Source organism: Schistocerca gregaria, chromosome 4 (assembly GCF_023897955.1).
Source record: "Schistocerca gregaria isolate iqSchGreg1 chromosome 4, iqSchGreg1.2, whole genome shotgun sequence".
NCBI classification, from domain to species: Eukaryota; Metazoa; Arthropoda; class Insecta; order Orthoptera; family Acrididae; genus Schistocerca; species Schistocerca gregaria.
In genome coordinates this window covers 183,657,622-183,945,979 of record NC_064923.1, presented here as the reverse complement: position 1 = coordinate 183,945,979, position 288,358 = coordinate 183,657,622, and positions in this window count along the sequence as shown.

Genomic DNA, 288,358 nt, shown 5'->3' with positions numbered 1-288,358 from the left:
CAAAATAATGCATTTTATGAATTGTGTGCAGGCTGTTCCAAATCTTTGAAACAGGTGATAGTGGGTCCACAAAAGATTATAGTGAGAGAGGGAGCCAATGATTCGAAGTGCATATTTATCATATTACGGACTTACACAGAACTTGCTGCACCGCATAGCAATAACATAGCTTGCAGTAATTGTTCAAAAGTACGACCACCAGCCTCAATTCATGTATTGAAGCAATTTGTGCATTTCTGCTGCACTCTCACAAAGATTTCAGGCAGCAGACGGTAAACAGCGCACACCTGAACTCAAGCAGACATACTGCACACCCCTTAGCTCATAGCATGTGTGTCACATGATGAGTGCATGCATTGCACCAGTGCTTTGACCTGTGCCTCTAGCACATCACTATCCCTGGTGGCATTTGCCCATTGCCATTAGACAGCTTGTCATCTGTCCATGCTGAGGTATGTTACTGTGTACAGGTAAGGTGTGTGGTTAAAGACAGAACATTAGTCTTAATGAGAGTTGGCTGAAATTTATTCAGTGTATGGTACAGCAATGTGTACTTCCAGTAAAGAGGCAAAAAGCTACAGAAAACGCTTTTCCAGCAGGCTCATCCAAACTGAAAGAAGTTTGTCTCCTTGGATACCAACTTACAAGAGACTGGATCGTTCACATCAAAGAGAGGTGGTCAAGGTCCCCACCAAAGACATGTCCAAACACCAGACTTCCAGGAGTGTTTGTTGGATTATGTGGCTGACGTCTCAGGAATAAACTTCTTCAACTTACCTGTGAACCCCATACTTCTAAGGATATATTGCCCAGAATACTGGTGGGACAGGTATTACATCCCTGTTATCAATAACGTGTGCAAGCACTGGAACCAGTTGATATTGAGCCGCATGTTCACTTCTGTCAATGGATTATCCACCACAGTGCTGTAGAGCCGAACTTAGAACGTTTTATATTGCTTACGAATGACATCTCCTTCAGCTGTGATGGTGCTTCTAACACCTGCCGCAACAGCCATGTCTCGAGTGACGACAATTCTCACGCCAGCCATATTGGTTGCCACCAGCAACCATTTTCTGTCATGTGGTGGGCATTGTTCAAGATCACCTAACAAGACCTTATTTTCTGCCTCCCCATTTCATTGGTCCAGGTTACCTGGTGCTCCTGCGGCATTGCTACCACAGTTCTTGGTGTCTGTACTTAAGGCGCTCAGTCCAGAACCGCGTGACTGCTACGGTCGCAGGTTCGAATCCTGCCTCGGGCATGGATGTGTGTGATGTCCTTAGATTAGTTAGGTTTAAGTACTTCTAAGTTCTAGGGGACTGATGACCACAGATGTTAAGTCCCATAGTGCACAGAGCCATTTTTTTGGTGTCTGTACCTGTTGTTGCCTGCAAAAGGATGTGGATTCAACTCGACAGTGCACTGGCCCACTTCGACGTTAGTGACCATGAGCACCTGAACAACATATACCTTAGTCATTGGACTGGAGGGTGAGGTCCCCTACCACAGCCAGTGTGATCGCCGCATCTCCCATCTCTGCATCTATTCTTCTTTGGTTAAGTGAAGACGTTGGTCTGTGAAATCCCATTATAAGCGACTGAAGACCTGGTTGCTAGGACCAAAGTGCCTGCCTCCTGGTGCAAAAGACTCTAGGGATCTTTGAGAGAGTACGCCATAGCTTCATGCATTATTGCCACGCATTGATACTGGAGGTCGTCACTTTGAGCAATTACTGTGAGATACGTTATTATGTGATGTACACAGGACTTTCTCATAACACAATAAATATGCGTTTTCGACCATTGCTTCTATTTCAATATAATGAGTTATGGACTCATCAACACCTGTTTCAACTCGATCCAAAATATTTGAGACGCATTGGACACAGAGAGTTTCAAAGTCTTTGTATCAAATAACAATGAACCATTTTTGGTTCAGACAAAATATTTGTTATCACTTCCCGGCGAGACATGGTATAATTTGACTTCTAATGCCACTGGGAGGTAGCAGGCTGTAGGCACACTGCGTCGTGGATATGTCTTGTACACTCAATACAATCAAGTCAACTGCTCTCTATGAAAATGGGTAGGTCCAGCAATAGCTGATTCACTTCGAAAATATTTTTCTCTGGTCAGAAACACTCATCCTTGAGAGTTTCTTACTGAACATCAGTCTGTCAATTTATAGTGGTAGAAAAGTGTAGCTTACCTGCTTGGTAGATAGTCCTAATTCAGTAAAATGTAACTGTTCTGGGACTGATGTATACTAAAAAACATATAGTTTCGCCAAGAAATACCATCAACCACTTTGATTCTAGAGAAGTTTATTTGCCGTGAAGTGATCTTTCAGTCCTCGATGTTTGGTGCAAGGACTGTTGTTGCACAGCAGAACAGTATATTTGGTGGAGCCAGAAAGATTTCAAACAACTTCCTGGGTAACGCCACATGCAGAGCAGAATGGGTCAATTGACACGCAAAATTACAGTGTATGAGGTCCACTGAAGGAGCAGCAACAAATACAAAAGCTGTTGCTTCACACTGAACGAGCTGTGAACGTGAACCACCAACGTAACACAATGACATGGCGACGGAGGGATATCGTCGCAATGATTACTGTCCGAAGAGTGACTACTGGACGGAAGAGTGACTGTTCAGAATGCTGACAGGGCAGTAAGAGCATGTGGAAGCTGAAGTTGTGTTTTCCTGAAACAACCAAGAGCGCTGACTAAGCAAGAAAAGTTGGGGGGAATTATTTTACAGCTACCTCATTGTAGCAGAGCCCTTAGGACTGTCCTGCATTAATACTACTTTCGTCCTGGTGGGGTTCTACTCAGTTGGCCGCCTTCCTATCAATAGGGAAGACCTATACCACCGACCATGTAATTGTACAGTCTTCTGGGGAGCTGCAAGTCTTGTGTGGAGGAATGAAGTCACAGCAATGCCAACTGCCGAGACAGGAGCGATGGGTAAATAATTATTTTGTTCCCTTGTAAAATTTTGCGGGTAATTTGGTACTTCAGATTGTGTTACATCACATGCAGACTGAAAGTACGAGTATTCTGTAATTCCTACTTTTTTTGGCTTTGCCTATTATTTGGGTGGATACTGTATTATTTCTGTTGAACTAAATTGTTTTGGGGATTGACATCTGACTGGGTCAACAGTTTTGCTTTCATGAAATGGTGTTTGAGTGACTAAAATTTTCTTATTGATGTACTGTGCTTTGAATTTCAAGTAATAATCTCTTCTTGTACAATATGGTTTCTTGAACGCTTTAGATGAGTTAGAAAATACACATCTTGCTGCTTTTGCTTACATGTTTGCTTTACTGTCGAATTATTTGACTCCTAGTAGCAGAAGTGTTCTACTGTTAAAAGGTAGTGTGGAGACTGTACACAGTTCCTTGGTAATTACTTTTTGTGGGATCTTGCCCACTCATCGCTAACAGGGTGTTTACGGGGTGCAGCGTTCTCGGAATGTTATACAACAATTCAGACAAATACCATCAGTAGTTTTATTTCTAGAAAACAATTTAAAATACTGAAGTTTACTACAGCAAAAGTCGATAGCGAAAGGCGACATGAAAACCGTACATTTCTTGATATACACAGAATACAAGGAAACATTTCATACGAACCTGACGACAGTCTGACAGCGTAGCACTAATCACGTTGCAGACTCGGGCTGATCTGAGCGGCAGAGGCTATCAGGAGTGTCGCTTTTATTCACGACTTGCAGGTGGCGCGCCTAGCGCGGCGCGCTCCTATTCCGCGCTAACATTGGACGCCGTTCCCTCACCGCCTTCTCTGGTCTTGCGTTCCGCATCTTCTTTCCGGCGTTTGTGGTTACGCCAGAACACTTTTGTACCTTTTCCAAATGATGTGATGCTCTACAGAAATAATATGTTATCTGTGCACTCATTCATTTGACTTTGAATTTCGTGTTCAACATACTGTGGTCAAAACAGAATTAGGGTACAGCTGAGGAAAGTCGTCAATGATGACGTCATTCTTAAACTTAAAAATGTGGTAGGCGAAATCTGGGAGACAGAAGAAATTCCAGTGGACTGAAGGACAGTCATCATATATCTTCTGTACAAGAAAGACCCTAATATTGATAGAGGCATATCACTTTTGTCAGTAATCCTCTGTGGAAGAAAGACCTAAACAGTTATAAAGGCGTATCGCTTTTCCAGTGACATACAAAATTTTATAAAGAACTGCTCGATTGTGCATAATACCAACTAAATAACAAAGCGTATTTTAAGGTGTATTTCGGAAAAACGTATTATTCAACGAACAGATACGTAATCCAAAAAGGACATTCTGCAAATTGGACAACTGGGAAACAAACATATACCAATTACATCTGTAGATTTCAAGAAAAATTATCCCTTCATTGGCATCATATCATCAATATTTCGAAATAAATCGGTATAGGTCCAAAAACTACAAAACATTATGCAAGACACGTTAACAAACATTTAATCCAAAGTCAAGTCCTGTCAACATTCTCCAAAAACTGAGGCACAAACGAATATCTGGTAAGGGGCTATCCATTACCAATGCTTTTTAAATGTATCCCTGAGAAGGTGATTAGAGAACACAGAGAATCCGACGCGAGAGGAAACAAATTGGGAAACCGAAAAATTGATAGCAGACCCACCAGAAAATTGTCAAAATCCAGATATAAAACCTAATTTTGCAAGCAGGAGAAAGCAGTTAACTGATTTATTTTCCAAGTGCAGGAAGTTAACACTTTTCACTGAAACTCCTTATCAATGAAAACAATATCAAGAAAGTCACGTACTTAATTCAGTGGCGAAACGTAAACAATGAGGACACTCTAGATGTAAAGCGAATATTGATAACATTGCATTCCAGAACACCAGAAATATACACAACGAGAAGGATGTACCATGGGACACAAAAACTGAACATTTTAATGCAGTATCTCTGGCGCCGAAACACCAAAACTAGTAGCGTTGTTGATGGCATCAAGAAAATTATGAACAGGCGAACAAGACTTTTTGAAAGCCCAAGGCCCATAAAAACGAAATTCAACAATCTACGATCTAACAAAGGAATCTAGAAACAAGTAGCGAACACAATACGCTCATTGAGTAAGATAAGAATGACCTTCGTCGAATATTTGGCTCGAATGGATTATCAGGGACTGACAAACAAATTGTTAGCAAAACTATTAAGCTGGAAGGACAACTAGCACATTTCACACAGACGCTGAGTGATACGTCTGATATCAACAAAAATGGCTCTGAGCACTATGGGACTTAACATCTGAGGTCATCAGTCTCCTAGAACTTAGAACTACTTAAACCTAACTAGCCTACGGACATCATACACATCCATGCCCGAGGCACGATTCGAACCTGCAACCTTAGCGGTCGCGCGGTTCCAGACTGAAGCGCCTTTAACCCCTTGGTCACACCTGCCACTGATATGAACAACTACCGTCCGATCTCTCTTCTGACTGCCTTATCCAAAATTCTTGAAAAAGTAATGTATTGTAGAGTAGCTTCATACCTCTGCAAAAATAAAGTTTTAACAAAATGTCAGTTTGGTTTCCAGAAGGGTTTTTCAACGGAAAATGCTATATATATTTTCACTAATGAAATATTAAATGCTCTGACTACCCAGAAGTCACCCATTGCGATTTTTTGTGACCTATCAAAAGCTTTTTATTGCGTAAATCATGGAATACTTCTAGATAAGCTCAAGTACTGTGGTATGAATGGTACAGTGCTCAAATGGTTTAAATCATACCTAACTGGAAGAGTGCAGAAAGTTGAAATAAGCAATTCACATAATTTGAGAAAAACTGTTGATTTCTTAAACTGGGAACAACAAGAATCGGGTGCCGCAAGGTTCGGCCTTGGGTGCTCTGCTGTTCTTAATATGTAATAATGACTTGCCATTCTATATTCACGAAGATGCAAAGCTGGTACGTTTTGCCGATGATACAAGCATAGCTATCACACCCAACAGACATGAATTAACTGGTGAAATTGTAAAAGATGTTTTTCAGAAAATCATTAAGTGGTTCTCTGCAAATGGGCTCTCATTAAACTTTGTCGAAACACAGTATATACATTTCACACTGTAAATGGAATGACAGCATTAATAAATATAAATTTCAATCAGAAATCGGTAGCTAAGGCAGAATATTCAAAATTTTAGGTGTATGAATTGATGAGGGGTTGAACTGGAAAAAACGGACTGAGGATCTGCTGAAATGTTTGAGTTCAGCTACTTATGCTATTAGGGTCATTGCAAATTTTAGCGATATACATCTCAAGAAATTAGCTTACCACGTCTATTTTCATTCTCTGCTTTCGTATTGCATCATATTCTGGGGTAACTCATCATTGAGTAAAAAGGTGTTCATTGCACAAAAGCGTGTAATCAGAATAATTGCTGGAGCTCATCCCAGATCATCCTGCAGACACTTATTTAAAGAGCTACAGATCTTCACTGTAGCCTCACACTACATATATATATTCACGTATGAAATTTGTTATTAACAATCTGAACGAATTTAAAAGTAATAGCAGTTACATGATTACAACACTAGGAGAAAGGGTGATCTTCACTACTCAAGGTTAAATCTAACTTTGGCTCAGAAGGGGGTAAATTTTGCTGCCACAAAAATCTTTGGTCACTTACCTAATAGCATCAAAAGTCTGACATATAGCTATATAGAATTTAAAAGGAAATTAAAAGAATTTCTGAATGGCAATTCCTTCTTCTCATTAGATGAATTTTGCATTTATAGTAAGCGGGTAATATCCCCAACGCACATAAAAAAATTTAAAATATTAAGTGTTATGTAATATTCTGTGTAATATAATATCTCGCAGAGACACCTTTTATTAGCCTGACACGTTCCACATCATTATGAAATGTCGTATTCATGATCTATGGAACAAGTACAAATCTAATCTAATCTAATGAGCAAATGTGAATGTAATGGACGCACACAACAATAATTTATTGAGGAGCAAAAATCAGAAATTGCTCTTCAGGGACGAATAAGAAAGAAAAAGAAACGACGCTCATAACTTCGAACAGCTTCAGAAGCAGAGATTAGGTCATACAAAATAAATGTGGCTGTGGAAGAAGAAGACATGCAGCAAGAACTAAAATACTTATTTCATGTGCTCTGTGAAAGGGCTCCTGGTATTCGAATAAATAAATAAATGACATTATGGAGAAGACTCTGTTTTTGGTATGCTGTTATGTTAACAGCAGATGTTACCATAATTTTCTGCATTTGGGCCATACTTGTAGTGAATTTGTTGCGATGTAAGATTTTTAGGTATGCAGTTCATGTTTTTCTTAATCGTATTCTTCTAATTTAATAGTTTTCTAATATTTTTGCTATGGAGTGAACACAGAGTGGTGTTGATTTTCGTGAGAAATCAGATTCACATTGGTATTTTTTTTTGCAGGTTGAGCAGCTTAATGCATGTATCAAGATGTTACAGTTACAATGTTATATGTACATGCAATTCGATAATTGGGACTCTGAGAGGCAGTTTATTACTTTTTGGAGACTCTGCGGATATTTCGGGTTACTTGTATCATTCTTGATTGAGCGGAAATTTCATTTTCCTCTAGACTGAGATCTTATTCTCTTGGCATGGAGCATATTTGACTGAATTTGTCGACGAGGTTCTTGTACATGAATTTCTGATCCATGTTAAAGTCAATCTGTAACATATCTTTTCTTCACTTGGATTAGTGGAAGCCGTCGTGAATTTAAGGTAAATCATTGTCTGGGACCTCTATCTGAGAATTTTACTTTTGTTTAAATGGAATTATATCTGTGATATTGATTATTCATGCGGTTTTCCAGTGTATCTGTTACCAACTGTTGTTTAAGGATTTTTGAGGAAATTCACTTTTGGAGTTACTACTCTGTTCTATGACAGAGGATTGTTAGAGCAAGTTGTTTATGTCAATAACACATTTACAAACGACCTTGGAGAGAAACTGGTAGTCTTTGTGTTCTACCAAAAGTGTTCAAACCCTAATCCTGTTGGTGTTTAATGAGATTCTTTTACAAGGAGAAGGTTTTTTTAACTTTTAAATCAATTGTTGTTTATTATTTTTATTGAGTTTGCTTCATTCATTAATCCTTGGGGGATTATGTTTGAGACTGAAAAATTTTGTGATCTGATGATGTATCAAGTGTTTCTACATCTTGACTGTGGGGCTGATCGGCGTCTTTCCTCTTATCAATAATGAATATTTACTGCTTGTGATTCATTTTTCTCTTCTTTTGTGTAAGTAGGTAATTTTTATTGCGAAGAATTCTCTTCATTTATGGATTTTAAGCATACTATTGACTGGTAAGGAATTTTATCCATACTGGATTTTAAGCACACTGATGGATGTTAAGGAACATTATTTGTACTTATCTGCTAGTTTATAATTCCACTTTTATGGAGCTACGGAAAGGTTCTGGGATTTAGGAAACAGATCTTTTTCACTATTACTTGAGTCATAACTATTTCATTTAGGCATGGTGCAGTTAGGTACTCAGACGGATTTGTTGATACTCCATCGTCTTCACTGATTCAAGACGGTGCAAACTTCGTGGTTCTTCAGTCAATTGGAAAAATGTAAGTCAGATGAGGAGTGCTGATTTCAGCAGTGAGGGAACAGGTTGTGTTAATCCAGAATGAGATTTTCACTCTGCAGTGGAGTGTCCACAGATATGAAACTTCCTGACAGATTAAAACTGTGTGCTGGACTGAGACTCGAACTCGGGAACTTCGCCTTTCGCAGGCAAGTGCTCTACCAACTCAGCTACCCAAGCATGACTCACGACCCGTCCTCATAGCTTCAGTTCTGCCAGTACCTCGTCTCCTACCTTACAAACTTCACAGAGCTCTTCTGCGAACCTTGCAGAACTAGCACTCCTGGAAGAAAGAATATTGCGGAGACGTGGCTTAACCACAGCCTAGGGGATGTTTCCAGAATGAGATTTTTCACTCTGCAGCGGAGTGTACGCCGGTTTGAAACTCCCTGACAGATTAAAACTGTGTGCCGGACCGAGATTCGAAGTAGTGACCTTTACCTTTCGCGGGCAAGTGCTCTACCAAACACTTGCCCGCGAAAGGCAAAGGTCCCGAATCCGAGTCTCGATTCGGCACACAGTTTTAATCTGTCAGGAAGTTTCAGGTTGTGTCATTGTTTGTGAAGAAGCAGTTCGCTCTTTAGTGGTGACTTCACCTGAATGCTCTAGTAGCTATGAAATTTTGTTATATAACTCTATACCTCTTTCTAACTGCGTTGGAGACGAAGAGCAGAACGTATTTTCAATCTCAAACGGTATTCTTGGTTATGACGGGTTCAGAATGTTACGACATCTATAGGGAAGAAGCTAGACTCTTATTGAAATGAAATACACAATAAATTACAGGCTAGCTCGAAAAACTAAAAGAACAGCGCAGAGAGACGCAACAGTGGAACAGGACTAATACAAAACAAGTCAAGGAAAAACTCCCAATATTTCGAATACAAAATTGCTTCTATGGGGAAGATATTTATAGTATATTTACTTAACTATGTCGTCACGTGAGAGAAGATTTGAAGGTAATGGGGAATATCTTAGAGAAATTAGAAACAGAATTTAAAGGATACAGGAGAAGACGGAATAAATGCAGAATTGTGTAGCTATGGATGCCCAATACTAAATCAGGGATTTCTAAATCAAAATAATAGATCTTGTAGTGGTTGTCATATTTCAAGATCGTCGTGACAATTGCAGTTTATGCCTATGTTGAAAAAGGTGTTAGAAACGTGACAAAATTATAGGGAAATGTTTTGAATGCAGGATGCAAAATATATGGAAGAATATTCAGTAAAAGAATAAACGACATCACAGACGTCTTATTACTAGAAGAATAAAAAGTTGTTAGAAAGGAACATTCCAGTACAGATCCCGCTATCATCGCTAAGCAGATTATAGAAACAGAAGGAGATATAACTTTGAAACGCATTTAGCTTTTATTGACGATGATAAAGCGTTTAACCGAATACTTCCGAAAATATTATGGAAAATCATGATTTATAGAGGATATCAGAATCAGCTAATTTAAGTGTTACGATGTGTATGTAAAGACACAGAAAATAAGAGCCTGCACTATTTTATTGTTTAATGGTTGTTGAATCAGGCGAGTGAACGCGTAAATGGCATTCTCAGTAGAGCAGCACATGTGAAACCCAAAGTCTAATTTGCTAAGGATGCTATTGTTGCTAAGATGAGAAACTTCAGTAGAATATCTCCTCTTCTCAAACATTTTGGAGAATGATTTCACCACTGAAACAGCTCGGTTATTATGACATCTCTCTTACACCTTTCTTGAAGAGGGGTTGAACAATGGCAGTCTCTCTGGAAAAGTGTCTTATGTTAGTGATGCATTACATATTTCAGATAAGACTGGGCTTATTGTATGGGAACAATATTTTACTACTGCATTAGAAACACCATAAAAGTCAGATGAGCTTTTATTTTTGAGAGAATGTATTATTTTCTTATTTTCAGAGGGAGAAGTTGGTGATACAATTCATATGATTAAGTTTTATGGAAGTTACATTTTCAACATACTGCTGTGATTTTGCTATTGAATTGTTTGAGCCTATGATTTCTATTATATTTAAGAAATGATTATTAAAAGCGTTTGTTATTTGTGACTCATAATATATAGCCCTTCCATTCACATCAATAGTGATGTCTTGGACAGTATGTGCATGTTCTCTGACTTTTTAATAACCTTTCTTAGTAATTCTGAGTAGTTTTTGTAGTGTGCAACTACTTCAGGATCCCTACTTGTTTTTGCCAAAAGATACACTTCCCTTTCCCTTTCGTGAGATACTTTAATTTCTCTATTGGTGCATAGTTTTTACATGGCTGTTTACTGTGGTCTCCGATCTGCTTCAACAGGAAGCTATTTTCAGATAATGGTAATAATTTATCTTGGACTAGACTGTATTTTATGTTAACGTTTGGTTCATTACATCTTATGACATATCCCGTAAACTATTCTCAAACACATTAGTCCTGGAGTCATTAATTATTGTAACCGATTTACACCAAGGACTATCCATACTGAAATGCGCTATTTTATTCATGCAAACTGTGCATCATGATCAGAAAGAGCATTTGTTACCCGGTGAACAGTTATTTTTCTTACTTTGGAGTTCATCGGAGAAAACATTATCGATTAGTGTCTTACTGTCTTTATCTACCTCTGATGGGAAAATAATTATTGAGACCAAATTGTAAGATCCAAATCAGGCTTCAAGATCATTTTTCCTATGAGAATCCCTTAGAAAATGTACACTAAAGTCACCACAGACTATTAACTTCTTGTTGCTGTATAACAGAACAGTAAGGAATCCAGATTCCTGATATATAGCTCAAAATTTCACATTGTAGATCTATATACAGCTGCAATACAAAGTGAGCTATTTTTCAATAACTTGTGTGTGCTGATCACTACAAAATCTACTTGTCTCGCTGTTTTGAACTTACTGTCTTGATGTATGTAACAACTCCATCTTTTTCTGTGTTATTTCTGCATAAATAAGCTGCAATAGTATAACCTTTTATATGTAACTCATCTAACCCTGTGGTTATGTGGTACACAGACAGGCAGACAAGAAGCTCTTCTACCTAATTGCTCAATTCTCCAACATACTGATGAAATAAACTAACCTTACATTTCCGTGCATTATTATGTATTTTGTGGGGAGCTTCTTTCGTTTTCACTTTTTTCAAAACAGGGCGTCTGAATCCCAACTGTAGTCTAAAAAATGTACCCCTCTGACTTCAGTAACCACAGGGATCTTGCTATGCGTGACGGTGGCCCCAGTATATTATCTGCAAGAACCTCAGCCAACCTATATTATCCTCTTCTGTTCACATAAGCTATGTTTAGTATATTCCCATCTCCCAATTGTAGCTACTAGCACTGCATTCATATGAGATTTAGTTTCACTCAGCAGCAGCCTGCTGAACTCAGTGTTCACGTGGCTCACAGCAGTGTTTACCCAGGGCTGGTCATGGCTCTGCAGGAATTGCACAAAACTCAAACTTGTGTGTGTAGTTGCTACTCCTATTTCATCCAGGTCACCCCTAATGCAGCAATTACTGTTCTTAACCAACTCCGCCAACTATAATAACCTGATACTCTTTGCCAAAACATGGCTAAGGATAGCACTCGGCTTCACAATACTTGTGACCTGGTACCCTGTCCTAATTTGTCATTTACCATCTCACCTGCACCTCTCCCACGACTACTACCTAGCAGCAAGTCTCTCTTCTTCCTATTCTCTTTGGTACTGAACTACATTGAGTGTCTTTGCTAGAAGTCTGCTGTACCCTATTGTGACCTACAACTGGATGGCGGACTTCCCCTCCTACTTCAAGTGACAAGTCAAAGTTATTCGATAATATTCAATAAAGTAAAATTTCAAGCAAAGACATATGGGAAGGATAGAAATTAACTCTTTGGATGAAAAATTGTAAACTATAGAAATTATTGGATAAAGCATGTTGATAGAATGCCAAAGGAGAATACCCCAAGGAGAGTCTTGTACTAAACGTCTAAGAGAACAAGATACCCAAGAAGACTAAGGAAACAATTTCCTCATCTGTTTTGAAAACGGATAGTGCAATATTGCCTTATCCATGGACAGCAGAAGAAGAAGTAGGAAAACAAGAAGAAGGAGGATAACTGCTGTTCAAAACAAACTTGTGTAAGAGAAGAGGATAAAATTAAGCAGGAAGTACAAAACAATGGCGCAGAGGTTGATGAACTTGCAAACTGCAGTAGCACAGCTGTTTGTTAATGTTGTCCAGGAACAGTGTCGTTCGGAACTCATAATTCAGATAGGATCATTTTTATGGCTTATAGACAACAGATTGAAATAAATAGCTAGATGTGGTTTCTAAGACTCAAGAAAGATGCCTGAACAAGTCTCACGGAATAGTTGTTACGCCAGAAGGCACGTAAGGTGCCTGGTGAATGGTTTCATTCAGGACGTGAAAATGAATGTACGTGTTAGAAGAAATGGTCATAGTGAAGTAGGAGGCAGTTTAAGTAGAGGGCTGTGAATTAAGATACTAGACCAGGATTTGATTACAACAATTTCCCATTGGTACACAGTATACAAGTTTTTCATAATACACTAAATAACTCGACTGGTTAAAACAATTCGATTATTCCCATCTTAACACATGGCCATCTTGTCACAAGATAAAGTTAGTTTGTGAATATTTAGAGGGTGATCTGCAGTGTGTATGCTTGCGATATTAGGAGCATATAGCTCACAAAAATTATGGTGGCACTGACTGTGATGGGGTGGCAAAGCCTGTCTGCCATGGGATGGCAAAGCACGCCCAGAGTTGTCATGTGTAGAAGTGAATGCCACAGCATGAAGCTAGCGCCAGCAGGAAGCGAGTGGTCGGTAGGAAAATTTCGGGTATGCAAGTAAGGTGATATGCTTCATGAGTGTGGAAACATGATGGCTCCTGTGATTCAGAATATGGATGTGTAGTGTAATTTTTATGGAAATTACATTCAATACCTACAGCCATGTTTTGTGGATAATATGAGCTCATTGAAAACTGAGCCTGTTGTGTAAACAGACTGTTTAAACTTATCGAGATTTATCATTGTTGTTCTACAATGTATTTTACTCTCATGATATATCACATAAAAGCTTATGATTCCTGCAATTATGATAGCAGGTAACTTTTGCTATAAAACAATTTCATAAATAATTAATTAGTTATGTGAATATAGTGCCATACCTACAAATTATTCCACATTACATTCTATTGTAAGATAAGCATGAGTAGCCTAGTTCATAATTTAAATAATTCCTATGTTTAGTTAATCATAATTCGATGTTGAAATGTAAAGGAAATTCATAACTCGACTGTTAATACGTTTCAGCGCCAGATGTTGCAAGATGTATGGTTAATTTAAGATAGTTTAAATATTGTTCTGTTCGTTTATCAACATTTAAGGTCGCCATTCGCAATTACTTGTGTGCCTATTTAAAATACGAACTTGGTTTAATTTTGTAGAAAACCTATTTTAGCTACCATCATATTCACTTTTTATTATTTCATCTTTACTAAAATTACGTACTTGCTACATATTTTATTCTCTTTTCGATAATCTGTCTATACTAGTAAAACATTTTCGGAATCTTGAGTGTGGTAAGATTTAGGCTGAAAAGCAACAGTGCACCACCACACTCTACAGACATCAGTGAGCCAAAATAAAGTTTTAGGGTGTGCATTGCCCACACTAGTTTTGTGTTTAATACGCTACATTGGAGTTTGCTCATGTGGGACAGTGATTGCAAGTAGTTTTTTATATCGACTTGAATTTTCGAGCAGTATGAAAAATTTTCCTTCTAATTCTGGTCTGTGTATTTGTCTGAAACATCTCAAATTAAAAAAATGTGGAATACCTCGGATGCAAAATTTTAATCAATTGAATTTTTGGGGATGTGCTCACGAAAAATCTATTTCTGTCTAATCCACATAGCACACTAAACTGATTAATGAAGTTAACTTCATGTTTATGACAAATTATTCTTTCCAGGTGTTGCGAAGATGATCGAAGGATTTCAAACTTTACTACAGGAGCTCTACTATAATAGAGGGGAGGCGTCCCATCATGGTAGAGATGCGAATCAGTTTCAGTATCCAGAGCCCAGACCTCAAGAGATCGTGGGAGCCTTGATTATCACAGAGACAGATATTGTAATAGCAGTCGTAGGAATTGTGAGAAATTCCCATACCAAGATCATTGTGACAGCCTTAGAACAGGAAGGGGTAACAGGGCTTTGGTCACAGTTATGGTAGTCGTAGGATGATGATGATGGCTGGTGACAACAAGAGACTCAGGTCCATGAATTGTTGAGGCATGAGCAGCTGATCGAAGGAATAATCCACATACGTACAGCGCACTCTCATGTGTACGACATGTGCCGCTGGTAGCTGACGCAGCAGCTGCAGAAAGGACAAACGAGAAAACTGAACAGTTAAATATGCTAATTTCTGAGATTATAATGGAAGTGTTGCCAAGTGAAAATCAAGAAAATATCAAATCAACAGCGAATCTAGTTAAGCGATTCATGTGATTGGAGTTCCTTTGCTGTGTTTTCTTCACATAGGGTATTACGTTCTTTACATTTACTGACTCTGAATTTGAGTGGTTGTATATAGATAGGTTGCTGGTCAATGGTACGTTTACAATGGATAACGGTGAACGGCAAAATCACTATAAAAAGTGGGTAGGTGGAGAGAAAATGTGAATGTTCAAGGGTACAGGTTTTCTGCTGTGCACTTGCCGCGTGCGTATATCTTGCCTTTCGGCTCCGGTCGGCTAGAGGCTTAGTTTGAAAGGTCCGTTGGTTCTACATGTCGCACGTAGGGTAAGCAGGCAATGTCCTCTTTTGTGGAGTAGAGCACTGGCGGCGCACGGACGCAGATGGTTGTTGGCGAGTGTGCTTCGCTGGGCCGGCCGCTGTGACCGAGCGGTTCTAGGCGTTTCAGTCCGGAACCGCGCTGCTGCTACGGTCGCAGGTTCGAATCCTGCCTCGGGCATGGATGTGTGTGATGTCCTTAGGTTAGTTAGGTTTAAGTAGTTCTAAGTCTAGGGGACTGGTGACCTCAGATGTTAGGTCCCATAGTGCTTAGAGCCATTTGAGCCCCCCCTTTTTTTTTCGTTTGGTTGTGCTGTGGGCCACCACGAGGTTGCTGTCCTGACTATTCCGTTCCTTGAAAGGAGTCCTTTGGCGGTTGTTTTGAGGGGCTGTGGCCTTTTATTCAAACTTAAATGCGGTTTTAAGTGTTGCAGGGATCAGCCGGTCAGTGATGGAATTCACTTCGGTTGTTACAGTTGTGGTTAAATTTTCATTTGTTTTTAACTGCTGCACAGATCAGCTGGGCAGCAGTTGTGCTCGTTAGCTTTGTAGCAGGTGATTGTAGGTGCTGTACAAATCAGTAACGCAGCTCTTGACTTCGTGTGAGTTGTTGACTAAATGTTCCTGTGGTTTTAAGTGCTGCAATAGATCAGATAGGCAGCCAGCTATTCTATTCGATAGCTTTGTGGCAGTTTGTTGTCTAAATTTACAAGTAGTGTGGTGTTACCGCCAGACACCACACTTGCTAGGTGGTAGCCTTTAAATCGGCCGCCGTCCGGTAGTATACGTCGGACCCGCATGTCCCACTATCAGTGATTGCAGACCGAGCGCCGCCACACGGCAGGTCTAGAGAGACTTCCTAGCTCTCGCCCCAGTTGTACAGCCGACTTTGCTAGCGGTCGTTCACTGACTAAATACGCTCTCATTTGCCGAGACGATAGTCAGCATAGCCTTCAGCTACGTCATTTGCTACGACCTACCAGGGCGCCATTATCCGTTATTATTGATATTGTGAATCATGTAATGTCAAGAGCGACGTTAATCATTAATGGATTAAAGTTAAGTATTCCACCAGCTACGTCCGTTTTTCTGAAGTCTAATTTCCTTGTCCTGTTCCAGACCTCACGCCAGCCTGCATGACCTAAAACGCTTGCATTTCGGCCTCCTTTAGTAACCCGGTGTTGGCTCTCCTGCCAACCACAACAAGTAGTTTTAGATCCTGTCAGATCAACTGGGCAGCTGCTGAATAGATTTGAATTGTTGCAGTTGTCGATTGAGTTTTCGTGGTTTTAGGGTACCGCATAGACCAGTTGGGTAGCCATGTAGCCATGTGTTAGCCGTGTAGCAGTTGGTTGTTTACATGTACCGGAATTTTTAGGTGATGTTCAGATCAGCTGGACAGCCGGTAAGTTCATTTGAGTTGTAGTTGTTGACTGAATCTTCGTGGGTTTTAAGTGTTGTACAGATTATCCAAGCAGTTATTGGCACAATTGATGTTGTTGCAGATTTGGCTTGTTATATAATAATGTTTAATTACGATCTGTTTCCAAGGCTTTGCTCTTGGATTTCTTTCACACTAAAGTCGTACGAGTTATGGCGAGCAGGCCCAAAGGCTCAACCCCCAATCTGGATGACCAGGTAATTTATAATCAGGTTTACTTCCTCTATACCGATCGTCATTCTGGACTTAAAGGCTCAGTTCATCCTGTGTTTTAGTAAGAATTCCGCAGGCTCCACTGTATCGACGTCCATCCTCTCCACTGTCACCGGAGTGGGAGACAGTATAAGAAAATGAAAGACATCCTCTAAACCTAATACCGGTAGGACCGTAAAAAACAAGAGTGGGCCAAGCGAAGTCGATAGAAGAGAAAACAGAAGAATCCTGATAGAAGTAAGTGGAAGTAATGTCAGACTTAGTTAAGGATCCAGGTGTTTGCCACTCACATGTTCCCAAGAAGGGAGCTCCCTTTGGGGATTACAGTAAGTCTGGGATCTCAACTGAGCATGGGTGACCCTACTAGGAGCAATGGTGCCCCCAGCATAGCTCAGTAGGTGACTGAACCACACAAACGTCCGGGCCAATGTTAAAGTGGTAGTCTATGGGGAGGTCCATGAGAGTGTACCACTTTCTAGGCATCGGGAATCAATAAAAAACCAGAACATTCATACATATTACGTGAAGCCGTTAGTAAGCTGTAGTCAGATTATACCTGTCGCGATAAAGTTGGGAAGTTACTATCACAGAAAATAAAAGTTAGAAAACGAGTGATACAAGAATGCTGTTTACTGCCTACCCACTTTAAAATATTTTTGAATGAAACAGTGAAAAATTCGATGGGGGAGGGATATTGTTATGGATGATGGATCTGTACTAAAGTATAGGCGTTCATATAAATACTTAGGGATAATCATTCCGGATAAAGATGGAAGCAGCAAGGAAATAAAACACAGAACAGGAAAGGGAAAGGTGGCAATTAAGCAGTTACACTCCATTACTTGGAATAAAACGACGTCAAAAAATTTGAAAAGGAGGATGTATACGAAAGTACAGTTGAGAGCATTGCTCTGTATGGTGCTGAACTGTGGGAAGTATTTAGGCCCAAGAGTAGTAACGGCAATAGAAATGGAGTTTTGGAGACGAAGTTGTGAAGTAACAAGAAGGGACAAAGTAAGAAATGAAGTGCTACGGGAACAGATGGGAGTTGGGAGAGATATTGGAGACAAAACCGAAAATAAAAGGCTGTGGACATGTTAGAAGACTGATAGAGGAAAAATGGGCTTCTAAAATGGGGCACTGAAATCTCCAAGGCATAGAAATAGAGGAGGACCGCGGCGCTTTGGAACGCTATAGCGAGGCCTGCGATGCAGGACAGAGGCAGACAAGAAGGGTGCTTACAGCATAGAAGGACACGGAAACTTGGCCGCGAGAGATGCCGCATGTTTTAGAAAACCCGCAGAAGGAAGAAGAAGATATATCAATGTGGATTTAATTGCCGCTCAACTCAGGCTAGCAGCTTTTGAGATGATCATCTAGGCCGCTGGTTGACGTTGGTAGTTGTGAACTGAAGGGAGCTGTTGCCGGTATGAACCATTTCTATTAGTGTCACAGTAGTAGGAGTTGGACTCCACGGAGATTGTACTCCAGCGGTCACGTAATTTTGCATGATGAATCAGAAGTCTTCAGCCGTATGATAAATTTCTATTTCTGACACAATTAATTTCGCGGCATTAGAGCCACATCTTCAGGGTTACAGCAATACACAAACAAGAGCAAAAAAATTAAAGATCTTATTTCAGTAAAATGTGGTTGAACTGTAGAAGAAGCCATGTAGGAAAAATTGTACACTCGCATTTATTTAATTTTTTTTTAAACGATAACCAGCAAATGACACAACATTCTTTGTCCAGTTGTGATAAAAATGTTTAACCGTCAAGTAGTCGGCAGTGCAATTTAAAATAGAGTCGAGTGTAGGGAATACCATCCTAATACAGGAAAATTAGAATAAGGATGAAGCGCTAAACCAGATGGATGTCAAAGATAAGACAAATGATATGTGTATGTGGTGAAAGCTACGTCACAGTGGCAAAGTAAAACAAATCTCATAATGCAGGACTTGTACGATTGTACGACAGATCAAGTTTATATAAAATTTTGATTTAAAAATAGACCATCTATGGCTAAAACAAAGACAGAGCATGGTAGGATGCATGGAACATCATCCTGATGCAAGAAATAAGAAACGGGGATAAAGTGGTAAGATGGACTGTAAAAGTAAAAAACGAATGTTGTGTAATTGATAAAATATACGTTCATCTGGTAAGCTAAAAAAAAATTCTTAAAGCAGAGCCTATATCACTGATCGACAGGTAACAAAGGTCTTTTCTATATCAAATGCCGCTTAAAAAATAGACCGTCATCTAAATGAAAGGACTGGAGAAATAAAAGTATAAAATCTTACATGGACACACCTAACTAAGGCTCAACGTCATCATGACGACAAGAGATCCGCAGTGACCGCCGAGACGAGCTGAGCTGAACTGTCGCCGAGCACGCATGCTGTGCTAGGCAACATACTCCTGACGATTAATCATTTTTATGGCAATTGGACATAGAATGTTACGTTATCTAATGCTTCTCGTTTGGGAAAAATTATTATGTCTACAACTTTGCATCCGCCGTTTTGCAACAGACGGCAGTAGCGGTAAGTGGGGTTCGTGTGGTTGGTCGTAGGTGTAAAACAATAAGCTTAGGCATCTTTAAACATGATTCCATAAAAATATTAGTCGACTTGTGATTGCATTGTAAGGTTATTCTCGATTAAGTACGTCAACTTACGTACCCATTTCTCGCCATTTGCGGGAAGTTTTATTTTTCTGCTTTAACATGAAGACATCTGCGGTTGTGGCTCTTAAAATGATGGGTAAGACCAATGGTGAGGGAACTTTTAGTGGAAGAACGTGCAGAGAATGTTTTCAACGCGTTAAGAACGGCGATTTTTATGTTGAACACCTGCACAGCCTTGGAGGACAGAACGTTTTCGCAGCTCCTGAAACAGACGAAGACAGTCACAGGATATCATTATCGAAAGCAACTGATGAGTTCGAGCTCAGCACTGAAACACAAACGGCCGCAATTCAGCGATAGATACGTGAAGGTAATTTTTGCAGTAGGTCAGTGCTCGACTGCATGTCACAAAACCAGTCAAAATATACATGGAAACGTTGAAATGGGAAGTCCTATCTCTCCCGCCGTATTCTCCATACGTTGCTCTATCTGACTAACACCTTCTTCGATCAGTGGCTGACCAGCTCTTCCTATCATGTGAGCAAGTGCAAAATTAAATCGATTCATTGATCCTCACAACAGAGGCCAATTTCTTCCCCCACCTGATTCGTATGCTATTCGAAAGATGGAAGAATGTAGTGGCCAGCGATGGGCAATATTATTAATCATAATTTTTTTGGTGAGTTTTTATAATAAAGCCCCGAACTTCCAGAAAAAGCGGAGGAAGCAAATTTGTAAACCTAGTAGAACATAAATGTGAGTACATAATTCTTCCTATCGAGCTTTATATATAATTAATATACATTTTACTGTTGTTTATAAACAGATGTATCACCAGTTTGATCGGAAATAAAGATTTATCATACAGCTGAAGCGGTCTCATTCATCATGATGCAATTCTGCAGTTTTGGATGCGGACAAACAATTTTTTTTTACTACGAAATTATCCATTTTTAGCGGACTGGAATCCGTTTGTGTCAGAAAGTGTGGATGATAATAGTTTTAGTTGACTGTGCAGCAGATATATCCTCCAGCCTTCCGTATCTGCACTAAGTGTGTGCTCTAGTGATCCAAGTGGATTGTCCGTTCTGGCCGCTGATTAGATTGTTGAAAAAAAAAGTGTTGTTTAAACAGTTTGACTGGGATAATTCCCCAGCCCTTCACTCAAGAACAGCTCCTGTGATCGAGCTCAGGCTACACTGCTAACATTGTTGTTATGCTGAGGTTGGTGATTGATGTAATTGGGTGGATCTCTGTCAACGCCACAAGAGTGGTGAAATTCATGTGGTATCCCAGAGCGTTACCGCTTCTAAACTTGGCTGACCACAACACATTCACCTTTCTGGCGACTTTCTCGACACAATTCGACCACCGGTAATGAGCGCCAGATACTTCACATCCACCGTCGTTACACGTAATCACATTTACCAACAGATTTATGGCAAGCTTCACCCAGTATAATGGTATCAGTATCACCCCAGATTGTGCCATAATCATCGAACTGTTTTCCTACACTGGTCACGTGCCGTTTGGAAGTTGATCTTGTATTCTTCTGTCGGGTGTGAGTATAACCTGCTGCTCGATGTCTAACTGACACAGTTCACGCCCAGATCCTGCCGTGCTACCATCCTGGACATCAGCCATCCCGACGAGCAGCCAAGTAGTCATCAGCGCCAACCACAACCTGCATCACCCTCCCGATTCCCCATTCCGCCACCCTGTGTCGTTTTCGCCTGCTATCGATCACAGCCTAGTGGGTCCAACTCTGTACACTCAATAAGCCGCTACACCGTTACCGTGCAGCTACCGGTTACCCGTCGACCACGGCCTCCCCGTATGACACCGTCTTACGTACTTCTATCTGCTCAGCCGTTACTAGCTGCAGGTACTGGCTACCACTGACCACTGGAGCGTGGGACTTGGCATTTATGGACTCTGTGAGAAGGTTCCTTTTTCAGTGATCTAACAAACACTCTTGGAGAACTTGCTATTGATGGATTCAGAGTTAACCTTATTTCTCGTTGTTAAATAGTAACTCTCATTTTCTTGTCATCAAGCTCCGATTCTTATTTTCTTGTTATTCATCTACCAAATTAAGTGATAAATTACAGCATTGTTCATCACAACTGGTGATATATCATTGTGGTCTACCGTTTGCGGTCACTGACATAAGACTTGGGTTGACGTGAAGTAAGTTTGATAAATAGTCTATCTACAATTAAGTCTTAATTTGGTGTTTGTGAAGGGAGGAAGAACTGTTCAAACCTTTATCTCAAGTTGCTTACAATATCTCAGTTGTCACTCGATCCAAACTTTGTTGAAAGTGAGATCAGGGCTCAAACAATCTTACTACTGGGTTATCATGGGGTGCAAGAAATGAAGAACTGGGTCTTTGAGGAGTTAGCTAATGTGTTGCAACGTCATTCACCATTATATGAAGGACATCCAGTTACTCTTTAAAGGTTTTTTCTTATCAGTTTAAAGTCAAGGAGCTTAGATTTAATGTGAGCTAGGCTGTTTCTGTTAGTTGCTTTAACAGCATTTTGCCTGATGAACCAAAAAAGAGAATAACGACCTTTCTTGACTATGTCTTTATGGCAGAGAATAGTTGTAAAAGTCATAACATGGAGCTTCATACGTTGCTGAATATTTTCGAAGATTTTGGGGTGACTGTTAATTAAGAGAAATCAGTATTTGGGAGACAAAAAGTTATTTTTTTTGTCACGTTCTGACTGTGTTAGGTAGTGAGACTGTTCCAGATCAATCGGAAGCTATTTGCGATTGTCCTGTCCTTTAAACTAAAAAGGAGCTTCGTCCATTCCTAGGCCTGTGGAACCTTTATAAACGGTTCACGAATCTAAACACGTTGGACACATCACATCTCTAGGCATATATGGGTAAAAATTTTCCACGGAATTGGGACACCCAAGCACAAAATGAACTGAAGCTGTGAGATAGCCTTCTCCTAATACTGCTATCGTGCCACAATTTTGTCTAAGTAAAGACTTATGTGCAGGCGTTGGCAGTTCTAAGACTATTCTTGGATCAAAAGTCTTTCAAGAATTCTAAGAAGATGGTGTTCACTTTTACAGCAGTATTGCTTTCAAGACATAGGTCGTCATGAAATTAAGCAACTGTTCTGTCAGTGAGTGGGAAGCTATGTTAACTAAATGCGGATTTACCACATTTGTACAGGTGGCTGAGATCTACAATGACCACAGACCTTTGTAATTTCTTATGAATGCTTAGCTAACTCATGGACGTTTACGCAGATTAACATAATATTTAAAAGAATTTCATTTCATTTATCACATTCCTGGGAAGAACAAACTGTTTCACACACTCTCTTGAGATCACTTTCCATGGTTGAACAATGGGACTGAAGAAAATTGTAATGAGAATAATTTTAGAATTTTGTCTTTGGTATAATTAAAACTTTTCAGCTATGTTTAGTACTTTACTTCTAGACCACTACACGTTTCATGGCATTAGAAGCCACATCCTCTGTTGAAGATATAACTACAACATTAGATTTAAAAAGTTCTTATCTTGTTACAAAAAACTCGTTGTCCAGCAGCTGAAAACTGCTAAAAGGTGGTTTATAGTTGAATAAAAGAGCCGGATTGATGGATTCTAGTCTATTAAGTTTGATGGGATCCACCGATTTGTTTTGGAGCCTATGTATCCGGCTGTTTTAATCTGTGACCTACCGCCTTTTAGTCATCACACTTCTGGCAGTTTTTTCACATATTTGTTTCCTCTCCAATTCTGCACTGAAAATCTCCTCATTCTTTACCACATTTGTCCATTTAATTTTCAACATTCGTCTACAGCACCATATCTCAAACGCTTCGATTCTCTTCTGTTCCGGTTTCAACTTGGTCTATGTTTCAATACCATACAATGCTATGCTCCAGGTGCAAATTCTCAGAAATCTATTCCTCAAATGAAGGCCTACGTTTGATACCAGTAGTCTTCTCGTTGCCAGGAATGCCCTTCTTTCCAGCGCTAGTCTGCTTTTGATGTCCTCCTTGCTCCGTCCGTCACTGGTTATTTTGCTGCCTACGTAGCAGAATTCCTTAACTTCATCTACTTCGTGACCATCAAACCTAATGTTAAGATTCTCGCTGTTGTTGCTGGTAGTTCTCATTACTTTCATCTTTCTTCGGTTTACTCTAAATGCATATTCCGTACTCATTTGACTGTCCATTTTATTTAGCAGATCATGTAATTCTTCTTCACTTTCACTCAAGATGGCAATGGCATCAGCGAATCGTATCATTGATATTATTTCACCATTTTCCGTATTTCTGTATCCATAGCCCTAGAGGTTTTCAAGCGTATCTCGTCATTCCTTAGTACTTCCGTATCCCTCTTCCTTGCATATTAAATCTCCCTGACAAAGTTCTTAAATTTCGGCCAACTCTTCATCACTACTACATTGTGATCAGAGTCTATATCCGATCCTGTGTACGCCTTAAAATCCAGCACCTGATTTCGGAAACTCTGTCTGATCATGATGTAATCTAACTGAAATCTTGCCATATCACCCGGCCTTTCCTGAGTGTACCTCCTCCTCTTGTGATTCGCGAATACAGTATTCGCTATTACTAGCTGAAATTTATTACAGAATTCAATTAGTCTTTTTCCTCCCTCATTCCCTGTCCCAAGCCCATATTCTCCTGTAACCTTTTCTTCTACTCCATCCCCTAAAACTGCTTTCCAGTCTCTCATGGCCATTGGAATTTCACATCCTCGTTACGTACCGTATCGCCCTTTCAGTATCCTCATCTACTTTCTATATCTCTTCATTTTCTTTTCTTGACGTCGACATGTATACCTGAACTGTAGTTGTCGGTGTTGGTTTGGATAAAAACAACCCTACCACTGAACTCTCTGCCCTACCTTCCTATTAATAACGAATCCCACCTCCGGTATACCATTTTCTGCTGCTGTTGCTGTTACCCTATACTCATCTGACCAGAAATCCTGGCCTTCTTTCCATTTCACTTCACCGAGCCTTACTATATCTAGACTGAGCGTTTGAATTTACGTTTACAAATTTTCTAGCTTCTCTACCACGTTCTAGCTTTAGACATTCCACACCCCAACTCGTAGAACGTTATGCATTCGTTCGTTATTCAACTTTTTCTCATGGTGACCTCTCCTTAGACAGTCCCCTCCCATACATCCGAATGGGGAACTATTCCGGAATATTTTTGCAATGGAGAGATCATCGTAACACTTTTTCAGTTATATTCCACATGTCTTGTGGATACACTTTATGTGTCTTCAATGCAGTGGTTTCCGTTACTTTCTGCATCGTTATGCCGTTGATCATTGTCGATTCTTCCGCCTTTAGGGAGAGTTTCCGAGCCCCAGGTCCTCTGTCCGCTCCTCCGTCCTGTTTGACATGGCCGTTGGCACAAGAAGGGAGACCTCTTACGCTGGAATTTAAGCAGTGGCAGGTTTCCAACCTGGGACTGAGGACGGTTCGATTACTAATGAAAGGTGCTACCCCTAAACCATGGCTATTAGTGCCATGAAACCGAAAGTGATATGAAAATAAATGACTAAATACAGCTGAAGCAGTGTATTAATGCCAAAGAGAGTATAGCTCATAGCCATAGTTGCCCTCCATACAAAGTTATTAGTGTTTTGAGTTAAAAGGTTTTTATGAAGAGACGTATTAGTCTACAACTAGGGGCAATCTGTTGTGAATACTCTCTCAAATGTCAGTGTGTGTAAATAAGAGATTGCTTATGACATTAATTTAATATCGTCTTAATGCTTCTTTGTTCTTTGCAAACTATAACGTTATTGCATGTCTTTTGTATGAAATAAAACCGATGAGTTGGGGAATGCCCGTTATATAGTTAATAAAGTAGGATGTGAATTAGGTTGGTGGAGTAATAATTCGGCAGCACCAAGCAACAATATTACTACAACACTGATTGTATAGTGAATATCGTGGAAAAATGGGACACACACATTGAAATGTTACTGGACAGTGTATTGTGAACTATTCTGCATTATATTATAGCATTTGTACTTCTTACGTTAGTGATAATCTTTATGTGCTTCCTCGTTTTTGGGAAATATTTTTTATTCTTATAGTATGCATGATGATGTTTTTACCTGTGTTAGCGATGTAATGAAGATGTCATACTGCAGACCATAACGATGATGTTATGAAATTTGGGTCAGTTTGGCTGTCTCCAGTATGTCTTTGCTAATTGCCGTGTCTTTTATTGACAGGTGATTTGAAGCCGTTGTTCGTGAAGAACATACAGGTTTCACATGATACTCAACAACTACCAATCCTTCTCTCTCCTACTGGTGTAGTGGTCTATTGTATATTTGTATATTTTCTTTGCTGCATCAGGATAACGTTGCAACATACTTTGCCTTATTAAAATGATTATGTTTACAGGTTACTGGTTTGAGCCAAATGCCTTGGAAAATGGTGAGTCTACTTGTGTAAAATGAGTTGATGTTCTTCTTACAAGATTAATGAATTATTTGTGTTTTCCAGCGACTATCAGGTGACTCAGCCTTATAATTAGATTAAAGGTATGGTCAACAGGAGGTGTTAGTGTAATGAGAGGTACTTGAGGAGTTCAGGCCGTAACAGTGATCCTGACAGATTGCAGTATGGTGTAGTGTAGTCAGTTTTGTGTAATTAGGGAATTTGTAACTATATTACGTAACTGGGGTGTTGTTTGGTGTTGCATACAGCTCACCAAGATAATTATGTAGATGCGTCACGAAAGTAAAGCAAAATCAGTTAACCCCTAGGGAGCCCAAGACTATTGTTATTATTACTTGTGTTATCTTCTATCATAATAGTTGAAAAGTTATGTCCATATACTATAGGATTTGCATTGTATGTTCAAACTGTTATATAATGCCTACTATGAAACTAATTTTCTATACATTATTTGTTCAAAATCTTTTGTTACTCTTACTACTGTGAATATGTACTGCACTTTTGCTATGGGGTGTTTATTCTCATGTATTGAATTTATTGATATTGGGATGAATGGATTTGTTCAGTTCTGTATTAATTGTATCTTTATGTATCTCATGTAATGTAGCTGAGAGAAATACGCTTATTGATCAAGATTTGAGGATGCACACATGAAGAAGAGCCACATCATTGAATAAAACCAACAAACTCCAGTGGATGACAGATGGGCACAGGTGGAAGCAGTTCTACCTGGACTGATGGAGATGTCAAGGATATCAATAGCTTAAGACCTTTTGGAAGGTATGGAAGACACCATGGAAGACCGGTACTACTTGAGTCATGAGAAAAGATTCTTACCAGGGCTGGCACTGGAACCACGATTTCAAACAGGATGAGGTATTAGATACTCAAATGTTGACTATGTTCGCCTTTGAGCTATGACATGAATAGGTGCACCAACCCCAGTTACACATGATTATATTATATTATAGGAGAAATTGGTATCACGAGACTGTATAAGAACAGAAACCATGTACAGTGCCATTAGTCTTCGTCATCCTCATTAAGCCTGACTCTGCTCCAGCAAAGGTCATTTATATGTGTGAAACTAGAGATGAAGTCGTCTCTCGCCACAAGTACCCATTTAAGTCCCATTCCTGTGTGAGTGTCACTGCCTGTGTTATTAAAACAGTCTGTCGTGTGATGAACAGGATAGTTTCTGCTCTGCACATACATGTAGGTGCGAACAAAATTCATTTCTTGTACATTAATTGTAAAAACTATGAATGTGTTGGGCCAATGATAAACCAGGCTGCTTTTCAGATACAATTTAATTCTAAAATTCTGAAATTCCTTTGTCAAAAGCGTCAGAGCGCTAATGTACCCTGTTTCTAGGAGCTTATTTCGTTCATGACACCATTAACTGAGGTTTTCGTTTGTCTTCATGAATGTGCCACATTTATTGGAAGGTATGTGAACAATTTTTGTCTAGTGAGCTTAGTTTCCTTGTGAAGTGAGAGAGTCTGAGCCACCAACAAATCACGTTAAGACAACAGCAAATAGAATGGACACTTGACATAGTTCATAGTACAAAAATACAGTCATTGCAATATGAGATCTGGTGGTGTAGTTTTGTGACATGGGAACCCATGAGCAAGTCCAATTACTCATTGATTCTAGCTGGCGATAATAAAGATTGTTTGGAGAATAAGTTCAAAGATGTACACAGTTTTTGTTCCTTTTCAATGATGTGATGCTTCAGCAGGTAGTGGGATAAATATTGTCTTCAAATGGTTCAGATGGCTCTGAGCACTATGGGACTCAACTGCTGTGGTCATCAGTCCCCTAGAACTTAGAACTACTTAAACCTAACTAACCTAAGGACATCACACACATCCATGTCCGAGGCAGGACTCGAACCTGCGACCGTAGCAGTCGAACGGTTCCGGACTGCGCGCCTAGAACCGCGAGACCACCGCATCCGGCAAATATTGTGTTCTGGGACTCTTTTGATGTCAAATTGACATGCCAATTAATTAAATTGTTTAATTAAACCAATTCTCCACTCTACTCACCTTAACCTTTTGTTATGCTAACTGATGTATGATCCCTGATGGTTGATTTATGACCCCTTGTGGATAATCAGCTCTTCTGAGGACCCCCATACTCCCCCTCCCACTACTCCTCCTCCACCCCTACAGGAAAAGGTATAGTTTCTTGTGAGCCCCACCAGTTGTGAGCCTCTTTTACTCCTCCCAGGAAATACTCCAGTCCTCCCCTCCCTTACCCTCCCCCAGTTCCCCTCCCCACCACCATCTTGAAATTTATGGGAAAAGGGCTCAACCTGTGTTGGTGTGGAAGTACATCATGACACAAAATTCAAATCAGTGTCAATAATGTATTGTTCAGCTCAACTGTCATATTCTTTATTTAATCAGTTTGTGGGAAACAGGGCTCCGCCACATGGGTAGAGCTCATGTTTGTGACCCCTGCCTAAATAACAGAAGAACTGTAAGCGCCAAGGAACCGAATGAAGTGCTGTATATTAGCCGATGTTTTGGGTCATCAGCACTTGTGTATGTTAGTTGGGCACCACCAGCACTGGACAGAGCACTAATAATGTGCATCTCCATACTGTGGTGATCAGGCTGTGTCTGCTGGGCAGGAGCCACTGGTCACTAGGTGGAGTGCCAAGCGCTGACATCTGTGTTCACTGGAAGACTGCGGCCCAATGGCATATCGTGCTAGCATGTGCCACTAGTGTCGCCACATGGCAGCCTGCAGCACTACCATCAGGCTGTGCAAGTAAGAGGCGCCCCCCCCCCTCCACACTGTATGGAGAAACCCGTATCGGAGCTTCAGAGATACTATTGTTGGAGGCCACACAGCGAGCAGTGGCATGTGCCAATATGGGTTCAAGCAGACACACATTTTGAGGGAAATTTTCGGAGGAAAATGGATGACATTAACGGAGAGTGGCTAAAACTGCATAACTAAGAGGTTCGCGCACTCTATTCAAGCCCTGACATAATCAGTATTATTAAATCACGTAGGCTGCGATGGGCGGGTCACGTAGCTCGAATGGATGAGGGCAGAGCAGCGTGCAGAGTACTGGTATGGCACTTAGAGGGAAAACGCCAGGTGGAGAGACCAAGGCGTAGATGGGAGGACAATGTGAAGGCTGATTAGAGGAGCCTAGGTATTGAAGGTGAATGGAAGGAAATAGCCCAAAACAGGGACAGATGGCGAAAATACGTTGCAGCGGTAACGGACTCTCGAGTCCGATATGACCAGTGAGTGTGTGTGTTTGAGTGTGCAGCCACATATGCTCACTGATCTGAGGGACCTGCCACTGTTATCACACCGTTAACAAAAAGTAAATTTTGTTTTTTTTTATTTAGACGTCAAGTACCGCAGGACCAAATTGAGAAGCAAATCTCCAAGGTCATGGAACTTATTAGTACATGAAATTACAGCGTAAAAGTAATAACAGATATGCTTCTCATCTCATATATCTAAACGTGGCTTTTTCCATATTATTTTACCCATGGTGATCTCGTTCTCCTCTTGAGCTCTTTGTATGTATGAGTTGTTATCCGTTGCATTCTGTACCACAATAAGTTCTCGTTTAACATTCAGAACAATTCGCTGTGTATCTTCAACGTATCCCATAAGCCGTTTTAGATGTATACATGCAGTAAATCTCTTGTATTCTTCTACTGTTCTATCTACTGGATCGTCTATGAACCATCAAGAAATCTCTTAATCGTTCAAAACTGAGGGAGAAGCACAGACACATGTTTTAAGAGTTGATGCTATGCCTACATTGCGTGTATGGTAAATCTGGAACCCGTTAAGTTCATATTGTATCACATGAAACAAGAACACTAAAGTATTACGTTCGATTCCATTGTAGCAGCACCTTTTCATAAATAATTCATCAATATACATGAAACTCTTGCATGGTATGGTTAAAGCTGCATGAACATCATAATTTCATCGTCCTTATTAAACGTAGTTGATGCAAAAGCTTTATGAGAGAGGTGTTCCTGACACATAACACGCTCGGCATGTTCCACTGGGCTAGTTATAGCGGTGGTTCTGTTTTAGATGTAGAAGTACAGTGATTTCCTCGGAACGGAAGTCGATGAGATGGTTAACCTGGTTGACAATTTGCATCTCCAGATAGATCAGTGTTTCCACTGTTGTTGTTGTTGTTGTTGTTGTCTTCAGTCCTGAGACTCGTTTGATGCAGCTCCATGCTACTCTGTCCTGTGCAAGCTTCTTCATCTCCCAGTACCTACTGCAACCTACATCCTTCTGAATCTGCTTAATGTATTCATCTCTTGGTCTCTCTCTACGATTTTTTCCCTCCACTCTGCCTTCCAGTACTAAACTGGTGATCCCTTGTTGCCTCAGAACATGTCCTACCAACCGATCCCTTCTTCTCGTCAAGTTGTGCCACAAACTCCCCTTCTCTCCAATTCTATTCAGTATCTCCTCATTAGTTATGTGATCTACCCATCTAATCTTCAGCATTCTTTTGTAGCACCACATTTAGAAAGCTTCTATTGTCTTCTTGTCCAAACTATTTATCGTCCATGTTCACTTCCATACAAATACTTTCAGAAACGACTTCTTGACACTTAAATCTATACTCGACGTTAACAAATTTCTCTTCTTCAGAAACGCTTTCCTTGCCATTGCCAGTCTACTTTTTATATCCTCTCTACTTGAACCATCATCAGTTATTTTGCTCCCCAAATAGCAAAACTCCTTTACTACTTTAAGTGTCTCATTTCCTAATCTAATTCCCTCAGCATCACCCGACTTAATTCAACTACATTCCATTATCCCCGTTTTCCTTTTGGTGATGTTCATCTTATATCCTCCTTGCAGTACATTGTCCATTCCGTTCAACTGCTCTTCCAAGTCCTTTGCTGTCTCTGGCAGAATTCAATGTCTCGGCGAACCTCAAAGTTATTATTTCTTCTCCTTGGATTTTAATACCTACTCCGAATTTTTCTTCTGTTTCCTTTCCTGCTTGCTCAATATTCAGACTGAATAACATTGGGGAGAGGCTACAACCCTGTCTCACTCCTTTCTCAACCACCGCAACTCTTTCATGTCCCTCGACTCTTATAACTGCCATCTCGTTTCTGTACAAATTGTAAATAGCTTTTCAGTCCCTGTATTTTACCCCTGCCACCTTTAGAATTCGAAAGAAAGTATTCCAGTCAACACTGTCAAAAATTTTCTCTACGTCTACAAATGCTAGAAACGTAGGTTTGCCTTTCCTTAATCTTATTCTAAGACACGTCGTAGGGTCACTGTTGCCTCAAGTTTTCCTATATTTGTAAGGAATCCTAACTGATCTTCCCCGAGGTCGGCTTCTACTAGTTTTTCCATTCGTCTGTAAAGAATTCGCGTTAGTATTTTGCAAACGTGGCTTATTAAACTGATAGTTCGGTAATTTTCACACCTGTCAACACCTGATTTCTTTGGGATTGGAATTATTATATTATTCTTGAAATCTGAGGGTATTTCGCCTGTCTCATAGATCTTGCTCACTACATGGTAGAGTTTTCTTAGACCTGGCTCTCCCAAGGCTGTCAGTAGTTTTAATGGAATGTTGTCTACTCCCGGGGCCTTGTTTCGACTCAGGTCTTACAGCGCTCTGTCAAACTCTTCACGCAGTATCATATCTCCCATTTCATCTTCATCTACATCCTCTTCCATTTCCATAATATTGTCCTCAAGTACATCGCACTTGTATAGACCCTCTATATACTCCTTCCACTTTTCTGCTTTCCCTTCTTTGCTTAGAACTGGGTTTCCATCTGAGCTCGTGATATGCATACAAGTGGTACTCTTTTCTCCAAAGGTCTCTTTAATTTTCCTGTAGGCAGTATCTATCTTACCCTTAGTGAGATATGCCTTTACATCGTGCCCTGTGTTTTGTAGCCACCCCTGCGTACCCATTTTGGACTTAGTGCCGATCTCAATTTTGAGACGTTTGTATTCCTTTTTGCCTGCTTCATTCACTGCATTTTTATATTTTCTCTTTTCATCATTTAAATTCGATATTTTTTCTGTCACCCAAGGATTTCTACTATCCATCGTCTTTTTACCTACTTTATCCTCTGCTGCCGTCACTACTTCATCCCTCAAAGCTGCCCATTCTTCCTCTACTGTATTTCTTTCCCCCATTCCTGTCAATTATTCCCTTATGCTCTCCCTGAAACTCTGTACAACCTCTGGTTTAGTCAATTTATCCGGGTCCCATCTCCTTAAATTTCCACATTTTTGCAGTTTCTTGAGTTTTAATCTACAGTTCATAACCAATTGATTGTGGTCACCATCCACATCTGCCCCTGGAAATGTCTTACAATTTAAAACCTGGTTCCTAAATCGCTGTCTTATCATTATATAATCTGATACTTTCTAGTATCGCCAGGCTTCTTCTATGTATACAACCTTCTTTCATGATTCTTGAGGCAAGTATTAGCTGTGATTAAGTTATGTTCTGTGCAAAGTTCTACATTTCTTACCCCCAATCCATATTCATCTACTCCGTTTCCTTCTCTCCTACTATCGAGTTCCAGTCACCCAACAGTATTAAATTTTCGTCTCCCTTCGCTATCTGAATAATTTATTTGATCTTATCATACATTCCATAAATCTATTCGTCATCTCCGGAGCTAGTTGGCATATAAACTTGTACTATTGCAGTAGACGTGGGCTTCGTATCTATCTTGGCCACAAGAATGCGTTCACTATGCTGTTTGTTGTAGCTTTTCAGCATTCCTATTTTCCTATTCATTATTAAACCTTCTTCTGCATTACCCCTATTTTATTTTGTGTTTATAATCCTGTGTTCACCTGACCAGAAGTCTTGTTCGTACAGCCACCGAACTTCACTAATTCCCACTATATCTAACAATAACCTATCCGTTTCCTTTTTTAAATTTTCTCAGCTACGTTCCCGATTAAGGGAGCTGACATTCCAGACTCCAGTTCGTAGAACACCAGTTTTCTTTCTCCTGATAACAAAGTCCTCTTGGGTAGTCCCCGCCTGGAGATCCGAATCGGGGACTATTTTACCTCCAGAATATTTTACCCAAGAGGACGCCATCATCATTTAACCATACTGTAAAGCTGCATGCCCTCGGGACAAATTACGGCTGTAGTTTCCCCTTGCTTTCAGTCGTTCGCAGTACCAGCACAGCAAGACAGTTTTGGTTAGTGTTACAAGGCCAGATCAGTCAGTCATCCAGACTGTTTATCCTGCAACTACTGAAAAGGCTGCTGCTTCTCTTCAGGAACCATACGTTTGTCTGGCCTCTCAATAGGTACCCCTCCGTTGTGTCTGCACCTACGGTTCGGCTATCTGTATCGCTGAGGCACGCAAGCCTCCCCACCAATGGCAAGGTCCATTGTTCTTGGGTGGTGGGGGGGGGGGGGGTGAAGGGGCGGGGGTGAGGGAATCTCGACTGTTACTGGAAGGTAAATTGCGTCAGAGATCTTATACCCTGTTCCAACTGATGCGAAGAATACGTAAATTGAATGAATGGATCCACTGTTGAGCTAGGAGTTTGTTGCAGTATTACACTCGACACAGATTGCGCAGCCAAGGAGTATATCCACTGACTGTTCGGATTACACATACATACGTACATGTATATATTAATACTTGTTACATAGATCATGGATACGACATTACGTAATGATATGGAACGTGTCACTTAAACATAAGTTTTCTTCACTCAGAATAATTAATTTTTTAATACAGTTACTACTTAATATATAAAAATTCATCTATTGATTAGTAGGAGCTGTCATTCAGAATTTTTTTTCAATTCGTTGTTGAATGTTGGTTGACTGTCTGTCGGATTTTTAATGCAATTTGGTAAATGACTGAAGATTTTTATGGCAGCAAAATTCACCCGTTTCTGTGCCAAAGTCGGATTTAACCCAGAACAATGAAGATCACCCTTTCTTTCAGTATTGTAGCTATGCACTTCGCTGTAATTTTTGAAATGGGATGGGTTATTAATAACCCATCTGTGTCCATCGCTAGTGCGCCGACTGTAACACCATGTTCAAACTCACTTAATTTATAACCTGCCATTGTAGCAGCAATAATCCAACAACTGCATCAGGTAGTTGTTTCTTATATAGGCGTTGCCGACCACAGTGCCTTATTCTACCTGTATTTGAACACACATGACTATACCAGTTTCTTTGGCACATCAGTGCATAACAAATCGTCAGCGTCAATCCATCTGTTTTGTGTTGCAGGAAAACCAACATATAACTAGTGCTCAATTTCTCTGACGGCTTATCACACGCTCTATGAGAAACAAATGTGGTTTTTAGCTCTTCTGCACTTCCTCAGTGTAAAAGCATTCTCAGAATTTCAGTGCCACTGCTGTCCTTTAAGATGTAAGTTCTGGGATTTGTTTTCTGCACTTTCTAAACCGTGAATATCTCAGTCGATCAGTTTTGGAAGTATGACCTCTCAAACGCTGTCTTTTGTTTTGAGATATTTGCCAAATCACCCACATTAAATTTTTGTTTAAGTGGATCAATCATTTTAATACGATATTGTACCATATCCATGAGTCCATTTTCACAAACATCAATTGTCTTATTTTTGTTGTGCTATGTTTGGTTCGATTACACTGTGTAGTTATTTCTGATAGGATATCCGTCCATTTGAATGAGCAATGAAGATTCAAATGCATCCACATTTGACCTTTTGTTGGTCAGATGTTCCACGATACTCGCCTTCAGTTGGGTTACCGTTGAGCAGTGCTGTATCCATATCGCCGCATCACGGCCTTCAAATACCTACTGGAAACCTCTCCACCGTGATTGGTTTGCAGGTAGTCTGGTCGTCGATTCGTCCAGTCCCTGCCTACAATGAACTGACTTTCCCCGATTTCACTGAACTTAAATTCTGTTTAACAAAAAACGGTGGTGGATATTACTAACAATAGGCCACTGCTGTGAAAGAAAACATAAGTACATAAAATAAATCGTTCCAATTAAAACGTATTTACCACATTTAAGCTGTCTAATATGTATATTTCTGTGACTTTTTTAGACAGAACACGACTCGGTGCGGTGTGCCAGGCAGTCTGTCCTAGATTTTCAGGTGGTTTTCCACATTCAGCTAGGTAAATACCAGGCTATCATCCAAGTTCCGCCTCAAAAAATGGCTCTTAGCATTATGCGACTTAACTGCTGAGGTCATGAGTCCCCTAGGACTTAGAACTAGTATAAACCTAACTAACCTAAGGACATCACACACATCCATGACTGAGGCAGGAGTCGAACCTGCGACTGTTGCGGTGGCGCGGTTCGAGACTGTAGCGCCTAGAACCGCTAGGCCAACCCGGCCAGCAGTTCTGCCTCAGATATACGATATACGAACACTTAGAAAACGATCTCACACACGAAAATGTACTTTACTCAGACAGATTGGGTACATGAGAGATTGGGCACATGAATTCTCTCTCTGAGTGGGGAGTGGGAGGGTGGTAGGGGTGGTGTCAGCAAGGGAATCCTGTCATCTATTGTCAGTAACATTGTTTCAACTCATATAACAATGCTGATCCTATTCGCCAGGAATGAAGTTTTACATGATCTTAATGTAACACATTTATAAGAAAAAACATTGTTGTGTGGTCCCACTAAATTTAGTGACATTCTGCTGATATTTAAACTGACATTGAATTAATGTGTATTGTACAGTTTTTTGCAGGTAAAACATGATCAACTTCACGAAATCTTGACGAGGAAGCAGCCCCACATTTCTGTTATTACCGTCATGCTGTCGCCAGTCAGTTGCCATGATCAACTCGTTTCTGTTTCCATCCTGCTGCTGTTGTCAGTCTGGTGCGGTTATAAAGATGTCCATCATGTACAGGACGTGAATCGAGAAGCACACGGCGCCCTTTCGTCGGTTCTACTAGTGGAAATTCTCTTTCCTATAATCTCAGGAGAAATGCAAGGGGAAATAAGTATACAAGTTCGTCCCATTACCACCAAGTATGAAGACATGTCAAATGACAAGCAGTTTCTGGAAACACATATATCCCTATTAACAGTAAATAGAAGTTTTCCTTCGTCAGTACCTTTATATAATTAACAGAAGCAATTACAAACTTCTCCAGTGCTGCTGTTCAATACTTTCCATGCAATTCTCTGTTGTATGTTTGTGTAATTACAGTGAAGTAATAATGGTTAAGAAATATCTGATATGATTTATCGAACATACGTCAAAAGAAATTCTGTTAGATATTGCTTTCTTAACGAAATCTTATGTGGTGCACCGGACTGTGACATTTTACCTCATTGACTACGCTTCACTTGTTTCAAAGTCTGTGTACCAAATATTTTAGAGGGGACATCTAGCACTGAAGGAAGATCAATTTGTTGCATACAATGTACCTGTAATTTGTAGGTGTTTACGATTTGTTGATTTCCTTTCCCAACTAATATTTCACAGCATTTTTGTTTTGTTTATTTTTGTCAAAGTGTGTAATGACTTCTGCTATTCCTTGAGGAAAAGGATTTTCTACTGACGAAAGAAAAAATATTCAAAATGAAGAAAATTATTAAAATAATTCTTTAATCTATGAGTATTAATGTGAATAGTCAAACATTTTGAAAAGCTATTTAAGGACAGAGATTTTAGTTAACATCTAGCTAGCCTAATGATTTTAAATATTTCGATAGACAACACTTCCGATTTTAGCGTAGAACTTTTATCAATTTAATTTTCTCTGCCCAAATAGTGAAAGATTTCTTAATTAAATTACGAAAACAAGAATTAGGCAACAATGATTGAAGATCGAATAATTCCTCTCTCCATTCGAGGCGATGTACCTTTCGGATGCGTTCGGCCTTCTCTACTGTTTAGAAAAACACTAAATAGTAATTCAGTGAGTAACGTCGTCATGAGATAACATAAAGTCAAACATAAGGACAATGGACTCGCATTCGGGAGGATGACGGTTCAATCCCGCGTCCGGCCATCCTGATTTAGGTTTTCCGTGATTTCCCTAAATTGCTCCAGACAAATGCCGGTTCCTTTGAAAGGCCACGGCCGACTTCCTTCCGTGACCTTCCATAATTCGATGAGACCGATGACCACGCTGTTTGGTCTCTTCTCCCAAACAACCCAACCCCAACCCTCACACATAAGGATGAAATGTACATACTCGTATCTGCCTACCTTCTTACGTCTTTTATCCTACTGTAGAGGAAATCGCTGTATACTCATTTTTGGGAAGTTAGTCGATTCCTCCATTAGAGAGAAATGCATACAGATTGTCTGTATCCGCCATTGTATTCAACAGAGAAACAAGCTCAGATAATTTGTACTAAATAAAACTGATTAAATTCTGTGATATTGAAATGTGACAGTCAAATTATTTTTTGTCAGATATGCCCCACATTTAACTGCTTTTCCAGGGGCACTCGGGTTGCATATTCTGTTTTACAGAAAACAGAGGTGGGTCATACACTGTGCGTACATGTGGTGTGAGTTCAGTGAGGAATTTTCCCGTGCTAACAAAGGAAAGTATAGTGCAACGTATACTATAATACTACACTGAAGCGCCAAAGAAACTGGTACAGGCATGTGTATCCAAATACAGAGATATATGTAAACGGGCATAATACGGCATCGCGGTCGACAACGCCTATATAAAACAACAAGTTTCTGGCGCAGTTGTCTGATCGAAGACTGCTGCTAAAATGGCAAGTTATCGGGATTTAAGTGAGTTAAAACGTAGTGTTACAGTCGGCGCACGAGTGATGGGACACAGCATCTCCGAGGTAGCGATGAAGTGGGGATTTTCCCGTACGACCATGTCGCAAGTGTATCGTGAATATCAGGAATCCGGTAAAACATCATCAAATCTTCGACAACGTTATGGCCGGAAAAATATCCTACAAGAACGGGACCAACGACTAGTGAAGAGAATCGTTAAATATGGCGGCAGTGCATCCCTTCCTCAAATTGCAGCAGATTTCAATTCTAGGCCATCAACAAGTTTCAGTGTGCGAAGCATTGAACGAAATGTCATCGATATGGGCTTTCGGACCCAAAGACCCATTCGCGTACCCTTGATGACTGCACGACACAGCCGGCCGGAGTGGCCGTGCGGTTGTAGGCGCTACAGTCTGCAACCGAGCGATCACTACGGTCGCAGGTTCGAATCCTGCCTCGGGCATGGATGTGTATGATGTCCTTAGATTAGTTATGTTTAATTAGTTCTAAGATCTAGGCGACTGATGACCTCAGAAGTTAAGTCGCATAGCGCTCAGAGCCATTTTGCACGACACAAAGTTTTATGCCTTGCCTGGGCTCGTCAACACCGACATTGTTGATGACTGGAAACACGTTGCCTGATCGAACGAGTCTCGTTTTAAATTGTACCGCGCGAATGGACGCGTATGGATATGGAGGCAACCTCATGAATCCATGGACGCAGGGTGTTAGCAGGGGACTGTTATAGCTGTTGGAGAGTCTGTAATGGTGTGGGGTGTGTCCAGTTGAACGGATATGGGACCCCTGATAAGTCGAGATACGACTGTGACAGATGACACTTACTCAACCATCCTGTCTGATCACCTGCATCCATTCATGTCCATTGTGCATTCCGACGGACTTGGACAATCCCAGAAGGATAATGCGACACCCCACACGTCCAGAATCGCTACAGAGTGGTTCCAGGAACACTCTTCTGAGCTTAAACACTTGCGCTGGCCACCAAACTCCCCAGAAGAGATCTCCATCTCCTCGTGCTCTTGGGGATGTATGGACAGCCCTGCAGGATTCATGATGTCAGATTCCTTCGCTCTACTTCAGATATTAGTTGAATGCATGCCACATCGTGTTGCGGCACTTCTGCATGTCCGCGGGGGCCCTGCGTGATATTAAGCAGGTGTACCATTTTCTGCGGCTCTGCAGTGCGTGTGGGGATGAGCAGACTGAATTTTTGTCGAGCTTTTGGGACTTGAGTGATGCTCTGGGTAATGTGAATTATTGAAAGCAGCTGTTAGTTGTTTGTGTCAGTTAGGTGTTTTCTCCGTTGTGGTGGTGCTGAGTATCCTTCTGTCTTTCGCAAACATCTAATAGTCAAAGAGATCTGCTAAAGCGTGAAGTATTATAGCCAATTAGAAATTAAAGCACGGTAAATGTGAATACAATTTTAGAATTCTTTGAATGCAAAGATACTAGTCTCAGTTGCCATAGTTTACATGTTATTTGTGATAGAAATAAGTCAACGGATATTTTTAAGCTCCATTCTATGGCACGGACTCACAAGTTTGGGGCATTACTGTTCTGCCACTCGGCCCTTGTGTCTGGAGTGAAAAAGCGTCAGTGTTCGTAGTGTACATTACGCCACAAAATTAATGGTTCAAATGGTTCTGAGCACTATGGGACTTAACATCTGAGGTCATCAGTCCCCTAGAACTTAGAACTACTTAAACCTAACTAACCTAAGGACGTCACACGCATCCATACCCGGGGCAGGTTTCGAACCTGCGACCGTAGCGGTCGCGCGGTTCCAGACTGCAGCGCCTAGAACCGCTCGGCCACACCGGGCGGCACAAAATTAATGAGCCACTCTGTTGAAACACATCATTTTCCAACACTGTGAGACTTAAGTTCAAAGTTTAGCTCGAAAAATCTTCCTCTACTATTCTGCAAAAGCAAGGTGCCCTGCAACGTCACTCTCATTCAGGAAACGCTTCAAATACGAAGGTAATTCCATTTCATGTATAAATTAACTTAATGATATCGCATTGGCACATAATTGAACCACACTTTTGCCAAATGTCACCGTGGACGTGCTATATCACGAAAATTTGAAGCGTTCTGTTAACACACATATCAGTCCTCCTCTTGGAGCCTCTGCGAGAGGGCTCAGAACCACAACGTCCAGCTCTGAAATCACGCGTTTTTCTTACAGGTGGCCAAGAAAAACATTTCGGACCAGTCGCTGCTCAGAATCGACTCGGAGGGGCCTTCTTGACAACCCTTGACACTGCTGAAATGCACCGGACGATTCAACCACTTTCTAAGGTTGGTATTTGATTGTCTTCTTTGGAGTGGATCATGACTGCCATTTTGTTGTTTGGTGTACAGGGTGGAGTCATTAGAGACCATTGGACGAAATTTAAATGTGACCTCAAGCAGAAAAGAGTTTTGATGCTTGTTCGTCCTCCCTTTTTCGTGCCCTCCGTAAGTAGACGGACGCGGGGTCGGGGTTAGCGACATTGCTACACATGTGAATGTAACGACAGATGTTGCCCGTAAGATCGCAACACACTCAATGCGTCTGCACGCTTTCGTTGCGCACTTTGAATATGTCTTTTCACAGACACACCCGCCTACCAGTGCGTCATGCAGCGCTCTCGACACTAGCGCCTGCCAGCCACACGAAAACTCTGTGGCTCGTCGAAAAGGTTCCTTTCATCCTGGTGGTAGTGATGTTGAAAGGGAGCGTCTTAAAGTACCCTTATGAAAGGCCCAACCAAAGTGCGCATTTGGCACCGAGAGAACTGCCGAACATACGGATTTCAGAGGGACCCTATGACGATTTATTTACGTGCGAGTCAATGTCGCATCTCCCTGCGCGCCCTCCACAGGATGGTGTGAAGAAGGAGGGATGAAAAAAGTGTGTACACACTTCGCCACTTCGGATCACATTCAGATTTCGTCAAACGGCTTTTTACGGTCTCTGGTGGTTCCACAATGTACACCAGAAAAAGAAAATTACGGCCGTGCTACACTGCAAAGGAGCGAGACACATGCATTTGGTTTCCAGCCCCATGATATCCTTAAAGAAGGATAAAAACCGTCCCGTGGCGGTCAGCAGTGTCAATGGTTGTCAAAAACATAGCCCTGTTCGCCATCACGCTGCGAACTGTTGTTTTAGACCATGAAATGTGTACAAATGATTGTCCCAACGTAAGGGCTAGTTTCGTTCACGCTTTTTCTGACACCTCACGACGCTTTTCCAGGTCGTTTGTAGTTAGTGGTTTATTCTAAATGTTTTCTTCCGCCACCCACAAGAACAATGAGTGGTTTCGATGCTGAGCGTCGCGCCTGAGCCCTATCGCAGAGGAGCCAAAGGAAGGGATGAAATGTCGGTACGAGCTCCCCATGGTGGGACACGTCCACGGAGGCAATGAGCAGAATTGTGGTGAAGTGTGGTGCCAAAATGGCTTCAGTACCCACGACCAAGGGTGGCGCGCCATGGCGGCTCGTATTTGCCCGATTACATAGGTAAGTTGTATGCAAGTCCAACCCGAAATTCGAATTTCTGTGGCGCAATGGGAGGAAGCGATGGAGTTTCCAAAGAGTGAGCATTTTGTTGCGCATTACAGAACTGTGCTGCGAATGATTTTGATTGCACAGTAATTTAAGGAATATTACGAAACTACTGAAACTGTTGCAGTTTCTCCTAATTTTGCGTTTCTCTTACAAATGTAGTTGGGTTAGTGAAATTTAGATAAATTTTCTTTATTTGCTTTATACGTCTGTATGTTCTTGTATTGTGGTATATTCCGATACTGACCGATTATTACAATGTTAAGAGCTAAACTGCATCTCAGCGATTTGTTTATCGTCAGCACCAAGAATTGTGACAGCCATGACAACCATACCCCCCCCCCCCCCAAAGTGGCATCATTCTTGACATTTGCATAAATTTCTTGAAAGGTTGTTTTTGGTCGATAAATAGAATAAAGGATGTTCTCTGCTATCAACAAATGGAACAAATTTTGTTTGGTGTAAAGTAATATAGAGCGGATCAGGGCGGGAAGACGAATGTCAGAAGAGCAACTATTTTCCTCGTACATGACTGCAAAACAACGGATATAGTCGACTTCGATTCGCTCAAATGGAGGTAGCACACAAAATAATATGGAACGTCAATAAAAAGCAGAAAATCGCCAGACCTGAAAGGGAAAGGAGCAGATGGACAGAGAACATGGAAGGAAATAGATATGAACAAGGGGAAGGAGAATGAGGATATGGACAGAGAGATGAGGGAGGAGGAAGTAGATAGAAACAGTGTAGGATAAGAGATGGGGAAGGTGAAGGACAGATATAGAGGGAAGGGAAGAGGAGACAAAGGGAGGGGAAGGAGGAGAGAGATAGAGGGATGGAGGAGGAGGAGATTAGGACTTATATACAATTCCCATACACGTTTAGCATTTGCGAAGTACTGCCGGTTTCGTTAGTATTATTTGCAAAAATTTAATCTCGCTGCAGTCATATCTTATTCTTATAGTTGAACGGCTTTAGAAAGCATCGGTCCTGCGCAACGCAACTCGCCATTTTTTCACATGATATCTTGCGAACCATGGATAAAGGGTATCAGACGGATGCCATATTCCTTGACTTCCGGAAAGCGTTTGACTCGCTGACCCACTGCAGACTCCTAAGGTACGAGCATATGGGATTGGTTCCCAAGCATGTGAGTGGCTCGAAGACTTCTTCAGTAATAGAACCCAGTACGTTGTCCTCGATGGTGAGTGTTCAAGGGAGGTGAGGGTATCATCTGGAGTGCCCCAGGGAAGTGTGGTAGGTCCGCTGTTGTCTTCTATCTACATAAATGATCTTTTGGATAGGGTGGATAGCAATGTGCGGCTGTTTGCTGATGATGCTGTGGTGTACGGGAAGGTGTCGTCGTTGAGTGACTGAAGGAGGATACAAGATCACTTGGACAGGATTTGTGGTTGGTGTAAAGAATGGCAGCTAACTCTAAATATAGATAAATGTGAATTAATACAGATGAATAGGAAAAAGAATCCCGTAATGTTTGAATACTCCATTAGTAGTGTAGCGCTTGACACAGTCATGTCGATTAAATATTTGGGCGTAACACTGCAGAGCGATATGAAGTGGGACAAGCATGGAATGGCAGTTAGGGGAAGGCGGATAGTCGTCTTTGGTTCGTTGGTAGAATTTTGGGAAGATGTTGTTTATCTGTAATAGAGACCGCTTACAAAACACAAATACGACCTATTTTTGAGTACTGCTCGAGCGTTTGGGATCCCTATCAGGTTGGATTGAAGGAGGACATAGAAGCAATTCAGAGTCGGGCTGCTAGATTTGTTACTGGTAGGTTTGATCATCACGCGAGTGTTACGGAAATGCTTGAGGAAATCGGGTGGGAGTCCCTAGAGGAAAGGGGGCGTTCTTTTCATGAATCGCTACTGAGGAAATTTAGAGAACCAGCATTTGAGGATGACTGCAGTACAATTTTACTGCCGCCAACTTACCTTTCACGGAAAGACCACAAAGATAAGATAAGAGAGATTGGGGCTCTTACAGAGGCAATAGGCTGTCATTTTTCCCTCGTTCTGTTTGGGAGTGGAACAGGGAGGGGAAGATGCTAGTTGTGGTACTCCGCCACGCACCATATTGTGGATTGCGGAGTATGTATGTAGATGTAGATGTGGAAATACTTCCAACACCTCACGAATAGTGTTCAAACACTGTACGTAATAAAAAAGTTTTACTGACCTCTTTCAGTCAACATTATCATCTATTCTGAGAAGGAACTTTTTTTCATTAACTTCAACAACACGGAGGAGAGAAGGTAAGTTCATTAAAATGTCACAGAGCAGCGTTTTATTGATGTTCGTAAGGTGTGGAACTTTCGGCGCCACAACGAGGTAATGAAGGTATAATTGTGCTCGTTAAGCTGCTGTTGAACGTAACTCCGACTCGTCAGTGCTGTTCCATTGTACAGCTTCTCGTTTGCCTTTGCTACTTCGCCAACGCCTTGCAAGTCAGGGCGTAGTGTGTATGGTAGAGCGTTTGCATTTGGAAGAACGATGAGTTGTCGGCTATTCTCCTTGCTACTTGCTCTTCTTCTCTTCACATTCTGTGTGCCGACAAGCGCCGGTTAATTATTCTTGCTATGAAAGGGGCCGAGCGGCGTCTCTTTTGCGGTGGTGTGCCGGCGTCGCGAGCGGGGCCCGCTTTGGCGCCGCGGCCCCCAGTGAACGAACCGCGTGCGGCCCGCGGTAAACACGTCGGATTGCGAACGCCGGAGCAGCCACCTCAGCCATTAAATTTTCGCACATCGCTGGTTGGCCACGTCACCGCTGACGTCACAGCCACTGTGCAATCAATGCCGCGCGGCGTCCCACGTGACCTTGCCTGGCCGGAAGCGGAGCCGCCACACCCCCTACCCGACACCCCCTCCCCAACCCCTCCTCATCCCCCTTACATAACCGTGATTAAACGATGTCCAGCGACCTGTTTTTCGAAATTAATCCTACATTCCTAGCAAAGAGAAAGCCTACTTCGTTGCTCGGGGCTCACGTACATCAAAGAGACATATTACTGTTCATCATCGTCGAAAATGAACTGCACATAGTTTTTTATTGCTGTACTTTTATCTGTTACTGACGTCTGTAATGACGTACCACTACGGCAAAAAATCAACGGGGGAATTTTTTCTTTTTGCCTTACACCTTACAGAACGCAAGTGAATTTTTCTGTGGTTTGCTATAACACTCTTCATTTATGGTCAGGTCTGACATGAAACTGTTTTCAGTGTTACAGAAAGCAGTCTTCTCAATTTTTGAGAAAAATATCCGGTTATTACCTCATTATTAACTGAAGCTAAAAGAATCGGCAAACAGTTATTTTCAGGTAAAAAAATTCACTGATAAACACAGTCTCAATCCTGTGTAATGGAAAATATTTGTCTTAATGAAGTACTAAAATTGCTGGCCGGCCGGAGTGGCCGAGCGGATCTAGGCGCTTCAGTCTGGAACCGCGCGACCGCTATGGTCGCAGGTTTGAATCCTGCCTCGGGCATGGATGTGTGTGATGTCCTTAGGTTAGTTAGGTTAAGTAGTTCTAAGTTCTAGGGGACTGATGACCTCAGCTGTTAAGTCCCATAGTGCTCAGAGAAATTTGAACCATTTGAACTAGAATTTTTAGGATGATAATGAACCTATTGTTCCTTTTCAGCTGTAGCAGTAGCATAAAGTAAACAAAGTACTGAATATCCAAATTTACTTTGTAGTTCATCTCATTCAGGATAAAACCAAATTGTTTGGAACAATTTTTTTGACGTTAAGAGTACAGAAAAGGAGTAGAACGACCTATTGCCGTGCTGCATCTTTACACGGTGACAGGAGCGAACTTTTTAGTTCACAGAATTCTACTGAAGCGAGATGGAATCGTCATGCCATTCAAAATAATTATACAGTCAGAAGATTACGCCTGCGTCGTAATACACTTTACAGCAAACAACTTACATAAATCGTTACGATTTGAGCTAATACATACTACACAAGTATGTATTGTACATCGTAAGTTGTGTGGATTAAATAACGGCAAAACTCTTTCGTTTTTTGGGTCATTAGTACTCTCACTAGTTTGATACTGCCCGCCACGAATTTCTGTCCTGTGCCATTTTATTCATCTAAAATGAGCATCTATACTCCGCTTCATCTATCATTTGTTGGATTCCTATCTCCGCTCTTACCAGAGATTCTGTCCCCTACAGCTCCCACTAGGACCGTGAAATTTATTTCCTGACATCTTAAGCCAGTCCTATGATCCTGCTCCTTCTGCTTCACAGCGTTTTCTACATACATTATGTGATCAAAAGTATCCGGACACCTGGATGAATGTGACTTACAAGTTCATGGCGTCCTCCATAGGTAATGCTGGAACTGAATATGATGTTGGCCCAACCTTAGACCTGATGGCAGCTTGCACTCTCGCAGCTAGACGTTCAGTCAGATGTTGGAAGGTTTCTTGGGGAATGGCCCCCCATTCTTCACGAAGTGCTGCACTGAGGAGAGGTATCTATGTCTGCCAGTGAGGCCTGGCACGAAGTCGGTATTCCAAAACATCCCAAAGGTATTCTATAGGATTCACGTCAGGACTCCGTGCAGTCTAGTCCATTATAGGAATGTTGTCGTGTAATCATTCCGCCACAAGCCATGCATTATGAACAGGTGCTCGATCGTGTTGAAAGATGCAATCGCCAACACCAAATTGCTCTTGAACAGTGGAAAGCAAGAATGTGCTTAAAACATCAATGTAGGTCTGTGCTGTGATAGTGCCACGCAAGACAACAAGGGATGCAAGCCTCTTCCATGAAAAACACGACCACATCATAACATCACCGCCTCCGAATTTTACTGTTGGCAATACACACGCTGGCAGATGACGTTCACCTGGCATTCACCAAACCAATACCCTGACATCGGATGGCCGCATTCTGTACCGTGATTCGCCACTCCACAAACATTTTTCCACTGTTAACTCCTTACACCAAGCGAGGCGTCGTATGGCATTTACCGGCGTGATGTGTGGCTTATGAGCAGCCGTTCTACCATGAAATCCAAGTTTTCTCATCTCCCGCCTAACTGTCATAGTACTTGCAGTGGATCCTGATGCAGTTTGGAATTTCTGGGTGATGGTCTGGATAGATCTCTGCCTATTTCACATTACCACCCTCTTCAACAGTCGGCGGTCTCTGTCATTCAACAGACGAGGTCGGCCTGTACGCTTTCGTACTGTACGTGTCCCTTGACGATTCCACTTTATTATCACATCGGAAACAGTGGACATAGGGTTGTTTAGGAGTGTGGAAATCTCGCGTACAGGCGTATGACACCCAATCACCTGACCACGTTCGAAGTCCACTAGTTCCGCGGAGCGCCCCATTCTGCTCTCTCACGATGTCTAATGACTACTTACGTTGCTAATATTGAGTACCTGGCAGTAGGTGGCAGCAGAATGCACCTAATATGAAAAACGTATGTTTTTGCGGGGGTCCAGATACCTTTGATTGCATAACGTATTTCTATCTTCGCCGGTTCTGATGATAACCTTCTTATTTCTTACTTTGAGTGTCCACTTAATTTTCGACATCCTTATGTAGCACCACGTTTCCGACGCTTCAGTTCTCTTTATTTAAGGTTTCTCCACCGTCCGTAAGCACAGCGAAACAATGCTGTGCTTTTGATATACCATCATGCTCAAAGTATCTGAACGTTAAGAATTGCGTTCGGTTTGAGTTCCATGCAGCCCACGTGAAGTAAGTTCTTGCAGGCCCTCTAAATGCCTTTCGGTTCAATAGTTTGACTGTAGTACAAACTGTGTACCGCAAGTGACAACTAAAGGACGCTGCTCTGTATGGCAATAAGTGCAGATATAGAAATGTACCAGGATAATAAAAGCATCAGGAAATACCTCATTACACATCAGATAAGCCTTAACGTCTGTATACTCAAATTTATTACAATGAGTGAAATTTCTATGATGTTACCTCTTCCTGTAATTAAAGCACATAAATTATTCGGTATTTGTTTCCTGAAACTAAATTATTATGGCATAAGAGATTTTCCAACAATATTTGGAGTCCAAAAGTTCCATGAAAATTGTAGCTGTTCTTGCTCTCTAGAAGGTTTCCCAGACACCTATCATCCATTGTTTGCATAGTCTGATTAATGAACTACCAGTTAGAAAATCACGATTATCAACATCTAGTGCGACATGTAAACCTCACCATCAACAACTTATCACTAATAATTTCATTGTATGCACGATTGCAAGTAGCTGCGCGTGCAGTTCGAATGTTACTTTTTGTCCTCGTTATGTAACACAAATGTACAGTAATCCTTTCAAGTACCATTTTTATCTTGCACTATAAAACATTAAAACATTATTTTTACACTAAATACTTATAATAACACCTAAATATAGATGATAAATGACGCAACCAGCCACAAATACATTTTAAATGTCTTATTTTAGAACCATAACCGGTTTCGTGGTCCCAGCATGACTCGCTAAATATCTCAGAGCTTTCCACTTCGAGTTTCAGCTAGCTTTCGGTCCCAAGAATAATGGACATTCCTGGAAGGTAGTAAATTCGGAAACTTTATTACGAATACTTCGACAGTTTACTGATAAAATTATGATGGTCGAAGTGTCTTTATTCTGAAAGGCGTTTGACTTCCCTTGCTGCTTATGGACTGGTGAATGTTAATGAGAGCGCCTCAAACTGCTGCCCAGTCTAAAAGACCCTCACATGCACTCCACAAGTAGTCTACTGCCTGAGTAACCTCTCTCTTTGTGTAGTGCACCCCTAAACTATCAAGGCGAGTCCTACAAATCCCCAAACGATAACGCAGGTCTAGAAATCTCCAGTAAAGACCGTCACAGAGTCGACGAAGCCGTTGCTTGAGACCCTCCAATTGGTTCCCAACCACGGAACCCTGATCAACTCTGGGAACGATGCTGCAAGTTGCGAACTCTGCTTGCACTCCGCGTGCGAGGCGAGCAGTTTTCATGACCCCCGCCAGCAGCATGTACGAACTGAGGATGGCTTCAGAAGCAATGCGACAGGCGTTGTTGGTGCCAGCGTGAGCCACAAGCTGTAGACAACTGCACCCTGCACGTTCGATAGCCACCGGTAAGGCCGTCTCCACATCTCGGATGAGGCCTCCCGACAGACATACCGAACGCACCATGGTTTCACTTCTAGCCCTGAACGCTATCTGCCTAAGGGGCTCCATAATGTACCTAAAGTTGGAGCTCCCAATAGCTTGTGGACCCTTCCCCCTTTTGTGCCTGCTCGGATCCTGCCACCTGCCCACTCACAGGTTGAATAGGCGAGGCCAGGCCACCAGTATCCACATTGGCCCTCCGCCTCGAACGAAGCGAACGCGTTACCACCCGTCACTCACTCTGCTGTGAAGGCAGATACACAGCATCGGTTGCACTAGGCTGTGCCTCGGTAGCAGAGCCAATGGGCAAAACAAGCGGCACCTGAGATGTCGCATGGGACATGTCAGTGAAATTAATGTTTCGAAAACTATTCTCATAATTTTATTTATTTACTTATGTCATAATTCATGTAACACTGATGTATACGTTTATTTATATTCTTATGTAAAGCCCATATTACTAGAAATGTTATCTGTATTGTTACGTTCTTTAATGATGTATTTTTACCTTTGTAATTGAATTCTCAAGTCGTAAGTTTGTAATTGTATAGACACCAGTTCTTCAGATTAAGTATCATTTCAGTACACACGCTTTTGTTGGTCATATTATATGCACAATATGTGAGAAAAAAGGACTGTTAGTGTTTGCACGTGTGTTAATAATTCAGCAAGGACATGTTAACAGCATTGCTGGTTCTAAGGACATTAAAAATAAAAAAAATTGTGGGTGCACAATTGGTGGTTCATGAACTTGCTATATTATCCACAAGACACTTCGATGGTGATTGCGTAGCTACACAGTCGTAACAGATGGCCGCTGGCCAACACTACAAGGACTACCGTCGGTCTGCACCTCTGGTGGCCCACCAATACCGTAATCTCTACCAGGACTACAGTGGGTCTACTCTGTGATGACCTACTTACCAATATTCTCCTAAACGTCAACTGACTCTACTGTGGGTTTGCTCTGTTGTGGCCCATTACCTGTCTGCAAGTTAAGAGTCAGCACTGTCTTTCCGTTGGAAGGACAACACTACTTCTTCAACATTGCATGGAAATCCACTACTTCCGTGTGCATTTTCTTTTACTGCTCAGACTTTGAGAGAAAAAAACTGCAATTACTACTGAATGATGAGGACTGTCTTTAGGGACTGTGAGAAAATCTTCGCTTTTGACCAACAGTGTACGAATAAGTGTGTGCATTTGATATCTTAGTTATTGTAATTATGAAAAATTTTTTCAAATCTGTATTGGCCACTGCCCAAAACAATTTGTAAAATTTATGTGGGGAGCATGGGGCTTATGTAAGTAGGCTGTTTGGGTTTTTATGTTGGTAACGCAACATAGCGCTCTGTATGAAAATCACTGACTGTGCTGTGTGCAGTTTATGGCTGGTTGGCATTGTTGCAATATTCGCTATGTAGTGTTGGGCAATTGGATGTGAACAGCGCGTAACGTTGCGCAGTTGGAGGTGAGCCGCCAGCAGTGGTGGATGTGGAAAGAGAGATGGTAGAGTTTTGAGAGCGGGCGATCTGGACGTGTGTCCGTCAGAAAAACGAAATTTGTGAGACTGGGTGTCATGAACTGATATAAAATGACTTTTGAACACTATTAAGGAAAATACATTGTTTGTTCTCTTTCAAAATCTTTCATTTGCTAACTATGCCTATCAGAAGTTAGTGCCTTCAGTAGTTAGAATCTTTTATTTAGCTGGCAGTATTGGCGCTCGCTGTATTGCAGTAGTTCGAGTAACTAAGGTTTTTGTGAGGTAAGGGATTCATGAAAGGTATAGGTTATTGTTAGTCAGGGCCATTCTTTTTTGGGATTATTGAAAGTTAGATTGCGTTGCGCTAAAAATATTTTGTGTCAGTTTAGTGTTGATCAGAATAAGTAAAGAGAGAAATTCTGAGCCGTCACATTTAGTCCTTCGAAAACAGAATCTAGAATTCTCGGTCCAAACTCTCCATTAGTTTCTTTTACAACTACGAAAAATTATGAGGGGTGGTCAGTGTGAAAAAATCGTTTTGGGCTTCAGACATGAGGACAAGGAAGCTCTTCAGCTGATGACCTCCAATGGCTCAACGGACCAGGTACACCCGTCGACACATGTCGTTATTGATGTTGGAGGAACTTTGTATCTTATGAAGCACCATTTAATGCACTGCAGTCATTAGCACATCATCAGTTGTCCTCACCAAGAGTAGTAATACATGCTTGGTACTAATCAGCCTATTTAGGGGTTGCCAACCACAATTTGAAATTCTACTGAATTTTGTTTTATATTTTGTTGTTTTAAATTTTAAGTGAGTACATTTAGTTCCTTTTACGCGCTTGGTGTAAGGAGAACGTCATTTTTAAGCAGTTCTTTGCAAGTAATTTGTATTGTAATAATTTTGTATGATAATAATGAGTAAATTTCGCAGCACCAAGAAGGAGTTGTGCGACGTTAACGAAAGTTGGTAGATTTGTTTCTTCATGTGAAAGATTATGTCTATTCAGAGTTCGCGTCAGTCACCTAGGGAAGGCACTAGAAGCGCCAATACGAGGATGCAAATCAGGTTTGATTTCAGTACACACAGCAACGGTCGTGTGCGTTAGTTACCTTTAAGATTAGACGTAGTCAGCTGATGTCAATCAAGAATGCCTTTAAGGCGATAAAGACACCATTGTCAACATCTCACTGAGTTTGAACGAGGTCGTGTAATAGGGCTACGAGATGCTGCGATACTGCAGAAAAACTTAGTACAAATGTATCCACTGTTTATGATCGCTGGCAGCGGTGGTAACGGGGAGGTGCAGTCGCGCCGAGACCCGTCTGTGGGCATGTGATACTGCCGAGAGGGAGTTCGGCATACGGCTCTGGCCCATCGTACTGCATCTGCAGCAGCAATATGAGCAACAGTTGACACCACATTGACACAACGAACTGTTCAAGTCGGTTACTTCAAGAACAGCTCCGAGGAAGACGTCCTATCCAAACCACCGCCGTTTGCGACTTCGGTGGTGTCAAGTGGGAGTTCATAAGGGATGGGGTGGAGGTCTGTAGCATTTTCTGATAAAATCTGATTCTGCCTCGGTGCCAGTGATGGCCTTGTGTTAACTAGAAGGAGTTCAGTTGACGGCCTGCAACCAAGGTGTCTGCATGAATGACACACTGGACCTACACCTAGGGGTTTGGTCTGGGGTGCGATTTCGAATGACAGCAGGAGCAGTCTCGTCGTTATCCCACGCACCCTGACTACGAATTTGTATGTCAATATGGATATTTTATCTGTTGTGCTGCCATTGATGAACAGCATCCTAGGGGGCATTTCCCGACAGTATAATGCTCGCCTATATACCGCTATTGTAAACCAACATTCACTACAGAGTCTCAACATGATGCCTCTGCCCGTTCGATAACCAGATCCGTCTCCAATCGAGCAAATATGGGACATCATAGGACGACGACTCCAGCGTAATCCACAACGAGCATCAATCGTCCCTGTTCTGACCGACCAAGTGCAACAGGTATGCCGGCCGATGTGGCCGAGCGGTTCTAGGCTCTTCAGTCCGGAACCGCGCTGTTGCTACGGTCGCAGGTTCGAATCCTGCCTCGGGCATGGGTGTGTGTGATGTCCTTAGGTTAGTTAGGTTTAAGTAGTTCTAAGTCTAGGGGACTGATGACCTGAGGTGTTAAGTCCCATAGTGCTCAGAGCCATGTGGACCGTTTTTTGCAACAGGCATGGAACACCATCCCACCAACTGACATCTGCCAACTGTGTAACGCAATGCTTCAAAGTTTACATGATTGCATTCAAAGTTCTGGTTGTTACACCGGTTATTCAAATGTTCAAATGTGTGTGAAATCTTATGGGACTTAACTGCTAAGGTCATCAGTCCCTAAGCTTACACACTACTTAACCTAAATTATCCTAAGGACAAACACACACCAATGCCCGAGAGAGGACTCGAACCTCCGCGGGGACCAGCCTCACAGTCTGCGTAGCCAAGTGGTTCTAGGCGCTACAGTCTGGAACCTCGCGACCGCTACGGTCGCAAGTTCGACTCCTGCCTCGGGCATGGATGTGTGTGATGTCCTTAGGTTAGCTAGGTTCAAGTAGTTCTAAGTTCTAGGGGACTGATGATCTCCGAACTTAAGTCCCATAGTGCTCAGAGCCATTTGAGTATTTCACATTTGCAATGGCTTATCCCGCGCTTACGTTAATCTGCCATATTACCATTTTTATCGCTTAAATATGTTATCGATGCAAATGTATTCCAGAAATTTCATCACTCTGAATTAATTACTTCTTCAATTGAGATTTTTTTCGAGTCAGTATACCATCATTAACAAAATACATGTTCCGCTACGAAAAACGGTAAACTAAAAAAAAGCAACGTAACTTACTCTTAAAATGTAAAACAACAATTTAAAATAAAAACAAAAATTAGTAAAACAAATAGAATAATAATGAACGTTTAGATTTTTTAAGTAGACATGTTACAAATAATCGACAGCACATTGTGTACTTCTTATTTTCCAGAAATTCGATACCAGAAGTCAGCATTATTGCACATGGATGGAGGTGGTCTGAAACCTCCTTCAATTTAAGTTGTAGCAATAGTCCTCATTTTTCAAAATTAATTAGTGGTGGTGAGGTACTTTGCAACATTTCAGATTATTACAGAACGTGATTACACAATTTTCAGGGTAGTTAATTACATTTAAAAGTTTATATGAGACACATTTTTTTATATTTCACGGTTTCAAAGGTATTCCGTCTAAACCTAATAAGACAAAGTAGTTTTCGGTGTTTGTTTTATTCCTCAAAAGTGAAACTGGGCAAAAACTAAAAAATGCTTATTGAATTTTTTGATCCCACTACCTACGCGCCAAGTTTCATCGCTATAGTTCATTTACACCTGGTAAAGTTTCCTTGTCGGATGTCCGAACCTGATTCCTTGCAGTCGAGGGACAATGGTTTGTTCTTTTTTTCTGCAGCTACCACACTCTGACCTTTGACAACGCTCGGCCGGCGGTTTTACTAGATCTTTGCTGCATCTCGTTAAGACTCGACCATCTGATTCAGACGCTAACTTCACAATGAAGTTCCGCATAAAGGAGAAATTCTTAAATCGTGTCTATGACAAGCCTCACAACAGGGAATCTAGCGCCGTCATTCAGAAGATAGAAGTCATTGGATAGCGGTATACACTGACACATGGCGGTAGTATCGCGTACAAAATGTATAAAAGTGCAGTTTATTGATGTATCTGTCATTTGACTCAGGTGTTTGATATGACTATAGCCGCATGACGGGAATTAACAGACTTAGAACGCCGAATGATTGTTGGAACTGGACGCATGGGAAATTCAATTTCGGAAATGGATAGGGATTTGAATATTCCGAGATGCGCAGTGTCAAGAGATTACCAAGAACATCAAATTTCAGGCATTACCTCTCACTAGAGATAACGCACTAGCCGAAGGCCTCCAGTTAACAACCGTGGCAGAGGTGTTTGCGTAGGTTTGTCAGTGTCAACAAACGAGTAACGAAGCGTGGAATAACCACAGAAATCAATGTGGGACATATGATGGACATATCTGTTAAGACAGTGCGGCAAACTTTGGCGTTAACGGGCTATGCCAGCAGACGATTGATAGGAGTACCTTTGCTAACAGCACACATCACCTGCAGCACATGCCCTATGCTCGTGATCACATGGGTCGGATCCTACATGCCTGGGAAACCGTGCCCGGTCAGATGAGACCAGTTTTCAGGTAGTAAAAGCTGATGGTAGGATTCGAATGTAGCGCACACTTCACGAAGTCACGGGCCCAGGTTGTCAACAAGGCATTATACACTCCTGGAAATGGAAAAAAGAACACATTGACACCGGTGTGTCAGACCCACCATACTTGCTCCTGACACTGCGTGAGGGCTGTACAAACAATGATCACACGCACGGCACAGCGGACACACCAGGAATCGCGGTGTTGGCCGTCGAATGGCGCTAGCTGCGCAGCATTTGTGCACCGCCGCCGTCAGTGTCAGCCAGTTTGCCGTGGCATACGAAGCTCCATCGCAGTCTTTAACACTGGTAGCATGCCGCGACAGCGTGGACGTGAACCGTATGTGCAGTTGACGGACTTTGAGCGAGGGCATATAGTGGGCATGCGGGAGGCCGGGTGGACGTACCGCCGAATTGCTCAACACGTGAGGCGTGAGGTCTCCACAGTACATCGATGTTGTTGCCAGTGGTCGGCGGAAGGTGCACGTGCCCGTCGACCTGCGACCGGACCGCAGCGACGCACGGATGCACGCCAAGACCGCAGGATCCTACGCAGTGCCGTAGGGGACCGCACCGCCACTTCCCAGCAAATTAGGGACACTGTTGCTCCTGGGGTATCACCTTGGACCATTCGCAACCGTCTCCATGAAGCTGGGCTACGGTCCCGCACACCGTTAGGCCGTCTTCCGCTCATGCCCCAACATCGTGCAGCCCGCCTCCAGTGGTGTCGCGACAGGCTTGAATGGAGGGACGAATGGAGACGTGTCGTCTTCAGCGATGAGAGTCGCTTCTGCCTTGGTGCCAATGATGGTCGTATGCGTGTTTGGCGCCTTGCAGGTGAGCGCCACAATCAGGACTGCATACGACCACGGCCCACATGGCCCACACCCGGCATCATGGTGTGGGGAGCGATCTCCTACACTGGCCGTACACCTCTGGTGATCGTCGAGGGGACACTGAATAGTGCACGGTACATCCAAACCGTCATCGAACCCATCGTTCTACCATTCCTAGACCGGCAAGGGAACTTGCTGTTCCAACAGGACAATGCACGTCCGCATTTATCCCGTGCCACCCAACGTGCTCTAGAAGGTGTAAGTGAACTACCCTGGCCAACAAGATCTCCGGATCTGTCCCCCATTGAGTATGTTTGGGACTGGATGAAGCGTCGTCTCACGCGGTCTGCACGTAGAGCAAGAACGCTGGTCCAACTGAGGCGCCAGGTGGAAATGGCATGGCAAGCCGTTCCACAGGACTACATCCAGCATCTCTACGATCGTCTCCATGGGAGAATAGCAGCCTGCATTGCTGCGAAAGGTGGATATACACTGTACTAGTGCCGACATTGTGCATGCTCTGTTGCCTGTGTCTATGTGCCAGTGGTTCTGTCAGTGTGATCATGTGATGTATCTGACCCCAGGAATGTGTCAATAAAGTTTCCCCTTCCTGGGACAATGAATTCACGGTGTTCTTATTTCAATTTCCAGGAGTGTATAAGCTGGTGGTGGACCCATAATGATGTGGACTGTGATTACGAGGCAGGGATCAGATCCTCTGGTTATGCTGGGGCAGAATGACTTCGCACGTTTTGGTGATGCAATTTTTTTAGGGTTCGTTTCGCTCTATTGAAAAGCACGAAAAAAATAAAATATGGGAAAGAAAAGTGTAAAAGTTTGTAACTTTTTGTATGGAATGTACGTGTTGTGTATTTGTGCAGATGATCTTGTACAGCATGTTCGAGAAGTAGCGGTAAAGACCATCTGTCAGCCCTGATACAACCGCAACGACGATTAAAGTCATCACCATGTAATTGCTGATGTAGCGACACATGAAACGGGTGAAAGCGGTGACGATGCAGTATGCGCATGACACTACTTTGACCCAATCCACCGGCTCTCGCGATGTCCCGTGTACTCATGTTTGGATTCATGGCAACAGCAGCTAACACACCAACTGCACCCGCTTCTCCAGTGACGGGCCTGTAACGGACCCGTTTGCGTGCTACGACCATACCTGTTGCATACAGTTGGCGGTAGATGTTTTGCAATGTGCGGCAAGTTGGATGCTCTCTGTCCGAGTACCGTTCTCATACACCCTGCAGGCTTCAGTTGCATTTCGTCGACACTCGCCATAGATGCGTATCATCTCCGGCTTTTCAGAGTACAACAGTTGGTCTGCGTGCGGAGACGAATGCAGAATAACAATAGCAGCAAGCGTTACATGCGGACACTGCGACAGCTCGACCAAACCACAACAGTGCACTACAGCCACGCTCGTAAAGACGGTCGTCATCGTAAACATGTCCCTGCAGATGCTGCCCGCCGACCGTGGCTCGTGTTTGTTACAACACGCAACTGAACGTCGGAGGTTCCAAGCGTCAACTTTAGGTTACAATATCTCCGTATGTAATTAACATTTTACAATGCAACAAACGGCACTGATTACGTATTTCTTTATATGTTCAGATGTGGTAACAAAACTAATGTGGTTCCATTTAAAAAAAACGTAGGTTTGTGTTAAAAAACATACTTCCGTGCATTTTTGTATGGTTTGTATTAAACAATTACACTAGCCCCTCTCCTCACGTTCGGTCTGTGGAATCGGTTCGTCTGTATTTGATGTGGTTTACGAAATATATCCAGCGGTAACGTTAGGTGACTCACCCCGTATATTGGCCATCGATAATTGTTAAGGACTAATGGTGACGCCGAACATTTGTCAACGAAATGATTCAGCTGTGATTTTATGCCAGAGAAAAGCCAGTTACTATAGAGGAGCAGGGGAGAGAGACTGAGTTTGTGTATAGAGGGACGGAAGCACTGGATATGTACTTGCTGATTGTTCACTAACCTGAGCTGATGCGGTTAGCTATCAATATTAATTCATCGTATGGTTGTATCGATTTACGGTGCAGGTGGGAAGTTTTAGATGTATGATTGGAAGTGCCTGTATTTCGTTGAAAGAATACAGCAACGGATGTAGGGCTGGATATTAATGATTGGACATGACTTAATTTTACTGCGCTCCTTGAATTATCGCAGTGACGCATTTCTCAATTAGCTGAGTGCGGGTTTAAGTTTTTACTTGTGACGCGGTTACGAGTTTTCAGAGGATTGTGAATCGTGAATCGAGGAAGTATTGTTTGATTTCAGCGATCGGACTGAAGCTATTTGAGTCGGGGTTCCGGTTGTCTGGTATTCATAGCACGTCTGTAAAGTGGTTGCTGCAATTAGTTGTAAAAGTTGTCAAAGGCGTTCTCTGAAGCGTAGAGTACTGGGCGAAAATGTACGGACTTGGTATTTGAGGTGATATGTGAGTAGGATTACCTCACTCAAAGTTGTGATAGTAACGTTTCGTGTTGATCCAGACCCTTGATGAACCATATAAAGTGGAACTGCACTGCAACCATTATTCCTGTAGTTAACAGTGACAATCGCGAAAACCTAAAAGGCTGAGAATTTTGCAATTTCTGTTTTGAGCTGAGATGAAAAGTGGTGTTAACACCTAGGACTTTTTTTTTTTTAAATTACTTCACTTCGATTAGAGTGGGGATTTAGTTTGTTTGTCATTAGATCACACGTTAACGTTTGTCACTTTACGAATTTAGTAAAGAGAAAGGAGCAAACTGTTATTTTGTTTGAAAGTCAAAACCTAGTCCCCGCGTCCTCATTTAGCCCCAAATAACTAGAGAAAAGCTAGTTGAGAGAAATCATTCCTTACGACATAAACATGCGAGATCATAAACTGTGGAATATTAACCGGTAGAGAAGAGCTGTCAGAGTTAGCGGTTCTAGAGTGACAAATGAATGCAAGATGGGTAATCCAAAGTATTAACGACTTAAAAATTTTTAATGGATGCTCAATAGGGAAGTGACTGCTTTTAAGGCCTGTGACTTATGTTAACGAGCTGTCTGACATGTTTACTGCTACTAGTAATTCTTGGCTCCTCTTGAAGGTGAGAAGTAAGAAATTTAAAGAATTTCTGTTATAGGAACAGTTATGGAGTCTATCCTTTACTTATGTGTTTGAGACAGAACAATTTCAGATTAAGTTTGATCAGTTTATTGTATTTAATCCGTGGTATTACGCGACAGTGTACGATACGCAGTCGCGTTTTTTCGTTAGATTGTTGACGTCAATATACGTGAAAATACTGTTAAAAATCATTGCTATTGACCTTAACATACTAATATCATATAACGGAAAGGTATTTAAAAACTGTATCAACAACAGTCTATGCAAATCGTTGCAGTTTGCTTGGTAGGACCACAGAAATAAAGTAAACGAAACTGGTTTTCGTGCCATTGGTGCGTGCTATTTTATCTCCGATCAATACACACTGAGGTGACAAAAGTCATGGGATATTTCCTAATATAGTGTCGGACCTCTTTTTGCCCGGCGTACCGCAGCAACTCGATCTGACATGGACTTACATGTCGTTGGAAGCCCCTGCAGAAATGCCGCCCATGTAACCGTCCATAATTGCGAAAGTGTAGCACAGGATTCTGTGCACAAACTGATCTCTTGATTATGACCCATAAATTTTCGTTGGAATTCATGTCGGCCAATCTGGGTGTCCAAATCATTCGCTCGTATTGCCCATGATGTTCTTCAAACCAGTCACGAAGTACTGTGACCCGTGACATGGCGCACAGTCATCCAGAAAAATTCCATCGTCGTTTGGCAACAAGAAATCCGTTAATGGCTTGAAATGGTTTGAGAGTAGCCGAACATAACCATTGTCAATGATCGGTTACGTTGGACCAGAGGGTCTAGTCCATTCCATGCGCATATAGCCCGCACTGTTATGGAGCCACCACCAAAGTGCTCTGTCCTCGTTGACAACCTGGCTCCACGGCTTCGCGGGGTCTGCGCCACATTCGACCGCTCCCTTCAGCTCTCACCAACTGAAAACGAGACTCATCTCACCAGTTCACGGTTTTACAGTCATCGAGAGCACAGTACAACCGATATGGTCACGAGCCAAGGAGAGGGGCTGGAGGCGATGTCACGCTGTTAGTAAAGGCACTAGCGTCGGTTGTCTGCTGCCATAGCCCATTAACAGCCCATTTCGCCGCACTGTCCTAACCAACACGTTGTCGTACGTTGCACGTCGATTTCTTTGTTTATTCCATGCAGTGCTGCTTGTCTGTTAGCACTGACAACCCTACGCAAACGCCTCTGCTCTCGGTCGTTAAACGAACGCCGTCGATCACTGCGTTAAACTTGGTGCGAGGAATACCTGAAATGTGGTATTTTCAGCACACTCTTGACACTGTGGATGTCGGAATATTGAATTTCCTAACGATTTCCGCCACAGAATGTGACATGCGCTAGCTTCAGCTACCATTCTGCGTTTTATGTCTGTTAATTCCCGTCGTGCGATCATAGTCTCCTGCGTACAAATAACAATTCCATCTATGCACTGCCCTCTTATCCTTTGTGTACACGGTACATCGCCATCTGTACGAGAGGCGACCAAAAATGAACGGTAAATTCGTCAGAACGTCTTCATTTCTTAATATTTTTACACCAAATTTTAATCACCTTCAAAGTATTCTCCACTAATCACACCGCACTTCTTCAAATCACCCTTCCATTGTTCAAAATAGCTTTTAAATTCACTTATCGGGATGTTCTTTATGCCTTCCAGCGATTTTTGTGTTACCTCCTCCACAGTGGCAAAGGGCCTTCAAATCACATGGGGTTAGATACGGTGAGGAGGTGGAGAGGGGGGAGATGGGTGGACAATCGGTATCATGCCGTTTTTAGTCAAAAACTAGTTTACGGAGAGATCGATGCAGGCTGGCGCGTTGTCTTGATCGAACAACCAGTCTAGTCGCCTGTGCGCCAAAGATCTGTCCTTTTCTTCCGGACACTCTTCCTCCCTCTTTCCAAAACCGCCAAGTAGAACTCTTGGTTGACAGTTTGACCCGGGGCAACGAACTCCGTATTCAGAGCCCCTCTGTAATGGAAGAAACAAATGAGCATTCTCTTCATGTTTGACTTCACATGGAAACCTTTTTTGGGACGAGGAGAACTACTTGTCTACCACTGGCTTGACTGCTGCTTTGTTTCGGGGTCGTATCCATAGGACGACGATTCATCACCTGTAATCACCTTGGAAAAAAAAATTCAGGGTCCTCTCTCCGCTGATTTTGAAGCTCAAAACATGCCTGAAGTCGACGCTCCCTTTGCTCGTCTCTGAGAAGGCGAGGGCCAAATTTGGCTGAAACCCTCCTCGTGTGCAAATTTTAGGATAAAATCCTCTGAAGTGAACTCCATGATATTCCAGACATCTCACAAGTTGATCAACTGTTCGGCGACTGTCTTCAAGAACGAGGGCATTGATTTTGTCGACGTTTTCGTCTCTTCTTCAAGTCGAGGGGCATTCTGAATGGGGTTGTTCTTCAGTTGACATTTCTCCATTTTTAAAACACGAAAGCCACTCGTACACTCTGCTTTTACTGACGGCAGCATTCCCATAAGCTATCTTAAACATTACAATAATTTACGCAGCCGATTTCCTCAACAGGGAAGAAAATTTCACAGCCACTTGTTGCTGTCGACAATCTGCCATCGCGTTTTGCCGAAATGGAAAAAGTTGTTTTACTAAAATGATTCTCATCGGTCAACCGACACAGTTACAGCGAGACAACTTCTCGCCGTAACGGACACCTGGCCGAACAATGGGTTCCCCCACTCTCCCTCTACACCGCAGCTCAATTCCCATTACTTCTGGGTGTCCCTTCGTAAATGTGCATATTGCTATCCGTGGCTATTATCACCTCAGTGTATAGCGGAAATAAATACGTTCGTGTTTATCGATGTATTGAATGTCTGTAGTATCTACGCCACCTCTTGCAGCTACAGAGAAAACGGGAACTGTACTGCAGAAACAGTTATTCAGTATTCCGGACACCAGTAATTTCTAATATTTCTATATTTTTGTAAAACACCAGTTATTCCATCATTTACTTCCATGGAAGTAAGAATATATTAAATTCACTGTCATTTACCCATGGTCGGATAGAATGAGACTGAATTAGAAGTATATTCATCGATAAAGAGCTAGCAGCTATTCGTCAGCTATTTGGATGGCTGTACGGACGTCAGATAGTCGACGTATTTATTATTCGTGGGAAGACAGATCGAGACCAAATTAGAGCCGGCCGCTATGGCCGAGCGGCTCTAGGTCCTTCAGTCGAACCGCGCTACCGCTACGGTCGCAGGTTCGAATCCTACCTCGGGCATGAATGTGTGTGATGTCCTGAAGTTAGTTAGGTTTAAGTAGTTCTAAGTTCTAGGTGACTGATGACCTCAGATGTTAAGTCCCATAGTGTTCAAAGCCATTTGAAACATTATGTTCAAAACCAAATTAGAAGTAGTACACACACTGACAAACAGATGACGTCAACCGGCTACTTCGCTAACTGGGCATACTTAATAATCTGTTTTTCATTTCAGTTAAAATATTTTTTACCACCTGTAGAATACGGGATAGTTAGAAATCAATGTCCGCAAACATTAATAATAAGAAGAACTCCCCATAAACTTTATATGTTAAGAAGGACATTAAGAGAGGTACTTCCGAGAAATAACTAGCCATAAGTTACTAAAAACACAATAATCCTTAGGTGCAACACTGGACTCGCATTCGGGAGGACGACGGTTCAATCTCGCGTCCAGCCATCCTGATTTCGATTCTCCGTGATTTCACTAAATCGCTCAAGGCAAATGCCGGGATGGTTCCTTTGAAAGGACATGGCCGACTTACTTCCCCGTCCTTCCCTAACCCGATGAGACCGATGACCACGCTGTTTGGTCTCTTCCCTCAAACAAGCCAACCACTTAGGTGCAGTGCAATCCAGTAAGAGCGCAGACGTCTGGAAATGCTTTCCTCAGCTGTGGGTCGTCGACCCCTGCTGAGCTGCGAGGCGGCGGCGGCGCCGGTGGGCCGCAACATCTTACACCAACTTTAATTACTCGACGCAACTTTGATACCGGCTACCTGGCGGCTACGGCGGCGCCTCCCGGCGTTCCTCCAGCTCCGCCGTCCGGAAGCCTTAAAGAGCTGCACAAGTCTCCCCGGTAGAGTGACGAGCTGCTCCGCTGCCACCCTTACTGGCGCCTGCAGCGAAAGTCTTATCCTTATCGACTTCAGGACTTTAGGTACACTTTTGCACTTCCATATTTGAAAATCCGTACCCAAAGACTAGAAAGTTGCACAGGTCACACCAATATATATATAAAGGTAGTAGGAGTAATCCACTAAATTACAGGCCCATATGATTAACGTCGATATGCAGCAGGATTTTGGAACATATATCGCGTACAAACATGATGAGTTACCTCGAAGAAAACGATCTATTGACACACAGTCAACACAGATTTAGAAAACGTCGTTCTTGTGAAACACAGCTAGCTGCCTACTCGCAGGAAGTGTTGAATGCTATCGACAAGGGATTTTATATTGATTCCGTATGTCTGGACTTCCTGAAGGCTTTTGACACTGTAACACACAAGCGGTTTGTAGCGAAATGGGATGCCTATGGAATATCGTCTCAATTATGTCACTGGATTCGTGGGTTCCTGTCAGAGAGGTCACATTTCGTAGTAATTGAGAGAAAGTCATCGACTAAAACAGAAATGGTTTCTGACGTTCCCCAAGGTAGTTTTATAGGCCCTTTGCGGTTGCTTATCTATATAAACGATTTGGGAGACAATCAGAGCAGCCGTCTTAGGTTGTTTGCAGATGACACTGATGTTTATCTAGTAAATTCATCAGAAGATTAAAACAAATTGCAAAACGATTTAGAAAAGATTTGTGTATGGTGCGAAAATTGGCAATAACGGAAAGTGGGAAGTCATCCTCATGCGTGTTAAAAGGAAGTCGTTAAATTTCGGTTACAGGATAAATCAGTCTAATTTAAAGGCCGTAAATTCAGCTAAATACTTAGGAATTACAATTATGATCAACTTAAATTGGAAGGAACACATAGAAAATGTTGTGGGGAAGGCTAACCAAAGACCGCGTTTTATTGGCAAGAACACTTAGGAAATGTAACAGATCTGCTAAGGAGACCGCCTACACTACGCTTGTCCGTCCTCTTTTACAATACTGCTGCGCGGTGTGGAACCCTTACAAGAGACGATTGACGGAGTACATCGAGAACGTTCAAAGAAAGGCAGCACGTTTTGTATTATCTGTAAATAGGGGAACAGTGTCGCTGAAATGACATTGGATTTGGGGTAGTCGTCATTAAAACAAAGGCATTTTTCGTTGTGAAGGAATCTTCTCACGAAATTCCAATCACCAACTTTCTCCTCCGAATGTGAAAATATTTTGCTGACGCCGACCTACGCAGGGAGAACCGATAACCAGAGCTCGGACGCAAATATATGTGTGTTCGTTCTTTCCGCGCGCTATACGAGACTGGAATAACAGAGAATTGTGAAGGTGGTTCGATGAACCCTCTGCCAGGCACTTACATTTGATTTGCAGAGTATCCATGTACATGTAGATGTTTTATTAGTTTACAGTGACGTGGTCCAATATCCTAAATTATTTTATCTGGAAAGAAACACGATTATCATGCACTGATGAAATGTATGTATTTAAGAATGTCGGCTATCCCAATATGAGCTGAGAGTTGGTTATGGAAACTCTCCACTTCCAAAAGTGGTTCATATGGCTCTGAGCACTCTGGGACTTAACATCTATGGTTATCAGTCCCCTAGAACTTAGAACTACTTAAACCTAACTAACCTAAGGACATCACACAACACCCAGCCATCACTAGGCAGAGAAAATCCCTGACCCCGCCGGGAATCGAACCCGGTAACCCGGGCGGGGGAAGCGAGAACGCTACCGCACGACCACGAGATGCGGGCTCTCCACTTCCACTCTCGTTTCATCAAGATAATCAAGTCATCATCATTTTTATCATCCTGAACGTCATTCTCATCCCACATACATTGATTGATAAAGGAATCCTATAAAGTTCCGCGTGTATTACTGTTTTCTACCTCAGACATCCATAATTGGCTGGCATGCTTTCTAATGTCATCTTCCTTTAGGCTAGCTTTTCGGTTACTTCGTATACTTTAGAACGTGAAGTCTGTTGGTTAAAAAGACAATGTGGAAAGGAAATATGGTAGGACCACTCTTATTGTCTGTATGCATAAACGATCTGGAGGGGAGGGTGAGCAGCAATTTACGACTTTTTTGCGGATGACTCTATGGTGTACGTGGAAGGTGTCCTCATTGAGTGACTGTAGGAATATACAAGATGACGTACACAAAATTTCTAGTTGGTGTGATGACTGGCAGCTTGCTCTAAATGTAGAAAAAATGTGAGTGAATGTGGATGAGGACGAGAAACAGTCCCGTAACGCTCCAATACAGCATTAGTAGGGTGTTGCTTGACGCAGTCACATCGATTAGGCCTAACGTTTCTAAGAGATATGAGATGGAATGAGCACATCATATTGGTAGTAAGGAAGGCGAATGCTCGACCTCGTTGTACTGGTAGAATTTTGGACAAGTAAAGCTCATGCATCTAGGATACGGCGTTAAGATCGATAGTGTGACCTATTCTTGAGTACTGTTCGCGTGTTTGGAACCCCCAACAGGCTCCATACAAAGCAAGTCAGAGGTTTACTGCTAGATTTGTTACGGGTAGACCCCATCATCAATCAAGCATTACGGAGAAGTTTAGTTAACTCAAACATGATTCCCTGTAGGGAAGACAACATTCTTTTGGCAAGGCAGTGTTGCGGAAATTTAAAAAACCCGGAATCTGAGGTCAAGTGCGGAAAGTTTCTACTACCGCCAACATGTATTTCGTGTAAGGAGAACGAAGATGAGATGCGAGAAATTTGGGCTCCTATGATTGTTCACCTCATGTGAGTGTACAATGAAGGACGATCGAAATCTCCTTGAGGTGACGCATTTCCAAATCATCTTTCCACAGGACTGAGGACTTATCATTACATGACCATAGAATAAAACTACAGTGATGATGATGTTTGATTTGTGGGGCGCTCAACCGTGGTCATCAGCGCCCGTACAAAGTCCCAATTTTTCCATAGTCCAATCTAGAGACTGTCACGAATGAGGAAGATGTTGATGAAATGATGAGGACAACACAAACAACCCGTCCCCAGAAAGAGATAATCTTCAACCCGCCGGAACCCGGGAACCCCTGTTCCAGAAGCAACAACGCTAGCCACTAGACCACGAGCTATGGAGAAAAAACTATCGGGGAACGACTGTGTCGGCAAAAGTAAGGAGAATAATCAATTAAATATTGGCTACGTAAGAGTGCAAATCCCAGCTCCATATACGAATGGAAAAACTGGTAGATGTGGATCTCGGGGAGGATCAGTTCGGATTCCGTAGAAATGTTGGAACACGTGAGGAAATACTGACCTTACGACTTATCTTAGAAGAAAGATTAAGAAAAGGTAAACCTACGTTTCTAGCATTTGTAGACTTAGAGAAACCTTTTGACAATGTTGACTGGAATACTCTCTTTCAAATTGTGAAGGTTCCAGGGGTAAAATACAGGGAGCGAATGGCCATTTACAATTTGTACAGAAACCAGATGGCAGTTATTAGAGTCGAGGAGCATGAAAGAGTTGCGGTGGTTGAGAAAGGAGTGAGACATGGTTGTAGCCTCTCCCCAATGTTATTCAGTCTGAATATTGAGCAAGCAGGAAAGGAAGCAGAAGAAAAATTCGGAGTAGGTATTAAAATCCAAGGAGAAGAAATAATAACTTTGAGGTTCGCCGATGACATTGTAATTCTGCCAGAGACAGCAAAGGACTTGGAAGAGAAGTTGAACGGAATGGACAATGTACTGAAAGGAGGATATAAGATGAACATCAGCAAAAGGAAAACGAGGATAATGGAATGTAGTAAATTTAAATCGAATGATGCTGAGTGAATTAGTTTAGGAAATGAGACACTTAAAGTAGTAAAGGAGTTTTGCTATTTAGGAAGTAAAATAACTGATGATGGTCGAAGTAGAGAGGATATAAAATGTAGACTGGCAATGGCAAGGAAAGCGTTTCTGAAGAAGAGAAATTTGTTAACATCGAGCATAGATTTAAGTGTCAGGAAGTCGTTTCTGAAACTATTTGTGTGGAGTGTAGCCATGTATGGAAGTGAAACATGGACGATAAATAGTTTGGACAAGAAGAGAATAGAAGCTTTCGAAATGTGGTGCTACAGGAGAATGCTTAAGATTAGATGGGTAGATCACATGACTAATGAGGAAGTATTGAATAGAATTGGGGAGAAGAGGAGTTTGTGGCCAAAATTGACTAGAAGAAGGGATCGGTTGGTAGGACATGTTTTGAGGCATCAAGGGATCACAAATTTAGCATTGGAGGGCAGCGTGGAGGGTAAAAATCGTAGAGGGAGACCAAGAGATGAATACACTAAGCAGATTCAGAAAGATGCAGGTTGCAGTAGGTACTGGGAGGTGAAGAAGCTTGCACAGGATAGAGTAGCGTGGAGAGCTGCATCAAACCAGTCTCAGGACTGAAGACAACAACAACATCATACATATTTCTATCGTGTATCTTCTGACCGTCTTTAGATTAAGCCAAGAGCCTAGTCTCTCCGAGGCTGGAAGATATGTCGCCGAAATCTTTACAACTTCACTTACAGGAAACAAATCATTTCCTCACGCGGTGAATGGCCGGATGATACGTGCCCGAAATATCGGTGGAAGACATGTATAATGATTTAAGGAGGGTCCACGTTTTTGCAAATACAAAAATTACTGTTTTTCTTTAACATCCAAGCAAGTTTTACCAGAGTTGTGGTATCCTCAGTGGGTTTTTTAATTTTATTTTCCTGAAACACATACATAGAGATTTTGTTTAGGTTAGGAAATATGTTACATCGGATTCTGTAGTTATTTAAATTTTATATTCGTTTTGCCTTGTAGTTGGCATTGTGTGTTCTGTTACTGCCAACCGAAATTACCCACAGTTATAGAGTAGTACACAATGCCATCTTCAATCATGCCAGGTTCTAGGATATCATCTGTACTGAATTTTTTTTAAAATCCAAACTTTAAAATATAAGTTCCGGTAAATACCACACCATTGCAGTATTTGAGTAGCCCTGAGCTGTGGCTGGTTTTTATTTGAGTGCCAAACGTGTTATTGCACCTTTTGGAAGAGATGGACTTCGCTTAACAGCATGCCAGAAAATACTGGAATATTTATTACGCTAAAGCGCGTTGGGGGTGCAACTGATCGCCACTAGTTACTGGGAGCCGTCTTGGTGTGTGTCAGGATGCGCTCGTCTCCCACTTACGGCGTCCTGGACTCATTTTATGGCTTCAAAAATGGGTGTGACATTGTCGAAATTTGCAGAAAAACAACTGATGAACATAAACCGTTCTTTATTCAACATGGCGCCGTTTGGCATAGGCTCGTAATATTTGCATTGTGGCGTGGCGGTCGAGGAATGCGAAGCAAGCACCTTGTGGTTAGTGTGGCAAAACCGACTGGTTTTAACATCCGACTGGCCATTCGATAGTTGTTTCCTCAAGCTGATTTTGTCAGTAGAATAAAACAACCCAATTGAGTTAATATCTGCGGCGATATCAGGTGGCTAAATGTTGTGACTCACCCTCTTGGTTTGAGTGGTTTCACTTGATATGCGACACACGACTGACACAAGCCTCTGTCAATTACGGCAGCTTTGACCATTTGACTGCTGTACATCATAAGCAAGATTTACAGTGGAGGTGGAGGTGAAGGAGGTCGGGAAGCTAGCTTTCCTAGATGTATTGATCGAATGGAAATCAAGTGGACGACGCAGCCATTCTGTGTACAGAAAACCGACGCATGCAGACCTTTATCGCAACGACCGTAGCTTTCATCATCCAGCTCGGAAGAGAGCTAAGCTGAACACGGAGCAAGGACCATTTTGGACAAGGATCACGTCGGTTCCAAAATTAGCCATCTGACGGAGGTTCTCAGAAGAAACGGGTGATCTATCCGTGATATTAGATCAAAGCTTTCGAGGAAACCAAGGAACGACGCCAGTCATACGAGCCAGGAGGAACAGCACCTGGTGCGCCTAGCATTCCGCGCTGCAACTAGTAACATACTCGTAGATAGAGTCCTCAACAGGCAAGGAATCAGACCAGCCTTATGTCCTCCTAGGAAAGTTAATGAAATTTTGCAATCCGCTAAAGAGAACCATGACCTGAGGCTGCCAAAAATTTATAATATTCCTTGCAAATGTGCCAAATGTTATGTGGGCCAGTCTATACGGATTATGACAGATCGCTGCGCCTAGGGTCAGAGTGAACTTAAACACGTGTGTTTGGGAAAGTCGCCGGTCGTCCAGCCCAGCTTATTAAATAAACGCAATATTTTGTTTGAACAAACGAGAATTCCTGCTTACGCTTCAAACTATTGGGGCTCTGCATTCAGGGAAGCAGCTGTAATTAGATTATGGGAAAACAGCTTCAACAGAGGCACTGGCTATGCACTTAGCAATGCATGGGAGCGTGCACTGAAAAAAGAAAGAACACAGAGGAGTTTAGTGTCTGACGCGTGGGAATGCGTTGCAAGTAATGCTGGACAGAGAAAACAAACAAAAACTGTAGGGGTACAGTGCGACACCACAGTAGGTGCCATTTCCGTGTTGTCATCAAGACGCAGTCTAGCCAATCAGATTCCATCCTCTGGGAATAAAATTAGGAGCCTCACCAGTTTCACGATTGTCAAACATAACTTCAGACGACGATTATGGAGGCAATCCTGGAACTATGCTTGAACTAGACGCCCCAAGTAAACCATGACAACTTTATGCCAGGTACATAAGATGTTTTCAGTTAGTCTCCAGGTTTCAGTGAGTTCATTTACATACTTTTAAAGACTTTACCTGTTATACGTCAACCGTGAGCAGGGTTGCTAATTTTCTTAGAGAGAACTAACGTTCTTATTTCAAGGAGACGTCATAAAAAGTATATTTTTAAAATTGAAGTATTTTGAAAATCTGTGCATCTATTTACTTAAATTCGGAGTTTTCGTTCTTCTGGCATTAAATATGGGTTTTTCGTTCGTTTAAAAAAATGAATGACTAGTGCTACATTATATATTTATGTTTAAATAAACCAACAATTACTTGTTTATTAAGATTTATTGAATCTCTGTCATTCTCTTCTCCCTGGTTCGCGCTCATCACCGATAACTCTGTTTTTGTAAATGCTGAGGTGAAGTGAATAGGAAGCGTACGACATACAATTTTTCTTGTTTGATTTGTGACTTAATCACTAGCTTTATAAGCGCGGGTTGTCGCTTTCGAAAGTTTTTTTGTGAGAAATATTATTCATCCTTAAATTATATAGTTTCATAATATTATTCATCCTTGCAGATATTCTACATCACACTGAATTTACCTTGAAGATCACTTTTTACCTCGTCATACGACTTTTCCGTTTCCACGCCACTGATCACTTCGAATTCTGATCCAGACACAAAGTTTACTAATAAAGAAGTGCCTGTTCGTAAACGTGGATGAAAGGCTGAACTAATAATTGCTTATTGGCATTCAGTAAAAATCAGTTACTGGAGTGGCAAAAACAGTAACGAAAGGTGGTGACAGATTGCAGTCAACAATAATGATCTAGCAATGGCGAATGGATCTAATGCTCTCCCTCAGATCGGAATGTGCTAAACAGAATCGACGGTCCTCATTCCGTTGCTCCAATATTGGTTTCAGACCAATAAATGAATGAATAATTGCAACCGATATGTAGAACTGCAACTCAATGAGCCGACTGTTTTCCAACAACCAACTGAATCGATAGTTTTCCTTCAATTGTTTAAATCACTACTTGTAGTATACACTAAAGCCATGGAACACGTCCTAATATCGTGCGGGACCTCCTTTTGCCCGGGGTGTGGTGCAGCAACTCGTCAATGGTCAAGTTGTTAGTCCCTTGCAGAAATATTGAGCCATGCTGCTTCTATGGCCCTCCATAATGGGGAAAGTATTCCTGGTGCAGGATTTAGTGCACAAACTGTCCTCTCGATTATGTCCCACAAACTTATCGATGGTACTCATGTCGTGCGATCTGGGTGGCTAAATCATTCCCTCCAATTGTCCAGAATGTTCTTTAATAGTGAACAATTGTGGCCCCATGACATGGCGCATTGTCACCCATAAAAATTTCATTGTTGTTTGGGAGCAAATGGTCTCCAAGTAGTCGAACGTAACCATTGTCAGTCAATGATCAGTTCAATTGGGTCGCAGGACCCAGTCCATTCCATGTTAACACAGCCCACACCACTACGAAGCCACCACAAGCATTCGCGGTGCCTTGTTGACAACTTCGTCGAGTCTGCGCCTCACTCGACCCTACCATCAGCTTTCAACATGTAAAATCGGAACACGTCTGACACGGCCACAGTTTTCCACTCATCTAAAGTATCAATCGGTATAGTCAGGAGAGGCGCTGCAGACGATGTCGTTATGTTAGCAAAGACACTCGGGCCATTTGTCTGCTGCCATAACCGATCAGCGCCAAATTTCACCGCATTGTCCTAACGGATCGTCTTACGTCCCATATAGATTTCTGTGGTTACTTCACGCAGTGTTGCTTGGCTGTTAGCACAGAAACCTCTACGTGAATGCCACTGCTCCGGGTCGTTATGCGAATGGCGTCGGTCACAGCTCTGTTCGTGATGAGGTGCAATGCCTGAATTTTTGTGTTCTCGGCCACTCTTGACACTGTATATCTGGGAATACTGAATTCGCTAACGATTTCCGAAATGGAATGTCCCATGCCTCTAGCACGAGCTACCACTACTGTGTAAAAATGACAGCTCCGCTTTTTTTCCACTTTATTGTATTTCAGTTCCCCATCAGGGCGGGCTGGCAGCAGCACATGCACTGCTCTTCAGCAGAAAGACATAGAACAACCAATAGAAGACATTTAAAATATACAAAGGAGAAAACATGGTGAACATAGATATAAAAAAGGGGAACATCATGGAAGACAATAGACAAAAAAAGGGTGACTGTAAAATGGAGATAAAAACCGTAAAAAAGTAGCGCACACAAAAAATCACACACTGGGACGAATAAAAAAACACAAGGCACAGTATGACCAGAGCATAAAAGTATCGATGGATGGCATAGCACTTAAGAAACACTGACAGTGACACTAAGTGCAATGCCAGCACACAATTAAAAAGACACCTCTCGACGTACAGGAGAAACACCACTAAGCACAACACTGACATGGCACACTGACGATGAACAAAACGGAGGCTCTGCCAGGCGCAAGAAGATGAGGGAGACCGGTAGAAGGGAGGGTGGGAGGGGAAGAGAGGCAGGGAAATGGGAGGGGTGCGCGCCAAAGAGGGCCAGGTAGGCAGAGATGTTGGAAGGAAAGAGGCAAGAATGGGGTGCAGGGTCTCAGGGGGGGCAGGAGGAAAATCCGCTCTGGGAGAAGGAGGAGAGAGGAAAAAGGGGCATCTGGGGAGGGAGGGGGGGAACAAGGCCAGGCTATAGTTGGAAGGAATGATAGATGTCACACCAAAGTTCATCATCCGGGAGGGTTGTAAGGCGTCAGGCAAATCCAACACCTTCCATGAAAACCCTGACATGATAAGCAAATCCAGTAGTATGTCACATAACTCCTTATAAATCGTGATATTAAATTAACCAAAGTAATATGAGTAACGAGTGAGCAAATGGAATACCACAGACTAACACAAGAACACCTTCCCACCGTGAGACCGACGCAATTCCGAGGGGAGAAACGAGAACAGAAGCCGAGAGCAGAACAATGTTAAGCTAGAAGGCCCTACGATAAGGGGCAGACTGGACACCCACGTCGCCAGCTAACCACTAGGGCTACACAACCCGCACTTATCGCGTGAGACTGTTTCGCGTCTCTGTTATGTCAAGGACCACCCCCCAGCCCATGTTAAAAGCTAGAGCCCTCCAGAAAAACAGTATAGATCTTAGATAACACAAAAAGGGCCACTACCTTCCACAAGTTTTAGCGTGAGACTTTTTCGCGTGACTGTTTCAATAGGACCACCACCCCAGCCCATGTTAAAAGATAGAGCCCTCCAGAAGAACAGTATAGATCTTACGATAAGGCTAAAAGGACCACACCAGCTGCAGGTTTCAGCATGAGACTTTTTCGCGTCTCTGTTATGTTGCAAACTTTAGAAACATTGCCCCACCACGAAAAGTATAACGTTTCTCATTGGATAGACAGAATTTTTGTAGGCGGAGCTTAAAGTTAACATTGAGATCCAGAACACCGACAAGGTAATGAACGCACGCGATGCCGCATAACAGCGCGTAAAGCTTCACTCAGAACTGCAGAAGTCTCATCTGTTACATCCCCTTTTTGCGTAATACTAGTGTCGATCGTCAATTAAAGCTCATGGTGTTCCCATTTTCCACTCGAAGAAAAAATCAGAAACGCGATGATTTTTCTGTTATATAGTTATTGAGAAGCCACATCAGCCACTGTAATTTACGACCATTTTGATAGTTTTCTCTTTAGTGAAACTTAATTTAAAGCTAGATTATAGATGTGATATGGCATAGGTCATCCTTCGCTCTATTCAGGGAATATTCGTTCACATTTTTGTTGAATGAATTTGGTTTTTTACCATCCTGTATTAAAACACTTCCTTTTATCAATAGTACAATTTATAAACAATGTTTTCTGAGTAGAATTTCCAATGGTAAACTTAACTGCTTTTTTGACGTTATTTTACCAGCTATCTAAAAATAGGAAAGCCTTGAACCCCTTCCACTAAATTTAGTTAGTATTAAGATTCTTCTACAGGCAGTGCGGTGGAGCTGATGCTGAGATCATTAAGTATTTGGTTGTATCATCGCTAGTCTCACTGAACTCTTCCAAATTCTACATGTCATGTGTGGTCTGACGTCTCCTTACCAGCAACAGGTCCCACGTTCAAACTAGTCAATTCCCTAAAAAACATGCTCAGAGCATCGTTGTGCGAAAGTGGTAGGGAGACACGATATAGAACAAACAGACTCCACCATGAATGTTAAGAAAATGGCGACCTTACCAGGATGGTAAAATACCATGATTGAAGGTCGACCACGTGCCTAACTAGGTCAAAAAATATCCTGCTGAAAAATTTTCGTAGTAAACATTTTTTTTCTTAAAATTATACATAGTCGAAAACAGTAGCTACAGCGATAGATAGTAAGAAAGTATTCAATAAATAGTGAGTCATTGTAGCAGAAACAATAGCATAATTAAATTAAGAATTTTTAATGTTGTTAGAATTAAATTTTCTCTCCAATGCAAGCGGACATGTGGCGGGTACATCTCTGACAAATTGGTTCTGACCCAACAAGGAAGTGAATGGTTTGTCAAGTTGTGTGAACAAAAAGTTTATGAAACCCGTGAGATCGTATGAACGCATGTTGACGCGAAGTAGGGCGCATGAATTGCTTTTAAAACGGAAAATAAGGGATTCGGAAAGATTGGCAATGGCAGATCGAGACCTTGACCGAACTTAGGTAGAGACCCAGCATGAAAATGGACAGAGAATGGAGGGCAGTACAACAGACGATGCAGTATCGCGAGAAACAGGACAGATAACGCACCATAACGAGGATAATGTATGCCAAGGCACAGAAAACCTAGGTCAGCATACGACAGAGGAGCAGGAAAGTAGTGAGACAGTCGATGAGGATTCTAACTTACGTTTTGAATACGTAGAACCCATAGTACAAGTAATCAGAGCTCCCTCACCACAGAGTACAAGGAATGCGAGCAGAAACGTGTCACAGCAGAGGTCAATTCAATCGGTTGCGAACCAACACTTGGGCGAAAACACAGAGCGTAGGACGTCGGAAGAAAACGTAATAGGACCCACCAATCTGGTACAATTATTACAACAAATTACGGAAACCATGACAAGGCAAAATAAAGACATAGCGAACCAAATTCAAATTCAGAATGCAGAAACCACGAAACAAATGCGTGAGATTAAAGAACAAAACAAAAAAATTCAGTTACACCTAAGTCATATTTAAGACGAGGCAAAAGAATCTCGAGAAGTGATAGGAAACTTAATAACAGGTCATAATCAATTGAGATCAGACATTGACAAGGTACAAGTGGACGTACAAACATTGCGTAATGACATTCAGGACGAGATCAAAACAATACGTAACAACACCCAGGGAGAAGTCAAGAAACTAAAGAAACAGATAAACGAAATTACTAGACAAGCAGCAGGTACAGCGCGTGAAATGGTTGAAAACACTGTGTTACACAAACGTATCACAAAAGCAGCGCTGAAAAGATATGATAACCGCACAGTCAAAATAGAAAAGCAAACGAAGCGAAAATTTCAGAAATTGCGAACAGAGTTGTTGCAAACCATTGATGAGCGTAGTGAACAGGATCGAACAAGCACAGACTCTGCAACCACATCCGTATATGTAACAGCACCGGAAAAACAAGACATTAACGAAGATATTACACATTTGAGATTCCAATCACAGGCGGAAAGTAACATACGTCAAATCAGACAGCCTGCACAGCAACAAACACGTTTCGAAATTCTTGATGAACAAACGTGATCACAAACACATGCGGAACCACAAATGTATGTTTCAAGACAGTTTGGATCGTGCAATGAAGCAGCAAGGTTAGCCAGACAAGATACCCAACCAATACGTGATAATGGAAAGCCAGGTCGCGAGGAGTACATGCAATGCATTCAGCTACACCTTCACAACCAATGGAAGAAAATTATTGCGTACCACTCCAACGATAATACGCAAGGATAGGCGAAAGTTACAGTGGACAATATCCAATGGACCTACCACAACCGGAAAGAACGACGGGAGAAATGATCAGAAACAAAAGTGGCGAAGGATCGCGAATTTCATATGGAAATATGACGAAGTACGAGAACGATCATTTCCTCACAGTCAGAAAATTTCAACACTTTCGCGAAGGAAACTCTTTAGATCCACGAACTTTTATTGATCAATTCCGAGTAGGATTACCAGAACAATGGACGCTAGCACACAAATTAGACTTTATATGTGCACACATGTCAGGAACAGTAGCAGAGACCATGCAGATTGTTGCAGCGACATGCCGATCGTACGAAAATTTCAGAGAGAAGTTTCTCACACGATATTGGTCCAGCGAAGCACAGAACAGAGTGAAGTACGAATTATTGCAGAACCCATATTTTAAAAATTCAGGAGAGAAGAGTCCCGTGAAATTTTTCGAAGTAATGGCAAATAAAAATCAATGCTTAGATGTAGCATACAGTGACGGAGAGTTGATTAAATTATGCGCGATGACGCTACCATTGAAATACCAGCATTCATTAGTAGGTCGCGGAGGCAATGACGTTGAAGCATTTAAAGGTATTCTAATGGAAATAGAGTTCATATTTTCGGAAGATGACGCAAGAAAAGGACGAAGCGCACGTGAAAACGAAAGCAAAAAGCAGTGGAATCCACAAGACACAGTACGAAGAAACAATAATTACGAACCACGTGATAACTTCGCACCAAGAAACGACAATAGGTTTCAACAAAGAACCGGTTAAAGATTTAGAAGAGAATATGGCAATAACTATAATTCACCCAGGAACGGCAACAACTATTACAGAGGGAATAACGCAACTGGAATGGGTGCTGGAGAACCAATAGACCGACAAATTATCAACAAAGAAACCACTATCAACAAGCTGAACAAGAAAAGCGAATACAGATAGAAGAGGTGGAGGTAAAACCACCAAACCCCGATAAACGTTCGAGTTGACAGCTAAGCGCCCATGCCAAAGAGAATGATGCACCGACCCAGGACAATTGCAGCACCTTGAACAGAGAAGTAAAAATCTTATCACGAGAAGAGAAGAAGGAAGAAACAAATCCGCAGGGACCAGATGAAAACGAATACAAGAAAATAAGAATATCGTGTTAGGACAAATTTAATTGGGAGAATACTGACGAGGAAGATGAATTACCAGAGGCATGCACAACGAATGTAGGAGGAAAGGACGAAGTAATGAGTATTGCAGAGCTATTTGAGATGGAAACCAGAGAAAGCGAATTCAATGAGGATAATGCACAGTCGACAGAAGTTGAAAATAAGTTACGAGTGGGTACACAACCCAGGGTATATAATGAAGGAAGTTATGAAGCGATAATTAGTGCATTTAGATGCGATTATGTGGAAGTAGCGACGAAGAAGAAGAAGATAGACGAGGATGAGGAAAAAGTAGAGGATGTAGAAGAAAGCACAAATGAAGGAAGAAATAGAGAAGAGGAAATAAAAGAGAGAAAAGTAGCAGAAAGTTCGAATTCACAAGGGAAATTCCTAAAAAGACTCTTGTATGATTCAGTGGTGGATTCGTTGATGCAAGAAGAAGAAGAACAGAACGAACCCTTTTAAATTCAACCAATTGTGAAGGCCATGGTAAAGCATATCCTAGTCAATATTGTAATTGATTGTAATTGATAGCGGAAGTGAACTGACTGCGATCTCAGAAAATTTATTCATGCAGTGTAACGCCAATGAGGGATTGCCAGTTCTGAAAACAAGTAAGATTAAAGTAAGAGGTCATATTAGAAACAATACTACGGAAGTTACGAGACAAACAAGGTTAACTCTTTCGTGCCAAGGTCAAAAGATCGAAGCCAACTTCGTGATTATACCTAAACTAACTGTAGATTTAATTATAGGTGCAGTTTTTTTTTTTTTTTTTTTTTTTTTTTTGGTTGAGAGATGAGCGATAACAGATATGGGGAAAGGTAGCGTAACATTCGGAAATGTCACACTTCTCTTTGAACAAAAGCTAAAATTAGAAGAAATACCAGTTATAAACAAACAATTAAGAATGACGCGAGATGAAGAGGATGAAGAACTAGAATGGTATGAACAAAAGAAGGAATCACCTCAACTCATGTTAGAAGTCCATAAAGAAATCGACGAAAAATTGCAAGAAGTTCAAGGTATTTCGGAACGCAGTAAAAGAGAATTAGAGGGTATTTTACGAGATAAAACAGTGGTATTTTTACCTAAAACTGGCAGTATTAAACACTTTCAGTACAAGTTTGAAGTTAAACAGCACAAACCATTTAGAGTGCTACCCTATACAATCTCATTAAGCTACAGGAATAAAGTATTTCAGGAGATAGCTAAAATGTTATATGACGATATTATTGAACCAGCTACCTCCACATATAACAGCCCGCTCCATATTGTACAAAAACGAGATCGGAGCATCAGGTTAGTGCTTGATTCCAGACCGATCAACACAATCAAAATCACTGAGACAGATCGCCCACAAAAATTAGAGGAATTGATACAAAACATCCACGGTGCTAAGATATTTTCATCAATTGATTTACGGAGTAGTTTCTGGCAAATAGAATTGGCACCAGAATGTAGAAAATTTACAGCATTTATTCGGTAGATGTTACCAGTTTAAACGATTGCCATTTGGTTTAAAAGTATCATCAGCAGTGTTTATTAGGGGATTTAATACTATACTCAGTCCTGAAATTTTACAAAAAATTACTTGTTAAATTGATGATTTGATTATAGCAGAACGCTCTTGGAAACATCACAACGACACATTAAATCAGTTTTTACAGATCATGAAAGAGCATTGGGTCACAGTAAATATAACAAAATCCAAATTTAGAAGGCGAGAGGTCAAATTTGTAGGACACATAATTTCCGAGAAAGGGGTAATGCCCGATCCAGAAAAACTAACGGCAATCAAAGAATTCTGTACTCCATATAACAAGAAAACTCTCAGGGGATTTCTAGGTCTCACCGGATTCTATAAAAAATTTATTTGGATCGACACTCTCGCAACACCGCGCCTATGTGCATTGACTGGAAAGAACACGCCATGGGTATGGGATCAACAAGCCAAAGAAGAATTTTTAAAAGTGAAAAACGCACTAACAACTGCACCGATTTTAGCACATCCTGTTCTAACACAAAATTTTTATAGGACCACTGATAGCGCGAAAACAGGTTTAGAGGTTGTTTTATTCCAAGAATACGAACAGGCAGGGCTAAGATCACATAGAACAATTGTATTTGCCAGTCGGGTACTCACAAAATGCGAGAAAAACTATTCAGTCACGGAGCTGGAAGCAATGGCCATTGTATGGGGCTTCCAACGTTTTCGATACTTCCTATTCGGAAGAAAAACAAAAGTATATACTGACCACAACGCATTAGAATTTCTGTTATCCGCCAAACTAACACATGGGAGGTTAGCCAGATGGTTGTTAATACTACAAGAATTTGACTTCACTATTACACACATACCAGGACCAGCGAATGTATTAGCAGATGCTTTATCACGATGTCCACAGGGTGCATCCAATAACAGAGGTTTGGAAGCAGCAGAAGACCAGTTTACAATGTACTATATGAAACAGGTACCTTTCGAAAACTACATTACGACAGCATTGAAAAACATAGGCAAAGAACAGGACAAGGATCCCGAAATATTAGGAATCAAACACAAGAGGAGAAGTAAGGATTTTCCAGACATTCGACAGCACTATCTCGTAAAAAACAATGTTTAATTTTTTGGACGAAATGTTGCAACGAATGAATGGTTAATTTATATCCCAGATGAACTAATTAATAAGTACATATGGTATACACATTTAAGTAATGGCCACTTTGGACCAAAGAAATGCTTTTTAAAAATAAAACAAACCAGCCATTTTCCTAATATGGAAACACGAATTAGAACAGTATTAGTCAAATGCAAAAAATGTATGAGGGCTACACACGTCACTCTCCAAACCGAACCACCTACTTTTCCAATAACCCCCAAAAAATTAAAACAAATAGCTGAAACAGATTTGATAGGGCCCCTCCCACGCACAAAAAAATGGATATATTTTCATATTTGTCGTTTTGGAACTTACTTCTAAGTATGTTACCTTGACACCATTAAAATGGGCAACAGGTCTTACTATAAGTAAAGTATTTAGACAAGATTTTCTCAGACAAGTAGGTCGAGTGGAACGAATAATTTCTGATAGTGGCCCACAATACAAATCAGTGCGATGGCAGAACACATTAAAACAACATAAAATAAAACCCATCTACATATCTAAGTACAAACCTAGCGTAAATCCAGCAGAACGATCTATGAAGGACATAGGCGCTTTATGCCGATTGTATGCAGGCAAAAGACACAACACTTGGAATATATACCTTAAAGATTTTCAAGAAGTAACTACTATCTCCAGTTACTGTACTTAAAAATATTGAACCCCCAAACATAACCAGAGAAAATGTTAGATTTCCTATTGTACCATGTAGACAGCACAAACAAGTCATAGCAACAGCACTCTCCAACATCAGAAAGGCAGCCATTAAAAGAAAAGAAAGAGGAGATAGAACAGCTATTAAAAGAACATTCTCAGTAGGCCAGAAAGTATTTGTAAAAACACACCATGTCTCCAGCAAACAGAAACACATAATACATAAGTTTTACGCTGCATACAAAGGACCTGACATAATTAGCCGAATTGCTCATGATAATGCTGTGGAACTAATGAACCCAAAAACAGGCAAAACATTATGACTTCACCATGTGAGCAATATTAAAAAGTTTTAAGATTAATTTTATTACTGGTAAATAATCAGCACAATATTTCAAGAGAGGAAAGTGGGAAGAAGAAAGTAGTTTCAATAATAACAACAATAGTACCATAGATTAAGGTGAAGGGACAAAGCGTAGATAGTGTAACAGCATCACATAGTAAAATGCTATACACCACAACACCACACAAAAAAAAACGAATTTGAGGATTCTTGAGTAGACGTTAAGACTCCCAATATCTTAGAATTGTAACATGGAAAGGGCGCCGAAATTTGTAAAGCTTTTTAAGAAGGCGCAAAACAATGTACGTACTAGACATACGTTAGATAATTATAAGTAAAACTTTTTGTAAGAACCATTGTAAAAACTCCAGCAAGGAAGAGATGCAACGACCCACAAGTTGCAACGTGAGAAGTATCAAGAAAGAAAAGGACGTAATTAGCAAGACACGAGGAGAGCGAGACCAACAGAAGGCCCTTGTAGCTGAAATGGGCTGCTGTATATCTGCCAAGCGGAACCATAGAGTGCCAGAGCCCTGCAGCGACGGGAAGCCGAACGATGGGACGCCAAACATCAGTAGGGACTGGTGCACGGACAGACAAGCAGACATCCGACTTTCGCCACTCGTAAACCCCGGGGCGCCCCCGACTCAGCGGAGCGAGCAAAAAACGGCCTGACGAGAAGACCGCTTGGGCAAGCCACCACTGGCTAAAAATATGCGTAAAAGTCACACTACTGCTATTAAACAGCATGCTGATGCATGAAACTGAAGAAGAACTTCCACAAAGTAAAAATGACGCGCCCAAACAATTTATCAAACTGTTACTAGGAGGAGAACTTCAAAGCGACTAGTTATCAATAAATATTTCCATATCCTGCCCAGAGAAAACCAAGAAGCAAGTAAGAAGCAGAGAAAAAGTAGGAAGAACGTAAGTTGAAGATTCACAAGATTGAGACCAAGAAAGAAGATGGGTGAAAAATAGATGACATACCCTCCCAAATCCCTGTCCTATTGTGAACTAGTCGTCTGCAAAGTATTACAACGAAAAACGACCGCTTTCAGCTGGTCATAACGATGACTTTCACGCATATAAAGCCAGTAAACCACGAGATTTTGCACTCACAGCTCCATTCCATTATGGGACCTCCACATCAGCAACACACACTTGCAAAGCCAATAAGGAATGACGAATGAAGCTGTACATCAAATACTTGTCCCACATCCACCTCGCTGAAGTCCATCACCTTTGTGCAAAAACATTCGCCAACCTCATGCTTACACATTCATAGGATTGTGTGAATGTGTGAAATCAAATTATGTGATGTAGGAATTGTGCAAAAGAAACGTGTGAAAAACTAAATACGTTAAGCACACCAGACAGCTAATAAACTACAAAATAACAGTCATTGACTATAGGCTTAAGTAAGAAATAGACTATCGATAAAAATAAGTCATTAGTTCTGAAATGGGCAGTATAAAAGAAACTATATACCACTTATTTTCTTCTCATAAAAATAAAAGAATAACTATATTTTACTTATTGTCTCCTCATAAAAACAAACAATAAAAAATTATCTTGTTGGATGTTTTCCCTCTCTTTAACATTTGTACTATTTATTAGGATAATACCTCAATACGTGTGTATGTATATTTCTTTGTCAAAGCAATTTTTTTTAACATTTGTACCATTTGTTAGGATTATATCTCAATACTTGTGTATGTATATTTTCTTTGTCAAAGCAATTCTTGGAAATAATTCTTATTTGTTAGTGTAAGAATGTTGAAATGAGTGTCTAGAAACAAAAACATTTTACTTGCACATGATATTTAGAAAATGTGTTAGGAATTAATTACTACACTTATAAAAACAATATTTCTAACAAAATCGATGTGAAAGACTCCTCACTTTCGAAAACAAACTTCTTAAAACAAACTTCACACTTAAATAAAGAAAGAAAATAATTATAAATTAATAATAGTATAAATATATTCTTCTCTTTTCATTTTTAATTATAATGTGGAAGAACATAAAAATATAAATTACTAATACAAACTAGCATAGAACAGAATAACATGGCTTAACAGTACGCAACAAAATTGAAATAAATTAGAAAATTTTTGACTGACTTAGACAATAATTCAATCATTGCCTAAATTCAGTGCAAAAATTAAGTTCGAAGGGCGGTGATATGTAAGGTGTCAGGCAAATCCAACACCTTCCATGAAAACCCTGACATGATAAGCAAATCCAATAGTATGTCACATAGCTCCGAATAAAGCGTGACATTAAATTAACCAAAGTAATACGAGTAACGAGTGAGCAAATGGAATACCAGAGACTAACACAAGAATGCCTAAATGCATGTCGTACCTTCCCACCATGAGACCGACGCAATTCCGAGGGGAGAAACGAGAAAAGAAGCCGAGAGCAGAACCGTGTTAAGCTAGAAGGCAATACGATAAGAGACAGACTGGACACCCACGTCGCCAGCTAACCACTAGGGCTACACAACCCGCACTTTTCGCGCGAGACTGTTTCTGTTACGTCAAGGACCACCCCCAGCCCATGTTAAAAGCTAGAGCCCTCCAGAAAAACAGTATAGATCTTAGATAACACAAAAAGGGCCACTACCACCCGCGAGTTTTATCGTGAGACTTTTTCGCGTGTCTGTTTCATTAGGACCACCCTCCCAGCCCATGTTAAACCATAGAGCCCTCCAGAAGAACAGTATAGATCTTACGATAAGGCTAAAAGGACCACACCAGCTGCAGGTTTTAGCATGAGACTTTTTAGCGTCTCTGTTATGTTGCAAACTTTAAAAACATTGCCCCACCACGAATAGTATAACGTTTCTCATTGGATAGACAGAATTTTTGTAGGCGGAGCTTAAGGGTAACATTGAGATTCAGATTGCTCAGATGAAAACACAGCCAGATAGTTTTTTTTAAACCAACTTCGGTAAATTTTAGTAAGGAGAAGTTAGGAGAAGGAGTTAGTTCAGAGACGGCGAGCTGGATGGCTGTTGCGCTGGCCGCCACTCGCCTGACGAACACCGACAAGGTAATGAACGCACGCGATGCCGCATAACAGCGCGTAAAGCTTCACTCAGAGCTGCAGAAGTCTCATCCGTTACATCCCCTTTTTGCGTAATACTAGTGTCGATCTTCAATTAAAGCTCATGGTGTTCACAATTGCCACTTGAAGTAAAAATCTGAAACGCGATGATTTTTCTGTTATATAGTTATTGAGAAGCCACATTAGCCACTGCAATTTACGACAAGTTAGATAAGTTATTAAAGATAATTGAGGGTCACTGTAGACCATTTTGATAGTTTTCTCTTTTGTAAAACTTAATTTAAACCTAGATTATAGATGTGATATGGCATAAGTCATCCTTCGATCCATTGTAGAATTTAGAAACCCATTCAGGGAATATTCGTTCACATTTTTGTTGAATGAATTTGGTTTTTACCATCCTGTATTAAAACACTTCCTTTTATCAATAGTACAATTTACAAACAATGTTTTCTGAGTAGAATAAAATTTCCAATGGTAAACTTAATTGCTTTTTCGACGTTATTTTACCAGTTAACTAGAAATAGGAAAGCCTTGAACCCCTTCCACTAAATTTAGGTAGTATTAAGATTCTTTTACAGGGAGTGCAGTGGAGCTGACGCTGAGATCATTAAGCATTTTGTTATATCATCGCTAGTCTCACTGAACTCTTCTGAATTCTACATGTCATGTGTGGTCTGACATCATCTTACCAGGAACAGGGCCCAGGTTCAAACTAGTCAATTCCCTAAAAAACATGCTCAGAACATCGTTGCGCGAAAGTGGTAGGAAGACGCGATATAGAACAAACAGACACCACCATGAATGTTTAGAGGGGAGGCGTTGGAAATTGCCCTGATGAAGGATATTGAGGGTGTGGAGGTGGAGGGGGATACAGCGATAGAAGCACAGCAATGCGTGGGGCTTGGAGAGGAAGGAGGAAACCAGAGGGTGCGGGGGATCAAGCCTGCAGACAATGTAAAGGATGCTGAGATGTTGGAGGAACAGGAGGAGGTGGGGGGAGGGTGAGCTCATACAGGAGCCTTGTGGGGGAAGGAAGGTAGATACGGAAGGCATGGCAGAGCGCATGATGTTTGAGGATTTGGAGGGTCTTATAAAAGAAGGTGGGTGCACAGATCCAGGCAACGCAACATAACAGAGGATAGGACGGATGAGGAATTTGTAGGTGTGGAGGTTGGTAGAAGGATGCAATCCCCATATCGAGCCAGACAGGAGTTTCAGAAGGCGGAGGCAGGAATGGGCTTTCTGCTGGATAGTCTGGAGGTGAGGGGTCCAGGTGCGGTGATGGCCGAGGCTGAGGTCAAGGTATCTCAGGGTGGGGGTGAGCTGGATGGGACAACCATAAAGGGTGAAGTAGAAATCATGGAGAGGAATCGAGTGGGTGGTGCGGCCTATGATGATTGCCTGGATTTTGGAGGGGTTGAGAAGGAGGAACCACTGGTTACACCAAGTGGTGAACTGGTTAAGATGGGTTTGGAAGATACATTGGGACCGTTGAAGGTTAGGATATAGAGCCAGGAAGGCGGTGTCATCAGCATACTGGAGAAGGTGGACAGGTGGGGGTAGCTTGGGCATATCAGCCGTATACAAGAGATGAAGGTGATGGGAGAGGACAGAGGCCTGGGGGACGCCAGGAGTGGGATAAAAGATGCGGGAGTTGGTGTTGTGGAGGGTGACATAGGAAGGACGGTGAGAGAGGAAGGAAGCGACCAGACGGACAAAATTGATAGGCAGGGAGTAGGTTTGGAGTTTAAAGAGGAGACCGGGATGCCATAAATGGTCATAGGCATTTTGGAGGTCAAGGGAAACAAAAATGGCAGAGAGACGGGAGTTGAGCTGGAGGGACAGAAGATGAAAAGGGTTAAGGAGTTGGTCTTCAGCAGAGGAGGAGGATCGGAAGCCACACTGGGTAAGGGGGACAGCTCTACCAACGCACGGCTCTTTTATACCTTGTGAACGCTATACTACCGCCATCTGTATGTGTGAATATCGCTACCTGATGACTTTTGTCACCTGGGTGATGGCGCACTGATCAGGAGGCTGCGCGCTGCCATGGCAACGCAGGCACACTGGTGGTGACGAGGAGAATGCGGCAAGTGACATAACCAGGTTTCAGAGAAGCTTCGCTCTGTGGAAGAGGAGTCAAAATACGCGAATACTTGTCTCGGTTTATCCGTAGACACTCGAGCCTTTCTTTTTTATATTGTTATTTTAATACCTTTACAAAAAAGGTAGGCCGGCAGCGGGAACTCCCTCTGACAAAACGACAGTCTATGTTTTCGACGAAATTTAGATGCCGATTAATGAGTAAACAATCCAACCGAGGTGACGACACAGTACTGAAAACCACACACAAGTATATATAATAAACGTATGACACTTATTGTGAAAGCCATTTGTAATACTGTGTTATTCTAAATGATGGATTCATTTTCAAAACTTCGTATTCATTCAGGTACAATTTAAAAAGGAACAAACTTTATACCAATGAAAAGTGGAAGTTTGAAATGTTTGATATCAATTTAATAAGTTGTAATTAATTAGTTTTCAATAATTAGAAATGTGATAAGTGTTATAAATGTTCAATGTGGCCACGGTTGGCTGCACGGAAAACTTAGACGAGGTAGCCAAACTCGTCCCACACTGTTATTGAGCGCACGGCAGCAGTGATCCGGTTCTGCAGATTGTTTAGACTGGTTGGTAGAGGCGGGACGTAATTAGCTTCCTTCACAAAACCCCATAGGGGGTAGATCTCGGTGGTCAGAAGTGCAGAGCCCGGTCCTTAAGTCCCCTGATACAGATGCAGCACTTACGAAGGGAGTCATTTAAAAAGCCTCATACATCACGATGGGGCGGAGCTCCATCCTGTTATTAAATGAAATGCTGGGAATCTTCCATAACTTGAGGGAACAGGCAATGTACCAACATGTCCACGTACATGATTCCCATAACAGGTCTTTCCACAGAGAAAAATGGTCCATAAAACTTTGTACGGGACACGGCACAGGACACGTTGATCTTCAGTGAGTCCCTTTAGTGTTGCAGTGGTGAATGTGGATTTTTCCATCACGGCCTCTTCTGTCAAAAACTTTGAAACTTCCTCTTTTCATTGGTATAAAGCTTGTTATTTCTGGATTTGTACGTGAATACATACGAATTTTTGAATATATGTCCATAGTATAGAATAACCATGTATTACAATTAACATAGCGCCCTTGTATCCCCTAGGGTGAGGACACATTCGAGAAGTAACCTTGTACTGACATGGGCTGACAAATGATTAAAATAAAATAAATAAAAACAATAACTGCATTTCGATCACGGGACGCAAAAGTAAGAAATCGCGACGCTGATCGCTACACCATCAGTTGAGCCAAGCTCATCATCCGCTAGAAAGCATCTAAATTACGTCGGAAACTTTGACAGTTGTCTTCTGAGAAACGGCCGAATATCTACGGATAAGCTAAGACAGTAGTGGCTCGTCCTCCACTGAGCGGAGTTTCTGGGAAATTAATTTACAGGACTTGGCCTGTTCTCCTCGTGATTCGGCGGTGGTGGCCATTGCACTGGACGCGCCTCTTCTACGGACATGAGGCAGCGGGCTGTAGGCTGGTAAGAGCGTCGCCCACAGTCTAATTATGTACCGATGGCTGGAGACCAACGGAGGGCAGCTGGCGAATTCCAGAGGAACTGAGTTGTGTGATAACCCATCATGCACCGGCCGTGATACGGCAGCTGGAGCCCAGTGGCGAAATCTAAAAGGGCAGCAGAGTGCAGAACTGACACGTGCCAGGACAGCTAAACAGCCATCGTACATGTAGAGCATGGCGGCGTCAGTGGCTATGAAATAATTACAAAGTGAGCAAGGCTGTGTCAGTAGAGCTTGTAACGATGGTCGACACACGGCACGCATCGTGCATATCCCTGCTGTGCCGCTGATCCAGTCGGCAGCGCCAGGTGTTTAAATGCAACTGTCGAGGGCTGATTTTGTGGAAGGGACTGCATTTTTGTGTCATTAGGAAATGTCTGGAACAAGGTCGGTAACATAGGTCTGCTGTTGTCACGTGGTAGTCGGTCAAATCACAGAAGCCTCCCGAAGGTTAGTCCACTCCCAACTTGTTGATACGCGGAAGCAATGAGTGGATGCAGCTCACTGTTATTGAGTTGTTAAAGTGGAGGGCATAGTCCAATGACAGTAAATGCCCAGATACCAGTAACTTTGTGTGCAGTTCTGGCTGTGTCTATTCCCACAAAGCCATGAAAAAAATAAGAAGAGCACATTGCAGTGCGCTAAAAGAGCGAAAAACGTTTTACACTGGGAAAAATAAGCGCTGTTATAGAGTCTAAGCGAATTTTGTAACGGCTATATACCTTGACAAGCCCAGAAGACAGAGAAATTCCTATTTTACAACACAATAGAGACAGAATGTTTCATCAGCCTCAAAGTGATTGACAGAGAAGACTGGACATTCGTTGGAACAGGCGGTAGTGTCGGAGCCGAACTGGCCACCACAATAGCGACATTGAGCTATAAGTGCTATTATCCTTTTCCTCTCCAGAACACTGTGTGTGTGAAAGCATAATGATGAAGCGTGCTGCCGTAGATAACGACATTTGGGGGGCTGTTGATGACCAAGTGTTGAGCGAGAGGTGAAGCTTGCTAGTGACTAGAAAGCTGCTTCTCACGAAACTGTGGACGAAAGTTAGCCTATAAAATATAACATACACACTGTGTGAGTTATGCTGGAGGTACGAAATAAGAAACATATTTTTGATATATTCTTCTAGAAAGAGTGCAGTTGACTTAAGGATTAGGATGAGAACATTCTGGACTAGATTTGACCTTTGGTCATCGGGTTGCCTACCTGTTAGGGAAGAGGGCAAACACATAATGTCATCACACCTGTCCCTTCTCATAAGCCACATCATACGCCGCACATCTTGTCAGTAGTAGGGAAAAGACAGCATGGCCACACTCTGCATTGTTGCCAAATTCATTGAAAATGGTAGGATCCAATGTGGCAGCCACAGATGTGGGTGCATCACAGTGATGTCAAGGCAGGGAGTTCAAATTTTGGCGAGAAAATAGTTAAATAGGGCTACCTCCACTAACCTAAGACCCATGCCCTCCATCCTCCCTTCCTCCTTCACCTCCCCCTCCCCTCATCTCCCTCCCCCTTTGGAAATTGGCAGGAAAAGGACTCAGTCTGTACTGAGCTGCCAGAGAGGATGGACATAAGTCTATATTCTGTTTGCATTGTTGACTGAAACAATTTGAGTTGTCATAGACAGTAGCTCCATCCAGCGTGTTCAGCATGAGGTCCGGAGTTCAGCTCATCTAGTTCACAACACCGCCGCCAGAGGATTCTGTTGGCCCTTCCTTCTCCCTTCCCGTGACGTAATCCAAGATAGTGGTCTAGGGAACAAAAGGTGGGAAAAGGACACAGTTTGTATCTGGCTGCTGGACTGGAAGGAGACATATAATAGTTTACTCTCTTCAATGGATGATATGTCTCTGCTGGTGAAAAAGGAATGTATTTGCTGTAACCATGCATGTGATGACTGTGTCGATAGCAACAATATTTGGTGTAGATGAGTACACTTCATGAAATAATGAAGATGCAGCAGGATGGGGCTAAGTTATGCTTGGCAACTCTTAATGATAAATGTGTGTGCTGTAACTGTAGATCATTCCGTAAAAGTGCAGTCAGTCAGTCTTCCAAAGTTCAAGAGGCAAGATGTTCACCACTCTGGTGTATGGCCTCTTCCGAGGAGCGTGGAGACTCAGCCAGGTGGCGTGCCAGCTCACAGCATGGCCATGTGGTAGCTGCGGAGTTGCACTAAGGACTTCCTGCCATGTTGAAAATACTCACCATCTTCCCCATATTTCCACCCCTGGCGCACAGATACCCTTTGTCATTGAACACGAACTGCTTCAGGAGTTATTCCATCTGGTGTTGTGGAATATTGTCACATACGTAACTTTGTGACGTTACAGGAACTAAATGTACCACTGCACAAATAGAGAGAGAGACAGCTTTGTAGATGATGCGGGAATATTTACACAATTAGACGTTTTTTCTGAGGAATACCACCACTGCTACACTTGAACACGGACTCTAAAAAGATCGCAACGCACTTCTGAAACTATCCCAGAGACACTTCGCGCACTTTATTGGGAAACACCATTGTTATTGAGCATGATCTTCTGTGCAGTTACTATATCTAACTGAATATGTCTCTGAAAACACTTTCAAAAAAGATCACTATACATCAGTTTGCTTCAATTTTGCGATTTATACCACTTCACTCCAACACTGACTCTAAAAACAGATCGCTGCACACTTGTGAAACCTCCTGAGACGCTTCACACGCAGATCCCGAAACCGTTATCAATTGCGATATCTGATTTTAGACGCCAAAACGATGATATTTGGAAATTGAAAGACGTATCTCTGTAACTGTAAAGAGGACGCTCAACACTTTTCGAGTTTTAGCTGCTTTTTTGTTTTCAAACAAGCACTGCCAGAGAGAGAGAGAATTTTTTGAGACCTACAGTTGCTGTGGTGTTCATCACTTTAGTGAAACGGTGAGTGGGTTGGTTTTATATATGCTGCTGCTGGAGTTGGGCCCGTTATTTTCCTCATTTCTCGAAGCAAACACTGGTGTTGAAGAACCAGACAAAGACGGGAAAATCAGAACAAACACACAAACAGAATTCGAAGCACTTTCCTACAGATGAGAAAAATGGCTGGAATTTTCGGTGAATTTTCAGTGTCTGGAGATGTTCTAAAGTCACAATGGCAGGTGAGGGACGGCATCCCGCCAGATATAGATGGTCTGGTTGGACGAGTATCTGAACACTCAACCAAGAAAGACATCATGTGACTCTCAGAACCTTCTGTGTATATCTTTTCCCCATCTTCTTGAATCAGTCTGTAGAGGCTTCTACGCCCCACACAATGGATGTCTTGTGAATGGAGCATTCTCATTGGTTTTCACTGAATTTATCAGCCAAACTGCTGCTACTGCCAGTGTGAGTGCACTGTTCGCCATTTTCTGCAGAGTGACAAATCACAAGCCTTTCAGCAGCAAATCTGTTTTGTACAAATCGAAAAAAATATGCATTCATATTGATTTGACAGTTAAATTCTACATAAGTGGTCGCAGATCATGAAATACGGGAACTATCGCAAAAGACATTTCGTCAGTTACACTGCTCTGCTACTGTTGAGGAAGCTTGAATGTTCGGTGTGAAACCCGCCAAATTGCTGCTGATACCGATTTGGGAACACTGTCCGCCATTGTTTTTCTGCAGACGGACAAATTACGAGACTTTCAGGGGGAAAACTGGTTTGTACAGATCGAAAATAAACATACAGCAGCCCATTGCACTGACAGTTAAAGCCTGCAAAAGCGGTCTACAGATCATTAAATATGGAAATTACTGACAAAGATATTTCCTCAATTACACTGCTCTGCTACTGTTGAGAGAAGATTGAATTTTTCAGCGTAAAACCGATCTCCAACCGGACAATATCACCACAAGCCATATCGATGTGGTAAACAAAATTCGTATCCTGCACCGTACAAAACCATCACTTGTGCATCCTGCAGACCACCAAACAATCGTACATATACTGGGAAGACAGACAGATAAGCACATTCTGTGTAAATATAGTCGCAGCAACATATAATTATAGAATGGATCGCTGTTTCACCCTGTGTAGGACTGATTAGGTGTTTCAAGCCCTGACGAACAGTATTTACAACGTGCTTCTCTGTAACCTCCTGCGGTGTCAGCTAGCAGAAGGTTGCTGTACGGCAACTTTCTACTGTATGTCTATTGAGGTAACAGTTATACATGCGAATTGGCTGCTGACTTTGGTGCTTTCCTGAAAAAAAAGTGAACCATCCGGCTCTAAATTGACTTGTATCTGCGTTAAAGGATAGAAAGTGGATGGAGTGATCAGTTGAGATGGGGTTGTAACGAGGTATGTTTTAATGGCAGACTGATGATGCATTCTACAGAGCGAGAGATTTTGATGGTAGTCATTTAACTACTTTTTCCCGTTGTTCTGTCGGGGTGAATCAGTTGTGTGGCGTAGCCTGCGTTTGACATGTATAGAACCGTGTGTTCTGTGTGTGGCTTAGAGTACTATCTACCTACGACCGTTAACATCAACATCTGTCATCAGAGGACTTCCTACTTTTGTGTGATGATGATGAAAATGTCCATCCTGTTTCAGCACCCTCCTCTAGATTTATGTGATGTACTCCATTCCCTAGTTGCATCCTGGGCGTAAAATCGATTCTTCAGTTTTATTGTGGTGTTTCTAAGTTTGCAATAGGTTTTTGTGAGTACTGCAATCCCCATGTATACATCTGCCTTACAGATGTACTGTTTATGGAGTTAATGGAAGCAGACTACTGCTATGCATTTGTCTGTTTCCTTGTCAGAGGCATTCTCTGTTACTAATGATTATTTTTTATAGGACTGATGGGAGCATAGTATAATTTCTGAATCGTGATCGGATGTGAACAATTGGCGCTGTACTCCTCTGGAAAGCTACACTGCGAGTGTATCACAAAGAATCGATGTTTTCTTTGGTTTGGAAGGTTTTTCGTTTTATAGTTTGTTACCATAGTTTATCGTAGAGAAAAGTGCAAGGAGAATTTATGTCATGAGCTGGAAATATGTTTCTTACACTGGAATATTAACAGCACTGCATTCCACATGACCACACTGCTCTAAAGTTATAGCATGTTTTAAGTGCAGAATAGGGTAGCCTTAGGAATGCATGTGTTATTTTCTGTCTTACTAATACCTTCTTGGTATTGACTGCAGACACTAGAACGACACTTTAGAATTGAAAGCCAATGTATTTACGTTAACTGCTTCAAATTCCATCCATCTGGTGATCCATCGTGCTTAAAAATGGCAGGTTTCTTCTTCTTAACCGTCTGTTATATCATGACAACACACATATCTACTGTACTCCGATAAGGGGTGCTAACCTCTTTGACATGCACGCGTCTGGAGAAATCTTGGCTCTTGGATAGGTGCTATGAGTAAGATTGGTGCTGCACTGCACTTACAGACTCAACTCTCTCTGCTCCTTCACATCACGTGGACTGTAGCAGTCTACGGCTGCTCAGCTGAAAATTTAATCAGAGACAATTCTGTAGGGAGCGATGGTCATAGACAATGCGAGGAGATCTTTCAATCTCTAACTTTATCCTTAGAATGCAAGAACGCTCTGTGACTCCCATCTGTATAGGGAAAGACGGGCAATTGTAATCTTAAATTAAGCACCTTGACCAAAGTGCTACAAATATGTAGACTGCTGACTGCTATACTTCGGTATGTATATGTTCGTGGGTTAACAATGAGTGGATGTACTGCACTGTCATCTATCAACATTCACAATGGTATTCAGAAAGTAGAGGAGGGTTGGTTTTATTGATGGTACAGAAATTGTGAAGCATGCTGCTGTGTCACTGGTAGGCATTGAAAAACTGGTAAAATTGCTAAAATTAATCGCACTGCCACTGTGATGCTTATTATTATAGTACATTGAAGGTGGTTTTTTTTCATCCTTTCCATCCACTGGTATGCTGTTGATTACCACATAATGATTGACAGACATCACTTGTTTGAGATGGAGGAAGAGTCTTGGTGAAGGGGCAAAATGTTCCAGGGTTTGCTAACACCAAAAAAGTGATCGCATATACGACTGCAATATGACGAGTCAGTTGAAATGGAACATCGAGCTATCTGCTATCCTGTCACTGTGAAAGATGAGTTTAAATTTAGAGGTCACCAGTCACCGTCAGGTAACTGTTTGGAAAAGCTCCACAATCCCACAAAACTGTTCCAGTCTCCAAATGATGTGACTGTCTTTTACTTAGAATCATCCTTTATGTGTGTGTGTGTGTGTGTGTGTGTGTGTGTGTGTGTGTGTGTGTGTGTATTTAATGGGAGCAGCAGCATAATTTACAATGTGTGATATCCTACTTTCAGTCATAGCCAGTGGATCGAAACATTTTAGTGTCAGTTTAGAACCTGACAGACCACAAAGTTGTCGTGGAGAAAACAAAATGTACTGCAGTCTACAAAACTTTGTCATACACTGCTTGGAAGTGTTAGAGCAATAAAAAGCAAACTATCCAAGAGCAACAGAGGGAACCTCCCTTGCGACTGTTGTCGGTGGGATATGGTCCTCCTACAGTACAAGTGAAGCCACTTCATACTGGTCTGTGCAGGCGAGTTCGATCACGGAGTGAATCAATATTTGTATATTTAATGGGGTCAGGACATATACTCGATGCGATCATGCAGACTGTATTTGTTATATATATATATGGATGCTGTAAAAATCTTCTCGAGTTTTCTACTACGTAAGATTAATGGACTTTTTATAGTTCATAGTTTTTTATTCTCTGTTGAATGGTACATGACGGCGAGGATATTTGGGTGACAGATGTGAATGCACCCTCATGGATGCAGATCTCCTTCGAATTGCCGTACCTGTATGTGGTTTGGAAACGCACTGCATTCCACTGCAGCAACAAAATCTTCATCCTTCTCCCTCTTCCCATTCTGCCTCTTTCTACTACTACCTCGTACTGCAGAAGAAAGCTTCGTTTGGTGCTGACCTTGCACATCGTACACAGTTGGCAGAGCTACGACAAGATGTTCCCATTTCCACCAAGTTGTCAAAAAAAAGACTGTCCTGTCACATTAACTCAGCTCATTCTGTTTCCACACAGGTTGTAGAAGGTAGTAGATACAGTACTCTCCGACTACGGCTCAGTCCCGACGATCACATGTACAAAGCAGCAGGGATGGCGGACCAAAGTCTGAGGAACAGTTGCAACATGCATGGGAACTGTCTAAAACCACTTTGGAGTTTTACTGTAGCAGATAGGTTCGGAAAAGGTGACTAGTTTCGAGATATGCGAGCGCCACAAATGTGATTCACTAGTGGCCTTAATCATTAAAAGCCATATCCATAGGTTTCAACCCAGGTGTGTGGTTGAATGGAAAGACTTGATTCCAAATTGCAGATATCACTTCTTCCAGAAAGCCTAACACTATAGATCTGAAAAGCTGGTATACATTTCTTACAACCTCAATCTTTTAAGTGACGCTGTACATGACCATTCTCAATCACCTATGCTCCACAGATACTGGAGAAACATCTAGTGGTGGCATGAGAGAATTGCAGATACCTGCTTAAAACCACGTTCCTTAACCGAATCGCTTTCTAAATCTGGTGATTTTATTATGAACATACATCGCCAGCGACGAACAACCGCACTTTCGGTCTGTTGATATACACCCTGCGGTCACCATCTATATTCAATGTTGTGGTATTTGTGCGGAAAATCATTCGCAAGTAATACCATATGGCCATTTATTAAGCTTGTATAGTTTTTAACATGGATATCGTTAGCGATACTTGTCTTCGCCGGTAGAACCAAGACCGCTTGTGGCAGTAACATAGCCGTTGCGATCGTGTTTTCTGAATAGCTGGTCGCTTGTAAGACAATTACTTTTCTGTTCCCAAGACACACTGGTACCATTCGGAAGAATAACAAATGAGACATATCCATCCATCCCGGATTTTCCTTCAGTATTGTTTGGCATCACAAGCATTCAGTTATTGGCGAAGTATTATACTTAGTAGGGCTTAGTAGGGGATATGTGATACATTTGCTGTGATGAACAGGCTTATAATGTATGTGTGTGTTCCGATATGTGCAAAGAAAATGACAGTGTCCTGTCGTAAGAAACGTATGGATTTGACGTGGAAAACTGCAGTAGCTGTAAGGGCAAAGATAGATTTTTTTTGTGTGAAAAATTATGTCGAGTCATAACAATGAGAGAAGCGATCGGGTTGAAAAGGTTGTAAGACAGGGATACAGTCTCACACCCCCAATGTTCAATCTATACATCGAAGAAACAATGACGGAAATACACGAATGATAAAGGATTGGGATTAAATTCAGGATGAAAACATGTCAGTGATAAGATTCACTGGTATTAAAAATGAAGAGGAGATATCGGAGGTGTTGAATGAAGTGTACTGTCTAATGAGTACAAAACACGGTTTTAGAGTAAATCGAAGGAAGACGAAAGTAAAGAGAAGTAGTAGACATGAGATTAGCGATAACATAACATCGGAATTGTGGAGCACGAAGAAGTATATGAAGGGAAGGAATTCTGCTAACTTTGAAGGAAACTAACACATGGCGGATGAAGCAAGGAGAACTTAAAAATGAGGTTAGCAGTGGAAACAGGGCATTTCCTGCCAAGAAAAGTCCACTAGTGTAAAACTTTGGCCTCAGTCGGATGTATCTGAGAATACAGCACTATGTGGTTGTGAATTATAGACCGTAGGAGAACTAGAAAGTGAGAAAACTGAAACGTTTCAAAAGTGGTACTACAGAAGGGTGTTGAAAATTAGGCGGACTGATTATATGCGGAATGAGGAGCTTCTCGACATAATAAGCGAAGAAAAGAACAAATGGAAAACAGTGCAAAGGAGAAGGAATGGGGTGATAGGACATGTATTACAGCAAGGAATAAATTTCATGGTATTCGAGGGAGCTATAGGGCGTAATAACTGTAGGGGAAGACAGAGATTGTAATAGTTCCAAGAAATAATTTAATACATATGGTTCGAGTATTATCCTGATATGAAGAGGTTGGCTCAAGACAGGAGTTCGTGGAGGGTCTCATGAAACCAATCAGAAAATTAGGAAACTGATGACGCCTCCCCCTCCCAAAAAAAGGGCCATAATCTCATATGAATCTCAGATTGTTGCCACAGCGGCGGGTTTGCTATCGAATTTACTGCTTATGACTCTATCTGATCTCTTAGACGACCGTGGCTATCGTTTACGTCTTAATGGGACGCATAAATAGACATTATGGTAGACAAATTGAATTTCGCTCTATAATAATTTTTCCATCGACGAATGTTTGCCAGAAAGGGGTGAAAAGGCGATGGTTGAAAATCCAAATACGCAGATCTAACACGAGCAGTCAGTGACTTATGGGTTTAACTGGACAAGGACGGGGCAGGTAGTCGGCCGTGGCCTTATAGTAAGAACCATCCCTGCATTAGTCTGAAGTAAGTTGGGAAAACCACAGAAAATCTAAACCAGAATGGAAGGATGTAGATTTCCCCATCCCATATGCGAAATAAAAGGGCAGTTTGTTTAAAATAGTACTACCTCGTTCGGTTTATCCCTACTATACTATGATGGTTTAAAGAGAAGTTGCTCATCAGTCCCTTTTTGTGAGGCTCGACAGTCCCTATCCCCCCTCCCAGTGCTTTTCCTCCATTTCCTTCTTGAGCAATACTTTCGCTATTCTGGCAAATATTTGTGTGCTTCAGTCTCCAATTTAAAAACCCTTTAATGTATGATAGGGCTACAGCCGCTGACATGAGGTCAACTGGAAATATGTTCACCATGACTTGTACTTTCACTCATTGTCTGAGTATGCATCAATGCTTTTTTTTTTCTGTCATCAGTATACTGACTGGTTTGATGCGGCCCGCCACGAATTCCTTTCCTGTGCTAACCTCTTCATCTCAGAGTAGCACTTGCAACCTACGTCCTCAATTATTTGCTTGACGTATTCCAATCTCTGTCTTCGTCTACAGTTTTTGCCCTCTACAGCTCCCTCTAATACCATGGAAGTCATTCCCTCATGTCTTAGCAGATGTCCTATCATCCTGTCCCTTCTCCTTATCAGTGTTTTCCACATATTCCTTTGCTCTCCGATTCTGCGTAGAACCTCCTCATTCCTTAACTTATCAGTCCACCTAATTTTCAACATTCCTCTATAGCACCACATCTCAAATGCTTCGATTCTCTTCTGTTCTGGTTTTCCCACAGTCCATGTTTCACTACCATACAATGCTGTACTCCAGACGTACATCCTCAGAAATTTCTTCCTCAAATTAAGGCCGGTATTTGATATTAGTAGACTTCTCTTGGCCAGAAATGCCTCTTTTGCCATAGCGAGTCTGCTTTTGATGTCCTCCTTGCTCCGTCCGTCATTGGTTATTTTACTGCCTAGGTAGCAGAATTCCTTAACTTCACTGACTCTTGACCATCAATCCTGATGTTAAGTTTCTCGCTGTGCTCATTTCTACTACTTCTCATTACCTTTGTCTTTCTCCGATTTACTCTTAAACCATACTGTGTACTCATTAGACTGTTCATTCCGTTTAGCAGATCATTTAATTCTTCTGCACTTTCACTCCGGATAGGAATGTCATCAGCGAATCGTATCGTTGATATCCTTTCACCTTGTATTTTAATTCCACTCCTGAACCTTTCTTTTATTTCCATCATTGCTTCCTCGATGTACAGATTGAAGAGTAGGGGCCAAAGGCTACATCCTTGACTTACTCCCTTCTTAATACGAGCACTTCGTTCTTGATCGCCCACTCTTATTATTCCCTCTTGGTTGTTGTACATATTGTATATCACCCGTCTCTCCCTATAGCTTACCCTTACTTTTTTCAGAATCATGAACAGCTTGCACCATTTTATATTGTCGAACGCTTTTTCCAGGTCGACAAATCCTATGAACGTGTCTTGATTTTTCATTAGCCTTGCTTCCATTATTAGCCGTAAAGTCAGAATTACATCTCTCGTGCCTATACTTTTCCTAAAGCCAAACTGATCGTCACCTAGCGCATTCTCAATTTTCTTTTCCATTCTTCTGTATATTATTCTTGTAAGCAGCTTCGATGCATGAGCTGTTAGGCTGATTGTGCGATAATTCTCGCACTTGCCAGCTCTTACCTTCTTCGGAATTGTGTAGATGATGCTTTTCCGAAAGTCAGATGGTATGTCGCCAGACTCATATATTCTACACACCAACGTGAATAGTCGTTTTGTTGCCACTTCCCCTAATGATTTTAGAAATTCTGATGGTATGTTATTTATCCCTTCTGCCTTATTTGACCGTAAGTCCTCCAAAGCTCTTTTAAATTCCGATTCTAATACTGGATCCCCTATCTCTTCTAAATTGACTCCTGTTTCTTCTTCTATCACATCAGACAAATCTTCACCCTCATAGAGGCTTTCAATGTATTCTTTCCACCTATCTGCTCTCTCGTCTGCATTTAACAGTGGAATTCCCGTTGCACTCTTAATGTTATCACGGTTGCTTTTAATGTCACCAATGGTTGTTTTGACTTTCATGTATGCTGACTCTGTCCTTCCTACAATCATATCTTTTTCGATGTCTTCACATTTTTCCTGCAGCCATTTCGTCTTAGCTTCCCTGAACTTCCTATTTATTTCATTCCTCAGCGACTTGTATTTCTGTATTCCTGATTTTCCCGGAACATGTTTGTACTTCCTCCTTTCATCAATCAACTGAAGTATATCTTCTGTTACCCATGGTTTCTTCGCAGCTACCTTCTTTGTACCTATGTTTTCCTTCCCAGCTTCTGTGATGGCCCTTTTTAGAGATGTCTATTCCTCTTCAACTGTGCTGCCTACTGCGCTATTCCTTATTGCTGTATCTATAGCGTTAGAGAACTTCAAACGTATCTCGTCATTCCTTAGAACTTCTGTATCCCACTTCTTTGCGTATTGATTCTTCCTGACTAATGTCTTGAACTTCAGCCTACTCTTCATCACTACTATATTGTGAGCTGAGACTATATCTGCTCCTGGGTACGCCTTACAGTCCAGTATCTGATTTCGGAATCTCTGTCTGACCATGATGTAATCTAATTGAAATCTTCCCGTATCTCCCGGCCTTTTCCAAGTATACCTCCTCCTCTTGTGATTCTTGAACAGGGTATTCGCTATTACTAGCTGAAACTTGTTACAGAACTCAATTAGTCTTTCTCCTCTTTCATTCCTTGCCCCAAGCCCATTTTCTTATTAAATACGATAGGTCCATTCCCAGTTGCTAAACAAGAACTGAAAAACATACAGCCTATGTGTCTACATCTACATCCATACTCCTCAGGCCACCTGACGGTGTGTGGCGGAGGGTACCTTGAATACCTCTATAGGTTCTCTCTTCGTATTCCAGTCTCGTATTGTTCGTGGAAAGAAAGGTCGTCGGTATGCCTCTGTGTGGGCTCTAATCTCTGTGATTTTATGGTCATGGTCTCTTCGCGAGATATACGCAGGAGGGAGCAACATACTGCTTGACTTCTCGGTGAAGGTATGTTCTCGAAACTACAACAAAAGCCCGTACCGAGGTTCTGGGGTTTATCTATCATCTCCGTAACGCTTTCGAGATTACTAAATGATCCTGTAACGAAGAGCGCTGCTCTCAGTTGGATCTTCTCTATCTCTTCTATTAACCCTATCTGGTACGGTTCCCACACCGGTGAGCAATAGTCAAGCAGTAGGCGAACAAGTGTACTGTAACCTACTTCCTTTTTTTCGGACTGCATTTTCTTAGGATTCTTCCAATGAATCTTAGTATGGTATCTGCTTTACCGACGATTAATTTTATATGTTCATGCCATTTTAAATCACTCCTAATGCCTACTCTCACATAATTTATGGAATTAACCGCTTCCAGTTGCTGACCAGCTGTATTGTAGCTAAATGATAAAGGATCTTTCTTTCTATGTATTCGCAGCACATTTCACTTGTCTACATTGTGATTCAATTGCCATTCCCTGCACCATGCGTTACTTCGTTGCAGTTCATCCTGGATTTCAGTACAATTTTCCATTGTTACAACCTCTCGTTATACTACAGCATCATCTGCAAAAAGCCTCAATGAACTTCCGATGTTATCCCTAAGGTCATTTATATATATTCTGAATAGCAACGGTCCTACGACACTCCCCTGTGGCACACGAAATCACTCTTACTTCGGAAGATTCACTCCATTGATAATGACATGCTGCATTCTGTTATCTATGAACTCTTCAATCCAATCACACAATTGGTCTGATAGTCCATATGCTCTTACTTTGTTCATTAAACGACTGTATCAAACGCCTTGCGGAAGTCAAGAAACGGCAGCTACCTGGGAACCCGCGTCTATGGCCCTCTGAGTCTCGTGGACGAATAGCACGAGCTGGGTTTCACACGATCGTCTTTTTCTAAACCTGTACTGTTTCCTACAGAGTAGATTTGTAGTCTCCAGAAATGTCAATATATTCGAACATAATACGTGTTCCAAAATTGTATAACTGATCGACTTTAGAAGTATAGGTCTATAGTCCTGCACATCTGTTGGGCGTCCTTTCTTGAAAATGGGGATGACCTGGCCCCATTCCAATCTTTTGGAACGCTACACTCTTCTAGAGACCTACGGTACATGTGTTGTTTAAAAAATGAAAGTTATACTAGTAAGAGGAACATAGAAAAGAACAACAGCTTACAACTATGATAATACGAACGAAGATGAATGAAGTTATATTCCTTTAAGTTATAATAAATTCACAATAGCCTCGGATAAATTTATTACAGAGTGAATTTAGACTGAGCAGCAGACATCTAGCAAATAATACAGACATTAATAAGTGGAACTAAAAGATTCTCGTGTGGTTTAAGGTTTTCGGTTGCTGGTACACTTACTGTGATGGTTTGTTTTCGCCTTTGTCTGTCGGTGTCAGCTCCTGCTCTCTGTCGGACGTGGCTTTGCTATCGCTCTGCTTCGTAGCCTCTTCCTTGGAGGGCGCCTTTGCCCTCGGCTTAGCACTGGTTTCCGCTTCGACCTCTTGAGGGGTTTGCGGTGGCAGACGTCCCTCCCGGCAGAGGTAAAGCCTCTTCCTGAACTCGTTCTTGGACATCGTGTTTGGCATGCCGCCCCAGACGCTGTGTTTGCCTTTCTGTAGCTCTGCTGCCTTCAGGAGGTGAGCCACACGCCGACTGAACTCTTCCTTGCTCATGGACTTGGGCTTCCCGCCCCACACGGAGCTCCCGCTGCCAGAGTCTCCCTCTCGCGCTTGCCGAGGCCCCCGTTTCGCGTCTCCACTTTCAGCAGAATCTCCGGAGCTCCTGAAAACGAGTCCCTTATGGTAGTAACCCGCAGGGTACTGCCACGTGCCCGCTGGTGTCGGCCTTCGCAAGACGATGTCACCGCAACTGCGGGCTTTCCATCCACGCAAGGCTCTCGCAAGGGCCATGGTTGTCTTATCACCACTAAGAAGTCTGCTTGTTGCCAGGATACGAACTATCTCCTGTTAAAAGCTTCTATTTTGTCACTTAAGCTCTTGCCGCTCCACCAACGCATGGAGTATGTGAAGCACGCTCTGTGGTACTTCAGTGTGGCTACTGTCATCAGTTATTCGCGATCAGCAGCGGACCGACACCTGGAGGATTGGAAACCATTCGTATTTGACATAAAATTTTATGGGTATGGTGCCACATCATACAATAAGGTAACTGCCACTGAATTAAACCGACGTTTTGGATTAGGGTTGGAGTGGCCTCCCTCCAGGTCTACCATCGTGGTAACTGACACGGGTTGCAAAGCCTGTGTAATTATGTTATCGTTCATGTAGGCGATTTTTGACAAAAAGATCATGGAATAGCGACACGCATATATACAGACGACGGTACTATCATGTACATAAGGAATAAAGGGGCATTGCATTAACAGATCTGTCATTTGTACTCAGGTGACTCACATGAAAACGTTTCCGACGTGATTATGACCGCACTCCGCTGGGAATTAACACATTTTGAACGCTGGATTGTAGTTGGAGCTAGGTGCATTGAACATTCCGTTTTGGGAACCGTTATGGAATTCAATATTCTGAGATCAACAGGGTCAAGGGTGTGCCGGGATACCAAATTTCAGGCGTTACCCTCACCGCGGACAGCGCAGTAACCTAAGGCCTTCACTTAACGACCGAGAGTCGCCGTTTTTGCCACAGTGTGAAATAACAGCAGTAATCAATGTGGTACACACAGCGAGTGTATCCTACGGGACAGTGTGGCGTAGCATGTTCTTAATGTGCTATGGCAGCAGACAGCCGACGCAAGTGCCTTTGCTAACAGTACGACTTCGCCTGGAGCACCTCACTTGGGCCTTGACCATATAGGTGTCCGTCCTCGGTAGCAGAGTGGTCAGCGCGATAGAATGTCAATCCTAAGGGCCCGGGTCCGATTCGCGGCTGGGTCGAAGATTTTCTCCGTTCAGGGACTGGGTGTTGTGCTGTCCTAATCATTGTCATTACATCCCCATCGACGCGCAAGTCGCCGAAGTGGCGTCACCTCGAAAGACTTGCACCAGGCGAACGTTCTGCCCTACGGGAGGCCCTAGCCACACGACATTTCTTAACTCTAATTTTAACTAATTGCACAGTCAAACACCGTTTGTTTTTGTGCTACATAGAGTGCATATCTTTACACTTACCAGGTACTTGACGAATGCCGGCCGCGGTGGTCTCGCGGTTCTAGGCACTCAGTCCGGAACAGCGCGACTGCTACGCTCGCAGGTTCGAATCCTGCCTCGGGCATGGATGTGTGTGATATCCTTAGGTTAGTTAGGTTTAATTAGTTCTAAGTTCTAGGCTACTGATGACCACAGATGTTAAGTCGTATAGTGCTCAGAGCCATTTTTGAACTTGACGTATTTTCCAGAGACATATCTATAGCGTAGTATTACTACAGTGTTCGTGGAATAAAACTTCGTCTTTGATCACCGCAACACTTGTGAAAATGTTCCGATTAAAATTAAAATCGACCACTATGTCAGTACTATACATCACAATCATTGGATTATGGTTCTCTATAGGTAAGACCAGAGAATGAAACTACGGGCTATAGATGTGACCAAGCTAGGGAAATTTCAAACCAGATTGATGAGTAAACTAGGTGATATACTAAGTATAATGATGTAAGCTGACGACATATACGCTAACCTTCGTTGTCACCAACCAAGGCTTCGAAAACGTGTATTAACCCGAAAACAGTCACCTACTGAATAAACATCTATTTTATTTGCAACCCTGGCTGTCTTTTTGCATACAAATTCAATAAGAGCTGCTCTCCCACTAACAACAACCACGCTGAAACTATAATAATTCTAAAGGTAGAAGAATGTGCGGAATATCGAATGTAAAAGTACTCGAAGAAGTTTAATTCTGACAGAGTGCATCACAGTGAAAGCCTGTGGTGCAGTAGCTAATAAATATGTAAGATAACAGTTGGTGTCGTAATGTAACAGTGCAAATAATGATTCATAATACAAAAGGAATAATACGAAGGATAACACAAAAGATATCCAACGTTCCAGTAAATCATTTGGCTACAAAATTACCTCTAGAAACCACCAACGTAATCGAGTGCAGCACCCCATCTCCTCCAGTTAACAAAGAAATGAATTTTTTTTTGCGTGAAGCCAAGATTGTTCTCAAAAAAATGTTCAAATCTGTGGGAAATCTTACGGGACTTAACTGTTAAGGTCATCAGTCCCTAAGCTCACACACTATTAACCTAAATTATCCTAAGGACAAACACACACACCTAACTCGAGGGAGGACGCGACGTCCACCGGGAGCAGCCGCAGACTGTTCTCCGGAAGAAAAATACGACTTTGGGAAGTCAGAGGTTTGCTTGTCGTAAAAGCTTTAAATGACTTCCTTTGCAGTCAGATTCAATTATTAACAACCGCCAGATTCAGTAACAGATACAAACAGTGATACATTCTGTTGTGCACATACATTGAAATTTTGACTCAGATAACGATAATAATATTATCTCGCCGATTTGTGCTGTTGTAACATAATACGTATTTATACTCACCATCCTAAAATGAACAGAATTTTAACGAAAAAGTTAATATACTTGACTTTCCATAGGACGATAAATAGTGATATAACGACACGTGTTGCGTTTTAAAAGGCTCAGTCTTCTAGAAAATAGTAGCATTTATATTACAATGGCTACGGTTTCAAGCCTGCTTTGTAATAAGACTCGTTCGTAATTTAACAAATGTTATCATTGTATTTGTGGGAACTGAAGGAAAAAAAAAAAGCAAAAAATTTTCTATTCAAAAAGTCATTACAAGCACTTGCATCCTCGAGTCACTCAGAGCTATCGTAACCAGTTTGATTTCTGAGCAAGTCACCAACAGAATCGCAAAAGTTTCGAGGTATTCAGTTGTATCCAAACTGCATCCTGTATGTGCACAGTAAGAGGTATCAAGATGTTGGTGTGTAGGTGGCAGTAATCGAAAATTGTCTTTACATAATACTTGCAGATTAATAGAAGATTTTACTTCTAAAAAGGAAAGATACATAACCTCTCGTTATGAGGCGGTTTGATGTGCCTCCGGCCGCGCGGATTAGCCGAGCGGTCTGAGGCGCTGCAGTCATGGACTGAGCGGCTGGTCCAGGCGGAGGTTCGCGTCCTCCCTCGGGCACGGGTGTGTGTGTTTGTCCTTAGGATAATTTAGGTTAAGTAGTGTGTAAACTTAGGGACTGATGACCTTAGCAGCTAAGTCCCATAAGATTTCACACACATTTGAACACTGATGTGCTTCCTGTGCCTCCTACATGCAATTACTTTTTCACACTCTTCCTGCTCGCAGAACACGGGCTAAATACTCCATACTTATGCTGTCGAAGTTTAGGAGCAAACTGAGCCCGACCGGCGATGGGCGGCTGGTTAATGGGAGGTTTACTATCTTTGGCACGAAAAAAGCATGTTCTTTGACAATTTTTGTTCTAAGGGTGTGTTATAGATATCAATTTCAAAAATGTTTATTGATATTTTCTCTACAAACAGGAACTTTTTCGACCGGAAATGTCGAAGAGCAAAGGCGGAAGTGTCGTCGGAACGAAACAAAATTTCGCTGTAGACCTCCATGCGCGGTATGTAACAGGCCAGCCGGCTCGTCTGAAATCGAAACTGAGTTGAATTTAGAGAAGTATATAAAATTATTTATTAGTTATAGCTCGCTTAAGTTATTTGGATCATACGAAAAAAATGGCGGCCATTTGAAGAAAATAGCGTTTTTTCGTCGATGTTTCGACTTCGTCGGCCATGTAAAAATATTTGTAGTTGATGGTCCGGAATAAAAGTGGTGAAACTTACAGACAAATTAGTTAGCTTCGTCGTAAACAAAGAATCATGCCAATCGGTTCAGTAGATTTCAAGTTACCATACAGCGCGATAAACAAAAGTCATTTAGAGAAAATGAAGTTTGCCTACATATAAATGCAATGTTATGCAACTTACGTTCAATCTGCTATTCCGGGTCCATAAACTAGTCCTACCTCTCCCACATAGAGGCCGTTCTGCTCGATCTGGGCCATCCTTGCGCTGCTCCAGACCCACTCGTATGGCCGGTGACAAGCGGTTTTCGGCAGCTTGAATCCGATGGTCGTCCGGAAGGTTTGCGAACTGCGGTCGAATGAAGTCCTAGGTTGTCATGGTCATCAGAATTGCTGAATACCCTTCGTTGAAGCTGCTCACTGCCAGGAAAGTTGCAATCTCCACAGACTTAGCACCAGAACTGAAATGCTTGGGGGCTAACTTCTAAACACTTGCGTTCCAACTTTCATTTGAATTTTGTGTGTTTCCTCCCAAGCACGAGTACAATAACTCGTCCTCCGAAAGGGCCTCGTAGATCGGATGTTCACTTTTTAACTTCTTTGGAGAGCGCCTGGTCATGTTGATATTCGTCCAGATATCCGGTAACGTCTGCAATGCGCCAGTTGCACCAACTAGTTTCCCCAGCCGGACAATTCTGGTGTTGTGGGTGGTCATCCGTCGAACACTTGTGGAAATACGTTGCCCAAATTGCCTTCTTCATCTGTTCCTCCGAATTGGAATGCTGTCGAATTGCCAAGCAGTAGTATGTCGTAAGCTCCATGATCACTTTACCAGTTTTAGTCATGGGCAAGCACACAGAACAATTTTTCGCGGCTAGAAAGTCGAAATTCCCGAAAAAAAACATGTGCGTGAAAAACACCTATATCAGGCAGGTACAATTTTTTGTTTAACTGCGAATAACAAACATTTCCGTCCTGTATTTGGAAAACCCGTTTCAGGGGTGGTTTCTAAACACTTTTATGGATCCAAAAATGCAATTTTAAAAATATCGATTTTTTCGAACCAAAACATAGTAAACCTTCCCTTAGGTCAATGTTGGCAGGGGATGCTGAATTCTATCTTCCTGGAAGAGTGACGCTGCATGTTCTTTCCATAGGTACATGGGAGAGCGCCTTCTTGACGCCGTTTTATTGAGCTGCGCTAGTCGGTCTGCAGTTGATGCTTTAGGACAGCATGTCGCTCCCCCTCCACCTTAACATTCCACACCGTTGACCGAGCGAGGTGGCGCAGTGGTTAGCACACTGGACTCGGATTCGGGAGGACGATGGTTCAATCCTGTCTCCAGCCATCCTGATTTAGGTTTTCCGTGATTTCCCTAAATCGTTTCAGGCAAATGCCGGGATGGTTCCTTTGAAAGGGCACGGCCGATTTCCTTTCCTATCCTTCCCTAACCCGAGCTTGCGCTCTGTCTCTAATGACCTCGTTGTCGACGGGACGTTAAACACTAACCACCACCACCACCACCACGCCGTTGTCATGTAGAGAGCCATTTTATGAGAGCGGGGAGGGGGGAGGAGGTAGGAAGCTGAGTGGCTTGAGGAGTCGGGAGCCGCACCTGGGACCGATCCCGAGACCGCAGCCGCGACCCGTTATCCGTCCTGCGCTCCGACACAAACGTCGCTCTAATAACCACCGAAAACGCCCCCATCCTCTTCTGAAGCCGGTCCGACGAAAAGGAAGATTTGGCGGCGAGCACGACCACTGCGCTGGATCCACAGCGGACGCCGGATCGAGCGCCGGGAAGGTGAACTCCAGAGAATCTGTAGAAATATCTCGCCATCGACAAGTACGAATCTGATTATAATGGTGGCACAATAACCCATAGGGACCTTGAATTACATACAAGCAATGTCCCAAATTTCGAAGTGTTTTAACGGCGACCGGAGCGGTCGCGGGGTTGAAGTGACGGAAAGAACGACGGGACCCGAGGAGCAGCCCGCGAAAGACAACACAGCGGGAGAGGACGGGCACGACCAAGGAAGGACAGAACGAACAACAACAAGATCGAAACAACGGAGTCACAAGGAAACCTAACAAACACGTCCACTCGTTAACAGAACAAGAAAGTAAAGTATAGAAGCTGTCTAAGGCGAGGCGAAGTGTCCAGAGACGTACGCAAGGTTAGACTCGCTGGCTGAGCTTTTATTTTCCTTATTGTTATTTTCAAACCTGTTTACAGGCAGGCCTGCAGCAGCATACTACGCCGCTCTTTGGCCTCAGAGAAACACACAAGATACAGAAGAAGACAATGTGAAACAAAAATACGGTGGACATATAAACGGAGACAAACACTTTTTAAAATACATGGAGCCGTTCACGGGCATAGAGTCCAAGATAAAAGTTGTTCAAACACTTGGACACATACATAGACGAAAATTGTCACACGTGAACGTAGGTGCACAAAACGAATAACACTGAACCACTTAAGCGCAAACGACAGCACACACAGAAACACGAGGCTTTGATCTCCGGCACACGAACGTTCACTAACTGTGTACGAGTCCGGGGACCTGCCAAGAGAGGAGGATGGGGAGAGGGGTGGGAGAGGGAGAGAGAGAAGTAGAGGGGAGAAATGATGCCATGGGCAAGGGAGATAAGAGGAGGGGAGAAGGGGGGTAGCCCGGGGAAGAGGGGTGGAGGAAGGGGACGGGGGAAAAGGAAAGAGAAGGGAGGGAGGGTGCCAAGAGGAGAGGACACGGGAAGTGGGGGTGGGGAGGATCAAAGTTGATAGGAGGGGTAGATGGAGGGGTAGAGGACATCATCAGGTAGGGGGAGCTGGCGGAAGCCACCTTGGGAGCGGGAAAAGACGGTGGAGAGATGGAGACCGGGTGGGACGTGGGAATACAGGCGCGGCAGCAGGCGGTTGTGGGAGAGGATGGGTGAGACAAGCGGGTGAGGAGGGTCGAGTTTGCGGGAGGAAAAGGAGGAGGTGGGGGAGGATCCGCGTGGGGGAGGGGAGATGGATGCGATACGCGAGGCGGAGAGCATGGCATTCAAGGATTTGAAGGGATTTATAAAAGGTTGGGGGTGCGGAGATCCAGGCCGGATGGGCGTAGCAAAGGATAGGACGGCTGAGGGGTTTATAGGTGTGGAGGATGGTACAGGGGTCCAGACCCCATGTACGGCCCGAAAGGAGCTTGAGGAGACGGAGTCGGGAGTGTGCCTTGGCTAGGATTGTCCGGAGATGGGGGGTCCAGGAGAGGCGACGGTCGAGGGTGACGCCAAGGTACTTGAGGTTGGGAGTGAGGGCGATAGGACGGCCATAGACGGTGAGATAGAAATCAAGGAGGCAAGGTACTTGAGGGTGGGAGTGAGGGCGATAGGACGGCCATAGACGGTGAGATAGAAATCAAGGAGGCGGAAGGAAGGGGTGATTTTGCCTACAATGATCGCCTGGGGTTTGGAGGGATCTGGCTGAGCGAGAGGCAGGCGCTTAAATACTCTATCGGGGGGCGCCGCTATTGGCCGCTGGGACCACATGTTCCACTGTGGCGCCCTTACACTAAATGCGGCCAGGACGCGCGCGCCGCCACAACTTACGGCGCGATGGTGCAGAGACGTCTAGGTGTCCTCGACGTCCATGGCGAGGATTAAAATTCCGCGGCGCGCGTTACCACACGGAGAATCGTTTCCCTCTACCATCGCTTGGTGCGACCAAAAACTCTGAAAAGATTCATTAGGCGCAAAGAGACGCTTGCGGCGCGTGGGAGGTGACATGCGCCGCAGTGGATGCAGCAACTGGAGCAGCTGTGCAATCGCGCCGACCATGTAGAAGCTCCCCGACGTTGGACCGTCGCAAGGCTGGGAGAGGTACTTTGAGAGGAAGAGCAACAGGGCTTGCTCCCGTGTGTGGGAGGCACGTAATTTGTTCATCTGTTTCTTCAACGTACTCACATGTGCTGTGCAATGACAGTGAAACATACTGTTTGTAAACTTATCCATTGCCAGACACGGTGTGCGACTTCAGAAAGTTGCTGGCGCTTCCGTTACATTGCTTAATCGTGCCACTTATGCATTGGTATCGCCACAGTTGACAATATCTTGCACGCAGCTTACTGTGTATAACAGCCAGGACATTTCTGTGATTGGTACATGTAGTCTGACTGCCACAATTTTGTGTTCGCGAGAGTATGAAAATATTTTTGGGTCAGATTCATTTGATTTGTTTGGTCTTCGTATTAGGATAATGAACTTTCTGATCCTGCTTCCAGCACAAAAGAGAGTGTTAATTGATTGAGAGGTTTTCTGGTTTATTTTCTGACGGATTTGGCAAAGCAAATAATTTTGTGTTGGACGTTACAATGAAGGACAATGCGCAACCTAAGGAACTTAAAGAATGGCAAGACAATGGTGTCATCCTGTCCACGCTAGTCAATGGACTTCTCCCTTAGCAATTTTACCTAAGCTTCGGGAAGTACGTCTTTATGTTGACATTAAAATCCACTGTGAATCCATAAACAATAGTTGACACTTAGCCGTAACCTGGAATTAATGGACAGTCTTCGTGCAGGCCGCTATTTTTCAAAAACTGACTTAGGCCATGCATATTTGCAAATTCCGCTAGATGAGGAATCTCAGAAAGTGTCTGTGGTCCACACACATTTAGCCGTGTTCAAATTTTGCGCCTACTCGGTTGTTGAAGGAAGAATTTTCACCAAAAGCATCTAGCATATCCTCGTCAATACAGGATATACACGGATAAACTAATCAACCAAACCTGTTGATCACTCCAGCAAGGAAAGTGTATAAGCGGAGCGGAGATAAATGGGGAATCCTAGCGACAGTGAAGGCCGCAAATGGGAAAATTCACTGACACAGGAGTATTGGCCTGGTGCCTGAGAACGAATATCACGGAGAAGGCGTGGTGTTGTCGTTAGCAGCTGTGGAAAGCAGGTGGTAGGCTGTGAAACCACGAGCAGGTGAAAAAGCGTTGTACGTCCCCGCCTCTTCTCAGAAGGTTGGGGCAGGAGGCAGGTTGCTCTGTGCAGCATGACACGAAGCGATCTGTAGCGGATCTGATGACAGAGTACAGTGCTGGTGCACATTCGAGTAGTTTGGAACACACCATTCAGGGTACAGTCTTAAATATGGGGCTCTGCAGCAGACGACAACTACGTGTTACCATGTTGACCCAACGAGACCGTCATTTACCATTGGAATGGGCACTGAATCATCGAGCCTTCAGCAGCCGCTGGTGAAGTATCAGTGCAGCAGTAGTGCAGTAGCAGTGCAGTAGGGAGTCGCATATTTAGCTTTCATATTTGAGAGTTTGTGCGCTTGCACATTTAATTACATAAAGTCCTTGTGTATTCTCATATTTGAGGGGAGTTATATTGCTTATTGATAGCTGTAAAGTATAAATTCGCGGAGTCATCAGTCAGTTGTTTGTTCTGGACAGCCAGTGCTTTCTGTTTCTTTCGTACAGTCAGTTAGCAGCAGACAGAGGTCAGTGCAGTTTCATATGTGCTTGCAGAGTGACGTGTACGAGCAGCAGTAGCAGAAACTAGTCGTACATTCAGGTTTTCGTATTAGTTCCGCAGGTTTAATTCACATTACTTTGTGTGTTTGTATTCTTGCGTGGTGAAATTTTTGGGATCTTTGTGCATTTTCAAATTAGAAAGGGGTAGTATCAAATTTTAATAACTGTAGAGTGTAACATCGCGTAGGCAGTTGTCATTTGTACTAAGACAAGGGTAGGATCGCATTGTAATATCTGTATAGTGGCGTAGTCGTGGTCATTTGATTGCTCAGTTCGTAAGTAATTGTACATATATCGCAGCTCAATCTGGCGCTGGTGACGCAACTGTGCAGTCGCATGTTGCTGTTTTATTTGTCGCGACTCTGTACGTCCAGATATTAGCAGTAGGATGGATAGGGGGCCGGTGTGGCCGAGCGTTTTCTAGGCTCTTCAGCCTCGAACCGATCGACCACTATGGTCGCAGGTTCGAATCCTGCCCTCTGCATGGATGTGTGTGATGTCCTTAGGTTAGTTAGGTTTAAGTAGTTCTAAGTTGTAGGGGACTGATGACCTGAGATGTTAAGTCCCATAGTGCTCAGAGCCATTTGAACCACTTTTGATGGATAGGGTGTCTGCGTGCTATGTGCGGGCGCAGGAGGAAGTGGCCGCGGTTCGCGAGCAGCTGAGCGTGCTGTTGGCCACGGTCAGCTGCCTTCAGGCTGCTGCCTCGAGTGCAGCGACGGCGGAGGGTCTGGCGCGTCGCTTGAGACACCCCGGGTGTCGCTTGCTGTATCCGCTGACTCAGCCGCCGAGGCACCTTCTAGTGTACCCGGCGCGTTGGGGCCGCCATCACCTCAGCGTGAGTGGCGGACTGCAACGCGTTCGCGTCGCTCGAGGTGGAGGGTCAATGTGGAGGCTGGCCGGCTGGCCTCGCCCGTTCATCCTGTTAGTGGGCAGGTGGCCGCTCCTTCAGCAAGGCCCGAGCAGGCACACGGGGGCAAAGTCTATCTGGTTATTGGGAGATCCAATGTTAGGCGGGTGATGGAGCCCCTTAGGGAAATTCCGTACAGGGCTGGAAAGAATTCCAACGTGCACTTGGTTTGTCTGCCGGGGGCCTCATCCAAGATGTGGAGGCGGCCTTTCCTGCAGCTATCGAGCGTACGGGGTGCAGTCGTATGCAAATAGTTGCCTGTCGCTTGGGTTCTGAGACGATCCTCAGTTCGTATAGCGGGTGGCGGATTTGGTGATGGCCGCTGGCCTCGCACGCGAGGTGCAAGCAGAGCTTTCTATTTGCAGCATCGTTCCCAGAGTGGATCGGGGTCCTTTGGTTTGGAGCCGAGTGGAGGGTCACAATCAGAGGCTTCGTCGACTCTGTGACGGTCTTGGCTGCAGATTTCTAAACTTGCGCTATTGGGTGGGGAACTATAGGACGCCCCTAGATAGGTCAGGGGTGCACTACGCAAAGGAAGCGGCTACTTGGGTAGCAGAGTACTTGTGGCGTGCACATGGGGGTCTTTCAGGCTAGGCAGTAGTGCGAGGTATCCTGATGAGCACTCACCAGTCGACGTGCAGGCAGGGAAATAAGGACGCGCTCATTGTAAAGACGCTTCAGCTATTAAGATATTAACAGTAAATTTTAAGAGTGTTCGGAATAAAGTTCATGAATTTACTGCCCTCCAGGAAGCGTGTGGCGCGCAAATTATTCTCGGGACTGAGACCTGGCTGAACCCTGAGATAGGAAGTTCTGAAATATTTAGTGAGGCTTGGAACGTGTATCGGAAAGACAGATTAGACGCCGTAGGAGGTGGTGTCTTCATTGCAGTTGACAAAAATATTGTGTCTACTGAGGTCGAAGCAGAGTGTGACTATGTAGTTATCTGGACACGTTTAACAGGGCTAGGGGAAATAAAGTTAATTGTTGTGTGTTATTACCGCCCACCAGGTTCTAGAATCATTCAAAGGGAGTCTGCACTCTGTATCGCAGAAGTACCCCAATCATGCTATATTAGTCGGAGGCGACTGCAACCTACCTAGTATAGACTGGGATGTCTATGGATTCATTACAGGCGGTACAGACAAGCCGTCGTGTGAATTACTTTTGAACACATTATCCGAAAACTGTCTTCAGCAGCTAAATCGTCAGCCAACGAGTAATGGAAATATTTTGGATCTGGTAGCCACGAACAGACGAGACTTCATCGACGGTGTCAGTGTTGAGACACGGATTGGTGATCATGACGTTGTCATTACGACTATGGTTACGAAAGTTAAAAAGTCGGTCAAGAAGGATAGGAGAGTATTCTTACTAGAAGGAGCGGATAAGCAGTTGTTAGCATCCCACTTAGTAAATGAATCGACTTCATTTACTTCCGGTACGATGGACGTGGAAGAATTATGGGCAAATTTTAAACACACTGTAAATCACGCATTGGACAGGTATGTGCCGAAAAAGTGGGTTACGGACGGAAAAGACCCACCGTGGTTTAACAGCGCAATTCGGAGAATGCCCAGGAAGCAAAGGAAGTTGCACTCGCGGGACAAGGAAGATCGGGAGAATGAGGACAGGCAAAAGTTAGTAGAGATTCGTGCTGCTGTAAAAAGAGTGATGCGCGAAGCATTCAACCACTACCACCGTCATACCTTAGCAAAAGATCTAGCTGAAAACCCAAGGAAATTCTGGTCTTACGTAAAATCGGTTAGCGAAGGCTTCCATCCAGTCACTCACTGATCAGTCTGGCCTTGCAACGGAAGGCAGCAAAACGAAAGCTGAAAATTTAAATTTAGCATTTGAGAAATCTTTCACGCAGGAGGATCGTGCAAACATACCGCCGTTTCAGTCTCGTACAGATTCCCTTATGGATGACATAGAGATAGACACGCGTGGGGTTGTGAAGCAGCTGAATGGGTTGAAAATAAATAAATCGAAAGGTCCTGATGGGAATCCTACTTGGTTTTACAGAAAGTACTCTACTGCTTTGGCTCCTTACTTAGTTTGCATTTATCGCGAATCTCTTGCCCAACATAAAGTCCCGAGCGAATGGAAAAAAACACAGGTGACGCCCGTATATAAGAAGGGTAGAAGGATGGATCCTCAAAATTACAGACCAATATCCTTAACATCGGTTTGCTGCAGGATTCTTGAACAAGTTCTCAGTAGGAATATAATGAATTTTCTTGAAACAGAGAAGTTGCTGTCGATGCATTAGCACGGCTTTAGAAAGCATCGCTCCTGCGAAATGCAACGCGCCCTTTTTCACATGATATCTTGCGAACCATGGATGAAGGGTATCAGACAGATGCCATATTCCTTGACTTCCGGAAAGCGTTTGACTCGGTGCCCCACTGCAGACTCCTAACTAAGATACGAGCATATGGGTCTGGTTCCCAAACATATGACTGGGTCGAAGACATCTTAAGTAATAGAACCCAGTACGTTGCCCTCGATGGTGAGTGTTCATCGGAGGTGAGGGTATCATCTGGAGTGCCCCAGGGAAGTGTGGTAGGTCCGCTGTTGTTTTCTATCTACATAAATGATCTTTTGGATAGGGTGGATGGCAATGTGCGGCTGTTTGCTGATGATGCTGTGTTGTACGGGAAGGTGTCGTCGTTGAGTGACTGAAGGAGGATACAATATCACTTGGACAGGATTTGTGATTGGTGTAAAGAGTGGCAGCTAACTCTAAATATACATACATGTGAATTAATACAGATGAATAGGAAAAAGAATCCCGTAATGTTTGAATACTCCATTGGTAGTGTAGCGCTTGACGCACTCATGTCGATTAAATATTTGGGCGTAACACTGCAGAGCGACATGAAGTGGGACAAGCATTTAATGGCACTTGTTGGGAAGGCGGATAGTCGTCTTCGGTTCATTGGTAGAATTTTGCGAAGATGTGTAAAGGAGACGAAGATCTGTAAAGGAGACCGCTTATAGAACGCCGGTGCGACCTATTCTCGAGTAATTCTCGAGCGTTTGGGATCCCTATCAATTCGGATTGAGGGAGGACATAGAAGCAATTCAGAGGCGGGCTGCTAGAGTTGTTACTGGTAGGTTTGATCATCACGCGAGTGTTACGGAAATGCTTCAGGAACTCGGGTGGGAGTCTCTGGAGGAAAGGAGGCGTTGTTTTCGTGAATCGCTACTGAGAAAATTTAGAGAACCAGCATTTGAGGCTGACAGAAGTACAATTTTACTGCCGCCAACTTATATTTCGCGGAAAGACCACAAAGATAAGATAAAAGAGATTAGGGCTCGTACAGAGGCATATAGGCAGTCATTTTTCCCTCGTTCTGTTTGGGAGTGGAACAGGTAGAGAAGATGCTAGTTGTGGTACGAGGTACCCTCCACCACGCACCGTATGGTGGATTGCGGAGTATGTATGTAAATGTAGAGATGGAATTATGGATCAACGGAAATGTGTCGCCTGATAGGATGAATCGCGTTTGTTGTTTTACCAGGTCGATGGCCATTTCCATCATAGAGACAAACTGATGTATGAAATCTTTCCCGATGGCGATGGAGCTTCCAGCAGTATGGCTGTTTGTCTGGAAAGGAAAAAATTCATGCTGCTGTGATTCGAGAAACATAATACTGATCTCAGGCTTATGTCTTGGTCACCAGGCTCACCTGATCTGAACCCACGTGAGATCCGCTCCCACAAGCCACCGGCCCGTAATTTATGGAAAGTGACTGATCTGTGCGTAGCCAATTACACACCTCAGTAAGCCCACCAAGGGCTTGTTGAATCTCTCCCTTGCAGAATCGCCACTATAATGTTCCAAAGGTGGATCAACATGTAGGTAAGCAGCTGTCATCAGTGTCTTGAAACCTATAGGGAAGGTATCAGGTTACGTAGATAAGTGTACAGGAACGTACAAATACTGTGATGAGGTTTATTGACACAGAAACAACTCTTTGTATCGTCGTAAGCGTTCTGCCATTGAATCATACGGAGCCACACGCGAGATTCACATCTACCAGTTCCGTTTACGGAAATTCATCAACACCGTATCTCAGTGTGTGCAGAAAATTAAACTTTGCCAGAAGTACAGTCCTAGTCAAGACGGAAGAGAAGGCAGTTTACGTCCACAGCGAAGTGGCAAGAATTCAAATTACTGTGCTGTCCGCAGCACGAACTTTGAGCAACCGGAAACGTTTTGTTATTTCGCGTTATCTGCATAAACTGTGGCAAGCAAGTATTCCTTTTACAACAAAATCGCAAAGGTTTCTGCTAACAAAGCACTCTGTAACAAGTTAGTGCCGCTCATTGAGTCCCTCAATAACAGTATTCAGCGACCATAAGAGCACGAAATTGTGAAGGTCTGACGGTTAAGTCGAAAAGAATACTGTAGAGGGCAGGAATTCACGGCTGATAACAACAGCATTACGGCATTGTAGAAGAGTAAAATGAGGTTGGAATTTAATAGCGAGTTCAAAAATATCCAAGATTACACAGAAGCAACTTTCACATAATATATCTGATCTCTCTCACGTTGAATCGAGTAATATGTAATACATTAGACAGAGAAGTTGAGTAAGTTTCAGTTTTCTGAAAAGTGTATAGAACACTGGTAAGGGCGACCACCAAAGAATCGTTATCTCTAGCATATTGTTGTTGCGGTTTCCAGTGACAAGACACTTTAGATGCAGCTCTTCACGATAGTCTATCGTCTGTGAGGCTGTTCATCTTCGCATGTTTACTCTAACCTACATCCATCTGAACGTGGCCAGATTAGGTCAAGTCTTGCAGTCTATTTCTAACGGTTTTTGTTTATATTAAAACGGACGAGGAAATACACTAAGATTTTTGTGACTCCAGCCATTGCAAGGCCATAGGACAAGCTCTCTGCAAGTATAAGTTGCTGGTATCAAATCAGGAAAGAAGTATTGTGTGGAAGAGAACCTTGTGTCTCGCGAAATACCTATAACGATACGTTGGCTGCATAAAGTCAGAAATTACTATGGCAAAAAATATGCTTAATTGAAAAAGTAATATGAGGATTATTCTACGGCGTCCACGAATAGCTCACCTATCAGTGAGATCAGCATTAGATGCGAAAGAGATGCAGCAGCAACAAAAAATTGAAATTATGTAATACTTATTATCCAGGTACTGTGGTGAGCGAGGCTTAAAAGTGAGATGAAGCTAGAGATGTAAAAATATAGTACTATATGGTTTAATTACAGTAGGCATGGTCTGAACTGTTCGTAACAGGGTTATTTCGTTGCTTGAATTACTACAGCCTGGAAGACCGTCGTGTTGCGGTTTAGCGAAACATGTCTAGGCAGAGAAACCGTCGTTATGGAGGCAGAACATTCGGCCTTTTTTCCGTTGAGCAGATATGTAAACTTTCGGATGTGACTATGCCCATCGTAAGTAGCAAGCCTTCTGCAGAAATGGGACCTCAAGGCAATGTATGAAACCGGTATGAAACATGCTGGAAGAACAGGAAACAAATGTAAATATTGCTCTGACACTTTCATGTTATGTAATGGTATCATGTCTGCGTCAGCATCTCAAGACTATGAAGTACTTCCGCAGTGTATTAAACACATGGTTTTCCCACAACCTACGACAAAAAACAGACAGTCGCAAATAAGTTCAGAAGTGTGTTGCTGAGGTTGTGTCTTCTAAAGCAACAAGTACATCACGGTCTGCAGAGGAATCGAGGCGGACTGATTTACCGTCGCCCACACCGTCGTCTGCCATTCCATATATTACAGTTGTAAGTGGGCTGCTTCTGTGTTGACAGCGCTGTGTAGCACTTTACATTGGATCTCTGAGTGCGCTTCCAGACTCGGTGGCTGGTAGGACTCGTTGTTGGAAGTTAATCGCCAGTACTGTTGGGCAGTTGGAAGTTAGTCGCCAGCAGTGATGGAAGTACTGTTCGGTATTTGGAGGTGAACTGCCAGCAATGATGGATGTCAGATGTGAGATGTTAGCATTAATGGAGGGCAGAGGTCTGAATTGTTAGCGTAATCTACCGATCTGTACATGTTGGACTCGGAGATTCATGATTATATACCATTGTACTAGATGTCACTGACGTTTTATTTTTGTGTTTGAACTGGATGTCACATTATTAAGATAAAAAATACATTTGGTTTGCAACAAAATCTTTCCTTTGCTAACCACATGCCTATTAGTAGTTAGTGCCATCAGTAGTTAGACTATTATATTTAGGTGGCAGTGTTGACTCTCACTGTATTGCAGTAGTTCGCGTAATGAAGATTTTTGTGACGTAAGTGCTTAATGAAATGTATAGGTTATTGTTAATATTTCTTTTTAGTCAGGGCCATTCTTTTGAATTAATTATTTGAAGTCAGGTTGTAATTTTTTGAGCAGTCTGATTGCGTTGCGCTAGCATATTGTGGATCAGTGTTGACATGGTAAGAAAGTGTAAAGAGAATGTAGGCTCAGTACGTTCAGTTTTACTCAGCTGGTTCAGAATCAAATAACGTGGAACTTTCATCTTCTCAGTCATTCAGCAATTTAAGTACAGATGCACACAAATTTAAATAAAAAAGTTTCAAAGTCACAGCCGTAAAAGTTGGCGAAAGTATGTTGCGTAGCGTATGAACATGTGTATCATTGTCACTGTTAGAACTCAGCAAGATGCAACCTAATTAAGAGCCATCTACACGTTATGCACTTAGTGGAGGCCTTCTAGACGCTGAAAGCCTACGTGTGCTGACATCTGATATGCAGATGAACCAGAAGTCGCATTCGCTCCCATTATTTGTGTATCGGTGGGAGGATATAATGAAAACTGTGTGGTTAGTATTATAATAAGCACTCCAGGTTCAATATTTCACAAGAGCATTTCATATGGAGGTGAACCGTGCACGGCTCGTGTACGTGCCATTTATTGCTTGACATCTTGTCTTTGCGGTACTGCCGTCCAGTTTCTTATTCCATTTACTCGTGTCACTAAGTTGCTGGCTTGCCTGCCTGTGAGTCGCAGCAGCAGCAGCGCTTATCGATAAGAGCACGGTCATTGGGCTATTAGGGGCCATGAGGACACCATTTATGTTTTGGAAGGCACTCAACCTACTAGCAGTCAGACAGGTTGCGGCCACAGTTAACGCATTACTTCCAAGACATCGTCTTATTGCCTTAAATTCTGGTAGCTCTTTTCGTTGTCACCTTCGAATAGTTCTTGAAGCTGGTTATTTTGTGAGGCTTAGCTCTGTACCTTCTTCAGTGCAGGGATGTCGGATTGCCTATCGGCATGTGTTCCCTCTGCCCTCTGTGTTCAGCCGTGTGTATCCTTTAAAGGAAAATTTTTTATAAGAAGGAAAGGTTTTATTTAAATTGTTTGTCTGAGTTGTTGTTCAGGCCTTCAGCCATTGTTTCAAATTTCTCTGCAATAAGTTAATATTTGTTTAAATGGGCCTTCAGCCATTCTGTTGTAAGTTTAATAAGAAATTCCTCGGTTGGAAAAATTGTATATTAATGTGTTTTAATTATAGTTCTCCTTCAGACGTGTAGTGTAGGCTTTCTGCGACTAATTGTTTTCAATTGCATGTTTTTTAAAGGAAAAACTTTTTTTAAATCTATTTATAATTGCTTTTGATTCCTAAGCCAGACCTTCAGCCGTTCTTATTTTTGGTGTGGTTTTGGGCCTTCAGTCCAGAAAGCATGTCAAGTTTTCTTTAACTACGCCTTCAGCCGTATTGTTTAGTTGTGATTTTTTAAAGTAATGTGTAAATGAGTGGATCTTAGAAAAATAAAGTGTGTTTGATTGTGCCACTCAGAGTAACTGCTTACGGCCCCACCCACAACCGTACCCTAATCCTGGGCGCCCTCTGTGTACCTACCAACCTGGTTTCAGGAGGGCACATGGAGGAGGAGGAGATTAGTGTTTAACGTCCCATCGACAGCGAGGTTACTAGAAGCGGAGCACATGCCCGAACTAGGACAGGATGGAGAAGGAAACCGGCCACACCGTTTCAACGGAACCATCCCGTCATTTGCCTTAAGCGATTTAGGGAAATCTTGGAAAATCTAAATCAGGATGGTTGGACGAGGTGGTTTGAATCGTCGTCCTCCAGAATGCGAGTCCAGTGTACTAACCTCTGCGCTACCCTGCTCGGTCTGGGCAGCACATGTAGGATACCCAATTTTATGTAAATGCTGTCATTGATGTTATAAATTAGATAGACAATGAAATGTTCGCCGGCCGGAGTGGCCGTGCAGTTCTTACGCTACAGTCTGGAGCCGAGACATGGAATTCAAATCAATGTCAATAATGTATTGTTCAGGTCAATTTTCATATTCTTTATTTAATCAGTTTGTGGGAAACAGGGCACCACCACATGGGTAGAGCTCATGTCTGCGTCCTGTGCCTCAATTACATAATAACTGTAAGCGCCAAGGAACAGAACGAAGTGCAGTATATTAGCTGCTGTGTTGTGTCATTAACACTTGTGTATATTGGCTGGGCACCACCACGCACTGGACAGAGCTCTAAGCGTGTGCTCCTCCGTGCTGTGTAGATGAGGCTGTGTCTGCTGGGCAAGCGCCACTGGGCACCAGGCGGAGTGCCAAGCGCTGACATCTCCATTCGCTGGAAGCCTGCGGGCTAATGACATCTCGTGCCAGCATGTGGCACTAGTGTCACCACATGGCAGCCTGCAGCTCTACCACCAAGCTGTGTAGGTTTGAGGTACCCCTCCTCCACAGTGTATGGAGAAACCCTTATCGCCGGCCGTTCTAGGCGCTTCAGTCCGGAACCGCGCTGCTGCTACGGTCGCAGGTTCGAATCCTACCTCGGGCATGGATGTGTGTAATGTCCTTAGGTTAGTTAGGTTTAAGTAGTTCTAAGTTCTAGGGGACTGATGGCCTCAGAAGTTAAGTCGCATAGTGCTCAGAGCCATTTGAACCATTTGAATGAAATGTTCGTACAATGTTGTCTCCAGCCAGCTTCGATAATTGTAATAATAGACAATTCTTGAAATATGCTGGCTGGAGGCAAAATATTACAGTTAATGATACCCTTATATAGTCCAATACAGGCTGCACAACAAACAGCACCAAACTGCTAATAACAGATGTTAACGCTCTAGAAGTACTTCATGCATTGAACCATGTAGGCAGAAAGTTAATTAAATCTGTGAAGTACAGAAATGTCCCATTGCTGGTTAAGAGGAAGGAGAAATACGGTAGAGCACCTGCCAAAGTCAAATACGAGAGAAACTGGAAGAGATTTTGCAGTTACTACAACCTATGCAGTTCTCTATAAAGCGACCAGAAGAGTGAAACATCTTTTATTTTTGATGTACGATCATGCTGAAAAGTATCCGATCGTCGGCAAGTGAGTTCTGTCAGATTTGTATGCAACCATGATAAGTGACTGCGAGTCCTCTGCTCTCTTGTTGGTACAGATGTTTGACTATATAAAATGATTACTACAGGAGATCGCAGAGCACTCTGCATAGCTATCAATCCAAATATAAATTAATATCGCGATGATATAAATACCAAAAAGCACGTTATAGACATGACACAGTCTTTAACGCTTGAAAAACTCATAATTATGACGATAAAATACATTTCAAAAACGAAATTTCAACCTGAAATTAAGTGACGAAAGTTTTTTTACTGAACACGGATCCGGCATTCCTATCTAGCACCTGCTTTTCCTGTTAACTAACCATGAAAGATCTTAAATATGGTTTCGGTCGTAAGAACAAAGTGTCCACGTGTTTAAACTTGATTTTACGTGACATAAATTTTTGTGTTGGACGGGGATTCGAAACTAACACCAAATCAGTGTATCAAATAAAAACAATCAAAAATAAGTACCGAAAATGTTTGCTAGCAGCAAGATGACTGAAATTGAAATAACGAAATGAATAAGTTTTTCCAGCACCTGCATTTGTCTAGTCACGAACAGACGTTCAGTATTTGCTTATTGAACCAGTAGCGAGATGTAAACATTTGGGTGAAAATAACGTGACAAGAAGTTTTGTGCTGATTGGAAGTCAAAATCGGTACCAGTCATTACTGACGAGAACGCTCGGAGGGATGTTTCAAGTGACGATTATTTTTCGCCTGGGGTTTGGCGTGCACATGCTACAGCTTGAAAGCACACGATGGAAACGTTTGTGTCAGACCAGAATTCGAACCCATACACGCGTCATTCCTGAAGACCTCGAGGAGTTTGGAATCTTAGGGAAACATCGAAACGATGGAAATATGTCGTTTCAGTGGGGTTACGCCCACTGAAAAAGAGGTATCTGACTTGGAGTCTCAGTCCAGTATCAATATTTTTAACATTTCAAGTTCAAGTAAATTACTACACGTTACCAACATACTGAGTATTTTACATATCTACTTGGAAATCTAGTGTGACGACTGCATGCCAAGGGATGGCCTGAAGATCTTACTGTGTACCGAAACCGGCAGCCACTCGGCAGAATAAATAAATTGCGACTATAGACTTGAAATTACATTACATGTACTTCTTCAAATATAGTGTATTGTGAAACCGTAGTTGTTGTAAACCTATAGTTTACATGTGAAAAAGGAAATGTTACAAAGTCAGATTTGTAACGATTAGGAATGAGACCTGCCTTGCGTGCAAGAGACTCTCGGAGTTTCTCTCGCTCCACTGTACAAGGATCAAAGGCATATCCCTCGTTGCTCAATATCCATATTGACAGGTTCCCTTTAGAAGGGAACCAATACTAGAAATTGAAATTCTCCCTGCGAAAGTGAGTAATTGCACCATAACCAAAAATTATAATCTGCGAAACTCTAATTGAAGAGCCAACAGATTTCAGAACCAACCATTCGAGTGCGCAACAGTGACGTATGTGTGGTGACGCAAATGGTTCAGCTGCTGTGTATTATGTGGATTCAGTTTGCTGCTGGATTATAACAGGCTTCAAGTATCTTTTAAAATTGCTCGATGGAAACGAGGCTACAATCCTGATCCTTCGAGTACATGACCGAGCACATAAAACCAATAGTGAACGAAATCAGTTGGGACGTCATTCCTTTTACCCAGCACACCGCAGTTAATTAGCAAGCAAATCCAGGTATGTATATACACTTGAAGCAATGCCCTCCGACTGGCCGTGAGATTGCCCTGTTGCCGTTAGTCGGTTGTCGGTGTGTGGCGCCAAATTTCCGTAGTTTAGAAACTGTGCGTTGTCGACGTCCACAATATTGGTAGTTTTGGTTCCTACTAGCATCAGCTATCCAGGGTTAAAATATCGCGACTCAATTTTTCTCCACCCTACATATACATACGTGGCAGAGATTCAACAAGTCCATGGTAGGTTTCCAGAAGTACGAGCCACGAGTTGTCTACGCACTTACCACTCACTTTCCATAAATTACTGGCCGGTGGCTTGTGGGAGCGTATCTGACATGGGTTCAAGTCCGGCGAGCTTGTTACCAAACCATCAGAGTGAAATCAGTACTATGCTCCTCTAATCACTGTATCACGAATTTGGCCTTTTAAGACAAACATCGGGGACAAAAATGTATCACTGACTTTTTTTCCAAGTAATTTGTTTTCGGTTTTACAGTAAAAACAATGCATACAGTATAATCTTTTCTTAGTTTATACATACAGAAGTTCATTTCTTGGTTAAAAATTCCTTTTTTGATATACAGTGCTTTCAAAATTTTTTAGTTTACAGTATATATCGTTTATACGTTATTAGGTAGAGTACAGTTCTGTAATTTGTCTGTCGTTTTTCCTTTTAAAACCAATACATACTATAGTGTGTGTGTGTAGACGTTTTTTAGTTAATATATTGTTTAACAGTGGCTAAAAAACAACATCGGGGACGATGTCACACATCACTTTGTATGGCGGAAGTGGCCTTCGACCTGGTAAAACAACAAACGCGATTCATTCGATCAGGCGACCCATTTCCTTTGATCCATAATTCCATCTCGATGTGTCAGTGCCCATTCCAATGGTAAATGACGGTGTTGTTGGGTCAACATGGGAACACATAGTTGTCACCTGCTGTACCCTGAACGGTGTGTCCCAAAACACTTTCGCCTGCACCAGCACTATACTGTGTCACGTCTGTAGACGCGCTACACGTCGCCTCCTGTCTCGCTGTAGAGAGCTGCCTGCCTCCGACCATTCTGTGAAGAGATGAGGACGTGCAACGCTTCGTCACCTGCTCGTGGTTTCACAGTCCACCACCTGCTTTCCACAGCTGCTAACGACAACATCACGCGAACACTGACCAGCTTCGTCTTCTCCGAGATCTTCGTTCTCAGGCACCAGGCCAATACGATAGTTTGTAAATAACGCCTATGTCAGTGAATTTTCCCATTTGCGGCCTTCACCGTCGCTAGGATGATTCCCAATTTATCTTGGCTCCGCTTATACACTTTCCTTGCCGGTGTGATCAACAGGTTTGGCTCATGAGTTTATCCAGGCAGCCGGCCGTGGTTGCCGAGCGGTTCTAGGCGATATAGTCTGGTACCGCGCGAACACTAGCTCTAAGCGTGTGCTCCTCCGTGCTGTGTAGATGAGGCTGTGTCTGCTGGGCAAGCGCCACTGGGCACCAGGCAGAGTGCCAAGCGCTGACATCTCCATTCGCTGGAAGCCTGCGGGCTAATGACATCTCGTGCCAGCATGTGGCACTAGTGTCACCACATGGCAGCCTGCAGCTCTACCACCAAGCTGTGTAGGTTTGAGGTACCCCTCCTCCACAGTGTATGGAGAAACCCTTATCGCCGGCCGTTCTAGGCGCTTCAGTCCGGAACCGCGCTGCTGCTACGGTCGCAGTTTCGAATCCTACCTCGGGCATGGATGTGTGTGATGTCCTTAGGTTAGTTAGGTTTAAGTAGTTAAAAGTTCTAGGGGACTGATGACCTCAGAAGTGAAGTCCCATAGTGCTCAGAGCCATTTTAAACATTTTTGACGAGGATATGCTAGACGCGTTTGGTGAAATTCCTTCCTCCAACATTCGAGTACGCGCAAAAATTTGAACACCTCTAAATGGGTGTTGACCACATACACTTTCTGAGACTCCTCATCTAGTGGAATTTGCAAATATGCATCGCGCAAGTCAGTTTTTGAAAAATAGCTGCCTGCACCCAGACTGTTCATTAATTCCACAGGGCGAGGGAACGACTAAGCATCAACTATTCTTTGGGAATTCACAGTGGATTTAATGTCAACACAAAGACGAAGTCTTCCACAAGCTGTGGTAAGATTGCTAAGGGAAAAGTCCATTGACTAACATGGACAAGGTAACATCATTGTCTTGCCATTCTTTAAGTTCACTTAGCTTGCGCATTGTCCTTCACTGTAATGGCCAGCACAAAACTTTTTTCTCTGCCAAATCCGTCAGAAAATAACCCACAAAACCTCTCAATCAATTGCGCAACGCTGTCTTTTGTGTTGTAAGCAGAAACAGAAAGTTCATTATGCTGAATACGAAGACCAAACAAATCAAATGAATGTGACCCAAAAATATTTTCGTAGTCCCGCGAACACAAAATTGTAAATGTTACTGTTCTGGTGTGAGACTCGACTGTGGTTGTGAGACTATATGTTTGGCAATGTCTAAGTTCACAAACAGTATGTTTCACTGTTATTGCACAGAACGAAGGACGGGTTGAAGGCACATCTTGAATTTTGTCATTACTAGTGTTGGTAGCCGGTTTAGAAAAAAATGCATTCACAGAGTGAGAAAGAGCTTTGCACTTCTGAGAGCGAACGTCGGTACAGGTCTTTTTCTTTTGGAAGCCCACAGACTGTACATGAGCTGGCTTTGCACAAGCGAAGCAAGTCGCGTTGTGTGAAGGGTAATTTATCTATGCTCCGTGTATATACTTTCTCTGCCGGAGTGATCAATATGTTTTGCCTATCAGTTAATGCGTGCATATCCTGTCCTCACGAGAATGTGCTGGACGTGTTTGGTGAAAATCCTTCCTCCAACTTTCGGCACTTCGTTGTACGTAATTTAGACAGGAGTTTTCAGAAACTACACCATTATCACAATCATAAATTGCAGGCATTGTATCCAGTGCGCCCTTAATGAGTAATCGATTTTGATGTCGTTCCTACACCAGTGTATGTTGTTCTGTTTAGCTGGCTTACAAATAAGTGACGACATATTGAACAGTTGGAATAGCCAGCATGCACTGGCGTATCAAAAGAAACTGAGCCAGTAATTTCAATGAGCTTCCCCACCTTACGACAGACTGAACATTTCAACTGCATCATACTTCTAGAACATATGTTCCATCATTAGCTAGAAAATATGCCCCCGAGTATTTCACAGCTTACATGATTTCAATACCACAGGGCGTCGACCAACTTGGCTCGATGTAACTTTTTTTTTTTTTTTTGGTCATCAGTCTATTGACTGGTTTGATGCGACCCGACACGAATTCCTTTCCTGTGCTAACCTCTTCATCTCAGAGTAGCACTTGTAGCCTACGTCCTCAATTATTTGCCTGACGTATTCCAATCTCTGTCTTCCTTTAAAGATTTTGCCCTCTACAGCTCCCTATAGTACCATGGAAGTCATTCCCTCATGTCTTAGCAGATGTCCTATCATCCTGCCCCTTCTCCTTATCAGTGTTTTCCACATATTCCTTTCCTCCCCGATTCTGCGTAGAACCTCCTCATTCATTACCTTATCAGTCCACCTAATTTTCAACATTCGTCTATAACACACATCTCAAATGCTTCGATTCTCTTCTGTTCCGGTTTTCCCACAGTCCATGTTTCACTACCATACAATGCTGTACTCCAGACGTACATCCTCAGAAATTTCTTCCTCAAATTAAGGCCGGTATTTGATATTAGTAGACTTCTCTTGGCCAGAAATGCCTCTTTTGCCATAGCGAGTCTGCTTTTGATGTCCTCCTTGCTCCGTCCGTCATTGGTTATTTTACTGCCTAGGTAGCAGAATTCCTTAACTTCATTGACTTCGTGACCATCAATCCTGATGGTAAGTTTCTCACTGTTCTCATTTCTACTACTTCTCATTACCTTCGTCTTTCTCCGATTTACTCTCAAACCATACTGTGTACTCATTAGACTGTTCATTCCGTTCAGCAGATCATTTAATTCTTTTTCACTTTCATTGAGGATAGCAATGTCATCAGCGAATCGTATCATTGATATCATTTCACCTTGTATTTTATCTCCACTCCTGAACCTTTCTTTTATTTCCATCATTGCTTCCTCGATGTACAGATTGAAGAGTAGGGGCGAAAGGCTACAGCCTTGTCTTACTCCCATCTTAATACGAGCACTTCGTTCTTGATCGTCCACTCTTATTATTCCCTCTTGGTTGTTGTACATATTGTATATCACCCGTCTCTCCCTATAGCTTACCCCTACTTTTTCAGAATCTTGAACAGCTTGCACCATTTTATATTGTCGAACGCTTTTTCCAGGTCGACAATTCCTATGAACGTGTCTTGATTTTTCCTTAGTCTTGCTTCCATTATTAGCCGTAAAGTCAGAATTGCCTCTCTCGTGCCTTTACTTTTCCTAAAGCCAAACTGATCGTCAACTAGCGCATTCTCAATTTTCTTTTCCATTCTTCTGTATATTATTCTTGTAAGCATCTTCGATGCATGAGCTTTCAAGCTGATTGTGCGATAATTCTCGCACTTGTCAGCTCTTGCCGTCTTCGGAATTGTGTGGATGATGCTTTTCCGAAAGTCAGATGGTATGTTGCCAGACTCATATATTCTACACACCAACGTGAATAGTCGTTTTATTGTCGTTTTATTGCCACTTCCCCTAATGATTTAAAAAATTCTGATGGAATGTTATCTATCCCTTCTGCCTTATTTGTCCGTAAGTCCTCCAAAGCTCTTTTAAATTCCGATTGTAATACTGGATCCCCTATCTTTTCTAAATCAACTCCTGTTTCTTCTTCTATCACATCAGACAAATCTTCACCCTCATAGAGGCTTTCAATGTATTGTTTCCACCTATCTGCTCTCTCCTCTGCATGTAACAGTGGAATTCCCGTTGCACTCTTAATGTTATCACCGTTGCTTTAAATGTCACCAAAGGTTGTTTTGACTTTCCTGTATGCTGAGTCTGTCCTTCCAACAATCATATCTTTTTCGATGTCTTCACATTTTTCCTGTAGCCATTTCGTCTTAGCTTCCCTGCACTTCCTATTTATTTCATTCCTCAGCGACTTGCATTTCTGTATTCTTGATTTTCCCGGAACGTGTTGGTACTTCCTCCTTTCATCAATCAACTGAAGTATTTCTTCTGTTACCCATGGTTTCTTCGCAGCTACCTTCTTTGCACCTATGTTTTCCTTCCCAACTTCTCTGATGGCCCTTTTCAGACACGTCCATTCCTCTTTAAACGTGTTGCCTACTGCGCTATTCCTTATTGCTGTATCTATACCGTTACAGAACTTCAAACGTATCTCGTCATTCCTTAGAACTTCTGTATCCCACTTCTTAGCGTATTGATTCTTCCTGACTAATTTCTTGAACTTCAGCCTACTCTTCATCACTACTATATTGTGATCTGAGTCTATATCTGCCCCTGGGTACGCCTTACAATCCAGTATCTGATTTAGGTATCTCTGTCTGACCATGATGTAATCTAATTGAAATCTTACCGTATCTCCCGGCCTTTTCCAAGTATACCTCCTCCTCTTGCGATTCTTGAACAGGGTATTCGCTATTACTAGCTGAAAGTTGTTACAGAACTCAATTAGTCTTTCTCCTCTTTCATTCCTTGTCCCAAGCCCATATTCTCCTGTAACGTTTTCTTCTACTCCTTCCCCTACAACTGCATTCCAGTCGCCCATGACTATTAGATTTTCGTCCCCCTTTACAAACCGCATTACCCTTTCAATATCCTCATACACTTTCTCTATCTGTTCATCTTCAGCATGCGACGTCGGCATGTATACCTGAACTATCGTTGTCGGTGTTGGTCTGCTGTCGATTCTGATTAGAACAACCCGGTCACTGAACTGTTCACAGTAACAGACCCTCCTCCTACCTTCCTATTCATAACGAATCCTACACCTGTTATACCATTTTCTGCTGCTGTTGACATTACCCGATACTCATCTGACCAGAAATCCTTGTCTTCCTTCCACTTCACTCCACTGACCCCTACTATATCTAGATTGAGTCTTTGCATTTCCCTTTTCAGATTTTCTAGTTTTCCTACCACGTTCAAGCTTCTGACATTCCACGCCCCGACTCGTAGAACATTATCCTTTCGTTGACTATTCAATCTTTTTCTCATGGTAACCTCCCCCTTGGCAGTCCCCTTCCGGAGATCCGAATGGGGGACTATTCCGGAATCTTTTGCCAATGGAGAGATCATCAAGACACTTCTTCAACTACAGGCCACATGTCCTGTGGATACGCGTTACGTGTCTTTAATGCAGTGGTTTCCATTGCATTCTGCATCCTCATGTCGTTGATCATTGCTGATTCTTCCACCTTTAGGGGCAATTTCCCTCCCCTAGGACAAGAGAGTGCCCTGAACCTCTATCCGCTCCTCCGCCCTCTTTGACAAGGCCGTTGGCAGAATGAGGCTGACTTCTTACACTAACTACAGGGTGGTTATAATTAAAGTTAAACTTTGAAGCCACCGTAGAAATAACACAACTGCTCAGAATGACGTCAAACTGCAATGGAATGCTATTGGAGAAGGGGGAAAACGTATGGCAGAAGAAAAATAAATAGTTACAAAATGTAGCAATAGGTGGAGCTGTAAGCATCATAATAAATGGCCCTGAGCACTATGCGACTTCTGAGGTCATCAGTCACCTAGACATAGAACTACTTAAACCTAACTAAAGCAAGGACATCACACACATCCATGCCCGAAGCAGGATTCGATCCTGCTACCGTAGCAGCAGCGCTGTTCTGGACTGAAGCACCTAGAACCGCTCGGCCACAGCGGCCGGCATTCCGTTGCAATTTGACGTCGTTCGGACGAGTGGTGCTATTTCTACAGCGTTTTGAAAGTTTAACTTTAATTATACTGACCCTCTACGTTGACAAACAGTTTGACCAACAATGAGCTGCTTTCAACTCCGTGGAGTCGGAAATGGAGGATTTGTGGCACAAATTCAGTCGTAAGGAAGGAGTACAGCACGTCTGAAGTTGTACCAGAAAAGTTAATGCCATAGATTATTTTGGGGTATGCGAACGACATACGACAGTTCAGGAACTATATGACACTGTTACTACGAAAGCATAGAGAGCTGCACGTGCGACTCAGGCGACGCTGAACGCGTCCAATAGTTAAAAGTAAAAACAAGTCAAAACAAGTCTAAGAACATTGTAAGAGAACCTACGTTTTATGATGTTCTGGTTGCGTAATCTTTGATGCTTACCTGCTCTTCTTTTGCGTTTGTTTTCTAGCTCTAAGGCTTCTGAAATTTTCTGTTGTTTGTAAACCTTGACGTTTATCTGCGCTGCTTAATATTTTTTACTGCCAGTTATCATTAAGTAGGTCCATGTCTGTGTAAAATGTAAGCAGTGGATAACCCAGATTAGAACGTAAATAAAACTATCAAAATTACAGACCACTGCTCACTGTAAGGATGACACATTAAGTTGCAGACAGCCATCCTGAAAAGACTGTTACACATTTGTGCTTTCGGCCGAAAACGTCTTCAGAAAGAAAAAATTAATCAGTATCAAATGTACGCTAAGTAGTGACATACCGATTATTAAAACTCTCAAGGCCGCTGACACATTCAATACTTCCACTGCGACCCATAGTCACTATAAGGGATCCATAACTTTGACTAACTCCAGCCACTCTGCCTAGAATACAACTGTGTGACATTGAATGGAAGCAGCAATTGGGAGTGGGGCCGGAAAGGGGGAGGAATGGAGTGTACAGGTGTGGACAGAGAAGTCAGCACAGCCTGGCAAATCATGCACAAGCTAGATTATGGCAGTACAAGGGTGCCTGGTTCAGATCAGGACGCTGTGGACGATGGTGGGACAGGAAGGGGGAAATGGGAAGTACCAAATAGACGGAGTAAAGAAGGGAAAAGACTGGTCTGTGCATTGGCACTGCATTGTAGTTATGACATTAAGTAATTTCTTCTCTGTTAACCACAAGTAGCTGTGGGTCAAATGCACTCAGGGGACCTTCTCTTCTTATGTCATATTTGGGGCCCTAAGCTATTTGCCACGTATGTAATGTAAATTGAATTAATACTTCTGCGCGTATTTTTTAGAATCTGTACTGAATCGAGCAACCGTCAGGGGCATTGACTGAAATAGAGCTGGTTACTGTATTTCGGCTGATTCACATAGTTCAGCCTCAAGCTTCGTTTCTTTCAGTCTTAATCACAGTAGTCAACTTTAAGACAGGACCCATAAGGGAAATATCCGTTGTTTTTATGTACCATATTGCATGGCTAAAGAGCAGCAAACAGCAAAGCTGTTATTATCCCGGAGGACATGGGGCATTTGTCAACACTGAGACTTCAGTTTTTCAGTTTCAATTTATTGCTACAAATTTTTTTACCTGTTATCCGGAAACTGTTAACAGATTGTGCGTATTCAACAATTATAGTGACATACAATGATTTGTGTTTTATATAAGACAGTAGATTATGTTAACAGCAACCATTGGTAATATTAACCTAGAAATAAAACAGAAAATGGAGAATGAGGATCACTTAAAGAAAAAAAAGGAATTTACTCAATTACAGGTGAATAACTACCAGCTTATATTACTAGACATGTTACTGGCAGCCTCGGAATAACACGAGGTTTCCAATTAACTACAACTGTATCTCCTTCTAAATCTGTTTTCGCTTCACTATTGTACATTGTCCACACTGATATACCCGTGGATCGGCAGTACCCAAGTCTTCCCATATGTGTCTGAATGTGTGAGTGGCCACAGCATTTTTTCTTTCTTTTTTTTAAGTTTTTAAAAGTGTACCCAAAAACGTAATGAGACTGATGTGAAAAATAATATTGCTTACCCTTTTAGTCTAGTTTAGTGTTGTCTCCTTCAAAGTAGTTCCCTTCTGATTGCACACCCTTTTTTCCAGCGCTTCTGTCATTGATAGTAACATTTCTGGAACTCATCTTCTGTAATATCCTCCAAGACCCTCGACACAGCATTTTGGACATCTTGTACTGTCTGAAAATAGTGTCCCTTGACCGCCGTTTTGACTCCTGGAAATAGAGAAAAGTCGCAAGGAGCGATATCTGGTGAATAAAGTGGTTGTGGTAGTGGTAGTACTGAAATTCGTTTTGAAGTTAAAAATTGCTGTATTGACAGGGCAGTATGGGATGGCGCATTATCGTGATGCAGAATCCAATTATCAGCAATGCTGGCACTGACACGAAGAACTGTTTTAGAAAGTCTTTCTAAAATTTCTTTGTAGTAATATTGGTTAACTGTTTATCCAGGAGGCACCCATTCTTTATGAACAATTCCCTTGGAATCAAAAAAGCACACAAGCATGCATTTCACTTTTGACTTTGACATGCGAGCTTTTTTGGTCTGCGGGATCCCTTTGAGACCCATTGCGAGCTTGGGCGTTGTGTCCCTGGATCGTACCGAAAAAACCGACCTTTATCACCAGTGATAATACAACTCAACAATTCTGGATTGATTTCCGTTTGCTGTAATAGATCGGCTGTCACATTTTTGGGGGCCATTTTGCACAAATCGTTCTCATACCAAGATCTTCAGTTATTATTAGGCGAACCGTTTCTTGATTGATGTTCAGTTCTTCTGCAATCATTTTCACGGATAATCTTAGATCGGATCGTTTGAGTTCAGCATCCCTGGCCAACAGTTGCGTTTTCACCCAGTTTAACGCAAAAAGAAGTGGCATGCTGTTGCGCAATGTTATGCGGTTCCATTTCCGTGGCGACAGGCACAAACACATGTTAACTTATTACAGCACAACTCACGACTGAGCAGTTGCATCAATGTGCCGCTTGCACTAGAAGCAGCTTACAAACTAAGGTCAAAAATATTGTGCCTATGCAAGCCTGCAGGGTTGCCACATATTACATAGAAAATCACTTTCATTTCTTTATAGTCGCACCTCGTATATATATTGTAGTTTTTCTTAAGTAAGTTTATATGAGCCTGTCATTGACTATAATGGAGGAAACGGTCTTGTGATCTGTTGATGTTGTTTTGATATGCAGATGGTTCGTTTGATCTTTTTTTACTTGAAGTTAAGAAGTTGAATTTTAGATATTCTATGTGCAATCATATTAACTGTAGTCCACAGGTTCTGGTCACTTACAATTGTTTGCAGATCGTTGCTAAATTGTCTGCAGTCTCTGTCTACCTGAAAAGGGGAACTCTGAAAACGACGTGATCAATAGAATTTTCCTCTCCACATTCACAAATTGGTGTGTTACTGCATCCCACGCGATGCAAATCTTTTGTATGTGAAAAGTGTTAATTGGTGGACCATAATTCGAATAGGGGCAATTTCGCCCAGCTGCAGCTTGTTGCTGATGCTTGAGAATACATTGTAAACCCATCTTGCAGTGTGTCTAATGTTCTAGTCGGAGAGCCATTCATCGAATTTCCAGGCTCGTAAATGTCTTTTATTAGTAGCATGAGTTCCTGTGATCTCTTACACACAATCATATTGTCCACGCCCCAGTCAGTACAGTGCTGCTTTGTAAGGACTTCAATATCCATCGGACATATCCCGAGAATCACCAGTAATTCCTGGACAGGTTAGTTTGAAAGACACCGGTAAGCGCCAGAAGTACTTTCCACTGAAATCTCGCAGTATTGTTCTGTAGCTGCCTAGCTGAAGGCGATGCGCCGAGAAGCTGGTGTCTTAGAAGTATGAACGTGGTTTTATGAACAGCTAGAGTAATTTTGTTGCCCTTCCACCAATGTTGCATTTAAGCAAGCACATAATTCGTCTCTTCTGCAAGTCCTGTCCCGGAGTCTGCAGACGCTAGTTCAAATGGTTCAAATGGCTCTGAGCACTACGGGACTTAACATCTGAGGTCGTCAGTCCTCTAGAACTTAGAACTACTTAAACCTAACTAACCTAAGGACATCACACACATCCATGCCCGAGGCAGGATTAGAACCTGCGAACGTAGCGGTCGCGGGGTTCCAGACTGAAGCGCCTAGAACCGCTCGGCCACACCAGCCGGTGCAGACGCTAGTGCTAGGATGTCATCTACGTATGCAACAACACCTTCAATATTATGTAATAGAGGTTCAATACTAAGATCCCAGAACAAAGGACCACTTATGGGTTCTTGACGACAGCCCTCGGCAACAATTTTGATTACCTTGCTCTGTCCCACAAGTCAATGGAAGCTACGTCTACTACAATAATCTACAAAACTCTTGATGACACCGAGACCTTGGAGGCGTGCAAACATTGCATGCCACCAAAGATTACTGAATGTTCCTGCGTTGTCTATTAAGAGCGTAATTGCATACTTCGCTGTCGAATTTTCTACAGTGTGATCTGTTAACAGCATCATCTATACACTTGCCTTTTCTGAATTCCATATTGACATTGGTTTAGACCCAAGAGCTCCATGTGCGCCTGAAACCGGTCACACACCAGACGCTCCTCAACTTTAACCAATGCGTTTACTAAGCAGATGGGTGATCTGAGACTTTACCTTTTACCTCTTCGATCACTACTGCTCTAGCTGTTTCCACATTACCGGGATCCTCTCTATTCGCCACGCCTCGTTCAGTAATACTATCAAATACGGCACTATCAGTGGATCTGCCCTCCGCGCGACCTCAGAGTGAACGCCATCCGTAACAGGTGCTTTCCCAGTTTTGGGCTTGGGAATTTCTATAGCAACTTCTTCTTGAGCGAAAGGTATCACCAACATCTAATTTTCGTATTCTTTACCTAGTTCACTTCTAAATCGTGAGTGTATTTCAGCATCTATGTTAGAGTTATCATCAGGAAGTAAGGCAGTTAGCAGATGTTCTGCTGACTATACCCATCCAGCCGTCTATGAGACATTCTATTTACGAATTTTGGACATGACAACAGGTTGAAGCAAAAATATTCTGCGTCGGTATGCTGAGACATATTTCTTCAATTGACGTTTTGACCGCTCTGCAGCGAACTTCAGGATCCTGTGTTGTTCATTGTAGATTGAACACTCAATCTACAGTGGACACCACAAGATCCTAAAGAAGACCACAGCAAAAGGGTCGTAGTGTCGGTATTGCCTCGCGTATTCCTACATTTCTCCAGAACCCAAACTGATGTTCCTCGAGATCAGCTTATACCAGTTTTTCCATTCTTCTGTAAGGAATTCGTGTTATTATTTTGCAAACATGAGTTATTAAACTGATATCTCGGTAATATTCACACCTGTGAGCAACTGAATTCTTTGGAATCGGAATTACTACATTCTTCTTGAAGTGTGAGGGTATATCACCTGTCTCATAAAACTCACACACCAAATGAAAGAGTTTGTCGTGGCTCTCTCCCAAGACTATCAGCAGTTCTGATGGAATGTCGTCTCCTCCCGAGGACTTATTTCGACTTAGGTCTTCCGTGGCTCTGTCAAATCCTTCTCGCAGTATCATATCTCCCATTTCATCATCATCTACGTCCTCTCCCATTTCTGTAACATTTCCTTGAAGTACTCACCCTTGTAGCGAACCATTATATACTCCTTCCACGTTTCAGCTTTCCCTTCTTTTCTTAGGAATGGTTTTCCATCAGAACTCTTGATATTCATACAGTTACGTCTCTTGTCTCCAAAGACCTGTTTAATTTTCCTGTAGCTGGAGTACATCTTTCCCCTAGTGATATATGCTTCTATATCCTTACGTTTGTTCTCTAGCCATTCCCCCTCATCCATTTTGCACTGCCTGTCAATCTCATGTTTTTAGACATTTACTATATGTTTAATTTTCTTCTTTCCTCAATTAAATTCATTATTTCCTGCGTTATCCAAGATTTTTTACTATACCTTGTGTTTTTATCTGTTTCATCCTGTCTCAAAGTTACTCATTCGTGACAAACATTGCCTAATGCTCCCTCTTAAACTCTCAACAACCCGTGTTTCTTTCAACTGAACCAGATTCCATCTCCTTAGTGTCCTATCTTCCTGCTATTTCTTCGGTTTTAATCTACAGTTCATAGCTTATATACTGTGGCCACAATCCACATGTATTCCTGGAAGTGTCTTACAATTTAAAATCTGGTTCCAAAATCTCTGTCTTGTCATTGTATAATCAATCTGAAATATTCCGGTGTCTCCAGATCTCTTTCACGTATACAGCCCTCTTTCATGATTCTTAAACAACGTGTTCGTGATGATTAAATTACACTCTGTCCAAAATTCTACCAGGACGCTTCCTACTTCACTCCTTTCCCCCACTCCATACTCATCCACTAGTTTCCCTTCTCTTCCTTTTTCTACTATCGAATTACAGCCCCCCTTCACTACTAAATTTTCCTATTTCTTAACTATCTGAATAATTTCTTTTATCTCATCATACACTTCTTCAATCTCTTCGTTATCTGTGGAGCTAGTTAGCATGTAAACTCGTACGACTGTGCTCGGTGTGGACTCCGTGTCTATCTTGGCTACGATAATGCGTTCACTATCCTCTTCCTAGTACGTTACCTAGTTTCTGGTTTTCTTATTCATTAATAAGCGTACTGCTGCATTACCCCTACTTGTTTCCGTATTTATACTCTGTATTCCCCTCACCAGAAGTCCTGTTCCTCCTGCCACATCATCATCATCATCAGTGTTCTGCCAAAAGGCAGGTTTTGACATGGTAGTTTTCCAGGCTGTCCAGCCTACTGCCATCCTCTTCAGGTCTGCATAGTTTCCTCTTCCCTTTATGTCGTCTATCATCTTGTATCTCCTTCTTCCTCTCAGTCTTCTCCCATAAACCAATCCTTAAAAAGCATCTGGTAGCAACCACTCCCTTCTCAATGAACGTCCCAACCAGTTCTTTTTCCTTTCTCTTACAACCTTCAGCAGACATCTTGTCTCACCAATCCTTTCCAATACTCTTTCATTACTGACTGTTTCCATCCAGCTTATTTTCTCCATTCTCCTCCACATCCACATCTCAAATGCTTCTAACCTTTTTTCATCCTCTCGTCTCAGCGTCCATGTTTCTGCCCCATATAGTGCCACACTCCAGAGAAACCATTTGCCAAGCCATTTCCTCAGACCTTTATCTAATTTGCCACATAAGAGTCTCCTCTATCTGTTGAATGTCTCATTTGCTATGGCAATTCGAGTTTTCACCACCTGGTGACATCTGAAGTCATCAGTTATTGTGCTTCCAAGATATTTAAATATACTTACTTGGCTAGTGGTAGATAGTCCTATTTTAATATCAGACAGTTTGCGTCTTGTACTGATGACCATACTCGTTGTTTTGGCTGTGTTTATTTGCGCCCCATATTCCACACAAGCTTCATTCAGATATTTGAGCGTGTTATTCACTGTCCACTCACTTTCTGCCACTAATACCATGTCATCAGCAAATGTTATACATTCTATTCACTTTCCAGCAATACATATTTCTCTTTTCCCCTCTAAGCCTTTCGCAATAATCTCTTCAAGGTATGTGTTAAACAACAGCGGGGAAAGGCTATAAATTGTATAACACCTCGTCCAATTCGGCTTCCTTCTGACATTTCATTTCCAATCCTTATCCTTACTTTCTGGTGTAAATATAGATCCTCCTGTCACAGCACTTCACTAATTCCCAATTCTAGCTTCAATGTCTCCTTTTCCCTTTTTTAATTTTCTAATCTACCTGCCTGACTAAGGGATCTAACATTCCACACTCCGATCCATAAAACGCCAGGTTTTGTTTCTCCTGAAAACGGCGTCCTCCTGAGTATTTCCCGTCTGGGTATCCGAAAGGAGGACTATTTTAATTCTGAAATATGTTACCCAAGCGAATACCGTCATTCCTTAACCATGCTTAACCATGCAATAGAGGTCCATTACCGCTGTTGTTTCATCTTGCCTTCAGCCATTTGCAGTACCAGCACAACAAGGCCGTTGTAGTTGGTGTTCCAAGGCCAGATCAATCAGCCAGACAGTCATCCCTGCAGCTACTGAAAAGGCTGCTAGCCCACTTCACGAACAGCTGCTAGCATGAGTTTTTTAGAAGTAGATACCTTACGGGTGTGAAGCAACTCAAATCAATTGATACGGGCAAGTCTTCAGGTCCAGATTGTACACCGAGAAGGTTCTTTTCAGATTACGCTGATACAATAGCTCCTTACTTAGCAATCATATACAACCGCTCGCTCACCGATAGATCTGTACCTACAGATTGGAAAATTGCGCTGGTCGCACCTGTGTTTAAGAACGGTAGTAGGAGTAATCCATCGAACTACAGACCTATATCACTGACGTCGGTTTGCAGTAGGGTTTTCGAACATATACTATTGATACGTAATCAGCTTGGTTTCAGAAAACATCGTTCTTGTGCAAAACAGCTATCTCTATATTCGCACGAAGTAATGGCCGCTATCGACAGGGGATCTCAAGTTGATTCCGTATTTCTAGATTTCCGGAAAGCTTTTGACACCGTTCCTCACAAGCGACTTCTAATCAAGCTGCGGATTTATGGTGTATCATCTCACTTGTGCGACTGGTTTCGTAATTTCCTGTCAGGAAGGTCGCAGTTCGTAGTAATAGACGGCAAATCATCGAGTAAAACTGAAGTGATATCAGGTGTTCCCCAGGGAAGCGTCCTGGGACCTCTGCTGTTCCTTATCTATATAAATAACCTGGGTGACAATCTGAGCAGTTCTCTTAGGTTGTTCACAGATGATGCTGTAATTTACCGTCTAGTAAGGTCATGCGAAGACCAGTATCAGTAGCAAAGCGATTTAGAAAAGATTGCTGTATGGTGTGGCAGGTGGCAGTTGACGCTAAATAACGAAAAGTGTCAGGTGATCCACATGAGTTCCAAAAGAAATCCGTTGGAATTCGATTACTCGATAAATAGTACAATTCTCAAGGCTGTCAATTCAACTAAGTACCTGGGTGTTAAAATTACGAACAACTTCAGTTGGAAAGACCACATAGATAATATTGTGGGGAAGGCGAGCCAAAGGTTACGTTTCATTGGCAGGACACTTAGAAGATGCAACAATTCCACTAAAGAGACAGCTTACACTACACATAGTCGCCCTCTGTTAGAATATTGCTGCGCGGTGTGGGATCCTTACCAGGTGGGATTGAAGGAGGACATCGAAGGGGTGCAAAAAAGGGCAGCTCGTTTTGTATTATCATTTAATAGGGGAGAGAGTGTGGCAGATGTGATACGCGAGTTGGGATGGAAGTCATTAAAGCAAAGACGTTTTTCGTCGCGGCGAAATCTATTTACGAAATTTCAGTCACCAACTTTCTCTTCCGAATGTGAAAACATTTTGTTGAGCCCAACCTACATAGGTAGGGACGATCATCAAAATTAAATAAGAGAAATGAAAGCTCGAACAGAAAGGTTTAGGTGTTCGTTTTTCACGCGCGGTGTTCGGTGTGGAATAGTAGAGAGATAGTATGATTGTGGTTCGATGAACCCTCTGACAACCACTTAAATGTGAATTGCAGAGTAATTATGTAGATGTAGAACCTCATGTTTGTTTAGGTTCTCAGTAGATACCCCTCCGTTTTGGTTGCATTGCAGTACGGCTATCTGTGCGGCACGCAAGACTCCCCACCGTCTCTGTTGCGAGACGACTGGAAGTTGCTTTGACTGCCAATAGGTTCGTTGCACCGGATTAGGTACGGTAATAGATTGTGTCTTTCCTATTTCCATATTTTTGTCCACCCCCTACATTAGTCGGTTTTAAGATTTCCTTTTTTAAACAATTTAAAAATACTGTAGCACGCCGATAATTGCAGTGTAATACAGTTCACGAGGTAAGTGACGTAACATATCGTACAATTCCTTATGTGACGAAGTGGTCGAGGGCTTGGGTTGACGCTGTACCTACTCATTCTCATGAGTATAACGGTAACGTTTCATTTTAGCTCAGATAGATTGTTTGTCTAAAATCAGCTTCAGTTATCTTGTAAACAACATCACTGTTTCCATTGATCTTGTGTGTTTGAGTGTCCTTAAAATATATTATCCCCTTCTTCTAAAGTAGCTTGAGTTATTTCGCTCCGCCTAGAACTCACTGCCCCTCAGAATTTCTGCTAAATCTCCATTTGTCCCCAAATCGCTTATGCTCGCCCTTTCTGTTTATCTTTTGATTTTTTTTCCTTTATTGAATTTCGATTCCCCCCGAAGGGGGCGGGCTGGCAGCAGGTTAGTATGCTGCTCTACAGCCTACAGACTTTTTAGAAACGTAAGAAGAAAAGAAATAATAAAAGCAGGCGATAGAATGGTGACTTAAATTGTAAAACGGCGGAAAATTAAAACATAAAGCCAAGGGGTTGGCAATGCTAACAAAACACACAGCAATCAGACAAGTAACATAGCAGACACACAACTAAAAAAAAACATGGCGATAGTCTGGTTTCTGTTCGCAAGAGATAAAAAATCACACCCAGCGACAGGATGATGTCCGTTCGCAATATTTATCTTTTGAATACCAGTCTATTATAAGTTTGAAGTTAACAGCGTTGTTCTAACGGGTAAATATCGATGTGACTGCTGGTACTTTCGTAGATGGCTTCCTACCTTTTTTTTTAAAGATATTATTTAACACTAGAAACATATTACAAAACTTCAGACACGTTCTACATTTCACTTCCCTACATAAATCTCGTTTTAGCTTATTTGAATGTCAACACTTTGACATACTTTATCAGGGGGGCCAAATACTTGCAGAGTATGTTCGCAGTGAGCAGTGCACTTGAGCAGTTGCCTCCACAGTGTGTGTGTTTTGCCGGCAGTGAGCACGGACATGGCAGCGGCGGGACGAATCAGCGGCGCAGGGTGCGCGGGGACGGGACGCGCGATGTTTCTGTCTTGATTCGGTGCTGAATTATGCAGGGAGCGCGCCTGGCAGCGACATCAGAGTTTCATTATGGCGCGCCTAGGGACACGCGCGGGCGACGACAGCGCCGCGCTGCGGTGGAGCGCGCAGGTAACAGGTAGCAGGTGGCAAGCGGCTACCAGCTGGCGCCACAGGCACATCGCGGCGCTACACCCGGCTGCAGCCGAAGCGCAAGCGTCAGTAGGCACAGCAAAACCGAGATCAGCTAAACTTTACGCCCTACATCTGCTACTACGTAATAATAAGTAACGTAAAGAAATTGTGGCCAGAAATTACAGGCGATCCGAGGCATGTACTCCCTCACCGGTTAACATTAGCGTGGGTTGGAGTTTGGGTTATTGCACATGCTTCTATCATGTAGATGTTTGCTCCCGCCTGTATCACTGTCTTCGCATGTCCTGCTTATAGCTTCTGGTCCTGCGTCGTTGTTAGCATTGCTTGTTTCACAGTTTAGTCGCCCCCACTCCTCTGTCAGCTGTACTCACAATTAGCAATAGATGATTCCACCATCACATCAGAATCCGCGTATCTGCACTTATACTCCACTACTGTTTCTGTATCTTTGCTGCATATTCCCTAGCTCTCCTTACTATTCCTACCTTTTTCCAAAGCTGTTTCACAGAGGAAGATCGCACTGCAGTTCCTTCTCTAAATCCTCGCACGAACGACAAAATGGCTGACATCGAAATAAGTGTCCGAGGAATAGAAAAGCAACTGAAATCACTCAAGACAGGAAAGTCCACTGGACCTGACGGGATACCAATTCGATTCTACACAGAGTATGCGAAAAAACTTGCCCCCATTCTAACAGCCGTGTACCGCAAGTCTCCAGAGGAACGGAAGGTTCCAAATGATTGGAAAAGAGCGCAGGTAGCCCCAGTTTTCAAGAAGGGTCGTCGAGGAGATGCGCGAAACTGTAGGTCTATATCTCTGACATCGATCTGTTGTAGAATTTTAGAACATGTTGTTTGCTCGCGTATCATGTCATTCCTGGAGACCCAGAATCTACTCTGTAGGAATCAACATGGACTCCGGAAACAGCGATCGCTTGAGACAAATGTTTAATTGTTCAAATGTGTGTGAAATCCTATGGGACTTAACTGCTAAGGTCATCAGTCCCTAAGTTTACACACTACTTAACCTAAATTGTCCTAAGGACAAATACACAGCCATGCCCGAGGGAAGACTCGAAACTCCGCCGGGACCAGCCGCACAGTCCATGACTTCAGCTCCATGAGACCGCTCGGCTAATCCCGCGCGGCTCATGTGAGATCCAACTCGCTTTATTTGTTCATGAGACCCAGAAAATATTAGATACAGGCTCCCAGGCAGATTCCATTTTCCTTGACTTCCGGAAGGCGTTCGATACAGTTCCGCACTCTCGCCTGATAAACAAAGTAATTGCCTACAGAATGTCAGACCTGCGCCCGTAGCGGTCTCGCGGTTCCAGACTGTAGCTCCTAGAACCGAATGTTTTTTGTCAGATGACTATAGGGTAATATTAACAGCAGCAGAAAATTGTGTAACGGAACTAGGATTCGTTATGAATACAAAGTAGAGAAAGGGTGTGTTCCTATAAAAAGTTCAGAGATTGTGTTGTTCTTATCGGAATCGACAGAAAACGATATTCCAAGTATACATACCGACGTTGCAAGCCGGAGCTGAGGAGGTACGGAGAATATCCGAGGATATTGAATGGGTAATTCGGTAAATAAAGGAAGATGAAAATCTGTCATGAGTCATTGGAATGCATTATAGGAGAAGGAGCAGAAGAAAGTGTTACGGGAAATATGGGCTTGGACTTGAATGAGAGAGGAGAAAAACTAATTGTGTTCCGCAGCAAATTTCAGCTAGTAATAGCGAATACTCTGTTCAAGAATCACAAGTGGGAGTGGTATAATTGGGAGAGGCTAGGAGATACTGGAAGATTTCAATTAGATTTCGTCATGGTCAGGAAGAGGTTTGGAAATCAGATACTGGATTTTAAGCCGTACCCAGGAGTAGATATACCCGGATCACAATTTGGTAGTGATAAAGAGTACACTGAAGTTTAAGAGACCAGTCAGGAAGAATCAATATGCGGAAAAGTGGGATACGTAAGTGCTAAAGAAATAAGAGATACCCTTGAAGTTCTGTAAAGATATAGATATTGTGAAAAGGAATACATCAGTAGGCAGTTGTGTTGAAGACGAAAAGAAATTTCTAAAAAGGGCAGTCACTGAAACTGAAAAGAAAAACACATTTGCAAAGAAAGGAACTGCGAAGAAACGAAGAGTTACAAGAGACTTCAGTTGATCGCTGAAAGAATGGAATACAGAAATGTTGAGGGAAATTCAGGAATACTGAAATACAAGTCGATAAGGAATGAAATAAGTAGGAGCTGAAAGGAAGCTAAAACGAAATGATTACATGGAAAAATGTGATGAAATTATTGTCGGAAGGCAGACACTAGACACAGAAAAGTCAAAATAATATTCGGTGAAATTAAAAGCAAGGCTGGTAATGTTAGGAGTGAAAAGGGAATTCCATTATTAAATGCAGAGGAGAGAATGGATAGATGGTAAGGGTGCACTGAAGGCCACTACAAAGTGAAGACTTATCTGATGTGATAGAAGGAGAAACAGGAGTCTACATAAAGGAGAAAGAAAATCCAGTATTAGAATTAATAAGCTTTGGAATACTTAAGATCAAATAAGGCAGAAAGAATACATAACATTCCATCAGAATTTTTAAAATCATTGTGTTACGTGGCAACGAAACAACTGTACACATTGGTGTGTACAATGTATTAGTCTGGCGACGTACCATCTGACTTTCGGAAAAATATCACTCACACAATTACGAAGACTGCAAGTGCGACATTTATCGCACCATCAGTTTAACAGCTCATCCATCCAGTTTGCTGACAAGTTTAATACACAGGAGAACGGAAAAGTAAATTTTGACCTTAGGAAAGGCAAAGGCACCAGAGAGGCAGTTCTGACATTTTAGTTGATAGTGGACTGAAGAAAAGGATGTGCGTTGATAGCCTGCACAACCTGTTACCCTGGCATTAGATCATCAAAGCTTTTTTTATGGCCTGGAATGCAAAAGGATTGTCACGAATGAGGCTGGATTTGCATTCAGTGGCAGCAGAGCAAGATAATCCCATCACATGCATGCACCAGTGGGAGATTTTCCAACACCATGACACGATTTGCGCATATGCCTGTCGACGCAGTACGTCTACAACCTATGTCAAATGGTCAGCATGCAAACTCATCTCGCTGAACGAAACCTACATAAAAGTTTCTCAGTTTAGCAGCGATTCTGTAGAAAGTGGTATAAGTGACGTACAGCACTGCTTGCCATGCCTTCTCAGCAAGAGTCACGTCTTCTCACCCAAGACAGAAATAGTTAAGCTAACCCTTTTGTGAGTTATCATAATGAATTAGTGCGAAGGGCTTCCTCTCGTAGATGTTATCCCTGAAAGCAGCTCTTGTAGAGAACTAGATTCTTTAGAAGATATATACAGGACACCTGTGATTGTAAGTGGAAAAGCAGGTATCTAATTTACTTGATATAAGTCCGGGGATGCCGCAAGTCCGCAGCTCGTGGTCGTGCGGTAGCGTTCTCGTTTCCCACGTCCAGGTTCCAGGGTTCGATTCCCGGCGAGGTCAGGGATTTTCTCTGCCTCATGATGACTGGGTGCTGTGTGATGTCCTTAGGTTAGGTTTTAAGTAATTCTAGGGGCCTGATGACCATAGATGTTAAGTCCCATAGTGCTCAGAGCCATTTGAACCATATTCGATGCCATTACGATGCATACGTTAGCAAACATGGTATAACAGTAACAACGTGCTATTTTGGAACGATTCCTTTCTTAAACATTTTATGCAATTCGAGAACATGATAAGACCGACTATCACATAAAAATGGGATCAGAGTACATTCTACTGCCGACTGAGGAGAATGTCGTGTAGCCGAAATCTCTTGCTTTCATCTTACAACTTCGTAGCTCTCTGTGCATCGTTGGTAATTCAACACTATTCATTTGACTGCTGACTTAACTGGTTTACTGTATAGCAGTTTTCGCGGTATTAATGCCCGGATGACCCATAGGCTCCTCCTAGTACTTGCTGTGTCACAAGTAACTTTAATAACTAATATATAATGAAGAAAATTCTGGGTTTCGTATCAGAACACTTGTGGCTCACCTACGTATTGACTTCCAAGTAAGATTCGCTCTCACGGCAGGTTTACTTCTTCCCAGGCTCATGATTCACTATCGCGCGACATGATCCAATCGTCGTCACTACCTTCATGGGTACCTGCTTCCAATTCACTGCCATCATATTCTGCAGTGCTTCTTAATGTAGCGAATTATATCTGCTGTCAGACGAGTTCTACATCTAAACCTACATAGATACTCCGGAATCCACCGTACCGCTGGTGGAGGAGGATACCCCGTATCACTACTTGTCATTTCCTTTCCTGTTCCACTTGTAAACATAGCGAGGAAAAACGACTGTCTATATGCCTCCATACAAGCCCCATATCTCCTATCTGAAGTTCGTGGTCCTTACGTGCGATCTATGTTGGAGCCAGTAGAATCGTTCTGCAATCAGCTTCAGATGCTGCTTCTCTACATTTTTTCAACGGTATTCCTCGAAATGAATGTTATCTGTCCTCTAGGGATTTCCATTTGAGTTCTCGAAGCTTGTCCGTAACACTTGTTTGAAGACACGAGTAACAAATCTAGCAGCCTGCCTCTGGACAGCTTCGATATCTTCCTTTAATCGGACTCGAGCAGTACGCAAGAACAGATCGCACTAGCGTCCTATAAGCGGTCTCCTTTACAAAGGAACCACACTTTCCCAGAATTCTCCCAATAAACCTAAGTCGACCATTCGCCTTCCATTCGACGATCCTCATATGCCCGTTCTGTTTCATATTGCTTTGCAAAGCCACGCCCAGATATTTAAATGACGTGAGTGTCAATCTGAACACAACTAACGCTGTATCCGAAAATAACATATCTTTTTCTCCAACTCATCCGCATTAACTTACGTTTTTCTACATTTAAAGCTACCTGCCATTCATTACGACAACTACAAATTTTGTCTAATCATCTTGTATACTCCTACAGTCACTCAACTTCGACACCTTACGGTAATCACAGCATCATTAGCAAAGAACCGCAGATTGTTACCCAGCCTCCCCGCCAAATAATTTGTGTATACAGGAAACAAGAGCGGTCCTATCACACTTCCCTGGGGCACACCTGACGATAACCTTCTCTCTGGTGAACCTTCGATATCCAGGAGAACATACTTGGTTCTGTTATTTAAGATGCCTTCGAGCCACTCACATATCGGTGAACTTACTCCATATGCTCGTACCCGCTTTGACATTCTGCAGTGAGGCAATTTCTCAAATGCTTTCCGGAAATCTAGAAATATGGAATCTACCTGTTGTCCTCTATCCTTAATTCTCAGTATATCATGCGAGCAAAGAGCAATCTGAGTGTCGTACGAGCGATGCTTTCTAAAACTATGCTGATACGTGGACATAGAGTTCTCGGCCTCAAGAAAATTTATTATATTCGAACTGAGGATGTGTTCAACGATTCTACAGCAATCTGATGTTAGGAACAGTGGTCTCTAATTTTCTGGGTCTGTTATTTTGCCCTTCTTATATATAGGAGTCACCTACGCTACCTTTGGGATTTGTGCTGGGCGATAGATTCGCTATAAATGCAAGCTAGGTAGGGGGTCAATGCTGTAGAGTATTCTTTGAAAACCCAGACCTGGTAACTTATATGTTTTCAATTCTTTCAGTTTTTTCTCCGTCAGGGATGCTTATTACCACGACGTCTATACGGGAGTCAGTGTGATGGTCAAAAGACTTTATGTTCGTATGATTCTCCTGCGTGAGTGATTTCGTGAACGTGAAATTTATAACTTCAGCTTTCGTTTTGCTGTCTTCCACTACCACACGAGACTGGTCAACAAGTGACGGGATGGAAGCTTAGTGATTTTACACAGTACCAGAATTTTCTCGAGTTCTCTGCCAAATCTTTTGCTAAGCTATGGCGGTGGTAGTTGTATGCTTCGCGCATAGATCTTTTCACAGACGCACGAATGTCTACTAACCTTTGCTGCTCGACATTTGCGCGTTCTCTTTTGAACCGAGATTACAACAGATTCTGCTTCCTCAGCATTATCCGAATCTCGTTATTAAACCATGGTGGGTCTCTCCATCCTTAATCCACTTTCTAGGCACATAATTCTCCAGGTCTCGAGTTACAATCTGATAAAAATGCCCATAATTCCTCTGCGTCCATCCTTCTGGAACTAAGTGATGTCAGTTCACTGTCTAAGTGAGATATTAACAACTGATTATCTGCTCTTTCTAGCAGAAACACCCTTCTAGCCTCCTAAACTGATTTATTGACTTTCATAACCATAGTTACTATAATGACATCATAATCGATAATCGCCGTTTGTGTACTGACGTTGTCGTTAAGGCCTGGCCTATTTGTAGCTACAAAGTCTAAGATACTTCCATTGCATGTGGACTGCCGAACTAGCTGCTCAAGAAAGTTTACAGAAAACGTCTTCGGATGTCTGTCTGTCTGCACCTCCCACAATGAGTCCATGGACATCCCAGTCTATACTCGGAAGGTCAAAGTCGCCTCCAAGTAGTATTGAATGTCCTGGGTATTTACACGCTACTGGCCGTAGACTTTCTTTGAATGACTCCAGAAATGTCACAGCAGAATTGGGTGGCCGGTAAAAACATCCAAAGATTAACTTGGTTTCACGCAGACCTGTTATCCGCGTCCTAATAACTTCACTGTCATTCTAAACTTCGACCTCAATACAGACAAAATTTTTGCCAGCAGCAATGAACGTTCCTCCTCCTATAGCCTCTAATCTGTCTTTCTCATATACTTTCAACGACTCGCTAAATATTTCACAGGTTTCCACTTCGGGTTTCAGCTAGCACTCGCTCCCATGAATGATTTGAGCGTGATAGGTTCCTTGGAGGGCAGAAAATTCGGGAATTTTGTTACGAATATTTCGACAGTTTACTGATAAAACTTTTACAGTTTAAGTGTCTTTCTCTGAACGCGGTCTCACTTCCCTTGTTGCATATCTATTGGCGTGTGTTCATCAGGGTACCTCAAACTACCACCTAGCTAAAAAAGAAACTCATGTGGACTCCACAATAAACTGGTACCAGAGTAGCTGCTTCCTTTGTGTAGTGACCCCTGACTTATAAAGGCGAATCCTACAAATCCCCAACAGATAAAGCAGATCTAGAAATCTGCAGCCAAGACCGTCATAGAGTGACGAATCCTTTTGCTGAGACTCTCCACTCGGCCCCAAACCAATCGACCTCCGTCAACTCTGGGAACAACGCTACAAATTGCGATCTCTTCTTGCGGCTCACGCTTGATGCGAGCAGCAGTTCTAGTAAACGTATAATTTGGGACAGTAAAATACATTCCAAAGCAGGAGGAATCTCACAAGTGCTATTTGTTAACGGTAATCGATGGTTTTACGCTTTAGCAAGAAGCAAAGTTTGAAAACTTGTCGATATTTCGGCAGAAGACTAGCCTTCGCTCCTGCGTTGAAATGGATTTCGAGCTTAGGCTGTCGGCAGCCCATCACCACCGACAGCGCCCGACAATTCGAGCTAGAGCTATTTACACAAAATAGCGAATTCTGAGACACTGTTCAACATAGGACAACTAGCTAACACTCAGCGAGCAACTGCATGATTGCACGTCGACAACGTTCTTTGAAAGTTGCATGACGTGACGTACACTAGTTGGACACCTGCCTTACCCTTGGTCCTTCTTCGATTTTGCAACATACATAAACCGGACTTGGATTCTTTGTCAGCGGAGCTTATGGTTCGAACATATTTCGAGTTCTACATATCTAAATGCTATATACTATTATTAAATCAATTTGTAATATTTCGTTAGTTCTTCAGATACAGAATTGTATGCCAAGTAAATTTCTGTTAAGGTGAATATTAATAAAACCGACAAAAAATGGAAATGATTGTATGGCGGCAGTGGCCGGGAGTTCTCCCAGGCGGAGAGTACGGCCGCCAAGTGCAAGTCTCGTTGAGTGCGACAGCACATTGGGCGACTTGTTCCTCTATAATGGAGATGAATGATGATGAGGACAGCACAACATCCAGTTTCTGAGGGGAGAATATGTCCCTCTCCAGCAGGGAATCGAACCCGGGCCCCCGTGTGTGGCATTCCAACGCGCTGAGCGGACGATAAAACCGACAAACTGCGTGGACAGATTACTGACTGGAAATGAAGAGACCAAGTCCTCTTAACTTGTCTCCGGAAATGTATCGTTTCCACGGTAGATGGCGCTGACGAATGTCAGTTCCTCTGACCAAGTGCCGAGTGTGTCGCTTGAGTGTTGCAGGTGACAGGGTGCACCTAATGAAGTAAGATACACCTAATCGTACTTTGGCTTACACCATGTTGGCAGGCCTCTTCCGGGAGCTAGTACTAGAGTCCGTCTCAATATCCTGTAGAAGGACGTTCTCCAGATCTGGTGTACACACAGTTCGCCACCAACTGCACGTTCGTCTACCTGAAAGGAACCACGATCACACAAACGCCAAAAAAGGACTTGAAATGATGTGTGTTGTGGTTGGCTTGTGTGAGGGTGCTTGTTTTGGTATAGCCGTGCTGCCTCTGCTTGTATTTACACAAACACAATCTCGGCTAGTTCTCGACATGAATACCGGACCATTATGCTGCTTACAGAACGCTGCGTCAATCACATAGCGTGCAAGACACAAGGAACACACGGCACTTGATTAGAGGAACTGTCATTCGTCAGCGCCATCTACCTTGGCAAATATGTTTTTCTCTATTTCCAGTCAGGAAATCGTCCCTGCACTTAGTCTGTTTGATTAATGTTCATCATGTATATTTTTAACGTGTGGAAAGTTAGCCTGTCGGTGGAGCACCATGTTACACCTTGAAAAAAAAAATGCTCTTCGGCAATAGAACATGTGATACTTGAAAATTAACTGTATGTCTTTAAAGCCTTAAGAATTTTCTCAAAATTACAAATTTGTGCTAATTCCCAGTGGCTGCTTCTTCCAAACTTATTAAATTTGTCCCTGGATTTTGGTAATACTTCCGCTTGATTTGATTTAAATTTCTGATTAGCTTTTGGGGTGGAGTAATAATGGAACACACAGACGACTAAATACAGTACTTGTAAGTAGGCTGTTCAGGTTTTTATATTGGTAACGCCACGTAGCTTTCTGTATGAAAATCACTGGTTGTGCTGTGTGCAGTCTGTGGCTAATTTTCATTGTTGTCTGCCATTGTAGTGTTGGGCAGCTGGATGTTAACAGCGCGTAGCGTTGCGCAGTTGGAGGTGAACCGCCAGCAGTGGTGGATGTGGGGAAGTGAGTTGGGGGTTTTTTGAGAGCGGATGATCTGGGCGTGTGTCAATCGGAGACAGTACATTTGTAAGAATGGATGGTTCAAATGGTTCAAATGGCTCTGAGCACTATGGGACTCAACTGCTGTGGTCATTAGTCCCCTAGAACTTAGAACTAGTTAAACCTAACTAACCTAAGGACATCACACACATCCATGCACGAGGCAGGATTCCAACCTGCGACCGTAGCAGTCGCACGGTAAGAATGGATGTCATGAACTGTTATATATATTATGACCTTTGAACACTTTTAAGGTAAATACATTGTTTGTTCTCTATCAAAATCTTTCATTTGCTAACTATGCCTATCAGTAGTTAGTGACTTCAGTAGTTTGAATCTTTTATTTAGCTGGCAGTAGTGGCGCTCGCTGTATTGCAGTAGTTCGAGTAACGAAGATCTTTGTGAGGTAAGTGATTTGTGAAACGTATAGGTTAATTTAGTCAGAGCCATTCTCTTTTAGGTATTACTGAAAGTCAGCGCTAAAAAAATATTGTGTCAGTTTAAGCACAGTCATGTATAATTTGTCTAAGGGGACGTTTCATACTGACAAGATTTTCTCGATTGCAACGCTGTTAAATTTCAATATAATATTTGTTCAGGGTGTATACGAGCCGGGAGATCCGGGAAAAATCCGGGAACTTTTTCACCCGGGAGAAAACCGTAATATTTTTAGAATTCCGGGAATTTTTCGTTATTTTAGTTTTCAGTTAAATTTTTGTATTTTTGACTGGTAAGAACTTATACTCTAACAAAGAATATTACTGTATCCTGCTACTGCAGAATAATACTGCAACAATAAAACATAAACGAGAAAAAAAAACGAAAATAGCTTAAATTGCAAATGAAATGCGCCATATACAACAACGACACACAGTGCTCATGCAAGCGTATGCCAATTGAAAATGTGTCAGAGACTTTAGATTAGGAAGACTATGCCGTTCTTCATAATAACAAATTGCCTCCAATGAGCGTGAAGTCGCAACTGTTTACATTCGATTTGTTTTAGCAGTTACGCGCGGGATCATGCGCATGCGCAGTTGAGTCACGTTTGAGTAGTAGATTCTCCCGCTTCTCGTTACAGGAACGTGGCTTTTGGCTGTGCAAGCAGTCGCAGCAAGCAGCTACATGCTACCGGGAAAAGGGGGGCGCCAAATTCATGTTCTTGAGGAACACAACTTGTTTCACAAAGCACCTAGAATCCAGCGCACGTTTGCCTATCGATTATTCATATCATTTCGAAACGCTTCCCTGTTGGTTTTTGAACACATTGTAAGTTGATTTCTGAATGAATCGTACGTTGACTTTTGAATGCATGCATAGTGTATGTGATGTGTCTGTCAGGAATCCTCGTTGCATCTAGAAATAAACTTTGCGCAGACTAAAGGAGACGGGCTATATGAACTCAGCGGAGTAAAACCGGGGATGAATGCCAGTTTCTGTCTAATTATGCGGTTGATTGGGTTTGTGAATGATCAGCGTTGTTATAATTACTAGCGAAATCCATTGATTCAGACTACCAGAGTGGAAATAAACGACTGACAGGAATAACAGGTGAGAAAGATTACGTATTATCTTGCCGGTATATCGAAGAAAACGAAATTTTGACAGAAAATCTTTGGCCAGATCGCCACACTGGTAAGGACCAGTAGTACAGTCCCCTCCTAGCAGCCACGTAAGTTCTATTCTGGAAGTAACGCGGAAAACGTGTTGTTCGAACACGTAATCACGCCTAACCGGAAAATAATCGAGGGATAACTAAACCTGTGATTCTGGCAGGGTTAGTGAAGTTAATCGGCGAACAAATGTTGACAGTGACAGCAATAGCTACAGAATTGGTGATGACAAGATTGTATTTTAGAACGAGGAAGGAGAAGAAACGGGGACATCACACAAATTATAGAAGAGTAAGACGAGTCCATATATATATATATATATATATATATATATATATATATATATATATATATATATATATAAAATTCGTAATACTAGTCGGCCGGTGTGGCCGTGCGGTTCTAGACACTTCAGTCTGGAACCGCGTGACCGCTACGGTCGCAGGTTCGAATCGGGCAGGGATGTGTGTGGTGTCCTTAGGTTAGTTAGGCTTAAGTCCTAGGGGACTGATGATTACAGATGTTAAGTCCCATAGTGCTCAGAGCCATTTGAACCAATAACATAAAGCTTTTTGCTTGTAGTAGGTCTCATAGGCATTTGATATTGATATCTATTGGATTATATTCTGTCGTCTTATAAAAATGGCTGTTTGTGCCAAAACAGTCTGGTTTATTTGGTGTGTTACAAAATTGCTGCCATATTAGAAAGGCCTATTTCGTTTTATCTAGCAGACAGTGACAAAATAGACGTAATGAGATCAAGGAACCACGCCAGTCTTGGGTATTATTTCTATTAACAGCTTTTTCAGTATTAGGTGACAACATTTCGATTTTTCATGTAGCAAAACGTTTGACGAACTTTGATGGGGTAATAGATTCTTTCGCAGAAAGCTGTAGCAAGATTAGAGAGAAAAAGATGCTAGGAGCTAAGGTTTGAAGAAATGTGTAATTTCTTGCTTATCTCTTGTCAGTATTGGTTTTATAAATCTTATATTTAATTTTATGTCACACAAAACAGCTAATTATTATCTATAAGGCAATAAAGAGTTCAGATTTTCTGAGGATTTCTTGTTCTCTAGATTACAAATAATTCCATCCACTATTAATTGTGAGATTTTTTTAAAAAGAGGCGCAGGCTGTCAAACCGGCCATCTGGGAGCAGGAGCGGCACCACAGGACATTTCAATTTCCACTCTCCTGAATATAATTTGGACGTGCGGTAGAAAAATGCTTACATTTCCTCGAACACATATGTTTTATGTTTCAGACTTTTCAGAAAGATGTGCGCTACAGGCTGAACATATTTTGAAAAGTCGATTTTTTAAAATATTGACCCGGTTCGCAAATGTCGTAGATCCGGGGCTGACGCGCAGAGCAGTCTGAGCTATAGTGCGTAGTCTCCACGTGACCCGTGTTTACATTTAGTGATGTTTCTCCTTCGTTTACTCTCACATCAAATGAAAACGAAACCGATATCTGTGGCTGGGAGCTGCCAGGTGAATTAAAACACATTCACATAATTACGGAAGGCTGAAATATGTCATCAGTTTCAGATTTGATTTTTTCCACCTTTCTGCCAGTCAAGCATTAATCGCCTTGCGGAACAATGGAGTTATTTTTGTCTGTTTGGTAAAGAAATTAGGCTTTTGTTAACCTTTTCCACAGAGGCAGTAAATGTATTTGAAACGAAATGTTTAATTCCACAGTACTGGCTAGTTTCAACTGTTCGCTGCATTTCAAGTGCACGTTTTCATTTTCTAGCACGTATGGCGTTATGCCATAATAAAGACACAAACATTATATAATACAGTACTGGTGCTCCAAGAAAATTTACATCCCGAAAACCACACTGAAAAGCTCTATATCAGCTCGAGGCCTATTTCGTTTGGAATCAGGACGTACGCATTGCACTTCAAAGCAAATCACATATTTCAGTATGGTTACAGAAATTCCGACTCCCTTGGAGTATCCTCTGATCCCTTGTTTCTTTTATGACATAATGTATGATCTTTCAGTGTTTTACACGTACGTACATACGGGCTTCCTACGTCATGATAGCTACCCAAGCGCGGTGTCGCCTGTTATCTGCGTTCTCTGGCAACTGCTGAAACGAACTTACACTACTGGTCATTAAAATAGCTACACCACGAAGATGACGTGCTACAGACGCGAAATTTAACCTCCAGGAAGAAGATGCTGTGATATGTAAATGATTAGCTTTTCAGAGCATTCACACAAGGTTCGCGCCGGAGGCGACACCTATCCAACCGATTTCTCATACACAAACAGCAGTTGACCGGCGTTGCCTGGTGAAACGTTGTTGTGATGCCTCGAGTAATGAGGAGAAATGCGTATCATCACGTTTCCGACCTTGATATGGGTCGGATTGAAGCCTATCGCGATTGCGGATTATCGTATCACGACATTGCTGCTCGTGTTGGTCGAGATCCAATAACTGTTAGCAGAATATGGAATCGGTGGGTTCAGGAGGGTAATACGGAACGCCGTGCTGGATCCCAACGGCCTCGCATCACTAGCAGTCGAGATGACAGGCATCTTATCCGCGTGGCTGTAACGGATCGTGCAGCCACGTCTCGACCCCTGAGTCAACAGATGGGGGCATTTGCAAGACAACAACCATCTGCACGAACAGTTCGACGACGTTAGCAGCAGCATGGACTATCAGCTCGGAGACCTTGGCTGCTGCGGTTACCCTTGACGCTGTATCAAGGCTGGAGCGCCTGCGATGGTTTACTCAACGACGAACCTGGGTCCACGAATGCAAAACGTCATTTTTTCTGATGAATCCAGGTTGTGTTTATAGCATCATGACGGTCGCATCCGTGTTTGGCGACATGGTGGTGAACGCACATTGCGTGTATTCGTAATCGCCATACTGGCATATCACCCGGCGTGATGGTATGGGGTACAATTGGTCACCTCTTGTTCGCAATGACGGCACTTTGAACAGTGAACGTTTCATTTCAGATGTGTTACGACCCGTGGCTCTACCCTTCATTCGATCCCTGTGAAACTCTACATTTCAGCAGGATAATGCACTACTGCATGTTGCAGGTCCTGTACGGGCCTTTCTGGGTACAGAAAATGTTCGACTTCTACCCTGGCCAGCACATTCTCCAGACCTCTCACCAATTGAAAATGCCTGGTCAATGGTGGCCGAGCAACTGGCTCGCCACAATACGCCAGTCACTAATCTTAAAGAACTGTGGTATCGTGTTGAAGCTGCATGGCAATGTAACTGTACACGCCATCCAAGCTCTCTGTTTGACTCAATGCCCAGGCGCATCAAGGCCGTTATTACAGCCAGAGGTGGTTGTTCTGGGTACTGATTTCTAAGGATCTATGCACCCAAATTGCGTGAAAATGTAATCACAAGTCAGTTCTAGTATAATATATTTGTCCGATGAATACCTGTTTATCATCTGCATTTCTTCTTGGTGTAGCAGTTTTAATGGCCAGTAGTGTATTTATAACAGGTCGCGGGAAAATATTGCGAACGGTGGTTCGAAAAGCGTTACTTTCAAAGTAAATATCCTTCTACGTTGAGCTATGTGCAAGAATGTACTATGAATTTATTAAATCACAGAGCGTTTGACTCTCATTTAAAAATCAACTCTTTGATGACGAGCCATTTAGAAGAATTTCGAATCCTGAAGATCAGACATTTACGTCATTATTAAAAATTTTACTGGGACATTTGTGTAATGTATCTTAAAGTGTAACTCTCGCAAAGAAGATCAAGAGTATATGCGAAAGCTTAGCTTCTCTTACAGCTTGAGACCAATATTATATGTGAAAGCTTTGCTTTTCTTGTAGCAACAATTAATTTAAACTATTAACTTCCCGTGTTTGTGTGTTCGTGCTATTTTACAGTGATGTTGCTGTTGGCTGACTACATCACGTGTCCTATGCTCTGAATATCCGCTGTCATCGGCTGGCGAGATCACGTGACATGAGCTACGAACGGCTTTCAAAAGCGCATCGAAATCTCGATTTCAGTGATTCGGAAAGTAACATGCGGTGTTTGGTGAAATTCCAATGTGTGCTGTCGTAATACGAAAATACGCAGCGTACATGTTGCTGCACATCAAAGATATTTCCAAAACGTGTCTTTTCCCCTGAGTTTCGCTTTCTAAAGTACCGGGAAATTGTAAACGCGTGAATAAAACCATAACCATTCACAGGATTGATAAGGGAATATATACTGTCACCCGGGAGAAAGTGTATTTTTAACCGGGAAATCCGTAGTTTTTTTTTTTTTTTTTTTTTTTTTTTTTTTTTTTTTTTTTTTTTTTTTTTTTTTTGCTGGTATACACCCTGTTGTTCCTCTGTAGATGCCCAGGTTGCACCAATATGTTTTCATATTTGAAAAAATCTTGATTTTCCAGAGTACATTTTGGTAAAGTTAGAAAAGGACTGCGGCACATAAAAACTGAACGCCCTCATTTAAATACGGAGTTAGAATATGTATTGAATTAATGCAGTGCTGGCTAGAGGCGACAGTCTGAGAAGTGTCCCAGGGCACAATACTTCGCCCTAGTAAAAATGCGCTAAGAAACAATAGGAGCAGATGATGAGCAGATAATAATGTTGTGAAAATATCTGAGTCACCTGTGTGGGAAAAATGTTTTCCCCCTACTGACGTGAAAATCTGTGTGTGCTTCTGAGGGCACTTTTACTAGAAACAAATGGTACAGAAAATAGACACAAAGAAGAGCAGTGTGTTTCGTCACAGGTTGATTTAGTAAGCGCGAAAACTTCACGGATATGTTAGTCCAGCACGAGTTATACACTTTACAAGAGAGACGTTGTGCTTCAGAGAGCGCTTTACTCTGGGTGCATTTTCCTAGGTCAACAAATTTACTGTTACCACCTATGCATGAACGTCACGCCTGAGGGTTGACTTTTTCCAAATGAATTTCAATTTTTTGGGTCTTGGTTGACTAAAAATGGCATAATTGTAATAATATACCCAAGCTTAACTTATTATATATACTAAAAGCTCTTGAGAACTAAGAATTAATGATTTGCAGGATTGGCTAATGCTCCAGAAAATCAAATTCAGTTATATTACTCACTAAAAGGTAGTATTCGAAGTTTGAATTTACTGTGTTGGTACGACTGCAAGTGAGGAAGGAGCAGGATACATAAGCACCAATCTGCTTGGTTTAGCTGTTACCTTTGTAGGAGGGGTGGACAGGAGGCAGAAGGCTAACAATTGAACGGCACGTGACATCTTCCAAAGGAAAAATGGATTTCCTAAGCACTTGTCTGGGGGCACAGATCAACATTCTATTGCTTGAAGAACTTTACAGGGAGGAACATTTTGAAGTAATTCATATGGCTCTCCAAAGGATTAGATATCGAAAACTTGACCAACCTGGAATAATGAAACAGGTTTCCTTCGAAACAATGTCATTGGAGAAAAAAGGCCATGACACGGTAGCTCCATTCCCGGAAATCGATGTTTGATCTTTGAATGCAGAACTTGAACTTTTCCATTTACTATACAACGTAAAATGCCTGCAAGACATTAAGCTCGAGATTTATTTGCTAATGTTGAAGCTGTGATAGCTGTGAAAAAGTACTTTATTTTACTGCTCTATGACTGCTGAAGAACTGTTTGCATTCGACAGTGACACAGCAGAGGCTCATTCACGTAGTAGTTTGCAGCGTGCACAAGTTGTTGTTGAATCAAATACCTTACGAATTTTTGCTAGAATATTTATACCCAGTTTTGAAAAAAAAAGGGAGAAACGTACACTGCAAGGAAAAAAATTCTGCAACTGGAGAGAAGACGTCGATTTTGATCTGGTGACGACATATGTCACCTGGGGGTAGTACATATACTGATATTGGTTTCAAAGTCGTCCGCCAACAGATACCGTAGTAGTATACTTACCAGAGCGCCTTCTGTGCCTCGGCAATGCTCACAGCTAGAAGTCTCACTGAGGAGCAAACGTACGAAGCAAGGAGGCAACTATGCCACGGAGACACATTCGTGATTCCTACAGCCAAATGAGCGCATTGAAAGGGGTCAAACTGTGGCCTTCCGAGTGGCGGGATGGCTCTTCCGGAGAACGGCCACACAATTCAGTTGTGCAGCGATGATGGTATCACTGGTCACGTATTCTCACACGAGTGGACAGGGTGCTGGACGCCCACACAGTACCAGGATCGTCGTACTGTAAGGGCAGCAGTGGCAGGTCATAGCGCTACCATAGTACAGTTAAGACGGCATGTGAGCCCAGACGTTCCAACACGAACTCTTGCGCACGGGCTGTTAGCAGTGGGATTTAGGGCACCCAGACCTCTAAGACGTCTTACACCCACGCCAAAGCACCAACGTTCACGGCTCGACAGATGCCGTCAGAAGATCAATTAGAAGATGGAATGCCTCGCCCTGATCTTCAGCGATGAAAGTAGATTTTGCTTGCAGGCAAATGATGATCGTTTGGGCTGTTGACGTAGAACTGGTGAGCGTTGTCTCGTAGAGTGCATTCTTCCAAAGTACACTGCCAGCACCCCAAGCCTTATGGTCTGGGATGCGATAAGCTACAGCTCTCGTTCACCAAAGGTGTCCTGGAGGTGAAGCTAACTAGCGCTCGGTACGTGCAGAATGTTGTTAGACCCGTACTTTAGCCATTCTTGCAACAGGAAGGTGATGTGTTGCTCCAACTGGATAATGCTCGACCACACTGCACGTGAGACTGAACGTGCTCTGTAAGATGTGCAGCAAATTCCCTAGCCAGCACGATCTTCGGGCTTGTCTCCTGTGACCGAGCAGTTCTAGGCGCGTCAGCCCGGAGCCGCGCTGCTGCTACGGTCGCAGGTTCGAATCCTTCCTCGGGCATGGATGTGTATGATGTCCTTAGGATAGTTAGGTTTAAGTAGTTCTAAGTCTAGGAGAGTGATAACCTCAGATGTTAAGTCCTATAGTGCTCAGAGCCATTTGAACCATTTTCTGACTTGTCTCCAATCGAACACGTGTGGGATGTGATGGAGAGGGAAGTGCCTCTTTTGACTCGTGAACCAACAACCCTTATTATAACTATGTGAAGAGGTCGAGCAGGTGTGGCATAACGTATCCCAGGACAGTATTCACCATTTGTACGTTCGACTGGATGACAGAGTCAGCGCCTGCACTGCCACCTGCGGAGGCTACACCACGTACTGACATGGGTGTTTCAGCATGGATCTCTACCATGTACCTCAGAACAGCTTGTCCCGTTGATCTGTAAATATGATCATTTCTACATCGAAATCTACATTTATACTCCGCAAGCCACCTAACGGTGTGTGGCGGAGGGCACTTTACGTGCCACTGTCATTACCTCCCTTTCCTGTTCCAATCGCGTATAGTTCGCGGGAAGAACAACTGCCGGAAAGCCTCCGTGCCAGCTCGAATGTATCTAATTTTACAATCGTGATCTCCTCGGGAGGTATAAGTAGAGGGGAAGCAGTATATTGGATACCTCATCCAGAAACGCACCCTCTCGACTCCTGGACAGCAAGCTACACCGCTGCACTTGAGTTTGCTAAACATCTCCGTAACACTATCACGCATACCAAATAACCCTGTGACGAAACGCGCCGCTCTTCTTTGGATCTTCTGAATCTACTCTGTCAACACGACCTGGTACGGATCCCACACTGATGAGCAATACTCAAGTATAGGTCGAACGAGTGTTCTGAAAGCTACCTCCTTTGTTGATGGACTACATTTTCTAACGACTCTCCCAGTGAATCTCAACCTGGCACCCGCCTAACCAACAATTAATTTTATATCCTCGTTGCACTTCAAATCGTTCCGTACGCATACTCCCAGATATTTTACAGAAGTAACTGCTACCAGTGTTTGTTCCGCTATCATATAATCATACAATAAAGGATCCTTCTGTCTATGTATTCTCAATACACTACATTTGTCTATGTTAAGGGTGAGTTGCCAGACCCTGTAGCAAGTGCCTATCCGCTGCAGATCTTCCTGTATTTCCCTGCAATTTTCTAATGCTGCAACTTCTCTGTATACTACAGCATCATCTGCGAAAAGCCACATGGAACTTCCAACAATATCTACTAGGACATTTATATATATTGTGAAAAGCAATGGTCCGATAACACTCCCCTGTAGCAAGCCAGAGTTAGTTTAACGTCTGTAGACGTCTCTCCATTGAGAACAACATGCTGTGTTCTGTTTGCTAAAAACTCTTCAATGCAGCCACACAGCTGGTCTGATATTCCGTAGGCTCGTACTTAGTTTATCAGGGGACCCCATGTGCACTGTTGCAACAGTAGAACTTGAATGAATTGGAAATCTCTAAAATGGTGTACAAATTTTTTCCAGAGGTGTATTTGGATACGAAGAACATTTTTTTTATGCTCTTAAGATTATATTTAATTATAGATTCTGACTTTTTAACTACTTTCCTGCTTCCCGTAGTTTTCTGTTTCCCTTCTTAAATGTATTTGTAATGTTTGAAAAAGAAACTAAATAAAATCGTAAATGTAATACTCTGTTTATTAAGGTATTTAAAATCAACTACTAGCCCTCTGCAGAATTTTGGTGACACTTGCGGTGCCTGTTATATTATTCAAACAGGACATGCCTTTTCAATTCTCTGTAAAGAACATTTTCTGAGGGAAAACGGTTCATGTGCCCCTAATTCTTCTTTTGCAAATCACCTGTTAATCACAGGGCACTCTCCTAAAGGGGTTGAGAAGTCGGAAATTTTGCATATTGATAGAGAAGGGCGTAAACGTGATGTTTTAGAGGAGCTGGAAATTTTCAAGCATTTACTTTCGAAAGACGGACTTTTTCTCAACGAGCAGGTGCAGTTGCGCAGAAGAAGTTATTTCAATGGTATTTCAGAGATACCTTTTCTTTCTACTTTTTAGCGCTCATATACATTGTTGTTGTTGAGGTCTTCAGTCCTGAGACTGGTTTGATGCAGCTCTCCATGCTACTCTATCCTGTGCAAGCTTCCTCATCTCCCAGTACCTACTGCAATCTACACCCTTCTGAATCTAGGTATATTCATCTCTTGGTCTACCCCTACGATTTTTACCCTCCACGCTGCCCTCCAATACTAAATTGGTGATCCCTTCATGCTGCAGAACGTGTCCTATCAACCGATCCCTTCTTCTGGTCAAGTTGTACTACAAACTTCTCTTCTCCCCAATCCTATTCAATACTTCCTCATTAGTTACGTGATCTGTCAATCTAATCTTCAGCATTCTTCTGTAGCACCACATTTAGAAAGCTTCTATTCTCTTCTTGTCCAAACTATTTATCGTCCATGTTTCACTTCCATACATGGCTTCATTCCATACAAATACTTTCAGAAATGACTTCCTGACACTTAAATCTATACTCGATGTTAACAAATTTCTCTTCTTCAGAAACGCTTTCCTTGCCATTGCCAGTCTACATTTTATATCCTCTCTACTTCGACCATCATCAGTTATTTTTCTCGCCAAATAGCAAAACTCCTTTACTACTTTAAGTGTCTCATTTCCTAATCTAATTCCCTCAGCATCAACCGACTTAATTCGACTACATTCCATTATCCTCGTTTTGCTTTTGTTGATGTTCATCTTATATCCTCCTTTCAAGACACTGTCCATTCCATTCAACTATAAATTTAGAAAACTTTTTTGGTTTAGTAAGCAGTAATGCCATTTAATGGATTATTTCGTATATGTCTTCTTTATGCATTTATTCTGGAATTTTTGTACTACAGCCAGTCATTCATTAGTTGTATTTTATATCATGCAGTATCCTGCTATTGTAATTACTTCATGTACACCGTTCAGGTGTTTGTTTATTTCCCTCTCAGCAGTTACGAGAGATATTGACACTATAGCTTGTTCTACCAATTACCCATCAGATGGCGGTATTGTACTGAAGTTACCGTGGAGCACAAGTCACATGATGTTTCAGTTTTGTGCTGACTGTAGCAGAGGACATGGCAGCCCCTCGTGGCTTGCACCTGTGTTGCATTCTAGTTTGATTCTGACTATCTGACGTTGTCACGTATGACCGCAACTTTCGTATTCTTTTGTTACGTTATGCTGTAACATATAATTTTTATTTTGTGCGAAGAAGGTGTCCCTTGTGACACAGAAACCTAGGTCACAAATTAATTGTGTTTGCGCCTGAGGGCTGTGTTTTCCAAAATTTTGTACTTTTTTTATTTCCACTTACAATTTTTGAAGTAGTTTTCCTGGTTGCTTAGGACATAATGCATAAGATTCGTACATACACTGTCCATAAATTTAATTTTTAAAATTATGGACTTTTCTATAGCAGGTAATCGCAAACGGCATTTCAGTCCATGCTTAAATTGGTATACTTTAGGAGTTCTAAGCGCCATTGAAATATACACTCCTGGAAATTGAAATAAGAACACCGTGAATTCATTGTGCCAGGGAGGGGAAACTTTATTGACACATTCCTGGGGTCAGATACATCACATGATCGCACTGACAGAAACACATGCACATGGACACAGGCAACAGAGCATGCACAATGTCGGCACTAGTACAGTGTATATCCACCTTTCGCAGCAATGCAGGCTGCTATTCTCCCATGGAGACGATCGTAGAGACGATCGTAGAGATGCTGGATGTAGTCCTGTGGAACGGCTTGCCATGCCATTTCCACCTGGCGCCTCAGTTGGACCAGCGTTCGTGCTGGACTTGCAGACCGCGTGAGACGACGCTTCATCAAGTCCCAAACATGCTCAATGGGGGACAGATCTGGAGATCTTGCTGGCCAGGGTAGTTGACTTACACCTTCTAGAGCACGTTGGGTGGCACGGGATACATGCGGACGTGCATTGTCTTGTTGGAACAGCAAGTACCCTTGCCGGTCTAGGAATGGTAGAACGATGGGTTCGATGACGGTTTGGATGTACCGTGCACTATTCAGTGTCCCCTCGACGATCACCAGAGATGTACGGCCAGTGTAGGAGATCGCTCCCCACACCATGATGCCGGGTGTTGGCCCTGTGTGCCTCGGTCGTATGCAGTCCTGATTGTGGCGCTCACCTGCACGGCGCCAAACACGCATACAACCATCATTGGCACCAAGGCAGAAGTGACTCTTATCGCTGAAGACGACACGTCTCCATTCGTCCCTCCATTCACGCCTGTCGCGACACCACTGGAGGCGGGCTGCACGATGTTGGGGCGGGAGCGGAAGACGGCCTAACGGTGTGCGGGACCGTAGCCCAGCTTCATGGAGACGTTTGCGAATGGTCCTCGGCGATACCCCAGGAGCAACAGTGTCCCTAATTTGCTGGGAAGTGGCGGTGCGGTCCCCTACGGCACTGCGTAGGATCCTACGGTCTTGGCGTGCATCCGTGCGTCGCTGCGGTCCGGTCCCAGGTCGACGGGCACGTGCACCTTCCGCCGACCACTGGCGACAACATCGATGTACTGTGGAGACCTCACGGCCCACGTGTTGAGCAATTCGGCGGTACGTCCACCCGGCCTCCCACATGCCCACTATACGCCCTCGCTCAAAGTCCGTCAACTGCACATACGGTTCACGTCCACGCTGTCGCGGCATACTACCAGTGTTAAAGACTGCGATGGAGCTCCGTATGCCACTGCAAACTGGCTGACACTGACGGCGGCGGTGCACAAATGCTGCGCAGCTAGCGCCATTCGACGGCCAACACCGTGGTTCCTGGTGTGTCCGCTGTGCCGTGCGTGTGATCATTGCTTGTACAGCCCTCTCGCAGTATCTGGAGCAAGTATGGTGGGTCTGACACACCGGTGTCAATGTGTTCTTTTTTCCATTTCCAGGAGTGTATGTTCTGAACCATCCAGAATGCTCCAGAAAGTGGTTTTAGGTACTAATTTTCTTAGATCTATGCCCTGTCTATTGATTCCCCCCGTCCTCAGTAATTTAGTGCTTGTTACGCCCTTGCTTGTACGTATATCTTGCAATAGGACCGTGGCGTTAAATTAAACTGTTTAAAGCTCACACGCAGACTTACCGACAATAGGTCCTCTGCACACCAAATTTCGACTGGAACAAAGAATGGCGGAAGTTACAATGATCATGCGCCTCACTCTTTAAGGTTACTTGTTGGGTATAGCTGAAGTTGTGGAAGAATTTACGCACATGGCGTCTTCGACACGACTAGTTATTTCATAGACTGTGTGGTTGGTATCGGCGGAGGTTCGAGTCCTACCTTGGGCATGGGTGTGCGTGTTTGTCCTTAGCATAATTTTGGTTAGGCCGGTATTACACTATCAAATTTCTTTGGTAAAGATGTGATCAAATATTCCGTCAAATATATTTGACAAAGATCTTTGACGTAGCGCTAGATGAGGTATTACACTGTCATCATATTTTTCGTCAAAGTTCAAGATGGCTAACAACAAATTATTAACCGCAGCAGTTGCATGTACCACAATTGCACTGTGTGCACATGCGGAAGAGAAGCGGGGGAAAAAAAGGAATCATACCTGGGTGAAGCCATGGGTTTTACGACGACACGATAAAAGCATTCAACAAAATTTGTTACGTGATCTTTTAGTGGAGGACGTGAAGTCGTACATCAGTTACTTAAGATTGGATGAGCATACATTTCTGTATGTCCTGAATGAAGTGTATCCTCATATCACAAAGTACAATATTCACTTAAGAACTCCTACGCCGGCCGCGGTGGTCTCGCGGTTCTAGGCGCGCAGTCCGGAACCGTGCGACTGCTACGGTCGCAGGTTCGAACCCTACCTCGGGCATGGGTGTCTGTGATGTCCTTAGGTTAGTTAGGTTTAAGTAGTTCTAAGTTCTAGGGGACTAATGACCACAGCAGTTGAGTTCCATAGAGCTCAGAGCCATCTGAACCATTTGAACTCCTACACCTGCAGAAGACAAACTCACTGTAGCGCTCCGATTCCTTGCTACAGGAGAGCATTGGGTTAGGTTAGATCTCCAATCTTCTTAATCTATTTTTTTTTTTATTCAGCGTGCCTCACGTTGTAAAGCTCCTCATCAGCTTCATATATCTCGATTAATTTTTTAGTTGTCGACACACAACAGTTGTATTTACCGGCAATGTTTATTATAAGCTTGAAACGCTACAGACGACAGAAAGCTGCAGCGATGCTAGCGCTCTATGTGGTAACATGTCATATTGCAGTGAACAGAAGACAAGCGACTTCTTTGATCAAATCTACAGCGAGGCCCTAGATTTCCTCAAATATTGGACGGCTTTGACAAAGTTCTCTATTACACCATCAAATATCTTTGACAAAGATATTGGACAAAAAATATTTAACAAAGGAATAGTGTAATACCGGCCTTAAGCAGTGTGTAATCTTAGGGACTGATGACCTTAGCAGTTCCATAAGATTTCACACACAGTTTAGTAGCAATGTGTGTTCAGACATTGTTTGCCCCGTGTGATTCAGCTTCAGTGATCAAAGGGGAAGTAGACCTGGTGCCACAATGGCAAGTGGTAACGCGGTGCCGCTTCGTGCTGTGGCCCCCTGCTGAGGCGCGGCGAATCCGACCATCTGGCGTGGCCAATTTAGCGCAGGCAGCAGCGAGGCCGGAGCTGGCCGGCCACTGCCAAATGAGGCGGCGTGCTCAGAGCTGAAGCAGCGGCGGCGGTAGAGGCGCCGCCAGTCGATACCGCGTCGATAGCCGCCGCCTCCGCCTCCGCCGCCGCCGCCGCCGCCGCCACAAAAGCCGCGTCGAATCGAGCCAAGCATTGTCCGGCAGCCGGCGGCCGCTACATTTCTGCCATATTTAAATCGCCGCTTGGCTCACGCCGCTGCCGCCGCCGGAATATGATTGAACTCGCCGGCAGGGCGGCTGCTCTCAGCCCGCTATTCGCTACAATACAATGCAGCAGAACGATTTTCCTGTTCTTACAGCATGTCCATAAATTATATTTATAACTTAAACACTTCAGTAACTCTAACAATACACTAGGTATCAACAAAAGCTTTTAACGAGTGATAAAACAGCTCATGAAGTTCTTTTCTGTTTTTAACCTTCCAGGTGCGGCGGCGCAGTTCTTTCCATCCCATTACGACGAACCTGCACCTACCTATGAACACTGCCTCAGCAGATCATCAGTAGGAAAGCCGAGTGAAACGTACTGCGCTTCGACGTGAACCAGGCTGTAATTTAAGTCACTAATCTACGTTTCGGGAGTAAGTTTTCACACAAATGAAAGATTGGAAATTTTGTCCTCAATTAACATACTCTGAAACTTAGGTGAACAAGTATCACTGCCAAGTCCGTGTCAGCCTTAACCCACTAACGGTAAGGTTGGGGTTGGATCTGACCCCAGCAGTCTGTTTTGTTTATAACTCCCCACTCCCTTTCCTGAGAGCGCTGTGGTTCCAGTCGTCCCGAGAACGCCGGGGAGGCCACGTCAGTCTGGTGAGTGACCTGCAGCTACCCTCTCTATCTGAAAAACCTACATTACCCGCGCTCGGGTTGGATCCAACCCCACCTTACTGTTTACCTCACACTTTAGTTTCTTTTGTGGGGAGGATTAAACAACATAGTGATGTTTATATTACATCTAAGTTTTGTTTCTCTTCTAGTATCTCACTAAAAAGGCGCATCAACTCTTTAGAACTTCTGAGGAGATATACAACGAGTTTCTCTGACAGGAGGCTGAGTCAAAGGATGGCGACAATATCGATGCAGAAAACTGTTCAGAAACCACCTATTATATTATGTGTACAAAGACATTTATAATTGAGAACTTTATATTTCGAAACTGCTGCCACTATAATTATTTTCTACAAGTAGTAAGAAATGTTTCTCATTTAGTTCCTATCTTTAGAAATTCTAAAGCACTCAAGTTCCTAGTTGATGAGTGAATCTACTGATTTTACTGTGTTTTCAGTAATTTTATAGAGAATATTTCTGTTAGGATATTTTTTTGTAATCAAGCTCCTATTTTTTTCCAGAGTACTTTATGTTCTTACTTATTGACTACAAAAATAAGAAAAGCTTGTTCTAACAAATATAATATGTGTTTAATTGATAATAAAACTTTTTCCCATTATTGATTTTTTATTTTACCCCGCAAAATCGATAAATGGAGGGTGGGGTCTGATCCGACCCCATCTTATCGTTTATGTCAGGAAACTTCACCTTACCGTTAGAGGGTTAACACAATCACTCACAATCCCTTTCACTCACGTTAGCAACTTTATCGTGTTGCATTTCCCGAAAACATAATAGCTACAAAAATACTGATTGGTTTCAATTGATAACGCTCTCCAAATATTAAGTATGTCTGTACCTAATGCAGTGAGAGTTTTCAGCCACCGACCTGCTCAATACGCCACGCGGAATATATGTCTTTTTTCACCATAAAATTCGCTTAAAATTTCCTAAATTTCTAGACGCCCATCGGATAATTATGCTGTTACTTTACCACACACCACACTTTACCACACACGAAACACTGCTAGACCCGGCTACTTAACATTTCCATCGGAACTACTACTACCCACGTCCTATCTGTTTCATGGCTAGGCTCCGACTCTTCTCTCGAATAGTCTAATTCTTCTCTACCATCAGAGAAAGGCGTGCGAAGAATATTGCTTTACCATTGGTCACTTTACTCAACAGCCAATAGGAAAACAACATTCTCCCACGTCAGTCCGCGCTTTTCATCCATAACAAATCGCAAAATAGTAAACCTCACGACTGCACTTTTTACCGACGTAATTTTCTAATATGCTGAAGTTTTGTTTATGCATAAAGTTATTTACTATTGTTATTTATACCGGAATTAACTTTCCCTTTACCATAAACTTACTTTACAAATCTATGCTACAAAAATCCCCTTTTTCCATATCCATACTACTTCGAAATGTTCCCACACTAAATCCTAGTACATAACTCGTTAAACAATTATCTTCATATTAACCTTAAACCATACTCACGCATCTTTCATACATCTAAAATACATTTATAACATTTTACATACACAAAAAGACATAATGCCACCTTATGAAAATACTAGACCAGTTTATGAAAAACATTCTATTACTTTAGTGCACTCTAGTGGGCGCAATAGAAACTAAAATCACAGTCCCCCTATTCAATATTGTCCTCTATCGGCTGTACATAAACTACGTGCGCGTCCAGTCTCGCGTCACCATCCGCCACTATCCAGCTCTGAGACCCATCTTCCACACAACCGCCTCCAAGGCAGGATCATTATACGGCGGCACGCCTCACAGGAGACACAATACTGATACAAAATTGAATATGAATATCTGATAAAAATTGGACGCCACTGGAGTCAGCCGATTCATACAGACGACGTCCACTACCCAAGTGCAACGAAGCTTTCGAACACGGTTTCAAAGGCGACCAACGTCCCGACCATCTACTCGGTTTCGGCATACGTCATTATCGAAAACAAGGAGCGTTCTTTATAAAAAGGGAGTGGGTCGCCCACCTGCTTCAGACGCCAACTTGGAAAATGTACGTCAGGTGTTTCCAAGGATTCCGACACTTCGGTGTACTGCAGCGAGAGAGTTGGAACTGAGACGATGAATGTCTTGCATAAGAGGTTACGGCTGTATTCCCACAATATATAGATGCTTCAGGCAATAAATCCTACGGATAAACCTCAGAGGGTTTCTACACAAGACTGACGCAAACAATGACTTTTTGGAAAAGATTTGTTTCTACGATGAGGAAACAGATTGACGCTCGTAGATGGCCTTCACAGTAGCCTCATATTACACGTGAAATGGAAAGAGACAGCTCGAAGGTCAGTGTTTGGTGCGAAGTGGTGCAGAATTGCGTCACTGGTCCATTCGTTTTCAACGAGTGTCCCGTCAACAGTGGTGTTTACCAGACATGACACAAGATTTTGTTCTGCCACAATTGGAACACGTGCAATCTGATGTCACATTCCACCCAGTGATACATAAATATCCGTCAGTTTCCAGATGAATAATTTCCAGATAGGTAGGTTGGACGAGATGGTCCAATTCGTTGGTCGCCATGTTCCCGACCTCACACCACTAGAATTCCTCCTGTGAGGTTTTGTAAAGGATCTCATGCTCCAAATCAAGGTTGGAGACCTGCAGGACTTGAAGGCACAAATTCGTAATGAATTTGAACATGTCATCGTCGATATCTTGAATCGTATATGGAGAGAAATGGAACTGCAACTAGACATAATCCTTGGCACTAAGTATGCACACATTTATGTGTAATATTGAGAAAACAAAACTTCTTGAGTTCTCTTACCACATGTTGAAAATCATTTCTTAACATAGAGAACACTTTTATAGGTATTACAATCTTAAGCTGTGAAGATTATTTATTGACTAACATCTACTATAGTTTCAAAGGTATTACAATCTTAAGCCGTGAAAATAATTTATGGACCAGCTACATATCCCTTGTGGAGCACAGTTTTTTACAGAAACGTAAAGAGATTCAGAGCAGAGAAATTGTGGAAATTCGTCCAGGACGGCGTCTGTTAGGGCATCACTTTCGAACGAATCTTACATCTTGATCTTAAATATCAGAAACGGTGCAGATATATCAAACTGAACTCAGACAAGCGGTTTGGTATCAACCAACTGTCCATATTCAGTTCTGATGATTATAATCACCACAGATATATGTGACTGTACAGCTGCTATTTGGTCTCATCTATGTCCGAAGGGACGGGAAAGCATATCTTAAGGTATAATAATCGAGTTTCTTACAGATATCTATGTGCAGCACTGCTAAGTCTTCCAGGAGCACATACCGAACCATCACGTCCCTTTACCATGACTTTGCCTTGGAATTGACGATAGTAGAATCTAAGTAAGATCCACTCTTTTGTTGCTATTAACACCATTCTTACAGTGCTTCACTCGAGAACAACTTGAGTCTGCACCTTATTAAATAGCTACAGCTCGTGATCTAGTAGCTAGCACTGCTGCCTCTAGATCAGGCTCATCCAAGAAATGCGCCCGCGCCCCTCGGGCGGAATGCAGTGTAGTTCAGCGCCCCGTCCGCGACCGTGTGTCGCTGGTGTCGGCATAGGAGCGAGAGAAAGAGAGAGAGAGAGAGAGAGAGAGAGCTGCCGAACGAGTGAGACTGCACAGCACTGCTTTGCGCTGGACTGTCCCGCTGTCAGATACAACTTAAACAAAATATTCTATTTTAGAAATAGTTTTATGTAAGGGATATAGTGCCTCATTCTTACTGTTAGTAGTTAAAAGTAAATATTTTTTGTTATACTTCGTGCAATAGGTTTTTTGTATCCATTTTCAGAGTTTAGAAATCGGATCCTTAGTTTGTTGTTTTGTTCGCGTTGATTTTAACTGACGAAGTTCGATAACTTATTAAAAATAGAATTAAGGTTATGTTGTTGTTGTTGTGGTCTTCTGTCCTGAGACTGGTTTGATGCAGCTCTCCATGCTACTCTATCCTGTGCGAGCCTCTTCAACTCCCAGTACCCACGGCAAACTACATCCTTCTGAATCTGCGTAGTGTAGACATCTCTTGGTCTCCCTCTACGATTTTTACCCTCCACGCTGCCCTCCAATACTAAATTGGTGATCCCTTGATGCCTCAGAACATGTCCTACCAACCGATCCCTTCTTCTGGTCAAGTTGTGCCACAAACTTCTCTTCTCCCCAATCCTATTCAAAACTTCCTCATTAGTTATGTGATCTACCCATCTATTCTTCAGCATTCTTCTGTACCACCACATTTCGAAAGCTTCTATTCTCTTCTTGTCCAAACTATTTATCGTCCATGTTTCACTTCCATACATGGCTACACTCCATATAAAAATACTTTCAGAAATGTCTTCCTGAGACTTAAATCTATATCGATGTTAACAAATTCCTCTTCTTCAGAAACACTTTCCTTGCCATTGCCAGTCTACATTTTATATCCTCTCTACTTCGACCATCATCAGTTATTTTGCTCCCCAAATAGCAAAACTCCTTTACTACTTTAAGTGTCTCATTTCCTAATCTAATTCCCTCAGCATCAACCGACTTAATTCGACTACATTCCATTATCCTCGTTTTGCTTTTGTTGATGTTCATCTTATATCCTCCTTTCAAGACACTGTCCATTCCGTTCAACTGCTCTTCCAAGTCTTTTGCTGTCTGTGACAGAATTACAATGTCATCGGCGAACCTCAAAGTTTTTATTTCTTCTCCATGGACTTTAATACCTACTCCGAAATATTCTTTTGTTTCCTTCACTGCTTGCTCAATATACAGATTGAATAACATTGGGGAGAGGCTACAACCCTGTCTCACTCCCTTCCCAACCACTGCTTCCCTTTCATGTCCCTGGACTCTTATAACTGCCATCTGGTTTCTGTACAAATTGTAAATAGCCTTTCGCTCCCTGTATTTTAACCCTGCCACCTTCAGAATTTGAAAGAGATTATTCCAGTCAACATTGTGAAAAGCTTTCTCTAAGTCTACAAATGCTAGAAACGTAGGTTTGCCCTTCCTTAATCTAGCTTCTAAGATAAATCGTAGGGTCAGTATTGCCTCACGTGTTCCAACATTTCTACGGAATCCAAACTGATCTTCCCCGAGGTCGGATTCTACTAGTTTTTCCATTCGTCTGTAAAGAATTCGCATTAGTATTTTGCAGCTGTGACTTATTAAAGTGATAGTTCGGTAATTTTCACATCTGTCAAGACCTGAAATTCTTTGGGTTTGGAATTATTATATTCTTCTTGAAGTCTAAGGGTATATCACCTGTCTCATATATCTTGCTCACCAGATGGTAGAGTTTTGTCAGGACTGGCTCTCCCAAGGCCGCCAGTAGTTCCAATGGAATGTTTTCTACTCCGGGAGCCATGTTTCGACTCATGTCTTTCAGTGCTCTGTCAAACTCTTCATGCAGTATCGTATCTCCCATTTCATCTTCATCTGCATCCTCTTCCCTTTCCATAATATTGTCCTGAAGTACATCGCCCTTGTACAGACCCTCTATATACTCCTTCCACCTTTCTGCTTTCCCTTCTTTGCTTAGAACTGGGTTTCCATCCGAGCTCCTGATGTTCATACAAGTGGTTCTCTTATCTCCAAAGGTCTCATTAATTATAAAGCTGTTTAATTCTTATAGTCAACATTGTTAAAGAAGAAAATTAACATTTTACACGTGTTTCTTATTCGAGGGAACGATTTTGTCTAGGTTTGGTACAATATTTGGTGAGACTGCTATCCTCAAAGAATTAGTCAAATTTTTATCGCTAAGTAATGAACGGTTCTTAGCTTTAGCAAGCTTTATGAGAGAGAATAAACGCTCACAAATATACGAAGAACCGAACATTGAGAGAAATTTGGCCAAGTGTTTGTGCGAAAGAGGTTATTTCTCTCCTGTAACACATCTGTAAAAGTCATCCAAAGTTTTAGACATAAGAAAGCTGTTCTTCAGGCGGATATCGCAATGCAGGTCGATCAGCTCTAGTTGAGGCACTTGTGAGATGTCATGTAAGGTGTCAGGTAAATCCAACACCTTCCATGAAAATCCTGACATGATAAGCAAATCCAGTAGTACGTCACATAGCTCCGAATTAATCGTGACATTAAATTCACCAAAGTAATACGAGTAACGAGTGAGCAAATGGAATACCACAGACTAACACAAGAATGCCTAAATGCATGTCATACCTTCCCACCATGAGACAGACGCAGTTCCAAGGGGAGAAACGAGAACAGAAGCCGAGAGCAGAACCGTGTTAAGCTAGAAGGCCCTACGATAAGGGACGGACTGGACACCCACGTCGCCAGCTAACCATTAGGACGACACCACGCACAAGTTTTAGTGTGGGACTTTTTCGTGTCTTTGTTACGTCAAAGACCACCCCCCACCCAGCCCATGTTAAAAGCTACAGCCCTCCAGAAAAACAGTATAGATCTTAAAATAACATAAAAAGGGCCACACCACCCACAAGTTTTAGCGTGAGAGTATTTCGCGTCTCTGTTACGTTAGGACCACCCCCCCTCCCCCCCAGCCCATGTTAAAAGATAGAGCCCTCCAGAAGAACAGTATAGATCTTACGATAACGCTAAAAGGACCACACCAGCTGCAAGTTTTAGCATGAGACTTTTTCGCGTCTCTGTTACGTTGCAAACTTTAAAAACATTGCCCCACCACGAAAAGTATAACGTTTCTCATTGGATAGACACAATTTTTGTAGGCGGAGCTTAAGGTTAACATTGAGACTCAGATTGGTCACATGAAAACACAGCCATACAGTTTTTTTTTTTAATCAACTTTGGTAAATGGTAGTAAGGAGAAGTGAGGACAGAGTTGCTTCCTAGACGGCGAGCTGTGCTGCCCGCCGTCGCCCTGACGCTGTCTAAACACCAACAAGGTAATGAATGCACGCGATGCCGCATTTTTGAGCGCATAAGGCTTCACTCAGTACTGCAGAAGTCTCATCTGTTACACCCCCTTTTTGCGTAATACTAGTGTATATCGTAAATTAAAGCTCATGGTGTTCACGTTTGCCACTTGAAGTAAAAATCTGAAACGCGATGATTTCTCTTTTGTATAATTATTGAGAAGCCACATCAGCCACTGTAATTTACGACGAGTTAGATAAGTAATTAAAGATAATTGAGGGTCACTGTAAACCATTTTGGTAGTTTTCTCTTTTGTGAAACTTAATTCAAACCTAGATTATAGATGTGATATGGCATAGGTCATCCTTCGATCCATTGTAGAACTTGGAAATCCATTCAGGGAATATTCGTTCACATTTTTGTTGAATGCAGTTGGTTTTTACCATCCTGTATTAAAACACTTCCTTTTATCAATAGTGCAATTTATAAACAATGTTTTCTGAGTAGAATAAAATTTCCAATGATAAACGTAACTGCTTTTTCGACGTTATTTTACCAGCTAACTAAAAATAGGAATGCTTTGAACCCCTTCCACTAAATTAGTTAGTATTAAGATTCTTTTACAGGGAGTGCAGTGGAGCTGACACTGAGATCATTAAGTATTTGGTTACATCATCGCTAGTCTCACTGAACTCTTCTGAATTCTACATGTCATGTGTGGTCTGGCGTCTCCTTACCAGCAACAGGTCCCAGGTTCAAATTAGTCAATTCCCTAAAACACATGCTCAGAGTGTCGTTGCGCCAAAGTTGTAGGGAGACACAATATAGAACAGACACCACCATGAATGTTTAGAGTCCTCTGCCCGAAGGGAAAACGGTCATACAAATATGTCTAAAGCCGGTTGAAGCTCACATATCTCCAAATATATGTTTTCAAACTGTTCTTGTAAGTGGCAAATGATTTGAACATATTCTGAAAAATCTGCATCTTTTTTAACACTCTCTAGTGCAGGAAAATGTCCTCAGTTCTTCTCGCGCAATTGTTTTCCCCACAAAATAATTTTTTAAATGCTTGAATCGTCTGCGCTAAATCAGCAACAGAGTGATTTTCACCTTGGAGTGAAATGTTGAAACTATGTAAATGACCAGTAAGATCTCTCAAAAAAGCCAAGTTCTCTACCCACTTAGGGTCACAAAGTAATTCTTCTGGACGTCCTTTCATTTCAAAAAGGCATTTATTTCACCCCTCAAGGAGAAAAACCGATGAAGCACCTTTCCTCTGTTCAGTTATCTTACTTCGGTGTCGTACGGGATGTCCGGCTATTCCGCTTCATAAATTCTTTGAATTGGTGATGTGTGAGTCCATGCGATCGAAGATAATTAACCTTTCGCAGAACTGTTTCCATAACTTTTTTTATGTTGGCAATATTCGCACAAAGTGCCTCCTGGTATATTAGACAACGGACTACCACGAATAAGGAACAGCCGACTTCAGCCATTTTTGACCTGACATAACCCGGGAATCCAGTGCGTATCCTTGGTAGCGGTAGTTCTCCATCCGTTGTTACACTGGTCAGGTGTTCCAGTTTTAAACCCATAGACTAGAACACGTTCCCCACGGCTAGAATAATATCCAAACCCGTGGTTGTGTCTTATAATGGTATAAGGTAGAGAGGCACGGCGGGCGGTCCGCACAGCCAGCTAAGCGACACTTCTCGGCCACTGCAACATACGAATTCGCCCAGGGCACTGGCCGAGGGTGATCGCGGGCGCTAGAGCCCCAGGGACACAGTGTGGACGAGCCTGGTCTAGATCATTGTGTCCAGGCTTCGATTACCGGCCGGGTTGGGGAACGGGTGTTTGTGTTGTCCTCATCATTTCATCATCATCATTCGTGACAGTGGCTAGATTGGGCTGTGTAAAATGTGGGCTGTGTAAAAATTGGGACTCTGAACGGGCGCTGATGACCGCGCAGTTCAGGGTCCTACCAGCCAACATCACCTTATTAAATCCGTGAGCACATCGATACTTTTGATATAATCTGCTTACATATAATTTTGTAACTATTGCCGCCCATTTTACGACGGAGTGCTCAAAAGTAATGTCTTCGAATTATTTCATTCTAAAACTCTTAAAGCACTGAAAAAAATAAAACAAACGTTATTCACAGTCTACATCTTAATTCTTTATGTCTACATGTTTATTTCTCATTTTGCACTTGTCGCAGCACTTGTGTGTGGTCTGGCATTATCGTGTTGAAGGAGAGGGTGCTCCATGAGTGGACGAACTCATCTAATTCTAAACTCGAATACAGCACTATATTTCTCACGCACTGACATAGCTACTTTACACACCACCATATAATACGCTACAATTCGGATTCCTCTAGCGGCATGAAGAATGTAAAATGTTAATAACGTCTGCTTTCATTAAAAAGCTTGAAGACTTTCCACATAAATAATTCGCATTCATTCCGTTTAAACATACTCTACAATAAGTAGCTAAATTATTCAATAGTAAAGCAAAAAATTTTTTTGGCAGAAAAAGACAAACGAATTTCTTAACGTATTGTATGCCCATCGATCCCTCAAATAAGCCCTTCGTACTGGCTTAAAGAGAAAAGTTTTCCTCATTGCTTTATACATCTTTCACGTGAAGCGAGAATTTACTGTAAGTCATGTTCACACCACCTTTTACTATGGTACTATTAAATTAGCAGGTGTACATTAACGGCAGATACGTTGACTAATTACCAAATCACGCATTAGTTAATAATGGCAGGTTACAATGAATTTACATCTGTGGTAAAAAAAGGTAAACATATCGTAACAGAACGTGAAGTAGTCATTGTATATGAAAAATAAATTTATAGTACATGTCTGACCGATTTCATTACTGCAGTGCTAATACAATTACGCACTGAGTGTAGAACTATTCCCTGACTGCTGACTAGTTCGATTTGGTCAGCCACGATTTCTTTTCTTGTACTAATCTCTTTTCAGGAGAGGACTAGAATGTACATTTAAAAGTTTGGATTCAACTACATGAACAGCACAGCTCCGAACACTGTGAGCATAAGAAGGCTGGCTGTACACGTTTCAGGACAAAGGACCACTTATTCTCTTTAGTAAACAAACTTCGCGACTTGCTCTAGCCTAATTAATTTAATGATCCTTAAGCAAGCTAACTGCTCACTTGGACACTTGGTTTTGTTTATTCAGAATTTAATGGCCCATCACTGTCATTTTAATTACTGTAATTAATGACCCGATATCGACACCGAATAGTGCGGTTGTGGTCATGATAATAAACGTGACTGAACAGTTAGCCGAAACGGATAGCTGTTATCTTAATTATAATAATTCATGTCTAATCTTAATAACCATAATTTATGACCCAAAATTATCAGCCTCCTTTCTTCCATTCAAATAGTGCACTCTTACTGTACCCTACAACCATGTCCCATGTGACCACCATTCTTCTGGCACCCAGCATCATGAGAGAGGGCTTAGCAGTTGTTCTCTGCACCTCGGTAGATAAACGCCACCAGGAGTAGCAAATTCAGTTGATACTCACAGCTTAGTTTCACGAAATTTGTAGCAGAGCGTCGCACCAAATAGTATTTTCTGCAATTTATGATGTAGCTCACAGTTTTGAGACTGTTTGATATAATTTTGAGGATTTTATACCAAATTTCGAGAATGAAAATGTAAATATGGGACTTTAAGAACTGCCACTACTCTGCATTATTTAAAGAAGCAGACTGATGTCCAAATAGATTAATACTTAACAATTAGCACAATGCAAATGAAACACTGTTGCTACTTAGAGTTTTGACGCTTTTTGTTAGAATTTTGCCGATTTTTCTCCAGTAATCCATGAAAACCCATCTCCTTTAGGATGTAACACGTAAATCTGTGGATGTATATGTCAAACCACTATCGCAATGTCTTAATATAATAAATTACATGTGTATCTGCAGTAAATAATATTTACAATGTATTACATAAAAATAAATACTTTCTTCCTATGTGGACAGATTACGTTTCACTATACGGAAATTATCCATGCTAAATTAGTGTTATAAAACGATGATACCACTAACTGGTTGCCTAAGATGAACATCATGGCAATACTATGAACTTCTAAATGCCTACAGGGATGTTTCTACAGAAAGTTTATACACCACTAATATCCTTACTTGTGCCGCTACTACTGGGGTAAGAATAGGAAAGCGGTTAGAAACAAATAACAAATAGTTTCCATATTCCACACATTTTACTCCTATTATAATGCACAACAATCTGTTGTACCGGGATTCGGGCTTGTCTTCGCCGCACCGCTCACTCAGGTGTGCTTGTGTTGACATCATGACAGCTGCAGTTCTGAGTATGGGACGTCGGTTGTAATGGTAGCTACCCAATGTCACTACGGTAGCGCAATTTACACAGCCAGGTTTGTATGACTCAGATAGACGCATTGGTTGGATGTTCCATGGCTGATTAAGAATATTTTTAATACTCCCTGCTCCACCCCCCCCCCCTTCCCCAAGCGACGGAAAATCTCCTACTACCAATGTTCCCTGCTCCAGTTGCGAATGCCACATAAAAACAAAGTCTTTCGGTACCTCTGCAATTTCTTGCTATCGTCATTTTGCGAAACATATTATGTGGGAGGAGGTTATATATTGCTCACAACACTTGGAACTGTCGGTAAAGAGATCTCCTATACTATCTTCTGTACCATATTACCCCACAACTTTACACTCCTGGGAAGTAAACTCATTTAGAACTTGAAACAAGACTCATCCGACCAAATACAGTTTTCCACTGCTCCATGGTACAAGTTTGATAGCATTTGCGTCATTGAGGAATCGTTTTGGAATTCTATCTCCCAGTGAAATTCTCTGCTTGAAGACTTCCCTTCATTCCGTTTTGATGGTGATGGGGTTCGCAAATGCGACATGAAGTTCTGGTAACATCTGCAACTGTCGTCCACTTAGTTTTCGTTGCAATCATCTTCAAAGACCGTCGGCCATATTCACTCTAAATACTCTTCATTCACACTTTGTCTTAGCTGATCATGCTTTACCGCTATTCCAGTTTGCTGTATAAATATTTGATACGCTGCCTCTTGAAACACCAAAACACATCAGCTATGTTGATTACTAAAGCACCAACTATAAGAGCTCCACCAATCTGCCTTCCTTAGACTTCACTTGGCCTCAACATAATGCACAAACTACAGGGAACTCTGAAACTTCCTGGCAGATTAAAACTGCGTGCCCGACCGAGACTCGAACTCGGGACCTTTGCCTTTCGCGGGCAAGTGCTCTACCATCTGAGCTACCGAAGCACGACTCACGCCCGGTACTCACATCTTTACTTCTGCCAGTACCTCGTCTCCTACCTTCTGTGAGTACCGGGCGTGAGTCGTGTTTCGGTAGCTCAGATGGTAGAGCACTTGCCCTTGAAAGGCAAAGGTCCCGAGTTCGAGTCTCTGTCGGGCACACAGTTTTAATCTGCCAGGAAGTTTCATACCAGCGCACACTCCGCTGCAGAGTGAATATCTCATTCTACAGGGAACTCTGTTCTAACCTTGACCAAATGTTCAAAGGTGTGTGAAATTTTATGGAACGTAACTGCTAAGGTCATCCGTCCCTAAGCTTACACACTACTTAACCTAAATTATCCTAATGACAAACACACACATACCCACGCCCGAGGGAGGACTCGAACCTCCGCCGGGACCAGCCATAACCATGATCAAAACCTGTACCACATTGAGGAATTATTGCTGTTCCAGGTTAAATACAACACAGCAATTTGCAAGATTGTCTAGCATCTGCATTTGTGTTCAAACATGCATTTCTCACAGTGTTTCCATATTGTTGCCAAACTCCTGTATTTCTTCCATCTCCTGCACGATCCTGGAAATAATTTCTACAGTATTTACATAAACAATTTATGATGTTATTTTCTTAAAAACCTGTGGAACAAAATGCTGTACAGTTCACAACATACTGAAAACACATAGTATTCCTTTTTAAGAAAATAGTTATTTCATAGTATTTTCCAAGAAAAATCTGTACTAAAAGCAAATCGTCTACACTACCCCATGACAGCCCCGTTTTGGAGTACTACTGCGTGGTGTGCCGTTCTTGCTTATTTTCTTGACGTTAACAAATGCTCCATTCAAACTACAGCTTTAATAAATTTGTACATCATAATTTGATCATAATCTGACAGTGTTTTAATCTATCGTTTATCTTTTCTGTAGTGATACACACATTCCATAAATGTGACTCCAGCTGATTCTATGACTTCTGCACTGCAGCCGGAGTCCACTGTATATTATAAAAGTCCATTCACACACAGTGGGAGCTCTCAAGTTCTGGGTCCGCAAATAGCAGATTTTAGGGTAGTGCACTGTGTTATATCTTCTCCCAGGTATTACGTAACAATATCTCGGAAAAAACAGCGCATCGTAAATCCCACGTTCATGTCTCAAACTTATAAGTCACGATTTTTCTTTATAAATACAGCATTTGCTTCACCCGGCAGACAGATGTCATATTAATGTCCGCTAAAAGGTCGCTGGATACTTTTGATCAGTCTGCGCATCGCTAAAATGGGAGAATATTCTCGAATAATTTCTATTAAATATTCCCTCTGTTTTTAACACCATTCATCACTACAGCATCTGGCATGTCACTGACAGCGACACGTCTCAGTAAGTCACACAAGGAGCCTCTAGCTGTAAGTCCACTGAAGACTGGCGTGTGCATGGAGGTGGGGGAGCTTTGCTCATGTTATTTTAGGCCATTCTATCACTTGAATGGAAGGTGTAGCGAAGACAGACGTGACACAGTAAACATTACAATCTTCGGTGTGGTAGGAGAACTAAAGCTATTTGTTGCTTGTGTTTAAGCAATGTGAATAGCTCTACTATTCTTATCCCAGTAGTGGTGCTCCTGGTAATCGACTCAATTATAGAACACTAATGCTGTGTCTCATCTGATGACGATGGAGAATGGGAAGGTGGGTCAGGTGGTGAGGCAGCAATAGAATGTATGGAGAGAGATGTCCGACATATTTGGGTCACAACGGTCTTTAAGGGTAAACATAAATGATGATCTTTAAGATAAAGTAGGATTATGCTAAAAACATTTGGATGTATTTTGTATATACGTTAATACCTGTTTTTAGCTAGGTATACTGTTCGTCTGCTACAAACAGAAATGTACGTCATTTGCATTACAAGATCTTCCTTCACTCCAAAATTCTGTCTTCTAAGAGCATGTAACTTATTCTCTGGTGTCTGAACACATGCCCCTTCATCTTATAGCTCTTTTTAAGCATTTTCTAAAAATTCCTTTCATTGGCGATAATGCCCAAGCTGTAATCCAGGTGCACATTCTCAGAATTATTTTCGCTGTTCAAGGCTTTGTTTGGCGTTATAGGATTCGATTTGTTGAGGTACTGCCTGTTTCCCTGTTTCTTATATTCTCATTTCTCCGTCAGTCAGGCGTTATTTTCTTACATGGTAGCAGAATTTATCCATTTCGCCTACTACGTGATCCCGAATTTGGAAAAAATTGTGATCAGTTTCCTTTCTCGCGAAGATTAATACTTTCGTCTATCTTTGGTTCTGTTTTTAGTAGGCTGTTTATTCATTCAAGGACAAGGGTGTCAGAACCGAATATCGATGTACAGTAAAGATTGCTATTCTGATTTATGGCAATTTCAGTCAGAGGCCTCCTCTCTTGGTCTCGTTCGCGGTTCCTGTACATACGGTATATTCCATGGTTTTCCTATAGCCTATATCTGCTTCTTTTGTGAATTACGAACATCGTGCAGTATTTTATGCTGTCGAAAGCTTATTGCAGTTCGGCAAATTCTACGGAACTGTTTTTTTTTTTTTTTAAGACTTACTTCCATTATCATGACCACATGATAGAGCTTGACGAAACTGCGTAAAGGTAATCCAAGGTCAATGCTCCAAATGGAACTTTGTTTAGTAAGCTCATTTCGTCATTATTAAAGTAAGTAAGTATTAGTGCTATTTAACCTTTTTATGGGAGTGGAAGTTGCATTTCAGGGTTTTCGTATGTTCTAATTGGTCAAACTTGACCTCTAGCCTCTCACACTTCCTCTTTTGTGATAGGGTAGCATTATAAGAAAAAAATTCGGAGGCATTACTTTTCAGCACGACTTCGAATTCATCAACAAATGACTCAGTGCTCTAAGAGTTGCGTTCTTAACTAACAATGTCCTGAGAGTTGCAAAAATCTTCAGCAATTGCGGCCAAAGACGTCCAGTGTAAGGAATCACCCTCTTTGTGCCAAAGTCCTCCTCTGAAGTGCGTAGGAGCGATCAGAGCCTCAGGACACCATTTTGTCCTTGGCTTTAAATGCCCATAAACGGTGGTTCAAATGGCTCTAAGCACTATGAGACTTAACATCTGAGGTCATTTGTCCTCTAGACTCAGAACTACTGAAACCTAACTAACCTAAGGATATCACATAAATCCATGCCCGAGGCAGGATTCGAACCTGCGACCGTAGCATCCGCGTGGTTCCGGACTGAAGCGCCTAGACCCGCCCCGCCTCAGCGGCCGGCCCGCAGGTAAATAATTTACAATAATGGAACAAATACGTATTATCGTACCAAGGAAGACATGTGACTGAAATAGAAAGACGACAAGCCCGTCGGAACATAGGAGTCCCGTATATACACTAATGTGTAAAACTGAAGACGAAAGTAATTTGCAAATTATGTATCATTGCCAAGTAAGACAGCTTAAAATTTCAACCATTCACAGAAATAACCTCTAAAGTATGGTACAGAAAATAACTGAAATAGATACACAATGAGACGAACAGAAAAGTGAATGCTTTCACTCAAACAGAATAATTACACTGAAGCCAACGCGATTTATGATGGTCTCCAGGACATTGCAATAGGCGCAACAGGCGGAACATGGTTGTTAATAGGGCGTATAGTCACAATGAAAGCCAGTGTACACTTTACACTGTGCTCCCATGCTGCTTACAAGGTTGGTAGGAGTTCTTGTGGCAGGGCATTTAGTCCCTCCCCCAGCGCTCTTGATAAACAGTCTTTGGATGGTCGTTACTGCATGTGGAAGTGCTGCATTACGTCTTCCAAACGCTTTCCACACATGTTCAGTGGGATATAAGTCATGGGTACAGTCAGGCTAGTCAAAAATATTCAAATGTGTGTGAAATCTTATAGGACTTAGCTGCTAAGGTTATCAGTCCCTAAGCTTACACACTACTTAACCTAAATTATCCTAAGGACAAACACACACACCGATGCCCGAGGGAGGACTCGAACCTCCACCGGGGCCAGCCGCACAGTCCATGACTGCAGCGGCCGAGACCGCGCGGCTAATCCCGCGGGGTGGCAGGCTAGTCCATCCACCTTATGTCCCCTTGTTCCAAGGACTCCTCCACCTGCGTTATTTCGGTGCGATTGCACACTGTCATTCGTAAAATTGGAGTCTGACCAGAACGCACCCCTTGATAAGACGCACTTGTGAAAGGAGTAACGTGTAACAATGTCAATGACTGGTGAGTGTTCTGTGTTCAAAGGTTTGTTTCGGTACGCCCCCGCTCCTTGTGGAGTGCATAAGAGAGCAAGTTAGAGAGTACGTACTTACGTCCGTATTGGTCACACATAGTATTAATAACATGACACCTATTTGTCCAGGGGACCATCATGAGTCGCGGTATCTCTGAATAAACATGAAATCTCTGTTCGACTTAGTGGTTACTTTTCCGGTTACCTTGTCTACTATTATGTTTCTCCTGGAAGTGACACGTCATGCGAGGGTTACTTTCGTCGTTACGTTCTGCACACCACTGTAGTACATCCTTACGTCTCACACCAGCTTATTTGTATATGTTTTTATTTTTCTGCTCACTAGCGCACGCTGGAACACTGTAGGTAACAGGCACGCACGCAACTGTGTGGAAAGCATGGAGGGCGCCCCTCCAGGAAACACGACACTTTGCGACCATCGGCAGTCAGTGCAGGGGAGACTACACCGTCTGTCTGACAACTGGGGTGGGGCTGTGGCATGCTTGAGTTTAGCCTGCCCAGCCGAGGTCGGCAGCTATACATAAACACTACTACTCAAGCTGTGTGTCAACACCGTTCAAGAAATCCAGCGTCTGGCCATCCTGCTTTAGGTTTTCCGTGATTTCCCTAAATTGCTCCAGAAAAATGCCGGGATGGTTCCTATGAAAGGGCACGGTCGACTTCCTTCCCCTTCCATCCCTAATCCGATGACATCGATGACCTCGCTGTTTGGTCTGTTCCCCCAAACAAACCCAACCCAACCCATCCAAGAAAGTTGACAGTTCGTCAATTTCGTTCATCGCTCGCTGGTAGCGAGGTCGCGATTGTAAATTGACAGATCGCCCCAACCACATTATTAGATGAAGATGTGTTCTCGGGCGAGACGACGGATTTTGTCGTCAAATTTTCACAATATTTCGTCAGCACAACTGGCCGACATCTTCAGGTGTGGGGAACACACGACTGAGGCTGTGACTGTAGCCTAGGATTTACGCCGGTCTAATAAGGAACCGCGCTGGCGGGGACGCGCCAAATACAGGGATCGACAGCGTAGATACCCTGATTGGTAGCGAGAGAGGCAGCAAAGCCACCTATCGGGCGACGAACCTAGCTTTGACACTCGCGTGCAGCTTGTCAATCGTACTCTACATTGCTATCGGTCGCCCGAATTCCCTCTATCGGCAGCCGGTTGAAGATATACGTGTCCGCTCTGGCGTGTGCCCGTCGTCATTGCTGTCATCCGAATATTTGTGCCTCCACCGCAGGGTCATTCCTTGCACGACCAGCAGTTCGTATTTGGTGATGATGATGATGTTTGGTTTAGGGTGCACTCAACTGCGCGGTTATCAGCGCCCGTACAAATTCCCAACCTTTTCTCAGCCAAATCTTCCCACTGTCATGAATGAGGATAAATGATGAGGACAATACAAACACCGAGTCATCTCGAGGCAGGTGAGAAATTCCTGACCCCGCTGGGAATCAACCTGGGACCCCGTGCTCTGGAAGCGAGAACGTGACCGCGAGACCACGAGCTGCGGACAGTTCGTGTTTGGGGTCGTTGTGATTTGAACATGGCGAGGACTGGATACCACGCTCCGCTAAGTTATATCCTGTGTCCATGTTTAGTAGATTAGTCGAGCTGCGAATATTTGCATGTCACCGATGTTCCACGCATCTGTCCTCCACGGATGACAAATTTGTCCAATGTATGACGTCTTGCAGCTACGGTGAATGCTATAGGCACCAGGCACTCTCAAACCAAGATCGCCTTTTACTGACCTTCAAACAAGGCAGTTAGCAGCAACTGAGAAGGGGTTTGGGAATGTTATTGTTTTATCTACGGGCTTATGTGGTTTGCTGCAGAACCGGAAAACTTTTTATAGGAGTATTGGAAGAATTGTCTAATTGAGTTAGAAAGCAGGGTGATTATGTTGAAAAGAGACAAAATGAGAAAAAAAATGTTGAGCCACTTGTTTTACACTTCCGCTCGTGGAAAAAATATCAAGCGGTGCTGATGACAATTCCCTTTGTAGTGAAGGGAGACCGAGGCGAATTGGGAAAGCAACTGGTAAATCGGGATGCTGGAGCAGTAGGATCTTGGTTAATAACAGGCAGGCAATGCTTCCGGAAATCCGCAGAAGCAGCAGGTGGAAAAAAGAATACCGGAGGAGGGGAGGGGGTGGGGAGGGGGTGCTGCCGTGGCTGGCTACGCCTTCATCAATCACGGCCGGCAGGAAAGTGTTGCTGAGAGCGTAGGAGAGAGAGAGAGAGGGTGGTGGCGGGGGACAGAGGGGGGCAGGGCAGAGCCACTGGGAGTGCGTGGCCGGCGCCGCGGCTCGCGGCCAATCGATATCGCAAATAGCGGGCCGCCGCCGCTCCTGCGGCAAAGGAGGCCGCCTCGCCGCTTGACTGTGGACTCTGCACGCCGGAGGGCGGGGCTCCAGCACTTGCTGTGCGGCTGGCCGGACGGCGCCCGCTGACCGCCTCACGGCGCGCTGCCAGGCACCGGCTATAAGTGGCCCCACACACGAGTGACGGGTCGCAGCTATATCTCGCAGCAACTTGTCCACTCTGCCCGCATATTCCAAAACAAGAAAAACAGGCGATAAAACGGTGACTTAAAGTGTAAAATGGCGGAAAAATGCGGAAAGCTAAAACAGAAAGCAAAGGGGTTGGCAATGTTAATAAATACTCAGGAATCAGACAAGTAACATAGTAGACATACAATTAAAAAACATGGCGACAGTCTGGTTTCTGTTCGTGAGAGATAAAAAAATCACACCCAGCGACAGTATGATAGCCATTCGCAACACTTCCCAAAAGACACAACACGGGACACTCACTGTAAAACACTGCAAGAAAATGGCGACACAAAGATGACACTCCCGAGCCAAAGGCAGATGGGGGGGGGGGGGGGGGAGGACCTGTAGGAGGGGGGAAACAAGGAGGGAGCAGAGCAAAATACGAAAGGGGCGGAACCAAGTAGGGAGAGGACTCATAAAGGGGGAGAGGGGCAGGGCAGACACGAGAGGGAATGCGAAGAGGCAGAGGAGGGAAATTCAAAAGGACTCAGGGGAGAGAAGGGGGCAGAGAGAGGGGAGGTGGGAAAAAAGAGGATCGAAGGGGGGAGAGGGAGTCCGGGAAAAGGACAGAGGAAAGGAGGGGGAGTGAGGATTAGAGTTGATAGGAGGTATAAATGGAGGGATAGAGGGCATCATCCGGGAGGGGGAGTTGATGGAAGCCACCTTGGGAAAGGAGATGAAGGATGTAGAGATGGAGGGTAGGGGGGACACAACAGTGAAGACGTGGCAGGGGGCGGGGATGGGAGAGGAAAGGAGCAACCAGGGGGTGAGGGGGATCAAGGCGGCGGGAGGTGTAGAGGATGCCGATATGTTCGAGGAATAGGAGCAGATGGGGGAAGGAATGAGGTCATAGAGGATCCGCGTGGGGGACCGGAGGCGTATATGGAAGGCGAGGTGGAGTGCATGACGCTCAAGGATCTGGAGGGACTTATAGAATTTACCCACCTTACGTTAGAGTTTATAGTTATTAAAGCAGAATGTATAGTAATTGAAGGAGTACAAATTACTCAGGGGAGTGAAGCAAAGGCTTGACTTGTTTTGCTTCCAAACAGTATGATGTATCTTAATATTAAATGGACATATTATTTTATATGCTGAGGGTACTTGGAAGAAATACCGGCCGCTGTGGCCAAGCGGTTCTAGGCACTTGAGTCTGGAATCGCGCGACCGCTACGGTCGCAGGTTCGAATCCTGCCTCGGGCATGGATGTGTGTGATGTCCTGAGGTTACTTAGGTTTAAGTAGTTCTACGTTCTAAGGGACTGAGGACCTCAGCTGTTAAGTCCCATAGTACTCAGAGCCATTTGAACCATTTGAAATTGGAAGTAATAATCTACATCTTTAGTATACCACAGGATTATTATCAGGTAATCTCACTACTTACTTCTCATCTGACTTTCAAAACTTCTGAAAGATAAATATCAGATACGTCTAACCGGCAATGGCCTCGCCGCAGTGACTACACCGGTTCCCGTGAGATCACTGAACTTAAGCGCTGTCGGGCGTGGACGGCACTTGGATGGGTGACCATCAAACTATAAAATGAAACAGTGACTCACATTAGCCCTGTTAAATTCGGTTCCATATTCATATAAATGAATAACGAAGTTTTGCACTATCAGTCTGATTACGGGCAACGCAGAGACTAAGAAAACCATTCGTTTTTAATAAATTGGAGGGGGGCAGGAGTAACATGTAAATATCTTTGCAAAGATTAGATAATTCAAGTAAGAGGGACAAGAGCATAATCTATGCATATATAATGGGAAGGTAAACCGATAGTGAACACATACCGACTGTCTCATTGCATCTGAAGAATGAAAGGACAACTCATGCATTTTCGATTGAGTCGTAATGAGCCTTCAGCTAGTCATGAAAGTATTGAATTCTGTAGTGAGGCTAATTCAAAGACTGTACCAGCAGGCGCAATTTAGTTCTCGCGCCCTTCTGACGTAGGCTGCAGTCTCTCACCGTATACATCTTTCAGACGGTTTTGTTCCATATTGGGACCAAACGTCTCCTTCAGCGAGTTCAATGCCGAAGTCTTCTCTACAGCCTAAGTTTTCTCTGTTGTACGTCGAACAGACGCGCTTTCTGCTATATCTCGAATAGACTTGTACTCTGTATCGAGAAGGAAGTTAATTCTCCACTTTGCACATGTGTGCAATTCTCGTGTACCATTGAGAATTCACTCTGCAAAATTGTGGTCAATAATCTATTTGTTAGCAACTCATTAATCTCATCTTGTAACACCATAGCTCTAATACTCTAATGATTTATTTTGCTTTTGTTTCATTTAATATTACATCGTTAAGCTTCTGTAAATATGTTTGATTGAATCGATAAGATAAAATTGTATACTCCTTTCATTGTAAAAACTTCAATGTCATGATATAATTGTATGTAAAGTAGTGTATCTGTCATTTAAATTCTTTGTCCCATTTGGAGGGAACAAAACTTACTGTGTATAATTGTGATTTTGTGTGAATGATTTTTTGTAGAAATGTCAATATGTGCAAATGTTCTGTTTTATTTAATGCATTTGGTTGCTGTTATTTAAACTGCTGATAGGGTTCTTAGTTAGTTTGTATGTAAAAGGTGTAGTGGTTCCCCTCGGGAACGGAACTGTGTAGCGCGCGCAAATTGTGGTTGGCTTAGGTAGAAAAGGTGGAACGAGAGTCAGTCGGGGGCGAGCCACCAGTCGGGGACGAGCTACCAAACTGTGCACTGCCATGTAAAAGATTCTGCTACTTTCCAATGCCTCGGATGGATGGATAAATAGCTGGAACGACTCTGGAACTGGTATTCATCATCGCCACCACGAAAAACCAGAGTCCAGCAATTCTGTCTGCAAATCCGCCTATCGACTTGCAGTTGCCACCACATTGCACAATCACTGTAAAGGAGTACTATAATAATATACAGTGAAGGAACAGCTAAATGGATGTGTTAGTGTGGTCAAATATAAGGTAATTTACAACTGAATTTATGTACCTACCTTGATTTTTCTCCTTATCATAACACCTCTCAGGTTCCTCTCCGTTTGAACTAAAGTGATTAGCGAGTGTCCCTACTGAAATACCATTAAAGACCAGTATTTTTGCTAATTAATGCCTCTTGAACATAGTAAAAAGAAAGTTAAAGTTAATGATGCTTGCTAAAATTAATTGTCCTAGTAAAACTGCTTATTAATGTGTTGTTGCCAACTTCAAATTAAGAGTTCTTAAGACTGAGGCTTATAAAGTTTTGCTTAGTAAATGATCACATTATTGCCTGTTGTAAATCGCAGAAGGTGAGTCAGTATCTTATATATATGTTAATTTTGTCTCTCAATGTAGTAAAAGTGAAAAACTGCAATGTGTAACGTTATATACTCATGTTTGCTAAGTATTTGTCTCTCTTGTGTATTGGAAGTGCATATTAAGTGCATATTAATAACATAACAGGATCCACAGTTTGCCGATTGTGTTAATGCTAGGTACCAAGTAATGGGAAGACCACTAATTATGAAAAACATTATTTCTTTATTCAAATGATAGTGAGAAGCAACCTGTCAGTGGATTCCAATTAACTTTCATTTTAAATAGTAAAATATTTAAGGGAGAGACTTAACCTATATCCAGTTAATGATTCTGTAGTGAATAGTAATAATAACATTATAAAGACCATTCAGTTCGTGTAAGCCCTGAAAGTAATAGTGCGTTTCGGTATCTGTTATAATTTTGCAAATAGTTTGTGCTGCTCTAACTGTTAGTTTCAATCTTACCGTAAACATATGCATGTGTCAAGAGTTCACTGCACTCGCGTGTGACAAAGTATAGGTTGTGTTTATCCATTAAAGTTACTAGTAACTATTTTCTTGAACGAGAATGTTCATCATTCTCTTGCCTACTTAGGCTGGTGACCGTTTTCTTTACCCGTTAAACAGTGCAGATAGGCAAAATTTTGTTTGTTACTGTTCAAATATTTCCGTAATTCTGACTTTAACTTCCGATAAGCCACTTCCGTTAGGTACAACACGGTCAACACAACAAAATTCCTCGCAGAGGGTAACACTGCTCTGTTGCGTTGTACCATAATTGCTTTAATAAAATAGTTTTATCACACAACTTGCTTCCAGCTTTAAGGTTATGGTACAGCGGTAGCAGACGGTAGTATTATAATCTCCATCTCAAATTTTCGGAATACTAACCACTTGTTTCACATCTGGGCTTTTAGTTCTTAAACAATACTCACTTACTCTTCCACGTTCCATCCTGTTCGATGTTTCAGCCAATGAAATCACCTCCAAGTAAGCGCTTCTGTAAGACTGCTGCCTTGCCTTTCCTACTCTGCAGGTTCTTTAGAGGAAGGTTCTTACAACTATCACGGCAGAGGTCATCCGTTTCGCGTAAAGTGGTGTCTGTTGTCTTTTTTTTCTCTTTTTTTAAATTTGTGGTAATATGTTATGAGACCAACCTGCTTAGATCATCGGTCCCAAAGCTTACACACTACTTAATCTAACTTAAACTAACTTACGTTACGGACAACACACACACCCATGCCCGAGGGAGGACTCGAATCTCCGACGGGAGGCAGTGGTGGCAACAAGGCGGCCTGGGCTCTTCAATGATAAAGGAAAAGCTGTTCACAAAGCAGGCCGGCCACCTCTCACAGCATTCTACGATTCACCTACTGCCCCTTGCAAAGTATTCCCAGAGGGCGGTATCTCAACACAAAATAAAGTTGCACTGAAGTTTGTTTTGCCTGGATATTCCTGCTAGTAAAAACTGCGACTCTTAGTGAGTACAGATGTTCGTCATGCGTTGTTAGCTATTTCTCTGAATGCAGTCCTGGGCTCATATGATCCAAATCATGTTAAGCTCTATGTAAATACAGACAGGAAGACGCCAGTATTTTACCAGCCATGACAGTGATAACATCGGAATTTCATATATGCCTCTGGTGGTCCTTCTGCTCCCATAGGGGTCGTTCCTAACATTGTTCACTGCCCTAGCCTGTCTAGCTTGGAACGACACGCACTCAACTGCAGATAAAACTACTCGCAAAACTTCCACCGGTAAAAGAGTTATAATATAGTAGTAGATGGCTTCTTTTGGCAAACACTGATGTTATTCATTACAAAGCTATCGGAACTAAATTCCGTTAGTAAAGATTACATATCAGATTGTGATTGGTGAACCATGGACCTTGCCGTTGGAGGGGAGGCTTGCGTGCCTCAGCGATACAGATAGCCGTACCATAGCTGCAACCACAACGGAGAGATATGTGTTGAGACGCCAGACAAACTTGTGATTCCTGAAGAGGGGCAGCAGCCTTTTCATTGGTTGCAGGGGCAACAGACTGGATGAATGACTGATCTAGCCCTGTAACATTTACCAAAACGGCCTTGCTGTGCTGGTACTGTGAACGGCTGAAAGCAAGGGGAAACCACAGCGGTAATTTTTCCCTAGGGCATACAGCTTTACTGTATGGTTAAATGATGATGCCGACCTCTTGGATAAAATATTTCGGAGGTAAAATAGTCCCCCATTCGGATCTCCGGACTGGGGCTACGCAGGAGGGCGTCGTTATCAGGAGAAAGAAAACTGGAGTTCCACGGATCGGAGCGTAGAACCTCAGATCCCTTAATCGGGCAGGTAGGTTAGAAAATTTAAAAAGGGAAATGGACAGTTTTAATTGATGAATTATACAGCGCAGCAATCAACCGGCTTTCTTTTTTTGCAGATTTTATTACGCAAATCCAGCCATTATCAGAGCACTATTTTCTAATCTCGATGCTTCTAAGTTCCCTGTTGTTGGGGCATCAGTCACAGTTACTTGAAGAATAAGCCCGAACAACAGGGAACTTACATACACCGAGATTAGAGAATAGTGCACTGATAATGGCTGGACTCTAGCCGAAAACTGGATTTGCGTAATAAAACCTGCAAAAAAGGACGACCGATTGATGCGCTCTATAATTTATAAATCACATGACAGTCGCTGAGTGCACCCACTTTCCGAATGGAATAAAACTGTTGTGGTTGGCAGGAGAGCCAACACCTTGGTACTAAAGGAGGCCGAAATGCACGCGTTTTAGCTCACACAGGCTGGCTTGAGGTCTGGAACATGGCAAGGGAATTAGAATTGAGAAAAATAGACGTGGCTGGTGCAATACTTAACTTTAATCCATTATTGACGAACGTCGCTCTTGATGGTACATGATTTACAATATCAATAGAAACTGATCATGGCGCTTTGCTAGGTCGTAACAAATAACGTAGCTGAAGGCTATGCCAACTATCGTCTCGGCAAATTAGAGCGTAATTTGTCAGTAAACCATCGCTAGCAAAGTCGGCTGTACAACTAGGGCGACTGCTAGGAAGTCGCTCTAAACCTGCCGTGTGGCGGCGCTCGGTCTGCAATCACTGATAGTGGCGACACGCGGCCGATTTAAAGGCTACCACCTAGCATGTGTGGTGTCTGGTGGTGACACCACATTCCTCCCCCGCAAATCGGCGAACGGTTGTGGCATAAGGCTTCCGCCCGCCGTGGGGAGAACCCCATGTTGACGTATGCGACGAGGTGGGGAGCCTAACAACAGGCGAGGCTGTGCCACCCGCACCCAGCCATTCGGACCGCGGGGAGCTAGGAAACGCCTGAAAACCTGCTCCAGGGTGCACGCCAACATGCGGTGTATGCGCCCGTAGAGATACAGAAGGGGCCGAAGGGTCGACCTCCATCGGGCCGGGGCACCCGACGGGCGAAGACGACATATGGTCCGGACCGGGCAAGAGTTCCATGTCGGAGGACAGCTGGTCACGGGAAGCGATCGGCGGTTCGTGACCCAGGGAGGCGCCCGGCGGCTGCAGCGACGCGTCCACTAGGGGCGTCGCCGCCGGGAGAACAGGCTGCGACGGCGGTGGCGGTGGCGGCGGCGGCGGCGGCGCGTAGCCATGGGGCAAAATGGAAGGCAGCGTCGGTAACACCTGGGGCTGAGGCCAGCCAGTACATGGGTCCCCGGGGCGCTGACCGGACGGCACCGTCACTGAAAGCAGACGGCGAGCGGCAGATCCCGTGCGACGACAAAGGCGCAGCTGATTGAGATACCGACGCACCTCACCAGAGGCTCCCCAAACCGGATACATAGCGCGTCCGAGGCAGCGAAGAATGCGCCCTTCGAGCCAACGCCGTGAACCTCGGTAGTGGCGATAGTAGACAACGTCGCCTGGAGCAAAAGCAGTTGTCTGCCGCTGCACAGGAACCTGATGCGGCGGATATAGCAAACACATCAAGTTCCGATGAGGGCGACCTTGGAGCAACTGATCTCGGGGCTGAGAGCGATACGAGGACAAAAAGAGCAATAACGCGTCCTCCCGAGAAAGCGACTCTTTTAACTTCAACATCTGTAATTTGAAAGTCCTGACCAATCGTTTAGCGGCACCATTTGACTGTGTCGAAAACGGTGCGGACGTCACATGTTGAATACCATTGGCCTTGCGGAATGACTGAAATTGTGCGGACATGAATTGTGGGCCATTGTCGGAAACAATAATCTGTGGAAGACCTTCAATGAAAAAGATAGCGGATAACGCTTGGATGGTGGCAGATTACGTCTTGGAAGACATCCGGACAACAAAAGGAAAATTACTGAATGAACCTACCACAACCAACCATCGAGCCTTCCAGAATGGACCAGCAAAATCGATGTGTAAGCGTTGTGAAGGGGAAGTGGCTTTTGGCCATGCAAAGAATTTCCGCGGTGGTGCTGATTGTTGTTCGGCACACACCATTCAAGAAGAGCACATATTCGTAATCGCGGCATCGATTCCGAACCAAGTACAGTGCCGACGAGCAAGTTGTTTCGTTCTCACTATACCCCAATGTCCTTGGTGGAGAAGCTGTAAGACAGAGGACTGTAACGGACGTCGTACCACGACCCTGGACTGATTATTATCAGAACGCAACAGCAAAACACCACGTCGTACAAAAAGTCTCTCCTTGTGAGCAAAAAATCGGCGAACCAACGGGTCCCCGATTCGTGACTTTGACAAGGGCCAGTGCGTAGCAACAAAACGCAGAGCGGGAGCAAGGACAGGGTCGACAGCTGTGGCTATAGCTACACGACGAAAATCAGTTGGAAACAATTCGACCACGTCATCGGCTTCCGCATCAATAAACATACAAGCAAGTTCGGAGGAATCGAATGCCCTATCCTCAGCAACAGGCAAGCGGGACAACGCATCGGCGTTTCCGTGTTTAGCAGTGGACCGATACAAGATATCGTAGCGGTACTGCAAGAGGAAAATAGACCAGCGAATGAATTTCTGCGATGAACGTGGAGGTACAGGCTTGGTCGGATGAAAAAGCGATGTCAAAGGTTTTTAGTCTATGATTATGGTAAAGCGGCGACCATAAAAGAAATCATGAAACTTTGTAACACCAAATACGAGAACCAATGCTTCTTTCTCGATCTGTGAATAATTTCCTTGCGCAGACGAGAGTAATTTGGACGCAAAGGCAATAGGGCGATCGTGCGATCCATCTTTGTGCGCAAGCACAGCTCCGATCCCGAAATCCGATGCATCCACCATCAACAAGAGGGGCTTCAGGAGATCGAATGGCGTAAGGCAAGTATTGGAAAGCAACGCCGATTTCAACCGGCGAAAGGCGCGTTCGCATTCCGTCGTCCGGACGAACGGAACACCCTTACGGCGTAAGCGATGAAGCGGAGCTGAAATGGAAGAGACATGCGGCATATAGCGGTGGTAATAGTTTATTTTTCCCAGCACACCCTGTAGCTGCTTCAAATTCTGCGACGACGGCAAGTCGTGTATGGCACGAAGGTGCGTTGGACTGGGATGTATGCCTTGAGCATTGAGTACATGTCCCAAGTATGGCAAGTCCCGAGCCAAAACCACACATTTGTCCTTCCGCAAGCGAAGACCATTTTGTCGCAAGACCTGAAATAATGTTCTGAGATTAGCCAAATGTTCTTTTTCCGTTTTTCCGGAGATCACAATATCGTCCAGATAATTTGCTGCGGTAGGGACGGATGCGCAAACAGTTTGTAGATATTGCTGAAACAATGCAGGGGCGAATGCACACCCGAATGGCAGTCGTTTGAATTGATACAACGCAAGATGCGTGTTAAGCACCAAAACGCGCTGGGAGTCTTCGTCCACCGGTATTTGCAAGAACGCATCTGCTAGGTCCAACTTCGAAAAATATTTACCCGGGCCAGGTTGCCAAAAGATCTTCCAGGCGGGGTAAAGGAAAAGTTGCAATCACTAGTTGTGGATTCACTGTTGCCTTGAAGTCCACACAAAGTGTCAACTTTCCGCAGGTTTTGGCAAAATTACTAAGGGTGATGCCCAGAGAGAAGCTTGCACACGATCAATTACACCTTGTGATTCCAAATCGTGTAATGTTTTTGCGACCTCATCACGCAATGCGAGGGGGAAAATTGCGCGCTCTGAAAAATTTCGGTTGCGCGTTTACTTTCAGTTCCAAATGTGCTTTATAGTTCTTAGCGCAACCGAGGCCCGGTGAAAAAATGTCTGCAAATTCCTCACATAGACGAGAAACACTGTCTGGAGGCATCGTCTGGTTTACTGATAGGACCTGATATACTATAGACAAGTTAAACAACTGAAATAAATCGAAACCAAACAAGTTCACTGCAGAAGAAGAACGAAGGACGTAAAATGACACAAGTTTTGTTTGTCCTTTGTATGTTGCAAGAAGGCTGCACTGTCCTAACACGGGGATATCTTGACCGGAATAGCTAGTTAACTTAACATTTGCTGCACGCAGCGGAGGTGTGCCCAGCAGTTTGTAAGTGTCTTGATTGATCAGTGAAACTGCAGCTCCGGTATCGAGCTGGAATGGTATCACTTTGCCGTTAATGTCAAAGTCTACAAAAAGTTTATTGTCCTGCTGACGACAAGAGCGACTGTCTCGTGCAACGTGAGCTGACACTGGTACGTAATCACTTGCGACTTGACGGGAGGTCCGTCGATGTCGACGCACACTATTTTTGGGACGATCACAGTCACTGTTAGAGAGAGTGGCACTGGGTGGAGTGGAGTGAACTACATGAATATCCATGGGCGAAGTTTCGCGAGCTTGAATATCCTCGGTTCAATTCCGATTCCGGCGCGAAGCAAAGGGCCGTGAACGGTTTTGAGCTTCCGATCTGAGCTTTTTCTGGCAAACACTCTGAACATGTCCTTTTTTTATTACAATAAAAGCAAATAGCTTGGCGTGATTGGCAATTATCACGCGAATGTTTAGTAGCACACAGCGGGCATGATTTGATCACTGCATTTGCTTGCCTGCGCGGCTCACGTGGCTGATAGCCAGGCGGCAGCGGCGCGGCCGGGCGCGAGGGCTGTTTACTGCTCCGTGCAGCTCGCCCGGCGGGCCGGTTAACCCGACACACTGCTGGCGAAGTTTCAAATGATTCCTGAGCAAAGTCAAGTGTGTCTTTCCCATCCAATATGTCCATCAGCTGTTGAAGGGAGGGATTTGCTAGTTTTCAAATCTGTTCCCTTATACGACCATCAGAAACGTTCTGTGCAATTGCATCACGTACCATAGTATCGGAATAAGGGAGTCCACATTGACACTCAAAAGCACAATCCCGAGTAAGGCCTTGCAAGGTTGCCATCCACTCCCTATTAGTCTCACCTACCGTACGTTTTGTACGAAAGAAGGTATACCGTTTGGCAACTACATTGACTGATTCTTTGAAATATGCATCTAATGCAGACAAAATTTCTTCGTAGGACAGAGTTGCTACGTTGCGTCAGGGAAATAATTTGACTATCACACGGTACGTGGTCACGCCGACCGACGATAACAGAAAAGGCTGCCGCTCGTTACCTTGAATTCTGTAGGCGGCGAGATGGAATCCAAAATGGTGTGACCACTCCGTCCAGCTTTCCATTGCAGCATCAAAATGTCGAAAAGTTGGTGCAACAGCGTGTTGAGGCTGCGTTAGCGGTGAAGCGGCTGCTGCCGTATCGTTTTGCATCGCACGTTGACCCTGGACGAGCTGTTCAAGAGCATCCAGTAAGGCCTGCGTCTGCTGATTCTGTAAGCGATAAAATTCGGACAGTACATCTGGAGATTGAGGCGAAGCCATAACGCAAGTAAATCAGGGCAATTTAGATAAGAACACATTTACTCTCGTCGCCAATGTTGTGGTTGGCCGGAGAGCCAACACCTTGGTGCTAAAGAAGGGGAAATGCACGCGTTTTAGCTCTCGCAGGCTGGCGTGAGGTCTGGAACATGGCAAGGAATTAGAATTGAGAAAAACGGACGTAGCTGGTGGAATATTTAACTTTAATCCATTAATGACGAACGTCGCTCATGATGGTACATGATTTACAATACCAATAGAAACTGATCATGGCGCCTTGCTAGCTCGTAACAAATAACGTAGCTGAAGGCTATGCTAACTATCGTCTCGGCAAATGAGAGCGTAATTTGTCAGTAAACCATCGCTAGCAAAGTCGGCTGTACAACTGGGGCGAGTGCTAGGAAGTCTCTCTACACCTGCCGCGTGGCGGCGCTCGGTCTGCAATCACTGATAGTGGCGACACGCGGGTCCGACGTATACTACCGGACCGCGGCCGATAACGGCTAGCACCTAGCAAGTGTGGTATCTGGCGGTGACACCATAGAAACCTGATGGATAGGTTAAAGTTAGGAACTGTATTGTATGGTATTGTATTGAACTGGGGACCTAGAAGCAATGCAAACGCTTCGTCCTCGTTGTAGCCCTCAGTGGTTCACAACCCCACAACAGGCTACAGCAGTCCACTCGTGAGTTCAAATCTATTTTTAAACTGAAGGAAAAACTTCCTTTCTTGCCAATAAGTTTAATAGCTGATTCGATTGCGGAAAGTACATACATTTAAAAAAGAATTGCATCTCCCCGATTCCCAGAAATTCTGAAGACAGGCGTTGACTGTGGATTTTCTGTCACAGACACAGTCCCTTGGACTGTTCAGAGATGTAACTAAACCCACCCAAAGATGTAAACAACCATGTATGAGCAGCACTTATTAGATGGAGAGGGTCCGAGAACCGATCAGTTCCAGTCATTCCACCAGGAAGGAGGTAAACGGCTCGTGTTGTCTGTAGTTCAGCCATGCCTAGATGGTTAGTACCGCGATTCGATCGCGTCCGCGTTGTTATTTTGTGCCAGAAGAGCTCTCAACTAGGGAAGTGTCCAGGCATCTCGGAGTGAACAAAAGCGATGTTGTTCGGCCATGGAGGAGATACTGAGAGACAGGAACTGTACATGACATGCCCCGCTCAGGCCGCCTAAGGGCAACTACTGCAGTGGATGACCGCTACCTACGGATTATGGCTCGGAGGAACCCTGACAGCAACGCCACCATGTTGAATAATGCTTTTCGTGCAACCACAGAACGTAGTATTACGACTCAGACTGTGCACAATAGGTAGCACGATGCGCAACTTCACCCCGACTTCCATGGCGAGGTCCAGCGTTGCAACCACGACACCATGAAGAGCAGTGCAGATGGGGACAACAACATGGTGAATGGACCGCTCAGGAATGGCATCACTTTCTCTTCACCGTTGAGTGTCGCATTCGCCTTTACCATAAAATCGTCGGAGACGTGTTCGGAGGCAACGCGGTCAGGCTGAACGCCTTAGACTCACTGTCCAGAGAGTGCAGCAAGATGGAGGTTCCCTGCTGTTTCATTATGAGGGACTGACGACCACCACTGGTCGTCAAGGAAGGCGCCGTAACAGTTATACGATACGTGAATGCCATCTTCCGACCGATAGTAAACCATATCGGCAGCATATTGACGAGGCATTCGTCTTCTTGAACGACAATTTCCGGCCCCATTATCCACATCTTGTGAATGACTTCCTTCAGGATTACGGCATCATTCGACTAGAGTGACCAACATGTTCTCCAGACATAAACACTATTGAACATGCCTGGAATAGATTGGAAAGGGCTTTTTGTGCAACTTTACCCACCAACCACTTTGAGGGATCTACTCCGAATCCCCGTTGAGGAGGGGTACAATCTGGACGAACAGTGCCTTGATGAACTTGTGGATAGTATGCTACGACGAATTCAGGCATGCATCAATGCAAGAGGACGTGCTGCTGTGTATCAGAGGTACCGGTGTTTACAGCAATCTGGACAACCACCTCTGCAAGTCTCGCTATATGGTGGTACAACCTGTAATGTGTGGTGTTCATGAGCAATAAAAAGGGAGTAAATGATGTTTATGTTCATCCCTGTTCCTATTTTCTCTACAGGCTCCAGTACTCTCGGAGGCGAGGTGTTTCAAAACTTTTTTGGAGTGTGTATTTCCTGTTCACTAAACTTCAATGCTACTCCTCGAATAACAGCTTTCGTGCAGCGTGTAGGCAGGTATTAATGCAACTGAAATGTGCTATGCAGAGACAACAGCATAAAATCTTGAATGTGGCTGTAAATAGCATCAGTAAAGGGATAGGTTTGGAAAACTTGAAAAATCAACCAGCCAACTTTATGAGCCTGTGGGAGAAAGGACTCTGCTGGAATTATGTTGTCTGAGTAAATCGGTTTACTATAAATGTCGAAGTTAATTATATTATTCTTTATAGATAAATTCAAATGGTAGGTTTCTTCAACAGAGCAATAAATCGCGCTTCACTTAGGAGAAGTCATACCGAGCATAGTGATTCATTAGAGGATTCAGCGCTAAACACAACAGTGTTCAGAAATCATCCTGCCATAAAATAGAAGCAGGTACTGTACAAGAAGGTTTTGTGTGGCATTCCGCCCACCGGCTAGTCCCGGCGGAGATTCGTGTCCTCCCTTGGGCATGGGTGTGTGTGTTTGTCCTTAGGATAATGTAGGTTAAGTGATGAGTAAGCTTAGGGACTGATGACCTTACAGGTAAGTCCTATAAGATTTCACACACATTTGAACATTTTTGGATTAGCTTGGATTGAGTAAAGCAGTAACTGTAACGGTTGGCAGCAATTTCGCTGCATAGAGTAAGGATTGCAATAACCGCAGAAATCAATGTGGGATCTATGACGAACATATCCGTTAGTAGGGTGAAGCGAAATTTGGGATTAGTGACCTACGGCAGCAGACGATCGATGCAAGTCGCTTGGCTGAAAGCACAACATCGCCTGTTGCGTCTCTCCTGGACTCGTGACCAAATCGGTTGAACCCTAGACGACTTAAAAACCGTGGTCTGGTCAGATGAGTCGCCACCTGTTGGTAGGATTCAAGTTTGGCGCAGATCTTACGAAGCCAGGGACTCAAATTGCGCCGCGCGGGATTACCCGAGCGGTCTATGTCGCTGCAGTTATGGACTGTGTGGCTGGTCCCGACGGAGGTTCGAGTCCTCCCTCGGGCATGGGTGTATGTGTTTGTCCTTAGGATAATTCACGTTAAGTAGAGTGTAAGCTTAGAGACTGATGACCTTAGCAATCAAGTCCCATAAGATTTCACACACTTTTGAACAATTTGAACTCTGTCCACAACGTGAAATTTGAACACTGCAACTGCAGTAGCTGGTAATGATGGAGACGATACGCTTATAGGAGTGATTAGAATCGCACTGTGGCTCAAGTGTGCAGTAAAGGTAATAGCACAAGCTAGTCTTTCCGAACATACGGAACGCGAACGAGATAGTGATATAATTATATATTGTTTTATAGGCAGTAGAGGAGAAAACATTGAGAAGTATTTTAGAGAATCATTAGTGACAATTAGGTAAGATATGTCCCAACCCAATAGATCCACAGTAATCGGTTAAACGGTTAGTTTTAGCTTTCACAATGATCAGGCGAAGCACTATCGTTTCTTGGTACGGTATTTAACTTCTGGTCTGAATTCGACTGTGGGGGCTGGTGTTGGAGAGGACCAAAGTCGCAAGAGGAAATCTTGGTTCCGAGAGGTTACATGCATTGGCGTAGATGGGCCTGAGAATTTGTTCATAGACGTAATCAACGGAAATATTCCCTTCCCGGAACACAAGAAATGCAAATATTTTCTTGTTTATTTAAAAGAATCTGACTGAAAACTGGGGTACCAGGTGCCTCATTCTACCCTCTCACAATCCTTGAAATTTTCCGAAAAACTTTGGCATATGAATATATTCGTGCTTTTTTAACTTGCAACTCACCTCAAACTCCCACAAGCTCTCCTAACTTTAACTCACACTCACTATTCCATCGCTGTAAGTCACTCCTAACCATTCGCTCCCACTTGCCCCTTCTCACTCACCCATTCAACCCAACTCATTGTCATTATCTTTCTGTGTCTGGTATGTCACAGCCCAAATCCCCTTCGTTCTGTCCTACTACTACTACAGTCTCCTCTCACTGTTACGTTTCCCCCGTGCTCTCTCTTACTACTGCTATCTTTTCTCATTGTTACGATCTGTCTCCTCATAGGTTTCATTGCCATGTTCTCTGCCTCTCATTATCACTGCCTCTCAGCCACTTTCATTCTGTCTTCCTCTTTAATCTCCCCCCCCCCCCCCCCCCCCCCTGTGTTGTCTATTTCGTTTCCTAGTGCTGTTCTGACACTGTCAGCTATGTTCAGCTGCTACTGTGTCCCTCTCTTTTTCTCACTGTGCCATAGTCTCCTTCGCTCGTTATGTAACACAGCCATTGCCTACTGTTTTTCAATGTTTATTACTTTTCCATCTCTCTGCCACGCCACTGTCTTCTTATATGTCAGCATAAAAAAAGGCGAATATGTTCGCTGCCAAAATTTTTGCGAAAATTTTTAAAGGTGCTGAGGATGGTAGAATCAGGCAGTTGGTACGTAATTTTCAGTCAAAGTCTTTTAAATAACCAGGAACATATTCATATTTTTAGTACTCAAATAGGAGTACTTTTCCGTGTTACAGCAGGGCATTTAACTCATATGAAAAGAAATGTGATCGTCAGTAAAATTAAGATAATTCACTTATGTGAAATGAAACTAATTTTACGCCTCATACAGGATTTCATGTGCAATCAAATTTTGTATGTGCTTCAATACTACTACATGGTTTACCCAGATAATGGAGACACTTCGCAGGATCACTTTACAAAACTGCATTTTGACCTCACAACGGTTTTTATGTGCACATTTTACACGTACTAATAGGTAATTTGAGACATCAACATCTGTGTCGCGGAAATGAATAAAGACACGAAGAAAGTGTTCTAGGTTGTTCTAGATCAGTATCTCAGGAATAAATCGTAAAAATTACAGGCATTTGCTGTGCATCGGCGTCTCGGAGTCAGCGGCTGGCTTTCGGTACCAAAAAAACAAGTTTTTGGGGTGTTTCTCGATAACTGATACAGATTTTTGTAAAGGGGAAGCGGGGCTAGAGAATATATTGTTAAAACATGAACAGTCGCTTCAGTTATTCATTATTTAGAACTCGTCTCACACCGGATTTTAAGTGTAGAAGTAGTGTAACTTTGAACCTCTTGAAAGTTGGATATACGTGATTCTACCGTGTTCATACACAGACTCTGAGTATATAAATTATATTATTATCGCAGGTAGTAGCGAGCGAGTTGTTGTCGATGGGAGTCGGAAGTGGTCAGACGCAGGGTGCGGTGGAGAGAAGTCGCTCGACGTGAGAGGTCGCAGCCTGCCTTGATCGTCCTAGTAGCGCCGGAGGAGACTTTGGTGTTAACTGAGGATTTTTTATGTTAATTTGCAAGTATTTCTTTGTTGCTTGCGCACTGGAGGGATTTTTTGTTTTGTGTATGGATGCACTCAGAGTAATATCCATGTCTTTGTTATGGCCAGAAACGTGATTATTGAGTATAGACATTGTGGAATAATCAAAAGTCTGTCTAAAGCTCGTCAGCATCTAATTCTTCAATTTTCTGAATATAGTAAATTATAAGTTTTTATTGGTTTTAGTTAGATGGATCACATTTTTATGAACGAGATTACTGCTCATTCCCTCCTCTTCCTCAGTCTGTTCGTCAGCAAGGAGGTTGTTCCTTTGCCCAGATACTCGCACAGAAAGAAATAAAGAAAAAAATCAAACAGTTAATCCATCTTAAACAAACCATCTCAAGAATTAAATCCTTTGAATAAAATCCAGCTAAGAAAGTTATATCACACAAAGACAAACTAGAAACATTAAAACAAAGAGAAGTTAAAGCAAAAAATTCACAATAGAAGTGTCAACTGACTCATCTCCTGCAAATGACTAACATGAAAGATACCACATGGACTGCAGCCTACAGAGACAACAATTTCCAATATTCTGTTCGGAGACCAGTAAATTGGCAGTTCAATAGACGAAGTGGATTCCAGTCTCAGGAAGTTCGAGCTCTGTTCTTCGACCCGAGAGGATGTCTCGGAAGTAATATGAAGATTAACCGCTATCAACCTTCATGCCGACTCGTAGACACTGGGACACATGGAGGCCTCAGTCAGCTCGTGAATATCAGCAGTCTGATACTAATAATTGTGGGACTGTTCTCTACCAGAGTAGGGCGAGACATAATAGGTTTAGGGAACAGAATCGTAAGCACTAATCATTGTTTTCAAAATACTGCAGTGGAACCCTTGATTAGCCACAGCCAGTAGGAAGATAGGTATAATTCTGACAGACTTATAAATTTCAGATAATTATCTACTATTAGGGGAGATAGACCAGACGGAAGAAGACGTGTCATTATCGTACGTATTGTGGAAGACAATTACGTTTTAGAAAGTTCAGGTCCATTCCTTCACGGTCAGTCTACAGATAGCGTAAATGCGATTTAAATTACATTCTGTATCATTCGCCCTCTTACCGGGATTTTGCTTCCTGATAAAAAATTGAAGTGAACCAGACAGGTACTGGAACCATCCTGGTCTCTGCAGGGGCTCCAATGCCCAAAGCAACACTCGGGGAAATTAGTGGTGGCACAGGACATAACTAACGTAACAGAAGATAATCACCTTTTAATCCTCAACTGTGACTCTCCTACCCCTGTGTGCCTGCGCCACGATAGCGGTTTTACTTTGGATCTCATGTTATGCATGCCAACAGATTCCAACGTTTCTGCTTGGACAATACTGCTTGAGGCCTGTTTTGGATAAGATCATTTCCCATTTATTCTCCCGACACAAGCGACGGCAAGGGACGTAACTTTCTTTCCTAAGAGCCTTAGGAACATCAAGAAAGCAATGTGGCACTATTTCAGAAACACATAAGAAAATACAGTTTCCAAAGTACCAAAAACGGCCTAGCGAACCCAACCTACTACGCATTTCTCGAAGTGTTATAGAAATCAGCAGTTTTCTCTATACAAAAAGGACGACTTACATTCTCCATTGTATGGTGGAATGCGGAATAGTCACGAGTGGTTGCCAGAAGTCGTCTGGCACTTAGAGGGTGTAAGAGCTACACATCTTTGGGAGATTATCTGCAGTAGCTGTTGATAGATGCTCAAACTAGGTTTCTAAGGGAGAAAAAAGGTCTTAATTTGACAAATTATTACGAAAAATGAATGGAGATATGAAGATGTCTGATGCATGGAGTATGGGAAGGATATTCAGAAATCATAACTGGAACGCGGACCAGGTCGAAGTGGATGACAACTGGTTGGGAGAAATGCTTGACAACTTGGCCCTTCGTTACGTCTGCAGTCCCGCTGTTCCACCAGTAGGCATAGCATCTGACTATTTCCTGTGCTCAGCGTTTCATTTGAAGTAGCTGAGGAAAATGGGTGAAGTCATCAATGGGAGATTATGTTCACGATACAGTGATCTCTAGTCTACTAGTTCATGCTTTGACGACATTTTTACGAACGTTTAACGACATAAGGATGAAAGAGATTACTGCTTCTGACTGGACTACTTAAATAATAGTTCCTGCTCCCAAGTCTAAAGCAACACCAGGAAGTCCGCCGTCATACAGGCCCATGACGTTGTCCTTGTGGATCTGAAACACGCTTATTAAGGTCAGTTTAGAAAAGTGGATGGAAACCGAGAAATTATTTTCAGAAAACCAGTTTAGATTTGAAAAGGATCAAGGAACCCTTGACAGTGTTTTTTTTCTCCACTCTGAAATTTTTCGGGCATTCAACAAATGCAACATCTCACAGCAACATGTCACAGCAACATTTATTGATGTTAATAGTGCATCTAGTAACGTTCAAATTCCAATTCTCCTTCAAAAACCTAAACGCTATAAGCATCCTAAGAGATTTTGGGTTGGCATTCATTCGTTACTAGAACGCAGAACTATATACAGGTTGATAAAGCTACCACAAACAATGGATTTTTTGCAACCCGTAACACCCTCAAAAACCATATGCGACACTTTTTCTTGCTCTCTATGCACAAACTATTAGTCAAATGGTTCAAATGGCTCTGAGCACCGTGGGACCTAACTTCTGAGGTGATCAGTCTGATAGAACTTAGAACTGCTTAAATCTAACTAACCCAAGGACATCACACACATCCATGCCCGAGGCAGTATTCGAACCTGCGACCGTAGCGATCGCGCGGTTCCAGACTGTAGCGTCTAGAATCGCTAGGCCACCCCGGCCGGCAACTATTAGTCCTCCAGAAAAAACGAACAGGATGTTTTCGTAGGAAATGTAATGTAGATAAATCTTGTACAGGGTTATGTTTTGGCCGGAGGCCATACTTTTGGAATTATTCAAGAAAGACGCGTTTGAGGGCCACTTTTGAACGTTTTTCCTGAATAATTCGAAACTACGTCCTCTAGCGAAAAAGTATTCCAGCATAAAATGTAATTACACTGACTTTCCTCTAAAAACGTCCTGGTCTTTTTTGTCTTTGGCCCTAATAGTTTGTGCGTAGCAAGCGAGAGAATATGAAAATATTTCCTGTGGTATTTGAAGGTGCTGCGAGACGCTATGTAGGGGCAACTGAATCAGTCTTTATGTACGGTTCCAGAACAAATTACTGGGTCCTCGTACGACGACAAGCCTCAGTTCATTGAAGTTCAATGCCACGCTACGATCCCGTTGGTAGTTAAAGCACCTCTTTGTTTGGAATATTTCAGGCCATCAGGGACCTGATAACTATCTTGGTCCGAATTCTACTAACCACAGCTCAGCTCATTCCAACTTGCATTGCAAAGGCTTCAAGGATCAGGCTTTCTGTGACTGTCAGAAGAAATATGTCATCCATTTGCTGTTGTCCTGAAATTTATTCTAAGTACAGTAAAACAGCTTACTGCAAACCCTCATGGAATTGAAGGTTACATCATTGTTCCAACTTCTTCATATTGCTATTTTCCTATTTCTGAGAGTTACAATTGTACCAAGCTGTTGACAATATGGTTCAATAAATCGAAGCCAAGAAAAGTGGTATAGCTTCTGGCCGCTTGTGGCAGTGGATGGTCGTCTACCAGCTGGGAACTTTACCAAACGACGGACAAACGATAAACTCGTGCAACGCCAAGCAGAGCAGTCAGCGACCGCCAGATCACCACGACATATCTGTGACAAGTGGGAATGAACAAAACACTTTATAGTTTATATTCAACAAAATATAATTATAAACTTATCAGGTTAACTATAAACATTACCATACATCCGGAAAGTGCTCTGTGATATTGCGCAACTTAATGCACCATTTGATTTTACAGACTAAGAACTGCAGGTTGAGTAATCAAATACCAAGGACGTGAAGGCCTTAACTGTCTGCCCTGAAACCCCGCAGAGAAGCATTCCTTTCCTAAGTGCAACCCACCAGTATTGCTATCTTTACGAAACTGCATTTATTGTTTGACTTATTAACAAGAGACAATTACCATGGGCGAAAGACGCTCTTAAAACCTATTTGTGGTGGAAGAGGTGGAATATGCTGGCATGAAAACTTAATACTAGTCCGCCTGGAACAATTACAACCGAACTTCGTACGTCGACAATAAAAAACAGACAAAAAAGAGAACAGACACTTTTGAAAAGTGGTGCCGTTGAAGAATGGTGAACGCTATATACTAGACTTGTATACATGATAACTAATAAAGAGCTCTTGAATCTAATATGGCAGAAAAATTTGTTGTACAACTAAAAGGATTGATAAGACGCATTCTGAGGCATCATGCAACAGTCACTTTGATAATGGAAATAAGTGTGAGGGGTAAAATTTCTAGTAGACCACGGCACAACTATAGCCATCTGGTTCAAATGGATGTAGAGTGAAGTGGCTATCTATATATGAAGAGGCTTGCACAAGACAGGCTGTGGCGGAATCTTTTATCCAAGAATTGTTCGAATTGAAGATCATAACAATAACAACACGATCTCCGTACTGCTGCATTCTTACAGCATCGATAACAGCTGACATCTGACGTTTCCAAGGCGTGCGTTGTCTGGACGTGTAAGTGAAAGGCAATAAATTCCTATATGACAGCTTTGTACATAACCTATTGAAGAGGTCTTATGATAATGATTCCTTCTCCAATTACATAATACTGAAATTAGCTCCGTGTAATTTCATATTAAATGAAGTATTTGCACTCAAGTCCTTGAATTTTATGAACTTTAATAATCCCTTGAACTGCAAAATAACTTCTGATTGCTCTAGCAGTAACGCTTATGTGTTGTGAAAGTATAAAAGGATGTCACTGTAGAGTGTACACATAGGAACACTCAGTGGAATCACCTTCAATAACCACATATAAAATTTGATGCGTTTGAGTATGCCAGTCATGAAGTTAGTGTTGCACCATAATGACAGGGACATACAATACACTTGTATTAAAAAAGTATAATTGCAAGTTACTGGCACAACCTATCGTATCTTGAACTTTATTATTGGGTAACTAAGACAGCAAGAATATATTCTCATGATTGAATAGAATCGCAGGTTTGTTTCACCCGTGGCTGAGTGTCACGGAGATACTGGAAAAAAACTGAAGAGGCAGGCGCTTGACGGTAGACGTAGTTCATCAGGCGAATACCTACGTACAGACTTTAAGTGATGATCTGGTAATATACTGTAATTCTCCCACGCATCGCGGCCGTAGGGGTCACGAAGACAAGATTTCAATAATTACAGCGCGCACAGATTCGTTTAATCAACGTTTTTTGCCGTCTTCATACGGAAAAGTAAGGGGAAGAAGTCTATTAAATGATACAATGGGAACTACTCTTTTCCATGCACAGCGGTTGCAGAGTATGAATGGTGTAGTTTCAATTACAACAGACTTATCTCACTGGTTGCCAAAGCGATTGATGGTCTTAATAAGCTTGTGAACTATAAGCAGTGAAAAAGGTTCGCTGTTTTTGCTGTTTTCTGTTCTTTCATAATATTGCAAAAATTTATAAACCCGATCAACTGTTATACCCAGTAATAAGTTTTTTTATCATATTTCAGATATATGTAAACCCAATCACAAGTTAAATTCAGTGATTATGATAAATCGTATAACTAGTTAACAAGTCAATTTCACAAATGATTATTTTTATCAATCACGCATTCTGTTAATTGACTGCGAGAACTGGCTCAATATCAGGTTATCACGGAATACATTGTGAAATTTTCGATTGGATACAATTTAACTAGACCTGGAAGTTATAATAAACGAAAAAGAGGTGCCCAATAAATGTTTGTATCCTATGAAAATTTTTATGTAGTCCAGTATCCCGCAAACAGTTAGCACTTGGTCTTGGCGGGACGCCAGAAAGTAAATAAGTAGATAAATAAACGGTTAGGGATCGTACTGTAACTTTTGATAAACACCGCTACTGGGCGTAAGTGACTGTTACCACGCGCCCGACTATGTACACCAGGACTTTACACGGAATGTTAAATCTGTGTCCACACTCATGCGGCCGAACCTCCACTACTGCGATATACTCAAAGGGAGAACTTAAGACGGTGACAGCAAACGTTGATTACTAGTGGCTCTACTTCTGACACGTACGCGTTTCGCGATTTTATTTTGTCAACGTTCAGCCACTCAGATAGCAAGGTTACGCGCTGTCAAGTCGGTGTCTACCGTACGTTGTGGCAGCTTCGTCCGCTTCTCACTGTGCAGACTCCTCAATGACAGACATTACAGGCCCTATCAACACATAGCAGTCCTAACTCAAGGGCTCGCTTACCTAGACTGCTATCGGTATCCATATACACGCCTGGAAATTGAAATAAGAACACCGTGAATTCATTGTCCCAGGAAGGGGAAACTTTATTGACACATTCCTGGGGTCAGATACATCACATGATCACACTGGCAGAACCACAGGCACATAGACACAGGCAACAGTGCATGCACAATGTCGGCACTAGTACAGTGTATATCCACCTTTCGCAGCAATTCAGGCTGCTATTCTCCCATGGAGCCGATCGTAGAGATGCAGGATGTAGTCCTGTGGAACGGCTTGCCATGCCATTTCCACCTGGCGCCTCAGTTGGACCAGCGTTCGTGCTGGACGTGCTGACTGCGTGAGACGACGCTTCATCCAGTCTCAAACATGCTCAATGGGGGACAGATCCGGAGATCTTGCTGGCCAGGGTAGTTGCTTACACCTTCTAGAGCACGTTGGGTGGCACGGGATACATGCGGACATGCATTGTCCTGTTGGAACAGCAAGTTCCCTTGCCGGTCTAGGAATGGTAGAATGATGGGTTCGATGACGGTTTGAATGTACCGTGCACTATTCAGTGTCCCCTCGACGATCACCAGAGGTGTACGGCCAGTGTAGGAGATCGCTCCCCACACCATGATACCGGGTGTTGGCCCTGTGTGCCTCGGTCGTATGCAGTCCTGATTGTGGCGCTCACCTGCACGGCGCCAAACACACATACGACCATCATTGGCACCAAGGCAGAAGCGACTCTCATCGCTGAAGACGACACGTCTCCATTCGTCCCTCCATTCACGCCTGCCGCGACACCACTGGAGGCGGGCTGCACGATGTTGGGGCGTGAGCGGAAGACGGCGTAACGGTGTGCGGGACCGTAGCCCAGCTTCATGGAGACGGTTGCGAATGGTCCTCGGCGATACCCCAGGAGCAACAGTGTCCCTAATTTGCTGGGAAGTGGCGGTGCGGTCCCCTACAGCACTGCGTAGGATCCTACGGCTTTGGCGTGCATCCGTGCGTCGCTGCGGTCCGGTCCCAGGTCGACGGGCACGTGCACCTTCCGCCGACCACTGGCGACAACATCGATGTACTGTGGAGACCTCACGCCCTACGTGTTGAGCAATTCGGCGGTACGTCCACCCGGCCTCCCGCATGCCCACTATACGCCCTCGCTCAAAGTCCGTCAACTGCACATACGGTTCACGTCCACGCTGTCGCGGCATGCTACCAGTGTTAAAGACTGCGATGGAGCTCCGTATGCCACGGCAAACTGGCTGACACTGACGGCGGCGGTGCACAAATGCTGCGCAGCTAGCGCCATTCGACGGCCAACACCGCGGTTCCTGGTGTGTCCGCTGTGCCGTGCGTGTGCTCATTGCTTGTACAGCCCTCTCGCAGTGTCCGGAGCAAGTATGGTGGATCTGACACACCGGTGTCAATGTGTTCTTTTTTCCATTTCCAGGAGTGTATAAGACAGCTATAAACTCGAACCTCTTTTCAAGTAGTACTGCCGGACTCTCGAACAAGCTAGCGTGCATTCTACAGACAATTCAGTACTCCATTTCTTTTAAGAAAGGTAAAGCACTACCTTTTGCCGCCCTCTGGACCAGTTTAGGGTCCAAGCTGCACAGTCCTCGGCTGAGGGCGCCAAGCTGTGAGGGACGCCGGAGGCGTCACGAATGTAAGGGTCGCCTCACACGTGGACACCGAGAAGCGCTTCTCTGCAAGGCAACGAGCCTGCCCACGGCGCTGCGGGAATGAAGGGCGGCTCTTTGTCGCCAAGCTGCGCCACTTTGATCTGCCGTTGCTCTCGCACCGCCTCCCGTCATGGGGAGTCCGCTGAGCAGAACTGCCCTCTATTCCTTCCCTTACTAAATAACAAAATCAAAAAGACGTAACTTAAAAGTAACTTCTGAGTGCCAACGTTTGCCCAAGGAACGTTAGTTAAATGTTCGTTAAAAAGGCAGCCAATTTACCCAACTGTTTGGCGTCTACAAGTGGTGAACATACGAGGATATGGGAAAGTAGGTTCCGAGAGGTCACGAAATGGAAACAACGGTGAAAATCCGATGAAACTTTTCCCAGATCTGTTGGGCAGTGTCTCACGTACGCCTGTCGATCGCGTCACATTTGTCTTTTTAGTTCTAAGCACATGTAAAGATACCTAGAAAATAGTGTCTGCCGGCCGAAGTGGCCGTGCGGTTCTAGGCGCTACAGTCTGGAGCCGAGCGACGGCTACGGTCGCAGGTTCGAGTCCTGCCTCGGGCATGGATGTGTGTGAGGTCCTTAGGTTAGTTAGGTTTAATTAGTTCTAAGTTCTAGGTGACTGATGACCTCAGAAGTTAAGTCGCATAGTGCTCAGAGCCAGCCCAATAGTGTCTCACGCGAAGTATGGGTGCCCACTGCGAAGTTTCGCTTGATTTCATGCAACCACACGTAACGTCCATGCCATTAATATCCTTCTTCATAGCAATTCTGGGCAGAGGCAATGAGGGAGCTCCTGTAGCGTAGTGGGAAGTGTTTCATCACCCAGCTTAGAGCCTGGACTTCGCTAATTCTGATGTTCGTCTCTGCGCACACGAATCGCTGGCTATAAAGACAACGTTTCTGGCACAGACCAACGTAGAGAAGTGGCGGAAAGCACAGGTGGCTGCCTCCTATGACGAAGGTGTTGGAAAGTTGGTACTATGTTACGACGAAGCGCCGACTATGTAGAGAAATAGCTGAACACGTAGCAAACTGCTGCAAATAAAACATTTCATTTTCTCTGTGGTTTGCATTTCGCGACCGATCAGACCTTACGTTCTTTACGAATAGACCTCGTATACTTGTCATCAGGCCAGGTGACAATGGGTCGCTGCTTCATTACAAAAAGCAAAAAAATTTCACCTAATTGTTCCTCGTCTAGTGTGATTCCTAAGACAGATTCATGTTCATTGACGTTACAGTCAATAGAAGATAGCCAGATTGATCCGTGTTCAAGAATTCATTGCTTCTCAAGAATTTAATCGACAATGAAATTTTATTTGTTCAAAGTAGGCAACTGTATGAAGGCTCTGGCAATTTCCTTCTTGTAATCATCGGTGGTAAAAGTTTCTGTATGTATCATCTTACTGTGCTAATAAGTTCAGAGAGTCATTTCAAAGAGTTTACAAATATAGACACTGTAGGACTAGAAGATAAATTGAACGTAATGTTGGCATTCCTGTAGATAATGCAGAACTTTTGATTGGCCTTTGGATAAATCTCCAGAATTGTACAATTTAGTTCTTGATTGAAACAGCTAGAAAACTGAAAACTGAGTACTTGCGAGTTACATGACACAAGCGGGAAGAACACACAATAGCCGTCTTCTTCTCTGAGGAAGAACGTCAAGCGAGAAATTAATTTTCTGCAATTTATCTGAATATTCCTCACACTCCAAGGTGTATATCGATGGATGTTTTTCAGCTTCACAGATGATATCTTGTATACTGACTTCCATTTCTAGTGAACAGCATGACTTACACAACCGTACTACCAAACAACTGTCATCTACAGTCCCAGTACAGCTACACCTACATCTACATCTACACAAATTTTCCGCAAGGTACCGTACTGCTCATAAAGGGTACCCTGTACCACCACTAGACATTTCTCTCCTGTTCCGCTCGCAAACAGCGCGAGGAGAAAACTATTATCTATATGCCTCTGCATGACCCATAATTTCTCATACCTGTCTTCGTGGACCTTATGTACAACGCATGTTGGTGGCAATAGAATTTTCTGCAGTGAGCTTCAAATGCTGTTTCATTAAATTTTCTCAATACTATTTCTCAAAAACACCGTCGCTTTCCCTCCGGGGATTCCCATTTGATCTCCAGGAGCATACCCGTAACACGAATGACAAATGTAGTACCCCACCTCTGGATTAACTCGATGTCTTCCATCAGTCCGACCTGGTATGGATCCCAAACACTCGAGCAGTACTCAAGAACATGTTCTTTTCCATGCTTAATCCACTTAGTAGGCACATAACTCTCCAGATCACAATTTACAGCCTGCTTAAGCTTTGCTCATAATTCCTCTACGTCCGTCTCACGGGAACAACTAGGTGATGTCATTTGGCTGTCTAAGTGAGATATTAACAGCTGGTTATCTGCTCTTTCTAGCACAAACCGTCTCCTAGCCTTCTTAACTGGTTTACTGACTTTAGTAACAAAGTTGCTGTAATGACATCATAATCGCTAATTTCCGTTTCTGTACTGACGTTGTCGATAAGTTCCGGCCTATAAGCAGCAACAAGGTCTAACATATTTCCGTTGCGTGTGGGGTCTCGAACTAGATGCTCGAGAGTCTTCAAAAATCGTGTTTTGAAGTATTTCGCACGACTGTCTGTCTGTACTCAGCGCAATGAATCTCAAGCCAACTGTGAACATGGGGCGTTCTCAGTGGCTCCCTTAAAGCTGCACTTAACCTTTGCTTGGCTGCTTAGCAGCGGGAGCGAAAAGCGTCGTGTGAATTCCCTTACAGATTGTTGCCCCTAGTTGACTACAGTGCCGTATGAAGCCCTAACACCGCGCGGGACGTTCTAAGGAGTGACGTTGGGGGGGGGGGGGGGGGGGGGGGAGTGCCGGGGGTTGGAGGGCAAAACAGTGCCATCGCCCAGGGCGGCAGGTATTTGAAGACGACAAAATCTTAAATTTTTAAATGGTTCCAAATTGGTGAGTTAAATAAGACAATGTATAAGTGAAGAAATGTCAGAATAAGTTTGAAATACAAATTAGACATTAAATGTAGTATCTTGTTGGAAATTATCTACGGTATTGTGATGACTAATAAAGCCCTGGAGTTGCGTCTGCGTCTTTCAGAATAGCAAAGCTTGCTAGTAGCAATGTTGCCAACTTCGTTTCTACCGTGCGCCTACACACTACTTGAAATGTACCTTCGTCAGCTTCACAGTCCCTACAGAAGCGAAAAACTTTACAATAAAGAAATAAAGGTGAATGTCGGCTTATGATGGCCTAACAGTTCCAGTACAGGAACTTAACATACCGAACCAATGCGAAGAGAAACTCATTGTACAAAATAATTAGGGAATAACTAAAATACGCACTGCTCGTCACATGACAATCTTCAGTGATTAAGCGCTGTTTACACGTGTTACGTTTTCTTGTTCCCTGAGATTCAAAGTTCTGCTCCAAACTCGTTGAAATAATTCGAAAAGTTTCGTGTCTTTTTGCAGCTTTTGCCACCGTACGCGATCTATTACTGTTCACCTGCACTGAAACGTCGTTCAGTGTGCAGTGAAAAGGTGTGGATTTGTTTCTTTGTATTTGTGGTGCGCTATGAATATGTGCCGCATGTAAAGGTAAACGTCTGAGTAAACAGGCGCCTACACGAACCCAGTCACTGCCGCGCCTCATTTACACCGCAGCAGGGAAACGGTACGAAGTGCGAGGGGTGCGACGGTTCTGCTCGCCTCTGCTCCCCGCTTTCTTCTCTCCCCGCGGCAGTCCGGTGTTCCTTTTCGCGCAGCGGACGGTCCACTCTGATCAGGATACCAGACAGATTTTAGTTACGTAACCTGCGAGTAATATAACTCAATTGTTGTTGACACAATTAATTTTGGAGTTATAACTGAAAATGTGCTACAACGTGAACGTTTCACCTCTGTATCACTGCCTGGTGTCCCTTATCTGGCTCTGGTCCTGTATTCACGTCAAAAAGAAGTGTGAGTGAATGTAATATATGAAATAAAACGTCATGGATGAAAGAGACTGTTGAAAAGTTCGACTATTTCTGGAAACACAAGGGGAGGTTGGAAATTTTCACACGAGCCGGCAAAATCCTTATAGCCGACCGGGCGTAACATTGTTACTAAACCACAGTAGACTCTAAAATATAATGACTGTGACGTCAGTAGCCTTGTGACACCGCCAGGAATGCGATATATTGGTGCACCTACACCAGAACTAACCAGTCCTTGCCCTAGGAAGGCATTTCCACCTGGGGCGATGCGTCAGCACATTTCAGGATTTTAAGTATGTGATAAGATGAAGCGGCATTGTGGCCAGAACATAAAGTAATCACGAAATAAATCTCGGGTGAACAGCTTGGTGTGAGTGTTCAAAGGACACAAAATTTCGGCAATCGACCTTATTGTCATCATCAAGTGTGCTGATGTACTGCCAAGGGACGGAAGGGGAGAGGTACACGAGTCCTCCTCCCACTCCCTCGGGAGCTCGCTCTGCCGCCGGCGGCCGCGGACCCTCTCTCGGTCGTCCGCGCCGGGGTTAGACGCCCGGCTTGTGGCCCAGCGTGTGGGTGCCCCGCAGTCGCGAAGGTCTTCGAGAGGCTGTATGTCAAGAGGCTGTAACGGCACGTCGGGGAGGAAGGCCTGCTCCCTGACTAACAGTTCGGCTTCAGGAGGGCCCACTCCACACAGCAGCAGCTACTTCGACTGGTAGAGCAGGCGATGGGAGTGCTGGAACGTCGTGAGTATCTCGGGGCGGTACTTCTAGACGTTTCCAGAGCCTACGACAGCTTGTGACACAACGGTCTTGTGTATAAACTACTACCGGTGTCGCGCGCCCGCCTGCTCAAATCCTGCTTGACTGGGCGCACCTTCCACGTCGCGCCGACGACGGGTCGTCGGCAGCGCGTCCCATCACAGCTGGAGTGCCGCAATGGTTCGTCCTCGGACCCTTGCTCTACTCACTATACACCGCCGACATTCCGAGGAGACAGGGCCCGCACGTTGCGCTGTACGCTGACGATACGGCGCTCTACTACAGAAGCATCAACGCGAGGCTGAAGCGTCACCGCCTGCAATCGGCTTGCGACGTCCTTGGACCTTGGGCCACCAAATGGCGGATCAAATTGGCGCAGCCAAAAGTCAGGCGGTGATCTTCACTAGGAAGAAGATTCCTGCCGACCTCCAGCCACTCAGCATCATGGGAGGCCCCGTCCCATGGTCGAACACCTGACGCTACCTACGTGTCACCCTGGACCGACGTCCTTGGAGCTTGGGCCACCAAATGGCGGATCAAGCTTGGCGCAGCCAAAAGTCAGGAGGTGATCTTCACTAGGAAGAAGATTCCTGCCGACCTCCAGCCACTCAGCATCATGGGAGGCCCCGTCCCATGGTTGAACACCTGACGCTACCTACGTGTCACCCTGGACCGACGTCCTTGGAGCTTGGGCCACCAAATGGCGGATCAAGCTTGGCGCAGCCAAAAGTCAGGCGGTGATCTTCACTAGGAAGAAGATTCCTGCCGACCTCCAGCCACTCAGCATCATGGGAGGCCCCGTCCCATGGTCGAACACCGGACGCTACCTATGCGTCACCCTGGACCGACGTCCTTGGAGCTTGGGCCACCAAATGGCGGATCAAGCTTGGCGCAGCCAAAAGTCAGGCGGTGATCTTCACTAGGAAGAAGATTCCTACCGACCTCCAGCCACTTAGCATCATGGGAGGCCCCGTCCCATGGTCGAACACCGGACGCTACCTACGCGTCACCCTGGACCGGCGCCTGACGTGGAAGGCGCACATAAGGAAAGTAAGGGGTAAAGCGCTTGTGCAGACTGCGCTTGTTATACTTCTTACTCAACCCAGCGACGACCCTGCCCCCCGACTGCAGCATTACTCTGTACCTAACACTAATTAGGCCAGTGTTGGGGTATGCTGCTGGGGTGTTGGGCAACGCGGTCGACTCGTCAGTCGCAAAGCTGCAGACGGTCCAGAACAAGGCGCTTACGTATAGCGCTTCACCTGCCACGAGATGTCAGCACCGACGAACTCCACAGAATATCGGGAGTCCCGCTGCTTACTCACCGATTCCGGCAAGCGGCGCGTCGTTTTTATGCGGCAGCGCGGATGTCGGGGAACGAACTCGTCTGCAACTTGGGCAACCAGGTGCACTGGCGCCCGACCACAAGGAGGCCAGACCTGTTGCTGGTGTAAAGGAACGCCTCAACATTAGCAAGATGACCCTATAGCAGCAACGCAACCGTGCAGACGATTCAAACGCGAAGACAACACCGCAAGAAAAAAGTAGGACAGGCGTGATCCGCTCACCCTACAACTCACCGGAGCGTGAAGCTCGGTGAATTAGCGTCTGAGTGTTCCCTAGTAGGTCCGTGCCCAGGGAGGTTTGCCGGCGGCGTTTCGGAAGTTCCTCCTTCTACCCTCGAAGTCAGTACATTCTGGAATATTTCTATCTTAATCCAGGTAATGGCTGGTTGCCAAGCTTGCTTAAGGGAATAGCCGCTGTCACGATTCAGTTTTAGGTTTTATTACTCTTATCTCTAAAGCTTCTTTGATGATACCCCCAATATTTCGAAGTCTGTGTTAGGATCATGGTTTTTGTCAGAATCCATGCCGTGAAGTTCTGACAGGCAATTCTCGGCGATTGCAGACTTATCTGGCTGTTGCAGTCTCGTGAGCCGTTGGTTTTCACGGCGTCGGTTTTCAATGGTGCGAATTGTCTGACCTATGTATTCGTTACCCCATTGGCACGGTATTTTGTGAACCCCTGATTTAAATAAGCCAAGGTCGTCCTTAACACTGCCAAGAAGTGCTCTAGTTTTAGTTGGAAGACAGAAGACAGTTATTACTTGATATTTGCGTAAAATGCATCCAATTTTTCCCGAGGTGGTCGCACAAAGTCGAATGAATGCCATGGCTTCATTAGTTTCCGCCGGCTGAGTTTCGAGTGTCGAACGTAGAGCATCCCGGATTTGCCGTTCCTTATAACCGTTCCTCGGAAACACGGACTTCAGACGCGCCATTCCTTGTTGGAGATTATCCTCGTCAGAGAGGATGCGAGCTATGTGTGCAAGAGGTTTTAGCACGCCGTTCTTCTGGGCAGGGTGGTGGCAGCTATCCACGTGTAGGTATAAGTCGCTGGAGTTTCCTTTCTATACACGCTGTCCCCAACCTGCCGTCATCTCGTCTTTTGACGAGAACATCCAAGAAGGGGAGCATCGCATCCGATTATACCTCCATAAAGAATCACAGCACGTAATCACTTTGCCAAAGGTTTCTTCGAATTTCTCTTCCTTGTACCTCTGTTTGTCTGTCCAGCTTGCGTGATCGCGCTTTTTAAAGATTTCCATTCCTCTTCAACTCTACTACCAAATTCTTCCAATCCATATGTGGCATACAGCAAACCAGAGCTTAACAGTATTGGTTAAAACAGTCTTGGTTGCAATTTTTTTATTTTTTATTTTCAACAACGCGTTTCGCCTTATTTAGTCATCTTCAGGTTATCTTTTCTAGATGGACGCGAGAGGCAATAACATCTGCATAACGCGTTCCCGTTCACAGGAGCGAGTAACAGAGTTAGATGGGGGTTCAGATAGTTATACAGATCTTGGTTCCTCTCGCGTCCATCTAGAAAAGATAACCTAAAGATGCCTAAATAAGGAGAAACGCGTCGTTGAAAAATAAAAAGCTAAAATTGCAACAAAGACCGTTTCTAACCAATACTGAATTGCCATTTGTGGTATTCATTACCGGCGGCCGGAGTGGCCGCGTGGTTCTAGGCGCTACAGTCTGGAGCCACGCGACCGCTACGGTCGCAGGTTCGAATCCTGCCTCGGGCATGGATGTGTGTGATGTCCTTAGGTTAGTTAGGTTTAAGTAGGTCTAAGTTCCAGTGGACTGAAGACTTAGAAGTTAAGTCCCATAGTGCTCAGAGCCATTTGAACCATTTACTGATTACCCCTTCCCCCTCATGTAAGTACTGTTCGCGTCCAAACGACATGTGATTTATGTGTGTTCGTAGATTTTCTCGGCGCATGAGATGCTTGAAGGTCTCTCGGGCAGCCTACAAAATCTACAATCGCAGATCATTGCCTCGAGACAAATCATCGTAAGGAATACGAGAACAAAGAAGCCCTGCACAACACATCCCGCTTTTGGGACTGTGTATACAAGGAAGCAATTGAAATCCGGCTGCACGAGAACCTTATTAACAAGGACAACGGATTTCAACTCAGCCAAGCGTGGGATCCAGCAATAAAAGTTCTACTGGAGCAGCGGAAACGGGGCACCACACGCGCCGAAGGCGGCATGCGTACTGACGCCCATCAGCCATCTCGTCAGCGCAAGCTATCCCCACCACCGCGGCCTGCACATACCTCGGTCCATACGCGGAGTCAGTGGAGGGAAGAGGCGACAGGTGTATATACCACAACACCCGCCGGCCTAGGGCGTCAGTCAACAGGAGTAACCTGATGACGATGGCACGTTACGCCGTCGAAAATTCGTTCTACAGCGACCAGTCAACCCGGCTGCATGTCCGAGAGACCTTCAAGACATGTGATTCAGTTTGCATTACGTGCGAAGTCCCTCGTCCAACTGTGATATCAGGTACAAGTAAGGTGAAACACGATACCCTGTTACTATGATCGTATGCAACGTACGTTCTCCGTAATACTGGAGAACACTTAATTATCGGGCAAATACTGCTGGAGTGTGCGGTGCACTTCAGTTTTGATGACAACCGGCGAGCAGCAGGGGCGAGGCAGAAGCGAGGCACGGTGAACCGAGCGGCGGGGGCGGCACGCGCGATGGAGCGATGCAGCAGTGGGGCGCGAAGGTCGCCGCGGCGTTAATACCGCAGAAAGGTGTGCAATTACTTAGCGGCCGCCACAATGGTGCCCCACCTCAAAGTCACCAACAATGACACGCCGGGCCGCGCCAAAGTGGGTATTGCTTTCATCTCTGCTGCTGGCCGCCTTGCTCCCTGCTGTCTCCCAGTGACACAACACCCCCGCCAAACAGAAACCCACGCGACCCAACAACGTATCACACCCACCGAACCAGCCATCCACCCACCCAGACCCTTCCCCCCCCCACCCCCCCACACCCCCACCCCATACACACATACAGAGCATATGAAGGACGGATTTCCCTTTGACCACTGTCACAAGAGAAACGCACATTACTTTTTATATGGATACATAATGTTTCATCCACTCTGATTAAATACACTTCTGGAAATGGAAAAAAGAACACATTGACACCGGTGTGTCAGACCCACCATACTTGCTCCGGACACTGCGAGAGGGCTGTACAAGCAATGATCACACGTACGGCACAGCGGACACACCAGGAACCGCGGCGTTGGCCGTCGAATGGCGCTAGCTGCGCAGCATTTGTGCACCGCCGCCGTCAGTGTCAGCCAGTTTGCCGTGGCATACGGAGCTCCATCGCAGTCTTTAACACTGGTAGCATCCCGCGACAGCGTGGACGTGAACCGTATGTGCAGTTGACGGACTTTGAGCGAGGGCGTATAGTGGGCATGCGGGAGGCCGGGTGGACGTACCGCCGAATTGCTCAACACGTGGGGTGTGAGGTCTCCACAGTACATCGATATTGTCGCCAGTGGTCGGCGGAAGGTGCACGTGCCCGTCGACCTGGGACCGGACCGCAGCGACGCACGGATGCACGCCAAGACCGTAGGATCCTACGCAGTGCTGTAGGGGACCGCACCGCCACTTCCCAGCAAATTAGGGACACTGTTGCTCCTGGGGTATCGGCGAGGACCATCGCAACCGTCTCCATGAAGCTGGGCTACGGTCCCGCTCACCGTTAGGCCGTCTTCCGCTCACGCCCCAACATCGTGCAGCCCGCCTCCAGTGGTGTCGCGACAGGCGTGAATAGAGGGACGAATGGAGACGTGTCGTCTTCAGCGATGAGAGTCGCTTCTGCCTTGGTGCCAATGATGGTCGTATGCGTGTTTGGCGCAGTGCAGGTGAGCGCCACAATCAGGACTGCATACGACCGCGGCACAGAGGGCCAACACCCGGCATCATGGTGTGGGGAGCGATCTCCTACACTGGCCGTACACCTCTGGTGATCGTCGAGGGGACACTGAATAGTGCACGGTACATCCAAACCGTCATCGAACCCATCGTTCTACCATTCCTAGACCGGCAAGGGAACTTGCTGTTCCAACAAGACAATGCACGTCTGCATGTATCCCGTGCCACCCAACGTGCTCTAGAAGATGTAAGTCAACTACCCTGGCGAGCAAGATCTCCGGATCTGTCCCCCATTGAGCATGTTTGGGACTGGATGAAGCTTCGTCTCACGCGGTCTGCACGTCCAGCACGAACGCTGGTCCAACTGAGGCGCCAGGTGGAAATGGCATGGCAAGCCGTTCCACAGGACTACATCCAGCATCTCTACGATCGTCTCCATGGGAGAATAGCAGCCTGCATTGCTGCGAAAGGTGGATATACACTGTACTAGTGCCGACATTGTGCATGCTCTGTTGCCTGTGTCTATGTGCCTGTGGTTCTGACAGTGTGATCATGTGATGTTTCTAACCCCAGGAATGTGTCAATAAAGTTTCCCCTTCCTGGGACAATGAATTCACTGTATACTTATTTCAATTTCCAGGAGTGTATTTACGCATCCCCACTGGCAGACCTAACACAGTCTCTCTACATTTAAGATTACATTCCTTTCTACTTCCTGTGTTAGAGGTTCTAACAATACCACCACTTGCAAAGTAGGTTAGAAATCAGATTAATAATGTTGCTCACGCAGCTTATTGTAAGTAGGCTGTTTAGGTTTTCTTATTGGTAACGCCACGTAACGCTCTGTATGAAAATCACTGACTGTGCTGTGTCCAGTCTGTGGCTGGTTGGCATTGTTGTAATACTCGCCGTTGTAGTGTTGGGCAGCTGGATGTTAACAGCGCGTAGCGTTGCTCAGTTGGAGGTGAGCCGCCAGCAGTGGTGAACGTGGGGAGAGAGATGGCGGAGTTCTGAAATCTGTAAGACTGGATATCATGAACTGCTATATACATTATGACTTTTGATCACTATTGAGGTAAATACATTGTTTGTTATCTATAAAAATCTTTCATTTGGTAACTATGCCTATCAGTAGTTAGTGCCTTCTGTAGTTTGAATCTTTCAGTTAGCTGGCAGTATTGGCGCTCGCTGTATTGCAGTAGTTCGAGTAACGAAGATTTTTGTGAGGTAAGTGATTTGTCAAACATATAGTTTAATGTTAGTCAGGGCCATTCTCTTGTAGGGATTATTGAAAGTCAGATTGCGTTGCGCTAAAAACTATTGTGTGTCAGTTTAAGCACAGTAATGTATAATTGTTCTAAGGGGACGTTTCAATATGTTCTCTTTATCCGGCAACAACAAAGTTATTGACTGTGGATGGTATGGTCAGACTGGAAATAATGAAGTCACTATAAAAAAGATATTTTTAGCACTTACCGTGAATGGATTCTCACGGATGTCGTCGAAGTTGTTATGGCTCATCTTGTTTCTAGGGTGATTCCACTTTGACTGCTAGAAGGTCAAGATCTGTATTTTAGCAATATTTGAAGACCTAACAGATGCGTTTTTCAGGAAATTCTTAATGATCAAACAATCCCAGATCAGAACAATGGTATGGTAGGAATAATTTTTGGCTTGGTGTTCACGATCCACATTTTTATTAAACTTGTGTAAATTCACATATACTTCTTCTTAATTGTCACATCATGCAGAAAACAATTTTGTATCAATCTTCTTATTTTTAATTTCCACTTTAACCAAACACAGGACTGGTCTGTTCTTTTACAAAGCGAAATAACAACTTCTGTAAAGTGAAACAAAGACTACTCTGTGCGCATTCGCGCCAAAACGGTTACAAGTAAGTCAAAGATTATGACAGTCTCACAGAAATGAATACACACAAGAAACATATTACTATAATATATCGATACATCGGAGTATCTATAGATTAATAAAATAAAATGTGAATATTGCCACAAAAATATGTCTGTTACTTCGCAAAAAAAGTACTTCGATATTACTGGTATCGAGAACTGGGATAGGAGTACCGTAATGGTCACGTAAATAAAGAACCATTACAAGGTCTTCACGTTTCATTGAATAGTCATGAACTCACATGAGATACTAAATTAGAGTTTAATATTCTCTCAGTATTTATGTTTACTTATGGTCCGTTACTTAGCTACACAAATTGACTCTTTTTTCGATTAAGTTTTTCAAAAACGTTATACTTTAATATTAATTTTCATTATTTCTTGTAATATGTAATATATATTGATAACATCGTTCGCACCATGCAGTCGCACGTTCCCACATAACGTACATGTTTCATCTAGGAACTAGATTTAAATTATTACTAAATTAGCCACGAAAACTTCCCTACACCAAATATTACAAAATAAACAAAGTTATTGACTGTGGGTGGTATCGTCAAAATTAAAATAATGAAGTCACTGTAAGAAAGTCACTAATTTTGGCACTTATCTTGAATGGATTCCCACGTAGAGAAATTAATTATGGTATCGTCCAGAGATCGCGGTGCACAGCAACACAAATCGATACTGCAACTTCCTTGCTGCAATCCGCAACGACATATGGAAGGCACTCCAAAAGGCCACGCTTCCCCCTCACCAATATGCAGCGCCCTTGCACTGTGGTCATTTCAGTATCTAGTGTGCAAGAGTTAGCCCCCCGTCGAGACCTCAGATACGGCAGTCAACACAGTCTTCTAGGACCACCGCGTAGTTAGTGCCTGATAAAACTGTGATGTTGTTAAGGTCAAACATTGTTTCTAAAGAGAACACTTTGTTACTTTGTGCATCAAGAAATGCTTTGCTAGTGAGTGACAGTTGTAACTGATACATTACTCCTGTGTTAAAAAAGTGTTTCAAATTTAAGTAAATCTCTTATTCATTTATATAATAAAATGAATGAGCCATCTACCAGAGCAATCAAAGAAACCACAGTCATGGCTGAACTAAAGTAGTTTCGCCTAGGCACAACCCTAAAATAACAATAAAAAGACAGAGAGATGGTTCAAATGGATCCAAGAACTATGGGACTTGGAACATCTGTGGTCATCAGTCCCCTAGACTTGGGACTATTTGAATCTAACTAAGCGAAGGACAATATACATCCATACCCGACGAAGGATTCGAACCTGCGACCGTAACAGCTGAGCGGTTCTGGACTGAAGCGCCTAGAACCGCTCGGCCACAGCCGCCAGCAGAGAGAGAGAGAGAGAGAGAGAGAGAGAGAGAGAGAGAGAGAGAGAGAGAGAGGGAGAGAGAGACAGAGAGAGAGAGAGAGAGAGAGAGAGAGAGAGAGAGAGAGAGAGAGAGAGATAGTGGGTAGTAGAATGTAAAGAGAAACAGAAATAAGGAATCAATTTGTGGTTATTAAAATAACATGTCGAAGTGGCAAGTGCTAAGGCAGTGTTTCAGTGTTCTAATGTGATTCACGGGCTTTATATTCTATGTACAATTTACTTTTCGCACTAACTTCAGAAACTCCTTGTATCCGTAAGCAAATAGACGGCGTCTGGAGCGTTTCTCGTTTCAGCATCTGCGTAGAACCTTAGGAAATGGAGATCAAGTTTCTCACTCAATTTCAGATACGGAGACAGCATCGGAAATAAGAAAAGCTGACGGTTAGTGCACCTGTTTGTATTCGTTTCTATCTTAGTGCCTAGCTGCTCCCTTATGTCACGTCAGGTCACATCCTTCTGTCCTGGGCACGCATCAGCTGTTCAACAAGCTCCCTTTTAGCTATCTGTGAGAGGACCCAAGCTATTTCCTGCACGACGCCAAATTTCACTTCATCTCGCAACACCTCGTACACATGGGTGCCGTGATGTTGCTGCCTGCCATCTTCCACCAAGGGCTTTGCTACTATAGATTCCACTGCGACGTGGTCAGATGTGCCAATGACTCTGAAGGAAGAAATGGGCAAACATTTTCTCCTCTGCATTCTGTCTAAAAAATCTGGGAATGAATCATATCCTGACAGACAGTGCACAAGACTAGCTGTTAGTTCAGTGTGAAGAAATATTCCGCCTTTCAGTGGAAGAGGTGTCCTGTCTCTCCTGCCACTAAACAATAATATCCCCAGCGATGATGAGGCGCTATTCTTCTTTTATATGAGTCCCAAGCTATTCACGTAGTTGAAGTGCCTGACTTTCCTTCATCCAATATTGCCCTTCCTCTGACAAGTAGATGTAGAGGCACATTCTCGCACACTATTTGCATTCTGCCACTTAATGTGACAAATGCACCGTAACAGTGCAGTCGAACCATACAATGGACCACATCACAGACAGTTCCTGTCACCAGCCGCACATTACGCCCCAATTCGATCGCACCATAACCAATTGCATGAATCTGGCATCTGTACAGATATCACTGGTGATCTTGCAGCTCTCGAAGAATGAAATTATAATGGAGTCCAGACCTTTAGCTGTTCACGGACGTTGATAAATATCAACGGAGACAGTTGAAAAATGTGTACCCCGACCGGGTCTCGAATCCGGAACCTCCTGCTTATATGGCAGATGCTCTCTCCGATTGAGCCACCGAGTACACAGGCGATAGTGTTGTCTCCCCGTGAGACCTACACTTTCCAACACGACATTTGTAGAGCCCCTGTCCACTATATTCGTTACTCGAGGCAGTCTATCTACCGATTTGCATAAGAGTTTGAGCAATATGAGTACATCATCCACACACGATCATTGGCTGGTAAGCCTTATCTGTATGGAAATCTGGCTGCTCTCGAAGAATGAAACTACGATGAAATCTAGACCATTAGCTGTTTACAGGCGTTGATAAATATTAACGGGGACAGCTGAAAATTTGTGTCCCAACGGGGACACGAGCCCGGTATTTCTTGCTCACAAGGCAGACACTCCATCCGACTGAGCCATCGAGGACACAGAGAAAAGCGCGACTGCAGGGACTTATCTCTGGCACGCCTCCCGTGAGACCCACATAACCACACGCAGTTGTTTTTTTTTTTTTTTTTTTTTTTTTTTTTTTTTTTTTTTCCAGCTGGTATCTAACCCTCTGAGCAAACACGCTGAGCTACCGTGCAGACAGGTCCAGGTCCGAAAGAACGGATACCACCTTCATAGAGACAAGGCTTACCGGTTCATTATCTTCTTCAGTGCGGATGCACTCACATCGTTCAATCTCTTACGGGAATCGGCAGATTAACTGCCGCGAGTAATGAGTATAGTGGTCAGGGGCACCGCAAACGTAGTGTGTGTACAATAAGTTGTAAATGTCGGTCTCACGGAGAGCGTGCCAGAGATAAGTCCCGGGAGTCGCGCTATCCTCTGTGTCCTCGATGGCACAGTCGCATAGAGCATCTGCCATGTAAGTAAGAGATACTCTGCAGTTACCTTTGGTTAGTCGCAGGAAAAATCAGCAATATTTACGATGTCCAAAGCCCCGGATCTTCCATGAAAGGTGGTCAATAGCGGTGTGAGATCAGTCCCAGAATGTAAGCACGAGGTTGAGCTCTGATGGCAATCTTTGATCACTGTTTTAGTCAAATTTATGTTTGAGAGTGGACGGAATAATCTCTCAGAGCACACTCTTCGCGTTGTGTAGAGGGCAACTACAAATTTTATCTAGACAGATGCCTCAGCCCCGCAAATAAAGAGATCCTCCAGGTGTGTCAAAGGTATCACGTATGTCAGTCATGAAACCAACGAAATACTTTGCTTCTAAATCCTGCACCTCTAAAGCGTGGTTAATTACATACGCAACATTTTTTCCCTTTCTAAGGACATACAGGGTGTATCAAAAAGAATCATCCGGTTTGAAACGTCTACGTTTCTGAAACTAATAAACATATACATTGAATTTTGTTTCTTGATGAACAGGAAAACTCAATTTTTTTTCATACCTTTCCGATAGGTGTTCAATAGGCCGCGCTTGAGATGCACGGCATATGTCAATGCGGTATTGAAATTGTTGTCACACAACAGCTGTGGAAGCTCTCTTCAGTAACAGCTTCCACAGCAGCTGTTATCCGTTGTCTCAGTTCATTCATTATTGTTGGTAACTGAGGTTCATAAACAGAGTCTTTTATAAACCTCCACAAGAAATAATCACATACAGTCAGGTGCGGCAACCTTGGAGACCAGTATTGTAAGGCTGAATCATTTGGCCCAGTGCGACCGATCCATCGTTCAGAAGTTGCTTTAAAAATTCCCACCCTTCCAGACGCCATTGCGGCGCTGACCATCCTGTTGGTAAATGAAGTCGTTTGAATCAGTTGAGGTTCGAGATACACGGCGAACGGATTTCTGCGGATTCGTTGTGAAACTATGGCGGATGCGTTCGACGTCTGAGCTACCCAAGCTCGACTCACACTCGGCCTCACTCGGGGACAGCCCGGCGATTTGCCTTTAGACAAATAACCTGTTTCTCGGAAATGTTCATGCCATCGTCTAATGCTCTATGCTGTAGGAAGATCCAGACAATACCTAGTACGAAAGTCACTCTGAACAGAATGAGATTTTCTCTCTGCAGCGGAGTGTGCTCTGATATGAAACTTCCTGGCAGATTAAAACTGTGTGCCGGCGTGAGACTCGAAATCGAGACCTCTGCCTTCGGTGGGCAAGTGCTCTACCATCTGAGCTACCCAAGCACGACTTACGCCCCGTCCTCAGAACTTTACTTCCGCCAGTATCTCGCCCCCTACCTTCCAGACTCGTCTCCTATGTTGTCGTTTGCACGACCTTGTTTCGATGATAGCAGACGACTCGCCCAACGACTCATCGCGCTTTTGTTCACTGAAATATCTCTGTACACATTCTGCCAAAGCCTATGAATATCTGCGACGCTCTGGTTTACTGCCAAAGGAAACTCAATGACAGCTCTCTGGTTGGAGTGCACCTTCGTTACAGACGCAATTTTGGAGGCTACGTACAGCGCTGCCACCTATCGGAACTTCATCAAATTATACGGGCAAAAGCACGAACATTCCACGATGTCCCACAGCAAATTCCGCATTTTTTCAACCAAAATTGGTTGAGAAAAAAATTTATACCATTACTTACTGGAAGCCTCTCGTATAATTACCAGACCGTGTAGGCGTGCTGATGAAGCGCCGTTTTCGAGAGGGGAAGAACTGCCGGCACCGGATGGAATTTCGCCGGCGGATTAATGACGGTATTGGTGTGCCGGCTTGTTTTTCGTCGATTAGCATATCCCACTATGCGAATACCGGGCTAGTATCCTAGTCCCGCTTCAATTACACGTTTCGCAAGCAATTCAAAACTTTCCCTTACTTTGACGTGAATAAAAACATACGCAGACTGTTGGGTACACATACTACCACCCTGGGGTTAACGACGTGGAAACAGGAGGAGCTTCTGCCCACCACTTCAAATTAACCATGACACATGCGTTTATAGCCACACCGATCGTGGGCCTATGCAGTACAAAGGCACAAGAAAAATAAGAAGGGTACTTCATATAAGTGTTAATAAAATTTTAAAATTTAAATTATAATCATAAGTTAATAATTGGATGATATAATCTTCTGTTAAAGGTTTATCACTGTGGACTATCAGACCAATTGTCTGATTGGATTGAAGAGTTGCTAGATAACAGAACGCAGAATGTCATTCTCAATGTAGAGAAGTCTTCCGTAGTAAGAGTGATTTCAGGTGTGCCGCAGGGGAGTGTCGTAGGACCGTTGCTATTCACAATATACATAAATGACCTTGTGAATAGCATCGGAATTTCACTGAGGCTTTTTGAGGATGATGCTGTAGTAGATCGTGAGGTTGTAACAATGGAAAATTGTACTGAAATGCAGGAGGATCTGCAAAGAATTGACGCATGGTGCAGGTAATGGCAATTGAATCTCAATGTAGACAAGTGTAATGTGCTGCGGATTCATAGAAAGAAAGATCATTTATCATTTAGCTACAATGTAGCAGGTCAATTATTATGTTAAGTTTCTCGCTGCTCACATTTCTGCTGCTTCTTATTCCTTTCACCTTTCTTCGATATACTCTTAACCCATATCCTGTACTCTTTAGGCTGTTCACTCCGTTCAACAGATGCTGTAGTTTTTCTTCGCTTTCACTGAGGAGAGCAAAGTCATCGGCGAATCTTAACATTGATAGCCTTTCATCTCGAATTTTAATCCCCCTCTTCGGCCTTTCTTCTGTATCCATTATTGCTTCTTCGACGTGCAGATTCAACAGCAGGGGAGAAAGACTAAATCTCTGCCTTACACTCTTTTTAAATAATGCGTTTCGTCCTTGACCTTCCAACCTTATTGTTACGTGTTGATTCTTATACATACTGTACGCTACACTTTTCCCCTCTTACTTATCCCCTATTTTTCTCAGAATTTCGAACATGTTGCATGTTAAAAAAATGTTCAAATGTGTGTGAAATGTTATGGGACTTAACTGCTAAGGTCATCAGTCCTAAGCTTACACACTACTTAACCTAAATTATCCTAAGGACGAACACACACACCCATGCCCGAGAGAGGACTCGAACCTCCGCTGGGACCAGCCGCACAGTCCATGACTGGAGCGACTTAGACCGCCCCGCTAGTCACGCGCGGCGAACATGTTGCACTATTTTACATTATGGAACGCTTATTCCAGGTCGACAAAACTCATGATCGTGTCTTCAGTTTTTCTTCCATTATCAACCATAACGTCAGAATTGCCTCTCTGCTGCCTTGACCTTTCCTAAAGCCTATCTGATCGTCATCTAACAGATCCTTAATATTCCTTTTCAATCTTATGTATATTATTCTTGTCAGCAACGTGAATGCACGGGCTGTTAAGCTGATTGTATGGTATTTCTTGCACTTGTCTCCTCTTGCAGTTTCCGTAATCGTGTCGATGATGTTTAACCGAAATTATGATGGTATATCGCTAGTCTCATAGATTCTACACACAGACGTGAATAATCGTTCTGTTGCCATTTCTCCCAAGGATTATTATAAATTCTGGTGTAATGTTATCCATCCCTTCTGTCTCATTTGATATTAAGTCTTCCGAAGCTCTTCTAAATTCTGATATACTGTATCACCTGTCTCTTCTCTGTCTATTCCTTTTACTTATTCGTCACGTCATCATATAGGTTCATCGCCCCATAGAGGTCCTCAATGAACCACCTATCAGCTCTCTCCCGTGCATTTAAGACTTGTATTCTCTTAAAGCTCTTAATGTTATCGCCCTTCCTTTTAATTTCAGTGAAGGTTATTTTGACGTTCCTATATGCTCAGTCTTTCCGACAATCACTTCTTTTCGATTTCTTTACATTTTTCATGTAGCCATTTTGCCTTAATTTCCCTGCACTTGCTATTTATCACTATCGCACTCCCTATAGCCTGAGAAAACTCCTAGTGTATGCCTTCATCCCTTAGTACTTCCACAGCCCACTTCTTTGCTCATTGAGTCTTCCGGAATTGACTTTTAAATTTAAGCCTACTCTTCGTCATTACCAAATTGTGGTCTGAGACTGTATCAGCCTCCGAGTATGCTATACACTCCAATCTCAGACTTCGAAATCTCTGCCTGATTATGGTGTAATCTAACTGAAATCTTCCCGTATCTCTCAGCTTTTCCAAGTACATCTCCTCCTCTTGTGATACTAGTAGACTTATTTTGGCCAGGAATGCCCTCTTTGCTCTCCATCTTTCCTTAGTTTACAAGAAAGCACAACTTTTTAGCTACGGCTATGGAAATTAGAGAGCGAGGAGCTGGGAGTGCGAACTGCAGTGAAAACCAGTATACCTACAAAAACGAAATGAGCTTATTTGACTCGATGTGAGTGCTGCCCCTTACAGAAAACAATAAGATTTAAACAAGTCCATACGAACGAGAACCACGTGTTCCACAGGCACTACAAGAATTTATGTAACATTCACTAACGCACCCAATTTACAATATGCGTCTATCCTCTGTCACCAACAGTTCTGACGTCACACTGGCTTGTAAAACGACGCAGTTTTGCCTTTCTCCATGTAATTAAACTGTCCGTACGTCGTAACGGATTAAATTTGCTTCGGGGCTCTGCTCACTTTGCCGTAGATAACTGCTAGCTTTTTACGTGCAGCTGCATAGATCTACCACTGCAAGTGCACGCCCAAGGTACTGGAAGATGCTGCATACCGTATGTGTCTCCTCCAACGGGTTGGAAGATGGCAGCATCGAACTTATACGACTCCAGGTGATAATAGGCAAACGACGATATCAGGCCTCATGCACAACGTAAAGATAAACGTTGCATTGTCTCCATCGAAGAACTTGAATCACGGTTGCTAACAGTCTTGCAGCTAGTTAGACTTAAAGCCACTGAGCGAGGAACAACACCCTGCAGAGACAGCACACACCGTGCTCTTAAATCAGGCAGGCGACGCATGCTGTGCAATGTAGTACGGTGCAAAGCACCTGGTGCTGGGTGCCAACGTGTAGAGAGATACATCACCGAGGAAACTTCTGTCGATAGTAGGTTCACGAGCAGATAAGCAGCCCAGTCTCCACTCTCTGTAATAGAATGTAACATCTGGAGAGAAAAAAGTTGCTAGGGAGCTCACACTCCCTTTTTTTCTAGAATGGCGGTATATACACTGGCTTCCAAAAAAAAGGACTCGTTTTATATGTAGCCAAATTTCTAACCATTAGGCTAACTTGGGGTAAAAATTTTAACAAGCTTGCAAGGTGCTGTAATACGTGACAATGATTCACCTGAAATTATTACCCTTGGTTTAGGCTCCATTGTTCTCAGTATGGATGACATCTCCAACTTTCAACGTGGCATGATACGTACCTCGGTTATATCTCCCGTCCAATCTCCTAACTGCTAGATCAGTATTATTTTTTGTACAACTCCAATTTCTCAGGATCTTTCCGAGACCTGTCCTTTAAGGAGATCATTAACGAATCGTAGGTCCAGAATAGTTGATTTTAGGGGGTAAGAAACCATTAGACTCCAATGGGTAACGAACACGAACGGCAGAATTAAAGGCAAAATTCAACTAAGCTAGGGTCTACCCCCGGTAGCTGAGTGGTCAGCGTGACAGAATGTCAATTCTGAGGGCTCGGGTTCGATTCCTGCCTGTGTCAGAGATTTTCTTCGCTCACGGACTGGGTGTTGTCCTAATCATCATCGTTTCATCCAAAAATGGTTCAAATGGTTCTGAGCACTATGGGACTTAACAACTATGGTCATCAGTCCCCTAGAACTTAGAACTACTTAAACCTAACTAACATAAGAACAGCACACAACACCCAGTCATTCGTTTCATCCCTATCGACTCGCAAGTCCCAGAAATGGCGTCAAATCGAAAGACTTGCACCCGACGAACGGTATACCTGACGGGAGGCCCTAGTCACATGAAATTTGTTTAACTAAGCTATGGGCTTAACCCCTTTCTTGAACTAAGTCTGTGAATAACCGGAAATTGTGGTAATATTCCGAAATCAGAACTTTCTAATCCGTCTAGACGCAAAAGTGGGAGCATTGTCGCCAACGAAGATTCCAATATACCCAAATGTAGAGAAGAAAAGTTAGCCAAATGTTGAATAGTTATTCTGGTTGTCGTCCCTTTGTTAGGGACTCGTTTACCAGCCTTCTTACTTCAGTATTTACCGTCGGACAGGTGAGATGCTTCCTAATTGTCGTCATAGTTTTGTAGATTCGAAATATCGTCCAAGTAAGGATCATGAAAATACTAAAAAACGCGGAGGACTGGTTCATAGGGAAGACTCTTTTTTTGTAATTTTCTATCGTAACAGGTGCAACAGCTCACTTATTAAGTTAGTAACCCCGAATTTGTTCACCAGCGAGAAGCCTCTGCTTAACGCAGACTACATATGGATACTGATCCTATATTTCCCTTCAATTATCAACTGGCGAAGGAATTTTGGCTAATGTTATTGAAGCCCTCGCCCCACATTCGCTGTCCTGAAAGGTCTTTGTTTTGGTTTGACTGACCTCAACAATAAGGTTCAGTTGCCCGCAATTTGATTATTTGATCGCCGTATGCTTTGCCGGAAACAGTGAGGTGGAAATGCGAACAGTCCAGCGCAGAATCCTAACGATTTTATGAGGTTTCGCAAGCACCCAGCTTGAGGCCGCGTTATCGATTTGCAACCAGAATTCCTAGTGTTTGAAATAAAACACGATTTTCTCCAAGATGAAAATGACTGTTTCTAACTCGTAGACAATTTCAGTTCAGCCGCAGACAAAGTTCTAAAAAATACGACATTGGTCTGCTGTCGCTGTCATGATACTGAAGGAGTATACCTGCAATCCTAGAATTTGAGCCATCGGCATGCACTGTAAAGGGGACATTCAAAATCTGGAATAGCGAAAACGGCGCGCTAACCAGTGGGATCTTAAGATCATGAAAGGCCACCTGCTGTCGATCGTTCCACAGAAAAACCTTCCATAATGGAGCAGCTGTACACAATTTTAAATACAAACTCTTGAAGACACAGTCACTTATCATGCCTAATGGCCATGCGTAAGTCTGTCAGTCTTCAAAACCTGAAGAGCTTTATAGTCACTATACACCTTTGTGTTCCCGCCAAAACGAAAGAATCTAAACGTTATAAACCTCTAGGCAATCGTGAGGGCCACGAGGTCAGTCACCAAGTAATCTCTCACACTTAGATAGGATTCGGCTAGCGAATGCAGTCTGATTCGACTAGTGGATGCAGTCGTCTTAGGAATCACTGCTCCATCATGTTCTGTTGCTTAGAAAATATGCAATTTAATACCAACACAAGAGCTGCCAAATACCAGGTATAAACCTTTCTCCAAATCAGGATGTTCTACTAAGGGAACATCGATTGACACTTCCTACAATGCTTCAAATTCATCCTGCGCCTCTACATCCTAATTTGTATTTCTACCAATCAACTGACCTAGCTGCTGTGTAGACACAGTCATATTGATAAAATATTTCTAAAAATTTAATATCTCCAAGAAGGTAAGAACTTGTCGCTACCTTTTGGGAATGGCATAATTTCATAAGATCTCGATCACCTCTGGATTGGTTCGAATACCTTCTCACGTGATCGTGTTTCCAAGGACGTTAATCTCTCTACACATGAACAGTGTTTTCATTAGCTTCACTCTGACACCGTGGCCTCAGAACTTACAGTTTTGTTAATGTAGACTTCTACAGCCGTCGACATAAACAATAAAATTCCTCATTGCCAATGTGTGGAATTCTCCTACGTTTCGACCAGTGTTGCAAATGGCCTCCCACAGGATGTCTTTGTCTAACGAAAAAGATGCCAAGAACACACTGAGGAAGGCTATTTGCAGTAATGGATGAAATGTTGAAGAATTTTACATATTGACAGAGTGGTGATATAGCGTAAAGAATTTTATTGAGTGAGAACTTAACGCCTTGTTAGAGTCTTGCCAAGAGTTTTCTGCACTTAGTACGTCATCAACATATAATGTGACCTTCTACCTTTCTTCTATGGAATTATCATGTATAAACCCCTAGTAAATGAGGCTGATAATGCACGAAGCCAGAATGATAAGTTCTTAAATTAATAAGAGCACCCATAACAGAGAAAAGCAGAATATTCATGGCAATTCGTGATGTATCAGTAATTCAGGTGCCCAAGAAAGGCAATCAGATATCTACAAATAATGACTTTATCTACAATATGTGCGCAGCTATTTTTTTTTTCTTACAACCGGTGAAGAAGTCCGTCCAATTGCACTTTAAATACAAACAGAAAATTGATTTAGATGAAAAGTCTGATCACATTCAAGAAAGAAGCAAAAGATTTTAATACTGAGAATTTTGAAAGTCATTGTATATAAATTAAGGAGACAAAAGTCATTGGACTGCGATTTGCACGTATACAGATGGCGGCAGTATAGTGTGGATAAGGTATAAAAGGGCAGTGCATTGGCGGAGTTGTCTTTGTACTCATGTGAGGAAAGGAAGAGTGAAACTGTTGAACATTCACGTGATGAGCCACCGATTGCAGTCCATCGCTTCTGGAGCACTACATCCAGCAAAACAAGCAGACTCCTGGGAAGACGAGATATCAGATCTAGTTTCCGACCTTGTAAGAAGATAAAGGTACTACGCCCTCTTAAGGGCAGTCTCAGCCTCAGAATGCATGGAATTTACATCTCCTGTGCGTGCGGTATCAGCTACATCGGCCAGTCGTCCACGAGGTTGAGGTTATTTGGGGAATGAGACCAAACTGCGAGGTCATCGGTCTCATCGGATTAGGGAAGGAAGTCGTCAGTACCCTTCTAGAAGGAACCATCCCGAAATTTTCCTGGAGTGATTTAGGGAAGTCATGGGAAATCTAAATCAGGATAGCCGGACGCTGGAATGAACCGTGGTCCTCCCGAATGCGAGTCCAGTGTGCTAACCACTGCGCCACCTCTCTCTGTCATCCACAAGGTCTATGACCACTGTGCAGAATATCAACGACATATTAGAAATCGTGAACTGGTTCAATCTGCTGACCACAGCATCACAAACAAATATAAAATACTGATGACGAAACAAACGTCCTGTCCCAGGCTCCTAGATAATGGGATTCTGCAGTTAAAGAGGCTGTAAAAGTAAGAACGTGTGAGAAATCTTCAACCGTAACAGCGGATATAATCTTAGCGTGGCATGGAAGCGAGCTCTCGATGCAGAGAAGAACCAGAGATTTTCGTCGCCATGTTTACTCAATGGCCGGAGCTGTAACGCTACCAGCACAGACGTTGACACCATTTACGATAGGGGCCAAGGAGATATACGTGCCCTACAACGAAATTGTGACGTCACACTGATCGGCTTGTCAGCCACTCTTCGTAAACGCTCGGCTCCGTGCAGGCTCCACGGAAAACCAATATTTAACTGAAAAGATGTTAATTAAAGATCTTAATTTTATCGTGTGCTATCGAGACCTTGCATGCATTTAAAAGCGCACTCAAGAATTGGTGAACTCGTCTGAAATAGTTACTTGCTCAGCGCCGGAGACGGCTGCCGGCATTCGTAAGACCTGCAGTGTCACGTGCTGTGAAGCACACCCAATGGCATGTCTTTCTCCTGGGCGTCGATCTACAACAGCGTAACGTAATTAGCGATCAATCAGAAGCCGTCTTTCGGCTGTATAAGGCCACCACCGCGGTGGTTTTGACAGTTCCTCCTTATAAAGACGATGGAGGTAATCGTCGATAGCTCGTGTTTTTAACCGGAAATGACGCGGCCAAAAGTTCAAGAATATTTTATACAACAGTGCCGTCGGAAATACTTCGTTCTCACCCTAAAGAGACGCAGATCAGCACGAGGCGGACATCGAACGCCGAGTCAACCTATGCCTGTATGTGGCGATGCCACGATCACCAGTGCAGACAGTGGACATAAGGGGGTTACTAGCAGCCCACTGGCCAAGCCTTGGCTGGCCAAGGAGAGCTTAGCTGAAAGGTCCTGTAATTTTAATGATTTCTCGCGGCGGGAAATCTGAGTTTTTAGTCAGTGTTCCTTCCCCGAGACTGCATTCTTACTAAAGGTTTTTATTCCTTCTCCGTGATCTTAAATTCACTTTCGTAATTTCTCCTATAGTTTCTCTAAATCTATAATTGCTATAAACATTGGTGTATATTTCTTTAAAATTTATTTAGAAAAAAGTCGTATGGTCAGTTGTGCCTCTCGTGTTCTTCCTTTTCTCTGATCTTCACTGAGCTTCCCGAAGGAGTCCTTCTGGTTCTTCCATTCTTTTACAAATAATTCATCTATCGTTCGATATTATGCACACCTATGAGCAATAGCCTCCTTTGGATTTGGAATTATTAAATATTTCTTGAAGTCAGAGTATTTTGCCTGTCTCACATATTTCGCAGGACAGGTGGAATAGTTTTGCCATAGCTGGACCGCCCAAGAATCTTAGTGATTCTGAGGGAATACAGTGTACTCCAGCAGATTTGTTTCAGTAGTCTGTCAGATTCTCCTCGTGGTATCATACCTACCTTCACATGTTCGTTTACCTCTTCTCCCGTTTCTGTCTGCAAGTTCCTTTCCGCTGCTTAGCACTTCTACACAGGGTGTTCCAGTTCCGTAACGACCGCTAGTGTGAAACTCCGTACTGTAATCAATTACTCACAATGACAGTCACAATCGCAAATTTGTTTTGTCGCCAACCAGTTTCAACCCGCGATGGGGTCATCTCCAGGGCAATTTACACCATTTGGTCGTTCGCTGGAGTCGTCACCCTGCCTGTGCACGGTTGGTAGCTGGTAACTACCAACCGGACAGAGGCAGGGTGACGACACCAGCGAACGACCAAATGGTGTAAATTGCTGTGGAGATGACCTCATGGCGGGTTGTAACCGGGTGCCGGAAAAACAATTAATGCGATTGTGACTGTCATTTTCGTCAGTTGATTATAAGTAAATCAATCGCTGTTATCTCCACACAACTATGTTATCTAAAAATCCATATTGTAATGCTATTTTCTAGTGAGGTGCGGCGTAATCATCCAGTAAGGATCGAAAGCAGTTGGGCAGCAGACATCATGCCTTAAATGTGACAGTAAGTGTCCGACACTCGTCGGAAAATGTAAATCGAGCAGTGAGGCAACATCCTGTTTTTGAGTCCTCCAGCGTTTGTGGGCGACAATTTGTCGATTTCAACGCGAATACTGAGAGCTAGATTCGTTGTTGCTCCTCAGACTGTGCACGAGTTTTTTGCCAGCAAATAGATCATAATCCTGCATTAGCCACCGTATTCGCTAAATTTTGCTCCAGAGATTAGAGATTAGATTAGATTAGTACTTGTTCCATAAATCATGAATACGACACTTCGTAATGATTTGGAACGTGTGAAACATCCCCTTAGAAAAATTAATGAATTACTATGCTGGTTAACCCCTTACGTTATTTGAACATACTCAGACATTTCGCTCTTTACTTATTCAGATCAACACTAAACTGCCACACACAATTTTTAGCGCAACGCAATCTGACTTTCAATAATCCCTACAAAAGAATGGCACTACTAACATTAACCTATACCTTTCACAAATCACTTACCTCACAAAAATCTTCGTTGCTCCAACTACTGCAATACAGCGAGCGCCACTAATGCCAGCTAAATAAAAGGTTCAAACTACTGAAGGCACTAATTACTGATAGGCATAGTTAGCAAATGAAAGATTTTGATAGAGAAAAAACAATCTATTTAGCTTAATAGTGTTCATAAGTCATTATATATATATATATACATCCAGTCTTACAAATGTACTGTCTCTGATGGCCTCACGTCCAGATCATCCGCTTCAAAATTCCGCCATCTCTCTCCCCACATCCACCACTGCTGGCGGCTCACCTCCAACTGTGCAACGCTACGCGCTGTTAACAGCCAACTGCCCAACACTACACTACAATAGCCAACAACAATGCAAACCAGCCACAGACTGCACACAGCACAACCAGTGATTTTCAAACACCAAACAAACGTGGCGTTACCAATCATAAAACCTATACAGACTACATACACGTGTCATGTTAATAAAAGGCGTCTATACAAGGTATTACATTAGACACTATATATATATATATATATATATATATATATATATATATATATATATATATATATGAGGTTGATAAATTACCCACTTACTATGTCCAAAAATTCATCTTATGAGTAGAAGGAATTGCTATTAAGCCGAATTCTCGTTGTTTCGCGAATTGAAGTTGGCAATGAAAGGATATCGTAGTGACTCAGTTAAGCATATCCAAGAAAACTGCAGTGCAGTACTAAATGCAACTCCAAAAATGACTACACTGACTATTCCAGAATACTTTTAAAAGGATTCCAGCTGTGCTTTGATTGAGGGGAAGAGTACTTTGCACAGATACAGTGATTTAGTGAATCCATAATAGCTATTTTTCATAGCCACAGCGGTAACAAAACAGGGACACACTCTGTATTCATTGCTTCTAGTGTTACACCAGCTCTAGTCTCCCTTTGTGAAGAGCGACATCTCTCCTGCCTGTCGCCACTCTCCAGATTTCGGCTCGGTGGAGTTCCACACCCAGAGTGGAGTCCGGCGCGGGTGTCGGCCAGCAGTGCAGGACGAGCCGGACGCGGCGGCGCCTGCGTGCGTCGCAGGGCGTCGTGAATGATTAAGGCGGGCGGCGGCGCCGCGGGTCGCGCGCCGAGGGCCGGCCACAAGCACCGTCGAGCGTGCTCGCTAATTAGCCCGGCGCCCAGGGCCGCGCGCCCACGTCACAGCCGCCGCCCGCTCTCCTCTGCCCTGCACTGGCGCGGCGCCGCCCGCTGGCGGACATCACCCAGCAGCGGGGCACATCCCACCGCCGTCGATTCTCCGAACTGCTGGCTGCGCTCCGTCTCCCGAAGCCCGCATCGTAGGGCTACTCGAACGAGAGACAACCAAGGTACGGGAATGTGTGGGCAAGCCGGCTTTGAGGCCCGAGAGAGGGGTGAACTGACCTCGAGCTGCTCCAGACCCACGTCCGTTATTACCAGCACGGATTCCTAAAATATGTCACGCAAAGCCCAAATCGCTCTATGCTATATCCATAAATACACGAATCAAGGCAGTCAGATGGATATACTATCTCTTGACTTGTGTAAATCATTCGTTGCCATCGAAACTACTTGAGCCGGGGTAAAATTTCCTGTTTTGAAGAGCGCGTCGCAGCGCGTGGTGTGAAGCAGTCGCCCTCCGCTTCAGGCGGTGGCGCCACTGTGGCAATCGCAGCTTTGGTGTCTCCCTCTGGTGGGAAAGGGAAAGGTTGCCTGCTCACGTACATTTAAGGGGGCTGTGAGCTCGCTAGGAGGCGAGTCTGGTCAATTGGTCAGCCGGGTCAGTGTGAGGCAGTCGTCCAGAGTGCTAGTATGTGTTATGCCGCCAGTTTCCTCGAGTTTGTTCAGGCAATGGTCATTGGCGGTTGGTTCGATTGGTTGGCCGGTCGCGCGCTGGGACACAAGATGATTTGTTCATCTTGAGCGTTGGCGCATATGAGGTCGCCATGTCAGTCCAGTAGGCCGCGCCCTATAGCAAGGGGTAGTGGCTTCGCGGCCGACACGAGAGCAATAGGAGTGAACCCAAGGCATCGGTCTGACCGGCGCGAGCTGCGACGCCGTGAGACGGGAGATCAGCGCGCCTTCCTGCGTCCGTTGAAGCGGCTGGCAGCGGATGGTTCGGGAGAGCGTTTTGGAGGTGCTGCGCCAGGTCTTCGCCAGACATCGCAGTTTATTAGAAGTTAAGTGATTCGTGATAATGTTGTTTCATTTACTTGTTAAGTTCTTCTTCTTTTCTTGGTCAGTCTCCCGTCCGCATTTGTTAGGAGTTAGTGTCTGTCTGTCTCTCGGTTTGCCGTACCGTAATAACTGCCTCTGTCGTGTTAACGAATTTGTTCCTCGAACTGTAACGGCCGAATTCCTGAAATATGTTTTTATCTTGCCTATCATCTTGGCAGGCAGTATATGTGTAAAGTAGATCATATTTGTATATTTTATGTAAGACTGCTTTTCGTGGGTTTTTATTTAAATGGTCATTTTAGCATATAAAGTTGCCACCCTTCCACCGTAAGAGTTTTTTTTTACCATGTTGCACCTTCGGTGGCAAGTTAATTTTTTTGTGTTGGTGTTTTGTACCATTTCCAAAAAAAGGGCTTTTAGGAATAAAATTCCCATTTGTTTAAAGAAATTTAATTTGTTTTCATCAGTTACCCACTGGTAACTACTTCCACGCCCTCATACTGAGATTAAATGTGTTAATGTTGTTGGTGAATCGCTACTAAATGAAGTAAATTCTTAAGGATAGGTTTAGAAGGTAAATTCACGGTTCACTACTATTATTCAGAGATGAAAGTGAAATTTGTGACTGCAGTGAAGATATGTAGCATATTGAATATCATGTTGGATGGTGGGTCGCCAAGAAATGTACAAGTAAGTTTTGATGTATGGAGGAAACGGCATCGAGACCTTTGCTGTTCATGTTGTTTATTAATCACGTGGCTGACAATACTCACAGCAATGTCAGCCTTTTGCACACGATGCGGTTACCTGCAACGAATAGTTGGAGAAACTGCACAAACATTCAATTAGATTTCAATATCAAATTGGTACATACATCGGATACGTCCGAAGTTTGCTTTAAATATGCCCCATTGTAAAATAGTGCCTTATAAAGCCAAACGTGTTGTTCTCGCAACTGCAATATCAGTGAATCGCGTACGAAATCAATACTATTAACACCATAGTGACACAGTGCAGGATCAGGCAAACATAACGATATCTCAAAGTCGCGGTGTAACCTGGCTCCCCACATTCACCTCTGAGGTCATTGCCTGTAGTACACTCGCCAGAATGTAACGTGATACACCATCCATGCCTCTGACGCCATTGAGAGTGGTACAATAGTCAGCATGTAACCTGGTACCTATCATATATTCTCCCCATCCGCCCCTCATGCCTGTAGCGAAAGTGTGCTTGGTACAATCAAGGTCATGATGTAACCAAACACCCTGTCCACGTACTTGAGGCAATTATGTGACATAATAATGACCCGGTATGTGGTTTCTAAGACAATGTTCCCCTCTCCTCACTGAGCTGGGCCATCAGTAGGGCTTATAAATGTTGGAAATCCCCTCCTCTTGTTATTGTAGACCAAGAGGAAAACACATCAACTGCAGGAATACCCCTCCATCTCCCCCTCCTCCCCTTCTATTATTATTTCAAGTATTCAGTGTTTTCTTATTCAACGTATGTACAGTGCATTGAAAGGATAATGAAGCGCCAGTGTAGATCAGCCTGTATCTCCAGCCAGATTAAAAAGAATAACGAGTCTGTCACATTATAAAGTAAGTATTATTGTTATTAACCAGGTGCTTATAATCAATAACTGTGTGCATTTCCGCGAATAGTTCCTGATCTATCGGATTTAACCGTTAGAATAAGCTGCACGACCAAACTGCAACAGCAACAGTAGCCGTTGAAACTTCCTGAATGCATACTATTCTTTGCCAATAAGTATAATATGACTGGCGGCCTGTGTGGCCGAGCGGTTCTAGGCTATACAGTCTGGAACCGCGAGACCGCTACGGTCGCAGGTTCGAATCCTGCCTCGGGCATGGATGTGTGTGATGTCCTTAGGTTAGTTAGGTTTATGTAGTTCTGAGTTCTAGGGGACTGATGACCTCAGAAGTTAAGTCCCATGCTGCTCAGAGCCATATAACATGACTGCAAATATATTGAAGTGCTTGAATGCAGGTGTAGTACCAGATTCTGACTTTGATGTAATAAAAGGAACTGTGTAAACGTGTTGGTGCTAGAATTAGTATAGATGGAATGAGTGGTAGCGTGATTGAGTACTTTTAGAGGAAGGTGACTATCGATTATAGCCCATCTCATCCCCCACAATGATATCGATATATGTCAAAGAAAGGTGCCCATTGTCAATATGTATGGAGACGTGATGCTGGAATTAAATTCTGGAGACATTTGCTTCTACATTATATATTGAAGTGTTGTAAATTTGCGTGGCTTATGCAGTGTGCTAGCGATTGCAACCAATAGATTAAGTTGCTGGCAGCCAAAGGTCGCTCTAAGACTTCGTAAGCTATTGGTGTAAGGATAGTGTAAAACTGAGTCAGTTAGAACAGTGCATAAATTCTTGCGTTCATACAGTGCCAGAGTATGTTACTGTTGACTGCGTAAAAATAAAATCTGAAGAGGAGGAAATTACAGACAAAATATGTATTTTGTTGCTTCTGTAGTGTTAAAAGTGATACAGGATGAATTTAAGGGATTTGCAAAACATTTTTTTGCAAAATATTCCAAAACAGAACAACAGTAAATTAGTGATGTTTAATAATGATTATGGAAGTACATGTAACAAGAGTAAAATTTCCTACAAAGTTGTTTTTATTCTTCCCCATTCCCTACCTGTCACTCAAATATGTTACAAACATGTGTAGCCACAGCTCGCTGGAAAGAGATGACTGCCCAAACCTCAGAAAGAACAATGTTTTTGTAAGCACCTATTATTACTATCTACAGTTAATGGCAATATCACTGACTTTTCAAGAGGATACATTCAAATACAAGACTTTACAACTACCACACAGCAATACCAAACACATATTGTGTCCACAAGGAATTAGGGGTTACATGGACTGGCCCAGAACCTACCGCCACCGAAGTTGTATCACATATATGTCATACAGCACACAGCCATAGAGATCTGCAGCAATCCTGCCTACATTTAGAGCTCCAGTCTCAATAAACTAGATGGTATGCTAGTATGCTAGGTATGCAATATGCATATAGGCTTCTGAAATGTAAGAAACATCCCACACCTCTGCGTCATGCAGAAACCCCACATTGAGTAGTTCCTGCTAACAGTCAAGGAGTTGTCATCCTTCCGGCAGCCATGCACATGAAAGGGATGCTGGCATTTTCAGCACTCTGTCTGCACATACACACACATATACTCGTTAGATAAATTTATTGCACGTAGGCTTTACTGCTGTCTGCAACACGTGATATATATTGTAGAATCAGGTAGTGGTCATGAACTTCCTACTCTTCCCAGTGCCTACACAAATACATACTACAGATGGATAATAGTTCCACCAACTCCTCTGGGAGTGGCAGCAGCAAAAATACAAACACGAATTAAAAGTTTATAAAAACCTGTACTCATCCTGGTTGAGCAAGTATGATGGTAGATTTTTAAACAGAAATGATTCATCACTATAATCCAACCTGTAATGATTACACATTATTATTATTATTATTAAGAAATAACGTGATACAGTCAGAATTCATTTTTATCCTCATTTATACATCCCTCACTATATAGTTTAATAGCAGGATGGCCAACAATTTCACATCATTCATTGAGATCATAATGGTTGTAGCAAGATACATACTTAGAAATAAGAACATAAATGCAAAGTATTTGAGGTAGCCAATGAAATTTCTCAGTGAAATTTCACATAACAGTCGTCTAAGTTGTTTAGGAAACAAATAATAGTCAGTTGCATTGAATCTACGAAGCCTTTCTGTAAGTTTCTTATAAAAGTCCAAAAGCAGTTTACAGACATTTCTAAATTTGAGCCTCTAGAACAAAAAACAAGCGTTAATACATTAATTTTCTTTCCCATTGAATCTGTAGTTCTCTAGCCCTAGCATCGTGACACATTCAGGAACAATTATTTCAGAGTATTTAGGACATCTCGGCTAAGTAGATTTCTTGAATACAAAATATCATGCACTTATCATGCTCCTTTAAAAGTGATCGAATAAGTGTGTTTAAAGTGCAGGTAAAACTTTCACCATGAATTCACTGCCCTCACACATGTTAACATAGACTACCGAGCTGCATGTATCAGGTCTAGTATCAAGAATCACAGTCATATTCGTTTTCACATGTGATAGAGATGGACTGACGGTATCGTACAGAGTATTTTTTCTTTCATACCTAAAACAAGCGAGTATGATATAAATTATTATTTTTTAATTTGCATACCGGGCTCCTCATTTTTTACATGTATATTGTATGTATGCTGTTGAGGTTTTCTTATTGGTAACGCCACGTAGCACTCTGTATGAAAATCACTGGCTGTGCTGTGTGCAGTCTGTGGCTGGTTTGCATTGTTGTTCGCTATTGTAGTGTTAACAGCTCGTAGTGTTGCTCAGCTGGAGGTGAGCCGCCAGCAGTGGTGGATGTGGGTAGAGAGATGGCAGAATTTTGAGAGCAGACGATCTGGACGTGTGTCCATCAAAAATTTGTATTATTGGATGTCATGAACTGATATATATATTATGACTTTTGAACACTATTGAGGTAAATACATTGTTTGTTCTCTATCAAAATCTTTCATTTGCTAATTGTGCCCATCAGTAGTTAGTGCCTTCAGTAGGTTGAATCTTTCATTTAGCTGGCAGTAGTGGCGCTTGCTGTATTGCAGTAGTTCGAGTAACAAAGATTTTTGGTGAGGTAAGTGATTTGTGAAAGGTATAGGTTAATGTTAGTCAGGGCCATTATTTTGTAAGGATTATTGAAAGTCGGATTGCGTTGCACTAAAAAATATTGTGTGTCAGTTTAAGCACAGTCATGTATAATTGTTCAAAGGGGACGTTTCGTATGGCGACCCTGCCAGGATACGAACCTGGAATCATCAGTTTTTTTCTTGTAGTTTGTGTAATTATTGTAGCTATTGCTTATTGCTAGCGCATAATCATAGAGAGAATTTCCTTTGTACTTGCAGTTTCTCATTGTTGTACAGTAAAACAGTTGTGGCATGCATGTAGATTTGCACCAGGTATGTCGCAGCTGCACTTGAAATTAACTAGATATTATTTTCAGTTCTATGTTAATGTGTTTTCTTATTTTTGCTCTCCAAATTGTGCTTTTCTGTGTTATTGTGTGAAATATTGTGACAGTTATGGCATGTGGAATATGTAATACTTGGCACCAAAGTAAACTGAGAAATGACAGTGAAGACAAAAGCAGTGTGTTAGCACCACGGTGTAATGAATTAACTAATGTTCAACATAGTAATTTGGTAACTGTGCATAGGGAAATAGAGCGGGCTGCAAACAGTGGTGTAGACAGTGAAACAATTAGTGAACAGGGAAGCATTATTGATTGACCAGTCGGGAACAGCCCACCACAGGAATCGGGAATGACAGGACACAATCTTGCAAATACTGCAGATTCAGGTTTTGGGTCATCACCGTTTTCTCTAATAAGTCAAGACACATTTTCTGCTTGTAAAAATGTGAATGTTGCCAGTGCAACTTCACTGCCGAAAAGCATTGAGGAACATGTTTCAGACACCAGTGCATTGTTATTACAGTTAATGCAACAAATGGGACAAAGGCTACAAAAGTTAGATACAATGGAACAACACTAGAGACAAACACAGCAACAGCTTAGACGCAATGGAACAAAAGCTTCAAAAGTTGGACTCAGTGGAACATACACTTGAACAAACACGTGAAGATTTAATTACTGAGTTACACAGAATCGAATCGACATGTCGAAAAGTCTGTAATAACGTAAAAACACAAATTTGTGAGCATTTCCAACCTATTTTTTCGTGGCATGAAAATACATTACAGAATCACGAAGCAGCCATAAAAGAACTGCAAACTATTGTTCATGAAAATCATGAGACCTTGCAAGCTAAAATTGACTCAGTTGCATCTACTGATTCGGTTACGCAACTTGCAAAAACTCAGGAAAACTTAAAGAACACAGTAGATACAATTTCAACAGAAATGGACACTCTGAAACTTGGTTCAGAAAAGCACACTGAGGAAATAAGTTCACTACCGGAGAAAGTAGCCGAACTTTCGGATCAGTTCACTAACTTATCTACAAAGGTGGATGATGATCTGAATGACACAGGACCTGTAGCCTTTACTGACACAGGAGAGTACGAACAAATTAGGAAATTCAAAGAAAATCAGAATCAAATTAATATGCAACACCAAAGAGAAATCTGGGAACAATGCCCGATATGCTACTCGCTGACACGATGATTTTATCTATAAGCTGTTCATTACTACACGCAAAATCAAAACATTTAAGAATTCTGGCAACGACATTCATCCCCAAGCTTGGCGCCATCAATTCTCTCATTGTTTTCCTCCCAACTGGTCATTAGAGCACAGATTAGAATTTGTGTGTGGTTACATAGAGAATGAACTAGCTGTAAGAATGCGATCGGTCATTCACGATTGTCACAGTGAAGGAGAATTTTATCATGCCTTCCTCTCAGCATATTGGTCTCAAGCTACACAAGACCGAGTAAAACGTAGCATCATAATGATAAAACATTTCGAACATTCTGAATTTTCCACTTTTCTGAAATATTTTGCAGACATTCTCTTAGATTGTTCGCAGATGATGCTGTAATTTACCGTCTAGTAAGGTCATCCGAAGACCAATATCAGTTGCAAAGCGATTTAGAAAAGATTGCTATATGGTGTGTCAGGTGGCAGTTGACGCTAAATAACGGAAAGTGTGAGATGATCCACATGAGTTCCAAAAGAAATCCCTTGGAATTCGATTACTCGATAAATAGTACAATTCTCAAGGCTGTCAATTCAACTAAGTACCTGGGTGTTAAAATTACGAACAACTTCAGTTGGAAGGACCACATAGATAATATTGTCGGGAAGGCGAGCCAAAGGTTGCGTTTCATTCGCAGGACACTTAGAAGATGCAACAAGTCCAGTAAAGAGACAGCTTACACTACACTCTTTCGTCCTCTGTTAGAATATTGCTGCGCGGTGTGGGGTCCTTACCATGTGGGATTGACGCAGGACACCGAAAGGGTGCAAAAAAGGGCAGCTCGTTTTGTATTATCACGTTATAGTGGAGAGAGTGTGGCAGATATGATACACGAGTTGGGATGGAAGTCATTACAGCATAGACGTTTCCGTCGCGGCGAGGCCTTTTTACGAAATTTCAGTCACCAACTTTCTCTTCCGAATGCGAAAATATTTTGTTGAGCCCAACCTACATAGGTAGGAATGATCATCAAAATAACATAAGAGAAATCAGAGCTCGAACAGAAAGGTTTAGGTGTTCGTTTTTCCCGCTCGCTGTTCGGGAGTGGAATAGTAGAGAGATAGTATGATTGTGGTTCTATGAACCCTCTGCCAAGCACTTAAATGTGAATTGCAGAGTAGTGGTGTAGATGTAGATGTAGATGTTGCACAAGAATTAGTACCTGTCAAACCCATACAGCCCTACAGAACTCATCCGCATTTGATTAATCACATTGCCTGAACATTTACGACATATTATTTTGGTAGGACGTTGCAAAGACGACATTGAAGCTTTTCAGGGACTGTTACAGGAATTGGAAATTGACACTGACAATCGCGGAACGCGAAAACAGGAGCACAACAAGTACAGGTCACATCCGTCACAATTCCGCGATGAAAGAAACAATAAATGGACACGACAAGGCTATTCTTACAACGTAAATAGTGATCAAAACAGACACCACCCATATGATAACCACTGGCAGAGTAATATTTGCAGAGAAAGATCGCATTTCCATAGTAATGAATATGACAGAGACAATCATAGAAACAGACAACATGGCAACCAGAACTATTGTTATCACGGGAGACAGAATAACCTCAGGCGCAACGGTCCACCGTGCAGTGATAATTCAGGGATAAATTCTCCACCACTTAACCGACAAGAAAGAAACTACAGGAACTACCGACATGACGACAGACGATATAATCATAACGACAGACCTGAATTTCATCAGAACTGGCTGGATTCAAACAGGACTGGGACCTCTCGGCAAGGTGAATTAGTAGAAGTTAGGTGTCCTAATCCCAATAACGACGCACGCCAACAAAGAGATAGCAGACAATGACTCGCATCGCAGGCAGCCACGTGCGCTGGCTGGCTCAGAGAAAAATGACTGACGCTAACCTTGAGAAAAATTTGAGCATCCTTTACCGATGTACCATGTACCACATGGTAATTCCGTTGAAGCTGGAGCTCAGAATAGTAGGAAGAGTACAAGTTTACACCACATTTCATATGTAAAACCATTTATTGAAAGACAAACTGCTTTTTAACTTTGTCTTTGCCATAAAACTTTTCACTTCACGCTACTAGTACAATTTGTCACACTGAGAAACTGTTAACTTGCAACAATGGTTTGAAGTTAACTATCCAGTCTAGAATCTAGGGAACATTTGTAAACAGAAATTACGAATGCAATGTTATAGTGAACAGACGACACAGTGTTGTTATTTGTATATTATTGCTTGTTAGTTGCACGATTACGTAACGACTATCAGGCTTACATACTTAGAACATATACTGGTAGCGCTAATGAGATTTTAATGCAACATTTTGGTTTACTTGAAAATACATTATGGATTTAAAGTACTTTCTGTGAGATACCAGATGATGAGATACCAGATGACACAGTGGTTAGTTTATGTGACAGCTACACTTTTTTGTCACGACGCTACTAATGAGTGACAATTTACAATGTTGCTTTTGCGGTGTTTCTGTTTTATATCTGCACAGTTTTTCTGAATTCCTCTGGAAAGTAAAACATGTTTTAGTAGTAACATTTGTGGTATAGTTACAATAAGACAGCCTTTTTTGTAGCTCAACAATACGTTACAGTATGGAACTTTCTTGATCACGATACTGTACGTAATAACTACGATATCTACAAGCATAGCATTTCACTTTTGTTTATTACGAGGTAAGTACATTGACTTCTACAGAACTTTGCGTACAGACGGTGATAATTACGACACTTGCTACATTTTTACCCTTACGCAATGACAGAGATTATCTTACAACAAGACGGACATTTGGCGCTACAGGACACGTATTTGAGTGATTAATTTTGTACTTAAAACATTTATTTTTAAAGGTTTCTTAATTACAATAATACAAAAGTTTTCCGTGATACATTTCATCCATTGCTGTAAGCTGTAACACCTGAGGGTATAATTACATTAATCCTCAGGGACGTACACACCTACTTTGTGTACCATCTGTTTGGCAAGCACAAGGAGCCCTAGCTAACATGGTATATGCTTATGCAACTTTACACATCGGTACCACGTTTCTCTAAAACATAAATTAAACAGCTATCGGGTCATTTAACTGGGAGAGACAAACATTTATTTTACTACGTCAGTGACAGATATTTACGCAATTACACAGCTGGATAACTTCACACTTATGAAATTGTATTTCGTCTGTACTTTGTGCACTGTTCATACTTTTTCGGAACCGTTGTGATACTATGAGAGCTTTGAATGATATATTTCGTATGGGATCACGATTTTTAAAGAACGATTGAGGTAGATGACACTATTGACATGAGCAGAGTTTTTTTAGGTTTTGAAATTATTGCAGAAAGCTACGACGTTTTTGAGAGATGGCTGAGTTTTTATGATGTTATTATTATGATGACAATGTGTATTATGCTGTTGAGGTATGTTTATGAACAATAAGCTGATGATATATGGGGAATCTGATTATGTTACGTATTTGTTATGATGAAATATTGACGTGTCGACGCAAGATTGACGTGTTGACGAATATGTTTATGTGTAATAAGGTAAGGAATAATGAGTAGTGGTTAGGGACTCTGATTTGTGAAAAACATTGGAAACCAAGAATCGTACTTTAATACACTCCTGGAAATGGAAAAAAGAACACATTGACACCGGTGTGTCAGACCCACCATACTTGCTCCGGACACTGCGAGAGGGCTGTACAAGCAATAATCACACGCACGGCACAGCGGACACACCAGGAACCGCGGTGTTGGCCGTCGAATGGCGTTAGCTGCGCAGCATTTGTGCACCGCCGCCGTCAGTGTCAGCCAGTTTGCCGTGGCATACGGAGCTCCATCGCAGTCTTTAACACTGGTAGCATTCCGCGACAGCGTGGACGTGAACCGTATGTGCAGTTGACGGACTTTGAGCGAGGGCGTATAGTGGGCATGCGGGAGGCCGGGTGGACGTACCGCCGAATTGCTCAACACGTGGGACGTGAGGTCTCAACAGTAAATCGATGTTGTCGCCAGTGGTCGGCGGTAGGTGCACGTGCCCATCGACCTGGGACCGGACCGCAGCGACGCACGGATGCACGCCAAGACCGTAGGATCGTACGCAGTGCCGTAGGGGACCGCACCGCCACTTCCCAGCAAATTAGGGACACTGTTGCTCCTGGGGTATCGGCGAGGACCATTCGCAACAGTCTCCATGAAGCTGGGATACGGTCCCGCACACCGATAGGCCGTCTTCCGCTCACGCCCCAACATCGTGCAGCCCGCCTCCAGTGGTGTCGCGACACCCGTGAATGGAGGGACGAATGGAGACGTGTTGTTTTCAGCGATGAGAGTCGCTTCTGCCTTGGTGCCAATGATGGTCGTATGCGTGTTTGGCGCCGTGCAGGTGAGCGCCACAATCAGGACTGCATACGACCGAGGCACACAGGGCCAACACCCGACATCATGGTGTGGGGAGCGATCTCCTACACTGGCCGTACACCTCTGGTGATCGTCGAGGGGACACTGAATAGTGCACGGTACATCCAAACCGTCATCGAACCCATCGTTCTACCATTCCTAGACCGACAAGGGAACTTGCTGTTCCAACAGGACAGTGCACGTCCGCATGTATCCCGTGCCACCGAACGTGCTCTACAAGGTGTAAGTCAACTGCCCTGGCCAGCAAGATCTCCGGATCTGTCCCCCATTGAGCATGTTTGGGACTGGATGAAGCGTCGTCTCACGCGGTCTGCACGTCCAGCAAGAACGCTGGTCCAACTGAGGCGCCAGGTGGAAATGACATGGCAAGCCGTTCCACAGGACTACATCCAGCATCTCTACGATCGTCTCCATGGGAGAATAGCAGCCTGCATTGCTGCCAAAGGTGGATATACACTGTACTAGTGCCGACATTGTGCATGCTCTGTTGCCTGTGTCTATGTGCCAGTGGTTCTGTCAGTGTGATCATATGATGTTCACGGTGTTCTTATTTCAATTTCCAGGAGTGTAGTTATGAAATGTGTGTAAATGCGTGAATGTATCACAATGCCGGCGAAAATTTTTGGACACTGTTATATTTATAGGATTTTGTTTCTACACATTTGTAACGCAAATTCTCAACCTGTGAAATTTTTTAAAATGAGACTGCCGCTGTAGTGGAAACTGCTGCCGTAAATATTTCAGTAAAGAAGGTAGATGACCTTGACATAATGTGCTGTGGAAGCCCATCTGAGCAACAGCCACCTGGAATAAAAGCCATTAGTGTGTGCCTTTCAGAGGTGTAGGTGGAGAAAAAAGGAGACCATTATCCTCCTATTGACATTTCTTTGTAGAAAGCATCGCAAATACGACGCGCTCAAACTTGAAAACGTATGATAACACTGTGGAGCTCTTAATTTATGATATTTACGAAAATGTCTAAGGAAATGATGAGAAACATTTTACATCTATTGTCTTTCTAGTTGAGAGATTTCTTTGCCTTTGGAGACACCATTTTCCTAGTGAATGACGTTTCATATTTGCTCATTTCTTTTAATATCTAGTTTCTAGCTGCACTGCAGCATTTGTTAAAATAAAATTTAATAGATGTACTAATATAAATATTTTCTGTCTACAGATCCAGTAAATAATAATTTTGTGATATACTTCCAAAAAAATGAGGGAGCACAAAAAGACATTTCCCTTCACAGGAACTGCATACATAATTTGCTTGTAAAGTACTTGGTAATTTATTTCGTAGAATAATTTGTGGTGCACCATTTAGTTACATAGACTTTAAGATGCGAATATACATTTCCCTTGTCTGCATTGTTGTCTTTAGTGTAATATTTTTTTTGCTTCAGCTTTGCCATGTTTAGATATAAGTTGTAGCATTTGCTGCTGCTGTTTGCCATGCATAGTGCTACTAAATGTAACTTTGTATTACTCTGTTGAGCCAGTTTTACTACTGATTTATTTTTCTTGTTGCTGCACATTGGCTCATATTAGTTGTAATGTTGCATTTGCTCTGGTAATTTAGATTTGCTGCTGCTTACTTTGACAATTTGCATTTTTTAATTGCTGTTTGTATTAATTGTTTTGTGCTTCTGTATTGCCTCATCCCTTAGTTTAGCATCTGAGCTCAGTAGATTTAAGTTAGCTTAAGAGAGGGTAGACTATATAAGAGAATGAGTTGCGATGAATTGGAAGAAATGCACTGAGAAGTTATACGAAAAAAGTACAGAAAGCAGGTATAGGTAGGATTTTCTTGGAAATAAATTGTGAGGTAAGATAATGGAAAATAAATAATGTAAGAAATATTTGAAGATATAAATGCAGAAAGCATGCTTGGATAGGATTTTTTTGGTGGAAATAAATGTTGAAATAAGACGAAATATCTATGGAATGAAGTTTTGGGTTGGACTGCACTACCAAATGTTACACTGAAAACAAACCCTGTCCTTTCCTTGTGTTATCCCACTATGTGTTTGTGTACACTTGGGTATTTGTGTTCTTCCTGTCTTTATGTGTTTCTCTGATGAGAGTTACACTGTAGAATTTTTATTTTAATATGGTATTTACTTTGTAAAAATGTTTAGACATTATTTATTCTGTTCTGTTTTAATGCTCACGTGTGAAGTTGATGTTTCAAAAGTTATTCTGATGTTTTATGTATGTACTTATGTCATAATTCCTGTTACACTGATGTATATGTATATTTCCATTCTTTTGTAAAGCCTGTGTTACTACAAATGTTATCTGTACTGTTATGTTATTTAATTATGTATTTTGTACATTTGTAATTGTATTCTTATGTTGTAAATTTATATTTGTATAGACATCAGTTCTTCAAATTAAGTATCATTTCACTGCACATGTTTCTGTAGGACATAATATATGCACATTATGTGAGAAGTTGGGATTGTTAGTGCTTTTACGTGTGTTAATAATTCAGCAAGGACTGGTTAACAGTATTGCTGGTTTTAAGGACATTTCCAAAAAAAAATTTTTGTGAGTGCACAAGTGGTGGTTTATGGACTTGCTATATTCTCCGCAAGACCCTTCGACGGTGATTGTCACCTGCACAGTCGCAACAGATGGCTGCTGGCCGTCTCTACAAGGACTATACTGGGTCCTAATCTTTGACGGCCCACCAACACCATTGTTTCTACATGGACTGCAGTGGGTCTGCACCTCTTGTGGCCCACCAATACCATAATCTCTACCAGAACTACAGTGGGTCTGCTCTGTGATGATCTACCTACCAATATTCTTCGACTTCGACTGACTCTGCTGTGGGTTTGCTCTGTTGTGGCCCATTAACTGTCGACACGTCAAGTCTCAGCACTGTCTTTCTGTTGGAAGGACAACAGCACTTCTTCAAGACTGCATGGAAATCCACTACTTCTGTGGGCATTTTCTTTCACTGCTCAGACTTTGAGAAAAAAAAACACTGCAATTTTACTGTGATGAATGATCAGGACCGTCTTTATGGACTGTAAGAAAATTTTAGCTTTTGACCAACATTGTATCAATAAGTGTGTGCATTTGATTTATTTGTTATTGTAATTATGAAAAATTTTTCAAATCTGTATTGGTCAGTGCCCAAATCAATTTATAAATTTTTTTGTGGGGAGCATGGGGCTATGTAAGTAGGCCGTTTAGGTTTTTTTTTATTGTTAACGCCACGTAGCGCTCTGTATGAAAATCACTGGCTGTGCTGTGTGCAGTCTGTCGCTGGTTTGCATTGTTGTTCCCTGTTGTAGTGTTGGCCTGTTGGCTGTTAACAGCGCGTAGCGTTGCGCAGTTGGAGGTGAGCCACTAGCAGTGGTGGATGTGGGGAGAGAGATGGCAGTGTTTTGAGAACGGACGATCTGGATGTGTGTCCATCAGAAAGAGTAAATTTGTAGTATTGGAAGTCATCAACTGATATATATATATATATATATATATATATATATATATATATATATATATATATATATATATATAAAATGACTATTAAGGTAAATACATTGTTCGTTCTCTATTAAAATCTTTCATTTGCTAACTGTGCCTATCAGTAGTTAGTAACTTCCGTAGCTTGAATCTTTTATTTAGCTGGCAGTAGTGGTGCTCGTTGTATTGCAGTAGTTCGAGTAACGAAGATTTTTGTGAGGTAAGTGATTTCTGAAAGGTAAAGGTTAATGTTAGTCAGGGCCATAATTTTGTAAGGATTATTGAAAGTCAGATTGCGTTGCGCTAAAAAATATTGTGTGTCAGTTTAAGCACAGTAATGTATAATTGTTCAAAGGGGACATCTGAATATTTACATCAGTTGACAAATCGTTCACCCAGTTGTTCACGAAATTTCAAAGGCTTGACATGTTGAAATGCATAACAACTTCCACAGCAGTTAATTCAGCAATCATGAAAGTATTAGTGGTGTTGATGAACAAGAAATTAGTTGTAAAAAGTTAAAATATTTTGTAGCTCATAATTGTTTCTCTGTCCTTGCAGGTGTGGTGAAGTCATTTCAGCAGCTACCTGACTTGAAAATCAGGCTGTTTAATGTTACAGTTAAAACAGCAACAGCCGTACAACATGTCACTGTGTTCGACTCGGTGATGGCTTTTGAAAATTGTCGACATAGTGATATTAAAGTCATACACTGCAGAAACGAAAAATATGCAGCACCTGCAAGGACAAAGTTAATTGTTTTAACAAGGGATATGACAGTTTTTCGTCATTGTAGGAGTATATGATATCAAACTCAGACCAAATGAAACACACAAATGTCAGTAAATAGGGCCCAAACAGTAGTGTCAGTACATAGTATACCACCCTCTAGTGGCAACGCAGGAGTGAACTCTTGCGTACAAACGATCATGAAGGTGCTGAATGACATCCTGCAACAGACCATCCCAAGCATCATGCCCTCTTTGTTGCAATTCAGCAATAGTTACTGCAGGCTTTGGAGGATATGTAAGTTCCCATAGCACCATATCTCATATGACGCTTCTGGGTCTCTTCTGGCCGTCGCATTGCCTGTACATCACGAAGAGCACATTATGTAACAACAGCCGTAAGTGTACGTGCACTGTCCTGTTGAAAAAGTACATCACCTTCTCACCGAAGGCGATAACAACTTGTGCAATGTAGTTAGCACTGGTTACTTTACCTTACAGAAAGTCCTAATGTGACAGCGAGTTGTAACTGATGGCTCCTCTCACCATGGCGCCAGAGGAGGGTGCATATGATCCAGAAAACACCGCTCAGTAGGTCTACTCTATGCACACATATGTCCATCACTTACATACCAACGGAACCTACTCTCAACACTGAAGACGACAGAGAGCCATTTCACTCTCCAGTCGATTCTTTCACTACGCCAGATTAGATGTGCTTGGTGGAGTCTTTGTGTGACTGGCTGCCTGGCCAGAGGCACTTATGATCTTAAATTGCTCGGAGCAGACAGTTTCCAACGATCCTCATTGACAGCAGGTGAAATATGTACCCTAATTTCTTCACCAGATGATTTCTGGTTGGTCATCACTGGTCAGACAACTTAATGCATTTCTGTACCATGCAGACGTCCAGAACCTAAGGGATGTTCCACAGATCACTGCTGAAAGTCACATGGCACTGATACGTTGGGCCCAACATGTGCAGCAAGCTGTAAATGTGTCCATCCAGCTTCCTGCAGGACCACATAGCTAACCCATATAAAATGGCTGTAGTTAGTCAACAGAAGTATTTACTCATCGGTGGGGCATGGTTATACCACACAAGGTATATTGCTATCACTGTTCAAAGCACAATTCCAGCCTGCAGAGAAAAACAAAGGCTACACAGACAAATCTGATCGCCAATGACTGTGGCAAATGAATTGCTGATACTGGAACCCCTCGGTACTCACATTATGTCATGGTGCCAATGAATGCAGTCTCTGATAGTGTCGCATTTTTCTCCAGCAGTGTATCATCACTGGGCGAGTGGATTTGTCGAAGCAATGCATCAATACACATTATCTCCATATTCAAAGTAAAATGCTCACTCTCCTTCAGTGGTACTGAGTGTTCATGTGGTCACTGCTGGGGACTTCCCACAAACAATTAAACGTTTTTAAGAGAGAAAATGCAGTCATCTACAAGAGCATAAGTTTAAAAACGTAATGTTTGTCAATTGCGGGAACCACACATTCGGGTAAAGAGACAACCATCTGTGTACTGATTCTACAAAAAAATTAGGAGCAATTAGTTGAAGTTAGTGTGTTGACCTTTAATCCATTGGAAGAAAGTGTTACTCAAATCTATGATTCATGTTCTGCATCAATACATGTAAATATATGTGAACCAACTCCAACACATGTAAGTACAGAACTATGTTCTTGTTTAAGTATGTTCACATATCCTGGTGGAGATAAGTATATATAAATAGAAACAAAATGTGTAACAGCTACATATATGTGTGTTTTTATTTCTCTATAAAATCATCTCTATGCTAATATAAACAGATAGCCATTGCCATGACAGAGTGGACGAAATGCCACCACCGTAAGGGCCTCATGGTAACCAACTGGTCCTGTATTGATACTGGAATTTGGTACAAGAAGGAGAAGAATAGAGCACTCTTTGTAGTGATACACAAGTTTTAATTGTTGACCTATCTGATTACGGTAAGAGTAATGTTCTTTTGTCATTGCTAACACACTTTCAGTGGGTTCACTACTAGCTATTACAGGAGATTCTGCACATGATGGATAGTGTAATCTTTCAGACACTCAGTGAAAGCAGTGTTGTACCTTCCCCTTAGGAATCGAAGTCTAATGGTTGTTTTAGCCGCCATATGGGAGTCGATCTCTTTTATTTGACCCAAACATATTCCAGGACACCAAAGCAGTTGATAATGGATAATGAAACCCTATTATCTATTTCAAGTCGGACAGTATGAACACAGTATGAACACATTTATGAAGTGGACACAGGAACTGTCATGACAATGAATATATTAGCGTATCCCGAAATTGTTGGAATCACACGCAATATCAGTTTATGGTTATTGATAAGACAGGAAAATTGAACTATGGGTTATCTAGACAAATCTTACTTGAGCTTCTGTTTGAAAGATAGTGCACTAAAACATAAGTGTGTCAGTATATTGTAGGCTATGGACAAATTCTCATGGATATTGTGCACTAATACCGAGGGTATGATGCACAGACCAAATATTCATTTACATATTGATAGAAGAGTCAAAGCAATAAACAGAAGTCTTTTAAACTATGGAAGTTGAAAGTATGAACAAAAATCTTGAACTTCATACTACACACATGCAAAAGTTGGGGGATGACATGGAAACAGTTGTTATAAATGTCCTTGAAATTGGGAAAAAATTAGAAGACATAGATAAACCTCCTTCTGTTAATATTAAGGAAAGAATTGCTCAAGAGGAAAGCACTAAAACTCTTCTGAGGTGAAACAATATAATAAAAGCAAAAGTTAATGCAACTGAAAGAGTTTTAGACATACAGATAGAAAAACCTGTATAAGGTCCTGAGACTATATAAGATGTGTACCATCTCAAGGTCAGCTTAGTATGCAGCAGCATGTCAACAGCACATAAAGTCACTGAGGTTTGGAAGTCGATTTATAGGAAATTAAGGCCATTAAAATTAGAGCAGTTGGAGCAATATAATTCTCTATTTGAAAGTAAATAAGTGAAAGTATTAAACAGCTCTCACACATGATGAGTAAACGTATAAGAGGGGAATAGAAGAAGAAGAAGTAGAACAAGACAACATTATAGTTTTAGCGAAATGGATTTGACATACAGGATCATCAGGGGGGAAACATATATTCTGGAAAAGCATTCAATACATTTAATTAAGCATGCAATATGGACTGGAGTAAGGAATTTGAAGGAACATCTAGTTTAATAGAACGTATACTCTTGAAAACTTTGAACCCTGGTAGATAGCTGCCAAAAGAGATACAAATGTATTCTGAAGTATTACATATTATTTATGCATATAGGCTAAACAACACCCCAAACTGATAAATACAAGGCCCATACACTAGGTAATTCTGGGATATTGTTAGACCTGGTGTACATAAGACAGGTGACCACACTGACATCCATCATAAAAGAATGAACTATCTACCTCCAGAGTACATGTGTTTTAATAGCTATAAATGTGTATTCGCAGTTCGTCTGGGCCCTACCTGTGATAGGAAACACTAAGAAAGAAATTGTACATGTGTTTGAACAGTTGATGGAGACAGGGCAAATTGTTATGCAGGCAACATTAAGACCGACCATGGAGATGAAATATACAGTATATATTTTCAAGACAGTAATAGATCAATACAGAATACAGGTCTACTTAACGGTCTCCAGCATGAAAGCTAGTACTGTGGAACGTTTCAACAGATATATTAAAAAACCTATATGGATGCTACTTTTACTTTCTGCAAATTGCTAGGTATTCTCGCAAAAATGGCCAAACTAGACACTTTATCATAACAATAACACCAATCGATCTTCACAACAATGAGCTGCGAAATACAGATGCATTACAATCGTGGGTCCACACAGATAAAAATTCAGATTAAGTGTTTGGTGCGTATTTCTAAACACAAGATGCATATAAGAAATCTTGCCTGTCAAGCTGGTCAGTGTAGATATTTACAGTTTCCAAAGAGTGATGAATAAACCCAAAAACTTGCACCTTAAAAGACACTGAAGGTGAAGAGACTCCCTCAGTAGAACTGCAGAGAACTCTGAACCATAAGTGTTTCTCATAGAGAGTTTGATAATACTTCGAGGGAACAATGGCTTTGCTTTCCAGCATCACAGAACAATTGGGTGGATGCTCATGATTTGGTGCACAGGAGTGTGTGTAAACATCAAACAGTGCAGTAGCACAACATGAGTGCAAAGATGCACATCAGGGGTGGGGTTGCAGTACTATAAGTTGCATTTACATACGTAAAAGTAACCACTGTTGACGTGTAACTAACCTGCAAAGACATCTGTCTCATGGTGATAAGGGGATGAATCTAATGTTTGAGATCTCCAAGGAACATGATTTAGGGTACTCTGCAGACAAAGTATTGTAGGAACATCATGCTGCAGATCGAATTTTAGCTGATAAAACCAAGAAAATAATAGAAGAAGAGACATAAGCATAGGACAGTATTGCATTATTTGCAGTTGATAACGCCAATGTGTGCCAAATTGAGATTAGATGCTGATATATTTTATAAAATATGAACAAGATTTACGATACACTGTCAGGCAGAATAAAACACGTATGGGATGTTCAAAAAATTTCGATCAATCAGTAGTGTCTCCAGCTAATGTGTCATGGAGCTGAAGGGAAAAAGAAGAAGGTTGGTTAAATTGCTGGGATTCTATCAGTAGCTAAGATATCCAGTGGAATTATTTCATTCCTAATTACAATGTGTTCTCTAGCTGCAGGGGCCACAGCCATAAGAACAATGAGGAATGAACAGAGCAACTACAGGAGGCAAGAAGGTATAGTAGGCCACACCCGTGATCTAGGCGCAGGGGGCTACGGTTAGGCACGCACGTCTTGTTTTCGCCTTGCCTGGCTTGGGAGCCAGCGCACGTTTGTTTACTTGCGCCTAGTGGCTTGTCTGAGTCCGACGTCATCGACGTCATGGCGTATACTTATCACCAAGCCACAATTAAACAAACTTTTCCATTAGATCACGAACGACCGACGGCGTATGGAGTTGAACGTTTTATACTGGATGAAATCCGTCTCCCGCCGCAAGACGTTCTCGGCATACATTTTTCAGTCCTCAGTACTATTGTGTACATAAAGCGGTGTGGCGACGTTGTGCGGCGCCACGCTAACGATCTGAAGTTTCGATACTCTGATGGAAGTATAGGGACTGTCGTGGTTGATCAGGCTGGTTTTGACCTCCGAACGTGGTGGGTTTACGAGCTCCCGTTTGAAGTACCGTCGGCCGTTGTGGTGGCCGCTTTTAAACCTTACGGCAACGTCGTCAGCGACGTGGCTGAAACGTGTAAAACGTTCGAAACGTACCATTTCCTCAATGGTGTCCGTCAGATAAAAATTGAACTGCTTGGTTATTGCCGGTTGCAGGGTTGCCGTCATGTACGATGGTTCAAATGGTTCATATAGCTCTCAGCACTATGGGACTTAACTTCTAAAGTCATCAGTCCTCTAGAACTTAGAACTACTTAAACCTAACTAACCTAAGGGCGTCATACACATCCATGCCCGATGCAGGATTCGAACCTGCGACCGTAGCGGTCGCGCAGTTCCAGACTGTAGCGCCTAGAGCCGCTCGGCCACCCCGGCCGGCTATGTATGATGGCCAGTTGCGCACCTGTTCAGGTTGTGGCCAGGAAAGCCTTGTCCGTTTTGAATGCCTAAGACGTAGACTCATTCAGACGCCGATCGGAGACGTCGTTCCTCCTGCGACGCCCACTGTGTTACCTCTGTCTTACGCGTCTGCAGTGGTGGTGGCTGCTAAGCCCTCTCTGATTCAGTCGGTCCTCTCGATGACGTGATGGATATTCCGCCTGTCTCTCCTACATCGCTGCCGGAAGCAATACAAATGAACGACGACCGTCAGCAGGCACAAGCTGTCTGTCCCGGCCACATGGCTGTTACTAGTGCAGCTGTACCTGCCTCTGCCTTTCTGCCTTCTGGCCACACGTCGGACGATAGCCGCCCACAATCTGACACGGAACAGCATGTTAGGAAGAAACGGTCGCCGAGGAAATGGAAGAGACAGCGCCGTACCCCTTCTGATGACTACGTCCATCGGAAGTGTGCGCAGGATGATGAACCTGCTACTGGTGGTGGGCTGTCTTTTGACGCCCTGACACCTGACGCCCTTCCCTTGCCTCCATCTCGAGTCAGCGTCCGACGCCGGAACCGACCTTTCCCCGCCTGCATCTGATACGGTTGCCTCCCTTTCTGTGCCTCAGGCTACCTGTGGGCGCAACTCTGATAATGTTCCACTGAACCAGTCCGGTGACACTTCTGTCTCCTGGGCGGGCAACGTCGATGCTGAGGATGGACCCACCTACATCTACATCTACATCTACATCTACATGATTACTCTGCATTTCACATTTGAGAGCTTGGCAGAGGGTTCATCGAACCACAATCATACTATCTCCCTACCATTCCACTCCCGAACAGTGCGCGGGAAAAACGAACACCTCAACCTTTCTGTTCGAGCTGTGATTTCTCTTATTTAATTTTGATGATCTTTCCTGCCTATGTAGGTTTGGCTCAACAAAATATTTTCGCATTCGGAAGAGAAAGTTGGTGACTGAAATTTCGTAAATAGATCACACCGTGACGAAAAACGTCTTTGCTTTAATGACTTCCATCCCAACTCGCGTATCATATCTGCCACACTCTCTCCCCTATTACGCGATAATACAAAACGAGCTGCCCTTTTTTGCACCCTTTCGATGTCTTCCGTCAATCCCACCTGGTAAGAATCCCACACCGCGCAGCAGTATTCTAACAGAGGACGAACGAGTGTAGTGTAAGGTCCCACTTTAGTGGACTTGTTGCATCTTCTAAGTGTCCTGCCAATGAAACGCAACCTTTGGCTCGCCTTCCCCACAATATTATCTATGTGGTCTTTCCAACTGAAGTTGTTCGTAATTTTAACACCCAGGTATTTAGTTGAATTGACAGCCTTGAAATTGTACTATTTATCGAGTAATCGAATTCAAACGGATTTCTTTTGGAACTCATGTGGATCACCTCACACTTTTCGTTATTTAGCGTCAACTGCCACCTGCTACACCATACAGCGGTGGCCGAGCAGATCTAGGCGGTTCAGTCCGGAACCGCACGACTGCTACGGTCGCAGGTTCGAAATCTGCCTCGGGCATCGATGTGTGTGATGTCCTTAGGTTAGTTAGGTTTAAGTAGTTCTAAGCTCTAGGGGACTGAAGACCTCAGATGTTAAGTCCCATAGTGCTCAGAGCACACCATTCAGCAATCTTTTCTAAACCGCTTTGCAACTGATACTGGTCTTCGGATGACCTTGCTAGACGGTAAATTACAGCATCATCTGCGAACAACCTAAGATAACTGCTCAGATTGTCACCCAGGTCATTTATATAGATCAGGTACAGCAGAGGTCCCAGGTCGCTTCCCTGTGGAGCACCTGATATCATTTCAGTTTTATTCGATGATTTTCCGTCTATTACTATGAACTGCGACCTTCCTGGCAGGATATCACGAACCCAGCGCACAACAGAGACGATACCCCATAGGCCCGCACTTGATTAGTAGTCGCTTGTGAGGAACGGTGTCAAAAGCTTTCCGGAAATCTAGAAATACGGAATCAGCTTGAGATCCCCTGTCGAGAGCGGCCAGTACTTCGTGCGAATAAAGAGCTAGCTGCGTTGCACAAGAACGATGTTTTCTGAAACCATGCTGATTACGTATCAATCGAGGTGATTCATAATGTTTGAATACAGTATATGCTCCAAAACTGTACTGCAAACCGACGTCAACGATATAGGTCTGTAGTTCGATGGATTATTCCTACTACCCTTCTTAAACACTGGTGCGACCTGAGCAATTTTCCAATCTGCGTGTATAGATCTATCGGGAAGCGAGCGGTTGTGTATGATTGCTAAGTATGGAGTTGTTGTATCAGTGTAGTCTGAAAGGAACCAAATCGGTATACAATCTGGACCTGAAGACTTACTCGTATCAAGCGATTTGAGTTGCTTCGCAATCCCTAACGTATCTACTTCTAAGAAACTAATTCTAGCAGCTGTTCGTGTGGGGTTGGCTCCCTCCCCATCACAGTGATGTGCCCTTCCGTGCGCGTCTGTGCTTCCCCCATGTTGAAATCGCCTCTGCTCCAGACGATGGCAGTTTTTCAGAATTATAGCATAGCCATGGTCAATATCAACACTACTCGCGTACGCACAAACTGGGTTTTCTCAATGACTTGCTGTAAGCCTGGGACGTTCAGGAGGTGTATGTTGCTAGTTCCTGAGCTCCCTACGGATTTACGGCAAATGTCTCTCATGCTTCCCTACTGATAGCTTGGTAGTGGTCCTCTTACGTGACTGTATCGTCGCTTATGCAGTAGCCTCTCTCCCTGATGCCGCAAATGTAGCTCTCACGTTTCGTGGCGTTAGGATCGTCAGTGTCTATGCACCATAAGGTTCGGATCGCCGCCGTGAGCGTTCCACCTTCTTCTCACAGAACTTCACGCCTCTCTTCCTGGATCCGCAGGATGCATTGGAGGCGATTTCAACTGCACCCAGGAACCCAAAGACCGACTCCCACGTTACTCTCCGTGCGCGGCGCTAGCGACAATTCTCCAGCACCTCAGCCAAGTGGATTCTTAGAAGCATGCTCATGGCGATCGTCCACGGTTTACACATTTCAATAGCCATTCTTCCATCCGACTCGATCGTTTTTACATCTCCCGCGATATTGTCAGTGGAGTGCAGGTTGCTGAAGTCCGGCCCACTGCGTTCTTTAACCATGACGCATAAATCTGTGCCAACAGTTTCTGCCGCCAAAGGGTGTGGCGCGGCCGTGGACCATGGAAACTGAACACGATGCACCTTACTTCAACCTAGTGCCGGCAGCTCGTCGAGACTACGTCGGCAGCTTGTCGTCGACGCCGTGATGCCCGTCAGTCTATCCTGTCTTGGTGGGTGCTCTGTGCGAAACCTGCTCACCGCAAGGCCTTGATTAGGTACGGAAGGGAGGTTGCGGAGTGGCGGCGACAGACTCAGGAATTCTATTTCGCCATTTTTCGGGAATGTACTATGATGCCGTATTCGCCAGAACGCCAGGCGATGGCAAATCGTGCCAAAGCACAGTTCACGACCATTTCGCGCCACCACTTTGAAGGAGCTATGGTCAGGGCGCACACATACGATGGGTTAGTGCAAGAGCGTTCATCTAAGTATCATGTCACCCACAGCGGAACGACATCACCCTCGGAGGAATTCGTTTAATGTTCTGACGACTGATGATGTGCAGCGTTTTGATACCCAACAGTATGTCGGGTCTGCCCTACATGCAGATTATGTTGCGCTGTGCTCTGAACAACGTCACCGCCCTGCCAACATTACGGCGGTTTCTAGACTCTCCTATGGATGGGTTCCTGTTCTGGTACAGCGCGCAGCGGAATTTGAATCCGCGCCATACGTCATGGACGTCGAAGACCCATAGAGGTCGCTGCACCGTAAGCTGTGGCGGCGCGCGCCTCCTGGCTCGCTTTTAGTGTGGGGGCGCCACCAGTGGAACACGTGGTCCCAGCGGCCAATAGCGGCGCCCCCGAGAGCGCACTTCAGCGCCGGCCACACGCACATCCAGTCAGTCTTATCTCGCTTACGTCGGTTTACACCTCGCTTACCCTAGACTGCTTTCTTTCTGGTTCGTGTACGAGTTCGTTTCCTTGTGACTCTGTTGTTGGGTCCTGTCGTATTCGTTCTGTCCTACGTTTGTCGTGTCCGTTCTTTTCCGTTGTGTTGTTCGCGGGCCTTTCGTCAGTGCTACCCTGCAACCGTCCTGGTCGCAGTTACAACACCTGTTGATGCGACGATGGATCTCATTGCTAACGTTACGGAGGACAAAGTCCATGAAACTATCAAGACGGGATCTAAACGTGGCCCTGACGGCTCCCACTGGAGTTTTATGGGACATTTCCTCCACTTCTTACGCCAGTGAGAACGGAAATTTGTCAGGGCCTTATGTAACCTTTCGTGCCGATTACAGACGGTTTCCACGATGGTTTCCTGATTCCCAACTACAAGTCAAGGGATACCTCACGGATATGCGATTACCACCCCTTGATGTTACTCGATAGCGGCTTAAACGGACAGCTCGGCACGTGGTTTCCCCAGTCAAACTTCTTTGGGAGGTACCAATAACATCGGCAATTTTCTCTGCCGCTATTGGAACATAACTGCTCTTGCTCAAAAAATGTTTAAATGTGTGTGCAATCTTATGGGAGTTAACTGCTAAGGTCATTAATACCTAAGTTTACACACTACTTAACCTAATTATCCTAAGGACAAACACACACATCCATGCCCTAGGGAGGACTCGAACCTCCGCCGGGACCTGCCGCATACTCCATGACTGCAACGCCTTAGACTGCTCTTGCTCACGCTCGTCGTATTCCTGGACTTCAGGCACCTTTTGACTTCAGCCACGCTTCGATCACGTCGATCACGACTTCCTGGAAGGGGTGCACCGCAATATGGGCTACCCTGATACTACCGTCGACGTTGTAATGCGTCTCCTTCGTGGAGTTACGTCTAGTGTACTCTACAATGGCCGCCTTACTCCTCTCGCTCCATCGATTAGTGCGTCAAGGCTGCCCGCTCTCTGCACTTTGTATACATTCGTCATGGAACCGTTGCTATGCGGCCTCCATCAATACCTCTCTGGGATTCAACTGCATTGCATATGAAGACGATATTGTCATCGTTCTTCGTAGCACTGCCGAGGTCAGGGAGTCACTGGCATAGGTTACCACCTACGGCGATGCTTCTGGTAGCTGCCTTAACGTCCGCAGTGAACTGTGAACTGTGGAGGACAATTTCCCTCAGCTTCCGACGTCTACTTTCCTAACTAGGAGCTAGGCTCTTGGATTACCGTTTACGAGTAGTCGATCTTCTGCAACGCACACAATACGTAAATATTCTGCTATCCATAGCCCGCCAGATGCTAGCAACATTGGGTTCGTTTCTTTATCACTGCTTGATATTTAAGGCAAGGTACTAAACCCTCACCCTCCCACGGTGGAGGGGTGGTTTATCATGTGCCTGAGAGAGTGGTAGCCTTTTTCATTGGCTCTCACATGACGCTGTACGCCGTAGTCTTACGTGCCTTACCACCCTGTTGCTGGAGTGCCTTGCAACACAGCCTCTCTCAGCACTTATCCAACTTTCGGAAGTCCCGCCACCCTTCTTTTAGTTCCGCCACTTTTTCCTTGAACTGAGCTACGTCTGTACTGTCATACGGTCGGCGCAATTGACATCCACTAAGGCGATCTATGGTTTTCTTCAGCAGCACAGGTCACTGAATGTGGTTGAGGGGAAGCTGCGCCACGTCGACCAGCATGCCGTTCGGCGATAGGTGTGCGCTTCTTATCTTGACACTGACCTCCAATCTGCATGGCACCTTACTGTCAGTGGGAAGAAAATATTTTCGTCACGCCTTCACAGGATTCACCTTGCAGACATCCCACTGTGTGATGTTATGGACACAAACGAGCACCGCCTGGTGTGCAGATCAGTGACAGGTTTCTGTTTATTGATGCGACAGATTTTGTCCCAAACTACCCGTACAACTCCTCATCAGATACCTACTCAAATGCTCCTGCTTCCGGATGCGGGATACTCTGTGAGGTGGATTTGTGGACATACAGCAGACAACTTGCTTGCTGATGGTGACAAAAGTATCCTTGACTTTTGCCAGTTCCTTAATGAACTCCATTCTGCAGTTGTGCGCAGTCCAAAATACAGATAATTTTTCTCCAATTCCCTCTGGGGTGTTTTCCTTAACCTACCCCAGAGAAAGGGTGTTCCTATCATGAAAAGTTGATCCCCCCTCCTTAAACACTTAGAATCAATAATTATTCACCGGTAATGGGAATGTTCTTCTTAGTCTGACGTCTCGCTGCGGTCTCTCCCTCGAGTGAAGCCAGTTTTCTGGTATTCTAGGTGATAATAATGCCAAAAATTAATAAATAAATAAATAAAAATAGAAAAAGGAAGAAAATAGAAAAATGAACAAGTGATTTTCATTGTACCTCTACTCCACGTTCCCTACTCTTTACTTGGTTCCTGAAGTGTGGGAACGGAATACGGTGGCCAGGCCTCGGATTATGACCCCTGCTCACTTTGCCCCCACACCTCTCGTTCAGGGCACTCCCTTGCCCTTAGGTTTGGAATTTGAGCCTAAAGCCGGATGAATCATAACGGCATGAGGATGCAAAACGCAATGGAAACCACTCCATTAAAGACACAAATGGAAACCACCGCATTAAAGACACATAAGGTGTATCCATAGGACATGTGGCCTGTAACCGAGAAAGCGTCATGATGATCTCTCATTTCGCAAAATATTGCGGAATAGTCTCCCATTCGGATATGCGGAAGCGAACTGCGAAGGGGAAGGTGACCATGTGAAAATGATTCGATAATCAGCGAAAGAATAACGTTCTACGAGCTGGGGCGTGGAATGTCAGACGCTTGAATGTGATAGAGAAGCTATAAAAACTGAAAAGGGAAATGTAAAGGCTCAGTCTAGATATACTAGGGCTCAGTGAATTGAAACGGAAAGAAGACAAGAATTTGTGATCAGATAAGTATAGGGTAATATCAACAGCAGCAGAAGACGGTATAACAGCAGAAGGATTTGTTATGAATAAGAAGGTAGGGCAGAGAGTGTGTTACTGTGAACCGTTCAGAGGTAGGGTTATTCTTATAAGAATCGAGAGAGAAACAACACCGACAACGATAGTTCTGGTAAACAAGCCGACGTAGCAAGCTGAAGATGAAGGGATGGAGAAAGTATATCAAGATATTGGAAAGATAATACAATACGCAAAAGGAGATGAAAATGTAATAGTATGGGGGACTGGAACGCAGTAGCACGGCAAAAGTAAAAGAAATGGTAACAGGAGAATATTGGCTTGGGAAAAGGAATGAGACAGGAGGAATATTCATTGTGTCCTGTCATAAATTTCAGGTAGTAATAACGATTACTTTGTTCAAGAATCAGAAGAGGAGGAGGTAAACTTGGAAAAGGTCAGGTGATACGGGAAGATTACATCATGGAAAGACAGAGATTCCGGAATCAGAGTCTGGATTTAAGGAGTACCCAGGAGCAGATATAGACTCAGATCACAAGGCAGTAGTGATGATGATTAGGCTGAAGTTTAAGAGGGAAGGAGGAGATTCTGCGCAGAATCGGAGAGGAAAGGAATTTGTGGAAAACACTGACAAGGAGAAGGGACGGGATGACATGACATCTGTTAAGACATCAGGGGCTGACTTCCATGGTACTAGAGGGAGCTGTAGGGGGCAAAAGCTGTAGAGGAAGACAGATTGGAATACATCCAGCAGATAATTGAGGATGTAGGTTACAAGTGTTACAGCGGCAGGAAGAGATTGGCACAGTAGAAAAATTCGTGGCGGGCTGCATCAAACCAGTCAGTCAGGCTACTGGACACTCAAAAAAAAAAAAAAAAAAAAAAAAAAAAAAAAAAAAAAAAAAAAAAAAAAAAAAAGGATGATGTAAACTGTCGCTGTTGGGAAGAGACATTTCCATTCATACAAGTCAGGAACTACATATAAAAAAAGCTCCTAACTGTACCCACCTGACAGACAACTTACATATAATTTATCAAAAAATTCAAATTTCCAAGATTTGAAATTGTGTTTATGCATAACTCTTCGTCAAGGGAATGTCGAAATCTAAAGAATGTGATAGAGTAAAATTACATGTTGCAGGGCGATCTGGAATCCACTGGGTGCATATGTTGAAGAAAGTGGATAAAGTATATTACTCTGTCTCTTATGGCAATTTACAGTCATCTAAGAATTGCACCTAAGCCATTGCGCGAATCAGCAGGTCACTCCACGCCCCACATAAGCTTAGTTTGGGATCGTGAGCTGCACGCCTTGGGAATCCGTGAGACAGAGACTTGGTACCGGATGACCGACATAAGCAGTGGCGAGGAGTGATTACTGTGAAGCAAGTGCAAGCATCATTTTCGATCTCAGCTGATATGCTGGATGTGTGCCCCTGTGTTTGGTATTCTTTGGTTCATTACTGATTTGTCTTCTCAACATGCTGGGCGTGTTTCTGAGGACCATATGGGAAAGGCCACTCAATGGATGGTAGCAGGCACACTAACAGGGGAGCAAGTGGGACGAAGCCGTTTGCTGCACCACCGAGCTTCAGGCAACACTGGGTGTTATTCGTCACCTGACACCTCACAAGACATTCCTAATGAACACGTTTGGAAACCCTCATATTTTTCAGTGCTAAAATAGCTGAGCAATATTCATTTCTGAGCAGTAATCACATCTTAGTCTTTGATGACCTAGAGTCACTCCTGTTGCTGTACGAGCCTTCATTTTAGGCGTCACTCTGTGATTTAAATGAATGAAGTGCGTTGTCTCTCGGTTATTGCTTCAGCGCAGCCTCCTGATGAGATTTTCGTGATTGTTGCACATGTACCGTCTCCAAATTTCAGTGTAAAGGCCTGTGTTACCGATCATGCCGTTTCCCAGTAGGTCACACTGCCATCGGATTTACCTTTATTGTGATAAAACATGTGAAATTTTATTCCTCTTCTGTTCACTTGCGTTTTGTGCATTACTATAGAAGTGTCGCTATGACTCATATCCAGGACTGACATGTGTCTAGAAACTTAAGTCTTGTGACATTCTATAGTAATTTTTGGTGAACCATTAATTACTACCACCTGCCGAAAAAAGATTCCTGGAACAGCCTTAGGGAAGTTCTCTAGCAACCTGCTCGGTGGAATTTACACATTATGTTGACTATATTCTATGTGACAACACATGGATTCGTTTGGGTTCCTCGCCAAGGGCGTGATATTTGAATTTGATTAACAGTTGGTTGTTGAACTTATTCCAATCTACAAGGACCAAGTAGTGTCCCTCCAACTTGATAAATTAGTTACCTCGGTATGAGAGAATTTCATATTAGAAATTAAGCTGAGTGTATTTTTCTCCATTTGTTTACTGCTTTTCAATGATTCTATAATTTATACACAAAGTTAACAGTTCTCTTGTCAATTCCCCAATATAAGTGCCTTGGGCGTTACGGTGCAGGCTTGGCTGATGTAGCCTCCTCTATCTGTGCCCTCCCCCCCCCCCCCACCCCACCCACAATATTACAGCTTCTCCACCAGTCAATTATGTTATATATCTGCATAGTTCCCTATCTCCTACGTCTATGCAAGACACCGACAGCTAAGAATTCTGAGTCATACGGTTGAACTGACCTGGGTTTAGGCCAGAAGCGGTGGGCTCTGTGAATCAGTTGTCTTTATAATGTGTTTTCAACAGTCTACCTAACATTCGTTTGGGCAGAGCTTAGCTGAGGTGTGATCTAAACTTTTGGTATGATCGTCCGTCTTATGCACGTCTTACTTTCCCCCCCCCCCCCCCCCCCCCCCTCCCACCCCCATGAACCATGGACATTGCCGTTGGTGGGGAAGATTGCGTCCCTCTGCGATACAGATCGCCGTACCGTAGGTGCAACCACAACGGAGGGGTATCTGTTGGTTCCTGAAGAGGGGCAGCAGCCTTTTCAGAAGTTGCACGGGCAACAGTCTGGATGATTGACTGATCTGGCCTTGTAACACTAACCAAAATGGCCTTGCTGTGCTGGTACTGCAAACAGCTGAATGCAAGGGCAAAATACAGCCGAAATTTTCCCGAGGGCATGCAATTTTACTGTACGTGTAAATGATGATGGCGTCCTCTTGGGTAAAATATTTCGGAGGTAAAATAGTCCCCCATACGGATCTCCGGCCGGGGACTACACAAGAGAACGTCGTTATCAGGTGAAAGAAAACTGGCGTTCTATGGATCGGAGCGTGGAATGTCAGATCCCTTAATCGGGCAGGTAGGTAAGAAAATTTAAAAAAGGGAAATCGATAGGTTAAAGTTAGATATATAGGGAATAAGTAAAGTTCGGTAGCAGGAGGAACAAGACTATTGGTCAGGTGAATACAGGGTTGTAAATACAAAACCAAATAGGGGTAATGCAGGATTAGGTTTAATAATGAATGCAAAAATAGGAGTGCGGGTAAGTTACTACAAACAGCATAGCGAACGCATTATTGTGGCCAAGATAGACACGAAGCCCAAGCGTACCACAGTAGTTCAAGTTTGTAATCCAACTAGCTCTGCAGATGACGAAGAAGTTGATGATACGTATGATGAGATAAAAGAAATTATTCAGATAGTGAAGGAAGACGAAAATAGTGATGGGTGACTGGTATTCGATAGAAGGGAAAGGATAAGAAGGAAACGTAGTAAGTGAATGTGGATTGAGGGTAAGAAATGAAAGAGGAAGCCGGCTGGTATAATTTAGCACAGAGCATAAATTCATCATAGCTAACACTTGTTTCAAGAATCATGAAAGAAGGGTGTATACATGAAAAAATCGTGGAGATACTAGAAGGTATAAGACTATATAAGATTATATAATGGTAAGACAGAGATTTAGGAATCAGGTTTTAAACTGTAAGACATTTCCAGCGGTAGATGTGGACTCTGACCACAATCTATTGGTTATGAATTGCAGATTAAAACTGAAGAACCTGCAAATAGGGGGGAATTTAAGGAGATGGGACATGAATGAACTGACTAAACCAGAGGTTGTACAGAGTTTCAAGGAGAAGATAAGGGAACAACTGACAGGAATGGGGGAAAGAAAGATAGTAGAAGAAGAATGGGTAGCTCTGAGGGATGAAGTAGTGAAGGCAGCAGAGGATCAAGTAGGTAAAAAGACGAGTGCTAGTAGAAATCCTTGGGTAACAGAAGAAATATTGAATTTAATTGATGAAAGGAGAAAATATAAAAATGCACTAAATGAAGCAGGCAAAAAGGAATACAAACGTCTCAAAAATGAGATCGACAGGAAGTGCAAAATGCCTAAGCAGGGATGGCTAGAGGAGAAATGTAAGAATGTAGAGACTTATCTCATTAGGGGTAAGATAGACACTGCCTTCAGGAAAATTAAAGAGACCTTCAGAGAAAAGTGAACCGCTAGGGGTAAGGTAGATAGTGGCTACAGGAAAATTAAAGAGACCTTTGGAGAAAAGAGAAGCACTTGTATGAATGTCAAGGGCTCGGATGGAAACCCAGTTCTAAGCAAAGAAGGAAAAGCAGAAAGGTGGAAGGAGTATATAGAGGGTCTATACAAGAACGATGTACTTGAGGACAATATTATGGAAATGGAAGAGAATGTAGATGAAGATGAAATGGGAGATATGATGCTGCGTGAACAGTTTGACACTGGAAAACCTAAGTCGAAACAACGCCCCAGGAGTAGAAAACATTCCATTAAAACTACTGACAGCCTTGGGAGAGCCAGTCCTGACAAAACTCTACCATCTGGTGAGCAAGATGTATGTGACAGGCGAAATACTCTCAGACTTCAAGAAGAATATAGTAATTCCAATCCCAAAAAAAGCAGGTGTTGACAGATGTGAAAATCACCGAACTATCAGCTTCATAAGTCATGGCGGCAAAATACTAACACGAATTCTTTACAGACGAATGGAAAAACTGGTAGAAGCCGACCTCAGGGAAGATCACTTTGGATTCCGTAGAAATGTTGGAACATGTGAGGAAATACTGACCCTACGACTTATCTCAGAAGAAAGATTAAGCAAAGGCAAACCTACGTTTCTAGCATTTGTAGACATAGAGAAAGTTTTTGACAATGAAAGGAAAGTAGTGGTTGGGAAGGGAGCGTGTCAGGGTTGTAGCCTATACGCGATGTTATTTAATCTGTATATTGAGCAAGCAGTGAAGGAATCAAAATAAAAATTTGAAATAGGTATTAACATCCATGGAGAAGAAATAAGAACTCTGAGGTTCGCCGATGACATAGTAATTCTATCAGAGATAGCAGAGGACTTGGAAGAGCAGTTGAACGGAATGGACAGTGTCTTGAAAGGAGGATATAAAATGAACATCAATAAAAGCAAAACGAGGATAATGGAATGTAGTCGAATTAAGTCGGTTGATGCAGAGAGAATTAGATTAAGAAACGAGATACTTAAAGTAATAAAGGAGTTTTGCTATTTGGGGAACAAAATAACTGATTATGGTAGAAATAGAGAGGATATAAAATGTAGACAGGCAATGGCAAGGAAAGCGTTTCTGTAGAAGAGAAATTTGTTAACATCGACTATAAATTTAAGTGTCAGGAAGTCGTTTCTGAAAGTACACTCCTGGAAATTGAAATAAGAACACCGTGAATTCATTGTCCCAGGAAGGGGAAACTTTATTGACACATTCCTGGGGTCAGATACATCACATGATCACACTGACAGAACCACAGGCACATAGACACAGGCAACAGAGAATGCACAATGTCGGCACTAGTACAGTGTATATCAACCTTTCGCAGCAATGCAGGCTGCTATTCTCCCATGGAGACGATCGTAGAGATGCTGGATGCAGTCCTGTGGAACGGCTTGCCATGCCATTTCCACCTGGCGCCTCAGTTGGACCAGCGTTCGTGCTGGACGTGCAGACCGCGTGAGACGACGCTTCATCCAGTCCCAAACATGCTCAATGGGGGACAGATCCAGAGATCTTGCTTGCCAGGGTAGTTGACTTACACCTTCTAGAGCACGTTGGGTGGCACGGTATAGATGCGGACGTGCATCGTCCTGTTGGAACAGCAAGTTCCCTTGCCGGTCTAGGAATGGTAGAACGATGGATGTACCGTGCACTATTCAGTGTCCCCTCGACGATCACCAGAGGTGTACGGCCAGTGTAGGAGATCGCTCCCCACACCATGATGCCGGGTGTTGGCCCTGTGTGCCTCGGTCTTATGCAGTCCTGATCGTGGCGCTCACCTGCACGGCGCCAAACACGCATACGACCATCATTGGCACCAAGGCAGAAGCGACTCTTATCGCTGAAGACGACACGTCTCCATTCATCCCTCCATTCACACCTGTCGCGACACCACTGAAGGCGGGCTGCACGATGTTGGGGCGTGAGCGGAAGACGGCCTAACGGTGTGCGGGACCGTAGCCCAGTTTCATGGAGAAGGTTGCGAATGGTCCTCGCCGATACCCCAGGAGCAACAGTGTCCCTAATTTGCTGGGAAGTGGCGGTGCGGTCCCCTATGGCGTAGGATCCCACGGTCTTGGCGTGCATCCGTGCGTCGCTGCGGTCCGGTCCCAGGTCGACGGGCACGTGCACCTTCCGCCGACCACTGGCGACAACATCGATGTACTGTGGAGACCTCACGCCCCACGTGTTGAGCAATTCGGCGGTACGTCCACCCGGCCTCCCGCATGCCCACTATACGCCCTCGCTCAAAGTCCGTCAACTGCACATACGGTTCACGTCCACGCTGTCGCGGCATGCTAATAGTGTTAAAGACTGCGATGGAGCTCCGTATGCCACGGAAAACTGGCTGACACTAACGGCGGCGGTGCACAAATGCTGCGCAGCTAGCGCCATTCGACGGCCAACACCGCGGTTCCTGGTGTGTCCGCTGTGCCGTGTGTGTGATCATTGCTTGTACAGCCCTCTCGCACTGTCCGGAGCAAGTATGGTGGGTCTGACACACCGGTGTCAATGTGTTCTTTTTTCCATTTCCAGGAGTGTATTTGTATGGAGTGTAGCTATGTATGGAAGTGAAACATTGACGATAAATAGTTTGGACAAGAAGAGAATAGAAACTTTAGAAATGTGGTGCTGTAGAAGAATGCTGAAGATTAGATGGGTAAATCACGTAACTAATGAGGAGGTATTAAATAGAACTGGGGAGAAGAGGAGTTTTTGACACAAGTTGACTAGACGAAGGGATCGGTTGGTAGGACATGTTCTGAGGCATCAAGGGGTCACCAATTTAGTATTGGAGGGCAGCGTGGGGGGTAAAAATCGTAGAGGGAGACCAAGAGATGAATACACTAAGCAGATTCAGAAGTATGTAGATTGCAGTAGGTACTTGTAGATGGAGAAGCTTGCACAGGCTAGAGTAGCTTGCAGAGTTGCATCAATCCAGTCTCAGGACTAAAGACCACAACAACAACAACAACAACAACTACTACTACTACTACTACTACTTTTGCACCACTATGCCCACGTAAAGTGGCAAGGGTTATCGCATTGATCAGTCTTCAAAAATGGCGGTAAAGTTGTTGAAGTGCCTCTGGCTCATACGATATGGCCTATTTAAATGCATTTATAAAATGATCCACAAAATGGTCTGAGTTATGTGCAAAAATTAATGCATTTAAAATAGAAATAAAAATGTCAAATCAGACAAATTTTAGCCTTAGAGTTTCAATAGGACTTCCAATGTGTTTGTTAGTGAGTCTAGATTTTCAGAACAGGTCTCACGAATTTTATGAGCCAAGACAACCAATGGATGTACTACCAGTTAGCACAATTTGTCTCCATTACAATATCGCAATCAGTCTGAATTAATATCGCAGTGAATTTGTGCCTCAGCTGCAGTAGACCATGCAGATTTTATTTGTATTTTTGGTGCACAATTTCACTGCGATCAGACAGTGATTCGATATCTTCCATATTATGTGCCTAGTGGTACTGTTTGTCGTCTTCCAATGTAAGCGAGTGTTTACTGTATTTTTGTGGGAATTTGTGGCCATCTAAGGTAATCGAGTGGTTGCAGTGTTTGTTTGCTGGGAGTTACTAGTCTCAGAGGTAACTGTGTACTTGCTTTATTGTTTTGGAGATTGGTTTGGTGATTTGCAGTGATCGAGGTACAGGTTCATTTCCTGTTTATTTTGTTTAAACTAGAGATTTCAAAACGAAAGCTCTCCTATTCATGCAAGTCAGCTTGTGCAGAATTATGATTACTTACACAGCTGTTGTGGCGAGTAATCATTAATTTAAGAAACCATAGTGGGACGCGTTTCCCAACACCTAAAGAGACAGAATTTTCCTTTAATTGTGTAACTTCGGAGACTAAATTAGTGGTGTCACATTGGTGGTTTGTTTGTATTTTTCCTAATTTACTACAGTTTTTGTATTGACTATTTGCTTTGGCAGTACTCGTCCACATCCAACGACAACTTGCTGTGAGGTCAAATAATGTTTGAGTAATAAACAATTTAAAAAAAAGATCCCGACGTTTTATTTCGAAGAAACAGTCTTTCGGCACTAATTAATCTTAGACTCCAAAGAAAGAAGGAATAAAAGAAAAAAAGAAAAAACTAAGAAGAAATAAATTAAAATGAGCTTTGTGGAAGGCTGTGAATTGAGTAGGAATGGAGTCAATGTTCTGATGCTGCCAGAGAACGTGTAAGAAGTTACGTGATAGGATAATGAGGTTCGGAAGCACCACACTGACCGTAACGTAATAGGTGCATCAAACTGAATTTTTCCAAATGAATTTCTCCAGCGGATTTATTGCTCTGATAATTTTCAGCGACGCTACGCATTGAGGAATTTTTTGGCAATTTCAATTTCACAGACAGATGGACTTCGACGCGGCCGGTAATTTATCGAAATGTGTTCAGGCACTAGAACGAGTTCTGGCAGATAACAGACGGTTGCATGACAGCAATGTAGTCTTCTGCATAAGTCTGGAAGCGCTGTCCCGCCCCTCTCTATCGGTATGCAGCTCTCATTTGGAGAAAGCTCAAGAGGGCTTTGAAACGTTTACCAAATGTTGTCATTTGCCTTCGTGAGTAATACACTCACGTGCCTAAGTGAATTCAGCTTCTAGATCCATGAAATCATATGATTCATGAAAGTATTAACACTAAAGAGTGCCCTGGAGTGCCTCTCCAGTGGTAGCAAATACGAAATTTGAAGTCCTTGAATGGCAATCTAGGACGAAAACTGTGTCTCCATAATGCGTATCCAGCATGGCTTGTGGGAACATCTCCCCTTGGGAACACCTCCCGTCCCTGGGCAAGCGATTTCTGGTAGTCACCAACACGTTATGTCAATGTTACGTCTCTCGTGGATAAGGCCTCCGTGTGGCTGTTTGCGGTGGATGCTGTTGGCCACGCCTGAAGCCTGTAGCACAATGCAGGAGAACCAGCTGTACCCGTCGCCACACTGACCGTGCTTTCGAAAGCCAACTTTGAGTACGCCAACGTGCTGCTAAACGCACAGAAACGATGCGACTTACGCATACTGTAAGTGTGCCTCAGTGTGGTATCATAGACTGTGGTTCACTCGATCGCAGCACGCTGCAGCGTCAGTTGGCGGCTGCACCTGGCTCGCAGTCACACCTCTTACGAAATGGACGCCCGTAAAATTCCTACGATAGCTCTTTTAAAATGAAAATTTGCTCCCTTGCCCATGTGCTGGTCATGTTCTTCTGTATGTGGTATACGTAAATAAAAAGTTCAATATCTATGGACATGTCATACGTCAAAAAAGGAAAATGCCATGTCCAGTCAATAAGAAAATCGGGTTGCAAAAATTCCATTAGAAATAGTGACACTTAGGTGACATATTGGCGACTCTATTCTTACGCTGTACCGAACATGAATAATTTTCGACTGTACTTTGTATCGTGCCGTTTCCTGAACGCTTTAGTCGTGCCTACGTTATGAACTGGCATTTAATTATAGCAAATTGTTTCAACCAAAAATGAGTTTTCGATCGACCCTCAATGTGTCGTGGCCTTGGAACGGCATAGTTTCATAACTCCAACCAAAAATTGTCATCATCATCATCATCATCATCCTCATCATCATTTAAGACTGATTATGCCTTTCAGCGTTCAGTCTGGAGCATAGCCCCCTGATAAAATTCCTCCATGATCCCCTGTTCAGTGCTAACATTGGTGGCTATTACTTCAAAATCATTCTTAACCGAATCCAGGTACCTTCTCCTTGGTCTGCCCTGACTCCTCCTACACTCTACTGCTGAACCCATGAGTCTCTCGGGTAACCTTGATTCTCCCATGCGTGTAACATGACCCCACCACCTAAGCCTGTTCGCCCTGACTGCTATATCTATAGAGTTCATTCCCAGTTTTTCTTTGATTTCCTCATTGTGGACACCCTCCTGCCATTGTTCCCATCTACTAGTACCTGCAATCATCCTAGCTACTTTCATATCCGTAACCTCAACCTTGTTGATAAGGTAACCTGAATCCACCCAGCTTTCGCTCCCATACAACGAAGTTGGTCGAAAGATTGAACGGTGCACAGGTAACTCAGTCTCGGTACTGACTTCCTTCTAGCAGAAGAGAGTAGATCGTAGCTGAGCGCTCACTGCATGAGCTTTGCTACACTTCGCTTCCAGTCCTTTCACTATGTTGCCATCCTCTGAGAATATGCATCCTAAGTACTTGAAACTGTACACCTGTTCTAACTTTGTTCCTCCTATTTGGCACTCAATCCGTTTATATTTCTTTCCCACTGACATTACTTTCGTTTTGGAGATGCTAATCTTCATACCATAGTCCAACCAAAAATTGACATTTCCTTTGATTTTCTTATAATGCATTATACAATGTACTGAAGAGCGATAGCCTGCATGTGACGTATGTGGCGCACTTCCATCTCCCTGGTCTACGTTCCAATGCACGGTGTGCGTGCCGACGGCTTAAGGATCGATGACGTGATGCACGGGCTGGCAATGGACCCTGAACGTAAATACGAGTAACGCAGTGCACAGACAAGGGCGACGTGATCCATCATTCATACAATTATATACGCTCTCACTGCCAGTGTTTACTTGTTAAAACATCCGATCTGAGAGCCGTAATCGAAATATAAAACTGTTTCGTGAAGTTGTTTCGTCTCCGACCGCGTGAGTCATCATCGCAGTAACTTGCATGTGGTCCATTACTATTCTACGAAGGTTAGTCAAATTAAAAGCTTAAATTTGTAATAACAAATCGAAATTTCGCGCCGCTGTGCTGTAAGTTGGCAAGTGTGCTACCAACAGCGTACAGAATAGCCTGTAGGTGGCAGCATAGTGCAGATGCACAGATACCGTCGCAGTACCAGCATAAAGATGACCACCCAACTTGCGACTTGCACCAGGGACGAACAGCGTTCTGTTATTCGGTTTTTGCGTGGTGAAGGTGTGAAACCTATTGAAATTCATCGACGAATGAAGGTTCAGTACGGTGATGCATGTTTCTCACAGCAGCAAGTCTACGAATGGAGAAGGAAGTTCGCAAATGGTGTGACTTCAGTGGAAGGTGCTACTCGTCCTGGTCAGGCACGACGAGTTGTGACTCCACAGGACATTGCAGCTGTTGAAGCCATAGTGAAGGAAACCCGCCGAGTGACAATGAATGACACTGCAGCATGTTTAGACCTTAGTCATGGGTCATCACACCAGACTGTGCATGATATGCTCCAGTTTCACAAAGTGTCTGAAGTGTGCACGGCAGCTGACTCCTGAAGTGAGAGAACGACGTGTTGATGCTTGTGAAGAACTTCTTTGGCGCTCTGAACCAGAATGTTATGGTTTCCTTGCAAGAACCGTTACCAGGGACGAAACCTGGGTTCACTTCCACCAACCGGAAATGAAGAGAGCAAGTAAGGAAAGGCGCCATTCCTCATCTCCAAAACCAAAAAAGTTTCGAACAGAACCATCAGCAGGGACTGTCACGCTGACTCTCTTTTGAGACGAAAAAGGCATTATTTTGGAGCATTACATGCCCAGAGGGACCACGGGCACCAGTGCATCATACACAGATCTCCTAAAAAATCATCTGCGGCCTTCAATCAAATCAAAGCGACGTGGATTGCTGTCAGCAGGTGTCCTTTAACATGGCAATGCAAGGCCCCACACTGCCCGTACAACAGATGCAACAATCACAGACCTGCATTTTGAGTGCCTTCCTCACCCCCAATACTCACCAGACCTTGCCCCAATTGATTTCCATATGTCTGGAACACTCAAAGACGCAATGGGAGGAAAGAAGTTCTGTTATGATGAAGAAGTACGCCATGCGTTGCGTGAGTGGTTATGCGGACTGCCAAACCCTTTTAAAATTATGATTCCAGTCAGAAAGTGAGTCTACGTGTGCCGTTGATTCATTCATATCATCATTGCCTGCTTTAAAACTACGTAGAATAGTACACCTCTTATAACTGATCACAAAGGTAGGAATCATTTTCTACCTACGATGCTTCGCTATTGTGAGGTACATTATTAAATTACTTAAGAGACAGGTTTATAAAATAAAACTAAATATCCCTATATTATATCTGCTGGAAATTAGAACTGGATATGCATCTGGCTGCTCAGTCCGCGATATAGTAGTCTCTCACTACAAACAAGGGGGTAAAAGAAGAATGATGTACACTATAGGTTGTTTTTAAACCAGAGTGTGCAGGAACTGCCGTCATCCTAAATAGCCCAAAAAATTACCAAATCGCTTTTTACGATTGCTTCTTGTTCATTATTTCTGTAGTGTGCATGCACAATTGTTTTAAACGCTAAACATTAAAGTGATTATATGAATAACGTAATGTCGGAGGGCAATTTCGAAAGTTTTTCTGTTCTTAAATGCGTGTTTGATCCAGTAATACGGCACACTCGGCCTCGTTAATGTAACTTACTTTTTGTTGATACATTTACACAAACCAAGAAAAGAAGGAAGTGATGTGCAAAGCATGCTTTATTAATCCATGTAATTGCCATTTTACTGTATTTCTATCAATAGCAAACAAGGGAACTCCGAAACCAATGCTTCTTTTCTTACTAGTGCTTGCTCCTTGTTCGTAACATTTTCAGCTTTCAGCTCGTATTCACAACATTTTTTAAAGTTCACTTTTACAAAAGAACTTACCTACATGTTCTTTGATAACCCATAAAAGTATGCAATGAAGAAGACGCAAGGCATGCTGTCGTATTTTGTAATGTCAACAAAGTGACAATTGTTGAAATGACAATGAAAGAGACAGCACAGAGGTGTACCTTCATGCAGAGTAAGAAACCATACCTATGAAGCATCGTTCGGTGCATGACCGATAATAACAATCTATAGGGTAAAAAAACGGTATAATTTTTAAGCATATTCCAACATTGTGCAATACTGTATATGTGACTAACAGAATAGTCTGAAACGCTTAGACCCCACAAAATGGATATTTTTTATGTAACATGTATGTAAGTATCTTTAGGTAAAGATAGCCTAACCTGTGTAACACATAGGCCTACTTTTCCAATTTGCTTTTTTTCCCGCAATACTTCTCACCAGTAGCTCTGCCTGTTTTTCTAGAATAACCAAATATGAGTGGAATGTACATCTACTTTGATTATTTGCACAGTTTACTTTTGAATCTCATTTTGAGGTTTTCAGTGTATATAATTCTATACAATTCTTTGTGAGATACCTATAGTTTCTTAGTTTCATGTTGCATATATCATTTGCATGATGAATCATAATGATGTGGAACGAGTCATTTTATGTTCAAATAATTTTTTAAGTATGCTGACCGTTTATTAAATCTTAGTTTCTTAATTAAAGACAGACAGAAGTTAGTAATTCTTGCTTATCACCCTTTATACATTACAATAAGAGACAGTCTTCTGCGGAATAGGAGGAGTTGTCAAAGAAATTTTTTCAGTTCAGTTTAAAATTTTACTTTTCTCTCTGCCAGACATTTTATATCACTAGGTAAGTGATCAAAATGTCCGCCCCCGATAGCTCAGTGGCAGCCGGCACGATAGCTCATTGTGTTCGGTCGGAGGGCTGCTCGCCCTCCTTAATAAAAGAACTGAGTAAAGGAATTAACGATCAACTTGAATGGATGTCTTGCGGCGTCCGCCCAGAACAAACGCAACGAAAAATACCGAAAAAATATGTGGTCAGCGCGACAGGATGTCAATACTAAAGGTCTGGGTTCGATTCCCGGCTGGGTCGGAGATTTTCTCTGCTCAGGGATTGCTTATTGTGTTGTCCTAATCATTATCATTTCATACCCACCGACGCGCAAGTCGCCGAAGTGGCGTCAAATCGAAAGACTGTAACCCAGCGAACGGTCTACCCGAAGGGAGGCCCTAGTCACATGGCATTTACATTTATTTAGTGATCAAAACTTTTGGTAGGATAAGTGATCAAAAGATTTGCTTGCAGCATTGTGAAACCCTGTTTGTAATTAATGTAATTTTTTCTTCTGGTATCGTAATTATGTACATCATCGCTCCTGTTCAGGTTCAAACTGGTTCAAATGGCTCTGAGCACTATGGGACTTAACATCTGAGGTCATCAGTCCGCTAGAACGTAGAACTAATTAAACCTAACTAACCCAAGCACATCATACACATCCATGCCCGAGGTATGATTTGAACCTGCGACCGTAGCAGTCACGCGGTTCCGGACTGAAGCGCCTGGAACCGCACGGCCACCGCGGCCGGCTCCTATTGAGGTACAGCGGATTGTTGACAACAAACTTCATCAGGAAACAACTATATTGTGAAGCGGATTGAGCGCTACTCATGCGCCGAGCAGCAGGCAAGTACGATGAAAATTGTGTTCGCATAGGTTTCCGTGCAATGCCTTCTTCAGAAAGGAAGCAAAGTACAAACACACACACATTCACTTAATCATTCATACAAAACCCATGCACACATGACACTTTTTCCAACTTTTCTAGCCAGAACCTTTTTCATAGAGGAAGAAAATGTGAATAATTAATAATTATCGATGAGAGAAATTTAGGGCATGAGATGCTGCATCAACAGTAAACACGGTCTCATAGCCGTGTGTTATGTGGGGAGGTGGCCGTTGATACAGTATGGCTACGATGTCGGAGCGTTTGAGGTTTTGGGAGGCAATGAAAAACACAGGCATGAATGAAAATAAACAACGCAACCATAATTCATATAAGTAAAAGATAATACTACTACATCGGTTCCACTTAGAAAGGAAACGTGATTTCTTCAAACTTTAGATTACGAACGGATCGGTTATTACTCGCGTACCGACGCAAGCTGGCATTTTTGATGAAACAACTACGTCTACACACAATCAGACTACCAGAAGCTATTTCAGATACGACCGTAAAAGGCGACAGATATCGCCTACGGTCGAAACTGGGCACGGGCGCGTCACAGTTACATCAAGGATAAGTACCACCGTGGTGAACCATAGAGGTGTAAATGTGGTGAACCTAATGAAACTTCCTGGCAGATTAAAACTGTGTGCTGGACCGAGACTCGAACTCGGGACCAGTTCCAGTTCGAGTCTCGGTCCAGCACACAGTTTTAATCTGCTAGGTAGTTTCATATCAGCGCACACTCCGCTGCAGAGTGAAAATCTCATTCTGGAAACATCCCCTAGGCTGTGGCTAAGCCATGTCTCCACAATATCCTTTCTTTCAGGAGTGCTAGTTCCGCAAGGTTCACAGGAGAGCTTCTGTAAAGCCTGGAAGGTAGGAGACGAGGTACTGGCGGAAGTAAAGCTGTGAGGTCGGACCGTGAGTCGTGCTTGGGTGGCTCAGTTGGTAGAGCACTTGCACGCGAAAGGCAAAGGTCCCAAGTTCGAGTCTCGGTCCGGTACACAGTTTTAATCTGCCAGGAAGTTTCATATCAGCGCACTCTCCGCTGCAGAGTGAAAATCTCATTCTGGTGAACCTAATGGTTTGGGCTACATGAGATGGCGGACGTCGGCTTCAAGTTTATGACGTAATTTCAACTCCTTTCTTTTGTTTTGTCAGCTACTGTGGGAGTCAGCGGCGACCCAAACAAGGAAGGAGAGAAACTGAGACGGCCGGTGGCAGGAATACAAAACGATCTGTAGATAACACTTCCTGATTAATAGAACAATTCATTTCTAAAAATGAAAAAAATATAACTTAACTTCTCGTTATGAGGTGGCTTGGTGTGCTTCCTGTGCCTCCTATAAGCAATTACTTTCGCACACTACTGTTACCCGTGGAACGCAGGCTAAGCACTGCCTTCCTATTACTCAGCACTGATGATCTTGAAGTCTGCAGCCGAACTGGACCCGACCAGCGATGGACGGCTGATTACGTCAGCGTGGACAAGGGACGCTGAACTCTGGTCTTCCTGGAAATGTGGTGCTGCCCGATCTTTTCATCGGCGCGTGGGTCAGTGGCTTCTTGGCGCCGTTTCGCGGGACTGTGCTGTTCGGTGTGTAGCCGGTACTGTAGGACTGCACAGTTTTTTTTTACCTCCAGGGCTACAAATTGTTGCTGTTTTGTTAACGAAATAAAATAATGTCTACGTATTTACACAACAAGTAAGTAGTTCAGGGTTATTCACTTCGTAACTCTTGTCATTACGTTAATCGAACTACTTTGAATATTTCGTGGTTTCAACTGGAAATAATTTTCTGGTTATATTATATTAGACGTGAATATAAACTACAAAATATTTGAACTATTGTTACTTCGTAGAATTAATTATTATCATCGAAGAACATTTTCGTCTGATAGCATTCACTGGCATTTAGTTTCATTTATTTTATTATTTCAACTAGCTGACAAATCCGGCATTGCCCAGGTATTCATTTTGCCAATTTTCTATTGGCGACGTAAACAAGAAAAGAAGTGTGTTTGTAGTGAAATACCGAAAAAAATTCATTTTCATGTATTAATGAAAACTCCTTCCAAATTATGAAACAATAGTACAAAAATATACACAATGTACAAATGTTTATGTACAGGAGACAAATAAGGAAATATGATCCCTGACAGTTTCTGTATGCTGGGCGCAGATGCTTCACGTGTCTACAACACGATGTTGTAAACGTCTCTATGCTAACGCCCCTTCATAGCTCTATAGACAGCTGTCGTTTTGGCCTAGAGCCGCTTGCGCTTCGCAGTTGAAAGCTTTCAGAAGCGCTGCGCGATGTCAGAGATTGCCTCAAGCTGACTCAACTTCAGGACCGTCCTAGAACTAAAAGAATAAAACTACGTGAACTTCGTGCACTTTGCAACATTTTTCTCACGTATCTCAGTATTTATGACGTCATATCTCCTGATCTATGTGCGATACGATGATATAGTTTTGTGGGTACATATAGCGGCGTATACGCAGATACTTTTGGAAAATGTGTTACAAATACAGTTAGTAGCAATAAGTAATACATTTAAACGTCATGCATGTTGCGGCAGTTTTTCACGTATCTCAGTGTTTATGATGTCATGTCTATGTGTCATACAAAGACAGAAGTTTGTAGGTACATTCAGCGGCATATGTGGATACCGTATGCAAAATGTGTTGCGAATAGAATTAGCAAAAAGAAGTAACACATTTAAACGCCACGCATGATGCGGTAGTTTCTTACGCATGACAGTTAGCTGGTTCTTACCCTCACTGCGCTCTTGCCTGACAGTAAGGGATATATGTACGAAACTTGGCAGAAATCGATCCGGTGATTCAGGAGGAGACATCGAGCACACACATACAAACACACACACACACACACACACACACACACACACACACACATCCATTTTGGTAATATATATAGATTCAAATAATTGCATTGTTTTTTATGGAGACATTTTATTTTAATATTCCTTTCGGATATGGGGGTAATCTTAATACATTCTTGAAATTAAAAATTGTATCTTCTTTATTTCAATTTGACACACCCTTTCTTTATTACACAGAAGAAGTCGATAATAGTGAACGAGTGAGAGCAAGTTCTAACTCACAATAAAGCGATTTGACATTAAAAAAATATATAAATAAAAAACCTGCATTCCCAGTTCATCCAGACTCTTGTTCGTTTACTCCCACCCACGAATAGTACAGCCACGACTGTTTTAATCCCACCTGAAAACCATGTAGGAACCACTTACCAAACAAATGTAGAGCGATACGAATACTTTTCACAATTAATTCAATTTTTAGATGACCTTCGACGGTTCTTCTCATGGCAAGCTGTCATCAAAGTGCTGACCACTGTGGCCGAGCGGTTCTAGGCCCTTCAGTCCGGAACCGCTACGGTCGCAGGTTCGAATCCTGCCTCGGGCATGGATGTGTGTGATCTCCTTAGGTTAGTTAGGTTTAAGTAGTTCTACGTTCTAGCGGACTGATGACCTCAGATGTTAAGTCCCATAGCGCTCAGAGCCATTTGAACCATTTTGATATCAAAGGAGTCCTGCCCTTCCAACTACTCACGTTACCCGTCCATGGTAAATGGCAACTTTACCGCTCGAATCTCGATCTCGGTCGCCATTCAGCATTGGTACACTATTACATATGGTTCGAAAGGAAAGATATAAACAACATATAATAATAACATAAAAAACACATTTAATACACATTATTTACAATGGGGACACTGCTCCAATATTTTAAGACGAAAGAGACTACCGTGATGACATTTCACAGTAACTATTTTAGGGCCTTTTGCTATACTTATAGCGTGAATCGTTGCTTCTTATTAAATTTTATGACTGTAGGCTCCTGATTGCTGTTCCCTTAATTATTCTTTGGCAGTGTTAATGTTGTTGAAATTTATTTTAAAAGGTTTCTTGGGGCTTTACTGTATTTCATATTTTCAATTGGGCAAATTGAGGGCCTTCAGCCCTAGAAACATGTTCTCAGAGTTTCCTTCTAGTCCAAACATTATTGCCTTCTGCTCTTGAAAGTTTATTGTAATTTCCCTTGAAAGATTTCACAAGTTATGTGGGCCTTCCGCCGTTGGTGTTACAAAACGAAATTTGTGTACTTAATTTATTGTTTTACCGATTGTTGCGATATATATATTTCTATACTTTTCAGAATTTTACCTTGGGGTCTTCAGCCGTCTTATTGCGTTTGTTTATCTCTTTCTTTGCACCTTGCGGGCCATCAGCCCTTTTAGCATCTTAAAACATTGTGGCTTTCTGCCTTCAGTAATTATCACAGCATCTTTGAATTTTTGAAGATTTAATCTGGCGGCCTTCAGCCGCTCCACATGCTGATCTCATATATGTATACGATTTATCTTATTCGTAAATTTAATTGTGTGTCATCTCTTTTCAAAATTGAACTTATTCTAAAGCATCTGTTTGGAGGCTTTCAGCCACGAAGCAAATTTAATACTTGCAAATGTGTATTTGTGAACTAAATGATAGTAAATTAAAATTGTGAAATGAATCCGACCGCAACTCCCTTACCCCTTTCCACAACCCTAATTACCTGTTAGCTGTACATAATTTAGCGGACGTTTCATGCTTTACCGTTACCTTGGAAGAACAAGCTAATCGTTTTAAAATGTCGTGCGAAACCATTTTTCAGTTGACGTATACTTTGTGGCAAGGGCCCTCGGCCGAAATGGTCGGTGAGGTCTTAGCGAAGAAGGGCTGTTTTAGGGAACTACGCACCCGCATGCAAAGGGAGCGCTTGCCTACCAGGGTTAAGAGCGAGACCCACGAGACAGACTGGCCGCGGCGCGTACGCCACGAAGATAGTCCTGAGCTCGCTCCCTCACTCAACTCAGTAGACAACCTGCGTTTCTGCACACGTTAACTCGTGACTAGGTGTGTACCTACAAACGAGAACTGCATGTCCTACTGGAATACACTATTATGGAGTCTTACTGTTATTAGTCCTACAATGATCGCAAGTCCATAGACCTACTTATAATTTATTACGGCTGTATTGGGGGTACAATAAAATTTAAATCATGCCAGATGCATAAGACAGCACTTCTTGTATGTTAAGGAGAAGAGAGTAGATGTTGTAAACAAGACATTATATTATATTTATATCGAGTATTGGTGTTAAATTAAATTTTGTTGTAGATTGTCGATCAGTGAGCTTTCATAATAAAAGATTCCAGTAGAAGATGCAATTCTCGTTAGTACGTACGCGCCCAGCTGCAAGTTAACAGTTGAGAAATGCATTTTGTCTGCTGAGCTGAGTGAGCGAGCCAGCCGGAGTTGCCGAGCGGTTCTAGGCGCTTCAGTCTGGCGCGATCGCTACGGTCGCAGGTTCGACTCCTGCTTCGGGAATGGATGTGTGTGATACCTAAGGACATCAAGTTAGGTTCAAGTAGTTCTGAGTTCTAGGGGACTATGACCTCAAAAGTTAAGTCCCGTAGTGCTCAGAGCCATTTGAACCATTTGAGCAAGCGAGCGGGTTCATGTCTACCTTCGTGACGTACGTGCAGCGGCCTGTCTTTCTCGTGGGCGTTCGGTTAAGAGCGACCTCGATAATGAATATTTTTTTGCGTGTCCAGCGTGATTAAAAGAACATATTTGAGTATATTCGTGAAGCATACATGGCAGCCATGGCCTTTGATCTGGAGTTCGCAGAGCACGAGATTGTCGTCACCATTTTGCACACCGGATAATAATTCCAGTGTGTTGTTTGTCGAGAGATCGACTACGTATTGTGACATACGTAACTAAATCATTCTTGTGTGCGTGGGGGGGGGGGGGGGGGAAGGGGGGAGGGGTATTATCGGGTAAACAAGCCGATGAAAGGACAGGCTGTGAGAACGTGCCATCTCAGTCTTACGCCAAACCAACCTAGGGTGCTTTTCTCACTAGTACGATGAGGTTCTCCCACGGTAGGTGTAATCGCTGTGGGCGGCAGGCATTTTGCTAGCCAGTGCGACGTCAACAGAAAAAAGCGTTTCGACAGCTAACGCCATAGGCAGGCAAGGCGTGTGGCATTTATCACGTTGCTAAGTACATTTAGTAAAGTAAAAGTGGTGATCCATAATCCACTTCCGTATATTAATTGTGATCCGCTCTGTGCACTACTAATTTCTGGAAGCAGACTTTCCTTAATGAGCCGTAGATGGAACATTAGATACTGGATGGTAAGTTTCACAATTTAAGCTCGTGGGTTGTACTTGTAGAGCTCTTGATGGTCAACATATT